Genomic DNA, 288,358 nt, shown 5'->3' with positions numbered 1-288,358 from the left:
CTCCTTCTTCAAGGACCGCAATTTCCCCCCCGACATGGTCGACGATGCCCTCCACCGCATCTCTTCCACTTCCCGATCCTCCGCCCTTGAACCCCGCCCCTCCAACCGCCACCAGGACAGAACCCCACTGGTCCTCACCTACCACCCCACTAACCTCCATGTACAGCGCATCATCCGCCGCCATTTCCGCCACCTCCAAACGGACCCCACCACCAAGGATATATTTCCCTCCCCTCCCCTATCAGCATTCCGTAAAGACCACTCCCTCCGTGACTCCCTCGTCAGATCCACACCCCCCACCAACCCAACCTCTACTCCCGGCACCTTCCCCTGCAACCGCAGGAGGTGCAAGACTTGCGCCCACACCTCCCCCCTCACCTCCCTCCAAGGCCCCAAAGGAAACTTCCATATCCACCACAGATTCACCTGTACCTCCACACATATCATCTATTGCATCCTTTGCACCCGATGTGGCCTCCTCTATATTGGGGAGACAGGCCGCCTACTTGCGGAGCGTTTCAGAGAACACCTCTGGGACACCTGGACCAACCAACCCAACCACCCTGTAGCTCAACATTTCAATTCCCCCTCCCACTCCACCAAGGATATGCAGGTCTTTGGACTCCTCCATCGTCAGACCACAGCGAAACGACAATTGGAGAAAGAACGCCTCATCTTCCGGCTAGGAACCCTCCAACCACAAGGGATGAACTCGGATTTCACCAGTTTCCTCATTTCCCCTCCCCCCAGCCTGTCTCAGTCAAATCCATCAAATTCAGCACCGCCTTCCTAACCTGCAATCTTCTTCCCGACCTCTCCGCCCCCACCCCAGTCTGACCTATCACCCTCACCTTGACCTCTTTCCACCTATCACATTTCCGACGCCCCTCCCCCAAGTCCCTCCTCCCTATCTTTTCTCTTCGCCTGCTGGACCAACTTTCCTCATTCCTGAAGAAGGGCTAATGCCCGAAACGTCGATTCTCCTGTTCCCTAGATGCTGCCTGACCTGCTGCGCTTTTCCAGCAACACATTTCCATCTCTGATCTCCAGCATCTGCAGACCTCACTTTCTCCTCACCACTTGAGATGCTACAAGCCTGGAAAACCTCTCATCCTGTGATGCTCACGCCCCAACATTCAGGACATCTCAGGAGCATCACATACAGGGACCTAGGGGTTTGGGTGTTGGAGACAAGGGGGTCTTTTTTCTAGCTGACCACCACTAAGGCCAGGCTACCAGACCAAGCCACCTGAGACACAAATTGCAGCCCGAGTCAGTGCTGTGCGACAGGTCATCAGGGACTTCTAGGCAGTGCAGGAAATATAGAGGCATAGAGTCACACAGCATGGAAACAGATCGCTTAAAGCATGTTGACAATGTTGACAATTTTCTCCACTTCTCAAGGAATAAGTGCCGTCATCTTTTCTCTGCCACCTCATACTCACAGGTCCACCATTTACTCTAATTCTGCTACTGCATATGCCTCTCACCAAGACACGGGGGCTACAACCTTCAGTATGATGTGTATGGTGTCCACTAAATGGCACTCATCCACCTCATCCTCCTAAACTACCAGTCTTTCCTTTGGTCTGTAGCGGCTGGCAATCATCAAACTTCTCACTCCTCCTGAGGAAAAAATGCTGGATTTAATGGAGATGAGCATGATTGCTCATGTGGGGATAAAGAGACCTCAATAGGCAATCGATCCATTAAGTTACAATGTGCTGAGTTGTGCTGCTTTTCAATTACTCTCCAAGGTCCAGTCATTATTCAAGATGGAAATGTGTTGCTGGAAAAGCGCAGCAGGTCAGGCAGCATCTAGGGAACAGGAGAATCGACGTTTCGGGCATTAGCCCTTCTTCAGGAATGCCCGAAACGCCGATTCTCCTGTTCCCTAGATGCTGCCTGACCTGCTGCGCTTTTCCAGCAACACATTTCCATCTCTGATCTCCAGCATCTGCAGACCTCACTTTCTCCTCCAGTCATTATTCACACAGGGGTTTTATTCCTTTCAGCATCGAGGACAAAGTAGGACTGCAGATGCTGGAGAGTCAGAGTTGAAAAGTGTGGTGCTGGAAAAGCACAGCAGGTCAGGAAAGGTTTATGCCTGAAACGTCAACTCTCCTGCTCCTTGGATGCTGCCTGACCTGCTGTTCTTTTCCAGTGCCACACTTTTTGACTTTTATTCCTTTCAGACAATTGATTTCCTCTCTTCTCATGCAGGCACCAGCAGCACCCTGTGAATCTCTGAAAGGAGGCCAACAATGACAGCCTGAGTTCCGCCTTCACCTCTGAGGAGGAAGTCATTACAGGATGCCTCAGGAGATGCAATGATAAGACTATCACCTGCACCATGCACCAGCTCAGTCACTTTTGCTTCAGTACTTTCTCTAGTTTAGATGTGGGTAGACAATCTAGTGAGCATAGCAAGTTACATTTTCACAGCTGGTTGAGGAAGAAATGCCCTAGGTTTCTGACACACAGGATTGCTGGAGACGATGCACTTGCTGGTTGTTTAGGAGGATGCAGTGGATGAGTGCCATTTAGCGGACACCATACACACCATACTGAAAGTTGTAGCCCCCTGTGTCTTGGTGAGAGGCATATGCAGTGGCAGAATTAGACTGAATGGTGGACCTGTGAGTATGAGGTGGCAGAGAAAAGATGACGGCACTTATTCCTTGAGAAGTGGAGAAAATTGTCAACGTGGATGAGTTGCTTTAAGCGAACTGTTTCCATGCTGTGTGACTCTATGCCTCTATATTTCCTGCACTGCCTAGAAGTCCCTGATGACCTGTCGCACAGCACTGACTCGGGCTGCAATTTGTGTCTCAGGTGGCTTGGTCTGGTGGCCGGACCTTAGTGGTGGTCAGCTAGAAAAAAGACCCCCTTGTCTCCAACTCCAGGCAGAAATAAAGTCGTTCATGACTTTTTAAAAATTCACAAACGTGTGCAGGAAGGTAAGAATTGCCAGAGGCATTTGTTAACAGAATTGAAAGATTGAGAAGTTTGCCAATGTTATCAGTGCTCTGCTGGTTCTGGTGCACATTCGCCTCATTGTCTGCATGGACAGATTCGTGACCACCAAAGAGACCCAGGTCTAGCACGCTCGGTATCTGTTGGTAATGTGTACCGACCACCTGTGCGTTGTGTCACCATACTCTTACCAGACCAGAGGGGCTGCTCTCTTATTACAGAGAGAAGCAACTGGTGGTGATTTAACCTGAGGGCAACCAGACCTCAGGCGAGGGAAGAGATTGAGAAGGAGAGCCTTTCATGGTAATCTCAAACCGGTGACGGGACCCACTCTGTTCGCATCACACTGCTCTATAAACCAACGATCCAACCAACTGAGCTAAACCGACTCCCTGTACAGACTGCACTCCCTTGCTCTATTCATAGGAATTGAATATCAATGGCAAGGAGAGAGGGGGGAACGAGCTCCTTTGACCTTAATCAAACAAGCTCTAATAGCGAGGACTAATACAAAGGAACCTCAGGAGCATCTTCTCAGGCATTCTGGAGAGGCCCAGCTAGTCCACAACCACAAGACTCTATGATCACAAAGACTGTAGTAGTTCAAATTGAGGAAGATGAATCTGCATCTGGGCAGGAGATTCTCAGCAGGTCCTGGCCCAGGCCCTCCAAGCCTACGGGTACCAGAAGAGGACAATCCAAGTCTTCTAAGCCAACTGGGCCAACCATCAAGAAAGATCCTTCTACCTCAACTTCAGAAGTCAGGACCACACTTAGACAAAATGGGAGACATAGGAAAAAGGAAATTTACTGAGGGCTTAGAAGTGGTACATGTGAAGCATCATGGAAAGTAAAGTTTTTTTTAAATTCACTCATGGGACATGGTTATCACTGGATGCACCTGCTTTTGTTACCCATTCGTAGTTGCCTAGGAGTGAGCTGCCTTCTTGAACTGCCGCAGCCCATCTAATACATGTAGACCATTGGGAGGACAAACTTTGGGGAGTCAAGAAGTGAGTTACTCAATGCAGCATTCCTAGCCTCTGACCTGGTTTTGTAAGCATTATATTAATATGGCAATTCAATTCAGCTTCTCTCAATGGCAACTCCCTGGGATATTGACAGTTGGGGATTTAGTGTTGGTAATACCATTGAGTGTCAAGAGTGTTGGTTAGATTGTCTGTAGTTGAAGATGGTCATTGTCTGAATCTATGTGGCACTGATGTTACTTGATACTTGTCAGCCCAAGCTTGGATATTGTCCAGATCTTGTGTTGAGACATGGACTGCTTCAGTATCTGAGATGTCGCACATGGTGCTGAACATTGTGCAATTATTGGCAAACATCCCTACTTTTGATCTTATGATGGAGGGAAGGTCATTGATGAAGCAGCTGAAAATAGTTGGGCCTAGGACACAACCCTGAGGAACTCCTGCAGAGATGTCCTGAAGCTGAGATGACTTGTCTCCAACAATCACAGCCGTGTTCCTATGTTTTGGTATAACTCTAACCAGCAGAAAGTTTGCCCCCTGATACCCATTGATTCCTGTTTTGCTAGTGCTCCTTGACACTACACTTGGTCAAATGTAGCTTGATATCAAGGGCTGTCACTCTCACCTCACTTCTGGAATTCAGTCCATGCTTTTGTCCATGTTGAATTAATGCTGTAATGAGGTCAGGAGCTGAGGGGTCCTGGTGGTACCCAAAGTGGGCATCACTGACCAGGTTATTGCTCTGCATGTGATGCTTGATAACACTGCTGATGACATCTTGCACCTGATGATCAAGAGTAGACTGATTGGCTGGATGAATTGGTCCTGCTTTTTGTATACAGGACATATCTGGTAATTTTCCATATTGTTGTATAGTTGCCAGTGTTGTAACTGTAGTGGGAAAGCTATGGGTGTGGCAATTCTGGAGCATAAGCCTTCGGTCCTATTTCCGAATGCTGTCAGGTCCTTTTTGCCTTTGCAGTATCCAGTGCTTCTAAACATTTATTGATATTATGTGGAACAAATAAAATTGACTAATGCTAGGGTCCATGGGAGGAGGCAGAGATGGATCATCTACTCAGCAATTCTGGCTGAACCTTGTTGCAAATGCTTCAGGCTTATCTTTTGCACTTATGAAGTGGGTTTTCCCCATGTGAATGCGATATTTTTGCAATTTCCTTCTCCAGTGAGTTGTTTAATTGTTTACCGCCATTTATGATTGGATGTTGCAGGACTGCGGAGCTTAGATCTGGTCCATTACTACTTATTTGTATCTATCACTTGCTGCTTATGCTGTTTGGCATGCAAGTAGTCCTGTTTGGTAGCTTCACCAGGTTATCACATCATTTTCATGTATGCCTGGCTGCTCCTGACATGTTCTCCTGCACTCACCTTTGAACCTATTCACAGGCACTATTAAAATACAGGCACACAATCCTTTATCTGAAATGCTCAGAACCAACTGGTTTTCGGAATTCAGAATTTTTCGAATTTTGGAATAAGTGACAGTTTGGTGGTGAAATTTTTAAAATTCTTTCCGGAGGAGCAGACTCAATGAGTAAAATGGGCCTTGAGACAGAATTGAGGCCTGCCAGTACTGGGCCACATTACCCTCCCCACCCCATGTCGTGTCTGTGTGACAACTATCGAGTCGGTGTCAACTTGGGTTAACTGTTTGCATGCCAAACAACCTTGTTAATGAGAAAAAAAATTCACAAAAAACCTTTGGACTTTGGAACTTTTCGGATTTTGGATAAAGTGTTATCTACCTGTACATGTTCTAGTACAATTTTCACTTCCAGACTTAGTGACAGTCATGTAAGAGATGAGTACTCTCATCAGATATTCCAAGGATGAATGAAGTTGCAATGACTACGCAGTGTTCATCTCTCACAAGCAACCAAATTCTTGGCTACAGATAGCCTTAGACATCAGAGATCCTTGACCCATCACATTGTTGACTGCAAGTAAAGTTGCAAGTTTAATATGAACAACATTGAAGTTAAACAATGATACACAGCGAATGTGTGAGGGCTTGGCCTGCATTCCACACTTCAACTCACTTTGAGTGACAGCCTTTGTCAGTGATGAGTTCACATGTCAGGGAAAGGTCCATTCTCAATATGAGCTGGTCAAGGGACTGTCCTGCCATTCAAAGATGCAAGATGTATAATAGTTAGCTCACATGTGCACTCCACTTCATAGCTCACGTGTCTGCTGGGAAAAGCTATACACAATACTACCTCTCTTCATCATTGTTCTACAGGATGCTCAAGCATTCCAGGGTAGCTCTGCATCATTGATAGGTTACCAATAATCTAAGTGTCAAAAGGATTCTCAGTTTCTCCTTAACCTGTTGGTTGTTATGAGAGACTTCATTGCACAATACTCTGTGACATGATGTCCTGACAGCAGCCTTAAAATTTAACTAACCGAAACACCATGTGATGTTAGTGCATCATTGCACTGGTTTAATTTTTTTCTCCCCCAGCAAGTAGGATATGTTATGTGCAGGTACTTGAAAGTGGGGTTTGTGAAGAAATCAAATGTCCAATTACAACCATACAGAAAATGAGACATTCCATTCTTCAACAAAAAAGATAAGGATTGCAAAAATAACAAGGTACACACATTATAACTGAATGTTAAACAATTATACAAAGTCCAACCCAGTTCATTCCTTCTGAATGCAGGTGTAAATTAAATCATCTCTGACCTCGCAGGATTGTCAATGCACTGCTCTTCTTTTTGCTGTGAACTAAAATGTTTTTTACAAGCATTACCTGGTGGCAACTCAATATAATGAAATAGGTCTGCACTATTAGGCCTGATCTCTGCTTCAAATTGCATCCCTGTCACTGACACTGGGTTCTTCTTAAATGTTTGATTCCCAACATTAACTGATGTTTCCTTTATCAAGACAGATTATTTTATTTCAATTTGTACTACATAGACTTAACTGGCAGGTGACATAACTTTGTTCAATGTTGCCCCAAAGAAATGAATGATTTAATAATTTTGTCACGTCCTTCTCCTTCACCGTTGTCAAGCCTGTCGTACCCTAGTACTCTCTTTTTCTTACCTCAAAAACCGATGCAATCACTCTTAATTCAATTTGGATGTTATATTATAATTCGTTTTTGCTTTTTGTGATATCCTTTGGTTGTTTTCTTTAATCATTTCAACCTCATCTTTAACACCATTGATCTTTATTAACTTTCATTTTTTCTCAGTGTCTAGGGTTATTTAAATGGAGTGTTTAGGGTAGATAAGTGCATGTGGAAGCTATCAGATCCACTGGTGGTCAGGGTCTTGTTGTCAGGTCCTGGTGGGGTGGGGAGAGGATGTGGTGGGAATGTTGCCAGGAGCAACACCTAACAGAGAGGGAAGGAGAGTCAGGGGTTAGGTCTGGTGGTGGGTCAGGGGGGTTTCAGTTTGGTAGTGGGGAGGGGGTGTTGGGTCTTACAGCAATGCAAGGGAAGATGGGTTTGAGTCCAAGGGATGTCAGCCAGTGATTTTGGTTCGAAAGCTGGAAATGAGGGAAAGGGAGGTTGGGTCTGACAGCAAGGCAGATTATTAAAAACCTACCCTAATTCTTGAATAATTATTCAACTGACTTCAACGTACTGCACATCCTCAATTACATCGTACACGTTTAACACCGTCCAAACTCTGATTTGATACCCATCTCTCTCCTGATATCTGTTAGCAGTCCGGACATCTCCTGGGAGACAACACCCCTGCCCTGTCTCCTAAGCTGCACTGAGCTTTGCTTATCGTCATTTCTGTGCTCAATTACCTATATTGGACTCGAGTTACCTCCCATTTGCTGTGCAAAATTCTGATCTCGTATTCAAATCCTTTTATGGCCTAACCCCTTCATATCTTTGTAAACTCCTCAGTCCTACAACTCTTCAAAAGCATTGCATTTATCTAATGCTACCCACATTTGTACATCCCATTCTTTTTCCTCACATTTGATGAATGTGCCATCTAAGTCTTTAGTTCTGTAATTCTGTCCTGAAAACTTTTCACAAACAAACTCTTTCTCTTCAGATAAGGACCTCTTTTAACCTTGCCTCAGATACCATGCTTTTATTTCAGTCTGTTTCTCCTTCATTTTTGTTTCTTTGGTGTAATGGCAAATTTGCCTAATTAACCTCTGTGAAACTCTTTGGAGTGATTTTCAACATCAAAAATTGATAAATGAAGGTTTTTTTTAAAAAATACCTCAGTGTGTTTGCAAATTGTTGATGAATACTTGTGAATGAGTGTAAAGTTATGTGTCTGTTATGAAAAAGTTCCATTTGTGTGATGCAGGTTTCCACTTTTAATAATATTATAAATAAAAATCTTACCTATTCAGTGCATGCCAAGTCATTGAGCTTCTTTATTCATGTCCCAATGTCCAAGAGGCTGAAATTATCACATTAGCACATTTAACTTCCCAAATAATTCTTCTCTGACAATTCTCTCCCTTCTTTTTCCACTAAAGCCTCCACAGCATTTTCTGAAAAACTCTTTGCTCCCCAGTTGATCTTTTTTTCTCTGTGTAGTACATAAGGCAGACTCCATAACGAGCACTGTGTCTTTTATGAGATAAAAGCCACCTAGGAGATAATATTGGTCCATCCAAAACCCTTCTTCCCCATGCCCAATGAAAAAGTGTCCAATCACAGTATGATTATTGATAACAGTTCATTGATTAAACTAAAATAAGGCACAAGGCTGAAATTCCCAACTATTACAAGCACTTGCAAAGTGTACCCTACAGTATTGCTAAATTTAAATGGTATTCGCTGACAGTCTTAAATCAACTGTGAGATCTAGGTCACTCACCTGTTCTGTGACCTTCGGCAGGACCTCTCATTTGTATATAAACACCTGGTATTTTGCCAACCCAAATGCAGAAACTCCACTTCTCTGCATGGAAGAATGCCTGCCAAACATGGGCCAATTTTCACAATCTGGAACCTAGCTTTATCTGGCTGAAGTTCCCAACTTCTGTGCATAGTTTCATGACTTCTGCCAATTCTGTGGATGGTTCCTTTAATTTCTACCTCCAAAGCATTAACAAAGTTGAAAATTTCTTTCCTTCTCCAACATTTATATAAGTATATTCCAGAAGTGCTCTTTGGTTAAACTCTTGCGGACCTTTCTCTGTGCCTCTCCCTGTGACATTGTTGACATCAGTTAAACTCATGGTTCAAGCCTGGGATTTGGATGACAGGGATTTGAAGAGGTACAATCAACTTTGGGCAACTATTTTTGGGAGAGGAAGGGTCATGGAAAAATTAGAGCTGGACCTTCCTTTAAAAAGTTGCAAGCATTATTACCCTGAGCCCTACCAGACTTTATGTAATTTTTAATGCAATGGAGAAAAACTGGAACAAGGCAAATAACACAGTGAAAACAGTTAACATTATACTACATATTAACACACTGATTTTCTTTCCTAGTTCAGGAAATTGATGTTCATGCTATTTTTCAATTCCAATCTTGCGCCTTGGATGAAGTAGTCACAAGACCCAATTTTAACGGGGGCGTACAGTTAATTGTTTGAAGGTGAATTGACTCAGTTAGCAGCTGTGAGAGCTAGAGCAGAGGTGTAACTGGAAGAGACTATGTCTAATTTAAACCCACCAGGGAAGTTATTACTGTGATAGCAATTTTAGAGGTTTATTTGCTGTATTACTTATGGAAACAGAAAGGCAGAGGGCTGGAAACTGAATACAGTTGCCTCTTTCTTAGCTGATGCCAACATTGAAAGGAGATAGGCCTTATTTACAGATGGTGACCTGATAAGTCCTCCTTTCCCAACCATGCAGGCCTGGATTAAGATCGTAGATAGCTTGAACAGACAATGTGGTTTTGAAGAACTAGGTTCAGAACAGGAAGCTGTTCAAAGACATTATTCATTCTGACAGGATGAGTGCAATGTAAGATCCTGAGTACACACTTTCGGGTATTTAAACTGCAGCAGGCACTCTAGCTGAGGAATCTGAGGGTGCATGTTACTCCTCACAATGGGAGGAAGGTATTTACTGATCTTACAGCAAGGCTCAAATCTATAGGGATGCTGAGGAACTGACAACACTGTTTTGGTTTCTTATGAATATGAGTCATTGGTATTGGTGTTAGATGCCATCTATGCCTTTTCTGTTTTTTTTATCTTTGCAGGTGAAACAGGCATATAATGTTTGGAAAAGGACTCAGACTGGAGGAGGAGTTCCTATTTTTCATGTCAGCACTATGGAATACGAATCTATGGAGATCAGCAACATCAGGGACCAAAACCAAATGTGAACAGGTGGGATTGGTATCTCTGATAGAAAGGGTGAACATAAACTGAAATGCACAGAGTTAAGTGATGCAGTATGTTCCATTTTGCCCTCATATCAAGGACTCAGTTGCATCGGGAAGCCTCAGACTTCTGCTGGAAGAGATCAGTTCTCGTGCTCTCTCCTTGTGTGTCCCACAGGATTTGACATCAAGGCACAAAGATTGATACCTGAACCATCAACTGGCCAAGTGCTATCAAAGGAGAACTAGGAGCAAGCACCATCTCACCCAACAAATGCTCCAGCCACCATGAATACAGACATCTTGATGGGTCCTCACAAGTGCTTGGATGGGGTGCCGCATATCACAAACCTGCAGGAGGAGGTGAGAGATGCATGGGCAATTGTGGGCAGTCTCCCTTTAAGGGTGAAGGATAAATACAGTCACATTCAGTTGAAGGGTCTGCAAAGTCATAGGAAGTGAAATGGTACTTAGGCCAACAGCAACAAATATGCTTGCACATCTTGGAGCTCCCAGAGGCAATAAAGAATTCACTACATTAACTTGCATTAAAATCTTATTATTGCTTTATCCCACCTCTTAATATGCAGTTTTATACTGTCTCACCCAACAGATAGAAATTGGATATAGAAAATTCATGACATAAAAGTCAGAGCAGATACTTGGCAATCGCAACTCACTACTTGTTTTTCCAAACTTCCGATTTGGACACCCAGCACCAACATCTCTGGGCATGCTGCACTGACAGCAACTGCATGTTGTCCACCTCCATCAACCTAAGCATCTGCCATATGCCAGCCTCATCACATCATCATGACACATTTCCAATCCACTTACAGTACTTTGGAGCACAGCGGTGCCTTTCATTGCAATACTGCTGCAAGGACATGTTGTATGCAGGATCCCATGGATTGATGGATTATTTGATCTCACCGAGGCTCCATCTCAGGGTTCCTCGCAAGCTCTCTTAGTGCTCACTCATTTTGTGCCTACTTCAATGCTCACAACATCCCTGCCTTGTCTGACATTGGCATTGCTGCTTTTCTCCCTCAGCCAGAGATTTAAGGCTTTGAGCACTCCTGTTTTGCCTTGCCCTTCAGTGCAGACACAAACCAGGCAGATTGTCAGCGGTCATTGGACAACAGCTGGACATATTGCTGCGCAACACTGTGCTCCAACAATCTTACACTTGCACCGTGTAGCTCAAAGGTAGAAGACAGAGGGTGGTGGTGGAAGGTTGGTATTCAGACTGGAGGCCTGTTACCAGTGGAGTGCCACAAGGATTTGTGCTTGGTCCTCTACCTTTTTTCATTTACATAAATGATTTGGATGCGAGCATAAGAGGTACAGTTAGTAAGTTTGCAGATTATATCAAAATTGGAGGTATAGTGGACAGCGAAGAGGGTTACCTCAGATTACAACAAGATCTTGATCAGATGGGCCAATGGGCTGAGAAGTGGCAGATGGAGTTTAATTTAGATAAATCTGAGGTGCTGCATTTTGGGAAAGCAAATCTTAGCAGGTCTTATACACTTAATGGTAAGGTCCTAGGGAGTGCTGCTGAACAAAGAGACCTTGGAGTGCAGGTTCATAGCTCCTTGAAAGTGGAGTTGCAGCTGGATAGGATAATGAAGAAGGCGTTTGGTATGCTTTCCTTTATTGGTCAGAGTATTGAGTACAGGAGGTCATTTTGCGGCTGTACAGGACATTGGTTAGGCCACTGTTGGAATATTGCGTGCAATTCTGGTCTCCTTCCTATCGGAAAGATGTTGTGAAACTTGAAAGGGTTCAGAAAAGATTTACAAGGATGTTGCCAGGGTTGGGGGGTTTGAGCTCGAGGGAGAGGCTGAACAGGCTGGGGCTGTTTTCCCTGGAGCGTCGGAGGGGTGACCTTGTAGAGGTTAACAAAATTATGAAGGGCATGGATAGAGTAAATAGGCAAAGTCTTTTCCCTGGGGTTGGGGACTCCAGAACTAGAGGGCATAGGTTCAGGGTGAGAGGAGAAAGATAAAGAAGAGACTTACGGGGCAACTTTTCACACAGAGGGTGGTACGTGTATGGAATGAGCTGCCAGAGGAAGTGGTGAAGGCTGGTACAATTGCAACATTTAAGAGACAATTGGATGGTATATGAATAGGAAGGGTTTGGAGGGATATGGGCCAGGTGCTGGCAGGTGGGACTAGATTGGGTTGGGATATTTGGTCGGCATGAACGGGTTGGACTGCAGGGTCTGTTTCCATGCTATACATCTCTAGGACTCTATGACTCTAAGTGCCAGTCATGTCCATGTCATGTGCTTCAAGCAAACAGCTATGTCTCAACATTTAAGGGACATACTCCTCAGTCAAGGGATATACTCTTCAGTCAGGGGTCCTGGCACAGTAAATCAAGTGCAGCCTCCAACATCAGTTGTGGTATTTGGGCACAATCACTCAATGACTTGGGGCAGTCAGGGCCATATCACTGCAGTCCAGGAAGTGGGTTATAGTCAGTCCTGTGGGTCCAGTGCTATCCATACAGTCATCACTTAAGGTCTAATCACTTATCATTCGGAGTTATCCGGCTGAGTCACTTAAGGGGCTATGCCATAGTCAGTCTTGGGGGTCTGTTCACATTAAGGGAATGTTATTAAGAGGTAAGATAAGGAATTAATTGTGACAATCAGAGGAAGCATGCTGTGATTCACATGGGACTAAACTGGGGAGAAGGACAACTCACTAAATAAGGGAGGGCAGATGACAGAGCATGGAAGGGGTATTGCAGGGTGGGAGGGTAATTATCAACAGTCAGCAACATCTAAGCTCCATGAAGTTCTTCAAGGTTGAGCAAAGTAAGGCCCTTTGAAGGGCAAGGGCATCGTATACACAACCATACAATAAAGCTGAAACACATCTGTGATCACTGCAGGCTGTTTGAGAACCTAAGGCATTGACTTACCGTGTGAAGTCCAATTCCTAGCCCCATGTACTCTTGATCACATCATGTAGCAGTTGTAATATAAAGTAATGTCCTGTGGCCTGGAATGATTCATTCTGGTTGGTAAAGAAACAAGCAAATTCTAAGCTCAGTGCATTGAGTATAGGAGTTGGGAGGTCATGTTACTGCTGTATAAGACATTGTTTAGGCCACTACTGGAACACTGCATTCAGTTCTGGTCTCCTTGCTATTAGGAAGGATGTTGTGAAACTTGAAAGGGTTCAGAAAAGATTTAGAAGGATGTTGCCAGGGTTAGAAGGTTTGAGCGATTGGGAGAAGCTGAATGAGCTGGAGCTATTTTCCTTGGAATCTCGGAGGTTGAGAGGTGGCCTTATAGAGGTTTAATAAATCATGAAAGGCATAGATAGGGTGAATAGCCAAGGTCTTTTCTGCAGGGCAACAGAGTCCAAGACAAAGGGCATAGGTTTAAGTTGAGAGGGAGAAGATTTAAAAGGGACCTAAGAGGCAACATTCTTATGTAGAGGGTGGTGTGTGTATGGAATGAGCTGCTAGAGGAAGTGGTGGAAGCTGGTACAATTACAACATTTAAAGGGCATCTGGATGGATGTATGAATAGGAAGAGCTTACAGAGATATGGGCCAAATGCTGGCAAATGAGAGTAGATTAATTTAGGATATTTGGTTGGCATGGATGAGATGGACTGAAGGGTTTGTTTCCCTGCTGTACAGTACTATAACTCTATGATTCGAAGTTTCTGTAGCTTGCACATGGACTGCTCACGTCACTCCTTGGACCATAAATCCTCATCTAGCATGAAGGATGGCTAGGCTCTGCATCTTCAATCATGTATTTCCTGCTAGACAGACATTTGCTCACATAGTTTATGATGAAAAATGAACATATATTAACAATGTGATAATGAATACCCTCAGAAGATCTTCTCTCTTTGCCTTCCACAGTGTCTCAGTGTAGCCCTGGGTTCTGCAGTTAATGTGGAGGAAGCATGTCAAAGCATAAAGCCAATTAGCCTTTAGGTTTTCATCAGGTTACCTTCCCTGGCGAGCATTTGTGTCTGGCGAGTCCAAACATGCTGACTGTGTCCTGCCTGGAGGCAAGCATAGTGTCCTCAGCTTAAGGGCTGTGGATGGGAGGCACAGTAGTTGTGAAAAGTCCAGCCACATCTGAAGTTTCCCATATGGAGACTTCTGGGGAATCTGTATGGGGATCTTCCTTTGGCCGACACACAATCCCATTGTGAGAAAGGGGCACCTGGATGGAGGTCAATGTCCCTCGGCACCCCGTTACCTTGCTGATGGTGCTGAACGGCAATGATTAGAGTGATGGAATGCAGGTCTGTGCCCGTTTACAGCAGACTGTGGAAGTACTGGATCTGGCTCTCTATGGCAGCTACCAACCCTGTCTATGGAGGTCACCCAGCACCCACATGCCAGAGGCAGCAGGGTCCCATCAGCATTGCTGCAGTCTTGCAACCTTTGTGTAAAGTTATCCAGTGTCCCCCTCATACTGGCTTGCTGCTCCTGTGTTGGCTTATGCATATCAATTAAGTCACAAGTTGCCAACACCTGCCTGGGGCTGAGGAGGTACCTGGTCTCTGGCAGTCCTCTGAATGCCAGTAACCTGGGTATTTCTTCTTTGGCCAGCTGTGAAGTCGTGGCAGTGATGAACTCATCATGTGCTCCCAACTCTAATCTAGCTAAAATACCCACTAAGATGGCAGTATGCATGTTTCCCTCCTCAGAGTTGGAGGAGGAGATGTCTTATGGGGCTACCTTCTTGGCCATGGAGACTGTGCAAATACCCCTCGTGCCTGCAGGAGACAAAAGAGAGGATGTGTATTGTGAACAAAAGGAAGATGTTCAGTTATGTTAACAACGCATTCACATTTGGAGTAATGGGAGAGTAGCTCAGAAATAGACAACGTTGCTTGCTTAGTTGCTGGCTCATGGATGTTTTAACATCTCCACAGGACCAGTCTGATCCTCACTGACAAGGCCAAGATCTCCTCTTCATAAGAGCCAAGGAACCAAATGTTGCACACTCACCATCCATCGTATCTCTCTGCTCTGTTATGGGCCATTTTGTCCTGGAATGAGACAAAATGAAGTACTGAATGGAATAAAAAATAGCTGACATATATGTTCTTGTGCATGTAGGGAAAGATGTTGGGGTATCCTAGGCAATCAATACCAGATAGTGGTGGAATAGAGTTCTGCCACCAATCCTCCTTCCTATCCTATGTCTAAGGTCTTGCTGTTTAACAGTAGTAGAGAACTAATAGATGTCTCTACATGGAATATTTCTTGCCCCTATTAGAATTGTGGCACCCTATACTGGTGGAGGATGAAGGAGTCATGCTATTTGAATGCACACAAGGAGGATGGCCTTGATGTGGTCAGAGATCAGTTGAGCATTGAGGGAGTAGGGGTCATTCCTGTGAATGAATCTGACTTGGCAGACTCAGTACCATTGATAATCTAAAAATGGTGCCCTTTCTAGTTGTGTGGAGTTAAATGTACTGCCCAGCCCGAGCAAATAGAGCATCGACATTGGCATGCAACCATTTGGGAAATACCATGAATATTTTCAGTTAAAGTCCTCATTGTTACTGGATTGAAATCTGCGAGTCATGTCCATACTGTCAGTTGCTGCTTTCCTAATACTCAGGTGACTTCCCAATTGTGGATGTATGTCTTCCCACTCCTCTCAGGTCCCACAATGCTGGGAGGGTGATAACACCCTCCTTTGTGTGCAACAATGAGCCCAGAATCTGCTTAAACTGATGACATGTGTGCGCTTACAGCTGTGTCTGCCTCTGGGTGATCTCTCTTCTATTTGCCCACGTGATTCCCTCGGGTGATGATAACCAGTCTGGCACTCTGCTACCTCCATGCAGCTGGTGTGCCTCTGTCCCAGTGTGTAGCTTCAGAGACCCCATTGATTTCTCAACATGAGCCTCAACAAACTCTTAATGAGTTCTTTAATGACATTAATTGCACTTATTAAGAGATCAGGACAGTAATGATAAAGTCTGCCATTGGACTTCAAATTCCAGCCATAATTGGTCTAAACCTATGAAACTATGAGCTAAAATAAGATATAAATATAATCTTTCATTTGTGAAAAAATTCTGATATAATCAGCAATGTGCTTCCAATAAGGAAATTTACATGTGACCTAGCAACATTTGCCAACCCTTACTTAGATTATCTGGTCTAAATTCAAAGTAAGTGCTTCAAATTTTACTTTAAGATAAAAGTCACATTCTGTGAATTAAATGTATGTCAGAGATTTGTAATTATTTCTATTTTCAATCTAATTCAATTCAGATAATCTAGTAACATCCTAATTAGTCACTGAATTGCAGCAGCTAACTAAGGTATTACTACAAGCAAATGCTGAAATAAGTTCATGAAAAAGAAAGAAGGAATTTTGTATCAAAGCAATTCCTCATTGTGGAAGTTAATAATATGATTAGCAGCATGAACATCTGCAGAAAATGCTGGTTTACAGTTGAACTTGATTGGTTTGGCTACAATTGGAGAATTATCAACTGTGAAGGAATGAAACATAAAATTGCATTCATTTATTGCTTTTTATGACCCTATATGTTCCAAAGTGCTTTTACAGATTTCAAATTTGAAGTGCAGTTTCTGTTATGATATTTGCACAATATGCTCCCACTTACAGCAACAAGATAAATGACTGTTTTGCTACTCTGGGTTCAGGAATAAGTGTTGGCTATGACACTGGAAGAGCTATGCCTCAAATAGTGTCATTCATCTGAATGGATGACAGGGAGTCAGTTAAATGACTCATCCAAGGTAACAATATGAGCGGTTTTTACTTGAATGATGCTTTACTGCAGGCAACTAGCCCAGGGCTCTCGTGTCACAGTGTTAATGTCTCTAAATTTGATCAGGTCACCTGGGTTCAAGACCCACCTGTTCTACCCAATTCATCTTGGCGGGTAATAATATTTCTGAGCAGTTTGGATGGAAAATATCTAGGAATATATCCCATGGTACTTCACAGGAGGGACATCAGATTAAGGAAAAAAAACAGTTGGCCAATGAAGGAAATGTCAGATTAGGTGGAGAAATGGTGGATTCAAGGAGTATCTTGAAGAAGAGACAAGTGTTTCCGTGCTTGCTGTACATGCTTGAGGGGCTGAATTGCCACCTCCTTTTCCCATTTTCTTACTGGCTCACATTAAGCACTCGGACACTGAGTTAACATCAGGAAAACAAACTCTGCAGGAGTCGCAACGAAGTTAAAGTATTCTTTTTGCAGAGCAATCGGAAAAAGTTTGGATATCAAAAATAGCTGAAATATTTGATGATCTCACAACGCCCATTGATGCTTGTTAAAGCGAGTGAGATTACATGTGCAAAGTACCTGCTAGCTCCATGATTGTGTTTTGGGGCATGTGGCAGCAGGGTTGGTATCAAACAAGCTAATCAATAGTAGCAGCAAAACACAGCACTGAGAAATGACCAGCATACTCTTTAAGCTGCTTCCCTTATCCATTGACTTTGTTTCTCAGACTCTTTGGCAATGCTGCACCTCAGGCAGCCTCTGATCCAAAGATTTAACATTATGCACATACTCCATTTCAGTTCAAGGAGTTACTTGGACCTCTGACAAATTAGCCCACACTTTTCTGTCCAATTTTTTAAGATCGTGATCTTAATTTATTGCAGACAGTTAAAATTTTCTCAAAACAGGATTGGCATCAAGAGTCTCCATGCGCAGCTTGATTGGGTAACCAGCAGGGCAATGGCAGGAGGAGGCCATTCAGCCTCTCCAAACTCTGTGTGTGTCAGTGAGTGATCTACAGCGTTCCTCCAGGGATTTTATGTGTGAGGTTTTGCCAGGGGCAGAGGGTTATCTAGGGATTTAAAGGGGACTCTTTAAGGTGTTATTGGGATAACACTTTAAGACGAGGTGGATCTGAGATTTGGAAGTAAGGGTCTTTTCCTTAAGGTGTGGAGTTCAAAATTAGGGGACCTATTTTTAAGATAAGAGGAGAAAGATATAAAAAGGGCATGAGAACATTGTTTTTACACAGAAAGGGGTTAGTATGTGGAACAAACTGCCAGAGGAAATGGTGGATGCAGATACAATTACAAAGTTTAAAAGATCCTTGGATAAGTACATGAATAAGAAAGGTTTGGAGGGATATTGAGGAGGGAGGAAATAAACAGGCAGGTGCTTGACCTTCTGTATATCAAGGGAAGGTACCATGGGGCTTTTTGAGGGGGGGTGATGGGAGTGAAGGACAAGGGGACCAGGATGTCCAGGAGGGAACTGTGTTTGTGGAAGGCTGACAAGGGACAGGAGAGGAAGGGAATATTTGTCTGGTGGTGGAATCCTGCTGGAGGTGGTGGAAGCTAATGATCCTCTGAATGTATGTGCTGGTGGGATGGTAGGTAAGGACAAGGGAACCCTATTGCTGTTGCGAGACGGAAAAGATGGGGTGAGGACTGAAGTGTGGGAGATGAGTTGAACCTGGCTGAGGGCCCTGTCAACAATGGTGCCAGTTGAGGAAAAAGGTGGACATTTTGGAGGCTCCCATGATGAAGTTGGCCTCATTGGAACATATGCGGTGGAGATGGAAGAGCTAGGGGAATAGAATAGAGTCTTCACAGGAAGCAAGGTGTGAGCATGTATCGTCAAAGTAGGGAGTCGGTTAGTTTGTGGTGGATATTGGTGGCCAGTCTATCTCCAGAAATGGAAACAGAGTGTCGAGGAAAGGAAGGGAGAAGTCAGAAAAGATCAAATGAAGGTGAGAACGGTGTAGAAATTAGAAGTGAAATTGATAAACTTTTCTAGTTCCATTTGAGAGAAGGAAGCAACACCAATGATATAATTGATATACTGGAGAAAGAGTTGTGGCAGTGGGCCAGAATAGAACTGGAACAAAGAATGTTCCTCATACCCCACGTAACTGGAGTCATGCGGGTACCCAGAGCCTCCCCTCGGACCTGAAGAAAGTGAGAGGAGTGAAACAAAAAGTTGTTCAGGGTGGGTGATTTTGACTAAATGGAGGAGCGTGGTGGTGGATGGCAACAGTTCAGGTATTTTTTTCAAGGAAGAAGTGAAGAGCCCTGAGACCATCATGGATATACAAAGGAATTGCACGTACGGTAAAGAGGTGGCTGGAGCCCGCAAACTGGAAATTCTGAAATGGATATAAAGAATTAGAGGAATCACAGGTATAAGTGGGAAGGGAGAAAAAAAAATGAGTTGAGGTAGGAAGAGATGAGTTCTGTGGGACAGAAGCAGGCAGAAAAAATAGGTCAGCCTAGGCCTGTTTGCAGACTTTAGGAAGGTGGTAGAAGTGGGCTGGAAGGGATTGGGAGACTATGAGCTTGGAGGCAGTGGTGGGGGTGATAACCAGGTGAAATAAGGTTAATGACCACTGTGGACGCATTGGCCTGATGTTCCATGGTGAGGAAATGGTCCAGAGGAGGTAGGAGGAGGTATCTGAGAGCTGGTACTTGACCTTTGCAATGTGAAGGTCAGTCTGCCAAACAGCAACAACACCACCCTTATCAGCAGGCTTAATTACAAAGTTAGCATTGTCTGAGAGCACGGAGTGCAGTCAGTTCATGGAGAGATAGATTGGAATGGGTAAAGCGGGCAGAAAAATTGAGGCGATAAATGTGGACAGTTCTTGATGAATAGTTCAAATACATGTAAAATGCCAGATGGACAGGGAGGTCAGGTCAAGAGGGCAATGCCAATATGCAGAGCATTTCAGGGAACATCTCTGGGAAACACGCACCAAACAACCCAACTGCCCTATGGCTGGCCACTTCAATTCCTCCTCCCACTCCCCCAAGAACACGCAAGTCTAGGGGCTCCTCCGACACCAAATCAAAGTCACCTGTCAACTGGAGGAAGAATACCTCATCTTTCTCCTTGGGACCTTTCAACCACATGACATCAACATCGACTTCATTAGTTTCTAAATCTTCCCTCCCCCCACCTCACTCCAGATCCAACCCTCCAACTCGACATTATCCATATTTTTTCTTAACTAACCGCTCCAGCCCCCCCACCAACCCATCGTAATTACCCCACAGCGGCATCCACCTATCACCTTCCTAGCTATGTTCCATCCCACTCCCAGCTCCTTCCTCCTCCACGTTCCTGGTGAAGGGCTTATGCCCGAAATGTTGACTCTCTTGTGCCTCGGATGTTGCCTGACTTGCTGAAGTTTGACTATTTAGTTTGGAAACTTGGTCAGCATGGATGAGTGGGAACGAAGGGCCTGTTTTTGCTGTATTACTGTATGACTCTATGAATGTAAGTTATCTATCCTAGTTTCTTATGTTATGAGGGATAATGTAAGCATTGCTGCATCAAGTAAAGATACCCTGTTAGAGGCATAGTTAGCAACATTGGCCATTTATAAAATTTTGCTACTATATCTCTATGGCAGACAATTGAATACCAGATTGAAAATCAACTAGATGACAATCTTGACATAATTTAATTTTGATATTTCAGCAGCAGCAATTGCTGTGAGTACTGATCTGTAGAAAGGCATTGAACAGCCAGAAAACAGAAACTTGCGTGCTTGCAGATCCAACTTGAAAAGAAATAGCAGTCATAAGTGCCATATAGCATAGCTACAAAGCTCATCTGAGAGAAAATATTGCTTAAAAAAACATTCTAAAAAGGTTTTTCAACACCAACAAGTCTTACCTGTGCCCAGAGGTTGACTGATTCTGCCATTTCCTTTCCTCAAGTTGATGTGAAAGTAGGGTATTAGCATTACTTCTTATTTCATGTGAACAGCATCTATATGTTACAATCCATAATTGCAAGCCAGCAGTTCTTAACCCAACATTCTTAAGGGGAAGAAAGCAAGGACATGTGTAGCAGCACTGAAAAGTATAGGGAAGCAGAAGCTAATAAGGAAAAGGAAGAAGCAAAACCATTAAAATAAATAGATAAACAAATTCTGCTTGGCACTCTGTGTAATAAAAAAAGGCCAAACGCTTTCAACATGAATTAGAAGGCACACACATAATTATGGACTGGGCACAAAATGATACCTTTATTGAATGATAATTTTTCAACAAGAAATGTAATTTATTTTACAGTCAAGTAATTGAAGATGCATAGAAAAGAAGTCTCAAAATCTGGCTTGCCATTGGCAAGGAGTGGCTTTGCAGAACTAATACATCTGGCCTTTCCGTTGATGATCAGAAAGGTCGAGAAAAGATTGGAAGGTACTCTAAGTCCAGCATAAGTTAAGAATCATCTCCAGCAAGGTCATACAGATAGCAATCTCAACAGTCTATTGACCAGCCTGTGAGAAAATTCTGCAACAACGGACATGAGTGTTACATTTTTGAAGAAGAATTCTCAGAGGCTCATCAAATTAACGATCACCTTTATACTGATTAAAGCATTTAGGTGGGACCCTCTTGGCAAGAAAAAGGATTTTTACTTTATTCATTCATGGAATGAGGATGCACTGCCTGTGCCAATATTTATTGTTCATTTCTCATTGCCCTTGAGAGGGTAGTGGTCAATCACTTCATATAATTGACTCATTACATGAGGATGGATGCAAATGTGAAGCTATATGGCAGATCAATGACAGTTGCATGCTTTAAGTGCAGCAAACACTATTGCTAAGATCAGCAAAAGTGCACTAAACCAACAGGATTTGTAACACGTGTGATTTGTCATACTTACGCAAAAGCTATCCAAATTTTCATGGTTTCTGTAAAGCATATGACACTAAGGAACACTTTCATAATGTTCAGGAAATCTTGTTCCAAAGGCCAAGGGAGATGACAGAACAAAACATAGCTGACCAACACCACAATGCTGGTATCAATGAGAGGGTGAAGAGCATGCACAAACACAAACACCCTTTATTTACATGTGCACAGTATAAGACACTGACTTAGCGAGCACAGAGCCAGCTCTGAGACTGAACAGAACCTCTGACACTCCTGTTATATATCTGTCAGCCAGGGCTCCCTGATTGGACAAGATTAAGAGCCCCAATCATTCTCTTTGAGATCCATTTGCCTGACATTTCTCTAATCACTGAAGTGGGACTAAAAGCTTGTGTATGTCTCAGTATAGTCAAGATTCATGAGATTTTAACACACCCACTGTGGTGGAACAGACCACATATGACCTAATCCAATCAGTTGAAATTGAAGGTAATCTCAAGGTTGATCTGTAACATATTTGCTCGTGCAAGTGCAACAGTTGCAATTGGCAATTGCTGAAGATGTACAACCACAAAATTGAAAAAATATCATTATCCAGGCATGGGCTGACAATATTAAAGAAATACGTGAGAAGATTTGTTCATTTGGCCATACAAAGACAAACATAGTATATCACAAGTTATTTTCAAGGATAAAAATTCCTCAGACCTCGTGCATTGCACCAGAATATTATGTCGTTGATACACCATGGCATATAGGTATTGAACTCACAAGATAGTTAACATGCAAACCTGTGTACTGGCCAGAGATGAAGCAGGATATTCAATGACTCATGAATGCATGTGAGGCATGTCAAACATACCAATCACAGCAGTAGAAGAAACCTCCACACCCAAACAATGTTCCATCCATTCTTTTGGAAAATTCATTCCAGTAATGAATTACTTTTCCAAATATCCTGTTGTATGATGACTTAGCAACACAGCAAAGGGGCAGCATGGTGGCACATGGTTCACACTGCTGCCTCACAGTGACAGGAACCTGATCTTGATTCCAGACTTGGGCAATGGTGTGAAGTTTGTATGTTCTCGCCATTTCTGTCGGGTGCTCCGGTTTTCTACCACAGTCCAAAGACATGCAGGTTAGGTGGATTAGCCGTGTTAAATTATTCTATCGTATCCAGGGATGTTCAGATTAGGTAGCTTAACTTTGGTAAATGTGGGTCTGTGGGTACAGGGTTGTGAGGGTGTTGGGAGGGGTTGGTGGAAGTGTTGGTCTTTGCAGGATGCTCTTTGGAGAATCACTACAGACTTGCTAGGCCAATGGCCTCTTTCTGCACTGTAGGGAACCAATTCTATTTTATGTATATGTGCTTTGCTGACACAAAGATTACAGTTTTCTGTTTATCAGTATACAGCACCAGAACAGATCATGCCAGACAATGGACTGCAGATTAAAAGCTGATATTTTCAAGTCATGTGCTGTTTTATATCACAACTGTACTAAAGAAGGATGCTACAGAGGTCTTGGATAGTAAGGCATTATGGGTGGAGCTGAGAAATAAGAAGGGTGCAGTTACATGGTTGGGGCTGTATTACAGGCCTTCCAACAGTGAGCGTGAGGTAGAAGAACAAATAGGTAAACAGATTATGGAAAGATGTAGAGGCAATAGGGTAGTGGTGATGGGAGATTTTAATTTTCCCAACATTGACTGGGATACACTTAGTGTCAGAGGTCGGGATGGGGTAGAATTTGTAAGAAGCGTCCAGGAGAGTTTTCTAGAGCATATGTCAATAGTCCAATGAGGGAAGGAGCCATATTGGACCTGCTACTGGGGAACGAACCAGGACAGGTGGTAGAAGTTGCAGTGGGGATTTCTTTGGGAACAGTGACCACAATTCTGTAAGTTTTAGAATACTCGTTGATAAAGATGAAAGTGGTCCTAAGGGAAGAGTACTAAACTGGGCCAAGGCCAATTATATCAAAATTAGGCAGGAGCTCGGAAATGGGAATTGGACACAGCTATTGAAGGGAAGTCCACATTTGATATGTGGGAGGCTTTCAAAGATAGGTTAAAGATAGTGCAGGATAGGCATGTCCCGTTGAAGGCAAAGGATAGGAAGGGCAAGATTCCTGAATGGTGGATGACAGGAGAAATTGTACGAACAGCCAAGAGGAAAAGGGAAGCGTACACAAGGTCTAGGCAGCTAAGAACAGAATGTGCCCTGGAGGAATCTCGGAAGAGAAGGACAAGTCTTAAACAAGGAATCAAGCGGGCTAAAAGGGGTCATGAAATAGCTTTCGTGAGCAGAATTAAGGAGAATCCCAATGCATTTTGTTCTTATATAAGAAGCAGGGTAACTAGAGAAAGGATTGGTCCACTAAAGGATAATGAAGGAAGGCTGCATGATGAACCTGAGAGAATGGGTGAGATTCTGAATCATTAATTTACATCAGTGTTCACTGAGGAGAGGAACATGATGAATCTTGAGATTAGAGATAGACGTTTGATTAGTCTGGAACACGTTGACATAAGTAGGGAAGATGTATTGGGTAGGCTCGAGGTTATTAAGGTGGACAAATTCCCAGGACCGGATGGGATCTATCCCAGGTTGCTGAGGGAGGCGAGAGAGGAAATAGCTGGGGCCCTGACAGATATCTTTATGGTATCCTTAACTACAGGTGAGATGCCGGATGACTGGAAGGTTGCTCATGTTGTCCCCCTGTACAAGAAGGGTTGTAGGGATATTCCGGGTAACTACAGATCAGTGAGTCTGACATTGGTTGTGGCAAAGTTGCTGGAGAGGATACTGAGGGATAGGATCTATTTATATTTAGAAAAGAATGGGCTTATCAGTGATAGGCAACATGGTTTAGTGAGGAGGAGATCATGCCTTACCAACTTAATAGAGTTCTTTGAGGAAGTGACCAAGTTGATAGGTAAAGGAAGAGCTGTTGATGTCATATATATGGACTTTAGTAAGGCATTTGATAAGGTTCCCCATGGTAGATTAATGGAGAAAGTGAAGTCACATGGTGTGCAGGGTGTTTGAGCTAGATGGATAAGGAACTGGTTGAGCAACAGGAGACAGAGAGTAGTAGTAGAAAGGTGTTTCTTGAAATGGAGAAAAGTGACCAGTGGTGTTCCACAGGGATCAGTGTTGGGGCCACTGTTGTTTGTGATATACATAAACGATCTGGAAGAGGGCACTATTGGTATGATCAGCAAGTGTGCAGATGACACAAAGATTGGTGGAGTAGCAGAAAGCATAAGGGACTGTCAAGGAATACAGGAGGATATAGATAGACTGGAGAGTTGGGTGGAAAAGTGGCAGATGGATTTCAATCCAGACAAATGTGAGTTAATACATTTAGGCAAGACTAATTCTAGAGTGAATTATACAATGAACGGAAGAGCCTTGGGAAAAGTTGATGGGCAGAGAGATCTGGGAGTGCAGGCCCATTGTACCCTGAAGGTTGCTGCACAGGTGGATAGAGTGATCAAGAAGGCATATAGTATGCTTGCTTTCATTGGACGGGGTATTGAGTATAAGAGCTGGCAAGTCATGTTAAAATTTTACAAGACATTGGTTCGGCTGCATTTAGAATATTGTGTACAGTTCTGGTCGCCACATTACCAAAAGGATGTGCACACTTTGGAGAGGGTGTGGAGAAGGTTTACAACGATATTGTCTGGTATGGAAGGTGCTAGCTATGAAGAGAGGTTGAGTAGGTTAGGTTTATTTTCATTAGAGAAAAAGAGATTGAGGGGGGACCTGACTGAGGTTTACAAAATCATGAAGGGTATAGACGATTTGGATAGAGACAAGCTTTTTCACAGAGTGAAGCATTCAGTAATGAGACGTCACGCTTTCAAGGTGAGAGGTAGAAAGTTTAAGGGGGATACACGTGGCAAGTACTTCACACAGAGGATGGTGGGCATCTGGAACTCATTGCCAGCACAGGTGGTAGAGGCAGGCATGGTAGATTTAAGATGCATCTGGACAGATGCATGAGTAGGTGGGGAGCAGAGGGATACAGATGCTTAGGAATTGGGTGACAGGTTTAGACAGTAGATTTGGATCGGCTCAGGCTTGGAGGGCTGAAGGGCCTGTTCCTGGGATGTAAATTTTCTTTGTTCTTTGTTCTTTTGGGACTGATATGCATCATATCATATTCAGCCTATTACCTACACTCAACTAGTTCAGCAGTATGTATGGTTTGGAGAAAGTGAGAACTGCAGATGCTGGAGATTAGAGTCAAAAAGTGTGGTGCTGGAAAAGCACAACCAGTCAGGCAGCATCTGAGGAACAGGAGAGTCGACATTTCAAGCATCAGCTCTTCATCAGTATGTACAGTATGTACTGTCAAACCTATGATTATCGAGTGTTGAGCAACAAAACAAGACTTATGTATCGGACTAATGCATTTTGTGCAATGTCAAGAGAGAAGGGACTTCCCCAGGACAACTTTGTTTCGAAGGCGAATGCAACTCACCTTGCCCAGCAACCAATTGTCTAACTGTTCACAAAGCAGTTCTTCAACGGCAGCGGAAAATAAAAAAGATGTATGATGAAGGAGCAGCTAGATAATTACAAAACTGAGTATTGGACACATAGTGCAAGTTGGAAATCCAAGTACAAATAATTGGATGCTAGGAAATAATGTGCAACTAGTTTTGATCAAGTGAAGTCATTACTGGTCACAGTGCTACATCGCAAAGGAGCAAATGTGAGCTTGGATTAATCTTGTAAACTCTGTTTCTGTCTGCTTCTGTAGTAGTCACATTGAAAACTGTGCATATCTGTTTGGGAATTTTTCTTAGTTTTGGAAAAAATGGGATTTGTGTTACATCTCACAGTCAGTATGTCAGCAAATCTTTGAGACACGTTTGTGATATTATCAATGTATCATAGCATGTGATCTGAGATTGCAGAGGTCTCAGATGGGATCTTGCTAAGTGTCACTTGAAAAATGACATGCAGATGCAACCATGTTACTTTATGCAACCAAGTAGCTTAATGTAGTCCAGACAGGGTGTATCTGTGAATGTAATAGTTTTATAGTTTAGTGAGCTTCATAAATGTCTCTTAAAGTTAACCACACCCTACTTTTTAGTTATGTTATGAGGGATAACATAAATTATTATATCAGGTAGAGATGCAGCGAGAGGCAAAACTCACAAGAGGCTATGGCACTGGCTGGCTCTAAGTCAGGAGAAGCACTCGGAAATTATTGATATGTTGGTATCTTCAATGGTACTGTCCCACCTCTTCAAATTCTGGGTGCCATTGAAAGCCCAAGTCCAGATTGATGATGAATAGCTGTAGAGAGCCTTATGAAGCCTTTGCCATTGGTACTACTCAATCTGTTATTGGCCTTTTAATAGGTGGACTAATGTTCTCCGCCTTACATTACTGTAGAGAAATGCAGATACAACAGAGATCCAGTCTCGTTCTTAGCTACTTATTTGAGGAGGTTTCACTGATCTCCTGCCAAGGTCATAGTAGAAAATCTGTGGAATACAGCCCAAAATTTGAAAACAACGCACATAAAATTAGGTAAATACATATAAGTTAAACAGAATTCTTATGCATTCAGCTAGATAAATTGTATACGTATCTTTCTGAAACCTCCTCCAGCCTGACAACCATCCTAGAACGCCATGTTACTGCCACACTTTTTTTATACATTTCCCATTGCTGGTCTGTCATTGACAATTGACCTTTTGACTTTATAGACTCAATGCTGTGGAATATCTTTCCTACATCTGTTCACGTTTTCATCTTTCACTCCTCCTTTAATACTCTTCTAAAAACCTCTTTATCAAGCTTTTAGTTATGTGCCTTTCTTAGGCTGAGATTTGACTGATTATTTTCTTGCCTTTGGACATTTTAATACTTTTGAGGTGTAACATAAAGCGGGTGTTGTTACTGTGAATGCTTGAATGAAATGCTTCTCTTGTGCATGTGTAATTTGATGGATGCTCACAGCCATTTTTAAAAGTTCAGATGGATGAGCCACTCTAAATTGCCTTTTCTTTGAGTATCCAAATTCCAGAACAGGATTAACACAGCCTGATAGCATCACTGTTTATTGAGGATATAGTGCCATACAGAGGACAAAACAGGAATTGAATGGACTTTTCTTTCAAAAGTCCATTCCTGTGATTTTATGTCAATTTGGTGTAAGCAATAGTATTAAATATGCAGGATAAGGAGAAATAAAAATAACAAGAATAAAATCATTTACTGGCAGGAGTAAAATATAAAGTATGTTACTGCCTTGTCAGCATAATGAGGTATGTAAGGTTTGAAAATTCTGGTTTCCTAGCTGCTTGCGTATGAATATAATGTACACCCTGTTCTTGTACAAGTGTATATACAAACTCAATTCCCACAGTCAGAACTTAAGTATACAAGTTGTTCTTGTAAATAAGAACTGCCAGTGGCGGATCTCACCTGTCATCACCATTACCAAGGACTACGTTTTGGCAAAGTCAAAAACTAGGCTTTGGCAGCAGGTCAATCCGAAAAGAACAGCTTGGAACCTCAGGTTTAAATCCAAATAAGAGCATACTAGTTGTAAGTGTACCTTTTCCAAAGTACTTATTATTCAAGCAGACCATGGCAGGCTGAACAGATCCAATGATTTTTCATAAAGTGTTGGTGATTTTGCTCATCAATACTGAAAAGTCTGAAAAATACTCTGTTATAAAATTTTAGCACTCATCGCCCAATTGCAATATTCAAATGGTATCTTAATTACATAAGCAGGGAGCCAGTGCTGGACAGCCTGGGCACTTCTCCTCTGATGTTCAAATGAGCACAGTTTATGTATGTACGCAAGTGGGCAAAGGCTAAGCACAGTGGCTCTGGTCAGCCAATAATTGTGTTCCTGTATAATAATTGCACTGCAAAGACACGGTATTGTTCTTTTGGAGATAGTAAAGAACATTTACATATTCAGCTAAAAGGTTTATGAGGTGAACCGCAGACAGTGGCCTTCCCCATTTCTTAACTATATTATCCTATGCAGTGTTTGTGTGTTCCCATTTCTTATATGAGTCAGCTTGCATCATTGTTTGTAATTAGCTGCTAATCCTGACTGGCACTCTAAAATTAATCCAATATTGGACCTTAAGCACTTTACAAACAAAGGAGACAACCCTGATTTTCTTAACATGAAGTGTGTTCCCAGATCCCACTGGAATAAAACTCCACTTTCCTAGAGCTCTGAATGCTGCTGATGTCCATTTCAGCTGTACAAAAAGGATTAAAGCCATACCACCAATCAGAAATTAATCTTTTCTCACCCTAGGTTCAGTGATAAGGTTTACACCAAAGTCCTGATAACTGCTGTAGGGATATGACTTGATTTAGTTGAAAGAAATATTTCAATTTCGGAATAGGAAAGTCTGAGTCTGGTTCACTGGAACTCAGAGTGGATTGGCCAATCAGTGACAGGTCCCTGAGTCCTACCCCAACTTTAGCTCGGTCAGGAAAGTTAAAGTGGTGTAATGGTAATGTCTCTGAACGAATCAGTAAATTCTGCCAGGCTAATGTTCTTGGAACGTGGGTTTGTTTCGCGCCAGGATACATGGTATATTTTGAATTTAATGTATAGCTGGTCTAATTTCTTCTGCTGAACGTTGAAAAAAGCCATTTGGTTCACTGTTGCTCTTTAGGGGGGAAAAAATGCCATCCTTATATGGGTCTGGCCTGCATGTGATTCCAGACTGACAGCAATGTGGTTGATTCTTAACTAGTCTCTGGGCTATTAAGCTACTGGCCTAGCTAATGATGCCAACATCCTATGAATGTCCCCAAGATTGTTGTACATAGACACTACTGTGCATGATTAAAGGGATTAAATTATGATTGGGAAGTGCTTACCCACCATTTCTTTATCCCGCATTAGGAATTTGAAGGAAAATACTACTTGAGCATTAATAGTTTATATATTCTGTCATGAGAGGTGTGTGTGGCTGGCAAGGCTGGCATTTGTAGCTGAAACCTTACTGACCTTGAGAAGGTGATAGTGAACTGCCTTCTTGATTTGTGGCATTCTATCTACAGTAAGTACACCTACAGGATTATCAGAAAATGAGTTCCAGGATTTTGATACAGCACCAGTGAAGGAACATTGATGTAGCTCCAAATCAGGATAGTGTGTGACTTGGAGGAGAACTTTTAGGTAATGATGCTCCCATGCTTTTGCTGCTTTTATCCTTCTAGATTTGTAAAGCTTACTTTTTTTGAGCTTTGGTGAGTTAGCACAGTGCATATTTGTATTGCATACACTGCTACCACAGTGCGTCAGAAGTAGATGGTAATAATATTCAAGTTAGTGGATAGAAAGCCAATCAAGTATATTGGTGTACCCTGAATGATGTTGAGACCATGGTGCTGGAAAAGCACAGCCAATCAGGCAGCACCCAAGGAGCAGGAGAATCGATGTTTCGGGCATAAGCCCTTCATCAGGAATGAGGCTTGTGGGCCATGGAGCTAAGAGATAAACGGGAGGGGAGTGGGGCTGGGGGAAGATAGCTGGGAATGCAATAGGTAGATGAAGATGGGGTGAAGGTGATACGTCGGAGAGGAGGGTGGGAAGGAAGATGGAAAGGTGGGACAGGTCAAGAGGGTGATGACAAGTTAGAAGGTTGGATCTGGGATAAAGTGAGGGGAGGGGAATTGAGGAAACTGGTGAAATCCACATTGTTCCCATGTGGTTGGAGGGTCCCACGGCAAAAGATGAGGTGTTCTCCCTCCAGGTCGCGGGTGGTAAGGGTTTGGCAATGGATGAGGCCCAGGACCTACATGTCCTTGGCCGAATGGTTGGGGGAGGTAAAGTGTTCGGCCACCGGGTTGCTTGGTGCGTGTGTCCCAGAGATGTGCCTATCCTGGCAGGCAGAGTGTATTGTACCACACTTCTTGACTTGTGACATGATGGAAAGGCTTTAGTAAGTGTGAGGAGAGCAAGGGCATTGGGGGGAGGAGCTGAATGGGAGTGGTGGTCAAGAGGTGTGTTGCTCACCTCAGAATTTCCAGTCTCTGACCTGCTTTTGCATCCACAGTATTAAATGGGTAGTCCAGTTCAATTTCTTGACAACATAACCCAAGGATGTTGATTGGGATTCTGATGGAAATACCACACTCAATTTCAAAAGGAAATCATTAGATACTCTCTTGAGAAGAGAGTTTGACATTGTCTAGCACAAATGTTAATGGCACACTAGTCCAAGTCTGAATCCTGATTCTGGATCAGTGGTGCTGGAAGAGCACAGCAATTCAGGCAGCATCCGAGGAGCTTCGATATCGACGTTTCGGGCAAAAGCCCTTCATCAGGGATAAAGGCAGAGAGCCTGAAGCATGGAGAGATAAGCTAGAGGAGGGTGGGAGTGGGGATAGAGTAGCATAGAGTACAATAGGTCAGTGGGGGAGGAGATGAAGGTGATAGGTCAGGGAGGAGAGGGTGGAGTGGATAGGTGGAAAAGGAGCTGGAAAGGTCGGACAAGTCCGGACAAGTCAAGGGGACAGTTTTGCTGGAGGTTAGAAACTAGGATGAGGTGGGGGAAGGGGAAATGAGGAAGCTGTTGAAATCCACATTGATGCCCTGGGGTTGAAGTGTTCCGAGGCAGAAGATGAGGCGTTCTTCTTCCATGCATCTGGTGGTGAGGGAGCGGCGGTGGAGGAGGCCCGGGACCTCCATGTCCTCGGCAGAGTGGGAGGGAGAGTTGAAATGTTGGGCCACGGTGGGGTTGATTGGTGTAGGTGTCCCGGAGATGTTCCCTAAAGCGCTCTGCTAGGAGGCGCCCAGTCTCCCCAATGTAGAGGAGACCGCATCGGGAGCAACGGATACAATAAATGATATTAGTGGATGTGCAGGTAAAGTTTTGATGGATGTGGAAGGCTCCTTTAGGGCCTTGGATGGAGGTGAGGGAGGAGGTGTGGGCACAGGTTTTACAGTTCCTGCGGTGGCAGGGGAAAGTGCCAGGATGGGAGGGTGGGTCGTAGGGGGGCGTGGACCTGACCATGTAGTCACGGAGGGAACGGTCTTGGTGAGCTGAGTGTGTGGGATTGTCAGTGTGAGCTGAGTGTGAGGGTGTGTCAGTACGAACTGAGTGTGTGTGAGTGTCAGTGTGAGTTAAGTGTGAGGGTGTGTCAGTACGAACTGAGTGTGTGTGAATGTCAGTGTGAGCTGAGTGTGTGGGAGTGTCAGTGTGAGCTGAGTATGTGGGAGGGTCAGTCTGAGCTGAATGTGTGGGAATGTCAGTGTGTGCTGAGTGTGTGGAAGTGTCAGTGTGTGCTCAGCACACACTGACACTTCCACACACTCAGCACACACTGACATTCCCACACATTCAGCTCAGACTGACCCTCCCACATACTCAGCACACACTGACACTTCCACACACTCAGCACACACTGACATTCCCACACATTCAGCTCAGACTGACCCTCCCACATACTCAGCACACACTGACACTTCCACACACTCAGCACACACTGACACTCCCACACACTCAGTTCACACTGACATTCACACACACTCAGTTCGTACTGACACACCCTCACACTCAGCTCACACTGACACTCACACACACTCAGTTCGTACTGACACACCCTCACACTCAGCTCACACTGACAATCCCACACACTCAGCTCACCAAGACCGTTCCCTCCGTGACTATATGGTCAGGTCCACGCCCCCCTACGACCCACCCTCCCATCCTGGCACTTTCCCCTGCCACCGCAGGAACTGTAAAACCTGTGCCCACACCTCCTCCCTCACCTCCATCCAAGGCCCTAAAGGAGCCTTCCACATCCATCAAAACTTTACCTGCACATCCACTAATATCATTTATTGTATCCGTTGCTCCCGATGCGGTCTCCTCTACATTGGGGAGACTGGGCGCCTCCTAGCAGAGCGCTTTAGGGAACATCTCCGGGACACCTGCACCAATCAACCCCACCGTGGCCCAACATTTCAACTCCCCCTCCCACTCTGCCGAGGACATGGAGGTCCCGGGCCTCCTCCACCGCCGCTCCCTCACCACCAGATGCATGGAAGAAGATCGCCTCATCTTCTGCCTCGGAACACTTCAACCCCAGGGCATCAATGTGGATTTCAACAGCTTCCTCATTTCCCCTTCCCCCACCTCATCCTAGTTTCTAACCTCCAGCAAAACTGTCCCCTTGACTTGTCCGGACTTGTCCGACCTGCCCAGCTCCTTTTCCACCTATCCACTCCACCCTCTCCTCCCTGACCTATCACCTTCATCTCCTCCCCCACTGACCTATTGTACTCTATGCTACTCTATCCCCACTCCCACCCTCCTCTAGCTTATCTCTCCATGCTTCAGGCTCTCTGCCTTTATTCCTGATGAAGGGCTTTTGCCCGAAACGTCGATATCGAAGCTCCTCGGATGCTGCCTGAATTGCTGTGCTCTTCCAGCACCACTGATCCAGAATCTGGTTTCCAGCATCTGCAGTCATTGTTTTTACCAAGTCTGAATCCTCTCCAGGTCTTGCCACATGTGGACATGGTGTGCTTCAGAATTTGAGGAGTCTCAAATAGTGCTGAAAATTGTGCAAATATCATATACAATATTTTCTGAACTTAAAATGGAGGACATGTCATTGATGAAGCAGCTGAAGATGGTTGGATACACACCTGAGAAACTCCTGAATTGATGTCCTAAAGCTTAAAGGACTGACCTCCAACAACCATAAGCATCTTCCTTTGTGTTGGGTATGACTCCAACCAGTGGAGAGATTCTGCACTGTACAAATCTAATAAGCAAATCAATTTTAATCTAGTGGTTCTCTCACTCACTTTTACTACAAGCTTTTCGTTGTTTTTTGGAGTTCAACCTTGGATTTTTATTGCACGATTCAATTTGAAAATGAATCTGGGTGTACAAATACACAAAACACTCTAGAATGACATTAATTCATGCAGCAGTGTTATGCAGATTTATTGTGGTTGCCCCAGGACAGACAGCATCGCAAGCTGTTACACATACATTGCTGCTCTCTGATATCATTGAGGAGGAATACATGCAGGATACTGACAGCAGCCTAAAGCACTCGCTATACTTGGAAAGTGAGATCAGTTTGCTTAGTGCTAAGCAAACCAAATTTCTCTTCCAAGTAGTTGCAAGATCCATTAGAAAATTAAACTAAACACTTGGATTTATTTCTAGAGGATTGAAATTGAAAAGTTATGTTAACTAGTTTCAAATATTGCTTTGACCAAACTTGAAGTACTGTTTTCAGTTCAAGTCATTACATTATTGAAAGGATTTAGAGAAATTGGAGGAAGTGCAAAATAAAATTAGAAGAATGATACAAGAGCCCCTTGATAATACCATTGGGAAAAGTTGAAGAAGTTTTACAAGCTTTGTCTTGTAAAAACTCAAAGCTTGATTTGTAACTTGATAAGATATCTTTCTAATTAGGAAAGTTTTTATGGGAAACATTAGAATTAAAGCCCATCAAAAGAAGATTTTCAGCAAGAAATGAAAAATCCAAAATTGCCTAGATTCTAGAACATTTCCAATGCACTGGAAGTTCACAAATATAACACTACAGTTCAAGAAATAAGGAAGAGCACAGGGAACAATAGGCCAGTTATCCTGACATCAGTTTCAGGAAAATTCTAAAATTTATCATGAATATAGTTTTGACAATATGCTTAAAAAATCATAATATGATCAGACAGAGCTCGTTAGGTTTTGTGAAAGGAAAATTGTGTTTGACAAATTTATTACAGTTTTTTGAAAATGTTGTGTAGATAAAGGGAGCTGACAAAAATATTGTATTCTCGGCATTCAAAAGGCCCTTGACAAGGTGCCATACAAAAGGTTAAAATACAAGATGAAGGCTCAAAGCGTTTGTATAATAATTTGCATGGATAATTTGTCATAATCAAAAGATTAGAAGTATATGAGACGTTTTAAACTGGCAGAGTGGGGCGAGTGAAATACCATGAGAATCATTGCTGAGGTCTCAGGTCTCGGGTATTAATAATTTATATTAATGAAATAGATAAGGAGACAAAGAGTAATGGATTTAAGTTTGCTGACAATACAAATCTAGATTGGAGTGTAAAGTGTAGAGAGGATGAAAAAAAGCAGAAAAGAGATGTAGATGGATTAAATGAATGAGCAAAGCAAAATGCTTTTTAAAAGGTAGGAGACTTCCAAATGTTGATGCTCAGAACAACATGGATATACAAGAAATACAGGAAGTTATCATCTGAGTCTTGTCATCAATTATAAGCAAACTGCATTTTGGTCTTTGTTGCAAGGGAATCAGAGTACAAGAATAAAAAGTCGTACTACAGTTGTGCAGCTGTGTTAATTCTTTACTATGTGTAATTTTGGTCTCCATACCTAAGGAGGGGCATCCTTGCATTAGAGGTGGTAACAGTAAAGGTTTGCTAGGTTGGATCCTGAGTTGAAAGAGTTGCCTTGTGATCGCAGATTTAGTAAGTTAGTAACTCTTCTCAAGAGTGTAGAAAGATGGAAGATAATCTCATTAAAAAACAGAATTCTGAAGGGTTTATTCAAGTATACACTGAAAGTGTGTTTTATTTCTGATCGGAGAATCTAGGAAATCCAATATATTCTCAGGATTAAGGGTAGATGATTTTGAAATGAGTTGAGGAGAAATTTCTTTGCTTGGAGGGTTGTATACTTTTGGAATTGTCTGGTCCTGAGGGTTGTGGATTTTCCAAGATTAACTATATTTAAGGCTGACTTTTAAGGTTGCTTTACCTTTTTCTTATGTTCTTAAATATAGAAATAAAAGAAAACATCTTTATCCAAAACGTTGTGAAGATATGGAACTCACTTCCACAGAAAGTAGTGAAAGTGTAAGTGCCTTTATGGGCAAGAAAAACAGTAAATTGGACTGGATTGGTTGAAAGGTCTGTTCATGCTTATGCAGCACATTCTGTGTAATATTCTATGAGAAACTGCTTGTACTTCAGAGAAATTCATAGAACAAAACTGCCTTCTAGTAGAGAATGTTGCAATTGAAGTCATTATTTCTATCGTGTGAGCATTATATGCCACTTACTACTGAAAGGAATTGATACTACTCCAGATGTTCATGTAATACTTTATGTTTGTTAGTTGCAGTAGACCTAATGGTGTCGTTACCACCTTGTTCCTGCATCAACATTTTATTTTAAAATACTTTATGCTGAATTGACAGAATGCAAACAGAAAACAAAAATAGTAAGTTCACAAATGATCGTAAACTATAATGCCTTAGTCACACGAACATATAAACATATGAATCGGGAGCTGGCACAGCCTCATTACTCCCTCAAGCCTCTTACTCTTTTAACCTCTAATGATACAAGCTTACCTTGTCCAAGCTTTCCTCATAAGACAACTTGCCCATTCCAGTCTCATTCTATTAAACCTTCTCTGAACTATCTTCCAACATTTACATCTTTCCCTAAAGAAAGTGACCAATACTGTGTACATTACCATTGCAGTCTCACCAGCATCCTGAGTACAGTAATTGAAGCATAACCTCCCAACTTTTGTATTCAGTTCCTCTTGTTAATAAATGATAATCTTTCCCAGTTATTTGCTGTACCCACATACTAACTTTTTGTGATTTTTGCACAAGGAGACCCGGGTCCCTTTGTATCTTGGAGCTCTGCAACCTCTTACCATTTAAATAAAATGCTTAGTTTTTATTCTTCTTTGTAGATAGAATGCTCATCATTTCATTCATAGTGAGGTTACACCATTAATCTTGTTTTAAATTAACGTACATAAAAGTAAGATTTAAATATAGGTATTGTCCTTTAGGTTATGTGTATGCCACAGGACTGTGACCAGAGTCTACCAACTAAAAACTGAAGGTATCAGGCACCAGTGTTTCCTTTATTTTATTGCTTTAGCTACCTGATGTGTAGGGAGCAGTTGTAATGATAACCATGTCAGAAACATAGTAACACCACTTCATTAACTTATTTCTAAAGCATAATCTCCAACCAATTTACATTAGTATCCTCTTAGAGCTGCCTACTCCTACATGTGAATAAAGGATTGGTTAGCTCAGTTAGCTGGATGACTGGTTTGTGATCCAGAATGACATCAACAGTGTGGGTTCATTCCTATAGGGGCTAAAATTTGTATGAAGGACTCTCCTTCTCCACCTCTCCCTTTAGCCGAGACATGGTAACCCTCCTGGTAAACTACCACTAGTCATTTCTTTCTCATTGTCATGGGAGAGCAGCCCGATATTCCATAACGTCAGTGGTGTTTTTTTCCTTTTATAGCTTAGGATTATTGTCCTTTGGTGCCTCCCTCTGCATGCAATCTAACCGATCTATGCTGGACTATTCCTTCTTGAAAAATATCTCACCTATGTCTAATCTTGATTTTGTTCAAAGTTATCTATGAGCACTTTGCCATATAGATCACATTCTAATGAATATTGTTCAAAACACTGGCTAGTCTACCTACCACTATCACCCCAGGGATGCTATGAACAATTGTAGCAACCTAACTCCTGCAACAACTTAGATTAGAATGCAGAACAGACCTGGAGTTAAAATTGGAATATTCTATTATTAAACAAGAGCTAAAGAGTAACATAATTTATCTGGCTTTTCAAAGTCTTTGATAAGTTTCCCTATAATAAATTAATAAATAAAGTGAGAGAATATGGAAACAGGGACAAGTGGCAGAAAGCAGAGAGTAGTTATTCAGAGTGACATGGGGACTAGGAGTGGTGTCCCAAAAGATTCAATGTTGGGATGACTGCTGTTCACAAGTGACATTAATGGCTTGGATTTTGCAGCCAACAAACAACTTCCAAATTTACAAATAACAAATTAGATTGTTGGTTATTACTGACAAGTTACAGGAAGACATTAATAAACTTGCAGATTAGGCAGATAATTGGCAAATAAAGTTCAGCACAGATATATGTGAGATAGTGAGTTTTGTTCAGGAGAATAGGTAGGTCTTTTACTGCATGGAAGGTACAAGTCATCAAAACAAGGGATCTCTGAGAACAAATTCATCAATTGCTGCAGGTTAGGCCATTATATAAAAACATAAGCCAAGCAATGTGTTTTATTTCTGGAGGGATAGAATGAAAAAACAGTGAATTTATACTTAACTCATATCAAACCTTTGATAGACCACACATTGTGCAGTTCTGATCATCATATTGTAAACCTCATAGAGAGGCTCGGAAGAGATTAAAGAGAAGATTTTCAGCAATGATATCAGAAATGCGATTGTATAGATAAAAGATTAGCAGGCTGTGTCTGTTTTTTCTTGAAAAACAAAGGGTGAGTATTTATCGAATGGAATCTTTCAACTTATGAATTATTTTGATAAAGGATATATATATTATATATATAATGTTTCTGCTTATGCAGAAGAACATAACTAGAGCTATGTAAGTTAATCATCAAGAAATTTAATAAAGAATTCAGAAGAAACTTCTTCACTAAAAGAATGGTGAGAATTTGGAATTCACTGCTAGAGGGAGTGTTTGAAATGTATAGGATAGGTATATTTCGACAAACAAATGAGGGAGAAAGGTCCAGATGGCGAGGATGGTAGATTTAGGTTATAAATAATGAGATGAGGCTGAAGTGAAACATAAACTCCAGCAAAGACTGCTTGGGCAGTCTGACCTGTTTCTGTGCCACATATCCTATGTAATTCTATGAAAAACAACAGACCTTGTCATGTTAAAATTATTTCAAAAGACTTAAAGGACCTTTAGAAGCTGCCAGTTTGGGCCTTCACTCTACACTGGCTTAGCTGACCACAATAACCAATGTCACTATTCCTGAACTTGGGAGAGGGATCCTAGGATTTCCCTAGCATGTGCCTTAGAAATTAAGTGGCCCTCCAGATATGGAATTGACAGTCAATCAGTTGGTTGATCGACCTGAACAAACGTGTCAGACTTTGGTGAAGGTTCCTACTCTGCTGCAGAAAAAGGAGTGGGCAGTTCACTGAGTATCTGGTCTCATGTTTGAATCCTATACAAATTGGTGGTAAAGTCATCAAAAGCAACCTAAATAAACGAATAATACAATTAGATAGTTAATTAAGACTCAGTAAGGATGGCAGGAAAGATGGTATGTCAAAATTTTAAGGGTAAATGCTCTTGCATACTATCATGAATCAGGGAAAATGTGTATTAAGTGTTTGTGGCTTGAGGAGCTTTTGCTTAGAGTTTTTAAACTGTATTTTTTTTTCAAAATTCATTCACAGAACATGAGCATCACTGGCTGAGTCATCATTTATTGCCCATCCTAATTATCCAGAGGGCAGCTCAGAGTCAACCTTATTGCTATTGGTCTGCAGTCACATACAGGCCTGACTGGGTAAGGACATTAGTGAAGCAAATGGGTGTTTCTGACAATCAGCAAATGTTTCATGACTGTTATTAGACATTTAATTCCAGTTTTTTATTGAATTCAAATTCCACCAACACACAGCACACAGATGCAGAGAACATTGGGTCTTTGGCTTAATAGTCTAGCAATAATACCACTAGGCTATTGTTTCCCTATGTAGTTGCAGTCGCTTAGTATACCTTGTCACTGCTGTTTGATTACCACATCTTTTCACATTTTATCCCTTGTCCTCACTGTTTAGTTTGAAACCTTCTCTATTTTTCTGATTATCTGGTTTTCAAGAATACTGCTTGGAATCGGGACTTCTAATTTAGTCAACTGTTCAGGGCTAGAGAGGAACTTTCAGTGAAAGGGGGAGGATCAAGTTATCATGGCTCACAAAGGCAAGAGTGACATAGGTAGAACTAAGAAAGAGGTTCTGCATAAGAAGTAAGAGGAGCTAGGCACTAACAAAAATGCAATCTCTCAAAGCTTACAATTTCTGGATTATTACTGGAACAACGTGTAAATTGGCATGTGGTACATAAAACCAGAGAGAGTAATATATGGCTGAAAGATTGGTATGGGAGAAGTGGGTTCCAGTTCATGGGCTAATGGCACCAGTACAAGGAAAGTGAGGGCTGTAACATTGGGGTAGCCTACACTTGAGCTGTGCTAGGGCCAGTGTTCTTGAACAGCAGATAATTGAAGAGATGGAGAGGGTTTTGAACTAAACTATGAGGCTCAGGCATAAAATATGCAAAAGTGTGGTCATCAAACAGTTGAGACAAGGTAGGAGAGGAACATTGCAGTATCGGAAATGAAGATCAGAAAACAGCAGGTAGGGAAAGAAAGAAAAAAAACCTAACAATACACCAATAATCAAGATTACAGATTAGAAAGATAAAACCAAGACCAAAGGTAAAACCAAAGGTTCCGTACCTGAAGGCTGGTAGTATTCATAACAAAGTAAATGAATTAATAGCATACATTGGCATAAATAAATATGATCTGACAGCATTAAATGGCTGCAGGGTAATGAGGATTGAGAATATTAAAGGTTTCATGACATTCAAGAAGAATGGACGCTATGTAAAAGTGGAAGAGTGACAGTGCTGATCAAGGATGGCATTTGTGTGATAGATATGGTCTTGATTCTGAAAATTAAGATGTAATGTCAGTTTGGGTGGAAATGAGGAAAACAGGGGAAAGATGCCACAATTGACAGGATTCCATTTGACTCTCTAAAAGTAACCACATTTTTTGAACTGCATGCATTCAGGAAAGTGAGAAGTATTCCAGCATATCCCTGACTTTTGCCTTGTAAATGGTGGACAGTCTCTGGAGAGTCAGGAGATGGGTTACCTGCTGGAGGATTCCTAACCTCTGACTTAATGAAATTATAATCAATAGGATATTGGTACTAAACAAACTGATGGAGTGCAGACTGATCAGTCTCCTAGTCCAGATAACCTTCATCCTGAATTCTTAAGAGAGTTGGCTAATGGGCATTGAAATGTATAAGTTCCTGAAAGATCTTGACAAGGTGGACACGAGAAAGTTGTTTGCTCATGGGTGACTTCAGAACCAGATATAATGTATGGAAAATAAACAGCATGAAAGCATGGGAAGGGTTAAAGCATGAAGACCACTGGCATTCTGTGGTCTGTGGAAGGCAAGATGGGATAAGAATAGTGGAATGTTCTTACACCAATTAGCAGAGTAAGGTTAAGGCTGAAAGGTCACTATGGCGAGATGAGGTAATAGTTAGTAGTGCTAGTATCCCTGTTAAATGTCATTATGACAAGATTGGGACCATAAATATTTGGGACATGACATTAAATGTCTAATTAATAGTTAGTAGAGTCAGCTTGAGACTGGAGACTATTGTAATAGATGGAATAGCTAAAAATCTATCATGACGGGTTAGTCTGGAATGGAAGATCCCTGTAGCAGGGTGATAATAAATATCTAATCATGGCATTCAGAAAATATTAAGTAGGGTCTGGAATGAAAGACCATCATTGCAAGAGTTAGCACTAAATATCTAACTTTGACATTAGAATAACATTAAGTAGAATGTACAACTAAAGAGATAATGGGAACTAACAACACTGGCTTATTGTGTAGCTAGAGTGAGGTACTTTGATTAATATAGTTGGAAATGCTGACAAGTGAACAGAAACATGATAAAAAAAATGTAAAAATCACAGACCCTGAGGTTCGTGGGCATTTGGGAATCTGCTTTCTTAGTGTCACGGTTTTTTGTTTGCAAATAAAATACCTATATCTTGAAGAACTCTCTGCGTCTCCTGGTGATTCTCTACATTTTCTCCACAACAAATGTTTAAAAATTTGGAGTTAGCCTTGAAAGTTATTAGGTAGAGGTAGGTAGATTTGTGTTAGGCAAGGGATTCAAAGGTTGTCAGGGTTAGGTGTGAATGTGGAATTCAAAACACACACAGATCAACCATGATCTTTTTAAAAGACAGAGTACGTTTGGGGAAGTCGGCTCTTATTTCATGTGTTTCTATATTTGTATGCTACCAATGACAGGCCACTTTGTGAGCAGGCTGCCAAGTATACCAATACTATGGTCTTTGGGGGCACTCCATGCCAGCCCCTTTACCGTCACCAGGGTCTACCTTTCTTCCTGGCCTTCAGCACGGCTTTTTGTCCCAAGTTTACTGCTGTACCAGCAGTGGCCACCTCTCCTGGTGGCGCACTGGAACTGAAGTGTCTGTTCAGATAAATTCTGTTTGGGTTGCAGGAAATGGTGAGGTTGCCCTGATTTTCTGGCTGGACTGGTCCACTAATATCAGCCCATGAATTCTGAGTGATGACAGGATTAGATTTGACTGTTTTCTTTCACTGTCAAATAGCAGTTTGACATTTGCAGACTGCATTTATACCAGCTTGTGTTGTCCCTTGAATTGTTTGCAGCTGTGAACCACAGTGCAGGAATTACTGCCATCAGGGAAAATTATAAAAAAAAACAGAACTGACAGGTGATGGGAAGAGCTAGGAAGGCGTCAAGTGCTGATAGATTGCATGCAACCAGCAACTTTAACTGCAAATTGGCATTTGAGATGATCTGTGAACAGTTCTTTTTTTCTGAATGTAGCTGTTGCTTGGCAAAGTACTTTTAAATCAATTTCCCGCGTGGGTGTGTGAGCACATGAGAGAGAGAGAGAGAGAAAGAGAGAGAGATGGGTGTGTATGTGTGTGTGGGGGGGTGTATGTATGTGAGAGAGAGAGAGAGAGAGAAAAGTGGGTGTGTGTGTGTGGGGGGGGAGGGGCGCAGTGTGAGTGAGAGAGATGCTCAACTATAATATGTTTGCAATGGACGAGTTCAATACATAAAGAATCTGGCTGATTTATTTCTGTTACTGAGCTATAGGTGGCTTGGTATTTATGTATTGGCAATATCACCTCACTTTTTAAATTCAAACTTTGTTGTGACCAGTGGAAGAGTGGGAAGAAGTCAGGAATCAGTTCATGTCTTCTCATTACATTGTAACAGCATTTCTCATCTTTGTTTTTAAATTGTTCCGTGGCCAGGCCTCTCCTGATCTCCTCCAGCCCTCCATTTTTCTGAGTTATTCTGGCTTCTCTACTTCTTGCCTCTTGAATATCATTGATTTTAATCGTTGGTTGACGAAGCTCTAGGATACTCTTTCTAAACATCTTTGACTCTCTACTTTCATTTCATTTGATCATTTATCTGGTGCCATTTTTTATATCTAATGCCTCCATGAAGCACCTTGAAACATTTTCTTATGTTAAAGCTGTAATATATCATCACAAATTGTTGTAGTTGGAAATGTGTCACGTACACATGATAGGAAGTCTAATACCTTATGACCATTAACTACTTCGCCTGGCAGATTAATGTTGGGATGGTTGATATCTCCCATTATTACTTTTTGGCTTCTTTCTACAATGTAATTATCTCCAGTTTATCGTTCTTCTCTATTTTTAATAGAATTGCCCTTCATTTTGTTTTTACCACATCTTATTTCAGTGACCATTCTCTATTTATTCCATGGACACCTATGTCCTCCCTCAACTATTAGCGAGTTTTGAGAAGATTTGTAGCTCAGTTTGAAGTTCTGGATATAGGTTTGCTCACTGAGCTGGAAAGTTCATTTCCAGACATTTTGTCACCCTATTAGGTAACATCTTCAGTGGGCCTCCAGGCCTGGAAATGAACCTTCCAGCTCAACGAGCAAACCTACATCCCTCAACTATGTCTATGTTCTCCTTTGCCGTTTCATTGATATTTAGGCTTGTTTCATTCCTTGTAGAATCTGCCCTTGTTTCTGTCTTACTAGTTTAAGACTATTGACACATCCCTATTGGCAGATGAAAGCAGTTCAGGCAGACAGCACTGACAATCTAGCCCAGCCTCTTCATGGAGAGATATGTAACTGAATAACCTCTTGTTAGTAGGAGTTAATTTGCCTCCAAATTCATGTGGCCTGCATATAATTGCTGAAATGTAATAAATGTAATAAATCTTATCTTGTTTCCTAAGGTAAGTACATTTCTGCTAAGATATTTATGATTCATTCTTCACCACAAAGAATTGGTGGCAGCTATCTACCCTAACCACAAATAGTTAGTGCCTGAGACTTCTCATTGTTCTAACACCTTTCAGTCTAGACACCTTACTCTGGACTGCATGCCACCTCATAAAACAAAAACTACTGAGGTAGAGAAGCCTGAAAAGGGAGGATCAAGAAAGAAAATGGGTTGCAACAACTCCAACAATCATTTATGTATACTGTGCCTTTAACATTATGAAACATCAAATGGAGCATTATAAAAGAAAGGATGTACAGCAGGGAAGTGGTTCTATTCAAATTAATCAAGCTGATTGCTCTGGTGCTCACTGAGGCATGTAGCATGTGTACTGTTTTAATACTTGTCAACCAATAAGGTATTGAAATTAGTGAATACCACCATCACCATTTCTCTACAAATTCACCTGACGTAAAATGTAGCAGTTTAATGATTTTTTTTGTTTGTAATCAAGCCTTGCATCATCAATTGTTTGTTCCCTACAATCTTCAGAGGGATTTTGAAGTAGAAATGATATTGATATTCAGTTCAAATCATAAGTGTTATATCATGGTTGAGACTATAAAAACAGTAAATATACGGCAATGTGACCGGCTCAACTTTCATTGATATAAAATGATCTCACTGTTTATGCGACTAAGTTACACCATCCAATCCAGGAAATTATTACAGCAAAGCAAACGTTGTCACACATCCGTAGCACTTATCCCAGCTGCTGCCATTCTTTTCTCTGCTTTGCTTAACATCTTTCCTCTTTCATAGTTGCCATCCATTCGCTCCTGGGAAACAGTGAGGTTTGCAGATGCTGGAGATCAAAGTTGAGAGTGTGTTGCTGAAAAAGCACAGTAGGTCAGGCAGCATCCAAGGAGCAGGAGAATTGACGTTTCAGGCCAGAGCCCTTCATCAGGAATGAAGCTGGGAACCTTGGGGGTGGAGAGATAAAAGGGAGGCGGGGTGGGGCTGGGGAGAAGGTAGCTGAGAGTGCAATAGGTGGATGGAGGTGAGGATAAAGGTCGGAGAGGAGGGTGGAGCGGATTGGTGGGAAGGAAGATTGACAGGTGGACCAGGTCATGAGGGCGGTGCTAAGATGGAAGGTTGGAACTGGGGTAAGGTTGGGGGAGGGGAAATTAGGAAACTGGTGAAGTCCACATTGATGCCTTGGGGTTGAAGAGTTCCGAGCCCCGGAAACAAACATCTTGGTGCCAATTTCCCCATGTCTTGTAAAGTCCACTTTAAAGTCCAACTAGCTGCCCAATTTGCCAAATTGGTACAGGGTCTTTTCGGGGCTTGGACACTGGCATGTGGTAGCAGTAGTTATTTACCAGGCAGGCTTAGAGGCCAATGCTGCCTGTCTGGTTGTGGGTGCAGCCACAGACCACTTTGAAGAGATATTTTCCCTGCTATTTGAACTTCTAAAATATGGTGTGAAGGCATTTTCCTTGAAATGCCGATGTCAGTTATTTACCATCCATTGCATGCTCCTATCAAATAGAAAGACCTCAGACAGCCTTCCAGCTTCCAGAACCCCTAATTGGAGAGGAGATCTACCTGTACCTCCTTGAAAATTTCAATGAGTGGCTGTGTTAACCATCTTCTTCCAGAAGTAGGTCTTTGGCTCTAGAGACATATCCACACAACACCTCCACTGAGCTTCATTGTGAAAACCCAGCTCTCCTATTTTCCTCCCCCCTTATGCGCTACTGTTCCCTGAATTAACCAAGAGCAGGACAGCACAGAAACAGGCTCGTTGGCCTGTTTCTGCCTCCATCATCACCTTTGGCAGCCATTCCAGGCACTTACCACTCCCTGTGTGAAAAAATATTCCTTTCACATCTCCTTTAAACTTACCCCCTCTATCTTAAACCTATGGCCCTGATAATTGATATTTCTACTCTGGGAAAATGCTTTGATTATCCATTCCATCCATGCCCGGCATAGTTTTGTAAACTTCTATCTCCCCATCTTCTGACATTCAAGTGAAAACAAACCAAGTTTGTCCAACCTGTCTTCATTGATCATAATTCGATTACAAATGAATATAATGGTGCTTACTGTAGAAGATCAAAAGCCCCATTCTGGTGAGAAGACCCATCTACCATCTGGAGAGAGCACAATCATTTCCAGTTGTAGCAGGACAGAGATGAACGGCCCAAACCGTTCTGAATTTTATCTGCAATTGCAGATGACACACTGTGGACTGCCCAAAAGAATGTGCTTGACATAGTTATAGAGTCATAGAGATATAAAGCACAGAAACAGACCCTGTCGGTGCCACGCATCCATGTTGAAGAGATATCCTAAATTAATCTAGTCCCATTTGGCCCATATCCTCTAAACCCTTCCTATTCATGTACCCATGTTGCGATGCATACACCTAGAATCCCAGTGTTGGTCAATGTATTGAGATGAAAGCATGACAAAGGAAATCTTCGAAAATAAGAAAAAATCCGATCGATTTTTAGTGCACCAGTGTGCACTAACATTGAAAAATGTGAAAATAAAAAGACTGAAATCTCTTTGATAAATCTTCGCTTCAATTCAGCAGTGCCAGACGAGCTAAACACAATTTGTTTTTAGGTGTGAGTGTGTGTTTGTGTTTTGGTGTCGAGCTTTGTTCCCCCCAACTTTCAACCAGTAGGTGGCGGCCAATTACACGTTTTTTTTCCTAAACTCCTGAACACTTACCCAGAAACTGGGTGAAAGGAAGAGAACAAATACTTTATCGGTTCCAGCAGTGGGGAGCAGGCTGATAGCTGGGTGAACACTAGGGTCAGGCGAGTTGGCGCTAGTTTGCCAGCCTGTCGGTGCTGTTGCACACACTGCATGCGAGAGTTTCGACTTCCCTCCCCTGTTCCCTTGCTCTCACTCTAATTGCCGAGGGAGAGGCGAGGTAAGAGCGGCAGTGATATTATCGTCAAAGGCAGCAGATCTCTCCACCTCCCCCCCCCAAGCGCATGACTGTGAAGCACCATCAGTCAAAGGGAAAAGGAAGAAGACACAAAGAGTTGGATGCAAGCGACGCCGTCAGTGCTTCTCACACACACTCCAGAAACACCCAAGGTAAGGATTCGGAACAGCTTCCAGGAAATGTAGTCCCTCTGCTCTGTTGGCTTTTTATTTGTGAAAATAGATTGAACCTGAAACAAAAACAAAATCTGATAAAGCAGGCTTTCCCTTCGTTGTTGATCATAAAAGCCACCCTCAAAGTGGCTTCGATTGGGAATAACAAGCGTTTAGTGTTATGCCACCCAAGTTACGATGGATTTGAGGATTACATTTACCACAGTATGTTGCTAACAAAGGATATTAACTGGCGTCCGACCTCCTTGGCAGATTGTTTGGGAAAACAAAATATCTCATTCAGTTGTCTCTATAAATATTTTCCCTTTTTAATTGTTAAACAAAAGTCCCCACGTTGATGGTTCGCTGAATGCTGTTCCCACCCATGTGCTATGGTTTGTATATTTTACTCCAAATTGTGTTTTGCAAAATTAGACTGTAGCGGACAATGTTGTGTACAGTTGCTTAAGATCCAGGATTGGCATTGTTTGTTGGGTTTTTTCAGTGATTTGACATTTACTTAAAACTTAGGAGTCTAATTCCCTGAATGAACTGCCAGATCATTTTCAGGGATTGGGCACCACAGAGACTATCAGATGGTTTATTACAATGTATCTGGCCTAGATTTCCTAGTGATTTATGATATTGATGTGAATGGTGAGCTCAGTTTCTGGACCAGACAACAAAAGGTGTTGAAAGTGTGTCTTATGCTGTAATAATGTATCCCAGACTCATCTCACCATTATTTACGCATCGCCATGTCCTAAACAAGGAAACAGAGAAAATTCTTGGAAAACATGTGTGAATGAATAAATAGTGAAAATACAGATTATTTTTGCCATGGAGTTTGTGAAATAAACATTAGAACGATTGTGAAGTGGGGGAATTAGAGTATGTGAATTCAATGAAAGTAGGCAAAGGACCTGCTCTTGGGTCGGCTTGCCTGAGTGCGCCTGAGTGGAGTCAGTTTCAGGAATGGAAGTCTGCCAAAACACCTCTGCCATGTTGGCAGCTGATATAAGTTTATGATGCAACAAATGCTTTAGTTGTTTCTGTGCAAACTTTTACATTGCAATTTTCAGCAGTTGAAGGCATGATCAACATTATGCCTTTTATTGGATTATTAAGAAAGTATATTTGCATGTATTTTATGAAAGAAAGTAGCATTTTTCACAACCTCAGCATGCCCCGAAATCTTAAAAGCAAATGAAAAATTTCTGAAGGACTGTTATATATTAAGAAATATTGCAACCAAATTGAACACAGTGAGGTCCCGCAAACACATGATGATATTTCCAATTCAAATATATTTTATTGAGTTTATGGATTTTTTTGTAAACCAAAATGGCTACAATTTTACATCTTGACTTTAAGCTGGTTTTGCTGGATTTATCCTGAGATACGGTTATGTCATGTGGATTCTGCAACAGCATATTTTTGCTTCCTTGAGTGGCATGGGCAATGGGCAGAAATATGGAAAAATACAGCAATATTTAAAAAATCAGAAACCTGATATCAAAAAATATTTCCCACCTTCTCCTTAAGATTAGGAAGATGTTTAGCAGGCTTGCCTTTATTACTCAGACTGAGTATAGGAGTTGGGACGTCATGTTGAGGTTGTACAGGATATTGGTGAGGTCTCTTCTGGAGTACTGTGTGTAGTTCTGATCACCCTTTTGTGCAAAGGATATTATTAAGCTGGAGAAGGTTCAGGAAAGATTTACCTGGATGTTGTGTAGAATGGAGGGTTTGAGTTATAAAAATAGGCTGGGACTTTTTTGATTGGTGCATGGAAGGTTGAGGGGTGACATTATAGAAGTTTTAAAAAATCATGAGGGGCATAGATTAGGTGAATAACAAGGGTCTTTTTCCTGTGGTGTGGGAGTTCAAAGGTCGGGGGCTGATTTTAAGGTGAGAGGAGAAAGTTTTGAAAAGCACCTGAGGTGCAAATGTTTTACACAAAGAATGGTTAGTGTGCAGAATGAGCTGCCAGAGGAAGTGATGGATGCAGATACGGTTACAATATGTAAAAGACATTTGAGTAAGTACATGAATAGGAAAGGTTTGGAGGGATATGGGCCAAATGCAGGGAAGTGGGAACATGGTCAGCGTGGACGAATTGGAGTGAAGGGTCTGTTTCCATGCTGTATAAATCTATGACTCTATGACTTTATGATGCTATGACCTTTTACTTTGCATTTCCATGTCATTAATATCCAACTTGCCTTATTTCTACATAGCTTTCAATTCCCCTCTCCTTTCCTGAGAAACTAGATAGGACACCAATTCCTGACATTCCTGTCAGAATGGTTACCTGCTGTCAGCAGCTTACTGCCTGCTTCTTTGGGCCTCCAGATAGCTATGGCTTCCTGACAATGTCCCGACACTGAATGAACATCCTCCTCCCCTGTTCTTCATATATCATCATGCCTTCTTTTGAACCAACTCTCACAACATTTCAGCCCTTCAGGACTTCACTTTGGAGCTCAGGAATACTTATGATTTACTGCTTTACCGGTATGCATATGCATCACGTACACCTATACAAAATGCATCTTATGACTGTTAGCTTCATTTTTTACTATTGTCTTTCTTTGTACTCAGTTGGATGAGGCTTACGTTGCTTTTTAGCACATTGGGAAGGTGCCAGCTGGTCATGGCAGGGAATACAGCAAATTCAATGGGGTGGACATGTTGCTATACTGGATCAGTCATGCTCTCATTGAATGGTGGAGCAGACCTGATGGGCTGAATGGCCTACTTCTGCTCATACCTCTTATCGTCTACAGCACCGTGCTACATCAATGTCACATGTACAACGTGTTCCAACAGCTTATGAGGCAGATGCATTGCACAAGCTTCAATCAAACAGCCATGTTTCAAAGTCAAAGGGGACCAGTCCTCAGTGGGGTCAAGGGGATCAATATTCTGTCAAAGATGACTGCAACAGTTAGTCAAGGGGCTCACCAAATATCAGTCCAGGGCTTGGAAATGGTTTGTTCTGCTAATCAGATGTAACAGTCCAGGTAGGTCAGTCAGGTTGTTATGGAGACAAAAGTGTGGTGGCGGATGAACCATTCCTGTAATGAGTGAAAATGAGAGACTGAGAATGATAATGTGGATAGAAGAGCAGTCAGTGGTGCTGCAAGAACAGGAGAGGTGGTGAGATGTCCCCAGTGAGTGGATAGGATATAGAAGGGCAGGAAGGATTCAGAAGGATGACTTGCATGTGAATCATTGAGTAGACATGCAATAATTACAGTTGTAGTCTATGAGCCTTAATGAGATGACGAGCAGTGGCAGAATAGGAGTAAGTGGTGGCCTGGTCAGTGTAAGGTAGCAGAGAGAATATGGTGGTACTTACCCTCCTAGTGTCCAGACAATCATTAGCCATCTCCTTGCACTACGTGCATTGCATTTTCACCTGGAACACTGCATTAACCTGAGCCACCATCTTTGTCTAGCCTGGGTGTGTTTGGTTACATGGTCTCATTTGCCAGTCAGCTGGAAAAAGCACTGGCCTCTTCTATAACATCCTGTCCATCAGCACCTCCAGGTTTCTGCCCAAGTACTGATGAACTAACTTATGATTCTGGGCCATTTCCTTCAGGACAGTGGTGCAGGACAAAGTCTGAAAGGCAATTTCTGACCTGTAGCATCTGATGTGGCTTGCATTGAGCATTAAATATGGCACTAATAGCATGAACATTGCAAAATCCAAGCAGCAGAAAGCACTTCTGTCTCTCCTCCTGCATCATACTACAAGATGAATGCCACAAGGCTGTTTGCAAATTAATGAGATGAAGAGCTGAAGATTGGTTGAGAAAAAAATGCCATAAACTGTGGCATGCCAGGCCTCATAAATCTCAGTCAAGAAAACACTGTCAAAAATAGATAAAATTCAGTAGAACTGCCCTTGAACAGATGCAGAAAATGATCAAGAAAACTAATAGTATACTGGCTTTTATGTCTAGAGGGCTGGAGTACAAGGATACAGAAGTTATGTTGCAGTTACACAAAATCCTGGTCAGACCACACTTGGTGTAGTGTGAACAGATCTGGGCACTACACCTTAGGAAAGAGACAGTGTCCTTGAAGGGAGAAGAATGTAATTTTGTCAGAATGCTACCAGTACTGCAGGGGTTAAGTTATGCGGAGAGATTATACAAATTAGGCCTGTTCCCTCTAGAATTTAGAAGGTTAAGCAGTGTTCTGATTGAAGTCTTCAAGATATTAACAGAAAACAACCAGGGTGGGAAAAGATAAACTATTGTCACTGGGGATTCTAGAACTCGGAGACATGGTCTGAAAATTAGGGCAGACTATTCAGGAGAGATGGTAGGAAGCATCTACACGCAAAGGGTGGTAGACATTTAGAACTCTGCTGCAAATGGCAGTGGATGCAGGATCAATTGTAAATATTAAATCTTTGATAGATAAAATTTTGTCAAGTAATTGTGTAAAAGGACATGAGTCAAAGGCAAGTATATGGAGTTAGGCCACAGGGCTTATTAAATTAATGATAAAACATTTAATAATTCTAATCAATTTTATTAAATAGTGGAACAGGTTGGAGGGGCTGAATAGTCTACTTCTTTTCTGATGTTCCTTTGTTATGTAAATCTGGATGATGTCTGTTCATTGTAATTATGGAAAGTAATAGCTAGACACTGCACTGGTATGACTGCCCCTATGTTGTGTGAATTTGTATTTCAATTGATCAGGTGCAAGAACCTTGGTTAATTATGTTTCTTAATAGGAATTAATGCCAGGTATATTGGCTTCATTATTAAAGCTGATTTCTGGCTGGAGCTAGATGCAGGAACACAATAATTGTTACATATTGATGAAGCTGAAACAGCAAAATCACAATTCTTGTTGAGAACCCAAAGTGCAAGGCCAAGTCTATTGTGCAAAACAGCATAAAAGTTTTGAAATCTCTAAAGCTATGTGAGAAAGCAATTTGTATGATAGCTTTTGGGATTTGGAAACCACGGGCTTTTACTAAATCATTGTTTTATCTCATGCTTTTATTACAAATATCAACCACATTCACAAAGTATATGTTGGAGCCCTATCTCAAGAAACGTGAGTCAAATTTGTTCTGTTTGAAGCCAAAACATATAGAAATGTATATAAAATTGTGCAATTTAATTAAATGATCTCATTGTGTTTGCCCAAATAGCAGAGCTGTCTTGTTGGTTACTGATAAATGGATGAAGTATCTGCTTTATTTTTTTCTTTTTGAGGGAAAGTGATAACCTTTTCTTGTGGCTTGTTTGGTCAAGGCAGCACATACCTGAACCTCAAATTGCTAAAGATCCTACTATCAATTTATTTTTCTATTATGTTAACTGATCTTAGCCTGAGTAGCAGTAGAGATGGTAAAATTTCTGTAAGTACTCCCAAGATAGAGAGAGGAAAATTAACAAAAGTTATCACTTATGATTGCAGCCAATCCTCACTGGAAAGAATATGCAAGCATAATTAGGCTTGGCTGCAATTTTGAAAAGGGGTTTTTAATCTATATCTGTGTACAATTAAGATCATCACTACCTTTAGAAAATTAAAATAAAAATAGAAATTGCACATTAGCTCTAAATGGAGATTAATGTTTTGAGTAAAAACGTTTTGTTAGATGTACCAAACAGTTTGAAGTCAACTGTAATGAAAATGAGGTGAAAAGAAAAATATTTATATAGCTCCTTTCTTGATGTTGCAAAACATTTTACATCCAGAGGAATATCCCTGAAGTATTTTTATTGTGGTGATGTAGGAAACATAGTGCCAATTTGCATGCAGCAAGATCCCATAAACAGCAATGTAATAATGACGAAAACATCCGTTGACTGAGGGATACACATGGGTCAGAAACCAGGAAGCACTCCCTCGTACTTCTTTTGAAGTAGAGCCATTGCATTTTTTACATCCAATTAATAGGGCCTTTTTGACCTTGTCTGTGAAAGATAGTACAAGTGACCATGTAGCAGTACCTTAGGGTTGCACTGGAAAATCAACTTTGTGATTAAGTCCAAAAGTAAGGTTTGAACCCACAGCCTTCGGACTCAGAGGCAATCGCTTAACCATCTAAGCTGCAGCTGAAACTGGCATGTGAAATGGATGACACCAATTTTCTACCAAAGTTAAAAGTGAAAATGCATCCAATGGTGCCTAGGAAAGGTGTGAGAGTGTGGATTTCCAAAGGAACATTCAGCAAAAACACGTGAAGGGCAATCAATCATTTACTTTTGAGTTTGACTGCGATTCACTGAGATCTGATTGATCTCTGACCTAACTCCATATGCCCACCTCTTTCCTATATCCCTTAATGCATTTAGCTAATAAGTATTAATTTCAAATTTAAAATTAACTATTGATCTCGCATCAAATGCCATTTTGTGTAATTGAGTTTCAAACTTCAAGCACACGTTGCATGAAGAAATGTTTCCTAATTTCAAACCTGAACAACCTGACTATGTCCTCTAGTTCTAGACTGTCCAATGAGATTAAATTGTTTTTTCCAAACTGTCCTATCTCTTCCCCTTAATATCTTAAAATATTTCATTATATCACACTTTAAACTTCTAAATTTCCAGGAATACAACTGTGGTTAGTTTATTGTGTTCTTATAGCTTAATACTTGTATTATTATTATTCAAGTAAATCTATGCCACACTCCCTCCAAGACTAACTCATCCTTCCTAAGATATGTTGGCCAGCACTACCCTCTGCAATCCAGGTACAGTCTAGACAATACTTTATCTAATTGAAGCATTCTCATCTCTTCTATCCAATTTTGCTTGATATAAAGGTGACTGTTCCATTACCTTTTTTGATCATTTTGGGAACTTTTGGACCAGTAAATGCATGCTTGTAGAAAACTTTAAAAATTACTTCCTTTGCTACGGAGAGTTATTCCAGCTATGCCGATGTTTCTGGGATAGACTGACTGCATCAGTGCACTTCTCCTCCTCTCTTATAGTATAGAAAGCCAAATACCAGTACACTTCTCAATTGTTCCTGTAATAAAAATCATGGCATTAAGCAAAAAAAAAGACTATTATTCGAAACACCTCGTTATCTGTTTTGTTTAGACATATTTGAGTTTTTTAAAGCATCTGATAAGAAACACAATATGACAGGCAGGTAGCACAGAGTATACATGTATCATAATATCAATTATTTGGATTATGAGTTCGACTGACTGATCTAATTCTAACAACTGAGATTATTCAAGATCTTCATTTCTTGTCCAAAGTTGAAAATAAATATTGTGCAACATGAGAAAAGAGCTGAAGAGACTGAAAAATAAATGCATTTATACAGTACCTTTCATATCTTTAGGACCTCCCAACTTGATTTACAGCGAAATGATTACCTTTGAAACTAATCTCTACTTTGTTGACACATCTTTCAATTTGCACACAAGATCATACAAACAGCAGTGTGGTAACTGACGTGTTGAACTGTTTTTTGGAATTGTTCTTGAAGAGTTAGACATGGTCTCTGTGAGCATTGTCCCAGGATCTATCTTCCTCATGAACAGTTTAACAATTAATCAATTGACCTTAGAGAAACAAGCACTTTAACTATTGGAATATTGATTTCGTAGGAACTCAGGAGCCATCACAATCAGATTATTGTACATGGATCTTATTTAACCTTATTCTCGACTACAAGAATGCTATTTTTTCTTATTTTTTATGGCCAGTATCTCTTACAGAAATCCAAAATCCTGTACTGGTAATCATACAGTAATTGCAGTATCAGAAGCCAACAATTTCATTACCATTACTGCTCCACTTTATTATTTCAGCTGGCCAGGGTGTGAGTGAAATGTGATTTGAATTTTTCTTTCTTTATATTGGAACATTTTAGTAAAATGTTCATTTACATAAACCTCTTTTAATTTCAGGAGGATAGGGCCTATCCAGGGAGTTAATAATATTTAATTGGAACTTAGTTAGGCTTATATCAGTTTCAGAAACTGAGCAGTATGGAGTGTACATGTTCAGGTCTTTTTGAAGTAAATGCAGTAATTGAATGACCTATAGTGCACTGTTTGAAAGTGTGGTAGTCATGATTTTCTCCGGTGAGTGCCACTGGTCGAGGTCTTGGAGGTCAATGGTTTCAGGCAAATTCTGATTGTTTGAAGTTGTAAATCCGAGCAGCAGCTGCACTGTCTCTATTGCACACTTCTCTTCTGGGGATTGACTAATGTTTCAGCTGTGCATGGCACTTCCCATAAGATCAGCAATTTCTCCCAAGAATATAGTACAGTTCGGATGGAGTAACAAGACTCTGCTGTAAGAGTGAGGGGAGAAATGGAGTGTCATTGTGAAATGAGGAGAGTTGTAAAAAAGCAATGACAACATGAAGACTGCAATGTGGAGACGGAGAATGACAGATGGAATTGAGGGAGCAGAGGTTGAAAGGGGGAACTGCAGAAGATGTGGCAAGTGTCACAAGGAACTGTGAGAGAGGAGAAGAGTCCCTCTTTTAAATTGGGAAGAGGATGAGAAAATTGGCACTATTAAGATAAACAAAGAAAATGCACATTGTTTAGGTTTAGAGCTGGTAACTTAACTTTCAACTCATTGTGTCAGAAATTCAGTGGAACCTTGCCCAGTTTGACTTGGCATTCATTCTCCCCCAACTCTTCTTCCTCCTCCTCCCTAATCAATGACAGATCCTACTGACAGCAACATGACCATCACTATTAAATGAGTAGTATGCCACTTAGTTTGTAAGGTGGACACTCTTTGGCAACATGTGGCATTGTTTGTGTACTGACCTCTTAGCAGTGGAGTTCTGCTGGATACAAGCCTTAGTCCATTTCGCATCTGTTTAGCAAGAACCACGATCACCATGGTAGGTCAAAGCCTGCCACTTGTCGGATGGCTTTTTTATCAGCAAGCAATGTGTTAGTGACTTTGTACATTTTTCATTCCTCAATGCAAAGGATATCTGCTTATATATCTGACAGAGAAAGGTTGCGGCATATGGGGTGCCCAGGTGGAAGAAAGGCAGTAGATGTGATGTTTCAAAGGACATGTTGCTGAGCAAAAAGTTCCAATTATGATGTGCATTGCTGCATTCAATTGACTGTCCAATGGGTGTGTGTTTGCCAACCAGTTGCACAGTATTCTGATGTGGAGTAACTAAGGCAAATGCTGAGCTGTGCACAACATTGATTCAGTAAGATTAGTTAGTAGATTGTTTCGTGTTTGACTCTTTCTGCTGCTTTATTTTTTCCCAGAATGACAAAGTCCAATCTCAAGTCACTTCCCAGTATGCTGGATTGAGATCAACCTTTAGTCTCTGGCCATCCATATACATATAGTCCTTTTTTTTGGAAGGCTTCGAGGAGATGGAACTCAGTCAATATGGTTTTGGGAGGATTTGTTTAAAGGTCCAGTCCAGCGTGCAAAAGGTGAATCTGGAGCAGCACAACGGTTGTCATTGGCATAGATTAACTTGTGGGATGTGATTGTCAGCAGATCATTTGCATGCATGGTGAACAGATTTGGGGTTGTTCTATGATACTAGCGGTTATATCCTCAAAGTAGGCTTGGGTGAATTGGAGCAGTGGCTTAGCAGTTGCAGTGTGTACTACGTACAAGATACACTGCAACAATTCATCAAAGATCTTGCGACAGCACCTTCAATATGATCAAAACGTCTATAAGGAGAGTGGCAGCAGATACATGGGAACGATACTACCACGTGCAAGGTCCCTACCGAGCCATTCACCATCCTACCTAGGCAGTATATTGCCATTTCTTTAGAGTCATTGGGTCTAAATTCTGCAATTCCCTCCCTAAGGGCATTGTGAATCGACCTACAGAAGTAGGTCGAGTAGGCAGCTCACCACCACCTTCCTAAGGGCACATAAGGATGGGCAATAAATGTTGGCTAGCAATACCCATGTCCTGTGGGTTAATTTAAAGAAATTGAACATTTATATCTGATATTACTGTAGCTTATTTTCAGCAATGCCTTTGCAATTTTTTTGCTATGTTTTACAGTGCTGTGTCTACAATTAAGTTTGTGTTCTATGCGGGATATGTGCAGCATTTTATTGTTGTTGCCAACATTTTCTCCTGAAGCCGCTAGACTTGTGCATGGCTGCAAATACTGTGCATGAGCATCCAATTTGCTGGGGTTTAGGTCTTCCTCACAATAGAAAATAGTTAAATAGAAATTCAATAGAAAATAGTTAAAATATTGTAGACTGAAATTGAACCTTATAACAATATATTTTAGCTCTCTGTTTTCCTGCTGCAATAGAATGGCTTTTTTTAAATACATATTTTATATACATAAATATTTATATATATTTTAATTCATTTATTCGTAGGATGTGCTCGTTGCTGGTAAGGCCAAGTTTATTGCCTATCCCTAATTGTCCTTGAGAAGCTGGTAGAGAGCTGTCTTTTTGAACTGCTACAGTTATTGGAATGTAGATAGATCCCGATTGCCATTAGGGAGGGAGTTCAAGGTTTTGATCCAGCAACAGTGAAGGAATGGCGATATTGTTCCAAATCATGATTGTGTGTGCCTTGGAAGTGAACTGAGAGTCATAGAATCACAGAGATGTACAGCATGGAAACAGACCCTTTGGTCCAACCCGTCCATGCCGACCAGATATCCCAACCCAATCTAGTCCCACCAGCCAGCATCCAGCCCATATCCCTCCAAACCCTTCCTATTCATATATCCATCCAAATGCCTCTTAAATGTTGCAAGTGTACCAGCCGCCTCCACTTCCTCTGGCAGCTCATTCCATACATGTACCACCCTCTGCATGAAAAAGTTGCCCCGTAGGTCTTTTTTATATCTTTCCCCTCTCACCCATGCCCTCTAGTTCTGGACTCCCTAACCCCAGGGAAAAGACTTTGCCTATTTACCCTACCTATGCCCCTCATAATTTTGTAAACTTCTAAAAGGTCACCCCTCAGCCTCTGACGCTCCAGGGAAAACAGCCCCAGCCTGTTCAGCCTCTCCCTTTAGCTCAAATCCTCCAACCCTGGCAACATCCTTGTAAATCTTTTCTGAACCCTTTCAAGTTTCACATCTTTCCGATAGGAAGGAGACCAGAATTGCACGCAATATTCCAACAGTGGCCTAACCAATGTCCTGTACAGCTGCAACATAACCTCCCAACTCCTGTACTCAATACTCTGACCAATAAAGGAAAGCATACCAAACACCACCTTCACTATCCTATCTACCTGCTATTCCACCTTCAAGGAGAAATGAATCTGCACTCCAAGGTCTCTTTGTTCAGCAACGCTCCCTAGGACCTTATCGTTAAGTGTATAAGTCCTTCTAAGATTTGCTTTCCCAAAAGTAGCACCTCGCATTTATCTGAATTAAACTGCAAATGCCACTTCTCAGCCCAGTGGCCCATCTGGTAAAGATCCTGATATTTGTGCAAGTGGTGCGTTCCTAAATATCTGTTGCCTTTGTTCTTCTGGATAGTAAAGTTTGTGTTTGGAAAGTGCTGTTGGAGGAACCTTGGTGAGTCGTTAGAGGACATCCTGTATAGATGATACACTACTGGTGCAGTACATCAATGGTGAAGTGTGTAAATGTTGAAGGTGTTGGTGGGATGCCAATCTGTCCTCGATAGTGGTCAGCATCTTAAGTGTTATTGAAGTTGCATGTATCCAGGTAGGAGAAAGTGAGGACTGCAGATGCTGGAGATCAGAGCTGAAAATGTGTTGCTGGAAAAGCGCAGCAGGTCAGGCAGCATCCAAGGTACAGGAGAATCGACGTTTCGGGCATAAGCCCTTCTTCAGGAATGAGGAAAGTGTGTCCAGCAGGCCAAGATAAAAGGTAGGGAGGAGGGACTTGGGGGAGGGACATTGGAAATGCGATAGGTGGAGGGAGGTCAAGGTGAGGGTGATAGGCCGGAGAGGTCAGGAAGAAGCTTGCAGGTTAGGAAGGCGGTGCTGAGTTCGAGGGATTTGACTGAGACAAGGTGGGGGGAGGGGAAATGAGGAAACTGGAGAAATCTGAGTTCATCCCTTGTGGTTGGAGGGTTCCCAGGCAGAAGATGAGGCGCTCTTCCTCCAACCGTCGTGTTGCCATGGTCTGGTGATGGAGGAGTCCAAGGACCTGCATGTCCTTGGTGGAGTGGGAGGGGGAGTTAAAGTGTTGGGCTACGGGGTGGTTGGGTTGGTTGATCCGGGTGTCCCAGAGGTGAACATTTCAGAGAACACCTCTGGGACACCCGGACCAACCAACCCAACCACCCCGTAGCCCAACACTTTAACTCCCCCTCCCACTCCAGCAAGGACATGCAGGTCCTTGGACTCCTTCATCGCCAGATCATGGCAACACGACGGTTGGAGGAAGAGGGCCTCATCTTCTGCCTGGGAACCCTCCAACCACAAGGGATGAACTCAGATTTCTCCAGTTTCCTCATTTCCCCTCCCCCCACCTTGTCTCAGTCAAATCCCTCGAACTCAGCACCGCCTTCCTAACCTGCAATCTTCTTCCTGACCTCTCCGCCCCCACTCCACTCTGGCCTATCACCCTCACCTTGACCTCCCTCCACCTTTCGCATTTCCAACGCCCCTCCCCCAAGTCCCTCCTCCCTACCTTTTATCTTAGCCTGCTGGACACACTTTCCTCATTCCTGAAGAAGGGCTTATGTCTGAAACGTCGATTCTCCTGTTCCTTGGGTGCTGCCTGGCCTGCTGCGCTTTTCCAGCAACACATTTTCAGCTCTGTATCCAGGTAGGTGGAGAGTATTCCATTCCACTACTGATTTGTGGCTAGTAGATGATGGACACGCACTGAGAAGTCAGGTGATGAATTATTCGCTGCAGAATTCCAAGCTTCTTATCTGTTCTGTTCTTGAAGCCACAGTGATTATATGGTTGGTCAACAGTGGGTGATTCAGTATCAGTAATGCCATTGAATATGACAGGCAGTGGTTAAATTCTCTCTGACTGGAGACAGCCATTGTTTGGCTTTTGTGTGGTGCAAATGTTACTTGCCACTTATCAACACAAGCCTGAATGTTGCCCAGATCTTTATGTATTTGGACTCGGACGTCTTCTGTCACTAAGGAATCATAAGTACTGCTGAATTTATACAATTATTCATGAAGTAAATCCACCTTTGTGATGGAGGGAAGATCATTGATAAAGCAGTTGAAGATGGTTGGGTCTCTCAGGTTTTCAGAGAAGACATGGGTTTTTTTATGTGTGTGATAGGTTTTATTCAGGGCTTTAAAATGCCTGCACCATGAATCCAGCCATTTTCATAATGTATTTTTTTCTGAGACCACAAGCATTCTTAATCAAGCACAATATCTGTCAATACTAAACAATGACTGAACAACTGAACTCCAGAACTTTCTCATCAGGCTTTGTCTCAAACTTATCTTCCAGAATTATTAATTATTAATTTCTTGCTGCTAAAGCATTACTGCTGCTTGTCAGTCTCAATGCACCAGTGCCCAATTTCTGAGTGAGTATAGATAGTGAATGTTAGTTGACTGATCAACATAGGATAACAGATGAACCTAGCCTGTCTTCACCCAGTATCATCAATGTAGAAAGAGAATTGGCTAATGGGCCGGAAACAGTGGGGATTTTGGGTTCTTTTTTGGGTTTTGATTGGTAAGGTTCTATAAGAATCAATGCTGGGACCGCAACTGTTTATAGTATAGATGACTTAATGGAAGGAAGTGAATGTACAGAAACCAAATTTGCAGATGACACAAAAATAGGTGGAAACCCAGGTTCTGAGGGATACCATTTACAGAGATATTGATGAGTTAAGAAAGTGGGGAAAAAAGTTAATGAATAAAGAATAGTGTGGAAAATGTGAAGTTATTCCTTTTGAAAGAGAGAACAAAAGAGCAGAGTATTATTTAAATGGGGAAAGCTGCAGCACAAAGGGACTTGGGGATTACTTGTTCATGAAACAGAAAGCTAATACACAGGTACAACAGGGAATCAGAAAGGCTAGTGGAATGTTGGCCCTTATCTCAAGGGGTTTTGAATATAACAGTAAGGCAGTCTTATTGTAATTGTACAAGGTGCTGATGAGACCATATTGGGAGTGCTGTGAGCAGTTTTGGTCCCCTTGTTTCATCAGTTCTGAGAAGGTTCACGAGGATGATCCCAGTATGGAGGGACTATGCTATGAGAAAAGATTAAACATGTTACGACTCTACTCATTGACATTTAGAAGAATGAGAGATGATCTCATTGAAATATGTATAATTCTTAAGGGGCTTGTCAGAGTAAATGCTGAAAGAATGTTTCCCATCATGGGAGAGTCTAGGACCAGAGGGTATGGTCTCAGAATTAAGAAGCCCCAGTTTGAGACTGATGAGGAGGAATTTCTTATCTTCGAGGGTTGAGATTTTTTGAAACTCCTTGACATAGAGCTGTGGGGACACAGTCTGAAATAGCTGTTTTTTGAACAGTAAGGAAATCAAGGGTTATGGTGAAAGGGCAGGAAAGTGGACATGAGAAGTGTTGGATTAGCCATGATCCGAGTGAATGACAGAGCAGGCTCAAGGGGCCAAATGGCCCACTCCTGATACTGTTTCTTGTGACTTAATGGTTTTATTGTTTAGAAATCAGGAGTAAGAACTCTAGTCAATTAAACCTTTATAAATTGAAGCATTCCCGTTTATCATGGAATCTTTACTGTCAGAAAAAAGTGAGGACTGCAGATGCTGGAGAGTCAGAGTCAAAAAGTGCTGGAAAATCACAGCAGATCATGCAGCATCCAAGGAGCGGGATAATTGACGTTTTGGGCATAAGCCCCTCATCCTGATGAAGGGCTTCTGCCCAAAACGTCGATTCTCCTGCTCCTTGGATGGTGCCTGACCGACTGTGCTTTCCCTGTACCACAACTTTAGTCTCTACTATCACTTTGATTGAGATCAGCTGACTTAATAGAGACAGGTGACTAACTTGGAATCTTCCTGGTCTCCATTATCTCAACTACTTTAACCAACAGACGCATCAGTGGATCCATGAGTATATGACCTCGAAGTGTAATTTTTAAGATTGAAAACAAATGTCTATTTAGGTATCTTCGCTCTTTTCATATTGGCTTCATGAACTATACCTTATGTGTCCAAGGCCCCACTTTCAAGAATTCCCTTTTTCTACCTTTCTGATTCTTATTCTGCCCTTAAAGCACTCATTAAAACCTTCCTCTTTCACTAGGCTTTGACCACTTGCTCTAATGTTTCATAATAGGGAGTGGTATCGGAGGTGTACTTTCTCTATAGTTGCTGCAGGTATAATTGCACCGTGTATAGTGCCTTCAGGATAAGAGGGATCATTAGTAATCATTGCCATTCAATGGTATTACTGCCTTTTAGCGTCTGGGTTTTGGACTGCTCTCTGCTATTGATTCTGTTTTGTACAGCCATTTTACCAACTAATCCCACACAGAGTATGTTATTTGCTCTTCAGCCTTCATTGAAAAGGGATAAAGGAGGGTAAAGTTGATGAAAGAAAGTAAAATCATGTAATTTGAAAAGTCTGAATAAATTCTTCAATGCCTAAACTTGATAACCTATCAAGATAAAAATAAATGTTTTGTCATTAAATGCCTCCTTCACCTTTAATAATTACAATGTCAGATCATGTTTGCTAAGAAAAAGAATCTTCCTCATCACGGCATGGTGGCACAGTGGTCAGCACTGCTGCCTCACAGCACCAGAGACCCGGGTTCAATTCCTGCCTTGGGTGACTCTCTGTGTGGAGTTTGCACATTCTCCCCGTGTCTGCGTGGGTTTCATCCAGGTGCTCCGGTTTCCTCCCACAGTCCAAAAATGTGCAGGTTAGGTGAATTGGCCATGCTAAATTGCCCGTAGTGTTAAGTGAAGAGGTAAATGTAGGGGAATGGGTCTGGGTGGGTTGTGCTTCGGTGGGTCGGTGTGGACTTGTTGGGCCGAAGGGCCTGTTTCCACACTGTAAGTAATCTAATCTTACTGAAAACCAATAATGGCCTCCTCAGCATTTAACATTAGAACCATTGTAAACAAAGTGCCAAACCAATTGTGCATGCAAAGTAATAATGAATTCATCATTTTCAATTCAATAAAGTTCTCATTGATAACTTTAACTTTTTTCTTCATGGTATTCTTAGCAGAACAGAAAAATATTTTGATGATATGCCAAATGTTGTTTGAGGCTTTATTTTTAATACATTCCGAGAAATGCAGTTCTACATTTGTGGTTTCCTGTCTAATCTGTTTGAATTTTCTGTCCTGAAGTGTGGATTGCCTGTCTGCTGGCAGTGGAAAATCTCTAGAGTGAAAGTTTGCATGTATAAAGATATTTTGGTGAAAAAGGTGTCTAAATCTGATAACAGTCGATGAGAAATATCAATAATTTGAATTTACTTTGAAAATGCTATGTTTTAATTGAATCTTCTTATAGTAATTGTTGAGGTGTTTAGGATCTCAGAACTGAACATAATTTTCAAAACTTTGCTAAACATGTACATCTCCACTCATTTCATAAGAATGCAATGGAAAATGCTTATTTCAGTAGAGTTGCTTGATCTTATGAGTAATAATATCGAGATTTTATCTTGGAGTAAATGTAAGCTATAAATCAGAATTGTCTTTTTCAGAAGGAAAGAAAATGACCATAGCAACAGAAGCTTCATTCTTCATGCTTTGAGTTCTTTTTGGTGTAACAATCTGGCTGCTGTATGTTGGAATTGACATCTTTATTCATACGTGTGGGCTTGACTGTTATTGCATTGACTTTCACAGGGGAGAGCAAGTTGGAGGTCCAATCATAATGGGAGTCTGAAAATGTGTGTGGCAATGTTTCACCGAAACCGTTTTCTGTTTCTGCTGGCCATAGTTGCCCTCCTGGCTGTCCTGAGCCTAAGCCTACAGTTCTGTAAGTACAGCTTCCACTGGTTTACTTCTGATTAACAAGCACCATCTTGCACAGCTAATGCAAGACATTGAAATAAAAAGCACACTCAAGAAGAAGCCTCTCTCTGCTGCTGGTACGCCATGCGTCTGAAGTCTTTAAACATTACCACTGAGTAATGAATTACTTCAGAGGTTGAAAATCTTTTTAGCAAATTTGCATTTTCAAAGTATTTCTAATCATGATAATATTTGACAATTCTTTTTTAAAACCAATTCTTTCATGTTGCGATTTTAAACTCCCTATGTAAAAAGATACCAGTGAAGTGCATTATAATTGGTACAATTAAATGTTTGCCTAGATTTTCTCCATCAATGGTTGAGCTGCATTTCTTGGAAGCAAATTTTGTCTATTGCAATGCAAACATGTGCTGAAACTGTATAGAATTGGACAAACCAAGGATGAACAATTAATCCACTTGTAATCCCCTTTTTGCATGAAATGTAATTCTATGTTGTTATGCTATGAAATGAATTTTGAAATGATATTAAAGTTCCAATCAGGCTTTATGGACTAACTTTTTAATATTCATATGGTGCATGGGAGTTATTGGCAAGTCCAGCATTTATTGCCCATGACTAATCTCCTTTTAACTAGTCGATGGTTAGCTACAGTTCATGTTGTGAAGGAAGCCATCTCTTTAAATTGTTTCTGAGCATGTTTGGCTCGATTGCAGAGTATGGCAAGGAGACAAGTCATGCATGCTCTACTTCCAGTATTCTTTTCTTTGCCAGGTGCCCAAAGAAGTGAAAGGCATGGCCAGAAGCAGCTGTGCAGGTGTATGTTGTGAGAAGAGTGACCAGGTGACATGGTTTTTGACATGTCAACCTGACTTCTGGTCCTGCGGAGGGACTGGGCAGTGGTGATGGGAGGGAGGGGCTGTGTGTAAAGTTAGTTCACAAGAAAGGAGCTGGGTGAATAACGACAGTTGATAGCTCTCTGCAGCTGGGGAGCTGTAGCTCAGAGAAGACAGAGAACATTGGATGCTCAATGCATCTGGACAATTGAGGCTTCGAGAAGTCTCAACACAGTGTCAGCTCCATGAGGCTGATGAAATGAGGCTGTCACTGTCCACCCTATCTAACTCTTTGATTACCTTATATGTCTCCATTAAGCTACCTCTCAACCTTCTTCTCTCAAACAAAAACAGCCTCAAGTCCCTCAGCGTTTCCCCAAGGAGGCAGTGATTAGATGTTGCAATGCAGCCAAGTAAACCCAAAGTCTGGGGCAGAAAGATCCAGCAGCTGGAAGGTGAACAATCATTGGGGCATTCAGAGTTTGAGTCCTGTTGCATGATAGTTTCTTGCAGGCAGAAGCAAAGCACCGCCCAGGCTGATTTGGCATTCCCTTTGAATTGGAAATCAGAGGCTAAGTCTTTGAAAGAGAATCTGGAATCCCTGGTGATTAAGGCAGAATTAGAAGTGATCCCTGATATCTGAATGGGCTGTTGAGAAACATGAGTTATATGTCTTAGTGGTGTCTCTGATTTGGTGTAAGTTAGTGATTTGTATTAGACCACAATTTGCATGTTAATTCTATTATTCTGGATATAGGTTAAAATATAAGCTAGATAGTATTGATTGTTTGCTTTTTTGACACTTGTATTGTAAATGTAGAACATTACAGCGGAGTACAGGCCCTTCATCCCTTGATGTTACACTGACCTGTGTAACCAATCTGATGCCCATCTGTCCTAAACTATTCCATTTTCATCCATATGTTTATCCAATGATGATTTAAATACCCACAAAGTTGGCGAGTCTACTACTGTTTCAGGTACTGTGTTCCACGCCCATACTACTGAGTAAAGAAACCACCTCTGACATCTGTCCTATATCTATCACCCCTCAATTTAAAGCTATGTCCCCTCATGCTAGCCATCATCATCTGAGGAAAAAGGCTCTCATTGTCCACCCTATCTAACCCTCAGATTACCTTATATGTCTCAATTAAGTTACCTCTCAACCTTTTTCCCTCAAACAAAAACAGCCTCAAGTCCCTCAGCATTTCCTCACAAGACCTTCCCTCCATACTAGACAACGTGCTAGTAAATCTCCTCTGAACTCTTTCCAATGCTTCCACGCCCTTCTTACAAGGCAGTGATCAGAACTGTATGCAGTACTCCAAGTGTGGCCACACCAGATGTTTGTACAGCTGCAGCATGACCTTGTGGCTCTGAAACTCAATCTCTCGACCAATAAAAGCTAACACACCGGTATGCCTTAACAACCCTATCCACTTGGGTGGCAACGTTCTCCCATTTGCTTAAAACCATGGAATTTGTTGCTTTTGTTTTCTCTTGATAAGTAACTGGAACTTCAGACTTTGTGTACTTTTCAACAAAAGCTATTCAATACTAACTCACTGTTAACAATGTGGTGCTGTTAAGAAGGGAAGTTCAGATTTGGATCCCATGATATGGAAGGAATGGCTCCACTTCCAAGTCAATATGGTGTGAGACTTGGAGAAGAGCTTGCAGGTGTTTGGGTTTCCATGCATTTTTTGTTTCCTTGCACTTCTAAGTGGTAGAGATGGAATTGGAGGAGTTTTCATGAGTTTCTGCAAAGCATCTTATCAGTGGTAAATATTGATACCACTGTATGCCACTATTGGAATGAATTTGTGGTGGTGGTGGATGAATTGTCAAACAGCAGGCTGCTTTGTCCTGCATGGTGTTGGGCTTCTTAAATGTTGATTGAGTTGCCCTCATCCAGGTAAATGGAGAGGATTCCACAGTCATGAGTTGTGTTTTGTAGATGGTGGATAGACCTTCGAGAGCCAGGAGACGAGTTACATGCCATTTAAACCAAGCTTCTGACCTATCGTTGTAACCACAATACTTATTTGTTGTCTCAATTACTTGTCTTGTCAATGGCGAATTCATCTGAAAAATCATTAAAAATGGTGTATTCTCTGATGGTTCTACCATGGTGAGATTATCACTTGTTGGAGATGGTCATTTCCTGACACTTACACAGTCCAAAGGTTACTTGATACTCTTAACCAAAATCAGGATGTTATCTAGGTCTTGTTGTAAGTTGGCATGGACCTCTTATTTCAGAAGTGATGAATGAAACAGAACTCTGTACAATCATCAGTGAAAATCCCTGCTTTTGGTTTATGAAGCTACTGAAGATGGTGAGGTTTAACATACTGTTGTGAGGAACTTCTGAAGAACTCCTGGAACTAAGATGATTGACATCCAACCACCACAAACATCTTCCCTTCTGCTCAGTATGACTGCAACCAATGGAGAATTTTCCCTTTGCTTTCAGTTGACTTCAATTTTACTCAGGCTTCTTGATGATACTCTTGACCAATTGTTGCCTTGATACCAAAGACAGCCACTATCGCATTACTTCTGGAATTCAGTTCTTTTGTCAAGTTTTGAACTGAGCATATAATGGTGGGGCATTTTTTGATAGTTAGAAAGAAATATTTTACAAAGAAATGCTTCCACAATTATAGTTGGCAGATATTGAAACCTCATTATGTATTTATATACCGAGCTCTGGTGATGTAGTTGTCATGTTCCCCTTCAGAATCCTTTTCCTTGTAGGCAGTCAGGACTGAGGCTGATTTTCTTTCACTTGGGATTTGTGGGTCCTAAGGTAACTGAGCAGTCTGATCATATCTGCAATTTTACCCTAGATGGCGATGTTTGAACAGGTGGGTCTGTAGGAAAACGAGCTGTTCTCATATTCCTTCTGTTGTTTGGGCTTGGCCTGTTGGAGATGATTGGCATCTTTGTGAAGCTTCTTTTTACAAGTTGGGTGTCCTGGGAAGATGATTCTCATGAGTTGGTGGACATATTGTATCTTTTTGTGGAGGCTTTGAGGATGTGTAGGAAATGTTTTCTCTGCCCTTCTGATACCCATTTCCTCAGAATAAAGAGCTTGTTGTGGAAGTCTCAGGTCAGGCACATAGATCATGCGGGTACAACACAGCTGCTTGGCTGTAGAAAGGGCTTTGATGCTGACAGTGTTTGTTTGAGAGAGAATGCAGAAAACCATCATTAAGGCTGAAGTGGAATCTCTTTTCACATTTCTGTTTCAGGGACATTTGTGAAAAAATGGAGAAGGTGAATTAGTGTTAGCTGAGAAATAGGAAGAATGTCAGTCTGCAAAATGACAGAAGCATTCCGAGACCAAAAAACTGGCAAGTAAAATATAAATGCTTCGTAATTTCAGATATGGCAATTTCAGGTTTCCTGACTTTTATCGCAATAATATGTGGATTTCTTCTCTCTGCCCACATCACATGTGTTGTTTCCCAATCAAGGACTGAGATCTCATTACATTATCCAATTGGAGCTAAAACATAACCAATCACTGATCCAAATATTACTAACGTGATAAACACATACAGTTACCCTAACAACAGCCAACAAACATTCAACAGATGATTAATACTCGTTTTTATTGCAAAATGCTTAACAATTACAACAATCAAACTGAAACATGTTTTAATCAAAATGGGACAGCAATATCATCATCAAAAGGTCAAACACCAGAAATGTCACTAAGCAATGAGAAAACTGCTTGGGAATCATGGTGACTTATATAAATCAAACCTTATGATAATTTTCTAGTCGGATCTAAATTATACCTAAGTATTCTTTTCATAATTTACATTATACATTTAAAATGTTCTTTAAATCTTCAAATCTTTCAAATCTTGTTGATTATTATGGGGATCAGAGGTTACAGGGAGAAGGCAGGAGAATGGGATTGAGAAACATATCAGCCATTATCAAATAGCAGAGCAGATTCGACAGGCCAAATGGCCTAATTCAGTTTCTATATTTTATGGTTCTTTGATATACCACAATACACTTGAACTTTGATTTTCCGATAAATACGTGAGTTGATCAAGACCACTTAGCCAGTCAGTCAGCAGTTCCAGCTCTCCAGAGAGACAGGGAGGTAAATTGTCATCAATTACAAGGTGCAGGAACTTTTTATATTGTTTCAGAATCTAAGACTGTTCTTTGTTAGAGATGCACAAAATAATTCCTGATACATATCTCCATTCCCAGATATGAGACATTGCTCTGGTTTTATTCACCAGTCACTTGTTCCCAAAACATTATAATGTTGTTTTGCAAAATTTACTTGATTTTCAAATTTAAATGGAAAATTAAGTTAAGACACCAAGTAAAAAGCTAAACAACGGCAGTATATTATTTTCAGTGATGTTTTCAGAACTATATGATCTGCACATATTGATGCTAACCTGAATAAATTGACATCCAAGTATTTAGTGACCAACCTGCTCAATTATCAAATTATTGATCCTCGTCACTTTATGGAAAGTCAGGGCTAGACAATCAACCTGAGTTCCTCTGCAGCTGACTAAGATGCAATGCAACTTCAGGTTTTCAGCATGAGCTCAATTATTAGAAGCTGTGATGCCAGTACAGCCTTTAATAGAAAAAGTGTCTCAGTTTGCTGTTATTGGGATTGCAAAATTGAAGCTCTTTTAATCCAGAGTCATGACAATAGCAGGCAAAGTTTACATTTCAGTACTCCGATGTTCACTGGCAATATTGGGCTGCAGTGGACCATCTGATGTTGCATCATGATTGGTCCAAAACTTTAAAGGAAAGGAAGGGCTCCAAGCTAGGCTCACAATGGTGTGCCGAGTTGGTGCTCCTCCATGTGGTTTGACATTGAACATAGTTGTTCTAATAAGCTTCCCAATGCACTGAATATTTTGTTGTGCATATTCATCATTGGTCTTGTACAGGCTGACCTATTGAAGTCTGCGTTTGTCTCCCTTGCAACAGAAGTTCATGCATGATCATGTCCCCTGATAGCAAGCGTGTACCTAAGCTATTCTTTCTTACTACCCTGGTTGTAGCCCACCTGTTCCTATCAAATGCATTTTCTGCCTCTTTGTCATGTATAAATTACGTATTGTGTCTGTAATTATTGGAGCCAGTGGCTGAATGTGACATTCAGTGATGCTTCTTCATCTTCACTGCCTTATTGTTCCTTCACTGTCTGTGAGTATTTATAAAAAGAAAGGCACAAGGGTGACACTGTAATATGGGGAAAGGAACAGAATGCCAGAGGTGCATACTCAAATGATTGCAGTTTGCAAATCAGAGAGATGTGTATAATGAGCAATAAGTGGGCTGTGAGACTGATTTAGTTATAAAAGTATTGTCATCTTTAATGGTTTCAACCTGTCACTGACCAATTGTTGTTGCAATAATAATCAGCGCTACCTCCTCCATGGAGTTAGGAAAGGAGCGGATGTATTTTCACCCTTTGGTTAGTTCTTGCTTCATCTGGTAGTTCACCATCTTGTCCTGCAAGAGAATGGGAAGTGCGCCATTCGGTGTATTGCAATCTGCTGGCTGATGTGATGTTATTGGGTGAGTGAATATGGTATGGGTATCATGATCCACATGAGAAAGTTGAGTCCCATTACTCCCAGGGTCATCACCAGCATTTAATCAAATTACTCGAGGTCTCAAATTTTCTTGCCTGACGAATATAAAGCACTGATCAAATCTCTGTGCATAGCAAGAAACTACTACTTATTACAAATAAATCAGTTCTAACCATAGGCATACAAAATAGAAATGATCAATTTATAATTCTATAACTTACTCTATTTTTTCTTAACCAACTGCACGCATACAGACATAGACAAAAAAAAAGATTTTATACCTGGAGAAAAAAAATGTTAAGGGTCACAGTTCAATAACACCAGCTCATAGGATTCAGTGAAGTGTTGTTTCGCTTATTCTGATCTCCAATCATCTTATTTCAATTCCCTTCGGTTTTTTTTATTGTGCACACACAAGGCAGTTGGTTAACTAATTATTCAGCCTCTCAATCACTGATTCGTGCAGTTGCTTATAGGCAACAAAAACAGAGGTTGCTTGAAAATAATGAACTAACCAAAGGGTGAAAATACATCCGCTCCTTTCCTAACTCCATGGAGGAGGTAGCGCTGATTATTATTGCAACAACAATTGGTCAGTGACAGGTTGAAACCATTAAAGATGACAATACTTTTATAACTAAATCAGTCTCACAGCCCACTTATTGCTCATTATACAGTCTCACAGCCCACTTATTGCTCAGCAGGTCTGGCAGCAGGTGTGAAGAGAGATCAGAGTAAATGTTTCTGGCCCAGAGACCCTTCCTCAGAACTGATGGTAGTTCGGAAAATGTTGGCTTATATGCAGGAGATTGGGTAGGCAAATAGGTCAGTGAGAATAGCTAGCTATCTTCTAATTCCCTGTTACTTCTCAATAAAGAGAGAAAAAGAGATGTTTTCTTTTTAGAGTCTGGAACCTTTTTGCTGCTGTATTGTTCACACACAACCTGTCTATCTACTCCATGAATCAGTCAGAGTGTTGTTGACATGCTGATAACTCCTGATCCACACAACTGGTCTGGATATTTCAATCTCTGGGTAAAGATACCCATCCTGGGTTTGAATCCTGCCACAGCAGACTGGGGAATTAGACTTCAGTATAAAACCTGGAAGTAAGAGTCTAATAATAGCCATAAATCCATTGTCGATGGGGAGAAACCCAACTGACTCACTAATGTCGTTCAGGGAAGGAAATTGCTGCCTTTTCCTGGCCTGACTTACATGTGACTCCAGACCCATAGCAATGACGCTAAATCCTCATTTAGGGGATGGGCAATAGACGCTGGCCTAGCCAGTGATGCCCACATCCCATGAATGAACTTTTAACTTAACTGCTTGCACAAAGCAAATCTAAATACAACTCACAATGAGGTTCAATAAGTTATTTATAAAACTTTCACAATTTCCTTGATTCTTTTTCCATTTTGGTTCCCATTTATAAATATATAAAGATAAAATCATGTCTTTTTTTACATGGGGGTGTGGTGAAATGGGCAGTATCTGAGACAGTTAATAGGATGTGACATTTGAAGATGCACTTACTGACCGTGACCGCTCAAGGTCCTTGTACCTTTTTCAAATGCTGTCACAAGCCACTCAGTTCAAGAGAAGCTAGGGACGGGCAATAAATATGAGCCTCATACATAGTGCTGGTGTGGCTTCACATTTTGGCAAAAAAGAGTTATTTAGCAAGTTTTGAGAAGGTTTGTAGCTCAGGTTGAAGTTCTGGGTGTAGGTTTGCTCGCTGAGCTGGAAGGTTCATTTTCAGACGTTTCGTCACTCTACTAGGTAACATCTTCAGTGGGCCAGCCAGTGACATTCGTACCTCACAGATGAATAAGAAAAAAGTCACCTGCTCCTGGAATTCTTGAGTTGACAGGCTGTGCGATGCAAAACAAATGGCCATTTTTGAGATTCAGTTGTCAGATGCTGAGTTACATTTTTTTTTACTGTGGTGATTTATTACAAACCTCTATAGACTCTACTTTTACCTTGAGAGTCCCGACTCTTTGGAACTCTTCTCCCCAGAGAATGGTGAGATGGAGTTAAATCAATCCACAAGTAACAAGGGCATCAAACATTATTGGGAATAGGGATGAACATAGAGTTGATACCCAGTTAGATCAGCCACAAACTAATTGAATAGGCGAACTGACTTGGGTTTGGAGGAAGGAGTGGGAAGGTATTGTTGGGGAGAGGGACCACCTCCTGCTCCTCAATGGTAGCCCACAAACCCACCAACACACTAAAACAGCAGCTAATGCACTTGAAAGACCCTTTACAGGCAACAAGCAAAAACTAATGTCATTTACAGAATACCATGCAAGAACTGTAACAAACACGACAAACAGGCAGAAAACTAGCCATCAGGATACATGAACATCAACTAACCACAAAGAGACATGACCCACTCTCACTAGTATCCTTAGATACAGATGAAGAAGGTCACTACTTCGACTGGAACAACACATCCATCCTAGCACAAGCCAAAAAGACAAGCACGAGAATTCTTAGAAGCATGGCATTCCAATCAGAATGCCATCAACAAACACATCGAGTGAGACCCCATCTACCACTCTTTGAGAAAAAGAACAGGAAATGACATCACCACAGGAAATGGCATCACCAACCCAAAGAAGCCCAAACATATAAATAGAAAGCAGGAATTATCAACAGTGCTTCGCCCGGAGGCCCACTGAACATGTTACCTATTAGAGTGACGAAACGTCTGGAAATGAACCTCCCAGCTCAGCGAGCAAACCTCCACCGAGAACCTCAACCTGAGCTACAAACCTTCTCAAAACTTGCTAAATAACTCTTTTTTTTGCCAAAATGTGAAGCCACACCAGCACTATCTATGAGGCTCATATAAACATTCAGTTTATTTTGAAGACGTCCATGAAAAACCTTTCAACTTCATACAAGGATCTTCGCACAGTGTGCACTTCAGGCATATCAATGTCAGTTTGATTCAATGCACCACTTCTGTGCTGGGAAGTCAGGAATTGAGCCTTTTGAACTGAACATACACACTTTCAACTGCCACTTTGACCCTATATTTAATGAGTTCTTCATTGTTGGAAGTGTCAACATTCAGGTGAAATTTAAAATTGAGGTCTTCTCTGTCTGTTCAGCTGGGTATGAAACACTGCTTATAATGGAGGGGTTAGTTGTCCCAGTCCTGACCACTGGTGCCAATTGAGTAATCAATGAGGCGAACACTTATAGCGATTTTGTAATCAGGAATACAGATTTTTTTTTTGCAGTGATTGAAGTGAGTTTTGAATGTTATGTTGTGTTGCTTATGCCACAGTCAAGGATGTCATGGAAAACATGGAAACAGGTGTAATGAGTGATTCTAACATGGAGGATCACTACTTTGCACTACTTTGGAAAAAAATGGTCTCAAATATAGTAATGATCAGACTAGTTTTCTGTGGCACACACTGAAAAGATTAAAGATGGAATGATTAGATGGCCGCCGGCTGGTGCAGAAAGACAGAGTTGATATTGTTGGGACAGTGTAGTGAATTCTGGAAAGAGGGAGAACTATCTTCATAAGAGTAGTCTTCACCTGAACCAAAACAGAACAGAAGTCACTTGCTGAAGGATAGCAGAACAGTGGTGAAACATTTAAGTTAATGTGGAATGGTGTGTGTAGAATCATAGTTTGAGGATATCAAAAAGAGTAAGGTTTAGTAAAACTACGAGAATAGAAATAGAGTTGAAATAAATAATGAGAAAATGTTATTCGATAAAGAAAAGGAGCAATGACGCAGCAAGATTTAAAAATAACATTATATAGGCAGTGGATATCAAAAAGCTTAAATTATAGGAAAGTAAAGTCATCATTTCAACAGAAGAGTCAGGATTTGTCATTGTGTAAATGAATGGAACATTTGAAAATCAAATTGTAGAGGTAGGGCCAAAAATTAATGTTGAGAGGCATGATAGCTTTTGGACCAGACTGTGAAATTAATATTCTCGCTGTAAGGTGTCCAAGAGAGTGAGAAAGAGAGGTATGAGGGCATGGTAGTTATGTTAATAAAGAATTTCCACACATTCCTAAAATGTAATAAGGGCCTGGGTTTTTTCTTACACAGGTTTTACATAGAGTCAAGAAATACATAATGGTACAATTTACAATTTACTGGGCTCCTAAGCAGTGGCGATTGTAAAATGCTGGAGATCAGCAAACAGTTCACAAGAACAACTGGGCAATAATATTGGATAGTGCGAATTATTAAAATAGAATAGAATGCATGCAAATGACATGAAAATGCTTTGTAAAATTCAACCACACCTGCTTTCTTGAATGGTATACTTTAAGTCAGTGCCATCTTGAGAAATTGAATGTGGCAAATACTGAACATTATTCAGTCAGAAAATAACAACCATAATGTTAGGCCAAATATCAAATTTTACAAAAATGAAGAGTCAAAACTACATGCACTGGATTAGAAAGGGAAAGGGGTTTAGGTCAGTAAATCAAGGAGAGTTTTGGCCCAAAATTAACTGTTTAGAAAAGCTGACAAATAGGAAGTTAGATCAACAGTGGTAAAACTTCCAATTCACAAATATTGGGAAATGCCTGGATTCATGAAGTTCTGCTGGCATGCAATCATTAAAAACAGATCATACTTAATAAAAACAGATGAAAAACAGTATACATAAAGTGAATGTAGTAGATAAATGTATATTTTTAGAGAATGATTGATATGGACTTTCACAAGACGCTGCTTAGAAGAATTTAGACCCAGGGAGAAATATGGAAAGTAATGCACCTTAAAGTATGCTAATAGTGGCTTTCCTTTGGGAGTCGAATCAAAAAATGGGATGCATTCAACAGAATGAAACTGAAGTTCAGAATAGACAGAGAAATGTAAGAGTTTTGCTACAAATCAAAATTAAATTCTAGAGATAATAAATAAGGGCAGATGCTAAGAGGAAAGAGGTAATCAACACATACAACACGCTTTTTAAACCGTTTGAAGAGTCGTGTGGTTTTACAAATCACTTACTTTTTATTACAATGATTTCAATAATAGGCAGATAATCCATTGTTTTTTGACTGTGGCAATTTGAAGGTTTATCCCATAAAGTATAAACATTGTAATTTAATCAGAATTATGCCAGAGATTCGATGTTTTGCTGTTGAGACAGGCTTATTAAACTTGAAATATAGCACTGGAGAAGAGGATTTTTTTGGAACTAGACCAACTGAATGCATTTGAGAACCAAAATGCCAACCTCACAGTGAAGGGGCATTCGGAGGTGGTCATCAGTCTTATGTGCTGTATTCAAACTGATATATAAATAAAGAAAAATTATAATTTGCTATGAATGTAACAATAACCCATGGTGATACCAGGCTATGAAAGGTCTAAAAGATGTTTGTGAACTTGAATACTGAAGTCTTAGGAAAGATTTAATATGAGCTCTAATATTATGAATTTGGGAGTTAATGATGATATTAATTTTAAGATTGTTGCTTAGAATGAGAAGGTTATCACATCTTCTGAAGAAAAGTCAAGTAAATATTTGAAGCAGAACAAGATAGACGTGTATCAGGACAATGTTCGCTGTGAGATTAGTTTTGGAGTGTCTATTTTCTGGGTCTGCAGATTGGAAGAAGCAAAAATGGCTCTTGGTAGAGTGACATGCTCTTGTCAGATGTAGGAGTTTAGGGATAGTTTGTGTTACTGAGAATTATATCTACAATAAATGCTATTGGTTGCGAATCCTATCAGATCGAGTGGATTGGTTGGAGCGACAATTAGAGGCAATGAGAAATTTACAAGAGCTGAGGGGGTGTGATGGATGGCAGTTATAGGAAGGGAGAAAAGCCACAGATACAGTCACATAGATGGGTTAACTCCAGGAAAGGTAAGAGAAGTAGGCAGCTAGTGCAGGAGACTTCTGGGTATCCCAATTTCAAACAAGTATGCTGTTTTGGAAAATGTAGGGGGTGATGGATTCTCAGGAGAATGTCACACGAACAACCAAGTTTCTGGTATCGAGACTGACTCTGATGTAATGAGTGGTACGTCAGGTTCCAAGAAATAGATTGTGTTAGGAGACTCTCTAGTCAGAGGCACAGACTGACGTTTCTGTGGCCAGCAGTGAAAAATCAGAATGGTGTGTTGCCTTCCTGGTGTCAGGATCGAGGATGTATCAGAAAGGGTGCAGGATTTTGTCAAGGGGGAGAGGGCGTAGCAGGAGGTCATTGTACACATTGGAACTACTGACATAGGAAGGGAAAAGGATGGGATTCTGAAGGGAGAATATAGAGAGTTAGGCAGGAATTTAAAAAGGAGGTCCTCGAGTAGTAATATCTGGATTACTCCCGGTGCTATGAGGGGAGGAAAAGGAGGATAAAGCAGATGAATACATGGCTGAGGAGCTGGTGTATGGGAGAAGGGTTCACATTTTTGGATCATTGCAATCTCTTCTGGGGTAGAAGTGAACTGTACAAGAATGACAGATTGCACCTGAATTGGAAGGGGACTAATATACTGGCAGGGAGATTTGCTAGAGCTGCTCGGGAGGATTTAAACTAGTAAGGTGTGGGTGGGGGTGTGGTTGGACCCACGGAGAGAGTGAGGAAGGAGATCAATCTGAGACTGGTACAGTTGAGAACAGAAGTGGGTCAAACAGTCAGGGCAGGCAGGAACAAGGTAGGACTAATAAATTAAACTGCATTTATTTCAATGCAAGGGGTCTAACAGGGAAGGCAGATGAACTCAGGGCATGGTTATGAACATGGGACTGGATATCATAGCACTTACAGAAACGTGGCTCAAGGATGGACAGGATTTGCAGCTTAATGTTCCAGGATACAGATGCTACAGGAAGGACAGAAAGGGAGGCAAGAGAGGAGGGGGAGTGGCATTTTGATAACGGATAGCATTACAGCTGTGCTGAGGGAGGATATTCCCGGAAATACATCCAGGGAAGTTATTTGGGTGAAACTGAGAAATGGATGATCACCTTATTGGAATTGAGGTATAGACCCCTAAGAGTCAGCGGGAAATTGAGAAACAAATTTGTAAGATTTCAGTTATCTGTAAGAATAATAAGGTGGTTATGGTCGGAGATTTTAACTTTCCAAACATAGATTGGGACTTCCATAGTGTTAAGGGTTTAGATGGAGAGGAATTTGTTAAGTGTGTACAAGAAAAATTTCTGATTCAGTATGTGGATGTACGTACTGGAGAAGGTGCAAAACTTGACCTACTCTTGGGAATAAGGCAGGGCAGGTTTCTAAGGGGTCAGTGGGGGAGCACTTTGGGGCCAGCGACCATAATTCTATTAGTTTTAAAATAGTGGTGGAAAAGCAGAGACCAGATTTAACATTTGAAGTTCTAAATTGGAGGAAGGCCAACTTTGACAGTATCAGGCAAGAACTCTCAAAAACTGATTGTGGGCAAATGTTCGCAGGCAAAGGGACAGCTGGAAAATGAGATAACGAGAGTCCAGAGACAGTGCGTTCCAGTCAGGGTGAAAGGAAAGGCTAGTAGATGTAGGGAGTGCTGGATGACTAACGAAATTGAGGGTTTGGTTAAGGAAAAGAAGGAAGCATATGTCAGGTATAGACACGATAGATCAAGTGAATGCTTCATGTATAAAGGCACTAGGAGTATACTTAAGACGGAAATTAGGAGGGCACAAAGGGGACATGAGATAGGTTTGGCAAACAGAGTTAAGGAAAATCCAAAGGGCTTTTACAAATACATTAAGGACAAAACGGTAACTAGGGAGAGAGTAGGGTCCCTCAAAGATCGGCAAGGTGGCCTTTGTGTGGAGCTGCAGGAGATGGGGCAGATGCTAAATGAGTATTTTGTATCAGTCTTTACTGTGAAAAAGGACATGGAAGATGTAAAATGTGGGGAAATAGATGATGACCTCTTGAAATATGTCCATATTACAGAAAAGGAATTGTTGGATGTTGAAATGCAAAGAAGTGGATAAATCCCCAAGAGCTGATCAGGTATACCCGAGAACTCTGTGGAAAGCTAGGGAAGTGATTGCTGGGCCTCTTGCTGAGATATTTGTCTCATTGATAGTCACAGGTGAGGTGTGGGAAGACTGGAGGTTGGCTAACATGTTGCCACTATTTAAGAAAGGTGGTAAGGACATGCCAGGGATCTATAGACCAGTGTGCCTGACGTTGATGGTGGGCAAGTTGTTGAAGGGAATCCTGAGGGACAGGATGTACATGTATTTGGAAAGGAAAGGACTGATTAGGGATAGTCAGCGTGGTTTTCAGTGTGGGAAATCATGTCTCTCAAACTTGATTGACTTTTTTGAAGATAAGGGCAGAGTGGTAGATGTGATCTATATGGACTTCAGTAAGGCGTTCAACAAGATTCCCCATGGGAGACTGTTTAATAAGGTTAGATCTCATGGAATACAGGGAGAACACGCCATTTGGGTACAGAATTGGTTTAAAGGTAGAAGACAGAGGGTGGTGGTGGAGAGTTATTTTTCAGACTGGAGGCCTATGACCAGTGGAATGCCATAAGGATCAGTGCTGAGTCTCCTACTTTTCATCATTTATATAAATGATTTGGATTTGAGCATAAGAGCTATAGTTAGTAAGTTTGCAGATGACTCCAAAATTGGAGGTGTAGTGGACCGTGAAGAAGGTTACCTCGGATTACAACAGGATCTTGAGCAGATGGCCCAATGGGCTGAGAAGTGGCAGATGGAGTTTAATTTAAATCAATGCGAAGTGCTGCATTTTGGGAAAGCAAATCTTAGAAGGACTTATCCACTTAATAGTAAGGTCCGAGGGAGTGTTGCTGAACAAAGAGACCTTGGAGTGCAGGTTCATAGCTCCTTGAAAGTGAAGTCACAGGTAGATAGGATAATGAAGATGATATTAAGTATGCCTTCCTTTATTGGTCAGAGTATTGAGTACAGGAGTCATGGTGCAGCTGTACAGGACATTGGTTAGGCCATCTTTGGAATATTGCAAACAGTTCTGGTCTCCTTCCTATTGGAAAGATGTTGTGAAACTTGAAATGGTTCAGAAAAGATTTACAGGAATGTTGCCAGGATTGAAGGATTTGAGCTAGAGGGAGAGGTTAAATAGGCTAGGGCTGCTTTCCCTGGAGTGTGGGAGACTGAGGGGTGACCTTTTAGAGGTTTATAAAATCATGTGGGGTTTGGATAGGGTAAATAGACAAGGTCCTCTCCGTGGGGTGGGGAAATCCAGAACTAGACGGCATAGGTTTAGGGTGAGAGGGGAAAGATATAAAAGAGACATAAGGGGCATCTTTTTCATGCAGAATGTGGTGGGTGTGTGGAAGGGCTGCCAGAGAAAGTGGTGGAGGCTAGTACAATTGCAACATTTAAAAGGCATCTGGATGGGTATATGAATAGGAAGGGTTTGGAGGGATATGGTCAGGTGCTAGCAGTGGGACTAGGTTAGGGTAGGATATCTGGTCGGTATGGATAAATTGGACCGAAGGTTCTGTTTCTGTGCTGTACATCTCTATGACTCTTCAACTAAAGAGTTGGCGCAGATATTACCTTCTTCTATGCGTTATGATTCATTACCATTTGCAATAATGAATTGGCTGTCAAGTGGTTTGTGATAGCCTAGGACAGGATCTTAGGCCTTTTAACATTTCATTTGAAACTTCATGTTTTCCAAGTTGGATCACATTACCATGAAAATAGCCTATGGAATAACAAAGCAAAAAAGTAAGAACCATGATTTATTGTGAGGATAACAGGCAAATAATTATGTTGCACTTAACAGTTTCAAATGATTATTTGAACAAGAAGCATCATTTTGCTCTAAGTAAACCTGTTTAACAACTATAGCTATTCAATTGTTCTAGAAAACGCCTTTGGTTTTAATAACATATTTTGTAATTGCAACCATTATTGCTTCAAAGATAACTGAGATAATATATTATTCTGAATGTGCTATTAGAGCTATTTTTATCATGAAAGTTGATCTTAAAAACATTTAAGTTTTGTTTAAAAAAGGAGCACTCAAAACTTTAGCAAAAAAGGCCAAATTAAGTCTGTTTTATTTTTGATTTTTTTATATTGATACAAAATTTAGTGTATGTATTTAATTTATTATCTATGCAAATTCTGCAAACGATTAAAGATGTTTGGAAATTTGTCGTGTTGTTGGTTTAGAAATGTTGAATTTTCATTTGCAGTTCAAAATAGCTTTTATTTTGAACAATTTTGTTTAAAAAGTTTCTTCAGGTAAGAAAAAGCTATTAATCCTTGCTCTGGGAATGTAAAAAGTCCCATATAAATGCAATTTCATTTTTTTTATCAGCAGACTGTGTGGGTGTCCTCAGAATTGATCTACTTGACTCCGCTTCTTAAAGGGAGCTCTTATTAAAAGCCCTTCTTTTGCACTTTTTTAAAATTATATTTTATTATATCTGCATGTGGGTATTTCCAGCTAGTATGGCTCAGCTTTTGTTTGCTTGTGGCACTTTGCAGTTGAGTTACTGCCATTCTACCATGTAAGTGCTGAGGTTATTCCCAGAAAAATTGCCATGTTTGTCCTTTCTACATAAAGCAGGACAAATCCAACCCAGGCAATTACCACCCAATCAGTCTAATCTCAATCATCAACAAAGTGATTGAGGTGGTCATTGCCAGTGCTATCAAGCAGACTTGCTAAATGAGTACCTGAGCAATGACACTGTCTCGGTTCTGCCAGGCCTATTCAGCTTTTGACCTCATTACAGCCTTGGGTCAAACATGGATAAAAGAACTGAATGTGAGAGGGAAAGTGACAGCAACTGCCCTGACATCAATGCAGCAATTGATTGATTGTGGCACCAAGGAACCATAGCAAAGCTAAAGTTAATGGGATCGAGAAAAGACTTCATAGGCTGGAATCATGCCTAGAGCAAAGAGAGCTGGTTGTAGTATTGCAGCTCAATCATCTCAGTCACAAACTTAAATACAGGATCTCCCCAAGGTAATATCCCAAGTCCAACCATCATCTTGACCTACACTCCAGCATAAGGTCAGAACTATGGTTGCTCCCTGATGATTGCATCATGTCTAGCACCTTCTAGACATTTACAACTTCTCAGATGATGAAGCAGTGTTCAAATGTAGCAAGTTCTGGACAGCGTTCAGACTTGAGCTGACAAATAGCAAATAATGCTCATACCACGCAAATGCTTGACAATGAAACACCTCCAACAGGAGAAAATCTAACATTCAGTTGCGTAGTCATCGCTGAATCCTGCATAATTATCATCATGGCGTTTCATTGAGAAGAAAGTGAATGGACTAGCTATGTAAATAGTATGCTACAAGAGTATGTCAGGCTAGGAGTAAGAATGCCTTTCTGAAATGAGGCTAAAACCTACAGGGCATCTGTAAATTTTAAGGATCCCTTTTTAAGATTGTGAAATTCAAATCATAAACCCTTTTCAAAGAGAGAAAATGCCAGGAAACACTCAGTTGGGTAAAGCAACTGTGTCTGTATTGTTGACTTACCTGATCTCATTTTATCTTTGACCTCCTGGATTTTTTTTGGCAATTTCTATTTTTGTTTTTGTTTTAACCATTGTGCAATATTGTTCAGGATTTTACCCAGAGATGTGTTCTGTAAGATTTGTTGGTGTGTGGTTATGTTTTTGAGGTGGTAAAGAATGAGTTTCCCAAATATCCAACATTTTTTTAACTCCAGGATTCCTTTATATTTCTTTCTGTCAGTTTCCTGCCCATGGGCAGCTTGATTGATCGACTAAAATAAACAAGAGAACTGTGGTGCTTGAAATCTGAAACAAAAACAGAGCATGCTGGAGAAAAACAGCAGGTTTGGCAGCACCTGCTAACTGAAAACGTGCCAGACCTACTGTTTCTCTCGCACTGTCTGACGATTGATCAGCTGGTGGCCTTTCAGGAAGTAAAGCCTGTTTGACAAAGAGGCAGCTTGTGAGAGCTGGTAGGTGTAGTGGGACAACTAGGGAAGCGGGGGTGAGGAGACAGTTCACAAATGCAGTATTGGGGAAATGGTAAGGGAAAGTGTGTTGTGGTCAGGGTCGAGGTCCAAATATAGAGAAGGGTGGTTTTGGAGGATTTTACTGGGCAGCTTGTTAGACAGGGAGCAATTGCTGCTGCTAGTGCTGCAGAAGTGCTTATGCTATGGATTCAGCCCATTTTGCTTCTTTGCACTTGCCAGGTTTGCAGAGCTGCGAAGGGTTATGACTAGAATTATTGCTAAAGTGAAGGCAAATGCTGCATAATAATATTTAAATCACCAGCCCATCTCCCAATGGTTAAAATCAGATACATGCAGATTCAAGGCACTTTTGGTTTTCATTTCAGATCTTCTGCAAGCTAATCTTTGACATGACCCAAATGTACCTGTTTTTGAGAATTAAATTTGTGTTATTTGAAGTTGACCCCAATTGCTATATATTTGTGCTTCCTTTGACTTACAGAATGTACCCATGGGGACAATAGTAAGCCAGTCATCTGAGAGAAAATGCTGCTTCAATGTAACACTGCTGCATGTTTGCTTGTTTTATAGAACAGCCTCATAAGATAGGAAAGGCAGATATCGATGAGGAAATACTTCAACTAATCTTTGTTCTGAGTGAGCTATGTTATAATGCCCATATTAAAATATTTATTCACTTGTTCAGTTCAAGGCTTTTGCCTACATGGCCTTACACGTCGCAGCAAGAAGATTTTGATGACAACAATCCTGATTGCTTTCTGTTGCTACAGAATTCCCTCAATAAGACAGCTTTTTAAGATCTTCCTAGCTGGCATTTATCAATGCATAATTTTGAATGCCAAAGGGTGAATTTTAATTCTTGGTTGAATATTAGCCAGATTACTACAAGTCATTCTGCTATAATGCGTGTTTCGTCAATGCAAATTCGCTGTAACACGATTGACGAATTGGGGACGCTGTTTCTAAAGCGTGAACTTTTAAAACATGTGTTGGTTGTAATGCAATTGCATTCCCACCACTTTAAGCACTGTTTCTAGATTAGATTAGATTAGATTAGATTAGATTAGATTAGATTACTTACAGTGTGGAAACAGGCTCTTCGGCCCAACAAGTCCACACTGACCCGCCGAAGCGCAACCCACCCATACCCCTACATTTACCCCTTTAACCTAACACTACGGGCAATTTAGCATGGCCAATTCACCTGACCCGCACATCTTTGTGACTGTGGGAGGAAACCGGAGCACCCGGAGGAAACCCACGCAGACACGGGGAGAATGTGCAAACTCCACACAGTCAGTCGCCTGAGTCGGGAATTGAACCCGGGTCTCTGGTGCTGTGAGGCAGCAGTGCTAACCACTGTGCCACTGTGCCGCCCAAAAGTGTGATTTTTCTATAATGCAGGATTGCACAAGAACACAACTATCACGTTCTAGAAAAACTAACTGTATCAGATAAAGCGGTGAGATGTCCAGTTCATTGTAACAAGTGGGCCTCAGTAACAGTGCACTGACCAACTACCCCTAAAAGCACAAAAATCAGAGACAACTTGAGTAGAAGAAGCTCAAAACTGCACAGGTTCTAGTTTGTATAATGGGGCCATTTGCTAATCCAAAACTGCAACTATGGGCAACTTGTCGTTATTGGACTTGTGCTAATTCTGCTACTTCTGGCCTCAAGAGGAAGGTTTTGAAAATATCAGTCATGGCCCAACATGGAGTGCTCACCTGAATTTATTGAGGGAGCATCTATGACCAGCATTACTTTGTTGTCCATTAAAAAGAATGTCTTCTGACCATATATGCTGAGGTTTTTGCCCAAGTCCAAGAAACAAATGGTGTTAAAATGACTGAGGGTGTAACAGGCCCCCAGTTGGAATTTAATGTGTGCTCTGTATAGTCAACAGAACACTTCCTTCTAGGGTTGATTAGCTAGTTTATTGTAGTGAAGCAGGTATCTGAAACAAATCTTGATTGCAGATGTCTCTTTTTACAACTGCTGTACAACTTGGTAGATGCAGTAAAAAATTGTACTAACTGAACCAACCTGTACGTGATGCAAACATTAAGAACAACTTAAAATGTGAACCAAAGTACATCTATATTTTTAGTGGTATTTGTTCATTAGCGTGGTATGCAAAGTGAGCCTACAGTACAATAGATTGCCCCTTCTAGTTAATAGAAATTTTTTGTAACTCCTGTTGATGTTGCAATCGGAAGCGTTGACCTTCCTGAAAAGAATAACGTGTGAATGATGAGGCTTGAAACGCAATGCTTCTTTTGTTAATAGCATTTACTAGACTAGGTGAATTTCAGTCTGCATTATGAAAGCTGAAGTGAATTAATATTTTTCTCCAGGGACAGCTGAACTAATTAAAAAGTCAACAGTAAGAAATGGTAGTCTCATTATTTTCACTAATGTGTTGATAGCAATACTGAACATATCTGCCTTTGAAATTTAATATTTACTTTGTATATTTAATTTTGTTTCATTAATAAATTGCATGTTGTCAAGATTATTAAATTTCAGTATCCTCTGTGATTTTTAAAAAACATTATTAATCTTGTAAACCTAAATCTTCATTCAGTGCATATGCAGTGATTGCACATTAGAGCATTTTTGCCTGTGATATGTTTTATTGCCTTTCTTGGTACCTCAATCTTGGATTTGGAAGTTAACATGTGAATATATCAAAATCTTCTCAGAACTTTGCCAAATTTGGTAAGAAACTTGAAGGAATGTGGCATTCCAGCCATAATTACAGATAATGGATTAAGCGCTTTTCTGTATTTGATTTTCCAGGTACGTTTCTGAATTACTAACACTATCAATAATTATATCAACAATGGTTTTCAGGAATCCTGTGTGGGCATTGCATGGTGGTGTGATGGAGGCAAATCCTATTGTCACTTTCAAATGGGACTTCAATTATTATCTGAGTATGGAAAGTTTACAAGGCTGAAGGGATAAGTCCAGATCATGGTACTCCTCCCATTGCTGATGCATGGAATTGATACAGATACAACATGTTGAATGACCTCCTGTGCTGCAGAATTTCTATGATTCTCGTCATTGCATAGGCAAAAAGAATGCCTATGAGGAGAGACTGAGTAGACTGGAATTGTCGTCATTGAAATTCAGAAGAATGAGGGGAATTATGAAGAGAATAGTTAAGATAGAAGTAGAGAGGATGTTTTTACTGGCAGGTGAAAGTGAGACAAGAGGGAATAGGCTCAAGATTAGAGGGATCAGATTTAGGTCTGAATTTAGAAGGAACTTCTTCACCCGGGGGTTGTTAATTTATGGATTTTCGTGCCCAGTGAAGTGGTTGACTCTACTTCAGTAAATGTTTTTAAGTCTAAGGTAGATATTTTGTGAACAGTAAAGGAATTAAGGGATATGGTGAGAGAACGGGTCAGTGGATTTGAGTCCACAAAAGGATCAGCCATGATCTCATTGAATGGTGGAGCAGGCTCAAAGGGGTGGACAGCCTACTCCTGCTCCTAGTTCTTCAGTTCTCTCCAGATTGTGATCCAGCAACATCTGCTAGAGTGGCTATTAAGTGTATACAGAACTCTGCACTTGTATTGGGTCCAAGGACCACCTCTAGGTTAATTTTTGTTGTACAGATTCAATTTTAAATATGTTGCTATTTATAAAGATAAGGAAATAACATAATTTTATAGTGTTTCTCAAAACTCTATATTGTCTCCATATATCACAAAGCCATATGCTTTCTGAAATGTAGTTACTAAAAGAGCAGGGTGAACATGATTATCAATTTGCATACAGCAAAATCTGACAAACAATATTGAGGTAGATGAGCTGATTATCTGTTTTATAAATGATGATTTAACAAATAGATTTTGGTTAGAATAACAGAAGATCTGCCCTACTTTTGCAAATTGTGCCACAGAATTGTGTACTCTGCTTGAGCATGCAGAGTGGGCTTTGGCTTAACACCTCATCTGAAGAATGAAATCTCCAATTGTGCAGTACTCTCTCGGTACTACTTAGAAAGGTGAATTTTGGATTAACAGTAAAGTTATACAGTCTTCACCTGAGGTCTTTTGAACTTGCCATTGCAGTGTTTGCTTTCCTCACAGTTTTAAACTTGATGCGTTAAACCAATCTTTCGTTTGCAGCACCTTAAGAAAACTGGTTGTTTTAAGCCTTAATTCTAATTTTATTTCGTGGAGGGACCCATTAATAAATTATAATAAAAAATCTTCTATTTTCACATAAGTTCTGCATTGGATAGGCTATGTACCTTTGAGACAGTTACATGACATCACAACATGTGACGTTTCACTACAACAGTAGCAATCACTTTTAAACATGCTGTCTCTGGAATGGGGTTCGTGTGTGTGTGTGTGTGTGTGTGTGTGTGTGTGTGTGTGTGTGTGTGTGTGTGTGTGTGTGTGTGTGTGTGTGTGTGTGTGTGTGTGTGTGTGTGTGTGTGTGTGTGTGTGTGTGTGTGTGTGTGTGTGTGTGTGTACACTGTAACATCTCTGAGCCATGAAACTCAGACTGTGAGTCAGTCTGTAATGCAAGAGTGCTGTAAATATTTAATTTTGTAAAAACAAACACTCAACATCTGACTCACAAGAGCACAACGTTTTGTAATATACATCCTAAACTGCAAATGGCATCATGGTAGCTGCACATGGGTACTAGAATTCAGTGACCACAACAGTACATTTAAAGCTGGTAACAACAAGACTGCAGTAAAAGCTAATGGTCGCAGCTAGATAGTAACAGTAAATTAGCTCTGAAGGCTGAAAATGTGGTTGTACCATGTTTGTGCAAAGTTTATTTTCCTAACTGTCATCATTCCAAATCACTTAACTAAGTTCAGAGCTGAAGTAAAAGTTACAACCAAGCCTAAATTCCTCCACTGAAGGGTAAAGGCAAAAACCTACACTTTTTAATGGGACAGCAAGTTACAATACAATTTGAAACAGAAGCTAACAAAAACACAGAGAAAAGACACTGCAATACAGATTCTTGCAATAGCATTTCAAAGAGAAAAAAATAGTCAGCAAACACATAACCATCCTTTGACATTCTGTCAGAAGTTTAATTTCTTTTTATTCACTCATGGGATGTAGACATCTCTGGTTGGACCAGCATTTATTGTCTGTCCTTACTTGCCTTTGTAAAGGTGGTGCCGAACTGCCGCTTGAACTGCTGCAGTTCCTATGTTGTAGGTAGACCCACAATGCCCTGAGGGAGGGAGGTCCAGGATTTTGACCTGTAGATAGTGAAGGAACAGTGATATATTTCCAAGTCAAGATGGTGAGTGGCTTGGAGGGAAACTTGCAGGTGGTTGTGTTCCAATATATCTGAGGTGTTTGTCCTGCTGGATGGAAGTGCATTGAGACAATTGTATAGATGCATCCTTGGTATTAGAAAGGGCTCCCCTTCTTTAAAGGGACAAATAGGAATACTATATTATGGCATAGATACCTGATCAAACATACTTGTACATTTAACACAGTTAGGAGAAAGTGAGGATAGCAGATGCTGGAGATCAGAGTTGAGATTGTGGTGCTGGAAAAGCACAGCAGGTCAGACAGCAATTGAGCAGGAGAATCATGGGCATAAGCTTAATGAAGGGCTTTTGCCTGAAATGTCGATTCTCCTGCTCCTTGGATGCTGCCTGACCAGCTGTGCTTTTCCAGCATCCCACACTCGACATTTAAGACAGTTACATGGCATCACAACATATGACTTTTGTTATAAAGTATCCTCTCCTTCAGTCGCACTCTCCATGTAATATTGTTGGTCAGTTTAATGTGTGTCATGAACTATACCATCAGTAACATCAGTATACATAAAAATCAGAGTTTGGAAATCTGTGTTATTGTAGGCTTTAAATAGTTAACATTGTAAATAAACTTAAAGACCTATGTGTCACAAGCCATGTATGTTACATGGGCCAACATATCTAAAACTGAAAGCAGTGTCAAGTATCAGATCATGTGTTAATGCAATTGTGTAGGAGTTTTCCTATTGAAAATAATACTGTACTTGCAGTTATATTATCATTTCTTCTTGAATTTGTTCATTTCTAAACTAGACTCTGTGTTGCTATGCTGCCTCATGAATACTGTTCCAGAGATTCGAAAACAGTCATGACAACAATTAACCAACTGCAGGTGTAATTGTTTAAAAATGACAATTGTTTATGCTGCCTCTTGAATTCAGTTGAGGGAAAACATCTATTAAGTGGCTTACGTGTCTGAATTTGGATGTTTTTTCTCATTTGCCACACTGTGATACTATGAATAACATTGTGCAGTGCTTGCTAATAAAGGTCAAGTGGATCATTTTCAGACTCCAATCTGTCAGAGTTTAATTTTAACATTGTTACCTTCTCTTGGCACTTTTGCCAAGTTATTAAAAATGCTTGGTTTTCAGTGTCCATTTGCAGCCCTGTGGTGATTACAATTGCTACTTAAATAACCATAGCAGCAACAAGCAGCAGAATGCCAACCACTGTCTGCAAATCCAAGGATTTTGTTTTAATCTCCTGTTCTATGTTTTGATTTTAGGTTGAATTATTTCAAATATGGCAAATCCATATTAATTATCTAAGTGTAGTTTTTTTTTCTGGCTGCTGAATATGGAGCAGTTTTCTTCTCAAATGCTCTCGTTTTGGAAATGCTCTGGTCAATGGCTTTCGGAGGAAAGTAAACATAGTGACCTTACTACTTAGTAATTTTCAGAGATCAGGAAGTTATCAGACATTAACAGTTTCACTGAGGATGGTTCAGCCTCATGATTCTGAAACAATTGGTTGCAGATTCCTGTCCCTGTTCCCTTAGCAGAGAATGATGCATGTGTCTTTATACATTGACTATAAGATTTATGAGTAGAAGTTAGCCTTTTGGCCATCAAGACTCCTCTGCCATTCAATAAGATCAGGGTTGATCTGATGATTCGTAACTCCATTCTTCTGCCTTTTCCCCACGACTCTTGATTCCTTAAATGATTAAAAATCTGACTATTTCAGTGTTGGTTATGCTTGACGATCCAGCTTCTATATGGCCCTTTCTGTTAAAGAATTCCACAGATTCACTATCGTCTGAGAGAAGAAATTTCTCCTCACCTCAATTCAGATGGGTGACCCCTTAGTGTGAGATCATGCTGTCTGGTCCTAGACTGTCTGAGCAAGGGAAACAGCCTTTCCACATCTTTCCCTGTCAAGTCCCCTAAGAATCTTGATGCTGGAAAAGCACAGCCAGTCAGGCAGCATCCGCAGAACAGGAGAATCGACATTTTAGGTATAAGCCTTTCATCAGGATTCCTGATGAAGGGATTATGCCCAAAATGTCGATTCTTCTGCTCCTTGGATGCTGCCTGACTGTGCACCACACACTTGACTCTGATCTCCAGCATCTGCAATCTTCACTTTCCCCTAAGAATCTTGTATGTTTTAACAAGGTTGCCACTATTTCTTCCAAATTCCAATGAGTTCAGACCCAACCTGCTGAACCACATAAGAAAATCACTGCAGGCTTGGGATCAACCTTGCGAATTTCTCTGCATGGCCACCAATCCCAGCATATAATTTCTTGGATGGGAGCATCAAAATTGTCCACAGTAATGTAGGTCCAACTGGTTCCTTGTATAGTTTTAGCAAAACCTCCCGACTTTTAAACTGAATTGCTCTTGAAATAAAGGCTAATAGTCTTTTTGCCTTCCTGTTATCCGATTGTACTTTTATGTTTTGTGGACGAGGATGTTCAACTCCCTTTCTGCTGTGGCTTACTGTACTGTTCCTCTATTTAAATAATATTCAGCTCCTCTCTTCTTCCTGCTAACGTGCAACACCACACATTGTCTAAAACTAAAATAGATCATGAAGAATAAGTTATAATGCTTGGAGAAGGGGCAGCACAGTGACTTAGTAGTTTGTACTGCTGCCTCACAGCATGGATCAATGTTCACTTCCAGTCTTGGATTATTGTCTGTGCAGAGTTTGCACGTTCTCCCCGAGGCTGTGTGGGTTTCTACCGAGTGCTCCAGTTTCCTCCCTCAGTCTAAAAATGTGCAGGTTTGGTGGATTGGCTACGCTATATTGTCTAGACTAGGTGGATTAGCCATTGTAAATGTGAGGTAATAGGGATAGGGTAGGGGCTGGATCTGGTTAGAATGCTGTTTAGAGGGTCAGTGTCTCTATCTGCACTTTGGGGATTCTCTAATTCTAAGTACCTGTATAGCCTCTGGAAGAATATCTTTATATCTGTTAAACTGATTAAACCTTTCCTTTTTTCAGTGTCATTGAAGTAAAGAGTGTAAGTCTTCAGAATTAAATAATTTTTTTCTGTCTACTATTTGAAGCCAAAGATTAAAAATTCTTTGTCCTGCTCATTTCAAGAGCATTAAAATGTGCCACCTGTTTAATACACAGAAACTGTTTAAAAACTGTATTTTCAGATGTATCTTCATGAATTTCTAATACTGACTAGATTTCACTGTTTGCCTTGGCAAGTATTGTAGAACATGCTTGTTGAAGGAAAAAGGTTCGACATTAGTTGATATTATAGTCAGCTGTATCCGAGTTTCAGCTTTAGAAACAATAATACCTGTATATTTGAATTCAGCACTTTAAATTATCTTTTGCTTCTGCTAGTTATGTTTTAAAAAAAAGATGAAAATGAGGACTGCAGATGCTGGAGATTAGAGTCAAGAGTGTGTTGCTGGAAAAGCACAGCAGGTCAGGCAGCATCCGAGGAGCAGGAAAATCGACGTTTCGGGCAAAAGCCCTTCATCAGGAATGAGGATGTTAAAAAAACAGTTGAGGAAGGTTAGGCTATACAGACATTTTGGCCTCCTTTGCAATTTGTTGAAGTAGTAGTTGATCTTTAACTTCCTATGTCCATCCCTTGATCACAGAGTACAACCAATAATGAGTGGAGTGCCATACTGATTTGTGCTAGACCCGATTATTCGCAAATTAAATTGCTTAGATGAGAGTATGCCAAATTGACTGACAATACACCTTGGGAAAGCAAGTTGTGAGGCACACAGAAAGGACTAAATTTTCACTGGGTGGAGGAGGGAGTGGTCTGGGCAGGCCCGTAATTTTAAAGTGCCTAGCATAATGGTGTTCTAACATGATACTGATGAACAGTGATTTTTGGAAACAGCTTTGGGAGTTGGGCCTGATGACCCATTTGAAGATTTGGATAGCTAATGACTTGCAAATAAATTGATTATCAGTATGTTAAGGGCCAGTTTGAAGTTTTTGACTGGAGACTAAGGATGAAGGGTCTGTGCATCAACAAGGATGAGGCATGTCTGCAAATAGGGAACCAGTTATCGCCACAAGAGTGAATAAAGAAGTATAAAAGGAGAAGGCTTAGAGAGGTGCTCATACATTAACACACAGCTACCATCATATCAAAAGAGCTTTCTGAGCACTGTGGTGCTTAGGCACTTGGTGGGGTTAGTGAACTTTCAAAGATCTCAGATATAGAGAATTGTGGGGATGGTTGAGTTAAGAAGTCTTGCTGATTGAGGTGGCAGCAGGACACGCCAAGATCTTAACTTTTTTTTTCAGAATATCATCAGGCATCTTGAGTGAAGCCAGCATTTTGTTAGCTGTCCCTAAGGTCTTAACTTAGTGGCTTACCAGGTCATGTGAAAGGACAGCTACATTTACATAATACAATATTAGAACGGCAGAATAGCTGGGATTTTTCTTTAAATAAAAACAAAGAAATAATCAGGCTTACAAGCTGTAAGTTAACTATATTACAATAAATAAAGTTATTTTTTTGTTACTGATAAAAGTTTGTGTGAGTTGCTTTTGTCCTGAATAGCAGAATATCAGGGGATTTGGTGGTCTTGGTAATCTAATTGTTATTTTATGCAAGGACTGCAAGAATTGCAGATGCTGTAAATCATAAACAAAAACAGAACTTGCTGGAAAAGTTCAGCAGGTCTGGCAGCATCTTTGGGAAGAAATCAGAGTTAATGTTTCGGGTCAAGTGACTCTTCATCAGAACTGATTGAGAAAGGGTCACAACCTAAAATGCTGATGCTGATTTCTCTCCACAGATGCTGTCAGGCCTGCTGAGCTTTTCCAGTGACTTCTGTTATTGTGTCATTTTATATGCCTGGAATAGTTTATGAAAAAGTGGGGCATGATTACTGACTCCAAAACCCCATAATGTATTTCTTTCACCATGACGCAGAGGTTTGAATTCCTCAGATCTTATCTCTGTCCCCCACAATGGTCTTGGACAGTTTCAAATTTACATTTAATTTCGTAAAATGAAATGATTTACACCAAACGTTTGAGAAAGCTCATATTTCCCTTTAAAGTCTCAGCGACCAAGTGGAGCACAAAGATCCACCACTCTGTCTCTATTGATCTAACCTCAGCCTATACGATATATAACTGCAGTTGAGAATGCTAAGAAGGGCTATATTAGATGGATTTAAAATTATGAAAGGAACTTGATAGGAAAGGGCAAGGCAGTGGAGGATCATCAATTTTGAATTTCCTACCAAGATAAGGAAAAGAGAGGTTCATGGGGATGTCGTTTTCCAGAGGGATGTTCGAGAATGAAATATTTTGCAACAGTTACCAACACTTGCCATGTTTTGCTTTTGTGAATAATGTGTGTTCACTGACTCACCTGTGACTGTTCTATTTACCTGAAAGGTGGTGTAAATTTTCAAGAGCTTCATAAACAAACGTGTGGTCATTAGAAAGGTACTGAAGTGTTTGACAACTCACTAACATTTATCCTAAACAAATATTAATTAAAGATTAAATATTGTGCAATGTTCTTCATGTCTTGATAACATTTCACTGGAAACAAACACAATCGCCAACTCGGGGCTGTTTTGACTGTTGTAAGATATTCAATTTATCTTTGTACATTAGTGCCTTCATTACTGACTGCATGGTAGAAAATTCTTTTAACAAGGCACGTACCATCCAGAACTAAATTACCATTCTTTCATCAGTTAAAATCCTGGAACTTCCTGGGAGAGTTGGCACAATGTGGAATTCCACTGTTCAATCAAGTGGCTAATCATCACCTTCAGAAGTAATGAGGGGTGGCTAATAACAACTGGTTTTACCAGTGCTGTCAATATTCCATTAATGAGTAATCAACAAGTTTTATATTTGAAAGAAATCACTACCATCGTGCGAATCAACCACTTGAGTAGAAAATGGCAGCTGATAATGAGAGATTTATATTGAATGGAATGAGATGTACAAGCAAAGATTGTTTCATTCATTCACAGGTTAAGGGTGCCACTGGCTAGGTCAGCATTTATTGCCCATCCCTTATTACCTAGAGAGCACTTAAGAGTCAACCACATTGCTGAGAGTCTGGAGTTAAATGTAGGCTAGACCAGGTAAAGATGGCAATTTCCCTCCCTAAAGGACATGAGTGAATAGCATGGGCTTTTCCAACAATTGACAATGGTCATCCTTAGACTCTTAATTCCAGTGTTTTTAAATATTGAATTCATATAGTCCCCAGAACATTACTCTGGTCTCTGGATTAACAATGCAGCGATAATACAACTAGCCTGTCATCTCCCAGCATATAATGCTAATTGCCATTTTCAACTCCATTTTTAAAAATGAGCACATTTCCATATGATATGAATAGCTGTGGTTGGTGGTATGATCCCATCTTATAGTAATAACTGACAAGTCACATCTCAGAGTGCAACCTGGCTTGGTAGATCATAAATTTAAAATTGGCAGTTTGCCTACCATGGTGGGCAGACACTGAATGGATTCATGAAAGAAACCCAAAGTTATTTTAACCATAGAACGAGTTCATAATGTTATGAAAGTTCTACTTAGTAAGCATTTTCTCCATTATTCTCCCAGGTAGTTCACCAAGTTATTTAGTTTAATTTCCAAGAAAGCCTGTAACTTATGCTGGCACAATCTGTTTAAAAATGACTGACTGACTGTTTTTTAAAATAAGAGTCACCTTCACGGAGCTAAAACCAAAAAAAAAACACTTACCTGTTTTAAAATGCAAATTTTGAAATGATGATATTATAAACCTTTATCACAGTGAAGAGAAACAACGGGATACCTGGCTATATATGTGTTACTGTGATATCCTGCATCCTGAAACAGTGTATATTTATTGGTTTATCTTTCGAGCCACGAAGCTTTTAAACTTTGAGGACTCAAAGGTTTATGTCATCTTTCATTCACTGGTTTTCAACTTACAGAGAAAGTTTGCCATTTTTAGAGTGTTACACAATTTTGAGTTATCTTGAAAAAGTCGAACTTCCCCTACTAATTATTGAATTGTTAATAGTTATCAAATAGATTTTGTTTCTTATCCTCTGAAGTTATTGACTCCTTAACACAATAATTTTCTGCAGGTTTCTTTGTACTTTTGCAGAGAGATAGCAGTTAACATTTCAGATCCAGTGACCCTTCCTCATAGCTATGAGAATGTGATTAGGGTATAAGCAGGCAGGGAAAGAGTTAAGTTCTGAGTTTTGTGAAACAAGAGATTCAGCTGAGCATAACACAGACCAGATAAAAACTTAGTTAACAAGGGGATACTGGAGGCAAGGGTAATGGGTTAACAAGGTGGAAAAGCAGTCATTATATAGAGTCATTTAACAATATTGGAAGCATTCAGCTTGTAAGGTCAGCTTGAATCCAATTAACACGGTAAAGAGCATTCATTGTATAACAGTAAAGGGCTTGGTGTCTCTCTCTCTGGGATGACAACTGGACCTGAAACATGAAGTCTGTTTTTTTCTTCACAGATGCTGCCAATCTTTGGGGTACATCTACTCAGTTGCCTGAGTCTCAAAATCACTGGAGATGAAACTTTGAAAAGTCTTTAAGTGTTTATTCAAACAACTCTTTTAATACATAGCAAACATTTTATGAACCAGCACCTGTGGGACCAGGAGTGTGCCAGTAGATCAAATATTGTGGATAATCAGGAGATCCACATAATCAATGTAAAAACACACACTTAAATAATAGAAACATAATGCAGAGCGCATATACACTTTGGTGTTAAACTTTATTTACAGCATAATGCAACTTTGCCTTAAATAAAACTTAATGGCAGAGAGCCTTCTAGCCTGCACCCATAACTGATTGCAGCATTTGAGAGGTTGGGTTGAAATTGAATCAACTGTCAATGTTTTATGTGCCAAATATAATTAAGTCACCATATAGCATTTGTTACAAACGCAAGTATTTGTATTTTACGCCGACTATATTTACATAATTTTAAAATACACTGATATAATCAGATATAATAATACAGTAAACTTTACAGTATTTGAGGTACAAAATGTTTGCCAGCTTATCGAGAATGCTGGTCCATAAGGTGCCGGTTAAAACAAAGTTTGCTGAATCAACTTAAATCAACGTCTTTGTTTTGTTGGTAAGAAGGTAGTGGGAACTATTCCATTTTAAAAAGAGTGGTTAACATCATACAACTGTGAAGCTCAATGAATGACTATTGTGCACTCAGATATCAATAAAACAGGGCACTGTTCTGATTGATTGACAGTTCATTAGATTTTTATACAAGGACAAATTTTATTGCCAAACAGCTACACTATACTATCTAATTTTGTTTTCCCTTTCTGTATATAAGATATTATCAAATGAGATATTCTAGAATTTATATCACCTGATTTGGATTCTGTGCTGCTAATTTAAGAAATCTTCAAACTGGGAGGTTAAGGAGATAAATAATTGTTCCCTCAGTTCGCATAAATCCTTGAGGTGAACTTTTTAATGTTGAGGTTTCTAACCACAACACGTTCTAGTGCAAAAACCTGTTAAGTTGCCGTAAAAAATAATATGGATGAGTATATTGAATAACTGTGATGATTATAAAATCCAGGCCAATTTTCTTAGCTCAAAACGTGGCTTAGCCAAATTGGCTCTGACCTACCTTGATGTCCAAATTTTAGTGAGGTTCACTGGAGAATAATTAGGAGCAGCATTCTTGACGAGTGTTCCTGCCACCTAATTGCAATGCCTTGCAGCAATCCTTCCTGAGCACAATTAGCTGAACAGTAAGTAACTTAATCATTAGAGAAGGTTCATTAGTTTTGTTAACCATTAGACCCTGCTCATCAGCATTTAAAAAGAAAAAAAATGATTCTCAATTGTAGTAGCCTATAGTAAATTCTCTAGATGAATAAAATACAAATACTTGCATTTGTAACAAATGCTATATGGTGACTTAATTATATTTGGCAGGGACCAGTAATGTAGTGTATTGATGCCAAGAGATTTAAGAAGGCTTTAGATCAGTAATCATCACAGTCAGCCTCATAATACCAATTAGTGCATATTCCACCTCAGGGCATCTTTAGAGAGAACCTGCTGCTGCTCTGTTTGCTGCGTCTCCAGAGTGTTTTTGAGGAGCACAACTTTTTGAATGCCAAGTGGTTTTAACAAACTTGTAGGGACATCCTTCAATGATATTTGGCTGAGAAGGATGAGGATGCTGTCTCCTTGCTTTAATTGGATGATATATAGTTCTGCCAAACTGTCATGCCAGTTAACTGAGAGTTGTAAAGCTTTGTGCTTGCAAATTGCAGCTTTAGATGTGAACTTTTATAATGTGAGGGATAATGGTCCAGGTATTTACAGTTTTATCATCAACAGGAACTGCAGAAGTCCTGTCAGATTTAATGGTAGACCCTGGTTAGAATATCATTTCTCTTGTGGCAGCTCACCAGATTGAGAGGCTGGTCGTTGGGTGAGAAATTTATTGGCAGCTAGAATGGCTTGGAATAATCACCAGCTATCAAGAGGTTTGGGGAATAGGTGGGAACTATGGCAGAGATAAAGGAGTGAGAGAAGAAAGACGAGATCGTCGGGATCGTGTGGAAACGTTATAGTTGGAAGCCAGGATTGAACAACAACAAATCACAGCTAGCTTGCTTTTGGGGTGAGAGGAAATATCCTCTTCAATGGAAATGTTGCCAAAATCAGAAGTATGGAGTCTCTAATAAATATTACATTTAATGGGTGAGAGAGAGATTTCACATTTTTTAGATTTACCCCTTCTACTGTCCACTGGTGGTGGTGGTGGTTGGAGGTGGGGAGGGGTTGAGGTAGGGTGGGTGGGGGGGGGGGGTGGGGGTGTGTGTAGGTGAGTGCAGTGGTTTTAATTTAGCTCCAATAGTACAGTTAAGGACAGAGTACAGTAATACAATATCCTTCATTTATCACTTAGCCAAGTATCACAATATAACAGCTGCATTAAAAAATAATAAAATGTTTATTTCCAACTGTTGTAAAGTATGAGGGAGAAGGGAAGAGATGATTATGATTGGGGATTTAAATGAGAAAAAAAATGGGTAGATGTGCACATGGAACATAAACACTGGTATAAAAAGGGTTGATCTGACTGATCTGTTTTAGTGCCGTGTAACTATGAAATTCTGTGTGCAATATTATGCAGTCAGGATATAGATTAGATTAGATTAGATTACTTGATTAGATTACTTACAGTGTGGAAACAGGCCCTTCGGCCCAACAAGTCCACACCGACCCGCCGAAGCGTAACCCACCCATACCCCTACATTTACCCCTTTACCTAACACTACGGGCAATTTAGCATGGCCAATTCACCTGACTTGCACATCTTTGGACTGTGGGAGGAAACCGGAGCCCCCGGAGGAAACCCACGCAGACACGGGGAGAACGTGCAAACTCCACACAGTCAGTCGCCTGAGTCGGGAATTGAACCCGGGTCTCTGGCGCTGCGAGGCAGCAGTGCTAACCACTGTGCCACCGTGCCGCCATTTAATTTAAGAAAAACACATGCTTATAATGGGGTCATTAGATTAGATTAGATTACAGTGTGGAAACAGGCCCTTCGGCCCAACAAGTCCACACCGACCCGCCGAAGCGCAATCCACCCATACCCCTACATTTACCCCTTACCTAACACTACGGACAATTTAGCATGGCCAATTCACCTGGCCTGCACATCTTTGGACTGTTGGAGGAAACCGGAGCACCCGGAGGAAACCCACGCAGACACTGGGAGAACGTGAAAACTCCACACAGTCAGTCGCCTGAGGCGGGAACTGAACCCGGGTCTTTGGCGCTGTGAGGCAGCAGTGCTAACCACTGTGCCACCGTGCCATCATACAGTCTGGAAATAGACCCATGCCGACCAGGTTTCCCAAACTAAACTAACGCATGCACTAGCCAGTTTTGAAACAGTTTCTACCCTCTTGTAGTTAGAATATTGAATGGACTCTCAAACACTTCACATTCACCTGCACCTGTGTTTTTGTTTCTGCCGCTGTTATCTATTATTTACTTATCTATGCTACTGAACTATGTGATCTGTCTGTACTGCTCGCGAGACAAAGCTTTTCACTGTGCCTTGGTACACATGACAATTCAATTCAATTCAATTCTCTGTTTGGCCCATGTCCCTCCAAACTTTCCTATTCAAACCTGTCCAAACATCTTTTAAACGTTGTAATTAGAGGTTTTACAATTTATAAAGGAAAACTATTCATTCATTATATTACAACCCATCAATTGACTAATGTCCCTTTAGGGAAGGAAGTCTTTTGCCCTTATCCAGTCTGGCCTACATGTGATGAGGGACTGGGTTAGAAATCACAGGATGTGCTGCGATCCTTGGCTCAGGCGCCTGGCCCTTGATCCCTGACAAAAGGGCAGTGGGTCCCCTGAAGTTCTGGTCTCTAGCTATTGCGCCCTGATGAACTACACCTTACACTGCCATGTCATAGGCCTCGTACGTAATTCCAGACTCTCAACAATGTAGTTGATTCTTAATTTCCTTCCAAAATGGCCCAGCAAACCACTCAGATGGAGGACAATCAGGGGTGGCCAACAAATGCTGAACTTGCTAGTGACATTAGAAATAAATATCGCCAAATTTTGATTACAGTCAAAGTTCAACCATGGCTGGTGGACACACAGTGAATACATTCTGAGTGGTGCTGGTTTAGAGAACTATTATGGCCTAACCAATATCCTGTACAGCTGCAACATGACCTCACAACTCCTATACTCAATGCTCTGACCAATAAAGGATAGCATACCAAACGCCGCCTTCACTATCCTATCTACATGTGACTTCACTTTTAAGGAGCTATGAACCTGCACTCCAAGGTCTCTTTGTTCAGCAACACTCCCCAGGACCTTACCATTAAGTGTATGAGTCCTAACCTGGTTTGCCTTTCCAAAATGCTCTTTGCATTTGTCGAAATTAACGCGGACCAAGGAGACTAATGTGCGCAAATCAAAAGGTGTTCACAAAACCCCACGTTGAAATGAAGATGAAGGTCGGCGGGAGTCGACCAAGGTAGGATCCCCTCGTGGGTGCTGGCCCGTCTCACCCGCACCTTTGGGGAGGTGCAGCGTAAACACATGTGTTTAGACCTGAAAGATGGTGAACTATGCCAGTGCAGGGCAGCCAGAGGAAACTCTAGTGGAGGTTTGTAGTGGTCCAAATGTGCAAATCGGTCGCCCCTTGGTATAGGGGCGAAAGACTAATTGAACCATCTAGTAGCTGTTTCCCTCCAAAATTTCCCTCAAGATAGCTGGTGCTCGTTCACCACATTGTTTTACCGGGCAAAGCGAATGGTTAGAGGTTTTGGGGCTGAACCGATCTTAACCTATTCTCAAACTTTTGGAAACTGCTGAAATCTTTTATGATTTTCCTAGTCTACAATTGTAACACGGAGTGAGCCCAATCCAGGAGTAAGCAGTGCTTTTTGCTGAAGTAATTTTACTATAAATACATTCCATTGGCAAAGTAACGTTGAATACGAGCAGTAGTAATGGGTGCAGTGTAACTCTCAAAGTAAATTTAAGCTCAGCTGAACCCAACACAAATCTAGCGGCCAATAGCGGTTTAAGAAATGAATGTCTTCTAATGTAATACGGCTTAGGTATTTTCAACATCTTTCCTTAAACCCTGAAGGATATTTTTAAGCTTTGCATTCATTTAAATATCAAGTTATCTTCTTTAAAGCTGAATTATTTTCATGAATGGAGATGAGGGAAATAGCAGCAGGGCGAGCACAGTTAATGGAGCTTTTTAAATAAACATTCAGTCAGAAGGCATAACGGCAATGCTTTTCTGATAGATCAACTTTGTTTGCAATGGTGCTGTGAATGTGCTTGCCCATTTTGCAATGAAAGGAAGCATTGACCACTGAAAAATGACACCTTATGGCAAGTTTGTACATTGTGGTCAATTCTTGGCCATCCTTATTCACTGTAAACTAATCAGCTGGTCTGACTTCCGCCAAAGTTCTGTTTGCATTATGTCATAATATGCTGAATGAAAAAGTTTCAAACCCACTACTCAAAATGGCTTTCTCATAGTCCAGACAGTCCAGACTTTCACTTCAACAGTCAAACAAACTGTAATTCATTAAAATAACTGTTGGAAAATTTGACTCATTAGCTGGTGATAAGTTACTTATGTTTTTTCAATTTTGGAGGTTAGAGAATAAAATTGTTCACAATTAGCACATACCACTGACCCTTCATTACTGTTTGTTTTTTATTTTCAACTGTCCTGTGACACTTGTAGTCAAAGTGACTGACAAATCTCCATGATATTCCAATTTTTAAACAGAAATTATTACCTGCAATTAAAGATCGAATAATGTTTCTTCCATAATGTTAAAATAGAATTCAGTCAAGCTTGAAATTTCTGCACTCCAATATCTGCAAATATTTTCCCAGGGGATGTAGTGTCAGCTGTTCTTTAAATAGAACCAGTGAAGGAGTTCACTGGAATAGCATTGGTACAGAATAGTGATGCCAGAGGCCACATATTGGGCAGCAAATTCAAACCTTGTGTTGCATAGGAGGATGGTGGGGAAGCAGGGTGACCTTGTGAGCTTCTACCTTGAGATCTTCCCTCGAAGGAATGGGATGATTAACATTCCAGAATCTTCAGTTTTTTGTTTTCTCCTTCATCTTTAAAGTTTATGCAGTTTTCTTCTTTTTCAAAGGGATTGGCTCCTGCACTATGGTATAGATCCCAGTGATCATCCTTTATTAACTTATGCAAATGACCATTATTAATGAATAAATCTCAGCTACGGTTGGAATAACATAGGAAGGTGGTGGCCTTGGTACCAGTCCAGTTTAATGTGCTTCCCTTACTGGAAAAAATACCTGCCACGTAATGTCCAACTCCATGTCAATTTTACTTTTATCCAAATTGTAACATCCCTCATATTACACTGGCTGATTCAGATGAGGAAAAAGTCAGGAGATCCAACCCGTGTGGGTCAGAGATGGCGGTTTTACTCAAGTTATTTGGGAACACAAGTGATAGAGTCAAAGAGTCATACAGCATGGAAACAGACTCTTTGGTCCAACTCATCGATGCTAACCAGATTTTCTAAACTGAACTAGTCCTATTTGCCTATGTTTGGCCCATAAACCTCTAAACCTTTCCTATTAATGGAGCTGTTCAAATACCTTTTTAAAATTTTGTAATTGTACTAACCTCTACCACATCCTCTGGTAGCTCATTCCATACATAATGTGGAGGTGCTGGTGTTGGACTGGGGTGGACAAAGTTAAAAATCACACAACACCAGGTTATAGTCCAAAAGGTTTATTTGGAAGTGCAAACTTTTGAAGCACTGCTCCATCATCAGGTAGCTGTGGAGCAGAATCATATGGCACAGAATTTATAGCAAAAGGTCATAGTGTCATACAACCGATCCAATATATTGAAAAAATCTAGATTGTTGTTAAGTCTTTCATCTTTTAGAATGTGTTGCAGGTTTTGGTTCATTAAGATGTAAATCCCAGAACTTCTTTCAAGTCACATTCCTGAGATAGCTTAAGGTTTTATTAAAAAAAAAAGTGACATCTCAATTCAGACAGTGCAGTAAAGGTGTGAGGTTACGCTCTGTCTGTGTTCCAGTCTTGAGTCTGACTGGTTCTATTTCCAGAGTAGGAGTTCCATAAATGCACCACCCTCTGTGAAAATGTCGGTCCTCACGTCCTTTTACACCTTTCCCGTCTCACCTTAAATCTATGCCATCTAGTTTTGGACTCCCCCTACCCTTGGAAAATTACTGTGGCTCTTCATTCTATCTATGCCCCTCATGATTCTATAAACCTCTATAAGATCACCCCTCAACCTTTGAAGCCCTAGAGAAAGAAGTCTCAGCTATCTAGCCTCTCCTCATAATTCAGTTCCCCCCCTCCCCACCCCCCCCGCCCCAATCCTAGCAACATCCTTGTACATTTTTTCGTACCCTTTCTACTTTAACAACATTCTTCAAATAGCAGGATGATCACAATTTAAAGCAGTTTTATAAAAGTGGCTTCACCAATGTCTGCACAGCCGCAACATGACATCCCAACTCCTATACTCAATGCTCTGCTCAATGAAGGTAAGCATGCCAAAAGCCTCCTTCACCAACCTGTCCACTTGTTGCACCACTTTCAATGCACTATGAGCCTGCATTCCTCGGTCTCTCTGCTTAATAACATTTTCCAAGGCATTGTGACGTAAATTAAGAGATTAGATAAATAGACATTACTGGATCACTAAAGGAAGTGCATCTTCACACACAGGTTGCATTGGAATTAGGACTATAAAAGGATATTAAGTGTTGGAAAGGAGAGTTGGGAGACAAAGTTGGCAGCTTAGTTTTAGTTTAATTTTTTAGCATTGCAAAGTATGGAAGCTCTTCAGAAAAGCAAATGAATGGCAGAGGTAAACTGGAAGCAGTCCTGGATGTCAGAGTTCCAGACCAGTCTTCCTGTGTACATGTTATCTTCTTTAATCTCCTTGTCCTCTTCCTGTAGACCTTCAGTGCAGGGATCTGCATATTGCTGTACTTAATGCTCACAGATACTTTGATCTGAAAAGATTGTGTAGCACATAACAAATGTTAACCAGTTTTTCCTGAGTTGTTGGGAAATTTGCCAGCGGATGAGCATGTTGTAGCTCTCCAGCTGGTTGGTGTCTTCCATCTGGCGAGCCACCTCCTTGTGTAATTGAGTGTAAGACTTTCCAAGTTAAGAACATGCCTCAAAATCTTTACAACATTCACATCACTACATAAATATAAGTTTTTTAAATGATTGATTTCCATTACTGTTCCAAGCCATGTGTGCCTCGGGTATTTGTGTTATGTGCTCAAAAAAAAGTGTTTACTTTAAACATTCTTAAAAAAAAACCTAACCTTTCCATTCTTCAACAGATTTGAAATGAGACAGTAATAGTTAAGATCAAGAACACTGAGATCCTTGAATATTGAAGCTTGAACAATGATGTTAGCTGAATGATGTAGAAAGTACTATGGAAAACTGAAAAAGAGAATAAGAAAAGCAAAGAAAGAGAATATTAGAATAGATCAGTGGCTAACTTAAAAGGGAATACAAATGCCTTTTATGCATGCATAACATAAAAGTGTAGTCAAGACAAGGAAGAGTGAATAAATGTACAACTCTGATTTTTTTTTTAAGATGATTATATTTTAGGACTGAAATTTTCAATCTAGGAGCTTGTGTGACTTATTCTCCAGTGTGCCTAACAGTAAGCCTGGGTGGCTTGATTGTTAAAGACCAAAGGGAGGCTTGAATTGTTTTAGTGAGAAGTTGCAAGGTATGTACACATGGAAACAGTGGTGAGGTCTTTGAGGTGCAATGGGTCAAGCTTGAGTCTCCCAAAGTACCAGAAAGGTACTTGGTCTAAACAACTCCACTGTAATATTGTTTATTTACTTCTAAGTTGAAAGGGGGTTGAGTTCAAGAATAGCTGATTAGCTTTTCTACCTAGTACAAGGCTAACATGTTTCATGTGCCATGGGGGGTCGTGAATTGGCCAGCTATTTTGTAAATTAAGTGATGCACATTTGTGCTGAACACAAGGAAAATGAAAATCAAGAAGTGGCATGTAACCGATTCTTCAACCAGCAGTATAAATCACCCCAACAAATCTACAAATGGAGCTATTCGGCATGATTTTCTGGCAATTACACTCTTGAATTTCTCTATTTCTGATCTTTACTGTTTGTCAATAATACTAGCACTAATTTTGCAATTCTCTCATATCTGAGGGCACTGTGCGCTCAATCCATTGCCTGTGAGGTCCCTCTTTGAAACAGGTGCTGCAACAATTGACCAAATGTGGTGTCACTCAGTCATCCAATTAGCATCCTGATTGTATCATGTCTTGCTTAAATTGTTGCTACATTAAGAAGGAATATCAGCTTCATCATTGACCAGACAAGTGTGATTGGCTGCAGCGAGCACAATGACATGTCCTAACTGCAGGCTTTGTCCCACCTGTGCAGAAACTATATTGGAAAACTGTCATCATGGCAGAATACTAGATCAGAGTTGCTGTGATGAATCAATGGAGTAAATGACCTTCTTTGTCAAGATAACTCCATATTGACTCTATGATTCCTGCTGTTAAGGTAATTTTGAAGACAAGGTTAAACAATTCTGACTTAGTTTTATTTAAAAAGTACAGGTTTCTATCTCCAAGAAACTCAAGCAGAGAATGGTAGAAGCATATACAAAACTTAGCAATGTCTATGAATCCAGGTTTTAATTTTTACAGACCTACTGTGTGTTTTCAGCATTTTCTTTTTAATTTGAATTCCAGCATTTGTAAACTATTTGAAACATGATTGAGTTGTATGTATAATTGTTAGATACCATGCAGGGTCTCTAAGAAGGGCTCATGCCCGAAACATCGATTCTCCTGCTCCTTGGATGCTGCTTGACCTGCTGCGCTTTTCCAGCAATACATTTTCAGCTCCGATCTCCAGCATCTGCAGTCCTCACTTTCTCCTCTAAGCAATTATGTCAGCTGTGTTTTATTTTATTCATTGGAGAACGACTGCAGTTCATGTCAAAAGTCTTTTTAAAATATATAACTGCATTATATTTACTCTGCAGTTGCAGTCAGGCAAACATTATTAGATACATGTTCTTCTCTGTATTCTGAGCATAAATTGGTGCTGCATCTCGTGAAATTGTGTGGCCTAGTCTGTGATTTTACACTGATTAACTTTGGTGGCCAGAAAATCAAGAGCATTCTTCCATCAACTGTAATGGAGAGGAAATGAGATGCTGAGATTGTATCATTTCACAAAGCACGTGGATAAAATGGATAATTTGTACTTGTTTTCCAGAAACCAGTTAGGAGCACTGAGCTATGTATTGTGAAATTGCTGTGCAGGAATCCTGTCAATAAAAAGGTGCAGATTTTGGAGTTCAAACCACACAGCACATGGGAAAACCAAAACCTGTGTGGGTTTCTCCCGAGTGCTGCCAGATGTATGCACAGTCATGATCTCTAGTGTATCGGCAGGTAAGGATTTGCCCCGTTGACTCCATATTTGCACTTTTTCCTTTCAGCTGTCCTTAAGTATAGAATATTGTAAAGTATAGCAACACCGACATTTTAATCGTGGAACATTCTGGAACTGAATGTACTGTGCTCAAAATTTTAATTTTTAAAAAAACATGAACTTACTGTTCTATTTTACCATTGTCTATAATCCCTTGAGTAAACCTTTTTAGAGATAATTGGTTTAGTTAAGATGATGGATGGTGAAGCAATGGATAAACAACTACTCAGGTTTGATTTCTGGGAGAAGTGTATATAATCCCTTCATTCTTATTGCTCACTTTAACACACGTCTTTTAATATTAGAGCTCAATCACATTGTGCCCTTTCTCATCAGAAGCAATCAACTGGAGGAGCAGTACATAAAGATGAAGATACCCTTGGGAGAATTTCTGTTCAAGACGAATTTGGCTCAAATCAGACAAACACAAAGCCATTGCGCTCATGAATGTAGGCAATGACAGAGAAGTCTAATGCAATATCTGCAATCATTACTTACGAGTGCCAAACTGACATTGCCAATGTGAAGTTTATGCAGTTATGAAATAACTCCATAGAGGCTGGTATCCTGTCACAAAGTCACCATTTGTTTACAAGTGGAGAGTCCTTGACACTAATCCAGCTTCCTCAGAGAGGGCTCCGAATGAACAGGATGTCTGACTCTCCTGTTCTTATCTGTCAGCCAGGGCTCCCTGATTAGGGCTGTTACAGTGGTCCAGTCAGAGAACTCCTATTCTATGAGGCCACCTAGCTGACCTCGTTACAATCACTACAAGTTATAGATTTTGGTTTGGTACTTGCATGACTTTATAAAGAAACAAAATAGATGTGAATGAATATGAGTACATTGTATTTTGACTGATGCTATTGGTCATGGAATCTACTCTCCTCACTTATTCTTATCAATATGTGGTCTCGATTGCTTTCTTTTTTTAGAATTAGAATTTTTTTAGATTACCCAGGCCCATTCCCCTACCCTACATTTACCCCTGACTAGTGCACTTAGTCTACACATCCCTGAACACAATGTGCAATTTAGCATGGCCAGTCCACCTTACCTGCACATCTTTCTTCTATCTGTGCAAAGTAATTTCACTAAATCTTCCTATTTTGGATACATGGAAACCTGATTATGGAAGAAACAAAAATGCAACTTATTGATAACTACTTTTCTTTCAGTCAGCTTTGTGGAATGGACGTGTAAGCTTTTTAATATGACCTTCCATCCATCTTGAAACTTCTTATTTTCAAAGGATATTGTAGATTCTTGGCCATGATTTACTTTGGAAATCACTGTCTAAGAACCAACCGACTAAAGTAGAATTATTGGTTGGTACTGTTCTGGTCATAAATACCAATTTGTGGTGACTTTGTTGCCGCAGTTCTTGCTGCAGGATTAAAACTGGAGTGCCAATAGGAGGAAGTAGTTCTCGATACTGCAGTGAGGACTGGCCAAATAGCACTGTTGTTTTTGTCTGAAGGTGTAATTCAGCACCAATTTGGACATGCTGCCTGTCTGCACCAAATAGGAACACTTGGCAAGTCTGAGACATGGAATTGAAAGGCTCAGTGTCACGCCAGGCTGTGTATTTACTGAATGAACCACTGGAGGAATCCTTGGTCAGTCTTTATTTAATTGAATGTAGTTTTCTGAACAAAAGAGACATTTCACAAATCTTAGCATTCAACTGTTTAAAGATTGAAAATTGAAAAACAGGCAATGAATGGATGATATTATTTGGTAATTAAAGCTAGTCCTTGAAATTGTTAAGCAAGCAGCTTCATAAAATTATTATAAAATCACCTGATCTCTAGTACCCTTGCACATTGGGCAACTTAAGTAACCAAAAGCAGGAATTGCATTATGGAAAGAGGGTGTGCCAAACCAGTACTTTGGAATTGTTTTCTTGGTCAGTGGCAGATGGGAAAAGGAAAGGTTCTGCTTTCCTTTTATAAAAGGAACTCTCTGTTTGATCTTGTCCAGTAGGGCCAAATAATTTTGCAGATGTGGGAATATACCACAAATTTAATGACTAGATAAGCTCTCTCTGTTTCAAGATTGTGCATTGGATTCAGAACCATCCGGCATGCACCAGTTTGGCACAAATCAAAATGCTGGCTTGTTCAGAGAGTCAATGGTGTGCAGAATTTTTAAAAAACGCTTTAGTTGCCTTCATCTTGCAAAGTGATAAACTCAGTCAACATTAGACTTTTTGAAAGATTAAGTATTGCTACAAATATGGTTATGTCTTTTCATCACTGCAAGATATTTTCAGCATTATAGGTGCATATTATTTTGGATCAAAAATAGCATGCAGGCTGAAGGCTATACTTCTGCCATTGACTCTGTCAGACACAATTTTAATAGGAGCATCTGTGTGGGTGCAGGGAACATGCATTTGATATATGCAGGGGAGGCAGATTGTGAAATGAGTCATTGTGCAACATTGATTTGATGTTAGTAATGCTACTTTCAACATCGTTCAAGCACGTATCCTCTTTTACTCTCTCACAATTAATTGTGTATTCAGCAACAGGAGGGAGCTCACCAATCAATACAATTAAAAGGGATCATCAACTATTTTCGGAATAGTTGTTGATTTGTACTTGCTGCAACTGTTAAGTAGATAGAAATGTTTGGGAGTTTGTGTTATCATTTAAAGTTGCTGAAGACTCAGTTTGTAGTAAAGCTCTTCATTTTAAGTTTTTGCTATGATCCCTTGCTCACAGTCATACTCCTAGAGGTTGCTGTTGCCTTTGGTCTATAGTGTGGCAAGAGGAATGGACAGGAGTGACAGAAAACATGCAAACAACTGGGCAGGGGAGAAGGAGGGGGGTAAAAGGTCACTCAGCAGCAGACAGTATCTTCTGACTGTCTTTGGGAGGCAATTCTCCCCTATCAGCACTGGTGAGGAAAAGTGCTGAAGACATCTCGTTACAAGAAGGAGGTGTTCTCTAAATTAGATGGTTGCAGCTTGAATTGCAGTCTGTGAGTAGAAAAAGCACAACATTATCCATGGTTGTGAAAATGTTTGAACCTCTATTCATCAGCTGCCTTCCAGGCTGGAGCAGGCAACACTTGCACCCTCTTGTAATTTGCCATCTACTGTTGCCTAAGGAAAAGCAATGAGGTTCTATATGCAAAGACAAGTAAACACAGTCTGTTTTCTCTGTCCAGCAAATAGTAGGTGGAATGAGAATGTGGCTTCCCCTTGCTGCAAGGCCATGGACATTCTGAGATTTACCACAACTGGAGGGGATTCCACTCCCCCTGTCCAGCTGTTATGTGTTTCTACTCAGTACATTATGCAGTTCAAGGGTGACTATTAAATGATGACAAACACCCATGATGCTTATGCTATGACTCTAGTGCACAATTAATGTCCACATGGATAGCATGCACATAATGAAAATCATGCTGTGCCTGAAGTACCTTTCAGCTGACCATTGGAATGCTGAAACAATACTTCCATTGCCTGCACTTCGCTGGAGGAGTTTTGAGGTACTGACCAGAACATGTGCCAAGATTCATCCTGATTTGTTGCAAACTGCACCAACTCACCATCAGGAGAGCACAACACTTGCTCCAATATGCTGAACAGCTGCAGAAGAGGAGTATGCATTCCCTTACAGTCTGAACTATTTGTGACTAGCTGGTCCTCCTGCAATACCAGTTAATACAACCCTAATTCTTGTTCAGTAGCAGTACCGCATCTTAATTTCTCTCTGGCTCTGACCATCACAGCATCTTCTTGGCCACAATATTGAAATAAACACTATCATTAAACAACTATTTCAAACCAACTTGAGAACCTAAGCCATCCCCTATTCCATTTTTAAAAAAGAAGCTAATCACAGCAGTGTGTTCCTTTTGTATCTATCTTCCATTTGCACTTGTCCATGTGTTCCTGTACAGTACTGCTGCATGGCTGGTGGTCGTTTGCCTATTTGGAGTAGGGAAGACTGCAGGCTAGATTGCGGAAGGAATGCTCACCCTAAAAAAGCCAGCTTCAAAGTGTACAATTTCAGCATGGGTGGCAGTACTCCCACAGACCAGCAACCACAAGGACAATGGAATGGTAGTGATCGGAGAAAGAATGCTATCATCCAGAGAGAGGAAATGAGTTTTGTGCTTCAAGGGCTGTTATCACTCCCCTGGGGTGGCGTCTTAACCATTCCTGTAACGTAATGGAAGACAAATTGCAGAACTGCTATGAGATGTGGCAAACCCCTTTGCACGTTGTTATAAACAGGAAGCTGAAGCTGAAGTTGCATTGGTTTATTGACACCCCCACCTCCATCTAGCTATCACCTTCCAAGTACCTTTCCCCCCCCCATCCCCCCCCATCTCCATCCCTTCCCATTTATCTCGCAGTCCCATTGAAACCCCCCGTCCTTTCTTGATGAACGACCTATGCCTGAAATGACGACTTTCCTATTCCTCAGATGCTGCCTAACCGGCTGTGCTTTTCCAGCTCCACACTTTTTGACTCTGATCTCCAGCATCTGTAGTCCTCACTTTCTCCTGAGTTCATTGTCTGTCTGCTGGAGTGAAAGTTCACAATGGGTGCCTCCTACTTCTGTTGCAATGAAAGTTGTGCCTCAGCTGTCAGACATTGCAATTGTTTGTGTGCTGCCTTCATCAAAAGTTATCAGGTTAATTTCTTGTGGAGATGCCTGAACCTTGTGCCAGGACTTATTGAACTTGCAGCCAAAGAAAACTAAACAAACTAAAAATGAAAGTGAATACAAGTTGGTCATTCATTTCTATAAAACTGACAAAGTGCTGTTTCTGATCAATAAGAACAAAGTTTAATTCATTTTTTTTATGGTCATGGTATTTAGGTAGTTCAGGTTTTAAAATAAATAAAATATGTACTTTCCTGAATGTTCTGCATCTCAGAATGACAAACATCCTCATATATGAGTTGGACCAAAGAGTCTGTTTCCATGCTGTACATCCGTGCTGACTCGTTGACTCTATATGAACATTCCTACATAACCTAAAAGTGCCTACTAAAGGTGTCACCTCAAGAATGCAGACCTGTTCAGATTTTCCCAAACCATAGACTTTATTTATTCACTCACTAACAATCTTTGAGAATATCAGAGGATAATAAAGATATGGCTTGTCTTTGGCAGGTTGAATTTTGGATGACATGTTATTTCAAATGGAAGAATGCATTGTGAGAACACAGTCTACTTTTAATATTAAATGTGAAAAGGTTAAGGCTGAACTTACCTGTTCACATTCATTTTGTGTAATTTCTGAAATGCAGTGTTCATAAATTGCTTTTGGCATGAGGTTTATTTGGCTGTAGGATGTTTGCAAATCTTTAAATTTAGATTGTAAAAGAATAGGTAATGGGTGCACAACATTCCTGAAGATCTACAATGCCTAATAATTATGAACAACTTTATTTATTATTAATATAAGTGCAGAATTTACGTTTACATAGGACCTTTCACACCTCAGGATATTGTGTTCCCATACCAATTAATTAGTTGTGAAGTTTGGTCACTCTTATGCAGGCACGGTCCAAAATACTTACAGTGCACACCAAGGTCCTAAAAACCTTGTGGTAAATGGCATGAGAAACTGTTCTTGAAATGTTGACATAAGTGGGAGAAGTCCCCTTCTCTCCCATGAAGACAGGAAATTCATTAACGTTAAATTCAAATACAGTCCGGATGATCCAAGATATCTGCAGCTTTTTGCATTGCTCTTCCTTTCTGTCCCTTCCTTTTGCGTTTCCATCAAAATGATTTAAAAATCACGACAGTGTTACTGACTACGGCAGTGCCCTGAGCTTCCGACTTCACCAACGTTGAGACTGCACGGTTGTTTCTGCAGGTTTGCTAATCATTCCATGTCTGAAAGGACTCTGCACTTGTGTAAAACTTGTACAAAGTTGGAACTGGACTCTACCATGCTCTTTGACATTCTGTCAGCAGCTTTGCGAGTGCACCAAGCAGCTTTTTATGCCTATCCACATCCTTCTGTCACCTGCCCCATCGAAGATCTCACGTGACCTGTCTGCAACAGAAATGCCTGTGTTGTCCTTTACTGTGTCTTTCTCTTCTGCTCCACGTGCTCTTTGTCTCACCACATGCTATTCCAGCCTCCTAAATGCATGCAGTACTTGTTCCTCGTGGATACTATATTCCCTTCTTCCTCTTCTGACTGGGAAGATTGCAGCTTTTGGGAGTCAAAAATTATGACGAGCTGAGCATTGCATTATGAGGAGGAAAAGTGAAAATTGCATGCTCACATCGTCTGCAATTTGTGAGTCAAAATAAACTGGAATGACGAAAGTAGGATTAAGTGTGTAGGTTCCCTCATTGATTCACCCAGCCATATTCTCAGTGACACTTCACCCTGTGATAACCAATACAGTTATCTCCATGGGGATTAACACAGGTGCTCTTGCAATTGTCTACAGTGAACATCTTACATCTACCTTTTCTCCAAGTGAACAATATAGGCTGCCCTTTACCTTTAATAACTAAGCTACCAAAAGTTGGTGCAGTGTAGAATTCAGAACACCTCTCTCAACCCATTTTATCTAAAGTGACACTCACACGATATAAGAATTTTAAAAATTGAAAGGCAGGGACTGATCAGGGATAGTCAACATGGCTTTGTGCATGGGAAATCATGTCTCACAAACCTGATTGAATTTTTTGAAGAAGTAGCAAAGAGGATTGATTGAGGGCTGACGTGATCTGTATGGGTTTCAGTAAGGTGTTTGACAGGGTTCCCCATGGGAGACTAGTTAGCAAGGTTAGATCTCACGGAATACAGGGAGAACTAGCCATTTGGCAAGTTCATCTGGCTCAGAGGTAGACAACAGAGGGTGGTGGTGGAGAGTTGTTTTTCAGACTGGAGGCCTGTGACCAGTGGAGTACCACAAGGAGTGGTGCTACTTTTCGTCATTTATATAAGTGATTTGGATGTGAGCTTAAGAGGTACAGTTAGTAAGTTTGCAGATGACTCCAAAATTGGAGGTATAGTGGACAGGGAAGAAGTTTACCTCTGATTACAATGAGATCTTGGTCAGATGAGCCAGTGGGCTGAGGAGTGGCTGATGGAGTTTAATTTAGATAAATGCAAGGTGCTGCATTTTGTGAAAGCAAATATTAGGACTTATACACTTAATGGTATGGTCCTCTGGAGTATTGCTGAGCAAAGAGACCTTAGAGTACAGGTTCATAGCTCCTTGCAAGTAGAGTCGCAGGTAGGTAGGATAGTGAAGAAGGAGTTTGGTGTGCTTTCTTTTATTTGTAAGAATATCAAGTACAGGAGTTGGGAGGTCATGTTGCAGCTGTACAGGACGTTGGTTAGGCCACTTTTGGAGTGCTGCATGCAATTTTGGTCTCCTTCCTATTGGAAGGATGTTGTGAAACTTGAAAGGGTTCAGAAAAGATGTACTAGGATTTTGCCAAGGTTGGAGGATTTGAGCTATAGGGAGAGGTAGAATAGGCTGGGGCTGTTTTCCCTGGAGCATTGGAGGCTGAGGGGTGACTTGATTGAGGTTTATAAAATCATAAGGGGCATGGATAGGATAAATAGGCAAAATCTCTTTCCTGGAGTGGGGGAGTCCAGAACTAGAGGGCATGTGTTTAGGGTGAGAGGAGAAAGATATAAAAGAGACCGAAGGGGCAACTTTTTTATCCAGAGGGTGGTACGTGTGTGGAATAAGGTGCCAGAGGAAGTGGTGGAGGCAAGTACAATTGCCACATTTGAAAGACATCTGGATGGGTAAATGAATAGAAAGGGTTTGGAGGGATATGGGCCGGGTGCTGGAAGGTGGGACTAGGTTAGGTTGGGATATCTAGTCTGCATGGATGAGTTGGACTGAAGGGTCTGTTTCTGTGCTGTACATCTTTATGACTGTATAACTCTTCTCTGAAGTCTTCCAAACTGAGAAAACCTACTCCAGTTAAAGCTGAAGTATATTATAAACATTTATCATAACTTGCTTGCTTTAGTATTCTACATACACCAATTTTATAAAGTCTAGAATCGTGTTTGTCTTTTTAACCACTTTCTCAATCAGTCCTGCCGGTTTGAGATTTATAGACATATATCACTAGCTTCCACTGATCATACATTGATTTAACAATTATCCCCTTTGTTTTCTGCTGCTTCATTTTCCTACCAAAATGTATTACTTCACATTTGTCTGCATTGAAATTTTGTTTGCCATTCAACCATCTTGGTGTGTCCTTGTGACATCTATCATTGACCTTCTCATTTTATGTTACATACTTGGACTGACAATATTCTGATTGAGTAGTGATAATACAGGCTGTCATAGAGATCCTGGAGTTCAGTGGATAGCATTCCTGTCACTGAAATTCTCCAGGACTTGTTGGCTCTGGAAGGATTGCGCATGACATTGTACAACGTGTTGATAATTAGCTTCCAATCATTCCAACACTTCTCCACTATTCCCAAAGAGAGGAAATTTGTGTAAAATACCAAAGAAACAAATTATAATTTGTAAATTCTATGAGTTAAAAGCATAGAAAGAATTAAATTATGCAACTCATTTTGCACAGGAAACAATTACGGAATAGGTTAGTTTCCACCACAGCTATTGGACACTGACGCATGTGGTACAATACTACAGCTGTACAAAAGTTCACAGCGAGTAATGCAACTTTTCAAACTTTAAGGAGCTTTCTTGTATTGTAGATCTAAACAACATGTTACAGTTTTCATCTTCTGAAATTGCAATTGCTCGGTTGGATGGGGAGATAGGAAACTTGAAACTGTTCTTAAAATCAGCTTTTAAGCCCTGAGAAAATCAGCTTACAACACCTGAAAATGTCCAGGGTATTTTGATCTTCTGATGTTGCCTGCCTGTGTGTGCTGCTCCCGGATGGGCCTCGCATTCGGGATATTGGCTTTCCTCATTTTCACCTGGCCTCTTACACTGGATTCTTTATCTTTTTCATAGATGTGCATGGCAAGAGCAGCATCTATTGCCCATCTCTGATTGTCCATGAGAAGTTGGTGAACTGCCTTTTTGAACTGCTGACATCTAAATGATAGGGTTACACTTACAATGCTTTTCCGATGGATTTGCAGGATTTTGATCCAGTGATATTGAAAGAATGATGATATAATTCCGAAATAAGATGGTTTGTGTCTTGGAGGAGAACTTGCAAATGGTGGTATTGCCGTAGTCCTGCTGATGTTGTCTTCCTAGGTGGCAGACATTCTATATCTAGATGGTGCTGTCAAGGGAGCCTTGGTGAGTTTCTGCCTTGCATCTTTTAGATGGTACACACTGCTGCTACTGTACATATGTGGTGGAGGAAGTCACAGCTTAAGGTAGTGGACATCATTTGGGCTTAAATGTTCTTGACCTCCACTTAATGAGGCAATTGAGGAGTAATTCATCTCATGCCTAACTTCTGACTCATGTTTTGCCGAAGGTGGACAGGCTTTGAGGAGTTAGGTGGTGAGCTACCTACCACAGAATTTCCAGTCTCTGACCCGCTTTTGTAGCCACAATATTTGTGTGGCTGGTATGCATTTTCCAGCTAGGTCTAAATGCTAAATTTGTCACCACACCTCATTTCCTATCTTGGTCCTCTGATGCCAACTGGGCCAAATTTCAAATATTCTTCTCACATATTCGCCAAACCACGCTCTACCACAAAAAAGTATCACCTTGTGTTGGGAGGCCTCTCGTCACAGCATGATAGGGAGTGACAAGGTTTTAAGAGGAAAATGGCTAAGAAAAATGTGGCTGTAAAATTGTGACTCAAGGTTAATGTAGACAGGAAGCATATCCCATGTGCAAAATTTGGATACAAAAGGTTAAAAATTCTATTTACTTATCTTTTTCACAAGGTGACTTTCTCAGAAGCTGAATCAATTTACTTTGCAACTGATTGATGAACATCTGCCCGTTTAGGGGTATCTTCTTTCACTACAGTCATTTGACTTACAGGTAGCCTAGGTAGTCAATTATTAACTCAGCTCTCTGGCCTCATTTATGAACTTAAGCTCTCTTATGAAATGCCACAAAATATTTAGCAGTTAGTTTCTTCTAGTCCATCTGCAGATCTGCTTGCTTTATTTTGGTGAGGAAAAACTGGAAAGAATGTGAGCAAAGAGTTTCTGCTCCCGGTTTTGTAATTTTCTCATTCAAAGCTCAAGCAACAAGGAGACATTGCCTTTTTTTTTGCTAATGCATGTTCACTGAAAAATGTAATAGGTATTGATGGGTGGTGGAACATTATCTTTGCTGTAATTGAGGCAATGGAATCATTTCTGATTGTCAGTGAACGTGGTTACATGTTAAGTCTGAGACGTAAAAAAAGCACTCAAAGGGATTTATTCGAAATGGAGTATTTACAGGTTTAGAAGAGGAAAGCAAAATCAAAAAGAGTCTGTAATATTATATGAAGATTGGCGAAAGAAATTTGTTTAATGCACCTCTGGCAAGTTTTAAGAAAAGCTCATTTTAATGTCATGTCAGATGATCTCTAGTAAGACTGCATCATGGTAGAAATTGTTCTCTACATTTATTTCAGTTATATACTGGATTTGCATTGTGTTCTTCATAAGAAAGGTAAAAGCCTTAGAAATTTAAAATAATTCAGCAGTGGCCTAAAAATAGCATATCCCAATTTCTTGTCATCATGTCGACTGCAAAATCTCTCCTGTGCATTATCCACAACCTCTCACATAAAATGACCAGATTCTTGCCCATACAATGTCTAGGAATACAGTAAATGCAAGTGGCCATTAGCAGGCTATTGAGAATCATCCCTGCAGTAAACATTACTTGAGGCTCGGATAATCTCTGAATCCAATTTAAAATGTATACACATTCCAATGGTTGAAAGGAAATAAATTAAATAGATTTCAAACTTTGGTGGCCTGCTTTGCTTAACAAAAGGGCAGGTGTGTGCACAAAATAAGAAATTTCTCGAGGAATTTTGCATAGAAATATCATTCTAGTAACTTGAGATTAATGTCAAATGCATTCCCACCAACTCAAGTAATGAATTCTGTGAAACTAAGTGTGTCTGATAGATATATTTGTAATGACAATAAATTGTTTATTTTTGCTGGGAATATCATTTGCTTTAATTTATGTGCTGCTGATGCTTATGCCTTGGATGGTGCAAGAAAGTTGGATACAGTGATCACATAATGTGACAATCGGACACATTGTATTTATTGAGTGTCACAAATACAATCATCAATCATTTTTTTCAAAAAGTATTCCCTCCTTTTTTCAATGTGCAACTTTAGCAATATTGAGACATCCCTTTTGTCTTTTGGGCAAGGAGCAAAAGTAAAGTATCTTCCTTGTCTTTCTGAAGAAAATTAATTGTACTGAATATTTGTCTGTGTCTTATTTGTTTGGGGGTGAGACAGTAGCTCTGGCCCCTATGTTCCTGTGGCCAACAGTTGGTTAGTACAGTGGTAATGGCTGTTGCTCATTGGGACCCTGCTAAATCCTCACTGTAGTAGACATTGAATGAGTTACCTGGGAAAGTGAAGATTCCATTGAGCACTTCCTTTACACTTGGAACCCTTCTAAAATTTCCATTTTAAATCAGAGGGTTCCAATGAAATTAAATAAATAGTTTCTTGGGAAAGGCTAGACTATTAAATAAATAGTCTAACTTTTAAGTAACCATTTATATAACTGCTTACTTACCTCACATGCTCTCAGCTGGAACACTACCAGTCTATTTAGACTCCTAGATCCTGCTCTTAAACTCTCCATTCCCAATGTTCACACTCCACTCTGGATCAGCTTTGCCTCCCCCTTCCTTATTTCAGACCTGATCTCCCTCTGCTGCTGGATCCTTACTCCATCCTGGAACTTATCACCCATCCTCCCTGCTTTCTACTCGTCCCAATTTCTCCCATGGACTCAGACATACCCTGAATGCTACATCACTTATTTGACCCCCTTTGCAACATTGCATCCTATCCACCTGGTACCCGATACCTGATACCCCATCCTCTAGCTGCTTGGCATGTGACTCTCCCAACACCCGAGTCCCTTGCCACTTGGAATCCTATTCCACCTGACTCCCTACTTTCCTGGCATCCTGCTCTCCAAGAACCTTAACCTGACAGTTACTTTATCTACTTACCGTGTGACAGCAGCTGTCAAAATGGTTCAGAGAGACTCTGGAGATTTAAATATTAGAAAATGGCAGGTCACTGATGTGAAGAGGGGATGTGGTTAGTCTCCCTCCGGCAGCTGTGCAACAAAGAGAGGACTGTCAGAAGGGAAGAACACCACTGCATTTCACAATGACGCTTGATCAGAATAACTCTTCTCAGAAATGCAAAGCTCCCTCCTTGGGAAAACGGACAGAGTAGCAATCTGTGCGAGATTGTCACATTTTGGAAAATCATTTCCTATATTTCCAAGGTATCCACTTTCTGTATTGAAGAGAGAGAATGAACGAGGCTTCATGACTGCCGTGTATGAACACTGATCCCTCGTCACTTCTCTCTAATTTTTCAATCTCAGGGGTATTTCGGCGCTTTGAACCAACGTGATTTTAAAATATCATTAGCCTTCACATGGCATGTTTGTGTTTGTGCACAGCAGCCACAACACACAGCGCAAACAGCATACGACCAGCTGGAGATAGACCTGGAGAAAACAGAGTGGAAGATCCACGCTGGAGAGCTCAGAAGACACCACAGGGCAGGAATGTTGCAGGAGCAGGTGCGTGTGTCCTCTCTCAGGCTGAACTGCAGCCTTTTCCACCGGAATAATAAACAGAATGCAGGGCAATGAGTAATAGTTCATCCGGATCAAAGAAATTGATAAATTCTACAAAAGCAGAAGCAATCTGTATAAATGGAGTCGGGATTGAAATGGAGAGACTATCAGCAAGACTTTGACTTGATTATTTTATTTCGAGTCTCAAAATAGATTAAAGACATTTTAAGTTGCTTTTGAAATAAAATCTCTTTTTTTCCTCATTGTGAGGAAACATGTACAGAATATCTCCATTCGAATTCCCATCAGTTTAGACCTCTGACTAGTTCAGATAATGAACTTCATCTCAAAGCGGCCTTGGTCTACCCTACAGAGTAGTTGCAGAAAGCATAGTTATTTTAACCGACATGTTTACACATTCAGGGCAAGTAGGTCTTGAACGCAGATCCTTCTGACCCAGAGGGAGGGACACAGTTACTGTTCCACAGGCTCCCTTAAGTAATCACCTCCAGATTCTGTAGATATTTTTAATCTGATTAGAATCATAGAGTCCTATGGCATGGAGACAGGCCCTTGGCCCACACTGGTCCAAACTGAACAAAATGTCCATCCACGCGACCCCATTTCCCTGCATTGTTTCCATATCCTTCTAAACTGTGGGGCGGCTCAGTGGTTAGCACTGCTACCTCACAGTGCCAGGGACCCGCGTTCGATTGCCGCTTCGGACAACTGTCTGTGGGGAGTTTGCACATTCTTCCCATGTCTGCATGGGTTTCCTCCCACAATCCAAAGATGTGCAGGTCAGATGAATTAGCCATGCTAAATTGCCCATAGTGTTGGCTGCAGTAGTCAGGAGTAATTGTAGGGTAGGGGAATGAGTCTGGGTGGGTTACTCTTCGGAGTGTCGTTGTGGACTTGTTGGGTCTAAGGGCCTGTTTCCATACTGCAAGGAATCTAATCCGATCTAAACCTTTTCCTGTCCATGTATTTGTCCAAATGCCTTTTAATGTTGTTAATGTGCCTGCCTCAACCACTTTAGCTGGCAGCTCATTCCATATGCATACCACCCTCTGTGAAAGAAAAATTGCCTGTCAGGTTCCCTTTTATTCTATGCTCTCTCGTCTTTGATTTCCCCAACCCTGGGAAAAAGGCTGAGTGCCTTTACCCTATGCTTGCTTCTCATGATCTTCGTAAAGTCCCCCCTCAGTATCATACTCTCTAAAGGAAAAGGTCATAGCCTGTCCAACCTCTTCCTATTACTCAGACCCCTGAGTCCTGCACAATTTTCAACAGGATCTCCTAATGCACATGGAGAAATTTGGGGTTAATTTTTCCCTTTACATGTGGCCATATTGCAAAGCAGAGAGCAGATCATTCACCTATTGTAGAACCCAAATGGTTTGCATTCAGTTAAACTAAATACTGCTGCTAATTGATTGAGTTAATCATAAGACTTTTATAAAAGGACTTGATCCAAGTGTTGATCACCGTATTTGGAAATTCCTAACAACAAGCTCTCATTAGGTGGATACAAGATTCCACGCCCTTTGTCTGAATATTAACATTTAAACTGGTCTTAGTGAACACTGTGTCCTTTATTGTATATCTTTATGAAATCACAACTTAATCATGTTTTGAACCTGAAAAAGCCCAAGGTTCTCCAGTCTTTCCTCATGACGGAAGCCTTTGGAATTGGAGGTATATCAGGTGACACTTTCCTATCATCTCTTTGAGCTTCAATCTCTTTTGTGTCTTGAGGATGAAAACCAAGTAGAGTTGTGATTAGCTCAGAGTCATTAGCTGCTGCATTTAGGTTAATTGGAAGGAAATCAAGTGGGTTCTACAATAGGGGGATGATCTGGTCTGCCCCACATGTGCTGTAAATGTACAGTGCGTAATGTCTGGTTGCCTTCACTACAGGTATTACAAAAATAAATAAGTAATAAAGTCAAATTCAAAATAAAAGATGAGATGAAGAGAGTCTTTGATTTCTAAAACAGCTGTGTTAACAATATTAGAATATGTCGTGGCAAACTCTGTGGGTAAGTTTAATGATTGTAAGGCAAGTACTTGAGACCGTTTGTTACAACTGTTACTTAATCATTTGCTCGGGCAGAGCTAAACAGAGGAAAGTGAAGGAAGCCAGCAACTTTCATCCCTGCAATGAATGTTTACTGAAAGCAAGGAGCTATTGCCACCTGGTGGCCAGAAATAGATAACAGTTTCTAAATTCAGGAGGAAGAATTTGTTTGACCAGGAAGTATTAGGATGTGTGTGTATTTCACAATCTTTTGACTATTTTGCCTTTGAATGGAGGTTGTTGTAGTTTATTTAAGAATAATATGTTTAAATTAAGTTTTGTGACAAGTGTTCATAGGACTGTCATACCACTAGCAAGTCACTTCACTCACCGAAGCCCCCCACTCCATTCTCCCCTGCAGTCACTCACTCTCTGGGCCACAATCGATGAACCAAACTCCCCTGCAGTCACACCAACCTCTTCCCCTCTGTCGTTCATAACGCTCCTAACAGACATGCATCCTACCCCTGAATGACTCATGCCACTCACCTAATTTCATACCATCCCTCCTGCCTGTCGTTCATCATCCCTTTGACAGCAACCCAAACACTGCCCCCCTTCCCACCCTCCTCCCCCATGACCCCACAGCCATCCACCTCCTGCCCAAGCCAGTGTCCTCCTGCCCTCCACCCAGTCATGGTTTCTGCGTCTCCGGGTTTTCAATGTTCTCCAGTGTTTTTAACAAAGGCTTGGGGTCATAGAGGACTCTTCAGCAGGCTGCCTCTGAAGGACAAGCCTGTGGTAAAAATATACTGCACTTTGTCCAAGGTTTATCTGTTCTTCATAAAGAATGATGCCCAGTCCTGATTCAACAAAGAACAAAAAAAATTTATAGCCCAGGAACAGGCCCTTCGGCCCTCCAAGCCTGAGCTGATCCAAATCTACTGTCTAAACTTGTCGCCAATTCCTAAGCATCTGTGTCCCTCTGCTCCCACCTACTCATGCATCTGTCTAGATGCATCTTAAATGAATCTACCGTGCCTGCCTCTACCACCTCTGCTGGTAATGCGTTCCAGACACCCAACACCCTCTGTGTGAAGCACTTGCCGTGTGTATCCCCCGTAAACTTTCCACCTCTCATCTTGAAAGCGTGACCTCTTGTTATTGAATCCTTCACCCTGGGAAAAAGCTTGTCTCTATCCACCCTGTCAATACCCTTCATGATTTTGTAAACCTCAATCAGGTCCCCCCCAATTTCCTTTTCTCTAATGAAAACAAACCTAACCTACTCAACCTCTCTTCATAGCTAGCACCTTCCATACCAGACAACATCCTTGTAAACCTTCTCTGCACCCTCTCCAAAGCGTCCACATCCTTTTGGTAATGTGGCAACTAGAGCTGTACACAGTATTCTAAATGCAGCCGAACCAATGTCTTGTACAATTTTAACATGACTTGCCAGCTCTAACACTCAATACCCCGTCCAATGAAGGCAAGCATATTATAAGCCTTCTTGACCACTCTATCCACCTGTGCAGCAACCTTCAGGGTACTATGGACCTGCACTCCCAGATCTCTCTACCCATCAACGTTTCCCAAGGCTCTTCTGTTCATTGTATAATTCACTCTAGAATTAATCTTGCCTAAATGCACCACATCACATTTATCTGGATTGAAATCCATCTGCCACTTTTCCGCCCAACTCTCCAGTCTATCTATATCCTCCTGTATTCTTTGACAGTCCCTTATGCTTTCTGCTACTCCACCAATCTTCGTGTCATCTGCAAACTGGCTGATCATACCAACAGTGCCCTCTTCCAGATCATTTATGTATATTACAAACAACAGAGGCCTCAACACTGACCCCTGTGGAACACCACTGGTCACCTTTCTCCATTTCGAGAAACTCCCTTCAACTACTACTCTGTCTCCTGTTGCTCAACCAGTTCTTTATCCACTTAGCTAGAACACCCTACACACCATGTGACTTTACTTTCTCCATTAGTCTACCATGGGGAACCTTATCAAATGCCTTACTAATGTCCATGTGAATGACATCAACAGCTTTTCCTTCATCTAGCAACTTGGTCACTTCTTCGAAGAACTCTACTAAGTTGGTAAGGCACGATCTCCCCCACACTAAACCATGTTGCCTATCACTGATAAGCCCATTCTTTTCTAAATATAAATAGATCCTATCCCTCAATACTCTCTCCATCAACTTTCCCACCACTGACGTCAGGCTCACTGGTTTGTAGTTACCAGGAATATCCCTACTATTCTTCTTGTACAAAGAGACAACGTCCTCACCTGTAGTTAAGGATTCCACAAAGATATCTGCCAGGGCCCCAGCTATTTCCTCTCTCGCCTCCCTCAGCAACCTGGGATAGATCCCATCTGGTCCTGGGGATTTGTCCACCTTAATAACCTCTAGCCTACCCAACACATCTTCCCTACTTATGTCAACGTGATCCAGACTAATCAAACTTGACTCTAATGTCAAGAATCATCATGTTCCTCTCCTCAGTGAACACTGATGCAAAGTAATCATTCAGAATCTCACCCATTCTCTCAGGTTCGACACATTCCTGACTGCCAGGTATGATCCAACCAGGCCTTCATAAAGCTGCAGCAAGACTTCTGTCTAAACTTCTCTCCGCAAGTATACTAGTCTAGACATAAAGGTCAGCTTTGCAATAATCTATTTAATTATTTATTGGTTTATGAATTTCAGTAATCTATATAACAGCCAAGCCATCTGGTCACATGATGCTTGTATAAAGTTTCCAATTGTTATTGCATTTCCCTTACCTCTCATTTTCCATCCTCCAAAAACATAAACTCACCCGAATCTCTGCTTACACCTGAACACACAAGATCCTCCCACCAATTGCTCCCATGTCAGTGACCTACATTGGCTCCAGGGTAGCCAAGGCTATAATTTTAACATTTCAAATCCCTTCATGCTCTCATTCCTTTCTATCTCTGTAATCTCCTTGGGTCCTACAACTAGTCAAGAAATCTGTGCTTCTCTAAGTCTGCCCTCTGACTCCTTTCTGATTTCAATTGTCACACTGTGGTGTCAGTATGTTGAACTGTCTTGGCATAGGCTCTTGAATTCTCGCCTTAGACCTCTCTGCCTTCCTACCTCTCTTTTCACCTTTAAGGCATTCCTTAAAATCCCTGCCTTTTGCCTGAAAAATGTTTTGAGATTTCAGAGTGCTTGTAAAATTTCTCTTACCCAAATGATGCTGAGGTAACGTTTCAAACAGTTTTTTTGTAAAAACAAATTTCACAACTATTTGCATAACAAACATGTTGCACTGAGAGATGAGAGGTCAACATCACTGCTGGGAAAATCTGCATTGCAAAGGTGTGGAACCCTGTGTCTTTCAAGCTTTGCCATTCTATGAAAAGCATAAGCCTACTTAAAATTTAATGATATGAATTGTTATACATGGTTAGTAATTGGATTGCAGCATACATGGGTAGAGATAATACCTCACTGTATGTATATAAGTATGTACAAAGTTAAAAATCACACCACACCAGGTTATCATCTAACAGATTCATTTGGAAGCAATAGCTTTTAGAGTGCTGCTCCTTCACAACCACCTGATAAACGAGCGACGTTCCGAAAGCTAGTGCTTTCAAATAAACCTGTTGGACTATAACCTGGTGTTGTGTGATTTTTTTTTTAAACATTGTACACCCCAGTCCAACACCGGCACCTCAAAATTATTAGCCTGTATGTACTGTATCTATCTTTGTATAATGGTGCAGTATTAAACATCCAATTTCCTACTGTCCTGCAGTGTGCAGTTTCAGATCAGCCCTCAGAAAAGCTTTGCAAACATTTCAACAAGCACTTTATGAAATAAGTATTGCTTTCTACCCAGACAAAAAGAACAAACTTTGCCCTGCAGCGCCGTGTGGATCTGTAAACCTGTATTCTAATTGGAAGCTTGTGGGACTGAATCTGTTTTTTAAAACGCTACAGGGTGCATGTTATAGTTTGCTGAGTCCTGGGCACACCAGATGTAGTGGATGTAGAGAGCTCCAGAAATCTCAGTCCTATGAAAAGTGTTGATCATGAATAGCTGGAATGGAAAAATAGCGTGGTATATTTTTAGATTAGATTAGATTACTTATAGTGTGGAAACAGACCCTTCGGCCCAACAAGTCCACACCGATCCTCCCCTACCCAGACCCATTCCCCTACACCTAATACTATTGTCAATTTAGCTTGGCCAATTCACCTGGCCTGCACATCTTTGGACTGTGGGAGGAAACCGGAGCACCCGGAGGAAACCCACGCAGACACGGGGAGAATGTGCAAACTCCACACAGTCAGTCACCTGAGGCAGGAATTGAACGCGGGTCTCTAGCGCTAAGAGGCAGCAATGCTAACCACTGTGCCACCGTATATGATTGAATAGTAGAGACTCGAGGGCTTTGACTTATCTCATCCAGCTTGGACAGAAGTGCTTTTTCATTTTTGGAGAAGCGGTTCAGAATCCAATTTTACCTTTAGAATAATGGAAGGACGTTTTCCGCTCAATATAATGAATGATGATAATTTACTGATGGTGCAATATTCTCGTTGAGCCAAATGAAGAGATAGACACAGCCACCATTTATTCTGAGAATGATTTTAATAAGAATGTTTAATATTCTGGAAGGAAAAGGGAATAATTTGCCACTTACATTTATAAGACTACAAGATAAAGGAGCAGAAGTACATTATTCAGCATATTGAGTATGCCGCTTCAATCTCTTTGAAACTATGTCTCAGTAATGGCTTTATTATCATCCCTATTAACCTCTAGTTGCGCTGTTAATTTATTCTATTGTTCCGAATACTATGAATATTCAAGTGAAGAGCCATTAATTTTACTTTTTTTTAAACCTTTTGTTATCCCTTTGTCCCTATTGGTTATTTTTTCTTTGCTTGTATACTGTCCTTTCCTGTCCCAGTCTTGGTTTCATTGTCAAATGTCAGTAGTTGCCCTGCAATGTTCAGTTTACAAAATAAAGAATGTAATAATGACCAAATAATTTATTTTTGTGATATTAATTTAACAACACAGGGATGCCTCTTCTTTGAAATATTGCCATTGGATCATTTTTATCCATCTAACAGATAGGGCCTCACTTTAACATCTCATCTGATAGACAGCATCTCCAACAATGTAGTGTCAACAATGAAATCCTTCAGTACAGTGTAGAGTGTCAATATTGGTTTTTATACACTCATGGCCTAAAGTAGAACCTGAACCCAGGAGCTCGGATGCATGATTGCTACCAACTGAACTGGTCTGTTGGTTTAAGAAATGCAGCATTTGACTTTGCAAAAATACAGGAAGCCTGTGAAAATCTGACTACAGCTAACCTGTTTGCTTCGGACACCCTTCAATGTCATTTTGCATGAGATTTGACAAAGGAAGGCACCTGTGTTTGAAGCAGCTCATTCTGTGATGACTGAAGTGCAAGCTGCTTGTGGGGTTAATGCAAAAAGACACAATTCAGCTCCCCACTTCTCCATTATACTTTGAAGTAAATGACATTTTCCAACAAATGCTGAGGTAAATGATTTGCTTATATACTTGCTTGATCCTAATAAACATTCCATTGCTGCACCTTGATAGAAAGCAAATGGAGAATAGTTAGTCCAATTTATTGCACTGTTGGATAAAACAGAGGGCACGGTTATAGAATAACGTGGTTGTCCCTTGAGTCTAGCAGTTCCAAGTTCTGTACACACAATCTTGGCTCATTTCCAAAATTGTTGTCCCATTCAATAACTGGTGTGGACAAAGGGGTGCTACTTAGGAGTTCAGTGAGTTCTTGCCATTATACCATATTCCGCTTGCCAGTCAACTTGCACACAAGAACAGGGAAATGGTACTGGTGGGGACCATCTGTTAAGCACTTCCCATCACATAATAGCACTTGTGTTTTTCAGCATTGAAGCTGGGGAAGACTTGGCAAAGCCACAGTTAGAGGCATCGTGCCGTTGTTCAGTAAGCATCCTGTTGTGCAATGATACCGTAGATGGCTTTCTCAATCTCAACAACAGGGGATTTACTAGCTAAGCAGTGGCATAATGTAGAAGATATTTTGTAACGGTGTCTTTGTTGAATGGCACTGTCTCAGCCCAGTGGGTTTGGTGAAAGGTTTGCAGTGCAGAGTAATGCCAACAGTGGGTTCCGTTCCCACTGACTGAAGGTACCAAGAAGGAATCCCCTTCTCAACCTCTCCCCTTAACTGAGGTGTGGTGACCCTCAGGTTAAACCACTATCAGTCATTTCTCTGTAATGAGAGAGCAACCCTCACACAAAACACAAAACCATGTTATAGTTCAACAGGTTTATTTGGACGATAACCTGGTGTTGTGTGATTTTTATCTTTGTCCACTACAGTCCAACACCGGCACCTTCACACCACGCATGGTATTATTGTGGTGACTTTACCTTTTTCACTGGGTTTGCAATGAAGCTCTATTTCCTTTCCTTTTCTTTCCTTTCCTTTCCTTTTTCTGCAGATTTATTTCAAGAAAAGTTTTGTCGGTCATGCACAGCATCAACACAAATTTGACAAAAAAGTAGAACACAATGGAACAAATGACAATTTTTACAAACAAGTAAACAGTCTTTACAGACTTCTAAAGTGAAGCTTCAGACTAGATTCCACTGAATTATTGATATGTGTCCTTTAACTTGTACTGTGCCTGATGCCATTGAAAGCCCCTGTCTTCAGGATTTGTTCCAGTTAATGAGCAGTGATGGCAGTGCATCTTATCACTATTCTCGGGTGTTGATGGGCTGATCAAGCTGGGTCTCCGAGGCCTTCTCGTGTGGCAGCAAAGAATTCTTATATCGCAGTTTCCTTCCAATGTTGCTGTACCTCTTCTCATTCCAGACTGGTCTCTGATCAGACTGTGACAGTCTCGAGGAATAACAAGTATTTATTTTGCTTAGTTGGTGCTTTAGCTCCAGCTGGTTAAGGAGCATTGCATATCTCTACACCCAGAAGTTCAAAAACAGCCAAGGAAAGAGACAACTTCAAAATAGCAGTCACAACAAAAACAGTCACAGCCTCACTGGCACAGTGGAACAAGCCCTCCTCCTCCTTTCACCTTTTTATTTCCAAAAGAAAAGTTTGCACTCGAAACTAAAGTGCTTGATACTCATTATCTGTGGAAGCCTTATGATATGCTATGATGGTTCCCCTTGGTGAGCATATAAACAAATGCCAAGAACTAATGAATAAGTCTCTAATTTTAAAAAGATTGTATAGATGACTGATTAACATTACATTGGATGTATCATAAGAACATGCATTTCTAGTTGGGGAATTGATGTACTTTCTCATCTATCCAAGCATACTTGTATTCATTCCTTCTCCATCAATTCTTCAGATCTCCATGTTTGTCCCTTGCTTTTCAGTTTTCTTTTTCTTGGCACTGAATGCAATATACTTAAATATAAAGCTGATACATTGAAAACTTTGTCCCACACATTCAGTTGCAAGTTCTTAATATTACCAAAATTGATTTTTTTCTAAATAAATTGAGAAATCATCAGTTTTTCTTTTTTTTCCAAATATTTCAAGTTTCAAGAAATGTTTCAAGAGGGCCAACATCATCCCTGTGCCTAAGAAGCCTCAAGCAGCATGTCTCCATGACTACCGCCCAGTGGACCTAACTTCAGTGGTCATGAAGTACTTTGAAAGGCTGGTCATGGCATTAATCAACTCCAGCCTCCCCACTACTCCTGATCCACTCCAACTTGCCTATTGGACCAACAGATCCACATCAGATACCATATCACTTGCCCTTCACTCCTCCCGAGAACATCTTGACACCAAGAACAGCTACGTAAGAATCCTACTCATTGATTACAGTTCAGGCTGATTATTAAACTTAGTGATCTTGAACTAAGTCCCACTCTCTGCAACTGGATCCTCAGTTTCCTGACCCACAGGTCACAATCAGTGAAGATTAGGGACAATATTTCATCCTCATTAACACTCAACACTGGAGCCCCCTAGAGGTGCATACTCAGCCCCCTACTGTACTCATTGTATACCCTTGATTGCATTGCCAAATACCATACTAATGCCACTTACAAGTTCGCTGATAACGCCACCATAGACGACTGAATCTCAGATGGCGATGAAACAGACTACAGACAGGAGGTGGAAGACCTGGAAAAATGGCACACTGAGAATAACCTAGCTCTCAATACCGGCAAACCCAAGGAACTTACTATTGACTTTCAGCGGGATGTTACTCATGCCCACTTACAAATTAACAGCACAGAGGTGGAACAAGTGGAGAATGTCAAGCTCCTGGGAATGCTCATCAACAACAAGCTTTCTTGGACTCTTCATGTGGACACACTGGTTACAAAGGCCCAACAATGTCTCTTCTTCCTCAGGCAGCTGAGGAAATTTGGCATGGTAGTGAATACCCTTGCCAACTTTTATGGGTGTGCCATCAAGACCTTCTGTCTGGATGTATCAATACCTGGTATGGCAACTGTACCATTCAAGATCAGAGGCGGTTACAGGCAATCACAAAGCCAACCTCCCATCTATCGAATCTATCTAGCAGGCCCGCTGTCAAGGAAAGGCCGCCAGCATTCTCAAAGATCCATCCCACTCTGGCAATGTTTTTCTACAACCTCTGCCATCAGGGAAAGGGTACAGAAGCCTGAACACACACACCAGCTGGTTTCGAAACAGTTTCTATCCTAGAATACTAAATAGACTCTCAAACTCTTAACATTTGCCTGTACCTGTGTTTTTGTACTGGCTGCTGTTCACCTGTTATTTACTTATCTGTGCTACTTAACTCTGTGATCTGCCTGTATTGCTCGCAAGACGATGCTTTTCACTGTGCCTTGTGACACGTGACAATAAATTCAATTCAATTCAATCAAATAATTCCCCTTTTCCTCCTCCCTTGTTCCTGCTCAAAGTTCCACAGGTGCTAGCCACTTTCTACAACCTCAGCTAAGCAACTAAATAGTAAGGTTGTCATTGTCCTACCGAACCATATGGCAGCTCTCTTACTAGACTGACATGACTGGTGATGATTTGATCTGAGGGTCACTACACCTGAGGTGAAGGGAGAGGTTGAGAAGGAGAGAGCTCCTCATGGTAACCTCAACCAGTGCGGGAGTTGAACCCATGCTTTTGGTGTCATTCTGGATCACAAGCCAGCCATCCAACCAGCTAAGATTATTCATCATGTGAATCAGACAGCGTGTAGCTGGAGGATATTCAATTGCAGAGAGCATTGTTACCCATTCTCAACATGTATCAACTTACATCTTGCCTGTTACCGAAATATAGCAATCCAATTTTCTAGCTATCAATACAAATCAGCGATTGAACCTGCAAACTTTCTGCTTAAATAGTTTTTTAGGTCGTGTCACTGGACAATAGAAACACCACAGTTTAGTCATGTCTCTGTGTTCTTGGGTAATGTCAGACAGTATGTAGGTCTATGCATGTTGAAGCATTGTACCTTTTTTTATTCCAATCTATAATCTGCCCTTCAGTATGAACATGAAACCTCTCTCCTGAATATGCTGCTTGATGCTGTTATCTAGTTTCATAAATAACAGTTACCATATGGTGCCTTACATGAAAGGAAGTTCTGTATGTGTAAACCCAGTCTCAGTGAGCATTAGAATCTATTTGACAGAAGGCATCGTTAAGTCAGTGCAATCTAGTATACCCTTTCCAGTAGAGGCCATCTTATTTTCTTATTCCTTCACCTCACCAAGAGAAACTTTAAGTTCCAGTAGTACAACTATAACCCTCCCTGAGATTAGCCATTTCAAAATCAACTTCTCAGTCTGCGTGACTCCATGTATTTCTCAATTAGGCTGTGATGAAGCAGAAATGCTTTTTATTATATATTTATATTTGCTAACTTCCATCTCTATGACAGCAGCACAGCGAAGATGTACAAACAGTTCTGCCCTATGGCATAGTTGTAGTTCAAAGGTCCAAACCAATATTCATTGATTTGTAACAATATACACGTCTGATAAAAGTCTGATGGTGATGTGATGCTTCGACAATAAAATTTATCGTTACCTTAGAAAAGCTGCAGTAAAAGCTCATAATAGCTTAATGGCTTTAATTCATGAGTAGCTGAGCTGTACAGATTATAAGAGCCTAAATCCAGTTCCCAGTCTGCTACTTTATCTGATCTAATTAAGTTGGTGATGTTAGTATTACAGCTGGGCTCAGTGTCTACGAATAGTGGGAGAAATTAGTTAGGGTTTTGTTGCTATCCAATGGGTGAGGCAAGGACTTACCTTCAGTTATGATCCTTCCTCTTATTTAAATTGAACATAAATTACATAAATAATGGGCAAATCAGTGAGGCACTGAAAGGCAAATTGATGATTGGGAAATTTCTAAATCCAGTAAAAAGAGAAAAATATGGGATTGAAAAGATCCCTTGTGACAGCGCTCCTGCCAGCTGCAGCTCAGATTTTGGAAAAGACACTGTGGTGTGGGGAAACATTGTCACACCCTTCCTAAACCTCCACTCTGCCTAAAGAAGCAGCTTTCTGTGGTTGGACTTGAAGCAATTCCATGAAAGAGGTCATTAGAGTTTTAGTATTTTGCCTCATGCAATCAAAAATATATTCGATCTGTTCAGAACATAAGCAAAAATGGTGGTGTTACCAAGTACCTTGAATACAGAGCCCAAGTTGAATGGAAAAATCGAGAAAGTGCAAATATGAAAATCAAACCTTTCACCTGTTCTTGACAAAAACATTTCCACATTTCTTAAAAGAAGGGTATGGAGGAACATAAACCATGCATTATTTATGTTTATTGATAGATGGTGAAATATCATTTAGTATAGGACAGCATTTCTCATAAACAAACAACCTTGTTTAATACTAAATATCTTATCAAAGTCTTAATTATTGTGAACCTTCTGAGGGCTGGGAGGGTGTCATGTGCTTTATTTTGAAACACTTTTGAAATATTGTGTACAGTTCTGGTCTCCCTCCTATGAGTAGGATGTTGTGAATCTTGAAAGGGTTCAGAAAAGATTTACAAGGATGTTTGAGCTATACGGAGAGGCTGAATAGGCTGGGGCTATTTTCCCTGGAGCATCAGAGGCTGAGGGGTGACCTTACACAGGTTTATAAAATCATGAGGAGCATGGGTCGGGTAAATAAACAAGGTTTTTTCCCTGGGGTGGGGGGAGTTGAACTAGAGGGCATAGGTTTAAGGTGAGAGGGGAAAGATACAAAAGAGACCCATGGGGTAATTTTTTCACATAAAGGGTGGTGCATGAATGGATTGAGCTGCCAGAGAAAGTGGTGGAGACTGGTACAATTACAACATTTAAAAGGCATCTGAATAGGTATACGAGTAGGAGTTTAGAGGGATATGGGCCAAGTGCTGACAAATGGGACTAGATTAATTTAGGATCTCTAGTTGGCATGGACGAGTTAGAAGGAAGGGTCTGTTTCTTTACTGTATATCTCTATGCTCATTACTGTGCATTTAAGTTTTACAAAACCTGCTCCATGAATATAATTAATTCCCTGGAATTCAAAGATGCTAATAAGATTCAGAATCCTCTTCAGCTAACCAGCAGCACACAGCCCCACTCCTATTCTGCAGGACAGGAGGTTATGAACAATGTTTCCTCTAGTAACCCATCCACATGCACTAGTAAGACTGGTTTCCCAATGTAAGTAACAACTTCACTGGGAGCAAGTCAGAAATGTTTAAACTCAACTGAGCATGGAAAATACAACTGAATCAATAATATAGTACAAATGCAGCTGAATTGACCTCGACCAAATCAGGCGGACGCAAAGTTTCTGTTTGGACTGTGTTAATTGTACAATCCATGTACAAGTTTTCAGGGTTATGTACTTGGTAATTATAAGATCTACTCCTTATATTCAACGTGAAATACTATCCTGTATTGATGTGGAGGATACGATGTTGGACTGGGATGGGGCAGGTTAGAAATCATGCAACACCAGGTTATAGTCAAACAGGTTTATTCTGAAGTACTGGCTTTTGGAGTGATGTTCCTTCATCATGTGGTTATGGAGTATAAAATCATAAGACACAGAATTTATAGCAAAAGATTACAGTATGATACAGTGATATATTGAACAAACCTGGATTGCTAAGTCTTTCATCTTTTAGAATGCAGGTTTCGATTCTAAGTGATCTCACAATCTCTCCAACAAGAACTTTATTCAGTTGTCTTGTGAGAGAATTATGCCTCCATTAATGGGAATTCCCAGTGCAGGTCTGCAGTGTCCTAGCAGCCAATCTTATTAAAGAATTCTCAGAAGCCAGGAAAGCAGAAATGCTAAAATCAAAACCGAAATCAAAATCGAAACCTGTGTTCTAAAAGATGAAAGACTTAACAATCTGGGTTTGTTCAATGTATCACTGTATGACACTGTAATCCTTTGCTATAAATTCTGTGTCTTACGATCTTCTATTCCATAAACACCTGATGAAGGAGCACTGCTCCGAAAGCTAGTGCTTTCAAATAAACCTGATGTTGTATGATTTCTAACTCTGTCCTATACTATTTGTGTCAATATATCCATTCAGAAATTAGTTAGCACCAGGAAACTAAATCGTTTTTATGAATATTTTAAAACGAACGAGAGGATCTTGTGGTGCAGTGCTAGTGTCTACCCTCTGGGTTAGAAGATATGGGTTCAATTCCCAACTGTCCTGGAGTTTTGTCAGAACAGGTTGATTAAAAATAATTGTACTATAATGAAAAGGTTGTTCATTTAGATGGCCTTATTTCATATCTAAGGAAGAAAACTAAGATCATTCAAGAATAGTGGCTGAATGTTCCCAATTTGATTTGCTATTGATAAATGTCAGCCAAGACCCCATTTGTTGGGGAAGGATGATCAAAAGAGTAAAAGAGCTGTCCCCATTACAAGGTGGCAGACACGAGCCTAGATTTTGTGGTCAGTGCCAAAGCAAAGGTGTTTGTACTGACTCCAGGGATGCCTCACTAAGTGATCTCACAATCTCTCCAATAAGAACTTTATTCATTTGTCTCGTGAGAGAATTATAGCCTGCATTAATGGGAATTCCCAGCACAGGTCTGCAGTGTCCTAGCAGCCAATCTTGTTAAAGAATTCTCGGAAGCCAGGAAAGCAGAAATGCTGAAATCGCAACATATTTATAAAACAATTAATATGGAGCAAAATAAAAATGGGAGCAGACACAAGGAGTAATGCTAAAATATGTTCTGAGTCATGGGCAACAATGGCTAGGCCAGCATTTATTACCAGTCCATAGTTGCCATTGAGAAGGTGGTGGTGAGCTGCCTTCTTCAACTGCTGCACTCCACGTGCTGTGTATGGACCCGCAACTCTGTCAGGGGACATCTTACAAGACTTTGAACCAGGAACCACTAAAGGGGCAGCAATATATTCTAAGTCAGGTTACTGAATAATTCTGAGGGAAAGTTGCAGGTGGTGGTGTTCCATTATCTGCTGCCCTTATTCTGCTGGATGGAAGTGGTTATGGGTTTAGAAGGTGCTGTCTAAGGATTTTTGGTGAATTTCTGCAGTGCGTCTTGTAGATAGTACACACTGCTACCAATGAGTGCTGGTGGTGGAGAGAGTGAATGTCGTGTCAATCAAGTGGGCTGCTTAGTCCTGGATGATGTCAAGCTCTTTGAGTGTTTTTGGAGCTGCACCCATCCAGGCAAGCCAGAAGTATTCCATCACAATCCTCATTTGTGCATTGTAGATAGTGGACAGACTTTGGGGAGTCAGGAGGTGCATTACTAGTTGAAGTTCCTAGTCTCTGACCTATTCTTGTAGCCACTGAGTTAAATGGTTAGTTCCATTCAGTTTCTGGTTAATGGTATATCTCAAGACATTCATTGTGATGGATTCAGTGATGGTAATGCCATTGAATGCTGATGGAACATGGTTAGATTCTGTCTTTTGGAGATAGTCATTTCTTGGCATTTTTGTGGTATGAATGTGGCTTTCCACTTTACAGCCAAAACTTTGATTATTGTCCAGATCTTCTGTATTTGGACACGGACATTTTCAGTATCTGAGGAGTCGCAAATAGTGCTGAACATTGTGCAATCATCTGTGTACATTCCATTTCTGATCTTATGATGGAATGATCAAGTAGCTGAAGATGGCTCATTATCCTGAGGAACTTCTGTAGAGTATCTGGAACTTAGATAACTGATCTCCTCAACAATCATCTTATGTGCCAAGTATGATTTTGACCAATGGAGAGCTGGAAAATATGGCGGCTAATGTGAGAAAATGTTTTTAAAAATTTATTTAAAAATATCTAGTAATTAACCATAACAGAAGAACATAGCAACACTTAACAAAAATAAAATTACATTTTCAAGGCCGGGTTGTTACGTAGCTATGGTAGTGGACAAATTGCTCCCAATCGAGTCCAGATTGAACAAACTTAACTTTTTATGGGCTTTCTAACAGCAATATGCCAATAGAAGGCTGTCTGATGAGCAGTGGTGGTCGACTGATGAATGACACACTACAAATTTAGGGTTTCTGTACTAATCATTGCATAAATTCAAAGTTGCTAACACTTTCAGAAGACTATGGATGACAAATATTGACAACTTGTCAAAAGAGATCCCATACAAAATCCAGGTGATTATTGATCTGCAATTCATCATACCCATGGAGTTCTTATGGTCCAGTGGTAGTGTCTTTATCTCTGATTCTGAAGACTGGGGTTTATGTCTCACTTGCTCCAGATGTTTGTCATAGCACATCTTACAAGGTTGATTTAAAAGTATATACTCACTTACCCAGGCTCAAGCTCTGATCTCATCATCCAGAACTTCATACTGAAGACTCATTGAGGTTAAATCTAAAAGAAACACTGTTCTACTAAAGGGTTTTGTATCTCCTTTTGGGTCAATGTTATCTTTGTGTTTATTTTGCCTTGCCTAACAACTCCATATTTGCCTGTAAATAAAGCTATTACTTTTAGCCTGCTTGCGTTTGACCTGGCAGCAGATTTTCTTTTGACTTTAAAGATGTTTATAGGGCTGTGTTTGTTATCCTTTATAATATTTGGCAGTTATTACCTCAATTAGGGAATGCTTGTTAATAATATAACACACTATTCTATTCACACACACACTTACAGGTCATGGGAGAATTATTCAGTTATGACTCTCAGTCCTTGCTTTCATTGTAAATTGACCACTGAATCCAATAACCAATTGTAAAGAAAATACAATTAGTTTGAGCTCTGCATGTAGCGGATCACCTATCAGTGAAGCAAATCGTCTGCAGGCTTTGTTATCGACTGGTTTTAAATTAATGGTGAGCCACCATAAGGGAGGTACAATAAACTTAGTTTCTTAATACAGAGCTTGGTGTCCCTGGGCCCCACAGGATTTTCCATTTATTAACTTTAATTGACAGAAAATCCAAAGAGTCACACTGCTCTGCATGCCTACATTCTCAATCTACTCCTCTGATGCACAAAGCTCTTAGTTGCAAATGCAAGTTCATATAATGTGCTCTTATATGCAAATAGAAACTAGAAAAAACGAAACAGGTTCCTGTTAAAATGTGAACTATACTAATATAACAAGTATAGCTATGTGTGTGTTTACAACTATCAACCACTTTGTGCTGTTAATCATTTGGCAGTGTATTTAATGACACGTTCTCGATTTCCAGAAAATCTATTGTGCAGCAAACAACAGGGGCAAGAGTATCTAATACCCACAGTGCACTCATATATAGTGAATCTACTATCTGTGTTCTATTTTTACTGTTTCTTTAATATTTTTTCATTCAGAGTTACGGTTGTACCAACAGTGTGGTTGGTATCATTGTACATTATGATGACATTGGGGCACTATGACGAAAATGATCCCACACTGAGTGCTGGTGACCAGTTCTTGATTAGGAAATGGTACTTGGCACCGCTACTGATAAGTCTTCCCATCAATTTGATTATTGAGAGTAAGCTGACAGTACAATGAGTTAGTAGGATATATCTTGCTTTTTGTGGACAGGACATATCTGGGCAGAATTCCATTTTTTTTCCATATGGATGCAACCTCTGTAGCTCTAATGGAGCTGCTTGGCCAGGTCTGGAATATAGGTCTTCTGTACTACAGCTGGAATATTGTCAAAGGACTATAGCCCCTTGCTGTGCCCACTCCATTATGTTTTGAATTGCTGTGGAATATCATTAATCAGTTGAAGACTGACATTTTATGATGACTGTTTCCTCAGTCGGTGGTTGAGAAGTGTCATGCACTTGGCACTACAGGCTATACATAATTGTAAACACTGAATTGTCTTGTTTTCTGTATTCAAGTGCTGGGCTTTGCCATTAATAAGAACGGAGATCAATGGAATTAATTGTCCACCATTGCAGAGCTTTGGTTTGATCCATTGACTTGCTAGAATTGATTGGGCAATAGGTAAGGGAAAGATCAAGCTAAACTGTACAAGCATTGGTCAAGTCAGGGGCATGCATAACTCTATCAACCTCGCCTAATGGTGGAATGCATTGTCCTATTTGGCACTTATTGAAATGAAGCTAATAATGAATCAACAATTCCCAGTACTTCCATCTTCATTGTTACATACAGCACTAACTACAGAATTAGAAAAATAAAAAGCTATATTATTCGTTTGGTAACATCACTCCAACAAATTTTGTTTATAGTTTGGATTCCAAAATTGAGCTTATTGAAATTCAACAGTGAACAGTAACAGTGATGATGTAACTTGTCTTAATAGAATGGAATTGAAATGCCAATTGGAATGAGATATTTGAATGCATTTAATTACATCACATTTCAGGACAAAAAATATTAATGGATCTTTTAGTGACCATTTAGTCATAGGTGGCAATGATCTCTTTAAACTCACAGCTGGGGGAGCAAGTTATAATCTGCAGAGTTGAGGGAAATTAGTAAAATACATTCATTGTGCTGAAGACACCTTTTAGTGGATCAAACATCCTCGGCAGTTACTTAGAAATTATAACAATATCTGTAGAAAGCTTAAACTGAAAAACTCTTTTGTCCCCCTGTCCCCACTGGAGAACTTACTGTTCAAGTAGTCATGTTAGTTGTGCAGATAGCCATATATTTGCATGTTTAGTCTGATGTGCCTGATCCTATCAAACCCTTAGTTAATAAAAACAGAAAATGCTAGAAATGGTCTCCAGGTTTGGCACCACTTGTGGAGAGAGAAAGGGGGTTAATATTTCAGGTCAGTGACCTTTATCAGAATTCTTACTGTTGAACACCTGATTTTGTTCACGAAACAGCACATTTCAAAATTGCATTTTTCTTATTTCTTCAATTTATAAAAGTTGTGAATTTTCTCTGATGAAATAGCATGGGCCCACAATAATCGGATATGGTAGTGTGACCCTGTTTCCAGTGCAGGATTATATCTATTCACATATATATCAAGGGCACCAAAAAAGCTTTTGTTTGACTGGAGGTTGTTTGAACTAGCATAAGAAGTGGCCAAATTTATAACTGGGTCACATTATGATGTAGTTTGCAAAACCCAATGTGATTGGGCAATAAGTGTCACTGAACAGGTAAAGCAACAGTAAAATTACTCACTACTACTTGCTGTATTTGCTATGAACTGGTAATGGCTGGAGAACAACATGTTCTATTAAGCATTAGCCACAGCTATTAAGCATTAGGAACAATTTCTTTCTGTATCTAATTAATATTTGTATGATGAAATATTGCTGGAATGTTAACTATCCCATATTATGCACAGAATATTGTTTGAAAATACATTTTTGCTGAATATATTTTTATTTGTTTTAATTGGCAAACATTAGTCTGAATTTTCCCACGTTTAGAGTGACAACATCTGGACTTAAATCTTTGTTGCACGTTGGGAAGTTGCAAGAGCATCTGGTGCATGTACATGTGCTGTGATTGCTCAGGAAGTTTAACCTTCTGATGGGTTGATTTGTGGGACTCAGTGTGAAAATCTCTTATGTTGACTTAAGCCTCAGAGGCAGGGGCAGATGTGTGGGGCTTTATGGGGATACTTTCCTTGGAAATCTTACACTGTTAATTTCCTAACACTGATTTGATCCAACTCTCTTCAACTCTAATCAACATGTTTAGGGATATTATTATGCACCACTGGAACAGATGGGACTTGAATCTGATCTCCTGGCCCAGAGGCAGGGACACTGTCACAGAGCTTACTGAATACAACACCTAATACCATAAGAGGTGCTGCTGCCAGAATGAGAAGTCCTGGGTGAAAATGTGCAGTGAGTTCTCCAGTGGGGACAGGGGGACAAGAGTTTTGTTCAGTTTAAGCTTTCTACAGATATCGCTATAATTTCTAAGTAATTGCAGAGGATGTTTGATCCACTAAAAGTTGTCTTCAGCACAATGAATGTATTTTACTAATTTCCCTCAACTCTGCAGATCATAACGTTGCATTAATGTATCAAGTTCCTGGAGTAAAACTACCTTTGAAATCCATCCATGTTAACTATGGATGTTTAAACATCCCAATCTTTGCACAGTTGGGTCAGTTGTGAAAATCTGTAGAGCAGCTTGATGAAAAGTATGAATAGTGTTCCATGAAGTAAAGCAATTAATTACTGAACAATTCTATTTGAATCAAAAGAGTTTGACTCTCTCAGAATAATGGGTAAAATCTTATGGGGCCTAAAGGACATAGGCTATGGGGCACAATGTGGCAGAATTGTGCACCAAGTACAGCAAGACCTCACCTGATTTCAGAAACAACTTATTGCATTTGTTAACTGAGTTCCAGGTGTCAAGGCAAGATTTTCACTCAACAGTGTCAACTTGCAAATTGAGAGGATTGTTGCTAATTAACTTCCTTTATAAAGTGCAGATCTTGCCTCATTCATATGCAGCTTTCCATTCTACCGCCTGTCATGAGCAAACTGGACATCAAAAATCCTTACTAAGAAAGGCAGAGCAGGTACCCATTGATTTCAGCTCACTGCTTACTCAAGAACCTCACTGTTGAACACCAGGCACCAACATCTTAGTGCATTCCGCATGGACAGAGGCCATACACACCCCACATCCATCAACCTTAGTATCTGCCATTTGCCAGCCTCTAAGGATCCTCATAGCACATCTTTGATCCACTTAAAGGAGTTTTCTGAACCTTGATGCTGCACTGGCAACTGTCATGTAATGCTGCAGCAAGGATGTTGTATGCTCAGGGACTTGTATTCAGTTCATCGATTGGACCAGGATGCATCTCCAAGCTGTTTGCTTTCTTTCTTTGTGCTCATTAACTTTGAGCCTACCTTGAGCATTTCTGCCTTGCCTTTTTGTGCCTTGCCTTCAGCCAGAAATATTAGCTGAAAGCGCTGCTGTCTTGCCATGGCATTTAGGGCAGACACAAAGCCAGGAAATTGTCCTTGTTTGTCAGCAAGCTTCAATCAAGTCAATGGACATAGCCTTTGCTTAAGAGATCCAGGAACAATAAGTGAGGGCTGCCTCTGAGACCAGCCTAGAGGATTGGACATGGTTGGTCAAGATCTGGATTTTATCATCAGGGATGAGGAGTCGAATGTAGGCAGCCCACCACCAGTCTTAACTCTTTCTGTCCTATTATGGGCCATTTTCTCCTGAATTAAGAAAGAGGGAGGATTAAGGGAGATGAAAGTGGGTGGTAAAGCTATTACTTTTGCTGCAAATGGGAAAGTCTCCCAAGTGAGTGAGTAGGCATGCAGAGTGCCTAACGGGTTAGTGCTGTTAGGGGTTGGAGTGGGGCAAGATGTTGCTGACAATAATGAGTCTTGGTGAGCGGTGATTACAATAACAGAGATAGCGAGTGTGAAGTATCAGAGAGAGGTCGTAGCCCATATGCTGGTAGAATGGAGAAGTAACCTTCTTCCTACAATTCTGTCCATTCTTTCGGACAGCTGAGACTGCATTGATCCAGATGGAACCAGTCTAGCACAGTCTGATATCATGGCCTTTACTGCTGTTCCTGGGGGGAAGAGAGTCTACCATCTCTTCACCACTCCATTCTTCAGGACATCTCTGGTCAATGGTCCAGATTTATGGTGTCAATATTCCCTTCTCTGCCATGTCCAAGGAAAATGTCAGGAAATGCGCAGGGCAGCTCTGGACTAACAGTACTTGTTCACATGTGCAAACAGACTTTTAAAAATGACATCACTGCCAGGGATGCCAGTCATTTTCAGGCAGTGGCAATGTTTTCCAGAAATGGTGAGTTGTAGAATGGGGATGGAAGCTGCTGGGGCGGAGTAGATAGTTAATGAGTTCAGTTTGGTAATGTGCCAGACCACCCCACCATGAAACTTGACAAAACTTGTGGGCGGCACGGTGGCACAGTGGTTAGCACTGCTGCCTCACAGCGCCAGAGACCCGGGTTCAATTCCCGCCTCAGGCGACCGACTGTGTGGAGTTTGCACATTCTCCCCGTGTCTGCGTGGGTTTCCTCCGGGTGCTCCGGTTTCCTCCCACACTCCAAAAATGTGCAGGTTAGGTGAATTGGCCACGCTAAATTGCCTGTAGTGTTAGGTGCAGGGGTAAATGTAGGGGAATGGGTCTGGGTGGGTTGCGCTTCGGCGGGTCGGTGTGGACTTGTTGGGCCGAAGGGCCTGTTTCCACACTGTAAGTAATCTAATCTAATCTAAAACTGACAGTTTTTAAAAATATGTTGCTGGAAAAGCGCAGCAGGTCAGGCAGCATCAAAGGAGGAGAATCGACGTTTCGGGCATAAGCCCTTCTTCAGTTTTCCTGAAGAAGGGCTTATGCCCGAAACGCGATTCTCCTTCTCCTTTGATGCTGCCTGACCTGCTGCGCTTTTCCAGCAACACATTTTTAAGCTCTGATCTCCAGCATCTGCAGTCCTCACTTTCTCCAAAACTGACAGTTTGCCAAAAATGTAAGAATCAGCCCATAATCTCCGTCATCTCTTCAGCATATAGACACACCAAATCACTGGACTGTTACTTGTAAAAATTAATTGGCAATAAATGCATTAAGATCAGATCTTAATTGAAATGACGTAGCACTTACTTTTGAAAAGAATACTATTCAAAACTTCCATTTTAATACATTTTCTGCAGAGAGTTAGAAAAAGACTTGGCTGTTATGTTTCTTGACTTAACATCATGACTATTTGTGTGTTTTACAATTTGTCCTAATTATGTTTTTAAAAAGTTAGGTACGTTAAACCCACAGCCAACTCTTGAGTAGCTATTCAAATGACCAAATACTTAAGTCACAAGCCTCTCAACTGAGACCCAACACCACCCCACCACAACCCAGTCAGAACCAGCAGAGTGGCAATATACTGCGTGAACATTCAACTCTTTGGAAACGTTAGCTTGACTGTAAAATCACAGCTTTGGATATTAAACTAAGCTTATGAAATCCCCTTCACTTACTACTTTTTGAAAAGCAAGTGCCTCTTTTAAAATAAAGAAAAGAGCATCTTGGAATGGACACAGACTGAAGTTACTCTCCTACCTTGCAGGGAGAATATAATCATCCGCACAAATAATCATTTCCTAATACTGTCAGGTGTAATTTTAAGTTCAAGAAACTAATACAGTTGTAATATGAATATTGGAGCAGGAATCAACAAGTGCACAGTGTACTTTAGATGCAGAGTCATAGAGAAGTACAGCAAGGAAACAGATTCTTTGGTCCAACTCATCCATGCTGACTAGTTATCCTAAATTAATCTAGTCCCATTTGCTAACATTTGGTCCATATCCTTCTGAACCCTTCCTATTCAATTATCCATCCAGATGCTTTTTAATTGTACCAGCCTCCACCACTTCCTCCGACAGCTCATGCCATATGCCCACCATCCTCTGTGTGAAGAAGATGCCCCTTAGATCCCTTTTGAATCTTGCCTCTCTCACCTTAAACCTATATCCTCTCGTTTTGGACTCCCCCAACCCAGGACAAACACCCTGTCCATTCACCCTATTCATGCCCCTCATGATTTTATAAACCTCTACAGGGGCACCTCAGCCTCTGATGCTCCGGGGAAACAGCCTATTCACCCTCTCCATTTGGGTCAAACCCTGGCAACACCTTTGTAAATCTTTTCTGAACTCTCTCAAGTTTTACAGTACTCTTCCTATAGCGGGGAGACCAGAATTGCATGCAGTATTCCAAAAGTGGCCTCTCCAATACCCTGTATAATCAAATTCCTAATTCCTAGCTCTCAATTTAAATGAAACACAGATTTTAAATCCTAGTGGGAACCATGCGAGTGGAAGCCAAAGCAGTTGAGAAACTTTGACCTTTCCTAACCTCCACTGTCACCCATCTAGTGAAGACCTGTCCAAATAGTCTTCGGTTTAACGTTGCAGTTGACTCCCAATGATGTCTTCTGGCAGATATCTTGCAGCCCACAAATTAAAAAAAAATTGAACTGCTCCCAGAAACGTAATGGAGCTGGAAAGAGTGATTGCCTGTAGCAATTTTCACCATTTTTCTGCAGTTTTGAAGCTCAGCCTTTTCTGGTCATCTGTCTTCTTCAAAAACCCATTTTCAATGTGCATTTAAAGATTATTTACTCCTGATTTTCAAATATCAATGGAACAGTTTCTCAGTAATTGCTCCAGTTTATCAATTGACCTAACTATTTCTTCACACGCTAAAAGGTATTGATTTGCTGATCTTTAGTTATTTTTACCAGCATGTGCAACCTTTACAAAGCATTGTGAACGTTTTCTGTAAGCATTGGTTGATCCCCTGTGTAAAGAGTTTATAGTAATTTCAATCTTCAGTGGTAGAAGCTAGAATGGCCTGGAAATTCAAAAGTGGAGGAAGGAGGAGGAATGAGAATCTCAGAAACCCATATTGTGGTTTGTTAATCTTAAAGAGATGGGAAGAGACTAAGCAGTGGAAACTAGAGAAATGGAGAAAAAGGATGTACAATGAGAGAGCTGTGGAATGGGGACATGCCTAGACTTGAGAAAAGTAAGGTAGGGAATTTTAAGCCCGCTCCATAGCTTTATTTTCAATCGGGGGCCTAGAAAATAAGGTAAGTAGACAGCCCACTACCTACCTGCTCCTTCCCCACTCCCAAATTGACTCCCCATTAGTGCAGTGAAAGATCAGACATCAGCAAGCCTACCCAGGCCCTTATCTGGCTAATTATTAACCAGGTAAGGGCCTGTTTAGATCTCCATGACAATGATACATCCTACTGGGGAAGGCAGAATGAAGGTGCCAGTTACCTTTCCAGCTCAGGCTAAAAATGGCAACGAATTGGAGTACTCCCTTTAGGAGGTGTTCTATGTCCTTCGGAGGAAGCCCTGTCTTGATATCATTACCCATAACACCCCTCCCCCACTGCCTCCCATCCCCTATCCCCCAAACCGCGACAGGTTTTGATGTCAGCATGGAGACAATGTTCTATTATCCTTATCTTTCCAAAGCTAAGATTCATAAACTTTGAACAGTGGCATTACTCACAAAAATGCACTGTTTTTGCTTCAGTGAGGAGAATTTCATGTGAGAATAGATGCTTCCCCGTTCCTTCATACCTGTAGCATACCTTTGGAATTATGGATGCCAGCTACCCCAGTTAGCTCCATGGGCAAACATTGTATGATACACCTGGCTATGTAGACCAAGAAATTTAAATGTGAGGAAAAGATTAATTCTATGTTTAGCTGAAGCACCAAATTATCCTCGCATGTCTCAGTTAGAAGGAGGAGAATATACTTCTGTTCCAATCTCTGATCCATATCCTGCATTTGTTGGTAAATATCAAGAGGGAACAGGGATTTATCTAGCTGTGATGTCTCTCCTATTTTAATAGTCTCTCTCTGCTTACAATGTTTTTCACACTCAAGTATTTAACGTTGGGCAGTGCCTGAGTAATTGTGTCCCATGATGAGATTTGCCTTAGGATAGGGAAACGATATAATAGTGATAAATTGAAGGCAAATTGTTTATCCTCTTCCTAATTAAATCGAAAATCACCCCTTTGTGACAATATATGGTTACTGTGTATGTATTACCACTTCTGCTATTAAACCCGAAAAGTCCTTCCTTTCACAAATGTCTTGAGATTGTAGTGTTTATGCCTGTTGTATCGAAAAGTGACTAAGGTTTCTTTAATTTTTCCTTCCAGTGCACTTGATTCCTATGACACGACCAAAAGAGGATGGAATGGTTGCTAAAAGCCGAAAACGAATATTAGTAAATCTGTACACTGCTCCTCCAAAGTTGGACCCAATATATGAGGCCTATCAATACTGCAACATGCCAAACAAAACTGATCGTGGCCTGGAAGGTATGGTATTGATAAGAGTCTGTAACCTGGTAATGATAGACTGAAAATGGATGTTCAATTTCTTATACAAATCAAATTAAATTGTATTAAGTATCTGTGTTTATCTGTATTAAGTATCTGAACAATACAATAGAGGCTAGTTAATACTGGCCATTGTCTGTTGGATATTCTGTAAAAGAAGGCAGCTAATTTATAATCATGGTCCTAATGACTGGGTACTTGCTAATTGTCTCATTCTAATATGGATCCATCTGAAACCTCACTGGACCAGTTAGCAACTTGATGCCCAATTAGAATTACATTTACAATTCAGGTTGTGCAAGTAACCACTCCTGAATGTGTAATAATTACAGCCTTCAGTTTAAAAACAAACTCACCGAAACATGTTTTATGGGAAAACAAAAGTTAAAATAAGAGGTGATACTTCTTTTAAGCTCTTTCCAGTGGGCTCAGTTTTGGGTCCCTTTCTGCTTATGGTATATCTTAATGATTTAGATAAAATTTGGGAGATAGAGAGATTTGCAGGTGATACTGCGTTGAACAGGTAGTTGATAGTGAAGAAAATAGCTGTCTACTGTAGGATGATATCAGTGGTTTGATTGAGTGCATGGAAAACGCAAATAAGAGAAGTGTGAGGTTTTATGTATAGGGAGAGTCAATAAAGCAAGGAAATACATGATATATGGACAGGTATTGAGGGAGGTGGAGGAAGTGCCTTGGTGTCATCCATGAAGATAGCATGACAGATAATAAGGTGTCAAGAAAGCACATGGAGCAGAGGTGCATTCCTGGAAATAGGTAAAATATTGGTTAGGCCAAACTGGGCTTTGTATATAATGCTGGTCACCGCATTACAAGAAGAACATAATTGCTCTGGAGAGAGTACTGAGGAGATTTGCAAAAAAATTGTTGTCAGGGCTTGACTATGAGGAAAGATTAATAGGCTAGGATAGTTTCCCTTATAACAGAGGTGGCTGAGGGATGGCTTAATTGAGATGTACAATATAATGAGGGGCTTGAACAGAGTGCGTAGGGAAGAGGTCAGTTACCAGACCATCAGTAGAAGGACTAAGAGAAAACATATTTTCACTCACAGGGGCGGTGGGTGTCTGGAATTCACTGCCCGGTTTGACAATCAGGACAGAAACTATCAACTCATTTAAAAGCAACCTACATCTGTATCTGAGGTGCTGTAACCTGGAAGGATATGGACCATGTGCAGGAAGGTGGGTTTAGAATGAGTGGCGAGTATGCACACAATGGGATGCTTGGTGTCTTTCTGTGTGTCTCTGGTTCTGAAGGCATGGTAAGGGTGGATGATGAAGTGATGATGAGGATGATGGGAGGGAGGGTTACCAGTGATTGAGGTGTTGTATGGTTCCAAGCTCATTGTTAGAGTGATCATTCTCCTGGCTGTACAAAGAAGAGGAGCTTTCTGCAATGAGCCTCCAGGGTGGAAGTGTCTAGACTAGTGTAGGCCGGGGCCTGCCTCATACCAGTTATAACATTGATCACACTCACCCCAGTCTTTCTGCCAGCTCAGGTGCAGAGGTTGGCCCAGGGCCAGGTACAGCAGTGGGCAGCTCAGGAGCAGGGCATGGCAGCAGAGGTCCAAACAGCTCAGGATACTGCAACAGTGCACCTGCACAATGTTGAACGTTGGTGTGCCATCAAGTGTACCCATGGTGGTACAACTACCTGAAGTGCAATGTCATAGGGGGTTTAGGGTGTCACTGGCTTCAGTCACTCTCTTATGTCAGCTTGGTCAGGAAGTCCAAACAGAAATCTCTGAAAAAATGTCACAGCCTTGGCTGTATCTGTGGAGATTAACATTTTGGGTCCAGTCACGCCCCTTCAGAATTGTTGTTTCTTTTTCTTTCTTTCAGAATATGCTGTGTTTTTTTGGATTGGGACTCAGTCCAGTGCTGATAGCTTTAAAAGTCACTGCAACATTGAATTTTTACACATACAGGCCCATCCAGGGCTCTCCTGGGGACATCTTGCAGGCAGTCTCTCACAAATGCATTGGGATGTTCAGCAATGCCCTTTTCAGAAGAGCTAGTGCATCTATTAGATTCATCAGTCTCTTCGAGTCAGGCAGTCAGAACTGTGGCATTTGCTGTCATTATTGGATATTTGCAGGCACACATGTGCCTCTGAGAGCACTCTGGAGCAGCCAGCAGCATAAACAAACAGAAAAAGCTTTTGTTCCCTCAATGGTCTCCAACCACTGGAAATAAATCCTTCTGTCCTGTGTATGCACAGTATCCAAGAAATCCTCATGCTTTTTACATCCTCCCTCACTCTTATATACTGTGAGTGTTTGTTTTTCCTCAGTAATGACAGGCTTGCTGGTGGCAGGAGATGTTCTACGAAGATCTGGCTTATGACACCTGTACAGATCCCACCATGTGCAGCAGGGCATAATTATACAACTCAAAAAGGGGAACACATTACTGGACTGCTCGAGGTGTGGTTGCTCTAGTTGGAGCAATGGGAAGAGCATTTCAGCACATGCCAGAGAGAGCAATCAATATCATTGTGGTCTGCTGCACACTGTACAACCTTGCACAATGTACAGGTGAGGAATTTGGAGCGAGGGAAAATCATCTTTGATGGGGTGGAAGGGGGAAGAAGCAAATGGGGATTCAACAGGCGATGCTCAGGCGATAGAGCAGTGTAGCAGACAGAACTGTGACACCCTTCTTGAGACCTCATTCTGGCCAGACTAGTTAGTGTTAGTTAAAGGTTAGTGCACTGTCATTGGAATAATACCATTCTACTTTGATGTGACCTCTGGAAAAATACAATTGCTCCAATCTTTGGGTCATGTATTTACCTCTATAAACTTAATTTGTACATGGCTCAAGTGTTAATCCTGAAGCTATCAGCTTTGTGGTTCTGCTCTTCAATGTAGCCCCGAGTTGCTCATAACCTTTCCTGTTCCTGCTGCGTGATGCACCACAGTTCTGGAAGCAGCATAGTTAATTGTCTGGCTGCTGTGGGACTAAGCATAGCCAGCTGTCCAGCGGCTGAATTGAAGTTTTGCATATTTTGTCTCCATTGCTGACTACCATGGCAACCATAAAGATTCTGCCTGTCATTGTAGGTTGAAATGACCTTTCATCAGAACTCTGATTTGACACTGATGACTATCACCCCAACCTAAAGCATTGATTCTAACTCATTTCTACAGGCACTGAGTGTTTCTAGCAGTTATTTTTATTTCAAATTCCAGTATTCGCAGCACTTTACACAGGTATGGTTGGGTAATTTTTTTGCTTGCATGGTGATCTTAGAGTGGATAGTCTGTATATAAGTTGTATTATATACAGATAACTTGGATATAACTTGTCTGACTTCCATTCTATTGATTTTGTCCTTTAAATGAGTTAGCAGGAGGGCCTCTTTTTTAACATGTTATTGAAGAGAGAATCGCTTCAGCACTTTTGTACCGCACTAACATAAATTTGAAGACAGTTGTAACTTTCACCACCTGCACAGAACCTTCTTCGCGTATAGGTTAGCAGCATCAGCAAATATGAGCCTGATTGTTCACACACATGGTTTCTAAAGGTATGGATAGCAAGCAAATTTGCTAACTGGCTAATACAATACAAAAAAAAACTGAAATCTGTATTGCAAAATAATGCAAAAATACAAGCTCCTTGTGCCAAACTCTGATGTTTTCCAGATTTTGATTTCCTAGCTAGTAGGCAAGGATTACAAATGCCAATTAATCACCTGGCCAAGATAACTTTACTTAAATCAAAGCAAGAGTCAAATTTTAACCATTTCATCTTTCTTAAGAAAGATTTCTGGTTGAATGCATTCGCACAAACATTGCTGAAAACAAGCTGGCTTTTTTTATGATCGATTAATAATTTATTGTTGCCTTCTGTAACGAGTGAGTCAGGTTTAGAAGTACAACGTGTTTCAATTTGATTGTATCTTTGCTTTTTCTGCTTCTCTGAAGCAGTTTTATTCAGAATGTTGAGGGGTGGTTTAATCAAAGTCTAAAGAATGTAAAGGAATTTGAACTGGTGGGTAAAGAGAAATTGGTTCCTCTGGTAGAGAAAAATGTAGAGCACTGTCATATAGGATTGTTAAAAAAATATGTTTTTCTTATAAAGAGTAGCAAAAGTACAGACACCCCTCTCCCAAAAATGCTGTGGTTGCTGTCAGTTAAATTTTCAAGACAGACATTGTATCGTTATTAGGTAAAGATATGGAGACAAGTTGGGTGAATAGCGTTTTTGTGTGAAATGTTAAAAGAGAGCATGAGAATTGGCATGCAGATTGGCCTCTCCCATTCCGTGCATTATTTGAATCATGATAATGTTGTTGAGTGGCAGCCTGTCACAGCAGCGGCAAAGTCAATGCAAGACAGCTATAATTTAAAGGCACGCTGCACTTCTTAAGCATGAGGAGCATTCTGATTCTCGCAGGTTGTTGCAAATACCTGGGAAAGAGTGTCTGAGCTACAGGAAGAGCAAATGTGGCAAGACAGGACAATGAGGATACTGTAAAGGCGTTCTCATGAAGCAGTGAAGGCCTTAGTGAATGAGTTGCATTGGAGGAGAGAGACTTTCTCCCCTCAATGGGTAAGCGGCCCTCTAGATGAATGTTTTGAAGGCACAGATGGCTGGTGCTGTCAGTGCAAGTGGTGTATTCCCAAGGACTTGATGCAATATAGGAAGCTTTCATGAATCATGAACTTAATGTAACTTCACCCCACTCCTGCTTACTATGAGAAACTCTAGCAGACTGATGCCTCACCTTCATATACTTCACATTGCTGCAAGCTTCACATCCACAGCTCACAACTCACAACACTGTCATCTGACAAAGGCATCATTTAAACACATTCCATCACAAGCATTTACACACTTCCTTCTCTCTTTAAGAACAAAGTGATTCTCAAATGGATCAGCAACACCGAGCTAATGGGGTGGGTTGGGGTGGGGTGTGGGGACAGGCAGAGCTGCATGTCCATACCACATTCGTCCACACTAGAGTGGCCATGATTGAGGCCATTACCAGTAGCAGGGTTTAGACACTCAAAGATGACAGTATCCTCATACCTAATCATCATCCTCACGTTCCATTTCCCCTCATCTCATAGTCTCCTCCAATCTACAATCTGTGGATGGTTTAAGGATGCCCTTCTTGTTTCCTCCATTCCTTAAGCATTACTGAACCTTTATCTCTTTCTCCATTCAAATACACAAAACCTGTGAATGGCCAAGCGAGCAGGGTAACAGCGAAAAGGGGAAAGGCAGGAGAATCTGACAAAAAAAAATGTCACTCATATTTGCAGTCGTTGGTGCATAGTTTAGAGATTAACTTGGTTAAAAGAAGGAGCTACAAGTGACAAGCCACTAGACATGATTAAGCTTCAACCAGACAGCAGGAAATCTCACTGATGAGCAGCACCTCACACTAGTTCTCCTGTAGATGACTCAGGTGATGACTTTGATGAGGTGGCCTACACATAAAGCTGGTATACGTACAATTAAATGTTCAGTGCAGTGTTACCATTGCCAGAAAGTCTGTGATTATGGACTCGGGGAAATTTTCTCCTGCTTAGTTATATATTCTGGTCAAAAGCGCCCAAGCATAGTCAACATGGACTTTACAATGGCATCCTTCCACTCAACCTGCTGGTTCCTTTTTGCAAAAATAAGCTATGTCCATCCGAGTGAATACCACAAATAATTTATTGAATGCATTTCTTGCATTATGAGTATCTTGATAATGTACAGATAGTAGAGCAAGAGTTTTTTTTGACAAAGCTAGTTCATTTAATAACAACAGACTTTTTCCATTGGTACTACTTGTCTATTTCAATGTAAAGTAAAACATTAATTTAAACTCCTGTTCTTGGTGCAAAACCAATTGGGACAGCCAATTCTTCTGAGAATGGTGATCAGAAACTATTTCATTAGAATGTTAATTTAAGCTTTAAATGAACTGTTGCTGCATTTTTTTAAGCACAATCTGTTCTCCAATTTAGATGTGTACATATTTGTCATTGTAATCTTAAGCAATTATGAACCAAGATTTTAATTTTATTGATAACAGGTGAAAGATTATAAATTGCAGTTTGGATGTAGTTTTGGAACACTTTTTGGAAGTTTTAACTTGGTTAATATAAAATTAGTTTAATGTAAAATAACCAGATTTGTCATGTACATGAAGACATGTCCACTGGAAGCAGCCTGGTCCATAAACTAAATTTCTAAGGCATCATGTTTACCTCAGTGTTAAAATTCCTGCAGGTACTGGCTGTGTGTGTTCTTTTAGAGTCAGTCCAATACAACTATTTTCCAACATTTGTAACATAGGAGTGGCATGTCTTTGGCTAAGTACAAATGACTATTTTGTCACTTGCAAATAAAAAACTGACTAATAACCCTCTGATTATTTGTTTCCAATCATTTTTGTAAAATCCTTTTGTTACTTTCTGGGTTTTCTACTTAAAGTAGAAATCTTTTTTCAGTCATCACGATGTTTATGTCAACAGTCCATCTGTAGTTTTCTTAAGTGCCCATTCTTCCTGTGTTAACCTGAAGGAAACATCAGAATTTTGCTCAACCAAGATCACAATGTCAGGTTTGCCCAGAACCAACTTGCGCAGACTGTCCAACATAAGTCACTGTTGTCAGGAATAGAAACACATGCTATTTCCAACCCTCACCTTTTCAGTCCTGTGGCACTCCTAGCATTATGCACAGTTGCCCCACCTCAGATTAGCAAACTCAACATAGATCAAACCTGGCCTGATATGCTCTCTCAGACATTAACATAGTGCTAAGCCACTGAAGGGTTTGTTTCCATGTTGTACATCTCTAAGTCACACATTCCATTCCCAAAGCTGATAGTCACCCAGCCCAGACTGCTGTCTCCAATGGTGAGATGGTGCAATCCAAAACTGGGACTTTTTGGATCAGAATCCTTTACTTACCAAAAAAAAAGTACATTCTTGTACTGAAAGTCAGCAATTTTCTACCACCCATGCTGCAGCCACTGGGTAGCACTGTATAAATGCATTAAGATAGAAAAAGGTAAATGGGAAATGCTACTAAAGGAATGCATATGGAAATAAAGTGTTAATTATATGGCATGGTTTGGTTTATAAATTTGATTGGAATGTTTACTTCATTTTCACATTGAGTTAATTGGATGCTGTGATGGTCGGTGACAAAGTTTAGATTAAAGACTGCTGATGAATGGGAAATTGGGTTTATGTTGCTGGTTTCAGAATCAGATGAGCTGATTGCAATATCTCCCACCAGAAGAGGATAGTGTTAGTTACATTCTCCTATTCTCCTCCTGTTCCTTCGTTTTGGCAGGTTTTCATATATCTGCAGGCAAGCGTTGAGCAGAATGCAGCAGCCTACCACAAATCTTAGCATAGATTTTGGTAAGTAGTGTGAAGTTCCTCAAGGACAGCAACATTTTGGCATGTAAATGATCTGTTCTTTCACAAATACAATTACCACCAGCAGCAGAGCGTTTGTTGCATGCAAACTTCCTGCCTGTGCATGGGCTAATACCTACTTAGTGAGGTAAAATCATCTGACACGTTGTTACTTGTGTGGTTAAAGTAAGAGAATTGATTCCTGAGTACTTGGTCACCTACAGCTCTTGAGGAGAAACGTCCTCCCCATCCTTGCCATGGTATTTGGCGAAGCTTCTAAATAAGTGTGTCTGCATGCCATTCTTACCATTTTGGATGCAAAGTGACACCTGTAGCAGGTAAAAATATCAGCACAACAGGTTGGAATTTCAGTGCCACTAGATTCCTGCTGCACTTTCCCTGGCTAATTCTATAAGATTTATTGAAAGAACGCTTTTAGAGTAGGCTAATCTGGACATTGAGTTTGTGATTAAAGAGGGAGAGGTGTGACATTTTATGTATTTGTGTGTTTTATTTGGTTTAGAAGGTCAGTACACATCCAGTATGATACGAACCATCACTCAGATTGGGCAATGCCATCTTTAGTTGGAATAATGTGGGTGCAGTGATTAACTGAAGCATATGTTTGTCTGAAAAGGTGAGAAATCACCCCATTTGTTGACTGCCATTCCAACATGCACCACTGTGGATGTCTTGTGGTGCAGTGAGTGGTGTCCCTACCCCTGAGCCTGAATCTCTAGGTTCAAGTCCCACTCTAGATCTTGATGGCCAAGGAAGGTGCATCCCTAAACTGACCAAGCAAGTCCAATAACCTCCGCCTGGTTGACTGTCATCTACAGGAGGACCATAGACGTGATGGGAGTCATTTAAACTGAATGTCAGTCTGCTAACCCCAGAAAACATCAAGGAACTCAAAAGGATTTGAAAAGGTTAGGGAACCACGAAATCCCTCTTTCAGAATGCAGGACTCTGGTGGGAAGCAATTAAGATGAACAACAAGAGGTTCTTCTTTCTCAAAGATGTTCAGAAGGTGGGAGAGAACCGGGGGTAATTGTGATGACTCCAGAAAAGCATACAGAATCAGCTGTGGTTGATTTGGGTCAATATCAAGACGGATCTCCGACTGGTAAAGAGCCAGCAGTCCTTGCTATTTGTCTTAAAGGTCTCTAAGACCATATTCCAATTATGGGAAGTAAGATTAAGTGAGCAGGATAGCTTTAGATTGCAGGAGGAGGACACAGACAGGCTGGTCAGATGGATTGGTTATAGGAAAATAGAGCTCAATTTGGAGAAGTATGAGGTGATGCACTTGGACAAGACAAACAAGGCAAAGGAATGCATAATGAATGATAGGACTTTGGGAAGCACCAATCAGAAGGACCTTGACTTGCAGGTCTACTACTCCCTTAAGGTAATGGGAGAGGTAAAGTAGTTAAGAAGGTATATGGGTACATTCCTTTATTAGATGAGGCATAGAGTTCAACAGCAGGAAGTGATGTTGGAATTCTATACAAAGTTGGTTAGTGTGTGCAGTTGTGGAGTCCACATCATAGGAGAGATGTGATAACACTGGAGAGGGTGCAGCGGAGATTTTCCAAGGAGCATCAGAGGCTGAGGGGTGACCTTATAGAGGTTTGAAAAATTATGAGGGGCATGGATAGGATAAATAGACAAAACCTTTTCCCTTGGAGTTGGGGAGTCCAGAGCTGCAGGGCATAGGTTAGGGTGAGAGGGAAATAATATAAAAGAGACCTAAGGAGCAACCTTTTGATGCAGAGGGTGGTATGTGTATGGAATGAGCTGCCAGAGGAAGTGGTGGAGGCTGGTACAATTGCAACATTTAAAAGGCATTTGGATGGGTATATGAAAAGGAAGGATTTGGAGGGATATGGGTCGGGTGCCGGCAGGTGGGATAACTAGTCAGCATGGATGGATTGGACCGAAGGGTCAGTTTCCATGCTGTACATCTCTATGATTCTAAGTCATGTGGCTGGAGAGTTTTAGTTATAAAGAGAGAGATTAGGTAGGACTTAAAACAAAAGCAATTGAGAGGGGATATGATTGAGGTGTATAAAATTGAGGGGCATAGACAGGGTAAACAGGAAGAAAGTTTTCTCCTTGATGGAAGTATCAATGACCGGGGGCATAGACTTTCAGGTAGAGGGTTTAGAGGAGATGTGAGGAAAAGCTTTACTACCCAGAGGATAGTGGGAATCTGGAACTCACAGCCTTTATGGTGGTGGGGGTGGGGGGCGGATAGAGACAGAATTCCTCATAATATTTACAAAATATGATTAAGGTACTTCACTTGCCTTCACTGCTCAGGCCATTGATTATAAGAGTTGGGACGTTATGTTGTGGATGCACAGGATGCTGGTTAAGCCACTTTAGGAGTACTGTGTACAGTTCTGGTCACTCTGCAATGGGTAGGATATTATTAAATTGGAGAGGGTGCAGAAAAGATTTACAAGGGCGTTACCGGGACTGGAGAGTTGGAGTGAAAAGGAGATGCTGTATAGGCTGAGACTTTTTTTCACTGGAGCCTAGGAAGTTGAGGGGTGACCTTATAGAAATTTATAAAATTATGGTGGGCATAGATAAGGACAATAGCCAAGGTTTTTTCCCCAGAGTAGGTGATTTCACAATTAGAGGCATAATTTTAAGATGAGACGAGAGCGATTTAAAAGGGACCTGAGTTTTATATATGGAATGAACTGCCATAGGAAGTGGCAGATTCATGTCCAGTTACAATATTTAAAAGATAGTTGGGAAGAAATATGAATAGGAAAAATTTAGAGGGATATTGGCCAAACGCAGGCAAATGGGTGTAGTTTAGTCTGGGAAACCTGGTCAGCAGGAATAAATTGGACCACAAAATCTGTTTCCATGCTGTATGACTCTATGTGCATTTATGATACAAGGCATACAAGCTATGTGCAAGTGCTAGAAAATGGGTTAAGATCGGTTTCGTTGTTGTTTTTGACTGGCGCATACTCAATGAGCCGAAGGACCATTCTCAGTGCTGTAGACATATATGGTTCAATAACACTTTGACTTGCTGCAACAGGAGTATAATTGCTTCCATGCAGGCAAAGGGGGTGGATGTTTGCCTCATCAGCCTAGAGCAAGAGAAGGCCTTTGTCAGATCATTATGCACCTTAGGTTTGGGGAGGGGATAGGCAATTGGGTCCAACTTCATTTCATTTGATAAGTAAAAGTTTGGAGGCCCCCTGATCAATCTAGAGTTCAGCAGTGCTGCTGTCTTTCTCCTGTGCTTTTATGAAGTCCATTAAGAAGGATGTGGGCATTAAAGGATTAACTACCCCAGAGGTAAAGGTACTTGGGTCAAAGCCAATCTGTATTTGAATGGCATAACTGTCGTTTCTTGGATCCACGGTCAGTGTGCAAGCTGATTAGTATCTGTTTTTGGTCTTAGTGGCCAAGATAAGAAAAGGCCATGTTCTGGACGTAGGTTTGCTCACTGAGTTGGAAGGTTCACTTCCAGATGTTTTGTCACCCTACCAGGTAACATCAGTGGGCCTCAGGGCGAAGCACTGCTAATGATTGCTGCTTTCTATTTATACATTTGGGCTTCTTTGGGTTAGTGATGTCATTTCCTGTGGTGATGTCATTTTCTGGTCTTTTTCATAGGGGGTGGTAGATAGGGTGTAACTCGATGTGTTTGTTGATAGAGTTCCAGTTGGAATACCATGCTTCTAGGAATTCTCATGTGTCTCTGTTTGGCTTGTCCTTCGATGGATGTGTTGTCCCAGTCGAAGTGGTGTCCTTCCTCATCCGTTTGTAAGGATACTAGTGAGAGAGGGTTATGTCGTTTTTGTGGCTAGTTGATGTTCATGTATCCTGGTGGCTAGTTTTCTGCCTGTTTATCTAATGTAGTGTTTGTTACAGTTCTTGCACGATATTTTGTAAATGACATTAGTTTTGCTTGTCTGTATAGGGTCTTTCAAGTTCATTAGTTGCTGTTTTAGTGTGTTGAAGGGTTTGTGTGCTGTCATGATGCCAAGGAGTCTGAGTAGTCTGGCAGTCATTTCCGAGATGTCTTTGATGTAGGGGAGAGTGGCTAGGGTTCTGGACACGTTTTGTCTGCTTGTTTGGGTTTGTTGCTGAGAAATCGATGGTATGTATTCATTGGGTACCCATTCTTTTTGAATACATAGTATAGGTAAATTTCCTCTGCCTCTGCTTAGTTCCTCTGTGCTGCAGTGTGTGTTGGCTTATTGAAATAATGTTCTGATGCAGCTTCGTTTCTGGATGTTGGGATGATTGCTTATTCATCTAAACGAAACAAATTAGAGGAAACTTTCAAGACCATCAACAATACCCTTACTGGCATAAAATTCACAAAAGAGGAGGAAAACAACAACAAACTGCCATTCCTAGATGTTGCAGTAGAGCAAACAGCCAGTGGGGAACTTCAAACCAATGTCTATAGGAAAACAACATATACAGACCAAATATTGAACTACAGAAGCAATCATCCCAACACCCACAAACGAACCTGCATCAGAACATTATTTCAATGAGCCAATACACACTGCAGCACAGAGGAACTATGCAGAGCAGAGGAAAGTCACCTATGTCGTCTATTCAAAAAGAATGGGTACCCAACGAACACAGTCCACCAATTTCTAAGCAATAAACCCAAACAAGCAGACAAAACATGTCCAGAAACCTTAGCCACTCTCCCCTACATCAAAGACATCTTGGAAATGACTGCCAGACTACTCGGACCCCTTGATATCATGGTAGCCCACAAACCCACTAACACACTAAAACAGCTGTTAATGAACTTGAAAGACCCTATACAGACAAGCAAAACTAATGTCATTTACATACTACCATGCAACAAACACTGCATTGGACAAACAGGCAGGAAACTAGCCACCAGGATACATGAACATCAACGAGTCACAAAACGACATGACCCTCTTTCACTAGTATCCTTACATATAGATAAGGAAGGACACCATTTTGATGGGACAACGCATCCATCTTAGGACAAGCCAAACAGAGACATGCACGAGAATTCCGAGAAGCATGGCATTCCAACCGGAATTCTATCAACAAATACATCGAGTTGGACCCCATCTACCACCCCCTGAGAAAAAGAACAGGAAATGACATCCTAACCCAAAGAAGCCCAAACATATAAATAGAAAGCAGGAATCATTAGCAGTGCTTCACCCGGAGGCCCACTGAAGATGTTACCTTGTAGGGTGACGAAGCGTCTGGAAATGAACCTTCTAGCTCAGCGAGCAAGCCGACATCCAGAATCTAAACCTGAACTATAAATCTTCTCAAAACTTGCTAAGAGACCATGTTCTTTGGGAACTGGGTACACTGATACTTTATCCCCTTGACTGAGAGTCAGATTACCTAAGGATACGGTTCAGTACAGAGGTGGATTGTATACTGAACAATATAGTCAGGCTGACTATTGACCAGTTGGAATTAATCTTGAAAGGCATGAGGTGATGCATTTTGGGAGGACTAACAAGTCAAGGGGGTCATTAAGAATTGCAGAAGATCAGAAGGCCTTATGGTGTTCACCTCCATAGATTCTTGATTGCAGCAGGAGAGGTGAATAATGTAATTAAGAAGGCACATGAAATCCTTAACATTATGAATGAAGGTATTGAATAGAAGGGGTTAATGGAGAGCTGTATAAGAGGTGGTTCAGCCACAGATGGAGTAGTGTGTGCAGTTCTTGCCATGATATTAAGATGATTCATGAATGCAAATCTCACCATCACATTATAGAAATGAGTTCCGGAAATTTGAATTGCGTGAAAATCTTAATGGTCTTTTTAATATTCTCCTCTTGCACCCTATGTGTATTTTGTGATTCCAGTTTTACAATATGTGGTTAACTCTTAATATCTTAAGTGGCCTCGAAATTCAATTAATGTAAAAGAAAGCAAGTGTTAAAATATTGTAGGCTACCATTGAAACAACTCCATGGAGGCTGGTATCCCATCACCAAGTTACCTTTACTTTAGACATGGAAAGTCCTTGACACTGATCCAGCTCCTTCAGAGCCAGCTCTCTTGAGTGTACAGAACCTCTGACACTCCTGTTTATATCTGTCAGCCAGGCTCCTTGACTGGACCAGATTAACAGCCCCAATCAGGGAACTCCTATTCTATGAGGTTCACCTACCTGACCTCATTACAATCACAACAATCATTGTGAGAGCAACAATGGGGACTTTGGACACTCAAGGAAAAAGGATCACCAAAATCTCAGGAAACAATAGTGATTATCAACACATGTGGATTTGCCTGGATTGCTCATAGCCTAGGGTGTGAAAATGGAAAGGGACAGCATCTGGTGCATTTGCCTTTTGACACCGAACATCATGGATGCAGTTAGGTGCCAATGTTCAAAATAGAAAGAAAAGTGATGCATTTGACAAGAGTGCACGTTTAAACTTTGTAAAATGCTTTCTTCGTTCTTCAACTGCCTCAAGGCAGTTGAACACACTTTGCTTTGCTCTGCTTTCTTTTTGTTTCAACTGCTGTCTGTTGCCACAAAGTCCTACCAGGAATTGTGAGCAATATTTAAATTAGCTGAACCAGAAAAATCCACTGGGGTCAAGAGGAAAGGGCAGGAACCATGTTCACACACTGACAAGGTTATAATGGTAGTCTCTATGGAACAGGATTTTAGCATACTCATTAATTCTGAGAGGAGAGGATAATTTACCCATTTCAGCTCCATTTGGATAGAAATACAAACGCTCTGTTATGAAATTTTGCAAAAAGAAATACTGCATACACTGTACAGGAGCAGCATAATCACTTGATGCACCCACGATCATGCGCTCTCCACCACAGTGATTATTATGGGACTGACCAATGCATCAATGGTACATTATATTTACAGTCACTAGGATTTCAATAAAGTGGAATAGATGAAATTTTCATGCTACATTCATTTGAATTGTAAAGCATGCCCTGATTCTGTGATAAACTGATGCTAGGAGCAAAATTTAAAGCTACTGAGTAGAACTATTGCAAGTTATTCTTTCAAGCTCCTAATGACACCATTTTCCACTACAATCAAGTGGTGGTGGGGTCCTTTAATGTAAACACATTGTGGCAGCAATGCAAGACAATTAATTAAGAGAATTCATATATTCTTAATCTATTTTTTTAAAAACAATATTGCCTATTTTCCTTGTGAAATAATTATTGACTATAACATACAGGCAAGGATAATTGCCTTCCATGAATATGAAGGTTGCTGATGATATTGGTTCATGATCTACAGATTTTTATGACACATAGTTTTTGCCACCATATGGTCTGTTCTTCTTGCCACTCTGTTTGTCCTCTTCATTTTGTTATTATGTCAGTTACTTGGTTGGCTGGGTGTCTGGTTTGTGATGCAGAGCGATGCCAACAGCATGAGTTCAATTCCTGTGCTGGTTGAGGATACCACAAAGGACTCTCCTCCTCTTCCATAAGGCACAGTGACCCTCAGGTTAAACCACCACCTAGTCATCTCTAATGAGAGAGCAGCCACATGGTCTGGTAAGACTATGGTGACTTTATCTTTTATTAGGTTTCAAAATACTGGAATCCTTCATACAGACCCTGCCTCCATTTGATCCAGGTTGTTAGTCTCCCAGGAGTTGGGGTCAAAGTTGCATGTCTTCATTTTGGCTTTCAGCACATTGTTGAAGTGCTTCTTCTGTTCTCCTCTTGAATGTCTGCCCTAACTGAACTGGAAGAAAACCTACTTTGGTAGCCTGATACCTGACACCTGAACAATATGACCAACATAATGAACCTGACAATGGATGATCATAGCATCAGTGCTTATAGTGCTCCTTCTTAATGTTGGTGTATCCATCCTCCCACTTAGTACATACAATCATCTGGAGGCAGCGTTGATGGTATGACTGCAGTACGTTGAGATGCCTCCTATATTTTTGAGGTACTTGATTGAAAATATCTTCAAAATGCTCCCTCTAAAGGGTTTTGACAGATTTCTGTTTGATCTCACCTGTCCTTAGGATGCAAAGGATGTAGTCCTTGAATACTTGGGCCATATTATTATCTCTGTACCAGTGAAGAATCCACAAACATCATTGATGGCAGCAAAGTGTTGAATAGCCATTGCCTTATTTACCCACCACCTGTTTCTCAAGTCATGTGTGCTCCTTCACACCTCTGCCTTGCTTGTTACGAGACCGGTTTCTTTTTCTGAGTTTGGGACATTTTACCAGGGTCAGAAGTATCTATACTGTTATAAATTATTTAATTGATATTCTGATTATTTTCATCATCCAGTCCTGATGTTTCCTGACAGAAAATCCAAATGTTGCTCTGCTCTAAAGCATTGTTGGAGTCAGTGTATTTTGATTGGATCCTTCAATGTTATTTTTTCATGTACATCTCTTAAGACCATAACAAATAGGAACTGGAGTAGGCTGTTCAGCCCTTCAAGCCTGCTCCACCTTCATATAGGATTATGGCTGATCCAGCATTCCTTTATTCCACTTTTGACCATTTTCCCAGGAACACAACTGATCAAGATTCAATCCATCTCAAGGATTGACTCTACAAGGTCTCTGATCCCACAACTGTCTGTGGCAAGGAGTTCCAAAGTTTCACAATGTTCTGGGAGAAGAAATTCCTTCTCATCTCAGTCTTAAATTTATGTCCCTTTATTCTGAGACCATACTCTATGTTCCTGACTCTCCCATAAGGGGAAACCTCCTTTCAGCACTTACTCTTGAGAGACCTATACATTTCAAAGTTCTTTAGTTGCACCCCATTATTGGGAGGCCAGTTTAATGAGCATGATTGATTGAATGAGTTAGTGATCAGGCCAGCAGTCCTTGGTCTCTTCTCTTTGTTCTGGTGATCCAGACATCTTTATGATTCTGGACATGGACAATGATGGTAATCGATTAGTTGCCAGTCTTTGGCCTATACATGCTACCATGAGGTTTTGTACTTATTCTTCAGCCAAAACAATATACTTGTGCTAATGAGTCTATCTGCCGATTTGGTAAGGAGAAGAAAGCTGCTGGAGTTGAATTTTCAAATTTCTTCCCACCAAATGGTTTCATTTCAGAGATTGAAATCTGATCCAACTCTTGCATTGAAGGCTTTGAGAAGAATAAGCGTGATCTCCTTTAAAATACACAGAGCTTGGCCAAGTTTGGCATAGAAAGCTTCATTGGTTTCATGGTCAGTACTTAGAGTTGGGGTATAAGCATTGATCACTGTGGCCTTATTGGCTCCTTGCCAGTTTGAAACAAAGAATCACAAATGGAAACAATAGAAGCTGGTAGGGAAGTTTGTTTCCAATGGCAAATTTAACTCGATGAACTTTGTCTTCTGATTTTACCTTCTAGAGCAAAGCAAGACTCTTTTGGTGTTCCTTGAGCTGTCCCTCTCCAATTAGTCAGTCAGGTCTCTCTCTGCACCAATTTTAATTTCATTTGGAGTTCTTGAGCAACAAGCACAGTGCATTATTCCAGTGGTTCAATTTGATATGTATCTTTTGGAGTTGCAATGTTCTCAGTCCCAGACTTTACTACTTGTGTTTTTATGTATTTCCTGTACAGATAATGATACCTGTAGATGTGGCAATCCAGTCAGGAGAAGTGAGGCAAACTTTTAGGGCACCTTTTTAAGTCCCTTCCTCAATAACGGTGAGCTGATATATTCTAAATAGTGATGCTCAGTTGCAGTTACAGCAGCTGAAAGGCACCAGCTTCCTCCAAGTCCAAGCAGGAGGCTGGAAGGGCACAGCAAGCCAGGCAGCATCAGGAGGTGGAGAAGTCAATGTTTTGGGCGTAGTCCTTCTTCAGGACTGGAAGAAGGTTTACACTTGAAATGTTGATTTCTCCACCTCCTGATGCTGACTGGCTTGCTGTGCTCTTCCAGCTTCCTGCGTGTCTACCGTGGAATCCAGCATCTGCAGTTTTTGTGTCTCCATCTAAGTACAAGATAATCATTAAGTATTAAGAAAACCAAGGCATCTGAATGTTTCATTCTGCTCCAGTCTTAATCTGCTGGTATAGCCATTGAGAAATTCCAGGTTATATATCTTCTTTAATCAATGCTATCGTTAGGGCTTTAGCAAACATTAATATGTCTGAGCACTTTTTCTAAAGTTTGTAACAGGCCTTCATAGTAACTGAAGCAGTCAGGACATATGGAGGCTCATTGTACTTCACCTTTTCTTGGCACTCTGTGATGTTGATATTCAAAATCATGTTATGGGTTCAATTTGAATGTGATTATCAGCTGTCCTTAGGTTTCAGTTGGTAAATTCATAGCCCATTGTGAAATTGAGCCAGACAGAATAGCATGGCCACAGTCTGTGGAACCCGGTCAGAGTTCACATGTTGAGGATATGGTATTCTGATATCTGTTACCTGGAGTTATTAATAAGATTGTAAGTTAAAGTATAGGAGCAGAGGAAGTGATGGAGGCTAGTACAATTGCAACATTTAAAAGGCATCTGGATGGATATATGAATAGGAAAGGTTTGGAGGGATATGTGCCGGATGCTGGCAAGTGGGACCAGACTAGGTTGGAATATCCGGCATGGATGAGTTGGACCGAAGGGTCTGTTTCCATGCTGTACATCTCCATGACTCTAATTAGGCCATTTGGCCCATTAAATCTGCTTTGCCATTCGATCATGGCTGATATGTTTCTCAACCTCTTTCTCTTGCCTTCTTCCTTTAAGCTTTGATACCTTTACCAATCAAGAACCTATGTATCGCTGTCTTCAGTATATCCAATAACTTGGCGTCCAATGAGTTCCACAGGTTTGCCATCCTGTGGCTGAAAAAAAATCATCATTATTTCAATTCTAAAGTGTCATCCTTTCACTCTGAGGAAGTGCCGTTGGGTCCTGGTCTCTCCTACTAGTGGAAACATCTGCTCCAAGTCCACTCTATCCAGGTCTCTCCGTATTCTGTAAATTTCAGTGAGATTCCCCTTCATCCTTCTAAACTCTGTGAAGACCTAGAGTCCTCAACCACTCCTCATATGACAGACCCTTCATCCCCAGATCATTCTTGTAAACACGTATGATTGTCTGTAGATTTATCGATTTTCAGAAGTGAGTAGCCGTGAGCATTGAGTTATTTAAACAACTTAGAATGCTCATTCCTATTTTGACCTTCAGAAGAGTTTCTGACTTGTTGCAGATCTTTCCAGGCACTTGCCACATGTTGTACTTGATGTTTTGGCTAAATTTAACAATATGTCTTAAATAATAAAAGTGACTGTAAACTCTGAAGAGATTTAGCAATTTATTTAACCAATATTTTTGAAGTATACTTCAATACCAGTAAAGTACAAGAAGTACATATATCTTTAATAGCTGTATCTTTTTCACTTTTCGAGAAAGTGAAATACAGATTGAGAGCACCTAAATTAAGTATTGAGTCTACTCTGTTTTATTTTTGTGTTGGATTTATTTCTAAACATTAATTGAGTGGCTCTTTGTAGCTAAGTCTTCCAATTCATGTTGATTCCCAATATCCTGGCAAAAAGGCAAACCTAAAAAGTGTTAATGCAAATTTGCATCAGAAATGCATATTCATTGAACAGGAAAATAAACAGTCAAATATATATAAGTACAGGCAATTTTATGGCATAGGCATATTTTCTGGGAAGTGGCCCTCAAACAGAAAACAGTGATTTCCACTTTTTGATTGTCCTTATTTCCTCTTTTTTTCTCATAGGCTATAAAGCTGTGATTGCTGTTCATGAAAGGGAACACTATGGTTCTCTTATTTAAACAAAGGAACTGACGACAGCTTGCAAAGTTCTAAAACAATGTGGCTCTTATACAGCTTCTAATGTTGTACAACACCCATCACATTAGTGCCATCAATGCTGCAGTCTTGCTAACTGCAGATCAAATAGAAAACATCTGTCTTTTTAGCAACCTTTGGTTTTTACCCCGCTGCACAAGCCTGATGTTTTATGATTTACAAGCATTAGTTCAAACAATGTAAAAGAAGCTTTTCACACAGCGGAGCTCTGTTTATTAGCTTATTTGCAGTGAAATGCATAGTCTGAATCTTGACCAAGATGGAATGTGTGGCTGGATTGAGTTTTTTCTGGATTTTAAAATTTTAACATCTGGCCCAACCCCACACATCTGCGTTTGGGCATTAAAATTCGCTCTGTTGACTATGTGAGCATCAGTAACAGTGCTAATCTTTATTGTCCATCCCTCATTGCTCTCAGAAAGGTGATCTTTCAGTTGCTGCACTGTATATGGTAAAGGTCATGGAGCAGTGCTTTAGGCAGGGAGTTTCAGGATTTGACCCATCAGCAATGAAGGGATTACAAAATTTATCCAAATTAGAATGTTTAGAACATATATGCAAATGAGAATGGTACGTGACTTAAAGGCAACTTGTATCTGCCTAGGCATAGACATTATGGGTGTGGGAGATAGCTCAGTTTAAGTTATCATGATCCCAAGTAGTGATAAGATAGGACAAGTCAGATTCCAGAGTGAAACGTGGTTTTATGTATTCTGTATTTAATCTTTGCAGTGGGTTAATGTACTGGTTAGTCACTAAAACATATTCTCACGAGCCTGTCCATGTATTTAACAAAAAATATCCAAATTATAAAAAGTTGTATGTATATTAGTGCATAACTTTTGTCATAAACTCGGAGTGAACTTGTATGCCTATTCTGTATAAGTCAGGATTACAATTTACCATTTAACTGTGCACAAAATCAGTCATTGTTTTCTGTATAACCTGCATTGTTTAAACATGTATTCTTTCAGGCAGTAGTGAGAGTTACAACAGCAGAAATGGCTGGAGAAACTCAGCACATCTGGCAGTATCTGTGGAAAGAAAGCAGAGTTAGTGTTTTGAATACAGTGACCTTTCTTCAGAGTAGAGGTTCTGGTGCCAGACCTGCTGAGTTTCTCAAACCATTTCTGCTTTTGTTTCAGATTTCCAGCACCACCGTTCTTTATATTATTATGGATGTTGTGAAATTGAAAGGGTTCAGAAAAAATTTACAAGGATGTTGCCAGGGTTACAGGGCTCAGAAAAGATTTACAAGGGGGGTTGGAGGATTTGAGCTATAGGGAGACGCTGAACAGGCTGGGCTGTTTTCCCTAGAGTGTCAGAGGCTGAGGGGTGACCTTATAGAGGTTTACTAAATTATGAGGGGCATGGATAGGGTAAATAGACAAAGTCTTTTCCCTGGGGTGGGGGAGTCCAGAATTAGAGGGCATAGGTTTAGGGTGAGAGGGGAAAGATATAAAAGAGACCTACAGGGCAACTTTTTCATGCAGAGGGTGGTACGTGTATGGAATGAACTGCCAGAGGAAGTGGTGGAGGTTGGTTCAATTGCAACATTTAAAAGGCCTTTGGATGGGTATATGAATAGAAAGAGGTTAGAGGGATATGGGCCAGGTGCTGGCAGGTGGGACTAGATTGGGTTGGCATGGACGGGTTGGACCAAAGGGTCTGTTTCCGTGCTGATACATCTCTGTGACTCTGACTCTACAAGGTTTGAGCTATAGGGAGAGGCTGAATACGCTGGGGCTGTTTTCCCTGGACCATATAGATGTTTATAAAATCATGAGGAGTGTGGATAGGGTAAATAGATAAGATCTTTTTTGTTGGGTGGTGGAGTCCAGAACTAGAGGGCATATGTTTAGGGTGAGAGAGGAAAGACATAAAAGAGACTTAAGGGGCAACTTTTCCATGCAGAGGGTGGTGTGTGTGTGTGGAATGAGCTGTCAGAGGAAGTGCTGGAGCCTGGTACTTACAACATTTAAAAGGCATTTGGATGGGTATATGACGCGAAAGAGGTTAGAGGGATATGGACCAAATGCTGGCAAATGGAACTAGATTAACTATCTGGTTGGCATGAACGAATTGGGCCGAAGAAGGGTCTACGTCCGTGCTGTATGTCTTTATGACTCTATGACTCTAGTGAGAGTTACTTGCCTTTAGTTCCAGATTCTATTTCTTCATGAAAGCTATCTATAAATATCTGAAGTATAAACCAAAAAAATGATACTTTACAAACCACTAAAAATGAGACTTTACAAAAGGAAAACTTTACCAGTGAAGTATCTGGACTGGTTCCGAGCTCTAAGTCTGACCACTGGAGCTGGTCAGCTGTGTGACTGTCTGTGCATGATTGTGAATTTATTGGGCTGGGTTTTCTGTGGAATGATAATCTCGCGCAGACTACCACTGCATTCCTTTTTTACATCTACATTTTTAAGAGGAGATTCCATTCATGGCTCCTTCGAAACATGGAGCCATGCTTCCATTTTAAAATTGTTTGATTGCACAGAAAGGTCAGAGGTAGGCAAACTATGGCTTGCTTCCCCCCGCAACCTTTTCACAGCAATCAGCTGGCAGTTTCTGAAATGTAATTTTGATAGCTGCTGTCAAGTACACAGTACATAAGGTACTTATAGTGTTAGAGTGCTGGAAGAGAAGGGAGCTAAATAGAAGGGGAGGATTGGTTCAGAGGGGCTAAGGTGTGCCATTTGTGTCAGCTGCTAGGTAGGCACGGTGCTAACAGGTGGGGAAGCCTGATGTGTAGGGGAGTTAGGTGCCAGGATAGCAGGTGTAAAATGTGCCACTGTGTATGATGCCAAGTTTGTGGAGTGCCCCTTGGAAAGTGGGTAGGATGCAAGATGGCAAGGCTGTCAGGGAAGTCATGCACTGCTTAGAATAAGTGGCGGTGGGTGGGAGGAACTCTGTCCCTCCTGAGGAGGTCAGAGAGGGAGGGGTTCAGGCCCAGTGGCAAGAGTGTGGAATGATAATCTCGCGCAGTGACAGCAGTTCAGCAGTGACGAAAGGAAGAAGGTGGTCCAGTGGCGGGGAAAGGGGTTTGGGTGCCAAGTGAGGAAAGGGTGTTGGTGCCCAATGGAAGGGGAAGGGTCATCGAGTACAGAATACGGTATGGGGGTCTCAAGTATGAAGCAGTGATAGGAGGTGTCAGGCCTTGGTCGGGTGAGAGCCAGAAGACTGCCGGATGTGTAGTTGGGTGTGTGAGCTAAGTATGGTCTGGATTAGAGTGGTGCTGGAAAAGCACAGCAGGTCAGGCAGCATCCAAGGAGCAGGAAAATTGATGTTTGGGGTAAAAGCCCTTCATCAAGAATAGAGGTATGGAGCCTGCAGGGTGAAGAGATAAATGAGAGGGGGTGGTGGTGGGGATGGGGAGAAATTAGCATAGAGTACAATGGGTGAATGGGGGTGGGGATGAAGATGATAGGTCAGAGAGGGTGGAATGGATAGGTGGAAAGGGAGATTGGCAGGTAGGACATGTCATGGGGATGGTGCTGAGCTGGAAGGTTGGAACTGGGTTAAGGTGGGGGGAGGGGAAATGAGGAAACTGGTGAAGTCCACATTGATGCCCTGGGGTTGAAGTGTTCCGAGGCAGAAGATGAGGCGTGCTTTCAGGCATCGGGTGGTGAGGGAGTGGCGGTGGAGGATGCCCAGGACTTGCATGCCCTCGGCAGAGTGGGAGGGGGAGTTGAAATGTTGGACTACAGGGCGGTGGGGTTGATTGGTGCGGGTATCCCGGAGATGCTCTGCGAGGAGGCGTCCAGTCTCCCCAATGTAGAGAAGATCGCATCAGGAGCAACAGATACAATAAATGACATTGGTGGAATTGCAGGTGAAACTTTGATGGATGTGGAAGGCTCCTTTGGGGCCTTAGATGAAGGTGAGGGAGGAGGTGTGGGCGCAGGTTTTGCAATTCTTGTGGTGGCAGGGGAAGGTGCCAGGATGGGAAGGTGGGTTGTTGGGCGTGGACCTGACCAGGTGATCACGGAGGGAACGGACTTTGCGGAAAGGGGAGGGACCGAAATATATCCCTGGTGGTGGGGTCTGTTTGGAGGTGGCGGAAATGTCGGCAGATGATGTGGTTTATGTGAAGATTGGTAGGGTGGAAGGTGAGCACCGGGGGATTCTGTCCTTTTACGAGCTAAGTATAATATCAGTTAAATAGTTACTCAAGAGTTAGATTATGTATTTAACTTTTCCTGAGTTACTATTTAATTAATGTGACTGGAATTCTCCAAATTTTCTGCAAGTGTAGAGACCATTGGAGTCTTCCAGGTGTAGAGAAATTGCCCAGCATGATTTTCAGTTTCTTGGGCAATTCTTTCAGTACTGCTGCAAGTGGATTCCAATGTGTAAGGCCCATTTCTACTGGAATAATGAGTATTGGGCAGTCAGGAAATCAGGGCCATGATATGTGATCTGCTAAGTATGTTAAACTTAAGTTTTATTTAGTTGTGTAATCATAATTATCATCAGAAATGATGTACAGCACAAATGAATTGGAAGTGGGTTTGTGTATTGTTATGAACTGGGTTATATATGCATGAAGAAGAGTGTGATGCATTATCGCTTAAAGAGCGAACTGGGCCTTCAGTATGCCACCAGAACAGATGCAAAACAATAGAGGGAGCGCAAAATTAGGACACAAAGATCTGCACCAAATTCCTACTCCACTGCAGCTGATACAACGCTAGACTAGTGACTTGAAGTATTTGCATCCGTTTAGCTTCACTAAGGTAAAAGTGACCAGCAAATATAATTCAGTAGGATGTTGGCCTGGTTTACCAACTTTTTTCTTGTGACATATTGGAATAGGTTATATCAATAACCAGAAGAAAATATGTCCTTTTGTTTAATAATGTTGTAATGCTTAAGGTGCTCTTTTACAGGTGTGTTCCCATCCAATAGAGAGTTTGGTTCTTATGTTTATTTAAATAATTCTTTGAAATAATATCAGACTCACAAAAATAGCAACACCAATTATGCAGCTGCAACATTCGGTAGCGCCCACCACTTTATAACTGCAGAAACGGGAAAAAGCACTCAAAGTTGAATTCCCTATTCTGTGGAAGAGAAATAATTCTACCGTTTTGTCGCAGCACTGACCATATTATTCTAAAACCTGATGTTAATTAACATTAGTTCGTCTTCATTACATGCCATGTGCTTTTAGTTAAGAGGTCTTGCATTGCTGAATGCCGATATAAAACAGATACTGAGAAGTCTATAAACTGTTCATTCATGATCCCCAGCACTACAGTTAGATTTTCATATTTGTGTGACAATTCCATACATCATAGTTTTGGCTTCAGAGATATGAGGTTTGTCTATAGTTGTGGCACATATTTTTCTGATTTTTAAAAAAAAATTCAATTCAGCAGTCGTTTGATGCCCAGTTATGAGAGTAAGGGTCTGTTGGCAACACTTTCTCCCTAGAGCTACAAACATAAAAGTCAAATCAGCTTTCAGTTTGCCCTTCCAATATTTACTCTGCACTGGGAAGAAGAGAAGTCTAAAGCTTGTGGCTGGTAGTCTGTTGCATCAGACAGTCATTGCTTTTACTCTCTCGTTAAGCCTTTCTGTATTCCAGCCAGCACAGGCTAAAATGCTGCAACAAAGTTCCACTGCATTCTCTTCCATTCTGAAATGTGTCCCCAATTGCAACAGTCATATGTTCTTTCAACTGTTCTGAAACAAAAATGTACTGTGTGTGCACATGCTCCACATGTATTTATACATCAATGCATACTTCACTTCACTAGTGTGCTTCCAGTTAAACCTGTTGGACTATAACCAGGTGTTGTTTAGATTAGATTAGATTAGATTAGATTAGATTACTTTACAGTGTGGAAACAGGCCCTTCGGCCCAACAGGTCCACACCGACCCGCCGAAGCGTAACCCACCCATACCCCTACATTTACCCCTTACCTAACACTATGGGCAATTTAGCATGGCCAATTCACCTGACCTGCACATCTTTGGACTGTGGGAGGAAACCGGAGCACCCGGAGGAAACCCACGCAGACACGGGGAGAACGTGCAAACTCCACACAGTCAGTCGCCTGAGGCGGGAATTGAACCCGGGTCTCTGGCGTTGCGAGGCAGCAGTGCTAACCACTGTGCCACCGTGTGTGATTTTTTTTAACTTTGTACACCCCAGTCCAACACCGGCATCTCCAAATCATCACTTCATATTTGTGTGAGATGAGTATTGCCCATATCATAGTCTTCTGCATTTTTAACATGTATCATAGTCAGAGGACCACACTACTGTTTCTCAGTGGAATTTCCATGACTTGTCAAGATATTTACAATAAATCTGTTCAGAGATTTTATTCAGCACCTCTGGAATAGGTGGGACTTGGTAAGTTTATTTTTGCTGCAGGATCTTGAGATGATTCTGCCAGTACTTCCACTTGTACTGGTTGATTCTTGTGCAGTCTTCGAAAGAGATAAAATTGGATGAGTCATTTTCCTGTAAGTTGGAATATCTTAGATAATATCTCTATCTATATCTATATTGCTCTCCTTCTGCTCTTACCCAGCTGTTGGATTGTTCTCACAAATGAACTGGAGTTTTAAGTTGTGTCAAACCATCATCTAGCAATAAGGAGCAAAGTGTTTGCGAGTAAGATGCTTGCAAATTGATTTATGAGGTCAACTGCCTATGTGAAAAGGCCTTCATTTTTGGGAACTCCAATTCAGGCAGCTTGGAGTTATCTCTAAGCATAAGTGTTCCAGAACCTTCTCATGTACTTACACAGATATGGGACGAGCAGTGCTGTGTGTTGTTTGACATTTCAGATAAGAAGCTGAACAAATTCTCTGAAGATGAAATAAGGACTTCCTTCTGCCTAATGAGTGTAATTTAGTACAACTTGAGCAAAAACAAACCATTGTGCTCATTACTAATGTGGCTATTTATTTCACAAACCTCCAAGGTTCTGTGGGCACCGCATGGGGACAATGGCTGCACCTCTCCCATCCTTATAACCTGGGAAACTCTTTTTAAAAAAAAAAAATTCCTCAAGGGTCCCAGTCACTTTCACAACAGCACTTCCCTAAAAGGTGGTATATATTCTGAAGACAGGGAGTGAAGAAAGAGTAAGTGGATAGTTGGAGAAGGGGCCCAGAGCGAGAGAGAGATGGTTAGACAGACAAAGAAAGGGATGATAGTAAGCCAGGGAAGGATAAAAGCTGGTAATGAAGACTAAGTAGGTGAAAATGGGTTGGGTGTGCTAAAAACACTCCATGTCATGACAGGGCCTGTATGGAGCTGGGTAAAAGACATAGAAGGAGGCATTCACGTTCCAAAATGATTGAACTCTGTACTGAATCCAGGATCCCCCAGCAGAAAATGAGATACTGTTCTTCTGGTTTGCACTGAGCCTTACTGGAACACTGCAGTAAGGCTGAGACAGAAATGTTGGCCAGGGAACAGGGTGGTGTGTTGAACAGGTGAGCAACTGGAAGCTTGGGGTCATTTTTACAGGCAGAACATGGGTGTTCCACAAAGCACTCATCCAGACTGCGTTTTGTCTCCCCAGTGTAGAGGAGTCCATAATGTGAGCAGCGAATGTGGTAGACTAGATTGAGTGACGTGCAGGTAAATCGCTGCCGTTCCTGGATGGTGTGTCTGGACCATTGAATAATCAGGAAGAAGGAAGTAAGTGGACAGGTGTTGCATCTTCTGAGATTACATGAGAAGATCCTGCGGGCAAGTTGGGAGGTGTTGGAGTGGATGAGGAGTGCACCAAGGTGTTCTAAAGGAAACGGTCTCTGTGAAGCCTGGAGGGAGGGAGAAGGGGCACTGGTGTCTTGGTTAATACAAGATTATATGAGTCTTCTTGATATGCTCGTATTGTGGTAGAATTTGTTTTGAATCTATTTGCATTGATTTCTGTTTTAAAACCTTGAAATATTTACCAATTAAATATTACTTATTTGTTCTTCATTACGAAGAAATACTATTGACTTAAAATTTAACATAATAACAGATTGCTTGTTCCTATGTCCTTAGGCCACGCACCATCGGACTATAAATTGCTGTCAGTACATGTTATGATTCGCCATGGTGACAGGTATCCTCTCTATGCCATTCCGAAAACAAAACCACCACCTATTGACTGTATACTGATTCCCACTAGGTAAGTTCATTGAAAAAATTTAATTAACATTAGATTGATGTGACTTTTTGGAAGGATGGACAGGAAGGAAAGGGTGGTGGGGTATTCTTAGCCTGGGAAGGACTAAGTATGATAACGATTAATTATTTTTGGATTAGTAGATGTAGAACCAACATGGATGGAGATAAGAAATTAAATGGGGGTGAAGGCACTTGGAGGAGTTATATACAAGCCTCTATTAGTGTCCATGCAGTGGAACAGATAATATATCAGGAGATAATGAGGGCATGTAACAAAGTCAGTTCTTTTAATCATGAGAGACTTTAATCTTCATTGAGGCAAGGATAAGCAGATTGGCAAAAATTAATTCATGGAGTGTAGTCAGGACAGTTTCCTAGCATAATATGTTATAGAACCAACTTGGGTTCAGGCTGTTTTTGATCTGCAATGAGGTAGGTTTAATGAATGATCTTAGAGTAAAAGATCCTGTAGGAACCAGTAATCATGATATGGTAGAATTTAACATTCAGTTTGAGAAGGAATAATGTGGGTGGGAAACAACTAGACTAAGCTTAAACAAGGGTAATTAAAAAGGGATGATGGCAGAGCTGGCTGGAATGAATTAGGAGAGGAATTTAGCAGAAAAGACAGTTCTGGAACAACAGTAAACATTGTAAGAAAATAGTTCATACTCACAACAAAGGTATATCTCACTGAGAAAGCAGGATCCCAGGAAGGTAATATGCTAACCAAGGTTAATACCAAGCTGGACAGTAAGACCAAGTTTAAATATATGAAAAGGAAGAGAAAGGACGAAGTTAACATAGATCCCTTCAAGAACGAGGATGGGGAAATAACGATGGGCAACCCAGGAAATGGGAGAGGAGTTGAATAAATACTTTGCATCAGTAGCATTCCAAAATTACTAAATAAACAAGGGGCAAAGGGGGGAGAGGAAATCAATACAAAGACTATCACTATAGAAAGTGCTCAGGTGGCTGAAGTTCAATAAGAACCCTGGACCTGGTGGATTATACCCAATGATATTAAGGGAAGTAATTGCAGAGATTGTGGATGCACTGGTTGAAATCTTGCAAAAATTCTTACCTTCTGGAAAAGTCAACAGGAATGGAAAACTGCCAAATGTAGCATCTTAAATCAAAAAAGGAAGGAGTCAAAAAATGCATATAGAGAAGTTAACTTTGTCTATTGCTGGGAAAATATTAAGAGCATTATAAATAATATAATAGCAGAACATTAAGAAATACATAAATGATCAAGCAGAGTGAGCATGAAGGGGAAATTGTGCGTGACAATATTATTCAAATTTTTTGAGGAGATAGCAAGAGGATAGATAAAGGAGGGGTAGATGTAATATATTTGGATTTTCATAAAGTGTTAGGTTACGTTATTTAATAAGATCCCATGTTGTTTCATATTAGTATGGATAGAGAATTGGCTAACTCGTAAAAGACACAGAATTGACATAAGGGAGGCATTTTCAGGATGACATCCGATCACTAGTGGAGTGTTATAGGGATCAATGCTGGAGCTACAATTATTTAGAATATATATTAATGGCTTGGATGAGGAAAGTGAATGTGCTATTGCCAAGTTTGTGAACGACACAAAAATTGTTGAGAAGGCAAGTGGTGTGAATGATGGAGTCTCTAGAGGGATATAGACAGGTTAAATGTGTGGGCAAATACTTAGCAGATGGAATGTAATGTGGGAAAATGCAAAATTATGCATTAACTAGGAGGAATCAAGCAGGTGAATGCTATATAAATGGAGTAAGCCGGCAGAAAACTGCAGCACCGGGTTAGTTGTGAGTCCCCATGCATTAATCACAAAAAGCTGGCTGATATGTTCAGCGGGTAATGGGAAGGCAAGTGGAATGTTGGCCTTTATTTCAAATAGGGTTTAAAAATAGGAAGGTTTTGCTCAGCTAAGGCATTAGTCAGACTATGGCTGGAATATTGTGAACAGTATTGATTCCTTAACTAGAAAAGACATATTGGCATTGAATTCTGGATCAGTGGTGCTGGAAGAGCACAGCAATTCAGGCAGCATCCAACGAGCAGCGAAATCGACGTTTCAGGCAAAAGCCCTTCATCAGGAATAAAGGCAGAGAGCCTGAAGTGTGGAGAGATAAGCTAGAGGAGGGTGGGGGTGAGGAGAGAGTAGCACCCTCCTCTAGCTTATCTCTCCACGCTTCAGGCTCTCTGCCTTTATTCCTGATGAAGGGCTTTTGCCCAAAACGTCGATTTCGCTGCTTGTTGGATGCTGCTTGAATTGCTGTGCTCTTCCAGCACCACTGATCCAGAATCTGGTTTCCAGCATCTGCAGTTATTGTTTTTACCATATTGGCATTGAACGCATTCCAGAGAAACTTCACCAGGTTGATTCCAGGTATGGATGGATTTTCATATGTAGAGAGGTTGAATAGATTAGGCCTTTCCTCCTTGGACTTTAGAAGAATAAGAAGCGATCTTACTGCAACAGATAAGACTTTTAGGCCACTTGATAGGGGAGATATGAAGGGTTGTTTTCCCTTGTGGAAGAGTCTAGGACCAGAGGGCACTATCTTGAAGTGAAGAGTCACTCATTTGAGAGAGAGAGAGAGATGAGGCTTTTTTAAAAATCTCAGATGATGGTGAATCTGTGGAATTCTTTACCACAGAGAGCTATTGAGCTTGGGCGATTAAGTATATCAAGGTTCAGAGAGAGTTTTAATCAGTAAGGGAATCACATGTTATGGGAAAAGGCAGGAAAGTGGAGTTGAGAATTATCGTTAGCCATGATCTCATTAAATGGTGCATGAGACCTGATGGGCTGAAAGGCCTAGTGGCCTAGTGCTGCCTCTGTTTTATTGTCTTATGGCATTTGTGAAATGAAACAAAATGTAATCGGATTAAAACAGGTTAAAGTCTCAAAATACAACACAGATCAATATTTTGAGGTTTTCAAAAATACAATTAAACTGTAGCCAATATGAACATTGCAATAGAGCTTTATTTTGTATAGTAAATAGAAATATTTACAATGTAGCCAAAACTCTTGGTAAATTTTGTGATGGAATAACAAACACTTGATTTATTATTTGGTTGCAACAGAATTATCTCTTTTGGACAATTCAGCCTGTGAAGTCACGCATTGACCATTTTTCTGTGGGTTGTGAATTCCTGACACTGTGGCACTGAGGGAGTGGCATATTATAGCACAGAATCAGTACAAACTATTTTGGAAAGGAAAGTGGGAACAGCCAGACCTCAAGATTCATGACTGAGAATGTCTGTGGGTCCTCCTGTCTTTCAATCAGTTGTACCGAAAAGACCAAGAGAGAAGAGAACTCAGACACAATCACCAGCATCTAATGGAGCAGCAGAGAATGCAGACAACAGATAAAACAGTGTGAGGAGTGGAGGGAAAAAAGTCTGAATGACATCACAAGAGAGTTGTGAACTGAATGGTTGTTAAGCATTAGAGACTGTGTAGCAACTGCAGTAATTTTGAACAATGTACGTTCCTGAACGAATGCTGTGAAATAAATAATTTATAGGCACAGGAGAAGAAGCTGCTTTGTAAGTAAGGATGAAGAATTTCTGAATTCTACTAATGTCCAGTTTTAATTCATAGTCAAGAGAGTAAGGTTAAAATAGATAAGGTAACTAACGGAATGGAAAAGTATATGTTAAGATACGGAAAGCTAGTTCAGCCAAGCAGAATACCTGACTTATGGCATGTGGGGGGATGTGGACCCTTCTCATGACCAAAACTAGCCTGTGTACAAAAAATGTCACAGCTTGCACAAGCTTGAGTTCATGGTTTCAGACCTCGAGTAGTGGCTATATGCATCTAAGAGGCAGAGACCGATATGGATAATACTTTTTGAGAGGTGACCACACTGCAATTTAGGGGCAAGCAAGCAGATAGAGAATGGTTGAAAAACAGGCAGTCCAACAGATACAGATAGGTAATGCAAGAACCTCCACAGGTCCTGCTTATTCTGTTCTGGATTTTAGTGAGGACAGTGGATTCTTGGAGGAATACAAGAACAAAGCCTGTGATGCCATCGGTGGTCTATCTGTACTGGAAGGGAGGAAAGAAAGTGCAAAGGCAACATTGATAGGGTACTACACTTTAGAGCAACAGGTACTTTTGTGGCTATCAACATGACTCCACGATGGTGTGTTGTCTCCCTGTTGGATGTCACAGAGCAGTTATAGGAAATTCCTTCAGGAAGACAACAGTCAGAAGTCGTGGTCCACCGTATAAGTGGGAAGGGGGATGTGGTCCTGCAACTGGCAATTGGGGAGCTAGGTAGAAAATGTACAAACAGGATTTGTAAAGTAGCAGTCCCAAATGACTCCCACTGCCATGTGCCAATGAGCACAGAAATCAGAAGATCAAATAGATGAACATGTTGCTAGATAGGAAGGAGGGTGTTTGATTCCGGGCATACTGCATCTGGTTCTGAGGGAAATAGCACCTGCACATATCTGATGGGTTGCATTGAGAAAGAGCAGGACAGGGTTCCTTGTCAGATGTTTTGCTGGTGAGGAGTAGGAGAGGGTTTAAACTAACTCATCAGAGATGTGGGAACTGGCAGAGAATATTAAAAAAGAATGCCAGAGTGCAGTAAATGCTTGGAGAGGTAAACAAGGCTAGAATAGTCATTAACATGTGGATTCAGAGTGAGGGAGAAAGGAATGAATTCTAAGTCTGGTTTACCATTGCATGTATGTAAGTGCAGTGAGTATAGTTAATAAAACTTGGGGGTTAAAGGAACAGGTTGCCTGGGAATGATGATGTGGCAATAACTGTGACTTGGCTCCAGGAAGTGTAGTTCTTGGTTTTAAATATTATTGTAACAGGGTGTTTAGGAAAGACAGGAAAAGAAAGCGTTGCTGTTTGGGTTAAAGAGAGCATCCAGTACTGGGGAAAAGATTCAAGGACAGAATTGATTTGGCTCGAGCTAAGGAATAAGAAGGGTGCAATTACATTGCTTGGTGTAATCTAAAGACCACAAATTAGTGGGAAAAGTTTAGAGAAATTAAATTACAGAGAGGCACAGACATCAGAGAGTAGTTATAATAGAAGGCTTTAATAACCCATAAATAGACTGGAATAGTCATAATGCAAGGGTCAGATGTTCCAGGATTGCTTTCAGGAAAATTTCCTGCAACAGTACGGGGCCAAGTTCAAGAAAAGAGACACCTGGTTGTTGAGAATGGGATGGGCCAGATAGATCAAGGGGCAGTGAGGGAACATTTTGGGGACAATGATAATTGTATTGTGAGGGACAACGATAGAATGTGATGTTGATGACTCCAGAGTATGAATAATTGACTGGAGAGAGTGGGCTTTTCTAAGTCAAGAATGGAGCTAGACCAAGTAGACTGAAATTGGAGGTTGGTTGATAAAACAGAAATTGAATAATGACATCCTTGAAAGAGGTGGTGGTTTTGGCACAGTTAAGGTTTGTTCCCTCGACACTGAAAGGTAGGACAGACGAATCTCGAGCTCCTTAGATGTTTATGGAGATAGAAATGAAGGTGTGTTAGATAACAAATGCAGGTGTAAACCAAGCTGACCACAAAAGGGAGGTGAAAAACAAATAGGAGAGACAAAGAGGGATAATGAGAAAATGATGGGCAACTAACATAAAGGGAAATCCCAAAAAATTCAACAGTAAAAGTGTGGTAAATATATATGTAATGCCAATTAAGGACTGAAAGGGGATCCAAGAGGCATGGCTGGGATGTTACATGAATACTTTGCATCTTTCTTGACTGACAGAGCAGATTCTGCCCAAGTCAAGATGACAGGAAAAGACACTCAATCTCAAGAAGGTTTTTTAAAATTGATGGGGAGATTTTGGACGAACTATCGATGCTTAAATTTGATAAGGCCTGAGGACTGGATGAGATGCATATTGAAGGAAGTGGAAATCAGAGTGGCATTGACAATAATTTTCCAAACTTCCCCAGCTTTGGGAGTTAGTGCCAGAGGATGCAGAATTGCAAATGTTACCCCCTTGTTCAAAAGGTTTGTAAAGGTAGGCCCAGCAGTTATATATTTGGCAGTTTACTTTCAGTTGTGGGGAAGTTCCAGAAACATTTACTTGGGATAAAATAGCCAGATAGTAACGATAATGAGAAACTTTATTTTTGTGTGCAGATTGGAGAAGTTGGGTCTTCCAGATGAGAAGGCTGAGGGAAAATTTGATAGATGTTTTCAAAATCATGAAGGGTCTTGACAGAGGAGATAGGAAGAAACTGTTCCTCATTTTGAAAGATTAAAAAATCAGAAGACAAAGTTTTAAATTACTTTGAAAAAGAAGCAAATATGAGGTGAGATAAATCTTTCTCGGGGTTTGGAATGTGCTGCCTGGAAGTGTGGTGGAATCAAGTTCAACTGAGTCATTGAAAACAGCATTGACTGATTATTTAAATAGAAACAACATGCAGGGCTATGGGACTGGCAGATGCTTGGCATTATCTCAAATTATTCAGAGAGCTTTTGCAGACATGATGGACCAATTGGCCTTCTGCATTGTAAAAATTCTGAGATTCATATTGGAGTGGCATAGTAATGTCACTGCGATACTACAAAGCGAAATCCAGAAATTACAATGCAGCTGATTAGCAGCTATGAAAGCCATAATTGTATTGAATATTCCTGCTGCTATTTTGATATTACTAACTGGAAGTGCTTTATGAAGAAAGGAAGAAGTGTGTATCTGTCTCTTTAATCACTGATCTGTTACCAAACTAAAACTGGGCTACAAACTGATGGGCCTTAGTACAGTTTTCTGCATATAATAGGCTGGAAATCAATGAAATTTAGTAAATAATTTGTGGGAAGATTTGAGAAACATGCAGAAGCAAGAGACATATTAGGTCATTTTAAACTATCTTAAGTTAAACTGATAAATATGGATAAAAATTCTGCAAAACTTGTCTCTTGGATAAAAATATTGTTAGGTCAACAGTGAAAGAAACATTGATTTAATTCTAGCAAATGAATTGAGACAAGTAATTGATGTTGGTGAAGAGAACTGTTGGAAACTAAAAACTACAATCTATCTGACTGAAACATGAATAACAATCCCACAGGTAACAGTAATAAAGGAAATCATGATGAATACATTGGAAAGAAATTCAATGGGCTAACAGGGAATATGAAGTTAGAATATTATAGTAAAGGAAAACAACTTTGATAAACATAACAAAAGCAGTAGACTATCACAGAATTATTAAATCATAGAAACAGGCCATTTGGCCGGTTGTATATGTTGCAAGATCTTCACTGGAGGACATGATTTGGAGATGCTGGTGTTGGACTTGGGTGTACAAAGTTGAAAATCACACAGCACCAGGAAATAGTCCAAGAGGTTTATTTGGAAGCATTAGTTTTTGGAGCGCTGCTCCTTCATCAGGTGATTGTGGAGAACAAGATTGTAAGACACAGAATTTGCTATAAATTCTGTGTATTACAATCTTATTCTCACAATCACCTGATGAAGGAGCAGCGCTCCAAAAACTAATGCTTCCAAATAAACCTCTTGGACTATTTCCTGGTGCTGTGTGATTTTTAACTTCACTGGAGGAATTTACCTCATGCTATTCCTTCCTTTCACCTTCCGTCCTTACATATTCTTCCTTTAAAAATAACAATCCAATTCTGTCTTGCATGGATCAGTTTAATTTTTGTTAATTGAAACTTCAGGTTGTGCCTTCCAGTTCCGAGCACTCCTTATGTGAAAGTGCTTTTATTTTCTCTCATGTCACCATTGCTTTTTGGCAATTATCTTAAACCTGTGCTCTCTTGCTCTCAATCCTCCCAACAATGGGCACAGTTTCTCTCCATCCAAACTGTCTAATTCCCTCATGATTTTGAAAGAATTGTGTGCAATCTCCTGTCAGCACCTTCTCCAAAGAAAACAGTCTCAACATCTCCGACCTGTCCGACATAAGTGAAGTTCCTCATTGCTGGTACCATTCTCGTGAATCTGTCCTGCATTCACTCCAAAGATTTCCAATATTTCTTGAAATGTGGTGCAAAGAACAGAATGCACTCCTGCAATGGAGACTGACCAAGCATTCATTGAATCATATAATCCATACAGTGTGTTTGGCCCATCAAGTCCATACCAATCCTCTGAAGTGCATCCTACCAAATTTACCCCCTACCTTGCATTTCCCATGACTAACCCACCTTCCTGGACACTAGGCAATTTAGCATGGCCAATCCACCTAAACTGCACAACACTTGACTGATGGAGGAAACAGGAGCATCTGGAGGAAAACCCATGGAGACAATAAGAGAACATGCAAACTCCACAAGGACAGTTGCCTGAGGGTAGAATCGGACCTAGGTCCCTGACACTTGAAGCAGCAGTGCTAACCGCTGAGACACCTTGCGCTATATAAATTTACCATAACATCCTGAATCTTATGTTTGTTTGGCCAATTACAAGTTGTGTTGAGATTTTTGGAGGGTTCATCACTGAGAGGCCTTCTGAGTTCACTCGCCCTTTCTTACCAAACCTGCCTTAGTAACAACGGCATTTCTCACATCCGATTACCTTGTGCTGTCTCCAAAACAACTTACCAAGTCACAATATGACTCTGAATGCACTGGCATCCCTTGCACCTTGACAAGCACAGTTAGTCTGGAGCTGCCCTGCAAGGTCCCTGACATTTGGGCATAGCAGATAGAGGCAAGTCAGTGCCCTACTTTGAAGGCAGGAGCTTAAAAATGTGTTGCTGGAAAAGTGCAGCAGGTCAGGCAGCATCAAAGGAACAGGAGAATCGACGTTTCGGGCATAAGCCCTTCTTCACGAATGAGGAGGTTGTGCCAAGCAGGCTAAGATAAAAGGTAGGGAGGAGGGACTTGGGGGAGAGGCGTTGGGAATACGATAGGTGGAAGGAGGTTAAGGTGAGGGTGATAGGCCGGAGAGGTCGGGAAGAAGATTGCAGGTCAAGAAGGCGGGTTGGGAGTCTGAGGATTGGGACTGAGAATAGGTGGGTGGAGGGGAAATGAGAAAGCTGGAGAAATCTGCATTTATCCCTTGTGGTTGGAGGGTTCCTAGGCGGAAGATGAGGCGCTTTTCCTCCAGGGGTCGTGTTGCCATGGTCTGGCGATGGAGGAGGCCAAGGACCTGCATGTCCTTGGCGGAGTGGGAGGGGGGGTTAAAGTGTTCAGCCACTGGGCGGTTGGGTTGGTTGGTGCGAGTGTCCTAGAGGTGTTCTCTGAAACGTTCTGCAAGTAGGCGGCCTGTCTCCCCAATGTATAAGAGGCCACATCGGGTGCAGCGGATGCAGTAAATGATGTGTGTGGAGATGCAGGTGAATTTCTGACGGATATGAAAGGATCCCTTAGGGCCTTGGAGGGAAGTGAGGGGAGAGGTGTGGGCGCAAGTTTTGCATTTCTTGCGGTTGCAGGGGAAGGTGCCGGGAGTGGAAGTTGGGTTGGTGGGGGGTGTGGATCTGACGAGGGAGTCGCGGAGGGAATGGTCTTTCCAGAACGCTGATGGGGTGGGGAGGGAAATATATCCTGGGTGGTGGGGTCTGTTTGGAGATGGCGGAAATGACGAAGAATGATATGATGTATCTGGAGGTTGGTGGGGTGGAAGGTGAGGACCAGTGGGGTTCTATTCTGGTGGCGATTGGAGGGGTGGAGTTCAAGGGTGGAGGAGCGGGAAGTGGAGGAGATGCAGTGGAGAACATCATCAACCACGTCTGAGGGGAAATTGCGGTCTTTGAAGAAGGAGTCCATCTGGGTTGTTCGGTATTGGAATTGGTCCACCTGGGAGCAAATGCGACGAAGGCGAAGGAATTGGGAATATGGGATGGCGTTTTTACAGGGGGCAGGATGGGAGGAGGTGTAATCTAGGTAGCTGTGGGAGTCGGTCGGTTTATAGTAAATGTCTGTGTTGAGTCGGTCATCCGAGATAGAAATGGAGAGGTCTAGGAAGTGGAGGGAGGAGACTGAGACGGTCCAGGTAAATTTGAGGTCGGGGTGGAAGGTGTTAGTAAAGTGGGTGAACTGTTCAACCTCCTCGTGGGAGCACAAGGTAGCCGCCAAGACAGTCATCGATGTAGCGGAGGAAAAGGTGGGGGGCGGTGCCAGTGTAGCTGCGGAAGATGGACTGTTCCACATATCCAACGAAGAGGCAGGCATAGCTGGGGCCCATGCGAGTGCCCATGGCTACTCCTTTGGTTTGGAGGAAGTGGGAGGATTGGAAAGAGAAGTTGTTCAGAGTGAGGGCCAGTTCAGTCAGTCGAAGGAGGGTGTCAGTGGAAGGGTACTGGTTGGTTTGGCGGGAAAGGAAGAATCGGAGGGCTTTGAGACCTTCTTAATGAGGGATGGAGGTGTATAGGGACTGGATGTCCATGGTGAAGATAAGGTGTTGGGGGCCAGGGAAGCGAAAATCATGGAGGGCGTGGGTGGTGTTCTGAACGTAGGTGGGGAGTTCTTGGACTAAGGTGGACAGGACCGTGTCAAGGTATGCATAAATGAGTTCGGTGGAGCAGGAGCAGGCTGAGACAATGGGTCGGCCGGGGCAGTCAGGTTTGTGGATTTTGGGCAGGAGGTAGAAACAGGCGGTGCAGGGTTGTGGGACTATGAGGTTGGAGGCGGTGGATGGGAGATCCCCTGAGGTGATGAGGTTATGGATGGTCTGAGAGATGGTTTGGTGGTGGGAGGTGGGGTCATGGTCAAGGGGGCAGTCGGAGGAGGTGTCCGCAAGCTGGCGTTTAGCCTCACCACGTAAAGATCCGTGCGCCAAACTACCACCGCGCCTCCCTTGTCTGCCGGTTTGATGGTGAGGTTGGGGTGGGTGGAGGGCTGCATGTTGCGAGGGTGAGAGGGGTGGACAGGTTGAGGCAGTCACTGTCGCAGTGGCAGTTGACTATGAAGAGATCGAGGGCGGGTAAGAGGCCAGCATGGGGTGTCCAGGTGGATGGGGTGTGTTGGAGGCGGGAGAAGGGGTCGTCGGAGGGTGGGCGGGAGTTTTGGTTGAAGAGGTAGGCGCGGAGGCAAAGGCGGCGGAAGAAATGCTCGATGTCTCGCTGCGTGTTGAATTTGTTAATCCGGGAGCGTAGGGGGATGAAGGTGAGGCCTCTGCTGAGGGCTAATCTTTCATCCTCAGAGAGGGGGAGGTCTGGAGGGGTGGTGAAAATACGGCAGGGCTGGGAGCTCGGACCATGGTGTGGGACTGGAGCTGGGAGTGGGGGAGGGGTTAGGCGTGGGGGTTGGATTAGGCATGGGGGTGGAGATCGGTATGGGGGCAGGGATCGGTGTGGGAGCAGGATCCTGGATCTCCTGCTGAATGGGGTGTGACACAGGGAAGGAGCAGCAGTGGAGGCCATAACACCAGACCATGCCAGCTTGGTCTGAGATTGCCTGCTTTGTCACTATAGTCTCAGCCATTTGGAACAATGTGCAGCACTGTAGAGGAAGGTCAATGACTTTCTCCTTTCTGCCACTGTAAGTGACACCATCTTCTCTCCGATATCTCACTGTCACTCTACTCTGCTATTGTACCCACCTCCTATCTAGGTTCAAGCTCGACCACTCTCACTGTTGCCTGTAACATTTTGTCAACTCACTGCCACCATCCCAACAGCACTAACCTGTATGCCCTCTCTGCTGCCTAAATATTTGCTTTGGATACCTCCCAATTTGCACCAACAGTAGTAGTTGTGCCACCTGCTTTCATCACCTGTAATATTCCCCCCTCTCTTGTTCCATGAAGAAAACAGCCAACAATAGGGCAGGAAGAATCCAGACAGAGATTTCGCAGCCTGTCCTTCAGTTTCTCACTCATTGTGAGAAGGGGTCCTGACTCTGAATGATCTGAGTAGGACCTGGACTGATACTGGAGGCTTCCCTTGATTTAACCTGCTGGCAGCCCCTGTCTAAATGCTATTCCCCTTATAATGAGTAAGGCCCGATGACTACTGTCACATGTTTGCGCTAAACTATACAGCAACATAACATACAGCAACATGAGCCTGGTATCTCTGGCTGTGGGGGCGAAATGCAAGACAAATGATGTTGTGTACATCCAGTTAAGCTCAATGTTAGCAAGCGCTGTGACAGTGAGTGAAGAACATGGACAAATTGCCTGGTTCAATCTATGAGCTGGGTACATGCCCCTGAGTACTAAGTGTCTTTGTTGGAATAATGATCGTTGTCGGTGTAACCTGATCGTGCAGCATTTAAGTGCAGTAACATCCTAAAGTGGATCAGAGATGTGCCGTGAAGGATCTTAAAGACTGGCATGTGTTGGATGCCAAAGTCGATGGGCGCGAATTTCTTGTGCTGGTGCCCATGGGGCCTGCCCTGAGATGTTGCTTTGTTTCCAACATGAAGGTGATTTTGGGGTAAGCAGTGAGCTGAATCCTCCAAGTGGCCACGTGAGATTCCTTGTTAAGTTTTCCCAATGTATAGCTTGTATGGTAAATAGGTGGCTGAAAATTAATGAGAAAACGTGTAGTGTTAACAAAGCATTGTGATGCAATAAGCTTTATTAACTGCCCTCTCAACTTGTCTTGCCACCTTGACTAATTTAAATGGCAATGTTTTCACATAATTCATGTCTAGCTGTTTACAAATGATTTAACAATATAACTGCCTCCTCCTTTAAAAAAAAAACATTTTATCAACATAACCATTCAATCATTAATGGTTATTTTCTAAACTGAGAAAGATTATATACATTTTATAAATGAACTGAAGATCTTAATCATTTTTTATGACTTTCTAAAAATGTTATTCATTCGTATGGCTAAGTGGTAGAATGCTATCACTCCATCTTTTGGATTTGATGTCCATGACTCTCAATGTGTGTCTATTACTCTTGGTGCTGTAGGGGTTGAATTTAATGCAGAATCACTGGGCTGCTGAATGGTGGGAGCACTACTTATCAAAAAAGGCTAAAAGGGTATGAGAGGAGGTGGAGAAAATAACTAAAGAAACAAATAGTAAATCAATAGCATTTGAGATGTAATGCATTAAAGATCAAAAGCTTAGACGCTGGGAATTGAGAATTCAGAGGTGAGTGACTTGAGAAGAGATTACACAACCTGAGTATTAGGGGAATTTAGTCCTTGTGTCAAACACCCTAACCGACTCTTGTTGGCACTTTGACAAATTGTCATTGTGGGATTTGAACAGACATTCATGTGATTACTTTTCCAGGAACATATTGTTCAAGATGAGAGGAGAAAGACATAAAAGAGACCTAAGGGGCAATGTTTTTACACAGTGTGGTGTGTGTGTGGAATGAGCTGCCAGAGGAAGTGGTAGGGGCTAGTACAATTGCAACATTTAAAAGGCATCTGGATGGGTATATGAATAGGAAGGGTTCGGAGAGATATGGGCCGGGTGCTTGCAGGTGGGACTAGATTGGCGTGGGATATCTGGTTGATATGGACGAGTTGTACCGAAGGATCTGTTTCCATGCTGTACATCTCTGACTCTATCAACTGTATCACTCCACTACCCCACTCAAATATAAAGAAAACGTACAATGGGACATGGAAGCAATATGGCAGATGATATAAGATAGATAAATAAATATCCTAGAGCATAATAAATACTTGGCAGGTTGTGTTAAAACCACCTACCAGGCGATGTGAAATGTGCTTTGAAATTCATATCCTGCAGATGCAGTATTTTAAAAATAATCTGTCAGTTGCTAATGATACCTCCTTGCTTTAGATATGTGAGCAGGCTTTTGCCAGCTTTCTAAGTGGTGGTTATATAACTGTTTGCAAGTATTATGCAGTTTTAACTGGATGCCAAGTTACCAAGTCTGAGTACTGAGGTCTGCAAAATAAAAAGATTGTGCATCACCATGTTGTGCATTAATGTGTGGGCGTGCTATTCCTTAACCATGATGTTATATAAGACTTTAGCCTCATGTTCAGGATGTTGTGATGCAACTGCATGTGCTTGCTTTGATATGGTGGTGTTTACCAAGAATTTGTTAGTACCAGCCTTGTTTACAATTTTATCATCCATAGACATTGATTATGATGATTTGGATGAAATATTTCTATCTGTGATGCATGCCATTTTGTTTTATACACTGCTGGAACTGCATGGAAGACAGAATGTTGGAATCATTTTCTTCCACTATAACTTCACTTAAATACCCTGTAGAATAATCTAAATGTTGAAGCTTCTCAAGAGCAGTCAGCCACTATGTGTGTTTCAAATCTATGCATTGCACAATCATATCCTGCTTACAATGGCACAAAAGTGCAAAAGTTTGTTTCATTGCCCTTTTAGCCGCCATGCATGATTACAACTCTTTAGGTCAGTGTGACCTCTCAGTAAACGTCATTGATTCCACCACTGTTTAGACTGCAGTTCTGAAGGAATGCTGCTATAAAATAAGTTTCCATACTGTTCATTTCTCTTTTTTGCCTTGATTCTTGCATTCTACATCCTCTATCAAGACTTCCTTGCTTGCTGCCTCATGCTTACTTTATGCTTCATACTGGATATTCCAGCTCACATTGTCTTTATTCCAATCTTTTTCTCTATTCATTCTGGTATGCCTCTCTCCTTTTCTGTTCACCACATATAAAATAAACAAAAAAAAATCACTCCTTCAGTCTTCAGAGACTGATAATTCTTATTTTTTCTAAACTTGTTCAATAGATTTGACCTATAAAGCTGACTTTGTATGCCGGTTGTAGTGATGGGCTATGTTACAAAAAAGTATGAATGCACAGTCGATCTTGTAATTATGTGTTTTGTTAGTTCAAAAAGATATTCCACCCACCACACAATTGGCATTTATGAGTTTCACTTTCAGTGCCATGCTCCGTATGTAGGCCATATGTCTTAAGGTTTGGTTGATTCAGTCAAATAGCATGCTCATTATAGGCAGAGTGCATAGTGTGCTCAGCCAGCCTATACTTTTAGAACCGAAAATAAAGCAACTAACGTTAGATGTGATTCTGCTGATTTCACAGCACTTGTCAAACAATCCTTCTTATGCTAACTGCCACCAATTCGAGATAATCAGTTGTGCTCAAATGTGGATCATTTACATTTGCAAGAAACGAGATATATTCCTACAAAGTTCTCTGCAAACAGGTGTGAATTATCCAAGAGCTTACTGTTCCTTACTGCTTTCTTGACAAGAACATCTTGGTCGATTAGAATTGACTTGCCAAATAATCAGTCCCTTTTCCTCCTGTGGTATATGTTATTGCGATCATTGGAAGTTTGGCATTCTTACATTTATCTTGATGTGTGCAAGACAAATAACTTTGTCAACATCTCTGAATATTGCTGAAAACAAATTGAATTAAAATTTAGAAATGGCACTCCTAACATAAAATCCATTTTCAGGAATTTGTCCATCTTTAGTCAACCATATTAAATGCAAGTAATTTAAATTTTACTGAATTTTTCCAATAACACAAGTTGCATTTGAGCTCCTTTAATTTAATGTAATATCCTACAGTGCTTTATAGGAAGACATCACTCAACAAAAAAGCGTGATGCATAGCAAGATGACATATATAGGATTTTTCCTTGGGGGTTTGATCTATTGGACTTATACTTGGGTTTTTTTAACCAGAAAGTGTGATTAACAGTGGGTGGACTGGGAAATTGCAATAATGTATTAACCTTGTTTGCTAACATGTTTCCACTTCCGGCCACTTTGCCCAGGAGCACACTGAATGTGGTATCAAGAACACTGGCAACAGCAGAAAGGTAATTGAAGTTCTTGCAACTGGACTGCTATCATGAACTGGGATGGTTTTCTGTTCCCACTGCCTTGTAAGTTCAGACTGGGTGACATCCCAGCTGCCTGAGTGAAGAAGCCTTCCCTCTTATTGTCCACCTCCTGCACTAATGCATTTGAGAACTTTGGAGCATGCTTATGGCCTTTTAAACTATTGTCCCTATTCTTTCCGCTCAGAAGTTCTTCTTTGACTGTTTCAGGCACCTACTACAGCCGGAGTGCACTCTGTCTTTACCTAGTGCATGTTAGCTTTAAACGTTGTGAATCTCTCTCCAACTGGAACTCTCTGCTGAGGTACATGGCCACAAGCAACTTCATGCTGGGCTGCATACCACTATCATTTAAATTAGCAGGCAGTGTACCAAGATCACACGCTGACGACATTTGTTGCAATCTAGTGAGGATTGTCCACATGTCCAAATTTGTGCCTGTTTTCCAGCCTCATCCAAATTTTCCCTTGATATGACTAAAAATCCAGGAATAGTGAAAATTGCCTGGTTCCTTCCTGGTATGCTTAACTGTACCTACAAGATACTGAAAGTGCCTCAGAATAGTTCATTTTAATTGACATAGAGAATTATCTGAGAATTGGATCAAATTCTCTGCCATTGCCATGCAAGCAATGGGTTGTATTTCTAATTGGTCTGGCCACAAGTCAGGCAAACAATAGATCAAACATCCCTTTGGGAGAATCAGATATTTTGGTTTATTTGTGCCTGGAGTGCCTCATGTTGATGGTTTCTGACAGATGTGTGTTTTGCATTTCTTCATGAACCATTTGTTTGTCTTGTGTTCGTGAGGTCAGAGAGGATTCCCCGTGAGGCTGTATATCTCCATTTATCTAAATATGAATTTGTCTTTTTTTATTCACTCATGGGATGAGGGCGTTGCTGGCCACGCCAGCATTTATTGCCCATCCCTAAATACCCAGAGGGCAGTAAAGAGTCAATCACATTGTTGTGGGTCAGGAGTCGCATGTAGACCAGACGAGGTAAGGATGGTAGTTTACTTCCCTAAAAGGCATTTATGAACCAGATGGGGTTTTTTCCCAACAATCAACAATGGATTCATGGTCATCGTTAGACTTTTAATTTCAGATTTCTATTACTTTTACATTCTACCATTTATATTCCTGTACATTGACTATCATGTTTATCATATGACAGGTTGGTTTAAAAATTTGGACATTTCTCTTTAGTATGCCCAGTTCTCAGGAGCAGAACAGGACAAAGATATTGTTGGAGCCCTGTTTGGTCTTTGGTACCCTGCAATTCTAGGCCTTCCAAAAACTGGTGGTGGGACTCTGCAGTCTTACGTGCTCGCCGGACCACTCCAAAAATAAGGAGGCAATAAACCATTCAAATATTTCACTTCTGCAGAAAGAAAAGCCTTGTAACTTCATGCCTTGTGGTTCATTTTGCAAGTGACACACCTTTTTCTACCTTTGATCCTGACCTAGTCCTTGCTAAAGGATAGGTTTGGCTGAAGTGTACCCTGGCCATATAGGTCATCCTATCCAGGACATTGGAGTGGAACAGCACTACGTAGGTATTAGTGCACCTCCTCCATATCCTGCATGTGTTGGGAGACCAGTAGGGACCCGAAGTGAAAAGTAAAGGTGAATGTACTGACTGTCTCTATGTCTGGTGGCTCTGTATTTGAGAGGGTGTGCTTGTTTTCTCTCTCCTTCATTTGAAGACTGTCTGCTAATGGATGAGTTCTGTTGAAGCTGGTAGTTCTTCCCCCTTGGCCACTGTGTTCATCATTCTTCATGCGTAGCCCTAGACAGGATGTCAGTGAACTACTTAATTATCAAGGACTGCGTCCACGTCAGAATCCAATCCTGTCCTCACTCAATAACCACCTACATACACTAGATAATGATAATGCAGAGGAACACTTGATGACTTTCCTGTTCCTTAGCTTTTGAGATATTAAGACCAAACACTGGGACAGTTTCTAAAAAGCTAACATGCTGAAGAGAAAAGATTAAAATAGATCCTCATGATCTGCAAGTTAATTATGTGTTGTATTCCAGGCTGGGATGAGAGGCAAGGAAGGAGATTGTAGGGGTCATGTCATAAATTTTCAGTTCCTCTCTAGACACAGGAAATATTCCAAGCAAGTAGAAAACAAGTTACGTGATACCATTATTCAAAATAATGTGATACCATTATTAAGGATAAGCCAGGCAGTAATAGACCAATGAGTCTAATACGAGTGGTAGGGAAATATTTGGAAATAATTCAGAGAGACACTATTAATCTTCACTTGGAAAATTAATCAAGGATCTTCAGCATGGTTTCATCGGGTTTATAATGTCTGACTGATTTTTATGACTAGGGTTGTTATGACACAGCGGTGAACCTCTCTGTCAATTAAACCAAACACCCAGAAAAGCTCGCCTCGCCTCATAATCTGTCAAAATATGAGTGACAGAGCATTCCCAAATTCCACTAGTTAAAGAAAATAGCATCAATTTATATTTAACTCTAAAAGTAAACATTAAACAACAATAATTCACAATTCCAGGCCCCCCCTTTCTCTTAACTGCTTACTATCTGCCTCCAATTCGAGAACAATATGCTGATCCAATAAAACTTTTACTAAAATTATATTAACTTAATTTCAAAACCACACAGTCACTGTCATCTTCTGTGTCTTTCTTTTTCCAGGATCTCCCTCGGTCATCTTCTTTCTTTTTACTGCAAGTATGCTTCATATGAAAAGGTACCTTTGATAAAGAGTGTTTCCTAATTTCTTGGAGAGCAAGTTGTTAGTTTCTCCAGACGTTTCTGTCTCAATGGCAGTTCTCTCTCTCTGACCAATCTTCAAAATGTCCACATTTTATATCTGCAACTTCAAATCATCTCATTGGTTTGATGTTGGCAAAACAATAAATTGAAACTTGATTGAGTTTTAGTATCCTGGGGCATAATTTAAATTGGTTAAATTCGAATTGTCAAAATAGCAACCAAAACTCAAATATCCATTTCAGCCAAATGTTACATATTTTCAGTTTTCAAGTACAGTCTGGGACTGCCACCCAGTTGTGTACATAGATGCTTGTAAGCTCTTAGTTCAGAACAGCATTCTCTCTCTCTTAAAGGAACAGTACATGCCTTCAACTTCATAACAGGGTTGAAGATTGCACATGGACTTTGGTAAGGTATTTGACACAGTCTGTCACAGAAGACTGGTTAATAATGCAAGAGACCATGGGGCCCAAGGTAATTATATCCAAAACTGGCTTAGTGACAGGTGGCAGAGGATGATAATCTCAGGTTGTTATTATGATTGGAAGCCTCTGCCAAGTGGCATACCAGAAGGTTTGGTGCTCGGTCACTTTCTGTTTCTACTGTACATTAATGGCCTAGACATGAATATAGGAGATTTGATCAGAAGGTTCATGGATTATGTGAAAATGTGTGGTGTGGTAAATAGTGAATAGGAAAGCCATAGGCTGCAGTATGATTTAGATGAGCTAGTCAGTTGACTGGAATTAAGTCTAGCAAATTGTGAAATGATGCATTTTGGGAAGGCTAACAAGGTAAGGGAGTAGACAATGAATAGTAGGATCTTAAAAATTACGGAAGATTAGAGGGACCTTGTTGTGCATATCCATAGATCCTCGAAGGCAACAGAACAGGTTGATAAAGTGGTTAAGATGATGTGTACATATTTTATGAGTCAAAGGCATTTAGTAATCAAGGTGTTGAATACAAGAGCAAGAAGGACATGATGGAGCTGGATATGGTGTGAGTTCGGCCGTTCTGGCTGCCACACTTTCGGAAAGGTGTGATTTCTCTCGAGAAGGTGCAGTGGAGATTCATTAGGATGTTACCTGTGCTGCTGTGTTTCAGGTATGAAAAGTGACTAGATAGTTATTATCTGAAGGCAGAGGTGGGTTGTCCTGATTGAGGCATACAGAATTATGAGAGGCATAGATAGAAAGAAACTTCCCACTTTGTGGAGGGATCAGTAACCAGGGGACATCCATTTAAGGTGAAGAGCAGGAGGTTTACAGGGAGTTTAAGACCAAATTATTTCACACTGATGGTGGTAGATACCTCGGACTCACTGCCTGAAAGGGTTGTCAAGGCAGGAACCACCACAACATTTAAGAAGTATTTAGATAATGAGTTGAACTGCCATGGCTTATGCGGCTACAGGCCAAGTACTGGAAAGCAGAACTAGATTTCATTGGTGCCTGATGGAATGGCTTGGATACATTGGGCTTCTTTCCATGCTGGAGAACTCTGGTATCCACCTGTCCATCGCAAGTCTACATTTAGCATTTACCCTGTTTAAAATGTGAAGTTTTAATGCTTTAGAAAAAGAATTTGGAATAGAAACATGTGTTGCATTAACATTGAGATTGACTGAAGGGTGGCAAAGAGAAAGAATAGGAACCTGAGGCAAGGGAAGAGACTTTATAATGGTTTTGAGATGCAAGCAAAAACTCACTAATAAGTCTAATAGATTTTACTATTTTTATATGTTGTGGCAAGTATCATGACAGGAGAGAATAAGTAAGGCAATTCAAATGTACAGTAAATTGTGATCATAAGAGAGATTAAGTGAAACAGACCTCACTTGGAACTGCCATTAATTTGTTACTTATTCCTCATTCACAGTTCTATGGTTTTCTTTTCGAGCTGTCTTTATTGGTATTGGACTCTTACATACACTGGTTCATACTGGAGAGAAGAAGCTGGTACTGAACTCAATTCTATTTCCTTCACGCTTCTGGTTGGAGGAGTATTCCAAAAGTCAGAGTATTCCTTTGTTCATTTTATTTTGTTGTTGATTCAATCTTCTCTGTCCTTCCTTTTTTTGAGCTAACTGCTTCTCACATGTATGATGTGTACTGGGAAGTGCATCCCACCTCTGTTTTTACTGATTTACTTTAATATCAGTCACTATTACATTTGAGCTATTTATATCAATCCAAATAGATTGCACCATGATTCTGCTATTGCTTTAGTGGGAACTGCGGAGCTGGTGATTTACTTCATCAGGATTACACTGGGTGATGCAGGCACAGCACCTGGCACTGTCATCATTAGATCCATGTCCAACCTCTTTCCAACTCTCCATTGCTCGTGTATAGTTCATTGGGAGAGATCGCACTCCCATATCATATCACATATTTGAGTCTTGACTTTAGAATATAATGTCCTCACTCGCCATTTCAATTAGGCTAAAAATCAGCTCCGGAGTTGAACTTTTATTTAGAGGCACCTTTGCTTCTCGTAGTCTGCCGAGTAGTAGCAGTATATTGCCCCCTGGTGGTTGAGAGAAGTTGTACTGCTGACTGTTGAATGTGAATGACAGATTGCCCAGTGTAACTTCAGACAAAACCCTGGAACAATAACATCAATGGCTGTTTATGCTGTTTCTTCAAGATTTCCACTGAAGTTTCCGATTACGAGAAGTTCAGAGGACCCTCATGGAAATTTTCCCATTGCATGCACTATTTACATTCATGAATTGTAATCACTGTGACTGTGGGTTCTTCCAAGCTGCTGCTGCTATAACTTTAACTAAATGTGTGGAGAAATGACGTAGGCAGTGCATATTAGTGGTCGAACCAAAGACAGAACATTGATGATGATGATTAAAGGTCTGTCTCTTCTTACTTACTGTATTTGCAGCTCTCTCTCTCTCTCTCTGTCTGTTTCTTAGTCTCTCTCAGGCACTGTACACATTATCCTGTACTATTTTTTCACAAAATGTGGGGATTTACAAATTGAAAAATGGTAGAACCATTGTCTCACAACATAGAAAGAAGCTATTCAGCCCATCACAGCTGGGCCAATGCTTGAAAAAGCTGTTCAATTCTCTCCCATATAACTTATCTTTTCCTCATAACGCTGTAAATTAGTCCTCCTTAGGGCACATCTAATTGTCTTTTTAGAAGTCCTATGGAATTTGATTTCATTATCCTTTCGGTGGAGTGTCCCAGACTTTTAACAGTATTTTAATTCTGCGATACTGGCCCATTTGCCATAGGAAACATTTTCACTCTACGCTTTCTAATGTAAACCTACTCTTAATTAGATCTCCCTTAACCTTTTCAGATTTAAGGAGGACAATAATTGCTTTGCTAATTTTTTTCCTAAGAAATTGTACTCCAGAATCTGTACCTTTGTACCTAAGATGGCTGTGTAAGTGGCGACGGTAAACTTTTCACCAAAGGATGTGCAGATAGGTGAATTGGCCATGCTAAATTGTCCATTGTTGCTAGGTGCATTAGTCAGAGGTGGGGTGGGTTACTCTTTGGAGGGTTGGTGTGGACTTGTTGGGCCTGTTTCCACACTGTAGGGAATCTAATCTAATCATGTGAGTACATGTGACAATAAAGCTAATTCAATTCAATTTAATCTATCCACATAACTGAGCAACCTTGACCGATATGATCAATATGTACAAAACTTGTCAGGGAAAACTTAGTGATCATCTCTTCAAGTGTAATTACACTTATAACAGCACGATCCAACCTATTTACTGCAAAGCAACTTCGCTGACACCAGAAAAACTTTTTTATAAATGTGATGTTGGAGATTTGTAAAAAGGCATATTTTTTTCTTTCTGTCCCTTTAATCTCTCTCAATCCCATCTTGTTTATTATTTTCTGCTCCTGATTTGATTTTGAATTATACTTGCTGAAACTTTATGGCTCATTCTCTCCACTCCCTTTAACAATTGAGTAATTTCATTGACCAAGGTGAGTCACAACTTCTTGCCCTGTCACAGGGCATAGGTCCAATAAAGATACAAAAAAAAAGGTTTTTGCTATATGTTTTAGAATAGCCACCTGTAGAAAATTCCGTGAAAAGTCTGTAAAGGAATCTTATGGACTACTGAGAGCAATACCTGGTCAATAATTGAAAGAGAAAAATAACTGAATATTTGCAACTTTTCCCAAGTTTGTAAGTTAGCAATTTACCTTGTTACTAAGCAAGTCATGCAAGCTGTATATAGGTTAAAGATATAGAAAGATATTTATTAGAAATCAAATGCAAAAATATAAAGTCTCCAAGATAAATGTTATTTTTGGACATTTATTTTAGGAATGTGTGGAATGATCATTGACCCTCACTTTATTTTCTTCTCTGTAAACTTACTGGGAGTTGACTTAAGCTAATTGAGCAGGGGGAAATATTTAAATTTACAATGCAGCTTTATTTTGCACTCTCTGTCTATAACTACTTGTATCTATAACATAATGAAATGTACACAGGAACATTGCAAAACACCGAGTCACATAAGACGATGTAAGAGTGGATGACTGAAAGCATTGCCAAAATGTGAGACTTTAAGGAGTCTCTTAAAGGGTAACAATGAGTTGGAGATTTATAGGGATGGAATTCCATACCTCTGGACCAAGGAGCTGAAGGCACAACAGTTAATTGTGGAGTAATTAAAATTGAAAAAACACAATCAAGGCCAGAATTAGGTAGGCATAGATGCCTCAGAGGGCGGTACAGCTGGAGGCTATTTCTGAAATGGGGAAGGAAGAGGCCATAGAAGTATTTTGAAAAGGAAAAGAATATTAATATCAAAGGTGTTGTCAGTTTGAGAGCCGATGGGTCAGTGAGCAAAAAGCTGACAGGGGAATGGGATTTTCAAGTTACAACACAGCAGACCTCTGAATGACCTCAGACCCAGAGAATACAGAATGTAGGAGATCTCCCAGGAGTGTTTGAACCATTGGGTCCAGTGTTAAAGAAGGCATCAATGACGATTTTAGCAAGATCAGACAATGTTACTAAGGTGAAAGTAGGTGGTCTTAATGATGCAGAAACAAAAGTCCATATTAGGGTCAAATGTGACTGCCAAGGTTACAAACAGACTGTCTTAGTGTAAGACTGTTGCCATTCCATGAATGGTATTTTAAAATAAAAATTCCTGATGTTATTACAGTTTGGGATCTTTTAGCTACTTTCCATAGAAAAGATGTAGAAGACCTTAAATTATTAATATTCATGCAAATTAAAGGAGAAGGAAGCCTGACATTTGGGTATTTGAGGCGCTATTGAGTTAACATTTGCATTGTTTCCTCATTGACTGACAATAATGATCATTCAGAAGTTTTATTGGTGGTTGATAATAGTTTCACACCAAATCTGTCAAACTGTTTTACATTTTGTTCAGGGTGTGAACATTCACAAATGAAGGTAGGCACTGACACAAGCTGTATGGCTTTTGGAAGCAGGACACTACATAAGAAGTGAAAACATAACAGTCTGCAAGAATCATTGAACGTTAGAGAAGGGATTTTGAAAGCATAGTTCTATTACCAATGCAAATTTCATCATATCAATGCAATTATAGCAATAGATTTAATGACTGATTATTATCCATTTAATTTGCAAAGGTATTTAATATACTTAATATCACTTACATGTAGCTACATTGAAATAATTCCAGTGTTTCCATGGAAATATATCTGCATAAGGATGTGAAAACTCAAAGTCATAGATAGAAAGCCAAGTTAATCAAAATCTGGCACCAGTTATTGCGAAGAACAATCTCCACATGCATAACTTATCTTTCTGAAAAAGAAGTAACTTAATTTGGAAATCATCAAATTGTTTAAAACAAGATATTAAGAAAGTCTTACTAAGCATTCTATTTGATAATGTTTTCTATATTCATAAATAAAACTGCATTGCTTGGATTTTGCTTCAAAATGTAAATAAAGCCAGTAATTTATTTTATCATTTTTGGGATGCTGTCGATTTCCTCTTAGTTTTAGTGTTGTCAGTCACAGTGAAATTGTCTGTGCGCATTGATTTTGACAGCTCTGCGTCTGCCTGTCAGAAGGGACATTAAAATAACATCCCCTTCTGCTTTAGAACAGCTGCTCGTATATTTTATGTATATATTTCTTTAGTATGCTTGAAGTCAGGCTAAGAAAATAAGAAACTTGCATTGAATTGAGAATATGCTTTATCTCCCATTGGTGGACATAAGAAATGACAATGAATTCATTTATTTTCATCAATATTTTTGCATTGTAACACTCACTCATTTCAGCAAATCAGTCTTTGGCACAGTAACAAAATGAATCATCTTATGAAACAAATAGATTCTTTCATGAATAAACTGCTCTGTAAAAGCTATTTTCCCCATCTCCCCGAAGAAACCTGACAGCACCAATACCCGATGTCAGGGCAGTTACCTGGTGGTAACTGAGTGAGTAGGAAACTTGGAAGGCAGGGAGCGATAGTAGTTTGAGTGGTCAAGGTGGATGGACATGATGTGTACAATACTGAGAAATGTCGTTGATAAGCTTGGTGAGATGGTTGTGCACTGACAGAGTTAGAGTGAGTGTTTTTTTATTCATGGAATATAGGCATCTCTAGCTTTGCCAACATTTATTGCATATCCCTAATTGCCCTTAAGTAGGTAAAGGTGAGCTACTTTCTTGAACTGCTGTAGTCCATATGCTATAGGTAAACCCACAATGCCATTAAGGAGGGAACTCTAGGATTTTTTCCCATCAATATTGAAGAAATAGAGATATACTCCAGCTCAGGATGGTCACTGGCTTGGAGGGAAATTTGTTGGTTGTGTTCCATGTGTCTGTGGCCTTGTCTTTCCAGGTGGCAATGGTCATAGGTTTGGAAAGTATTGTCTAAGGTGATTTTTTTTATAGTGCAGCTTGTAGATGGGACATGTTGTTGCTACTGAGCATCGACAGTGAAGGGAATGAATGTTTGGGGATGTGGTGCCAATCAAGTGGGCTGCTTAGTGATGGATGGTGTCAAGCTTCCTGAGTGGTGTTGGAGCTGCACCCATCCAGGCAAGTGGGGAGTATTCAATCACCTCCTGACTTGGGTCTTGTAGATTGTGGATACGCTCTGGAGAGTCAGAAGATGAGTTATTCAATGAAGGATTCTTACCTTCTGACCTGTTTGCATAGCCACTCAAGTTTCTGGTCAATGATAATCTGTAGGATGTTGATAATTGTGAATTCAATGATGGTAATGCCATTGAATGACCCAAGAGATGATGGTTAGATTCTTTTTAGTTGGAGATGGTCATTGCTTGACATTTGTGTGATGCAAATTTTACTTGCCACTTCTCAGTCAACCCTGGCTATTGTCCAAGTCTTGCTGCATTTGGACATGGTTTACTTCTGAGAAGTCTTAGGTGATGAACATTCTGCGATCATCGTCCTTACTTCTGACCTTATAATGAATGGGAGGTCATTGATGGAAGAGCTGAAGGAAGTTGGGCCTTGGATGGCACTCTGAGGACCTCCAGTAGAGATGTCCTGGAGCTCAGCTAACTGGCCTTAAATAACCATAACCATCTTCCTCTGTCCAAAGAATGACTCTAGCCAATGGAGAGTTTTCTTCCTGATTCCCAAAGACATCCACTTTGATAGGGCTCCTTGATGCCATGATCATGCAAATGCTGCCTTGATGTCAAGAGCAGTCAATCTCATCTCTGTAGTCCTGTCAGTATGAGGTAGCGGAAATAAGATGGAGGCACTCGCCCTGTCTGAGCACAGAGGGCCATTAACCTTCTCTCCACATTCTGCGTGTTTCCCTTCATGTGGAACATTATATTGCTGTCTCAGTCCAGGCTCATTTAAATTTGCTAATCAGAAGGAAAAAAAATTCTCCTCCTCTTGTGATACCCATCCACTAGCATCTCCAGGTCCCTATCTGCAAAATGGTGTGATAGCTTCCTTTTCTGCAATATAACAGTCTGATATGACAGTATGTGGGGCAGCTTCTCATTTGCAGCATCTAAAGTGTGCAACAATAGTTTGAATAAGATGCCATCAGATGACATCAGAGAATTTGATTTCCATCACTGCTGTCAATCAGATGAAGGGCAGACGATTGCATGAGAAAGCTTTATGTGGATTGGCTGCCCTGAATCTAACTCAAGGGCACTTTGCCAGTAAAATGAGAAAATTTAATGCACAGTAACTGATAGGGGTCCTTTGTAAATGTAAGTGGGTTCAGCAGACTGCAACTGAATGTTTGACATCCATTTATCGTGCAATCCTGGTATGTGTGAAGAACAGATGGAACCAATACTACTTCTATTTGAGAAAGCCAGTAGCAAGGGATCCTCTTGTGGCACAGTGATCCTGTCCCTGCCCCTGAACCAGGAGGTCCGCATTCAAGTCCCAACTACTCGAGAACTGTATAATAACACCTCCTGACCAGGGTGACTAGAAAAGTAGGTTTAATTAAAAAAAAACAGAAAGCCAGTTGCTGGAGGATAATACAGGAGCCAACTTAGATTCAGTCTTAAGTTTACTTACAGATTGAAACATTACAAGAATGCAACTCCAAACTTGAGGGGTCTGTGGCCACTGGTAGTGTCCCTACCTTGCAGGAAGGCTAATGTTCAATTCCCACCTGCTCTCTAGTTGTATCATACATGTCAGAACAGATGGAGTTAAAATATCCACAACCTCAAAGTTAATCATGCCACTGTTCATTAAATGTTGTTTACATGCTCAAGTGAAACCCCAGTTAATGCCCTCTACCTGCATAAAATTAAACACAATTGATACACAATCAGCAATACTCATTATCGAAAGGCAATCAAATGAGCTGTGTGGAATAAGCTATTTTGTTAAATTTCATTGCACTCTACACCCAGCCATTTGGGAGTCTGCTGAAGCAGTGATAGCATCCCTTCCTCTGGGCCAGGAGACCTGGGTTCAAGGCCCACCTCGGGGTGTGTCATAACAACTCTGAACAGACAGATTTGAAAGCATCTCCACACCCAACAATTTGCCATTGGTTGACCCTGCATAGTTAACATGCTTTTATTTTGGATAACTGTAATTTTTCTAACAATTTTAAACCATTTTTCTCCTGAACTGCAAATCCTGGCACTACTGGTGCATAACTGAAATATCACACATATCAGAAATCTGAACCATAAATTTGAAAATACTCAGTCTGACTGCAATTTTGAGAAGAGAAACAGAGTTAATAGTTGAGGTCAATGGCCTTTTGCAAAGTCTTGTTGGAAAGTAACTCTATTTTTCTCTCCCCAGATATTGCCAGATCTGATGAATGTTTCATGTTGTACTGTTTTAATTTCCAGCATGCGCTCTGTTTTGCTCTTGTAGGAAGTTAATTAGAGATTTGTTCGAAGTGTACAAAATGGTGAAGAGTTCTGATAGAGGATCGAAGGGGAAACTGCTTCTGGTGGCAGAATGATCAGTGAGTCAGTGGGTGCAGTTTTAAGATAATGGCAAAACAATTTGGCATAATGAGGAAAAGCAGATTAAGCAATGAGTTGTGGAGATGTGATATACATTAACTGAAAGGGTGATGGAAGCAGAGAAAATTAATTTGTTTTATAACAAGGAATTCTCAGCTTTGCAGACAGATAAGAGTTAGCTAAAGCAGAATAAAAACAGTGACTGTAATGAGGGAAGCAGTACAGGCTTTTGTCGTAGTATGCACCTGCGAATTGCAGTATTGCTGCTTATTAAATGCTTTAATTTGCATCCAGGAGTATTAAACTACATTTTTCTTTCTCTGTTGAAAGGAAACCCTCTCACCGGCTGCTGGAAACCTTCATCAAGAACAGGAACATCATCACTGCCTGTAAACTGGATGGTCCCTTGAATAATATTGCTCTCCTCCCCAGCCACACAGTGTGTGAAATGGGAGAACTGACCCAAATAGGTGAAGTACCACGCAACTTAGGTTTTAGTTTAATTTTTGTGGTGGTGCAAGTGTAAATCTTGTGTGGAGTGTGCGAGTGCTGCTGCAATGTGTGAAGGGCAGAAGTGCAATTACATGACGAAGGATAAAGTTAAAAATTCACATAACACCAGGTTATAGTCCAATAGGTTTATTTGGAAATATAAGCTTTCAAAGCACTGCTCCTTCATCAGGTAGCTACTGGGGCAAGATCATATGACGCAGCATTTATAGTAAAAGATCAAAGTGTCATACAACTGATGCAACGTATTGAACAGACCTAGATTGCTGTTAAGTTTTTAATCACTTAGAATGGGTTGCAGGTTTTGGTTCTTTAATATTCAAATCCCAGAACTTCTTTCAAGTCACATTCCTGAGATAACTTAAGGTTTTATGAGAAAAAAATGTCATTTCAGCTCAGACAATGCATTAAAGGTGTGAGGTTAGAATCTGTCTGTATCCCAATCTTGAGTCAGACTGGTTCTATTTTCAAAATAGGAATTCATAAAATGTCACATGACTGCCTATAGATTGTGTGCTTTTTGAAAAAAATACAATGTATCTGCAAATGCAGATTCACCCCAGAGATTTGTATGTGTGTGTGTGTGTTTGATAGAGTATGTGTGTGAGTGTGATAAAGTATATGCCTGAGAGGGTGTGTGTGTGAGTATGAGTTGGGGTGTGCATCTGAGAGAGAGAGAGTGAGACTGTGTGTATGCGAGAGGGTCTGTGTCAGTGTGATTGTGTGTAAGAGTGTGTGTGTATGTGGGCTTGTGTGTGAGTGTGTATAGTGTAGTGGGGTCACCTGTAGTGTGATGTGAATCCAAGGTTCTGGTTGAGGCCATCCTCATTGTACTGAACTTGGCTATCAGCCTCTGCGTTGTTGTGTATCTTAAGATCCACCTTGGAGAACGGTCAGCGGAAGATCTGAGGCCGAATGTCCTTGACCACTGAAGTATTCCCCGACTGGGAGAGAACACCACTGTCTGGTGATTGTTGTGTGGTGTCCATTCGTCCATTGTCGTTGTGTCCGCTTGGTCTCGTCAATATACCATGCCTCGGGGCATCCTTGTCTGCATTATACGAGATAGACAATGATGGCCGAGTCACATGAGTACCTGCCGTGTGCGTGGTGGGTGGTGTCCCCACGTGCAATGATAGTATTTGTGTCGACACTCTGCCTCCCCTTGCAATGGTTGCCATGACAGGGCGGCATGGTGTTGTGGTCAGATACGTTCTATATTTTTTTCAAAAAGCACACAATCTGTAGGCATTCAGTCCATATGGCATTTTATCAATTCCTATTTTGTAAATAGAACTATTCTGACTCAGAGTTGGGATATAGATAGATTCTAACCTCACACCTTTAATGCATTGTCTGAGCTGAGATGTCACTTTTTTTTTCTTTATACAACCTTAAGTTGACTTGAAAGAAGTTCTGGGATTTACATATCAATGAATCAAAACTTCAACCATTCTAAGTGATTAAATACTTTACAGCAATTTAGATTTGTTCAATACTTCACATCAGTTGTACAATACTTTGATGTTTTACTATAAATTCTGTGTACAATGATCCTGCCTCACTAGCTACCTGATGAAGGAGCAGCGCTCCAAAAACCTGCACTTCCAAATAAACCTGTTGGACAATAACCTGATGTTGTGTGATTTTGAATTCTGTCCACCCCGGTCCAAAACTGTCACCTCCACATCGTGAACATAAAGAATGTGTTTGTAGAGAATGTGTGATGTAGAAGTGAGGTTTCTCTTATTCATGAGATGTTGGCATTACTAGACAGGCAAACATTTCTGCTGGACATTTATATGCAAAGGACATTTATGAACTAGATAGGTTTTATGACAATTCACAATGGTTATGTGGTCACCAATAGACCAGATTTTTATTCCATACTTCGTATTGAATTCAGAATTCACCATCTGCCATGGTGGGATTTAAACTTATGATTCCTGAAGAAGGGCTCCTGCCCGAAACGTCGATTCTCCTGCTCTTTGGATGCTGCCTGACCTGCTGCGCTTTTCCAGCAACACATTTTCAGCTCTGATCTCCAGCATCTGCAGTCCTCACTTTCTCCTTTAAACTTATGTCCCCAGATCATTGGCTTGAGGTTCTGGATTGCTAGTTCAATGACATTACAACAAATGCCACCACCTTCTTCATCTGCTATCAGTGGTATATTAAGATTATTTTATCATTACCACTTTCGAATTACCAATAATTGTATCCAGGGTTAATATACATATAAGGAATGCTGGATGACTAAAGAAATCGATTGTTTGGTTAAGAAAAAGAAGGAAGCATATGTTAGGTATAGACAGGATAGATCGAGTGAATAGTATAAAGGCAGTAGGAGTATACTTAAGAGAGAAATCAGGAGGGCAAAATGGGGACATGAGATAGCTTTGGCAAAGAGTTAAGGAGAAACCAAGGGGTTTTTACAAATACATTAAGGACGAAAGGATAACTAGGGAGAGAATAGGGCCCCTCAAAGATCAGCAAGGCGGCTGCAGGAGATGGGGCAGATCCTAAATGAGTATTTTGCATCAATATTTACTGTAGAAAAGGACATGGAAGATATAGAGTGTAGGGACATAGATGGTGACATCTTGAAAAATGTCCATATTACAGAGGAGGAAGTGCTGGATGTCTTGAAACACAAAAACGTAGACAAATCCCCAGGACGTGATCAGGTGTACCCTAGAATTCTGTGGGAAGCTAAGGAAGTGATGGCTGGGCCTCTTACAGAGATATTTGTATCATCAAAAGTCACAGGTGAGTTGCTGGAAGACTGGAGGTTGGCTAACGTGGTGCCACTGCTTAAGAAAGGTGGTAAGGATAAGCCAGGGAACTATAGACCGGTGAGCCTGACATCGGTGGTGGACAAGTTATTGGAGGAAATCCTGAGGGACAGGATGTACATGTATTTGGAAAGGCAAGGACTGATTAGTGATAGTCAACATGGCTTTATGCGTGGGAAATCATATCTCACAAACTTGATTGAGTTTTTTGAAGAAGTAACAAAGAGGATTGATGAGGGTAGAGTGGTAGATGTGACCTATATGGACTTCAGTGAGGTGTTTGGCAAGGTTGCCCATGGGAGACTGATTAGCAAGGTTAGATCTCACGGAATACAGGGATAACTAGTCATTTGGATACAGAACTGGCTGAAGGTCGAAGACAGAGGGTGGTGGTAGTGGAAGGTTGTTTTTCAGACTGGAGGCCTGTGACCAGTGGAGTACCACAAGGATCGGTGCTGGGTCCACTACTTTTCATATAAATGATTTGGATGTGAGTATAAAAGGTATAGTTAGTAAGTTTGCAGATGACACCAAAATTGGAGGTGGACAGCAAAGAGGGTTACCTCAGATTACAACAGGATCTTGATCAGATGAGCCACTGGGCTGAGAAGTGGCAGATGGAGTTTAATTCAGCTAAATGCGAGGTGCTGCATTTTGGGAAAGCAAATCTTGGCAGGACTTGTACACTTAATGGTAAGGTCCTAGGGAGAGTTGCTGAACAAAGAAACCTTGGAGTGCAGGTTCATAGCACCTTGAAAGTGGAGTCGCAGGTAGATAGGATAGTGAAGAAGGCGTTTGGTATGCTTTCCTTTATTGGTCAGAGTATTGAGTACAGGAGTTGGGAGGTCATGTTGCGGCTGTACAGGACATTGATTAGGCCAGTGTTGGAATATTGCATGCAATTCTGGTCTCCTTCCTATCGGAAAGATGTTGTGAAACTTGAAAGGATTCAAAAAAGATTTACAAGGATGTTGCCAGGATTGGAGGATTTGAGCTATAGGGAGAGGCTGAACAGGCAAGAGCTGTTTTCCCTGGAGTGTCAGAGGCTGAGGGGTGACCTTTATAGAGGTTTACAAAATTGTGAGGGGCATGGATAGGATAAATAGACAAAGTCTTTTCCCTAGGGTCGGGGAGTCCAGAACTAGAGGGCATAGGTTTAGGGTGAAAGGGGAAAGTTATAAAAGAGACCTATGGGGCAACCTTTTCAAGCAGAGGATGGTACGTGTATGGAATGAGCTGCCAGAGGATGTGGTGGAGGTTAGTACAATTGCAACATTTAAAAGGCATCTGGATGGGTATATGAATAGGAAGGGTGAGGAGGGATATGTGCTAGGTGCTGGCAGGTGGAACTAGGTTGGGATATCTGGTCAGCATGGATGAGTTGGACTGAAGGGTCTGTTTCTGTGCTGTACATCTCTATGACTCTATATCACTGCAGTATGTATGCATTACTGAATTGACCTTGAAGGAAAGTGGGCTTTGAGTAAATGATATGTAAAGAGAATAGCTATGTGTAATTGTTTACTTCTGTCTTATTTTAGTTATAATTTCAACCTTTTTTTATTACACAGAATAATTGTGTACATTTATCAATTTCAGCTAATGTTACGTATTTCAGTTCTTTGATGAAAAATGATCCAATATTTGAATTCATAAAGACAATAGAGTTTAAAGTGGGCATATCTTCAGTGAAGCAAGTAATTGCTTAAATAAGAGTTCAAGAAAAACCATTCAAACTATGCTGTGAGATCATTTAATTTTATTTGTGGTTTGAGTTAAGTTTGAAATCAAAGTGCATGGCTGTTTTTACCCATTTGCCAACTTGACTGTGTCGTTGTGCAGCCTCCTTGTGTCCTCCTCAATATACCTTTCCACCTAACTTTGTCATTAGCCATCATGAATACAGAGGAACCTTGATTGTCCGGCATTTGATTATCTGGATATCTGATTATCCAGCAAGATTGCAAGGCCCTGATGCTTGGCTGAACTATGTTATCTGGAATTCAATTAACTGAGCGAAATTCTCCCTGCCCGTGTCCTTTGGATAATCGAGGTTCCTCTGTACATTACACTTGGTTCACTTATTTAAGTTATTGATAAAGAAAGCAAAAGCTGTAACCCCAGCTAAGATCCTTGCGGTATGACAATAGTCACAAATTGACAACCCAAACTGACCTATTTATTCTTATGCTCTGTTTTCTCTACAATAATTATTCCTTGGTTTATGCTGATATAATACAACCAACATTTCAGTGTCACTAGGGCAAATTCTGCATCTTCTTCCCTAATATCATTGTGGATATACCTACATCAATTGATAACTCAACACCATCTTCTCAATCTTCACTAGTCACAGGCAATAATGAATGAGTAAAAAAATCCCATGAGTTTTCTGTGCAGTAAGCTGCTGTGCATCTTATTATATGCTTTTTGAGAATCCAGATACATTGGATGCACTGATTTCCCCTTTTCCACTCTTTGTAGTTACATCCTCTAAAACACATATCAGATTTTTCATACACAATTTCCATTTTATAAAACTAGGACACTGTGCAATTGATTTTCTAAATGCCCTGCTATACTGTTCCCACAATAGATTCAAGCATCTTCCTATTACTGATGTTAGGCTCATTGGCCTGCAAGTTGCTTTAGTTTCTCCCCTTTCCTTCTTGAATTTCTACCATCCAAATCTGTGGGGCATGCGTATAAACAACCTTTGTGTATTCATGGGCAAGTGTTTGACCATTGCTTTAATGGGGAAATGCTGATTGCAAGAACACTCCATAGAAATTTACCTATCGTGCAAAAGAATACACAGTTGGCACTCTGCTGCATTCTTAAGTAACTAAGAAACATTCAATCTATAAAATTTCAATCCAATAAACATTCATTCTATGGATTAACCAAGAGTTTTCTGATGGTCTTTTTCTGTTAATTGAGCAGTTGTGTGATACTGCCTTTGTTACTCAGACTTCATGTACTTGTGGGCCAACTCCAGATGTTGATTTGACTCTTAGCTCTGGGTCTTTATGCTTTTGAAGGTTTGTTTGTGATAGTAACCAGTTCAATTGCCCACATATTTATTGAATGTGCAAGAAATATTTAAACTTGAGTCTCATGAATTGAGTTTATTTGCTGATGTGCAGTTATTGCACAGCAAGAGACAAAAATGCATGAGGCAACAAATGATTTTTTTGATGCAGAATACTGAGTGTATTGCTTTCAGGCATCCAACTTGTTTGAGAGGAGAACAAATGGGAACAGTTATTGTTTATTTGCAATGAAATCTCTGCATTGCTAGAATATCTTATTGTGCTCAAAAATTGGATTAGCATGATTATTAGCAGGAATTTTCACCGAATCATTCCTGTGGGGAATGAAAGTTGGTCAATTTCTCTAATGGGCTGCTGATTTGCCAAACCAGGTTTCAAGTTGAAATCTACTCGCTGTGTGTACATATGTCTGCATGAACCTAGGGACGTTTGGACACCAGGTTTTGTTTACATAATCAGAAGTTGTGCCTTACTCGATCCCTGTGGGGAATGGGCCTCAATCAAACACTCAAAAGCATTAACTTAATTATTTGGGATAGGATTCAGTCATCTCTGCAGGTTCATAAGGAAACTCTCTCATTTCTCTTTCAATAAACAAGTGGCTTTGATGACATCATGATTCTGGATCCTCTTAGAGGAATGTGCAAACCTTGCATTGAGATAGCCGTCAAGCATGCTGATGTCGTTTGGAAAATACCGAGGCCTTGGCACGTGTGATTAGGGGGTTTTGAGTGGCACCATCAATGAGGGGCTTCAGTTACGCAGACAGACTGGAGAAAGTTTTGACCATATTTTATAGAAGTTTTCAAAATTACGAAAAGGACAACATGAGAAAACATTTTCCCACAAGAAAGTGCTTTGAAAGAGTTGTGAAAGAAGATTGAATTGTAACATTGTTTTCATAAGTATTTTAAAGGGAACTGAAAACACAATGGTGAAAGAAGAGTGGAAGGAACTAATTGGCTATTCACTTTGAAGAACTGATATTCACACAATAGTTTAATTGGTGCTGTATCATTCCACTGCTGCAATATCTACAATACTGCTAGTTTTGAGAACATTTAGAGTATGTTTTTGTTACTTTGATGTATCATAGTGTGGCCCACCATTTATCACTGTTTATGAATGATTTCCATGCAAAATGTTGCAAAATAGGCGAAAGTAGACTCCTCCATTCAGTTGTCATATCTCACTTTGTATCACTGCCGACAGCAAGCAAAAACAAGGCAAGGTGCAAAATAAAACCATTCTCCATTAGGTTGGCTCTTCTCAATCTCTATTTTTGCTTCCAGGTGTTGTCCAGCATCTGCTGAATGGAGAACATTTGCACAACACGTACATTAAGAAACATAAACTGCTGCCTGATAACTGGTCTACGAAGCATGTGTATGTGGAATCAACAGGAAAGAGCCGGACACTGCAGAGTGGACTAGCTCTGCTGTACAGCCTACTACCAAAACTGGACTGGGGCAAAATACACATCCGATACCAGTGGAGTACCATTTTCTGCTCTAACAGCTGCGACTGCCCGATGCGTAATCACTACCTAGAGGAGGAACAACGACGCCAGTATAATATGCGGGTTAAAAACAGCCTGTTGGAACAGACATACATAGACATGGCAAAAATTGTGGGGATTCCCACCCGACGGTTAAGAGCAGCTAATCCCATTGACTCCCTGCTTTGCCATTTCTGTCATAACATCTCATTTCCATGTACAGAATATGGTTGCATTAATTTGAACCACTTCAAAGTCATCAAGGCACATCAGCTGGAAGGTGAGCAAGACAGGCAGAGGAAGAAGTTGTACTACAAATATGCACTACTTGCAACCCACCCAATTTTAAACCAGACTGTCACTCGCATGCAACAGATTGCTCAAGGGAAAAAGGATGAAATATTTGCCCTCTACTCTGCTCATGATGTCACAGTGGCACCCCTGCTCAGCGCTTTGGGCATTCCTGATGCCAGTTTTCCTCGATTTGGTGCTCGAATAATCTTTGAAATGTGGCAGAATGGTCAGGTCAAAAGACAACATTTTATTCGTATTCTTTATAATGGCATTGACGTCACATTCCAAACTTCGTTCTGCTCTGGGCACAAAGCACATTCCAAACAACTCCTCTGTCCTTTTGAGAATTTCCTAAGTTTTGTAAGGAAGGACATGTTTGCCATTTTTAACAGCACAAATTATTATGATGCATGCCACAGGAGAGTATTTTAAATACGTCAGTGCTGGAGTTTCTGTACTGCTGAATGTTGCGTGTTTTAACTATCACTGATTTTGAATTACTGGTGGTATATTTTGATGACATTGTACCTTTCCCAGTGGCAGAGTTGTTTTATTTCCAGTGGTAATAAATTATAATGTGGATTGTACAAATGTCATGCTCCAGTTGTGTGTTGTGACACTGTATTCCAGGGACTTTGTCTACATAATATCATGTTTTGAATTTACAAAAACCCATTGAAGCCAGACATGGTATCTAAAGCTTTCTAAAATAATCCAGGGATAAAATAACATAGGCATGATTACGCATACTTCTTTAGGAAAACGTGTGGTGTCAGGGATCTTTCAGCAATCTATCTATATTTAAGAAGGGATATAAGAATATACCTGAGGAACTATAAACCAGTCAATGTAACAGTGACTGATTAACAAAAGAAAATTGAACCGCTACCAAAAAAAGCAAATAGGACAATATTTACAAACTAAAAATATAGTAATACATAATCAACATGGATTGTTAAAGGCAAAATCTTGCTTGCCTCATCATTAATTCCTTTGAAGAGAGACCGTTAAGAATTATAGCTCTTAAATTTGATGGTTGCTTCTTTTCATTTTGGTCCAAAGTAAAACAGGTAACTAGTTTCAAAGACTTTAGGTATCTGCTGAAAGTTTAATGATCTAAACCAATTGGGAGAGAATCAGACTTCATGCCAGCTGAATTTCAAATGAAGTCAAGTTTGAGATATTCCTTCCTACCACAGTAGATTCAGCTCTTAGACATATCATGAAAGGTTATATAGAATAAATTTTGAGACTTCCTAACTGACTTGCTCATAACAATAAGATCTAAAACTATCTAAAATGTTACAATGTTGCACGTCCATCATTTGTACATGTGGAAATGCTTTCCTCTGAAATACAGGGGAAAGATGGAATTGCAAGCTTCATGTGCCTTTATCAAACACATTTCTTCAACTTTGAGCCAAATTAGAATCTCAGGGGGCATTTTCAAGTTGGCAATCTGTAACCATTGGAATGCCAGAAGGATCAGTGGGAAGTGTCTGCGCTGTTTAAAATTCACTGCCCTGATCTTGTCCTTCAATAGTGAATGACAACTGCATAGCCCCAAGGATACATGTTGGGACTCCTGGGAAGTTCCAACACACCAACTCCATGGGGACTGTCTGGAAAGTTTAAACTCCCGATGGGAATTCCCCAGCTCCCGAGGACACTGCTTGAATATTGTTGGCTCTAAATTAGGTTTGGAGTGTTGGCAGAGATGAGACTTATTTCCTGGATATTGTGCAGTAAATATTAGACAGATTAAAACATGTCTAATTCCTGGGAAGCCATTCAGCTAGTCCTACTGACCCCTTTGATTCCCCTCTGAACCCTAACTGTTTTCCCAATGCCTCTGCCGCTGCCCTCTGAAATCCTCCTGAGCTTCCATTATCCCCCAATCCTGTGACATGCTCTGGGTTGAGAATTTGCCTCCTTGTCCCTCTTGACACTACACAGAGACAGTAACAAATTTGTCTGGACCTTACTAACTTAGTGGTGTAGCTACCTACCTGTCACTTGACTACCCTACCTAATGACAGATCTACCCTTTCAACTATTCATTTATGCACTCACCCTAAAGAACTGAAATCTTCTGGAATATTTTAACTTACCAGGATACAGCGGTTTGTGCTGTAAAAAGGGAGTATGACTTCTGTACGCATTCTCTCTGCTGTTTCCTCTGATAAATCCTGTGCTCACTGGGTTTTGGATAGATACCACAACAGTACCAAACAAATCAGAGAAAGGTCAGTAAGGGAATATTTTTCTCCAGTCTGCCTTGGAACAAGTATTCCGCTAACTGGATGACATAGAACATAGAAGAATACAGCGCAGTACAGGCCCTTCGGCCCTCGATGTTGCGCCGATCCAAGCCCAACTAACCTACACTAGCCCACTATTCTCCATATGCCTATCCAATGCCCGCTTAACTGCCCATAATGAGGGAGAGTCCACCACTGCTACTGGCAGGGCATTCCATGAACTCACGACTCGCTGAGTAAAGAATCTACCCCTAACATCTGTCCTATACCTACCCCCCTTAATTTAAAGCTATGCCCCCTTGTAATAGCTGACTCCATATGTGGAAAAAGATTCTCACTGTCGACCCTGTCTAAACCCTTAATCATCTTGTACACCTTTATCAAGTCACCCCTAAACCTTCTTTTCTCCAATGAAAACAACCCCAAGTGCCTCAGCCTTTCCTCATACGATCTTCTTACCATACCAACATCCTGGTAAACCTCCTCTGCACCCGTTCCAGTGCCTCCACATCCTTCCTATAGTATGGCGACCAAAACTGCACACAATACTCCAGATGTGGCCGCACCAGAGTCTTATACAACTGTAACATGACCTCAGGACTCCGGAACTCAATTCCTCTATCAATAAAAGCCAGTACGCCATATGCCTTCCTCACCGCACTATTTACCTGGGTGGCAACTTTCAGAGATCTGTGTACATGGACACCAAGATCCCTCTGCTCATCCACACTACCAAGTATCCGACCATTAGCCCAGTACCCCATTTTTTTGTTATTCTTCCCAAAGTGAATCACCTCACACTTAGCTACATTGAATTCCATTTGCCACCTTTCTGCCCAGCTCTGCAGCTTCTCTATATCCTGCTGTAACCTGCCACATCCTTCCTCACTGTCAACAACTCCTCCGACTTTCGTATCATCCGCAAACTTGCTCACCCAACCTTCTAACCCCTCTTCCAGGTCATTTATAAAAATGACAAACAGCAATGGTCCCAAAACAGTTCCTTGCGGAACACTGCTCGTGACGGCACTCCAGGATGAACCTTTGCCATCAACTGCTACCCTCTGTCTTCTTCCAGCCAGCCAACTCCTAATCCAAACCTCCAACTCACCCTCAATGCCATACCTCCGTATTTTTTGCAGTAGTCTACCATGGGGATCCTTATCAAACGCCTTACTAAAATCCATATACACCACATCTACCGCTTTCCCCTCGTCCACCTCCTTAGTCACCTTCTCAAAGAATTCAATAAGGTTTGTGAGGCACGACCTGCCCTTCACAAAACCATGCTGACTATCCTTGATCACATTATTCCTATCCAGATGTTCATAAATCGCTTACAATTCTCTCTAAGATTTAACCCACAACAGAAGTGAGACTCACCGGCCTATAGTTACTAGGGTTATCCCTACTCCCTTTCTTGAACAAGGGAACCACATTTGCTAGCCTCCAATCTTCTGGCACTACTCCTGTAGACAATGAGGACATAAACATCAAGGCCAATGGCTCTGCAATCTCCTCCCTTGCTTCCCAGAGAATCCTAGGATAAATGCCATCAGGCCCAGGGGACTTATCTATTTTCACCCTTTCCAGAATTTCCAACACCTCTTCTCTACATACCTCAAAGCCATCCATTCTTTGATCATCATTAGTGACTAAGATGAAGAGACAAATTAACATATCTAAATTTGCAATGATACAAAGTTAGGTGCAAATGCCAGCTGTGAGGAGAATGCAGAGTCTCAATAAGATATAAGCACATCAAGTCATTCAGCAACAAGTTGGCAGATAAACTATAATGTGGAGAAGTCCGCGATTATTCACTTTGGTAGCAAGAATAGAAAAAAATAAATATTTAATAAAAGGTATGAAGTTTCTAAATAATGTTCAGAGAGATTGTGATTTACAGGGAGCATAAAGCTAGCATGTAAGTACAGCAAACAATTACAAAGACAAATCGTGTCCAAGAATAAACAAACTTTGCTACTATTGCACAGGGTTTTGGTGAAATCATAATTGGGAGTACTGTATGCAGTTTTGATCTCCATATTTAAGGAAGGATAAACTTGTTTTGCAAACAGTATAGTGGATATTACCTAGATTGGTCCTTGAGATGAGAGAAGACTGTTCTTAGAAATTCACTTTTTTTTTCTGTGTCTGCTATCCTTTGAGCTATAAGCTTTCCTTTCAATAGCATCCATCAAAACAATATTTTGCTGCTGTTTAAGGATCCTACAATTGTAGATATATTAGATCATATGTGAACTTCACTGAAATCTTGCCTTGAGCCTTTACCTCTGGAAAATCCCTGATTTCTGATAGTCATTTTGCTTCTAGTCTGTAGCTACTTTCACCAGTTTTAGCAGATGATTTTGCTCAGCTGAACCACATCAGCAGAACTTACAGATAAATGCCCCATGCAAAGCTAGTTCTCTGCAAGCTATTGTCATGGTAACTTGTCATATCTGTGATGTTCCAACTAGAAATTATATTCATTAACTATGGCTTCAAAACCAAACATTTGACTGAAAGACCCAGATTAAAATATCCCTCATTGATCCTTCTCTCCAGGATCCCTGATTCCATCAAGGAACTGAAAATGTGTTGCTGGAAAAGGGACTTGGGGGAAATGTTTCCTCATTTCCCCTCCCCCCACCTTGTGTCAGTCAAATCCCTCGAACTCAGCACCGCCTTCCTAACCTGCAATCTTCTTCCTGACCTCTCCGCCCCCACCCCACTCCGGCCTATCACCCTCACCTTGACCTCCCTCCACCTATCGCATTTCCAAAGCCCCTCCTCCCTACCTTTTATCTTAGCCTGGTGGACACACTTTCCTCATTCCTGAAGAAGGGCTTATGCCCGAAACGTCGATTCTCCTGTTCCTTGGATGCTGCCTGACCTGCTGCGCTTTTCCAGCAACACATTTTCAGCTCTGATCTCCAGCATCTGCAGCCCTCACTTTCTCCTCCACCAAGGAACTCCATTGTTTATAAACTGTTGGCTTCCTTTCACTGGGAATTACATAAGTAATTTATATATTTTATTGAAACAATTATAGATCACCTAGCTCTACACAGACTCAGATGGATTATTATTTGTTTGGTTTCTCCTTTTTAATTCTGATCTCATAAACTAAACTGAACTACCACTATTTGAGATTTAATGGAAATTTCTAAAGTACAGCATTCTAATTTTGCAGTCCTTAAAATTTTCACTTTCTCAAAGCTAAAAATCGCCTCTCTAACTTGATCATACAGTTCATGGTTAATATGAATGATACTTCATATTTTTGCACATTCATTTCATTTATTAATTGCTGAAAAAAGACACACTTTTTGAAATTTTTCATTTTGCACTCATCAGGGCAATTTGCAAGAAATACCAAAGAGGGGAATGCTACTTTGGTTGGTAAGTGAACTTTGATTAGTTGACACATTGTGCTGGTGAATGGATCAAACAATTATGTCTGACCGTTAACTGGTAAGCTTTGTATACATTTTAAATGAGGCAGATTAACTCTTATTCATTAATGCATTGCACTGAGCAATGAACCAGAGAATTCCTGTCACTGATTTTGTTGCATTGAAACAATGTATGTACATGTTCTTTCTGCCTGCAAAGAGGGCCATATGTATTTAATAAATGTAGATTCCAGCACAGACAAATGTGCCATACTGTGAGCCTGACTGACAGGTATAAATTGGTTGTGAGTATAATTAATTGCACGCTCAAGATTATAGAACCAATGTTGCCCAATTGTGGATTCACGTTTAATATTAGATGATGCTGTGAGTCTTACAAGGGCAAACTGGTTGTGCATGGTTGGTTCCTTATTTGTTATGAACAACCAAAAGGATGCACAGCCAATATTGAGAGTCATTGCCTGCCCAGGCTAGGGCCAGGTTCCTTGGACGGGAAAGGAATTTGTTGTAGGAGGGGAAAGATCCAGTCGTCAAGGTCTACATAGGTACCAAAGACATTTGACAAACCAAGACAAATATTCTTGCCAAGAGATTTTGAGCAGTTAAGAGTTAAATTAAAAAGCAAATCCACAAAGGTAATAATCTCTGGTTTACTAACTGAGCCATGAGCAAATTGGCATCAGATCAAATAAGATCAGAGAATACATCAAAGTTTTGTATTGGAAAAATAGGTATCAATTGATAGAGCACTGTCTCCTATATTCTAGAAAATGGAGAATGTGCTGTTGGGATAGGCAGTAATAAGCTGTCTTGTGACCAGAGTTTTTATGAACTGTATAGTTCAGACTGTAAGGGATCTTAAACTTAATAGGGATGGGAGATGGAGGGGAGTGTTCATGTGAGGGGAGATTTGGAAAGTTAGAGAAAGGGCAAAACAGCACCAAAAGGGACAGAGCATACAAACATAGGAAATAACTTCAGAATAGAAAAGTATACATCCAGTATTCGTGACAAGATGGATGAGTTGATAGAATTAGTAGAAATAAAAGAAGATGATGCAGAAACTTGGCTGTGAGATGGCCAAGATTGAGAACTGAATAGTCAAAGGCATTTGATATTTTGGTAGGTAGAAAGACTGGAAAGGAAGTGGGATAGCTCTGTCAATGACAATTGTCAGAAATGATCTTCACTCTACAAATCAAATGTAGAGGCAGGGCAACAGCAGAGCTACTTAAGAATTGTGGATGCGACCCAGTTCTAGAATCTTTGCTCCATTCCTAGCAGCAACAATGTGCAGGTAATTCTGTATGCACCATTTAAATAACCATAATGATGTATTAACAGCAGCAAATATGGACATGCTGAAAAAAATCCATTTAGAAATACTTTTTGACAAAAACGGGTTATTCCTACAATTTTATAAAGGTGTACATTTGACAACTATAGAATATAATAAGAGGTTTCAAATGCTTCATACATCTTAGATTTGTCTGAAAAATCACAAGATATTGACAAAAAAGATCTCCGAAAAGTTGCTTATTATATACACTTAAATATGTCAATTGTTGCAAGGGTGCTTGATTTTCAAATTCCATCACCTGATTTAATACCAGGTTTTTTTCATGCACTGAAATAATTTCAAAAAGGACAAATAAAACAAAGGACTTCAGATGCTGGAAATGCGAAACAAAAAAGAAATTGCTGGAGAAACTCAGCAGGTTTGGCTGGTCTAATTGAAAAAGAGAGAAACAGAGTTCGCCATTCGGGTGCAGTGACCCATTGTCAGAACTGAAGGATAGTCCGATAAACACATAGGTTAACTAAGATTCATAAAATCAACGTGAAATAAACAAAATTGTCTGATCTGGCATTTTTATTAAGATACATTGAAATTCGTCCATTTATTCAGATGTGAAGAAGCTATGAAATGATATCACCAACCCAAGGCAACCTAAACACACAAATAAAAGCGGGTCACTAACATTAGTTCTTCACCGGAGGCTTACTGAAGATGTTACCTAGTATGGTTATGAAACATCTAAAAATGAACCTTCCAGCTCAGCGAGCAAACTTATATCCAGGACCTCAACCTCAGCTACAAATCTTCTTGAAACTCGCTAGCTATTGTCTCCTACTTCTGTTTTACACCTGTTTAGTAAGTTTTACATATTGTAAATGAGAAATCACCTGCAAAGATCCAGCTTGAACTTAGACATAGAAATACACAAACCAGCTTCTATTTCAACTAACTACTTTTAGCAGAGTAGAGGACATGAAAACTCTCTCACTCTCACACTGCCTCTCAAAGTATGTGATGACAATAGAAACTGGAGAGACACATGCTGACATTGAAGATTTACGTAAGTAGAAGTAAGGAGAAAGTGAGGTCTGCAGATGCTGGAGATCAAAGTTGAAACTTTATTGCTGGAACAGCACAGCAGGTCAGGCAGCATCCAGGGAACAGGAGATTCGACGTTTCGGGCACAGGCCCTTCTTCAGGAATGAGCAGAGAGTGTTCAGCAGGAGAAGATAAAAGGTAGGGAGGAGGGACTTGGAGGAGGGGCGTTGGAAATGTGATAGGTGGAAAGAGGTCAAGGTGAGGGTGATAGGTCGGAGTAGGATGGAGGCGGAGAGGTCAAGAAGAAGACTGCAGGTCAGGAAGGCGGTGCCGGGCTGGAGGGATTCGGCTGAGACAAGGTGGGGGGGAGGGGGGATGAAGAAACTGGTGAAGTCCAAGTTCATCCCCTGTGGTTGGAGGGTTCCCAGTCGGAAGATAAGACGCTCCTCCTCCGACCGTCGCGTTGTTGTGGTTTGGCGGTGGATGAGTCCAATGACCTGCATTTCCTCGGTGGAGTGGGAGGGGGAGTTGAAATGCTGTGCTACAGGTTGGTTGGGTTGGTTCGTCCGGGTGGCCCAGAGGTGCTCTCTGAATCGCTCCGCAAGTAGGCGGCCTGTCTCCCCAATATAGAGGAGGCCACACCGGCTGCAGCGGATGCAGTAGATGATGTGGGTGGAGGTGCAGGTGAATCTGTGGCGGATATGGAAGTTTCCTTTGGGGCCTTGGAGAGAAGTGAGGGGGGAGGTGTGGGCGCAAGTATTGCACCTCCTGCGGTTGCAAGGGAGGGTGCCGGGAGTGGAGGTTGGGTCGGTGGGGGGTGTGGATCTGACAAGGGAGTCGCGGAGGGAGTGGTCTCTACGGAAAGCTGATAGGGGAGGGGAGGGAAATATATCCTTGGTGCTGGGGTCTGTTTGGAGGTGGCGGAAGTGACGGCGGATGATGCGCTGTACATGGAGATTGGTGGGGTGGTAGGTGAGGACTAGTGGGGTTCTGTCCTGGTGGCGGTTGGAGGGGCGGGGCTCAAGGGCGGAGGAGCGGGAAGTGGAGGAGATGCGGTGGAGGGCACCGTCGACCACGTCGGGGGGGAAATTGCGGTCCTGTAAGTAGAAGTAAGGCCATTTGGCCCATCGAGTCCACTCTGCCATTCAATCATGGCTGATGGACATTTCAACTCCACGTATCCACACTCTCCCCGTACCCCTTAATTTGTTGCGAGATCAAGAATTTGTCAATCTTTGCCTTGAAGACATTTAATGTCCCAGCCTCCACTGCGCTCCGTGGCAAAGAATTTCACAAGCCCAGCACTCTTGAGCTGAAGAAATGTCTCCTCATTTTCATTCTAAATTGACCTCCTCTAATTCTAAGGCTGCGCCCAAGGGTCCTAGTCTCTCTGTCTAACTGAAACAACTTCCAAGCATCCACCTTTTCTAAGCCATGCATTATCTTGTAAGTTTCTATTAGATTTCCCCTCAACCTTCTAAACTTTAATGAATACAATCCCAGGATCCTCCACCATTCGTCGTATATTAGACCTACCATTCCAGGGGTCATCTATGTGAATCTCCGCTGGACACGCTCCAGTGCCAGTATGTCTTTCCTGTGGTGTGGGGCCCAAAATTGGACACAGTATTCTAAATGGGGCCTAACTAAAGTCTCAGTAGCATATCACTGCTTTTATATTCCAACCCTCTTGAGATAAATGACAACACCGCATTTACTTTCTCAACCACTGACTCCACCTGCAAGTCACCCTTTAGAGAATCCTGAACTAGCACTCCCAGTTCCATTTGTACATTGGCTTTATGAATTTTCTCACCGTTTAGAAAACAGTCAATGTCTGTATTTTTTTTTTCCAAAGTGCAAGACATCGCATTTGCTCACATTGAATTTTATCAGCCATTTCCTGGACCATGCTCCTAAACTGTCTAAATCTTTCTGCAGCCTCCCCACTTTCACAGAGCTATCTGTTTGTCTGCCTAACTTTGTATCATTGGTGAACTTCGCCAGAATGCTCCCAGTTCCTTCATCCAGATCATTAATATATAAAGTGAACAGCTGCGGCCCCAACACAGAACCCTGCGGGACACCACTTGTCACTGTCTGCCATTCTGAAAAAGAACCTTTTATCCCAACTCTCTGCCTTCTGTCAGACAGCCAATCCTTCAATCCATGCCAGTAGCTCACCTTGAATACCATGGGCCCTCCCATGAAGCACCTTTTCAAAGGCCTTTTGGAAGTCTAGATATATAACATCATTGGGTTTCCCTGGTCTACTTGTTACCTTTTCAAAGAAATCTAGCAGGTTTGTTAGACACGCACTCCCCTTAATAAATCCATGCTGACTTGTTTTAATCTGACCTTGCCCAACAGGATCTGAAGTACTCATTCAGGATACAAAACAAAAATTAAAAAACCATGGGGTCAGGTTAACACCTTTACACCTCAAGGACATCTTAAGGATTTTAAACTGCACATTGCTTCCATCTTCCTCTTGTGCTGATTACTATCTTTTTTTTAACATTGTACTAGTTTGTACATATGCTTGAATGTTACATCTTAATTATTTATCTTGGGATAAGCAGATAATAAAGACACCTGTTTCTTTCACTTCTAAAACCTTGTAATTAGCTCCTGATGGATACTTTAGACATTGGGTAACTACATATTTTGTTAGAACCTCGGGTTACAAATCACAAATGTTGTTGAGGCCAACAGAGGAGTTTGAAAAGAGGAGAGCTATTTCACCCCTCCTCATCTATTCATGACACAATCCAGTAAAGTTAGCACATCACTTCACTTGTTAAAACATATTCCCTGCTGAGCTAATGCTTTGATTAGTCTGAACTCTGAGCCAAGCGTGTATATGAAGATAGATTGAAACCCAGATGGCAAGACAACATCAAGGCAAAGTTGCCAATATTGGTTTGTACAATATTATTTCAGCATCAAATACTCCTAAATTAGCTATAGAATAGAATTCAGTGTACCTTTATTGTAATAATAAAATGACTTGCTTCTGTACAGCTAGTTGAAGAAGGATGAATTGGCTACCCCCTTTTTAAACCACATTGATTGATCTCTATAAATATACTTCATTCATTTGGGCACACTTAAAATGTAGACTAGCTAAAATTAAGGAGTCAATGTTATTGCGTGAGGAACAATTTTTATACTTACTACCCCATGTGAAATAGCAAAATGCAATATCAAGTGCACACACCAATACAGGTACAGAATAAAAATTTAAAATGGAGAGGGTCTAGTATAATGGGATAAAAATCATGCAGTTTAACAAGTTCTCAATGTCCTGCAGTCATTATGGTTTATCCTGAGAAAATGGCTGTTTGTTTGATGATCTGTATCCTTGGCCATAACTAAGTCTATAGAAATCTGTAGTCCTCAGTGAATAGGTGTTCCTCTGAATGACTTTATCACCAACACTATCTTTCAAGATGATGAGAAAATGGGGAGGAGAGAGAGCCAAGCAGACTTTTTCAAATTAATTTTCTTCCTCTGCTGTTGTGCCAAGCTACTACTGAAATACAGTTCATTTGTATATTTCTGGGTTGTGCCCCATCATCTTTCCCAGCTGGATATTTGCAGACAACCTTTTCAAGTGCAATGAATTTAACTTCTTATATCAGAGAAAACTAAATAGGAGATATGGTTTTCTTCACACCCAACTTAATTGATAAGTTTCTATTGTGTTTAGAAACATGGTAATTTCAATTCTAATGATTTTGTTTGTTCCACATGCGTTTCCTGAACCTGTGCAATTTGTGATCAGGTGATCATTGCAGCCATTTTAAGTCCATGGCTTTTTCATTTTTTGAAGGAAAGTGAAATTAACTTCACAATCAAATCATCCAATTTGCAGAATAGGAGGATGTAGGCCACATAAACTAGTCCTGCTCCTATTTCTTATCATAATTACATAAGCTATTTTTATACGTCATCTTGTTGTTTTACCTCAATGTGCCATTGTATGTGTCTCTGCTATTCACTACTATCTGGTTATATTTAATTTTGCATACTTTTCCTTTTAGTGTTATGTTTCATATCTCTTTAGTGATCCATGACAGATATCTTTCTTGTCATGGAGAATGTTTGCTCATTTGTACTACATACTGCTTCCATACCACATCAGTTCATTTTTAAACAGTTTTTGCTATTTCTGGATTTTCCCATTAAAAAAAACAAAACTGTTGCTTACTATAGAGTGTTTCTGTCATTTTCTGTTGAACTCAGCTTTACTTAAATTTAGAATCTTAGCATGTTTCTCCTTTTCCAAAACAATATTGAACGTTCTGTAGTTGCATTCACTACTACAGATTCTTCAGATTCCTGAAGAAGGGCTTATGCCCGAAATGTCGATTCTCCTGTTCCTTGGATGCTGCCGGACCTGCTGCGCTTTTCCAGCAACACATTTTCAGCTCTGATCTCCAGCATCTGCAGTCCTCACTTTCTCCTCCTACATAAGTGTAAATGCAATCTTAGGGTGTTAACTAAACCAGGTTAATTGGTCAATGCTAAATCTAATATGGTTTGTCTTCTTGTTGCTTCTTGACATCTAAGGGAACATGCTCAAGAAACTCATTAGCTTTCTGATATATGCTAGACTATCAAAAGATTAAATTTCCATTAAAATCACTTTGCCTTTATTATTGCCAGCTATGCTCTCAAAAGCTTAGTTGACATGAGAAAATAAGTCCTGCCTATTGGAGTATAAAGGACAACTCCGGGGGGGAACTAACCAAATCTTCAATAGTGTTTGGAGAGTTGTTAGAATTTTTCTGCCTGTTACCAATGCAGTGTGAGAATGTTTTAGCCATAATATAAATGTACTTAATACAAAAGTTGAACCTGATGTCTCACGAGACATTTATGTATCTTAGATGTAACGTAACTAGCTATTATGTGGGCTTGGCTTCCAGCAGAGTATTTATATGTGGTGACACAATTCTTATCGTAGCTCCATTAACATAAGAACAATGCAGGGATAAGATTCAACAGACGTTTATTATAGCTTTTGATATACAAATATATTATAGTCACAGGCACTTCATTGTCTGGACTAATATTGTTATTTGGTTACAAACAATTAACAAACTTCCAACAACATGGCCCAGTTAAGATTGTGTCTAAAGTTTGACGACCTCAGGTCACTATGATGCATTGATAATATCATGAGCATGTCTCTTAGAGGTAATAAACACAGAAAGTACTGAAAAAATGCAAGATCTGGCAGCATCTAAATGTATATTAAATAATGACTCCGATATCATACAAAAATATGGAATAAACCTACTTGGTATTCATCAATACTGAACCTTTTTCCACCTTAGAAATCATGTGGGCATCCTTCCCCTTATGTTATCAATAGCCTGGCCTAGTACCAGCAAGAAGGATCGGTGGCAGATAATGTACCGAAGACAACACAGCTGATTCTGACATAAACAAACATGTATGTGATGCTAGTCCAGTCTTTGCATTGAGTAACATGCTGTCCACTCGTCCAAAGCAGATTTATTGAAGTGACTGTTGAACTGTTCTCATGGATAAAATTTCCATCTTCACATTTCTACCGTGCTGTGTGGTACAACCACTGTGCTAAATGTGATAGGATTAGATCAGACATTGAAGCCTAACACTGAGTATCTATAAAGTGCTGTGGGCTATCAGCAGCAGCGAGATTGTATTTAATCATGTTGCTCTCAAAATACTCCAGTACTGTTACATCTCTGACAAGATGGGAAGTTGCTGAGATAGATCATGTCCATGTGAAAAAGGGCATATCTAACTTAGCCAATTACCATCCCATCAGTCTATGTCACTTAACAGTAAAGTGATAGCAGGTATCATTGACAGTGCTATCAGAAAACATGTATGCAGTAAAAACCTGCTGATGAGCACTCTTCTTGTGGTCTGTGAGTGCCATTCAACTTCAGATATTTTTAAAAGCTTGATACTAACACTGACAAAGGAATTTATTGATCTTGATGTCAAGGCAGTTTTTGAACAATTGTGTCATCAATGAATTCTAGTGGGACTTGGGGAGAAAACCTTCCATAGGTTGGAGTTATGTCTAGCAAAAAGGAAGGGGATGATAATTGTTGGAGGTTTATTGTCCTAAGTCTAGGACAGTTCTGCAGGACTTCCGAAGGCTAATTTCTCAGCAACTGCAGCTGTTTCATCAATGACCTCCACCCCACCTCCCCCCACCCCCATAATGTCTGCAATGTGGATATTTTTAATCAAAACTTATAGACACAAAATGACATATCGAGAGCAAGTAAGACTTGAACCCAAGAATAGGGATATCATCAGGGCATCATAACATCTCTGAAATGCTTTCAATCAACCTGTTCAGATGTGCGATGATACACCTCCAGTGCAGGTGGGACATGAACCTGGAGCTGCTGGCCTAGAGATATAGACAAGACTACTGCATCACCCATTTCCTGATAATTGCACAGTGACCACTGTTAGTAATTAATTCTGTTAACTGGATGCCAGATGTCGAGCAGTTAAAGGTAACAAGGCAAGCAGTTGGTGTGAACTAAATTAGTCAATTGTTTCTAAATGTACATAAGGAGAGTCAGACAGGCAGAAGCTAGGTTTTATGGTTTGCTAGTGTAAAACATTACTGAGAAAGTGTAGATGTGGACTCTGTTCACAATCATGGAACTTCCAGTTGTCTGGAACACCTAAAACCCAAGAAGAGACCTGTTGTTGCATTTTCATGTTGATTATGATATCAGCTGCAGCTCTTTCTTGCTTGATGATGTATGCCATTAAACTGACTTGCTGTTCCAAGAAAACTAAGGCCTAGAAGGGAGGAAAAGGCCTCACCACTAAGTAAACACTCCCCTGCTTATCAGCCTGTTGTTTCTAACTGCATCTCTTCCAACATGTAGCTTTTAATCCAACGATTATTGGTACTGCTTTTTTTTTTGCTTTTGATTGGTGGCTGCAGAAATGAGTCAGAAATGTTGCCTGCAGCTGTAGCTATTTCTACCTGCAAGGTTTTGCAACTCTGCCGGTGTTGTTTTTGCAATTTTTTTTCACAGTTGCCGAATTGACTGTGTCTGCTGCAGAAAGTGATGGGCCTTTGAGGAGAGCGCAAGGCAAAGCCTGACTTCTGTCTGGACCTCCCTAATTGCTGCCTATTGATTACATGCAACTGGAGTTGATTCTTCCTACTGTATTCAAAAATTATGCTAGGGTTCTTGTGGTGTAGTGGTATTGTCCCTACCTCTGAGTGAAGAGACCTGGGCTCAAGTCCCACCTGTTCCAGAGGTGAGTCATGACAACTCTGAACAGGTTGCTTCGAAAATATCACGAACGATGCTGTTTTACAAAGCTGATCCTCTGCTTCCAAAAGATGGAGGTTAGGGAGAGCAGAAAAGTGAACAAACTGAGAAGATTCTTAAGCCTTAATAGGACACTAACATCAAGTTGGCGAGAGTGAATCCTTGTAGTTATGGGCTTCCAACTGTTCAAATCGCTGAGTGTTGTTTCTCTCTTTCTCTCACTTCTCTCTCTCCTGTTCAACTTTGTTTACTTTAAAGGAGGTGGGTTCAACTGTTTCAGGAAAAGGTGAAATAACGTCTGGATTGGTGACAGGAGCTGCAGCTTTGTCAGTCATTGCTGCTCCTGCATCCCTGCCACCCTTCTGGATGCTGATGAAGAAGAATTGGTGAAATTTTGCACTTAACTCAATGTCAGCATTGAGGAATGTGTGAAGGTCCTGGCTTAATATCACTGACCTGTTGATCATCAGCACTGCATTTGAGCTGTGCAGGAAGTCTGTATTCCTGGGGGGGGGGGGGCGGGGGGGGGGGGGGGTGTGTGGAGAGAGAGATACTCTGTACTAGCAGTTAATACTACACCTTCATCAAAGCGCTGGATAAAATGAAACCTCCTGAGACCCTGAATCATGGTCCCAGGTCAGCAGAGATCTCATGTATGGAGCCCAGGACAATGATAGCCCTAGATTGAAAATTTGAGCCTAAACAGCTCCTGTAAACTCTCATAAATAGCTGCTTGGTTGACAATGGATCCTTCATCTTCTCTCCCAGTCCATCCACTGAGGATCCTTATGGTCCTATGGGACGAAATACAACAGTTAGATGCTTCTGTCACCATGGAGGAGTTTGTTCATGACCTCTACCAGCTTTCCAGATGTAAATCCTTGGAGATGGGCCAAGATAATAGTGGAATTTCCCCAGGGCCTCCTGGGAAGGGACTACATGCATGTCATGGAGAAATCTGTAACAGTCAGAAAGCTGCCCTTTCTCATCTCATAGTGCCATCATCACTCTGCCACCCAAGAAGGGGATCTCTAAGAAAAAACTGGCCCCTAGTTTCCCCTCTTCAGGACAATCTTTTCCAGAGGACTGATATCTGGCTATTGAGGGAGTGCAGCGTAGGTTCACGAGGTCAATTCCTGGAATGGCGGGATTACCTTACACAGAAAGACTGAAGCGACTGGGCTTGTATACCCTTGAGTTTAGAAGACTGAGAGGGGATCTGATTGAGACATATAAGATTATGAAAGGATTGGACACTCTGGCAGCAGGAAACATGTTTCCGCTGATGGTTGAGTGCTGAACCAGAGGACACAGTTTAAAAATACGGGGTAGACCATTTAGGACAGAGATGAGGAGAAACTTCTTCACACAGAGAGTGGTGGCTGTGTGGAATGCTCTGCCCCAGAGGGCAGTGGAGGCCCAGTCTCTGGATTCATTTAAGAAAGAGTTGGATAGAGCTCTCAAAGATAGTGGAATCAAGGGTTCTGGAGATAAGGCAGGAAGAGGACACTGATTAGGAATGATCAGCCATGATCATATTGAATGACGGTGCAGGCTCGAAGGGCAGAATGGCCTACTCCTGCACCTATTGTCTATTGTCTATTGTCTATTTATCTTGCCATGGCTCTGTGCCTGATCGCATGATCCGCCAAATCAGTACAATGCAGTCTGGGGTTGGAAAATCCATGATAGTGTCTATCTGGTCTGAGACATGATCTATCTATCCCCAAGGACTGGTCTATTGAGCACCACTTTGTGCCTTGATCATGAAAAGGCTTTCAACAGGGTGACACAGAAATATCTACTCAGCACGGTGCATACATTTGGGTTTGGGATGCAATTTGTCACTCAGATCCATTTTTTGTTTCTTTACGCCACCACAGTGTGTCTGATTTAGGATTAATGGGTCCTTGTTGAAACTTCTTTGCTTCATGGGAGATATGTGTCAGAGCTATCCCTTTCCTGGCCAGTTATGTTCACGTTGTGAGGAGCCTTTACTGTGCTTCTCATGGAGAAAGTTATTGGAATTGGATCTGTGTAGATCAGGGGTGGGGTACGATTCTTTCGGCCTTTGCTGATAAGTTCCTCTTGTGTTCACGGACTTGGTTGCCCTATGGAGGATGAGAGTGTCAGCTGGTATACTCCACTGTACCCTCTGCCATGATCCAAGGTAAAATGGTCTGGACACATGGTAAGTCAGTGGCAGGTGGATTCCCTAACAGAGGAGATAACGGTACTTTCCTGCAATACCACCAACCTCCTCCGATGGAAGTCTACTTCATCCCAGATGAGAAAGCCTGGCCAGAGAACTGGTGAACGTTGGTGATCAAAGTCATCACTTGCCTAGTGCGCTGGGCAGGCCTGCTGTGCTGTGTCCTACAGGGACAGGGCAAACCAATTGGGCATGCTGTTGGACTGGATGCCTCTTTAAACTCTGCACCACCTCCCTGCCCTTTCCCCTCAGTTTTGTCACAAAAAATCCAGGAGATAGTTGTAAGCTTTTTTTTTGGGACAACAGAATGCAGTGGGTGATTGCTGAGGTCTTCAATCTCTTGATTAGAGACAGTGGTCTGGCATTGGTGAGCTTCCACAACCAGATGGTGACTTTGCACCTCCAAACTTTGTAGTGATTACTTTTTACATTGACTCTCCTCAATGGTATGCCCTGGCAATGCATTTCTTTTGCCAGGTGCAAGCCCTGAATTGTGCCATGTTGTTCCTATTTATTTATCGACTTGGGGGAAGGGAAGGGAAGGGAAGGGCACTGGCCAAGTCAGGCAATATCTACAACATGATCGACTTGCATCACCAGCTCTCCCCCCTCAACGGGATCAGGAATGAGTGGGTAAAATTTTAAGGTGATTTTCAGGAGGTTTACAGGGGATTTGAGGGTGATGGGAGTCGGGAATGCCCTGCCAGGGAGAGTAGTAAAGGTGGAAAACCTCAACATTTTAAAGTACATCAATGAGCGCCTAAAATGTCATAACACTCAAGTCTATGAGCTGAGTGTTGGGAAGTGGGATTACTGCTGACCGGTCAGTGCAGACTTGATGGGCCAAAGGGCTGTTATGACTGCTACTGTATAAGCAGTAGCAGCTGTCTTCTGAGAGCTACTGTTCAGTAACCTGAGCAATCATGTGGCTGGCAGAGGAGAGGGTTGTGATTGTCAGATTAGCGAGGATCAGGGGCCTACTACATGAGAGAAGAATGGCTTGTGTGATACCACAGGCACTAGCACATCTGACAGCAGTGGATGTCTGTGTTGTGGCTGATGCCATCTGCAGCCATGGAACTATGGTGTTCAGCCCTGAAGGCACCAGCGATTTTCAGCAATCACTGGTGTGTGGCGGAATTCCCACCTGAGCAAACCTCAGCTTGAATGGAATTAAACACTGACCCTCAACATCAGAACTCCCTTAGGAGCCCTCATGGGCTGTTTAAGTTCTCAATTTGTTTTGTCCAGAAGTATTCAAATGTGATGTATCTAAAGGCGAGTTGGCCAGTAGGTGGTTAGGTTTTATAGAGTCTCTGGATTAATAGTCTAGCAGTAATACAATGAGGCTTTCAACTCATGGATCACTCTGGTTCAAGGCATGTTGGCACTGCTTTTGAGGGCATTTAAGGATGGGCAACAAATGCTGAGAATGACAGCAACATTGTCATCCTATGGATGATACAAATGATGGTTTGCAACAATCTTAGGACTGGTTGAAAACACTGGAAATTCCAGTTTCATGTGCATCTAAGTATGTACCAAAAAAAAGTAACTTTTTTTTCATCTAAGATGTGACATTGATTACTGAGTAAATTTTTACTGGTTTAAATTTGCAATAGCATCAAAGAGCATAATCCCAGATGTATTGGTACAAATCCAATTAAGCCTTTTATGGAATTTTCATCCTGGAATGTTGGAAGATCTAGTGACTTAAAATGCTTCAAGGGAATTGGATTAAGTTGAACAAAGGAAATTGTTTCAGTTGTCCTGAAACAAGTCTCATACTTTATTTATTTCAGCAAGCTATTTGTTCCAATAATTTGGCCTCAATTGGTATAGAAAGAAAAGGAGGATTAGAAGAAAATAATGATCAAAGGGACCACAAAGTAAATCTGGATATCTTTTAACTGGTCCAATTTTAAACTTTTGAATTTCTAACAAGTAAATTTGTTGTATGGTGCAGTAGTCAATCATGTAAATGAGCAAGAACCACAGTTTGATTCCTCCTTTTGTTCTGAATCAGTTGGTCTTAATTAGAAGAGGATTTGGAATGCTAGAAATAACCTGAAGTTCCCTGAAGTGAATTGGGAACTTTGGGAAACCATGTTCAGCCTCTGTTTGAATGATTGAAGAGAGAAAGGATGAATTGGATTCACTGCATTGTTTCAAAAGCAGCAAGACGTTATTTATGGTTTTCAAAAAAAAAACCAAATTGATTCCTAACCGTCCTCTGAAAAAACTTGGCACCAAAGTTAGTCAAGCCATTATGAAAACATCAGATACAAATAAACAAGACAGACTGCCTGGTTTCAACCAAGGCATGAGAAAGCATCAATGTTAACTCACTAGTCAACATTGAAAGGTTCTCCTCACTAACATCTGAATCCACTACCAAAATTGAAAGACTTGTCTGGCAATCTAATTAAACAGTACAAAAGCATTTGCAGAATCTTACTTTGTCTCACTAACCTCCAGATTTCCGAAAAGCCATCCCTGAATGTGTTTTCTCCCATGACTTGTATACATTCGTCAGAGATGTTGTTTCTACTGCATGCTATGGGGCTAAGTAATTGCACAACCAATGGATCAGAACCAAGCTCTAATCCTGCCAGAGCATCATTTATGATGTTGACAATTTTCTTTATTTAGAAACAAAAAAGTGAGGAGGCTGCAACGATTTGCCTGTCTTCAAATGTGCTGAAGCTCAGCACATAGTAAGAAATGTTGCAAGTTTGTCTTTTGCACAGTCTTCAGCCAGGCATAGCAAGGGCCTCTTCCTAAGATCCCCAGCTCCATGGATGCCAGTTTTCAGCCAATTTTGATTCACTGCACATGATATCGAGCAACAGGAAACATAATTTGCTCAATTACATCCAGCTTTATAATTTCAGTCTTCGAGATCTTGATGTTGTTTCTTTTCTTTTTAAAAAGGATGTTATTCTACAAGTGATAGTTTCAGACATTTCAAACTAGATTGTGGGACAAGTCTCTCAATTTTGACTCTAGATCTGGGTGTAAGCCAGGAGGACCTTCGTGTCGACTGGTCTTTTATATTTATCCTATCTGGTGCCCAAGGTGATGCTCAGAGTCCTATCTTATTTGTATTGGGAGTTTTGTAGTAGCTTGACACATTCATCTTGCCATTTAGTTACCAATAATAAGTTCACTGATTCCAGTCTGCAGGGTTGCTTGACTCCACACCAGGCCGCTCTCTTGTTTAAGCCCAGATGACAAGAGCTGAATTCTAGCAGTAAGACCACAATCAAACTCGAGTGTGACTGCTAGACAGAGCTTGGCAGATAAGTTTTTTTTTTAATTCACAATTTTACAAACTCCCAAAGCCAAGTACACAGCCCATGTATTGACAGCAAAAGGGACTCCCCTTGCTGTGCACACATACAGGTACGAAGGTTGTGGAATTGAAATGTGGGTGTTATGGGTAGAGGGAAAGACTAGGAAAGCAATTCTATGATCCCTGCTGCGAAGGTCCCTTTGGCTTGTCAGGACATGCTGTTTGGTTCTCTTTTCTTCCAGATGTTCTTCACTTGTTTGCAATAACAAGCACAAGTTCATACTTCTAAGTTCTTTAAATTATCAATTAAAAGTCACAGCTTGCAGCAACTGGAAAGGAGGAATAGACTGGCTACCTTCAGGCTTGAAGGTTTTTATTGTGGAGTGAAAGCAGCTCCCCATTCCCCAGAGGTCCAAAGATATCAAAGCGCTCATAAACCAAAGTTGTTCAACTATCCTGCAGCCATTCTTAGAGTAGTTGGCAGGCGGAAGTTTCTTGTCATCACTAATTGGTGACTAGTCCACAGGCCAATCAATACTTACTGCCAGATAATCTCCATTTGTACACACCTTTTGACTCCAACTCATCTGCAAACTACATATCCACTGCAGCTCAAGCAAGCAGATGTGGAAATAATACTTGCAATGAGTATCAGGTTCCTTGTTTTTTTATAAAAGTGCAACAAATTTCAAGCAATTTTCACAATTTTAAAACTTCTATTAGCAGTTCAAATCATTTTGGAAAAAAAGTGAAAATATGATCTTTACAAAAGTGACAGTTCAGTCGAACCGTAGGCTGCTTCAAAGTTGGTTTATTTTCCTCTCAAGCTGCCACAATCTGTTCCAAATCATCTGCCATGAGTGTTACTGGAGTTAAGAGATACCATCTTAATATCACATACAAGCAAGGGAAGCAGATGTCCATCATTCATGCACTGTCAAGAACAGTATTTTCAATGCATTAAGTGGAGAATACTCCAACAGTATGAAATCCTCGAGAACTAAACTGAAGTAGCAGCACTGGAATTCATCAACCCAGCAGAGAAATTGAATATAATGGACACACTGTTTCTTCAAGCCAGCAGTTGAAAAAGGAAGGGTAAATGCACCACAGATCAACTATCAGTCTCAGAGGTCCCCAAATCCCCCACAATAGAAATGGAACAACAACACGTTCTGAAGGAACAACAAATTAGATAAAAATGACACTCTCTCAAGAGGGATCATCATTCAAATCTCTCTAATTTCAAATGATGCTGATCTTGTCAATACTGATCTTGTCTGGCACACGTCCTGTGCAGTGCAAACCTGTATGCCTTACTCTGTCCAAGATTTTTTTTACCCTATGATCTGCCTGTACTGCTCACAAACAAAGCTTTTCACTGTACTTTGGTAAACGTGACAATAAATCAAATCAAATGAACAGTGAACAAAAAATGTCCATTCTGAGATTAGCACAATTTAAAGACTGTGCCAGAATAGCCTCTACCAATGGTAGTGTCACTACCTCTGAACCAAGAGGTCATAAAAATCTCACATGCTCTAGAGCTGTGTAATGACATTTTTGAACAAGTTTATTAGAAAATATCTAAAAATTATGATCTAGATTTTCTGCTGGCTAAACAGTCATTGTTCCAGCATAGATGGAAGTTGCAAAGATGACACTGAAGAATTCCTATCTTAGCAGACTCCGAAGGAATGGGCTGGGAAGTAAAGAAATTGCCTAGTGAACTATTCAATGCCTGGATTCCTCCATAAGAATCTATTTAACTCAAGATTCCAATTAAATTAATAGTTACTCAGGCAAAGTTAAATACACAATCTAATTCCGAGTAGCTATTTGATTAATCATATACATCATGCACTACCAACTATACCTGCCCCAGATCACTTGCCGCCCCTTTGATCCTCACCTGATATCCCTTCCCACAGTTCACTGCTCTGGACCCAATCAGCCAAACTCCTCCTAAGACACATTCCTTTTTCCGCAGCACTACAACTCTGAATTGACTCCCTCAATTTACCCCGCACCACTGAAACTTTGCATCATTTACCTAGTCCCTTTGCCATATTACCCTCTACCCACTTGGTTCTTTGTCCCACTTCGCATCCCACTCATCTGGCATTCTATGCTTCAGGCTCCTTAATGTGACACTTTATGCATTTACTGTTTGACAGCAGCTGTCAATGTGTCTGAGTGAGATTCTGGATGTTTACATTTCAGAGTACAGCAGCTGGCCTCTGTGTAAAGAGGGCATGGTTTCCCTTCCCCTGACAGTACTGCACTACAAGAGAACTGTCAGAATGGAAGTACAGTTCTTCTTTCTGAAGGAGCCCTGGTCAGAATCTCCTTCCAGCAATGCAAGTGTTTTTACTTTGCCACTGCACAGTATTTTGACAATCAGCATAAGATTACTAATCCTCAGAAAATTTGGCCTAAAACACATTCAGAAATTGAGTTATGAAATATTATTTGTTAAGAACATTTGTGTGCATGATAAGTAACTTAATTATGTAAATTATTCATACCAATGTATTTTATGGGTATGTGAAGGAAGACACTGGAAACAGAACTATAATATTACAGCATGATTATAGTCAGTAGACCTCTGCTATGATGCAGTGATGGAGGAGATCCATCTTTCAGCCAGTTCAATAATGGACATTGCACAGACAATATTGGATTGAAACCCTAGGACATGCAGCTCTGGCAGACTGAAACATGTACTGCTCCAGAATCACCGAGGTTAGTGAGATCCCCCCTGCCCCCCTCACAGTCTTATTGCCTTCATGACATTTATGTTGCACAGAAAGAGAGGGCAAGGGTTAATGTGTGGCTATTGAAAAAGAGTGCTGGTGTTGTAGGGCTTGTGGTGAGTGAATGAAGTAGCAAGTAGAAGTGTTGAATGAGATGCTTGTATAGAATGAGGACAGTCCTCAGTTTGCAGGAGTTTGCAAAGACTAGTCAATGAAAGATGAATGTTGATTGGGGCTGGCATTAAGAGAGCAATGAATGGGCTCACTACGTATTTAAAATGACTTGGTGTAGTGCTGTTTTGCACCGGATGGTGAAGGAAATGAATGAAAAAATCAAGTCGTGTAGTGGGGGATGTGCATGAAGGACTATTTTAATGGATTAGTGAGAGAGGGATAAACAAAAAGTAGTTCTCACTCTCGCTACTGTCTTGAAATGCTTCTGGGGGGGGGGGAAGGGATGATGAGCTGGGGCACTTGCCTGAGAATAAATTCACTGGCTACTCACTTTTAGAGCCTGGGAAATTAAAGAAGCCAGGAAGGGAACACAATCTAAGAATTTCATATTGGCCTACAAAGGCATCTGACTGACTCAAAGTTTCTTCTTGTTCTGGTTTCATAATTGCACAATTGCTTCCATGGGTAATGCATTGAGATTGGATGAACCTTCAATTTTCATAAATTCTGGATCTCCTAATTTTAATCAAGCTTTCTCTGAAGCAAAATCTTACTGTTCAGAACTGTCATCATAGCTTACTTGGATCTGTAAAATGTAATATTCTGCCATTAATGAAGACTAATAGTTTTTTGCTTTTCATTTTTCTGTCAAAGCTGAACTGATTTCTTGTTAGGATAATGGAAACCAGCAATACGTCAAACTCTGAACATTCAGAACTGAGACATCAACTTATCACCTTTTGTTAATTTAATGTTTTATTAGATCTTCAAATTTGAATTCCTTTCCTTGTTTGGTAAACTCAAAGTCTTTGCTAATCAACAGTTTTTTTTAATGCAAACATTATGACCCATATACACAGTTTCATTTGATTTTAAACCAAATCTGACATTTTTTTTATCGCCACTGAAAAAATTAAAACAAATGAGTGGCATGGTGGCTAGCACTGCTGACTCGCAGCGCCATGGACCCAGGCTCGATTCTACCTTCAGGCGACTATCTATGTGGAGTTTGTACATTCTCCCTGTGCCTGCGTGGGTTTCCTCTGGGTGCTCTGGTTTCCTCCCATAATCCAAAGATGTGCAGGTTAGGTGAATTAGCCATGCTAAATTGCCCATAGTGTTCAAGATGTAGGTTGGGTGCATTAGTCAGGGGTAAATGTAGAATAACAGGGTAGGGGAATGGGTGGGTTACTCTTCGGAGGGTTGGTGTGGACTTGTTGGGCCAAATAACCTGTTTTCATACTGTAGGGATTCTATGGTGAAATAAATTCCTTTCAGTATGAATTTGATTTCTGTTTGGATCATTATAAACCAGTTTATTGTGGACTATTTATTTGTGCATTAACCTTCTCCCATAAACTATGGAGTTTATCTAAGGTAGAACGGCACAGCCTATTTTACATAAAAACATTTTTTAAAAAAAGTTTGTTTTCCAAAATTCCATCCAGACTGATATGCATTTCAAAGAGTATTAATTGAAGGTGCATTGTCCGCTTCACTAATGGCTTTTAAACTATTCAAGCCATCACTATTCAGTCCAATTCTAACCTTACTGACAAGTACGTAAGTGCTTTCCCCAACATGGATCATTGAATAATGATTATAGAGTCATACAGTCATAGAGATGTGCAGCACAGAAACAGACACTTCGGTCCAACTCATCCATGCCTACCAAATATCCCAACCCAATCTAGTCCGGCCTGCCAGCACCCGTCACATATCCCTCCAAATCCTTCCTATTCATTTACCCATCCTATCTACCAGTGACTCCACTTTCAAGGAGCTATGAACTTCACTCCAAAGTCTCTTTGTTCAGCAAAACTCTCTAGGACCTTACCATTAAGTCTATAAGTCCTGCTAAGATTTGCTTTCCCAAAATACAGCACCTCGCATTTATCTGAATTAAACTCAATCTGCCACTCCTCAGTTCATTGGCTCATCTGATCAAGATCACGTTGTAATCCAAGGTAGCCTTCTTTGCTGTCCACTACACCCCCAATTTTGGTGTCATCTGCAAACTTGTTAACTAGAGCTCTTATGCTCACATCCAAATCATTTATATAAATGACACAAAGTAGTGGAGCCAGCACTGATCCTTGTGGCACTCCACTGGTCACAGGCCTCAAATCTGAAAAACAACCCTTCACCACCACCCTCTGTCTTCTACCTTTGAGCCGGTAATTCTCCTTATATTTCATGAGATTCTAACCTCGCTAATCAGCTTCCCTTGGGGAGCTTTGTCGAACGCCTTACTGAAGTCCATATAGATCACGTCTACCGCTCTGCCTACATCAATCCTCTTTGTTACTTCTTCAAAATACTCAATCAAGTTTGTGAGACATGATTTCCCACACACAAAGCCATGTTGACGATCCCTAATCAGTCCTTGCCTTTCCAAATACATGTACATCCTGTCCCTCAGGATTCCCTCCAACAACTTGCCCACCACTGATATCAGGCTTGCTGGTCTGTAGTTCCCTGGCTTGTCCTTACCACCCTTCTTAAACAGTGACATCACATTAGTCAACCTCCAGTCTTCCGGCACCTCACCTGTGACTGTCGATGATATAAATATCTCAGCAAGAGGCCCAGCAATCACTTCCCTAGCTTCCCTAGAGTTCTAGGGTACACCTGATCAGGTCCTGGGGATTTATCCACTTTTATGCTTTTCAAGACATCCAGCACTTTCTCCTCTGTAGTATGGACATTTTTCAAGATGTCACCATCTATTTCCCTACATTCTATATCTTCCATGTCCTTTTCCACAGTAAATACTGATGCAAAATACTCATTTAGTATCACTGCCAACTCCTGCAACTCCACACAAAGGCCACCACGCTGATCTTTAGGGGCCCTATTCTCTCCCTACTTATCCTTTTGTCCTTAATGTGTTTGTAAAAACCCTTTGGATATTCCTTAACTATTTGCCGAAGCTATCTCATGTCCCCTTTTTGCCCTCCTGATTTCTCTCTTAAGTATACTCCTAATGCCTTTATACTTGTCTGAGGATTCATTCGATCTATCTTGTCTATACCTGACATATGCTTCCTTCTTTTTCTTAACCAAACCCTTAATTTCTTTAGGCATCCAGCATTCCCTGTACCTACCAGCCTTTCCTTTCACCCTAACAGGAAAATACTGCCTCTGGACTCTCATTATCGCATTTCTGAAGGCTTCCCATTTTCCAGCCATCCCTTTACCTGCGAACATCTGCCCCCAATCAGCTTTTCAAAGTCTAGAAAGTTAATTGCCATCTATTCATTCCTCCTTCCTTAACCAAAGACGTTGATGTCATCAGCTCTGTTTTGGCATGTTTGTATTAAGTAGACACCAATTATATTGTTTAAAAAGAGAATGTGGATAGAACTGTTGTAGAGCTATCATTTTAAAATTTCAATTTATAGTGTAGAAATTTACAAAGATAGACTCCTAGAATTTATCAAAACAATTCATAAGATTTATTGGCACTCACTGACTAACATTCCTCCTATATTTTGTGAAATATCTGAAATAAAATAACAATACATTTTATAGCTTTCTAATGTAGGATATGCTTGTTGGGCCAGCTTTTTATCTTTGAGGCAAGTTCCAATAACAACAAAAACAGACTCTCTAGTTATTCGATTCTCTCTTCCACACATTGTCTGTGCCTCATTCGATTCTCCTGTCCCTTGGATGCTGCCTGACCTGCTGCGCTTTTCCAGCAACACATTTTCAGCAGTAGTCATGTCTCTGGACTAGTAATCAAGAGAAATGTGCAAATGCTCTATGGACATAGATTCAAATCCCATTACAGCAGCTGCTGAAACTTCCTTTCACTTTCCGATGTGTATTAATTAAAGTTAAGATTCCGTATTGACCACAACATTATTAATGATTTGCCGTGAGGTTCCTTTGGTTCCTTACCATTTAGAAGATAGTGTCATCCTTGGCTGGTCTGGTCTGCAGATGATGACAGAGCTATAGCAATGAGATTTTTTTATAATGGCATTTTCAATTGACCCAGCAAGTCAATCACTTCAAGGACATAAAAGCCTGGACATTACACGTTGACTTTGGCAGTGACATGTATATCTCATCAAATAAATAACATAAAGTCACTGCCAGACATACTCAGTATTTCTAGCTTTTTATGTTTTATTGTCTTAAAATATTGAATTGAAGGGAAAGCTCGTTCTGTCCATGAGTGAGAAAGGATTAGAATAATATGTTGATTAGATAGATGCAGTAGAGTGGGAGGAGGTTCATGTAGCACAGAATCTGCCATAAACCTGTGCTTTTGTAAAATAATACATAACCGACTAAACCTGTTGGTAAATCATATGCTAATTTTTCCAGTTCTGGGTGCTCCGGATACTCCGTTACATGTCACAACAGTCTTGTTCTAGCGGCAAACTTGCGCTCCCTAAATGTGAGCTGAAGTCTTATCTCATGCAAGAAGTAATCCAATCATTTATTGTTCACTCTGCGGTTCATTAGTTTACAATTGAGACATGCACATTAAACAATTTTTGTTTTATTACAGTATAAACTGACAGTCAGATAAATCACTGGCAGACAATGCAGCAAAATTCAAATAATAGACACTTGTGTTTGTTGCAAAGTAATAAAATATATTGCAGGTTGCCCACGTGTGGCAATGGTGTTGTCTGTGCAATAACTGGTAGCTCCCTGATGAAGCAGGGAGAAACCATAATATAGGCTCCCCAATTATAACAGCTTTGAAGTGGAAACTGTGTGTTAAAAGATCAAAATGTTGTAATTTCACAAACTAATACCACTCTCTATTACATTTAAGTTGTAGCAGCTTGAAAGGTTTTCTGTATATGAAACGGCTCTGATGCAACGAAAGACTGCTTTAATCAATAGCATCTATAGTAATTACAGTATTGTACAAATGCTACTGATTGCATGGCTATGCTCTTCTGATGTTGTTTATCAAGTCTCTTAGGAACCAACATATTTAAAAGAAAATGAGAAGTAACTTAATTACGAGTGATTATCGGTAAATCTATTCCAAACAGCTAAGAGCACTGAATTTTAAAATTTGATTACTTTGATCATGTTGCAATTCTATTTTTTTATTCATTGTTTGAACCCCATTTTGCTGCCAGCTTCAATTTTTGATGCGAAAATTAAAATTTTTTCCTTCCACTGACTCTGTTACAATTAATGGATCTCTAGTGTCGCTGCTCAAAGGACGCTGAAATAAATACTCTCCCATATGGTTTTCTTTATATTTTTGTATTTGCTCTCTTTTAGCCTCAACCTTCTCTTTTCCATGTCTCTTACGTATCTGCTTTGCTTTGATCCATTTCATGCTCTATCTTTCTTTGTTTGCTTGCTTTTTGCCTTTTTTCCCCTCCTTTCTCTTCAAAGGGAGCCTGTTGCTGGCTTGCAATAGTGGAGGGAGCTGCCACAGATCATAGCGGCATTTTTTCAGTGCCTTGTTTGGAAAGGGAGATGTGTTGAAGTGGTGAGAATGTACCAATCAGCACATTGAAACAACCCTAGATGTAGATCCACTTTGCTGTGGCAATCTAGGAGAATTTTCTGATACATCTGGCAGATGACATTGTGTCCTCACGTTTTGTTCCTTAATGTCGAAAGACTTAACACTCTCACACTGGATTGATAAGTAGCTTAGGTTCCATTTGCTTGAAAACCCTCAACAGGTTTTAACTTAGCAGATAAACTGAACTTACATACACATTCTAACAATGCAATATAATGTCTTCATGGTTGATGGTCATGTGGTATCAACCTGATCCTTGGTTTCTCTGCATAATTGGCTCTTAAATCAACACGGTTGTTAAAATAATGCCACTGCTTTTTTCCCCCAAGAAATAACAAGATGCACTAAAAATGAAAATATGTTTACACTACATCGTTGCAAATCTATTTGCACAAAAACAAGAATTGAAAAATAAGTCTAAATGGTGTTTCCCACTCTGATCCCATTTTGAGGCTTGAAAATTATCACAACCCCTCAGTAAGAATATAGTGAGAGAAGGTGGCAATGGAGAGATTAGACGGAGAGCTCAGCTAGTAAACTCGCTCACAGATGTGAGAATTCAATGGAGTTTACGGGAAGGGCTAGTTGGAAGGGATTTGAATGTTCGGTGGCTCACTGACCAATAAGGCAGGGGCTGCAACCACACTTGGAGTGAGTAGGGTAAATGACTTTTCCTGTAGGAGGGTGCTACAACTACCAATGTTAGCATTTTCAAAGGGAATCAACAAAGCATGTGGTTCGAGGTACAGTATATGACAAATCTGTGGTATCCCTATTCTCTGGCCATTTAAATTCATTGCTCTTGTGTGTGTTGGACATATCTGCCTGAAATATTCCTGGAGAAAGTGAGGACTGCAGATGCTGGAGATCAGAGCTGAAAATGTGTTGCTGGAAAAGCGCAGCAGGTCAGGCAGCATCCAAGGAACAGGAGATTCGACGTTTTGGGCATAAGCCCTTCTTCAGGAATGAGGAATGAAATATTCCTGAACAAACCATTGACAGCTAAACCTACGGTCACAGAGGCTTCAAAAAATTAGGGATGTTATCTAAGGAGGGCCAAATTCATCAGTTCAAATTGATACCAGGTAGATCCAAAGTTCCTCTTTCTTTTAGTTGATGCAGCAGGCTCTCAACACAGGCCTCCATATGTTAGTATCAATATGGACCATGACTTCCCTTTCAGAAATGCATGTGCCCTGAAATATAGAGTCCCTATTGCTACTGCTGACCTAGGCTTTGACGCTCCCTGCTGCACAACAGAGCCAGTCATCATGCCAATGGTTAGGCTGCTGCTGTTGCTTCCAATGGCCCGCGTGAGATATTGAGCGGATATGTAAGCAGATCATGGAAAGATATACAAGCAACATGGTTGTTGTAGTGGGTGATTGTAACTTCCCCAGTATTGACTGGGACCCCTTAGTGCTACAGTGTGGACAGACCCGAATATGTTAGGTACATTCTTGAAACAATATGTAGATAGCCCAACTAGGGAAGAGGTATTACTAGACATGAGGGAATGAGCCTGGTCAGGTTATTGAAGTTTCAGAGGGGGACTACTTTAGGAACAGTTATTGTAATTCTGTAAGTTTAAAGGTAGTTATGGATCAGGATAAGACTAGTCCTCTGGGATAAGTGATACATTGGGTCCAGGGTAATTACAACAGTATTAGGCAAAAACTTCAGAAATTAGATTGAGGATGGATGTTTGAGAATAAATCCACAACTGATGTGGGAGCCTTTTAAAGGCCAACTGATCAGCGTTCAGAACCAATATGTCCCTGTGAGGATGAAAGGCCAGGATGGCAAAATTTGGGAGCCTTGAATGAAAAGAGACATTGAAAATTTTGTCAAAAAGGAAAAGGAAGCACATATATATGGTTTAGGAAACTGAAATCAAACAAAGCTCTTGAGGTATATAAAGGGAGCAGAAAAGAACTTGAGGAATTAAGAGGGCTAAAAGGTGCCATGAAATATTCTCGGCAAATAGGATTGAGGCAAATCCCAGGCCTTTTTATACATATACTGTATTAGGAGCAACAGGGTAGATGGGGAAAGGGTAAGTCTTCTCCAGAACAAATGAGGAAATTTATGTGTGGACTAGAGGAAGTGGGTGAGGTGCTTAATGAGCACTGCACCTAGTATTCACCAAAGAGAAGGACATGGATGATGGTCACATTAGAGAAGGAAATGTTGATATTAAGGAGCAGATGATGTCAGATGTCTGGAAAAACATTAAGGTAGATAAGACCCCAGGCCTGATGGAATCTGTCCAAGGATACTGAAGGAAGCAAAGGAGGAGATTGTTTAGTCCTTGATAGAGATCTTTGTATCCCTTTTAGTCACAGGCAAGGAGGTCCCAGAAGAACTGCCCTTTAAGAAGGGCAACAAGGATTACTCAGGAAATTACAGGCTGGTTAGCCCTACATCATTGGTAGCAAAACTATTGGAGAAGATTCTTTAGAGACAGGATTTACTCAACATTTGGAAAAGAATGAACTTGTTAATAGTTGGCAGCATTGTTTTACAGAATGGGGAAGGTCTTGTCTCATATCTGATTAAGGTTTTTGAAGAACTGGCAAAGGTAATTGACGATAGGGCAGTAGATGCTGTCTATGTGAACTTGACTAAAGAATTTACCAAATTCCCTCATTGTAGGCTGGCCCAAAAAATTAGATCATGAGATGCACAGTAAGTTGGATACAAAATTGGCTTGGTCATAGAAGACAGAAGATAGTGGTGGAGAGGTGTTTTCTGACTGGAGGTCTGTGATCAGTGGTGTTCCACAAGGATCATTGCTGGGATCACTTTGCAAAATATAAATGATGTGGATGTATGTGGTCTGATTAGTGAGTTTGCAAATGTCATTAAAATTGCTGGAGTTGTGGATAGTGAGGAAGGTTGTCAAAGAGCTCAGAAGGATATTGACAAACTGGAGACTTGGGCAGGCAAATAGGGTTTAACCCAGACATGTGAGGTGGTGCATTATGTGAGGCTACATGTAAAAAGAGAGTACACAGTAAACATTAGAAATATTAATATACAGGAGGATCCACAGAACTTTAAGTTGGCCAAAAAGATGCAAGATTAAGCCCACCATGTCTGTCGTGGGTGTGCTTGAAATTGTTAACTTTCTGACCATTTGGAAATTTTGGAAAAATAATCACTGACTGGAAGAAAACCATCACCGTGTATGGTGAATAAATCTGTTGCAATTTTGGATTTTGTGTGTGTGTGGATGTTCTTTGTGATACTGGGGTTGTTGACTCTGGCACAACTCACAGTCTCACTGTCACCTTGACATCATTCTTGATCACTTTCCAATCTACAATCTCCTATATCAAGCATCTCGTTCATTCTGTGCTCAAATGTCCCTGATTTGGCTCTGATAACATATTGTGGTGAAAAGCTTTATGTGTAAGCACCTTTTTAACCCCTTTTGCAAAAGTTGTCTCCTGATACTTGGTTCATCACAATACAGACAAAAATATCTAACGGTGCCCAGCACCTCTTTGTTTCGTGATAACTTTCCACTATGTCTTCAGTAATCTTCCTGAGGTTGGTTGCATTTGCCTTGACCACAACTCATCAAGTGAGCTCTAAGCATATCTCAAAGCCTGCACTGAGTTAAACTGAAAGAACTGCAGGTGCTGCAAAATAAGAAAAAAATCAGAAATTGCTGGAAAAGCTCAGCAGGTCTGGAAGCACCTGTGCAGAGAAATCAGAGTTAACGTTTCGGTTTCAGTGACCCTTCCTCAGACCCTTCTTCACGTGACCAAAGATGTTAATTCTGATTTGTCTGCACAGATGCTGCCAGATCTGCTGAGCTTTTCCAGCAATTTCAATTTTTGTTTCTTGTTTACAGCATTCGCAGTTCTTTTGGTTTTTATGTAGTTAAGGAATAAACTTGTTTTTTATACAGAAGATAGGGAGGGGATAAGGAGTAAATGATATGTGGAGATAGAGTCCAAAGAGAGAAAAGAATACTGTAGTTGGACAGATAAAGGAGTCAGCCTAGGAGAATGAATAGCTACTAATTGGACTATTAACAAGGCCCTGTGAGTGGGGGGTTTGGGGTAAGGACATGGGAGAAGGTATTTCAAGCCCTAAAATTGTTGAACTCAATATTGAGCCCAGAAGGCTCTATAGTTCCCAAGCGGAGAATGAGGTGCTATCCTTGCAGCGAGCCTGAGGCAGATGTTGGCCAGGGATCAAGGTGGTGTGTTGAAGAGGCAAGCAACTGGAAACTCAGGGTCTTTTTCTACAGACAAAACATAGGTATCTTGCAAAGTTGTCACCCAGTTTAAACTTCATTTCCCCTGTGTAGAGGAGACTGCATTTTGAGCAGCGAATGCAGAACTCTTGATTGAGTGAAGTGCAGGTTCATCTAGAAGGCGGGTTGGGCCATTGTACACTACGGAGAGAAGAAGTAAGCGGGCAGGAATCACATCTTCTGCAGGGGAAGGTAGCATTGGACTGTGGGTGGGTGTTGGAAGTGAATGAGAAGTGGACCAGGCTGTCCCAGAAGGACTGGTCCTTATGAAAGGCTGACAAGGGAGAGGAGGGAAATGTATGAAGAATAGCTTGCCGAGGCTCCTTCCAAACCCTCCCTTTCCCTTTAGTTCCTGTGGAGGGAACCCAACACTGAATGTGACCCATCACCTTGAGCAACCAACTGGGCAGCCATGGAAAAGGTGACCCTAGACCCCTGATTGAAGACAATGCATCTCCCTGATCACGTTCATCTTAACCCTGGACTGGCCACTGTGGAACCACAGGACTGACCGCAACCCAACCTCGTGGACTCGGAGGCAATGAATCCCTGACTGAGAACCCTCTGAGAGTATGCCTGACTGGCCAATCTCCTGTACTGGTATGGGAGATTGCTCTTGTGCTGGGACCACTGATAACAGTCCCACTCTGAAGTTCAGTGGGAACTACTCCTCTCCTATGTTGGGACATGGCTGACAACACGTGCAGTGTATTTGCTGTGTAAGCTGCTCAGACATGGAGCAGGTATGAAGTTGGCGTGGCATAGTACCCTACAGCAAACTATATGCCCTGTTTTGCTGCAGACTGCTAACCAGCAAGGGACGATGCCTGATTGTTACTGCACTAATTTAAGCTATGACCTTTGGATATTGACCTTACTGCTAATGGGAATGTTTAGATTTATTTAATATTGTCACTTGTACTGAGTTGGGAGAAAGTGAGGACTGCAGATGCTGGAGATCAGAGCTGAAAAATGTGTTGCTGGAAAAGCACAGCAGGTCAGGCAGTATCCAAGGAAAAGGAGAATCGACGTTTCGGGCATAATCCTTTCTTCAGGAAATCTAGTTACAGTCAAAAGTGGATAATGTCACCATGTTCTGGCTCCATCTTGGATTATGGATTAAAATTACTGAATAAATCATATAAATGATATAATTCTGAATAAGTAAATATTAAACTGATACTGCTGAAACCGCTTCAAAGTTTCATCTTTCCCTCTCCATAGACTTCACCCTCTCTGCTCCTCAAGTCGCCACCCTCCAACATCATCCCCAGGGTTCTGGCAATGTGCTCCTTTACTGCTGCCATTAGCACCATCGTTTTCTGCATCTGCCACTTTTGGAGATGGTCATTTTGCATGGTTCCCGCACTCCTCCGACACTGGACATCGACTGATGGGTCCTAGCTCCAAGTTGACCATCGGGTTTTGGTTTGTGTTTCGATGCCAATACCCAAGATGGAGCAGAGGTGGAGATACTTGGGGCCCTAGCCTCCTGCAGGAAGACATCAGGAGGAGGCCCCAGGGCAAATCAAACAAAAAAAAATGTTACTGAGTTAGAAAGACAAAGGGTGGCATTGTGGCTCAGTGGTTAGCACTGCAGCCTCACAGAGCCAGGGACCAGGGTTCAATTCCAGCCTCAGGGGACTGTGTGTGGAGTTGCACATTTTCCCCGTGTCTGTGGGGTTTTCTCTGGGTGCTCCAGTTTCCTCCCGCAATCCAAAAATGTGTAGGTTAGGTAAATTGGCCATGCTCAATTGCCCATAGTGTTAGGTGCATTAGGTAAATGTAGGATAGGGGAATGGGTCTGAGTGGGTTACGCTTTGGAGGGTCGGTGTGGGCTTGTTGGGCCGAAGGGCCTGTTTCCATACTGTAGGGATTCTAATCTAATTCTAGTCTTTGTGGATGTAGTAGAACCCATCGCATGAGCCATGAGTGGCCAAGCCCCGTGCTCAGGAACCGAATGCTGCCGACCCTGAAGTTTCTTCATATCCACCCTTTCTATGCTTCTCAATTTTGTCCAACTCCATCATATTGCCCCTTGGTCTTCCCTGCTCTACAGAAAACAACCCAATCCTATCTAGTCTCTCTTCATACCAAGTATCCCAAATACCATCTTAAACATCTTATCCACCTGTCCAAAACAAAAAAAAACACATTGCTGGAGAAACTCAGCAGGTCCAGCAGCATCTGTGGAGCAAAAGCTGTGAACATTTTAAGTCCATTGACTCTTTATCCACTTGTTCTATTGTCTTCAAGGATTTACGATACCTCAGATCATCTGTGATTTCTACCATCCATGGTTTATAGTTCCCTGGTTTATCCTAATCATCCTGTTTGAATAATTATATCACATTAACTATCCTTTGGTACCTCACCTGTGGCCAGAGAGGATTTGAAAATTAACATCAAGGAACATGCAATAGCTTCCCTTGCCTCCCATAGCAGGTTTGGGATACTTCTCATCTTGACTAGGAGATTTATCCAATGTTCAGTATTTTGCAGGCTCAACAATTCTTCTCTTTCAACTCTAAATTGTTGCAGAAAATACAAGACCAAAGCCCTGAGATGTTTGTCAAATTATCTTTACTTTTCCTTCAGATGGAAGGCCAACTTTTGTTGCCTATCCATAATTGTCCATGAACTTCATGGTATTGATTCCAGAGGACAGTTAAGAGTCAACCATATAGCTGTGGGTCTAGTGTTGTATGTAGACTAGACCAGGTAAGCGTAGCAAATTTCATTCCCTCAAGACCATTAGTGAACCAGATGTGTTTTCTTTTTCAACAAGCCATGACATTATTATGGTTCCCATTACAGAGTCCAGCTTTCAATTCCAGATTTATTAACTAAATTCCAATTCCATCAGCTGCCATGCCACTTAGGTCTTTGGATTATTGAGCTGTGATATTATCATAATGTCACTGTCACTCAGCATAGTGTCAGCACAAATACACTTGACAATAATTTGACTTCAAATAATCCAAAAACAATAACAGAAAGTTGATTTTTGCAGTAGGTTTTCAAATTAACTTTTGAATTACAGTATTTGCGAATGAGCTGGGCATTGAGATTTTCAGATTGATTGGTGTGATTTGTACTTTAGCCAATTGCTAAAATTAATCTTTGCAATTAATTTTTGCTGGCACAGTTTAAGGGGAAAATTTAAAAATGATTAACAGATGGACACAGTTGGTTCTCTGTGCCTGCTAAATACTAATGCCAGAACAACTGGTCTTGGAACAGAAAGGCAATACAGTTTTCACCAGAGATCACCTGATAATATTGGAACTGGAAGAGAAAATATTAACTGTTTCCAGCTGCAGTTTTAAAGAAAGATTTAAGGAAAACCACAACAAAATTTTGACTTGAAATTCCTGACCAAGTCTTCAAATCCTTCCAAGGCTTTTCCATATACCTGAACATTTTTGAATCCTTTCCCTTCCTCTGATAGTGACTTGCATCTAAGTATTCTCATTGAGCCCCTGCCTTGTTGAGTAGCAGTGGAGGAGGAAGGTGCAGACCACAGAATAAAATTCATAGAGAAACAAAAAAAAAGCACAAACAAGGATTATAATTTTGTCACTGTGGTTCCAATAAAAAAACTGTCGTGGAATATAAGTGCAGTATAAGATATCTCTGGCATAGGGAGTTTGACAGTGGAGGTGTAGAAACTGAAGATTATTGTTGTGTTTTGAATTGTACAGGCCTTATCATAAGATCATAGACATGTTGATAAGGATACTGAGAACACTGGGCTTGCAATGCTTGTCAAACCAGCCAGATAAGAGAATAATTAGAAAGAAAAACTTCAAGAGTATAAGCTTTAGAGCTATTAGAATAGGGAGGTGGAGGGGAAAATGGCAATTTCAGCAAATGGTGGTTGCTCTGAAGTGTTACAGAATCACGCTTTGCTGACATCGTGCGTTAAATTTTACTTATTTTGGCCAAATCAATTTTGCAGAGGGCTTCCCAAAGATGGATCTGTCTAGTTTTCTTGTCTAGTTTTAATCAAACTTGCAGCATTAACTACCTATCCTGCCTCGATGGAACCTCTCTTGCCCATTCTAGCTCCAACTTACCACCCAATATTTCTAGAACAATTTGCCACTGCCAGGATGTCCCAGAGTGAACTAGCAGCAGTGACAATTTTAAAATGCTATTGCGTACCCAGACAAGCACTGTTTCTGCAAAGTAGCACAACAAGGTTCCTGATATTTACCCCTGACATTGCAGAGAAGAGAACACTGGTGCCTTTCTCATGAACAGGATCCTGGTGGACTGGACTGTGCAAAGGTGAGACAATGCGAGTCTGGTCTGAGGATGCCATTCAGGTCAGTTCAGCCTCCTCCAAATGGAGGAATGCCCAGCAGTGTTGGAAGAAGGTCAATGACCTTCTCTATTCTGCCTTAAGTGACACCACATCCTCTGAGACCTTGCACTCACTCTACCTCTGCTACTGGACCCACCCCCCACCAAGGTTCATACCTACCACTCTCCCATCTGTCACCCTCTCAATCCCTGACATTAAAACTCTGCCTGCCTTCGGCACTGCCTACACATGCTTGCTTGGGTCAACTCTCCACCTGCACCAAAAGCGATAGTTTTGCCATCCACATTCACCTCCTTAATACCTGATGCTCCCTCATTTCAGGAGGAAGATATCATACAGAAAAAATCAAAACTGATGGTGGGCTGTTCAACATTTGACTCCTCTCTCTTTCTGAAGAGAGGATCCTGACTATGTCCATGCTGAACAGCTAACTGATCATGTCCATGCCCCTAGAATGACTTTCTTGGGAACCTTGGATGAGGCCTATCTCCCTTGACCAAAGGTTGCTGGCAACCACAACAAACCTCCTGGCTTTGCATCCACATTGGACAGTGCAGCAATATGGCAGTGCTGTGAGCCTCATATCTCTTGTTAAATGCAAGATTGGGATGCTGTGAGCATTCGGGTAGACTCAAAGTGAATTAGAACAAACAAATAGCCTAGCAATGCATCCCAGTCTAATCCATGAGCTGGGTGCTTGTCCTTGCATGGCAGTGTACTTGCTGCAGTATTACAATGGTAGTTGCCAATGCCTCAAGGTGGACCATTTGAAGGCAGATGTGTACTGTAATTGGTTTGGAAATGCACCATGACGGTTCTTGGGTTGGCACATGTAGGATGTTAACGCTTTTGAATATGGGATGCATATGGCTGGTGCTCATAGAGTGTGCCATAAGATGTTGTGCCTGAGGTCCAAAATGGAGGTCCATTGCACATCAAGGAAGATACAATAGGATACTTTACATTAATGAGGCAACGTGTAGTTAATAAGCCATAATACCCCTTTCTTAAATTAGGTAACTCTTCACTACCTAGCAAGAATCTCGCTTCTGAACAGGACATGATCCTGACATCAAGATGCACCTTGTTAGACTTCTCCAGTTTTGCTCCAAATATTGTCATAGCTGATATTAGTCAGGCCTCTGTAAGATTCCACCCTGTAGTTATCTCTGGCCTACGCTAGCTTCATTAATGGAATCAAAAACATGCAAGTGTTGCCTCTCTTAAAGCTGGATCTGGCTACATTGGTAATGCATGTGAATTATTACTTTGGCTTTTTGATTTCCTCTTCTTTTAGCTTGGCACATATGCTAGTTTACTCTTAATAAGTTAAAATAACAATACTACCAATTTGGTTTGGCTAAAGTTAAAGGATGGGTATCATTCAGAGATGTATATTCCCAGGAAAAGTGATGCATTGCAGTGGAATAATCAGTTGTTATTCTGCCTGAGATGAGTGAGGCAGGCTCCAGCCATTGATATGGAGTAGCTCAGTTGCATGCACATTCCTGCACACACACAGCAACTCCTACAATCCAATTGATTTGACAAAATAAAAAGAAATGCTGACTGACTATTAGCTTGGTATTGGAATCCACAGACTGAACAAAAGCACTTTGGACATATGTCTTCTGATAGACCCCCTCCCAGGTGTTTCAGAAAGATTATTATGCAAGTTGGGATATAAATTGGACATAAACTGTCAGATTCATTTAACTGAAGAGTAACTTAAATCAGCAGTATTAAATTATACTCATAATTAGTGCAGACATTACCATGATCCTTGGAATATCAAACATCAAAGATGTTTTGATGCTAATATAAAACTGATGTTTGAAATATAGTCCTTTTTTTGTATACATGATGCTCATGGATTTCAATATGCCTTATGACACTGACTTGGGTTGAAGTGATCCTTAAATATATAATTGTTTCCTTTAAAGGAAATCAAAAGTACAATACAGTGTATCTCAAAATTATATTCATCTAAGATCAAATTGAATATGCAGCACAGGAACAGTCCAGTCAACCTAATTAGTCCATAACAGTGCTTAACTGTCTACCTTCCTCTTAAGGTAGACAGTTATGAGCAGGTGATGAGTAGTTGAGTGGCTTTCCCCTTTTCCCATTCTTTTCAATAAACTGTTTTTCTTTGTAAAAGATACTTTTCAATGCAGTGGGTGTTTTAACTGTTTACATTTTGTAATTGTAAAAGGAGCTATCAGACAGATTTCCATGAGCTGAAGGGGATAGGCTTTTATTATACTAATCTCCACTTATTGTTTTGGCTTTCACACTCTCACACTGGAGTGAGAGTGTACACAAATAGTTAGTGGAGCAAAATGGATCAGGTCATTTTGTATCTTAAATTAAAATAGTTTACAATTCTTCATGGTTGCTGAATTGGCTGGTTTTGACCTGAATTTGGTGTCTGCTTTTGGTGTCAAGGTAATTTAAGGTTGTAAACAAACCATTTATCCATTCTTCTGGCGAACAGTGCTGAGAAAGGTTTACAAGGACATTGCCAGGGTTGGAGGGTTTGAGTTATAGGGAGAGGCTAAATAGGCTGGGACTGTTTTCCCTGGAGCGTTGGAGACTAAAGAGTCACTTTACAGAGGTTTATAAAATCATCAGGGGCATGGATAAGGTAAATAGACAAGGTCTTTTTCCCAGACTGGAGGAGTCCAGAACTAGACGTTTAGGGTGAGAGGGGAAAGTTTTAAAAGGGACCTAAGGGGCAACTTTTTCATGCAGAGGGTGGTGTGCATATGGAATGAGCTGCCAGAGGAAGTGGTGAAGGCTGGTACAATTACAACATTTAGAAGGCATCTGGATGGGTATATGAATAGGAAGGGTTCAGAGGGATATGGACCAAGTGCTGGCAAATGGGCCAGATTAGGTTCGGATATCTGGCTGGCATGGATGCGTTGGACCAAAGGGTCTGTCTCCATGCTGTACGTCTCTATGACTCTATGTGTTTTCTTTTTGTTTTTAATGTCTGACTGGGGTATCTTGCTTTTCAAGTTCAGAAGGCAGAGTTCAAAAAATTGCAAATTGGATAAATGAAGAGAGAATGAAATGAGTCCACACTGGTTCTCATTCTTCCAGTATCTTCATTGTTCTACAAAGAAAGCAGATGATTAAAACAAAGAATTGTCATTTTGCATGATCTTCTTTCTCCAGAAGTTGTGGTCCAAGTAAGACATGATTTCTGGGAATTTCTCTTTCCACTGTTGTTCAGGTGGTTATGACTCATGATTTGTCTCCATTCTGTTGAGGATGCAGAATTGTCTGGATGCTTGATTATGTCTCCATATTCTGCATTCCAAAAACATGTAGTGATGCAAAGATGTCATCATTTTTGACTTTGAGCTCAAATCTCTTGGATATGACTTCACTCCTTTTTTTAAAGAAAATATAGCATTTTCCAGCCAGTAGATTCAAATATGTTTTGTTTTCTATAGAACATAGTTTTGTAACAAAAATGAGACTACTTCCATTAACCACAACCTGTGGCAGTGAGGTTCAAATTATGAATCACTCTCTGAGTGAAGAAGATAATCTGAATTCCCTATGGATGTCTTGCTAACCATCTTATTGTTGGTTGCTAGTTTTACAAGAGGAAATGCATTTTGATTCTGTATCTCAAAGCTACGTAATGGCTGGCCATTCATGAAAATCAAGCAATGTTTGCCAACAAAAATGCTGCTGTCATTTTCAATGTTGTTCAAGAAAATAGGTCCTTTTAGCTCACTGTTTTTTAGAGTGAGGTATTAAATTGAGCAAATTGTATGAAGTGACTCCCAAGTTCTTGTGAAAAAGTCTACTTCTTAAGGCACTAATTGATGTCCTAGGTCCCCACAATGGCAAACAAGGGTAGTGTGCACGGTTCCAATTGGACATGCACTGCCTGACATATTGTATAAGTGGTGTCATTTTACTCTGAGATAAAACAAATTTTTAACCTTTTTGAAGAGTGTATTGGAGATAGGAAAAACTTCAAGGCATAGTATTCCATACCATGTTTGGTGAATAAGCTTTTGATGCATGCAATGTATTTAGAAGGGATGTAGTGCATAACAGAAAGAAAACAAAGTTATAGAAATATTTCCACCTTTTAGTTCAGAAACAAAGAACATAATGGTAAAAAAATCAATGCAAGACAACTACATAATGTTGAACCTTGCAGATATTTGTAATTTTGAGCAAATCCAAATTACATATGGATTTGGAATTAACCATGTGAAAGATACTGCGGAGAAATCCAACTCCTCACTTTCACCATTCCATGCATATGGTAAGAGCAGCTGGAGTAATACAGCCTCACATGAAGTGGCTTTGTAATGACAAAACTGTCCATGCAGACAGTTAACAGAAAATGCTAAACAGATGACAGATATTTGATCAACTGTCTATTTTGTGGAAAGGAACATTCATCAGAATAAGAATTTTCATTTATCATTGAGACAGAAATGTAGTAACTGTAATTTTAACATGGTTTTCTTTGAAATGCATGAGAATACAGTGAAAGAAGCAGCTACACTTTACAGTGGATTGATGAGGATGATTGAAAATGCACTATTATGTAAATGTGGTATATGTGAAAGTAATATTTAAATATTTGTAATAGTGAGGATCGATCACCATTCAGATGCTGAAATTGTACTATAATCGTGGAGCTTTTTGCAGTCTATTCTTTCTCAAGAATGCAGTTTCTGTGAAGATTTCAGAAATTCTGCTTTTCAGAAAACTAAAGTTTTAAATAAATGAAGCGCATTAGATAAAATGATGCTTATAACCTTGATCTATAGGTTTTGAATGTACCCCATTGCTGAGTATAGAAACATCGCATGAGATGGTATTTGTATGGTAGATTATTTTATGAAATAACTTGTATCTTTAACACAGGAGATTAGCAATTATGATTTGAGCTAATGTTTGGACAGCCTAGCCCAGAGAAGATTCAAAGGTAGTACTCAAATGCACGGAGGATTCATCAGATATTTATATGTTGCAAATGTGGGGTGTCTGGGAAGATGTTAAGCACCTCGAGACTTGCTACTGGAAACAAGCAGAAGCAGGGCGAACATAGTGTAAGCCGCACACTGCCACATCAACACCCCACCCACCTCTTCCTGTGACCAACTTCTGCTCCAAATGAAACAGAGCCCGTGAAAGCCTCATTGGTCGGTACAGTCATCTATGGACTCGCCCTGAGAGTGGAAGAGAGTCATCCTCATCTGCGAGGGACCACCGATAAATGAATGAAATATGTGACAAATCATATAGGCACTACTTCACTCGAATTCCAAAATGACCTGTTTAAGACAACTAGTTTGTTTTCTTTTTATTCATTCCAAAAGGGGCAGGGCACCTGTTATCCCTGGTCTCACCACTCTCCCATCTTTTCAGGTGCACTTGTGTCTCCTTTTCAAAAGCTGTGTTTCATTCCCAGCCTTGACTAATACCCCATTCCATTCTCTGAGAGTTTGCCTCTTGTGGCACAGGTCACCCTCACTTTCCACCTCCAAATGAAGCCTTGGTCAATGCTGCAAAATTCTGTCTATGTTAGAATCCTGAGTGAGCCTGCTTGTTTGAAATTACTTTACTTTCTAACATGATTACTTTAGATTTCATGAATCAGAAATGAAAAATTAATCTTAAATAATTTAAATTATTGTTGCTTACTTAACTAACTAAAACCAGTTCTAATCCCAGCTTGAAACTGATGTGGCCTTGACTATGCTCGTACCCAAAATTTCTCCTGAAAAAACTGCAAACAATTGTGTGATAATATAACAGTTAAATAATTGATTTTAATTCAAATCTAATTTTAAAAATATCTACAAGAAATAGCACATATAGCTATGAACTGAATAGCGAAACTGGTAGTGTACCATCTGTGCAAAATTCTTGCGCAGCTTTTGAAGTAATTCACTGATACATTGGCTGTGACAGTGGCTCTTGCTCTTGTGAATTAGCCAACAGACTGGGCAGCTGATAGTTGAAGATGAACAAACTGAGAAACCATCCAGATCCTCCACTGGCAACATCAGAAATTTCCTCCATCTGCCAACCACATGTTCTGCCAAGTTTAAGACAGACAAAAGGAAAATCAGCTCCTTTGGATTTTTTTTTGTGTGTTTTATGGTTGTAGAATTTGATTTTCTTTTAAATCACTACTTCTTCACCTCTCTCAAATCTTTCATTCTTGTTTCCATGCGAATTTCCTCCACAACATGACTGAGGCCTAAATGTTTTTCTTAGTGTGGTGCCCAGAATTAGGAACAAAAATCTCTCCAGATCAACAATATGATACAACAGTTGATCAGTGCTTGCTTGCTTTTGTTTCCTTTCCTGCATTGATTGAAGGTAAGGATTGGAAATGTTTTTTATAGACTTGTCAACATGTCCTTTCACTACAGACTTGTGTGCACACACCCAGATTTTTCTGTTCCTGTGCACTCTTTCTAAAATTATTTAGCCATTGTCTTGCTTCATTCTTCCCATGAAAATGGATCACTTCTTTATTAAATTTTACCATTGGAATGCCCTCAGTGTTATTTTCCTCTTCATTGTGTTTAAACATTTCCAAGTCTTGTGACATGTGCAAACTTTGCAATTACCTGCTGTACACCAAATTTGGGGTGTTCATATACATCAGAAAATATTTGTTTCAGAATCACTATATATGTTCAGTGCTTTATCTCATTTCATATCAGTACAGCACTGCACAATTAATGTCATGGACATTAATTTTGCTAAGTGTTTGTACGTGGTAATTTTGTCAAGTTTCCCTTCAAATCCAAGTACATATCAACCACTCTTGCTTTATCAATCCTTTCTTAGTGCACCGAAGAACTCAATCCAGTTGATTAAACATGACTCAGTTGTGATAGATATGTGAGGTTACATATTATTGTTATTTGATGTTCTCCCTACAATTTCATGAATTAAAGTCAGGCTTTGTTGCATCATTGTTGAATGTACAGTCAGGTGGCATATGCCTCAAGGTCACCTAAAGTGTATAATAATTGAGAAATCCATGCTTTTAGTAGATATATTCATGGGTGAAGGATGCATATTTATGAGGCATGGTAACCTGTCTAATTTCAGATACATTTGAATCTAAGATCTCCTGGAGTACTGCTTTATTAAAAAAAATGAAGTCAACTGCATGGAAATGAATTGAGAGAAGAATTGCTTACTGTGCAAATTCTGGGATGGAAGAAGACAATGTTACCATATGATCTGAAAAGATAAGGAAGAGGTGAGTGTGTTTTGGAATAAGAGAAAGATGTGCAGTATATATTGGATTTATACTGAAGTATGAGACTGAACAAAAGGAATTATTGAATGTTGTGGGGAATGAGAGTATTTGCCTGTGTTGAAAAATGTATGATAGAATATGACAATGTTGAAGGAAGCCACATGTATTTAAAGCACCCATGCTAACCTCGTGCCAATTTATGCTTCCCACTCCTCACTATCCTTTTTACCTTTACATTCTCCATGCCACTCACCCCCATTCTCTATCATGGGTAAGTGTCAGGAACCATGCTGAGGTGAAATGAAAAAGATAGATATATCTATTACAACTTTGCCTGGAATGAACCACCCTCCCATTTAAGAACTTTACGTCCATTAAGTACTTAATCCATTATCAAAATAGACTTGTAATCATAGTTAATAAAGTTTTTGAGCTCGTAATCAACAGTGAATTTAGAGCCCCTTATTGCAATAACAATAGAAAAGCAGTCAACTATTAATAATGTTAGACCTTTGGGCTGATGTCAGTAAATGGCTAGGGTAACAGATTTGTTCAACTTTTACTAACTCAGGTGGATACTTTTTCAGCAATTTTTTTTTGCAGGAATGGCAATTATAAAATACTACATACCTGATAAAACAATTAGAATTGTAATACTCAAGGTCAGAGTTACATTAAATATGTTCAGAATGATGTGGACACTATAGCTTTGGGGAGGGGATAAAATTATGACAGAGTTGAAAACAAGAATGAGAATTTTAAAATTGAAATGTTGTTTAACCAATAACTTGTGCAGGCGAGTGAGCACAGGGGCTAAAGATTAACAGAACTTGATACAATTTACATGTTCACCCAGTGATAATGAATATTCACTAATGTCAGTTTATGGATGCCTAACAAAGTAAGATTTATTTTTATGGAATATATACTTGACACTGTCTGAAATATAGAAACAGTTAAGATTTATGCTGCACTTAGACTTGACTGGCCCAGACCTTTTTAATGTACGTGAGATTTGCAACCATTATTAACAGTAAATATGCCATTGTTTAGAAATTTAAATGAGTTAGGTTTTTTTGATAAAAGATACATTTCTTTCTCTTTTCTGTCAGTGGTGTGTGATGATGGTCAGATTGCTACATGTTGATTAATACCTGACAATATTCACACTGAAGGTTTTACTGTTGAGTGATCATTGGAAATTGATGTTAATGTAGAATTTACTCTTTAACTCAATGCTGCTCCAAGGCTTTCTTGAATGCTTCCCTCAAAAACTGAACTTTCACAGCCTTCTATGAGAGAGAATTTCAAAGAAACACTGACCACTATGTGAAGAATTTTTAGTTTTCAATAGCCTACCCCTTTATTCTGAGACTCTGTCTCCTGATTCAACACTAACCAACCACGATAATTTTTTTCGCCATCTACAGTCACCATGTCACACCTGGAAAGAGATTGAAACTTGCAATAAGATTATTTCTCATTCTTCAAAATCCTTGAGAATGCAGAGCAATTTTCCTCTGTCTCTTTTCCATAAGACAATTCTGCCAATCCAGGTCCTGGGCCTCCTCCATCGCAAACCTAACCACCTGACGCCTGAAGGAAGAACGCCTCATCTTCCATCTTGGGACCGTCCAACCACATGGGATCAATGTGGATTTCACCAGTTTCCCCATTTCCCCTCCCCCCACCCTATCCCAGTCCCAACCTTCCAACTTGGCATCATCCTCTTAAATGGTCCTACCTGTCCATCTTCCTTCCCACCTATTCGCTCCACCCTCCTCTCCGACCTATCACCACTGCGCCCACCTCCATCCACCTACTGCATTTCCATCTACCTTCCCCCGTCCCATTTTATCTCTCAGCCCCCTTGGCCCACAAGCCTCATTCCTGATGAAGAGCATATGCCGGAAACATTGATTCTCCTGCTCCTCAGATGCTGCCTGACCGGCTGTGCTTTTCCAGTGCCACACTCTACAACTTTTGTCTGGTCAACCCATGTTGCACTCACTCCATGACAAGTACTTCTTCCCTAGAAGGAACTAAAACTGTATACAGTTCTCCAGGTGCAGGCTTACCAAGACTCTCTACAATTTCAGCAAAACATCTTTATTTCTGTACTCTAATCATTTTTTGGGTCAAGAAGGCCCATGTACCATTATCCTTGCTAACTGCTTGCAGTACTTGCATGCTACCTTTATTTATTCATGAACAAGGTTGCTCTGATCCCAACTTCTCATCATTTAAGGAATGTTCTGTCTTTCTGTACTTATCTACTAAAGTGGAGAACATCACACTTACTGCAGATGGAATATAATCTAAATTGTCTTGCCCAAACCCTTACCTTGTCTAAGTCGCTTTGAAGCCTTTTTATAACTTTGATTCCCACTAGATTATGCCTTCAGCAATTTAGAAATATTTCATTTAGTCCCCACATCTGACATGCATAGAAGACTGGCTAACTAGCAGAAGGCAGAGAATGGGAATAAAGGGATCTTTTTCAGCTGCTGTCTGGTGGAGATCTGCAGGGATCAGTGATAGAGCCCTGAAGAAGGGCTCATGCCCAAAACGTCAATTCTCCTGCTCCTTGGATGCTGCCTGACCTGCTGCGCTTTTCCAGCAACACATTTTCAGCTCCGATCTCCAGCATTTGCAGTTCCTCACTTTCTCCCGATGCTGTTTAGATATCAAGGCTCACTGACCTTATAGAGTCTATATATGGTTTTTCTCAGTTGAGAGCAGTCTTCTGTTTCTGGGGAGGGATGGCGAGCAGTCTTTATGCTTTGAAATAGTGAGCAAGAATGATATGTTGTGTGAGTGTGATGGTCACCTATGAAATTCTCCTGCATATGTTAATCTGAGTTACGTGTGACAGCGTGTTGCCAAGTGGGGAAAAAGTGGAAAAGTTCATGAACATCTGAAATGTTGAGAGTTTGTTAAATATGTTTTGATCAAACACTAAAGATGTGAAGGTTTTAAGTTGTTGCAATTTGTTGGAAAGCTGAAGATGTGGCGCTATAACTATTGTCTGCATGACTGTATGTTTTTATATCTGCTAATCTAAGGGTTATACTTGGATGCAGAATAAAGCAAAATTGGACCACTTTTTAGATGACAGACTTTGGTTAAACAGAAGGTGCAGTGTTCACTTCAAAAGGAAGTATTTGATGTGAAGTTGTGAAGGACTGATGTGAGTAGTGGACCGGCATGGAAGTTGACCAGAATGAAGAGATGGAACAAAACACAGGTTAACATTGAAGATCTTCTGGAGGAAGGGGTTTGGATCAGAAGGGATCACTAACAATGCAGAATGAGCTAGCCAGTACAGTTGAAGAGTTCCTGGAGGCACACATTGGCAGAAGGTGAGAGCAGAGGGGCTGATGAGGCAGCCGTGTAATTGAAGAATTCTTTTCAGGGCTGGAGTCTTCTGGAACAAGTCAGATAAGGGCAGAGGAAGATGGACTGAACCTGATCGTTCAGTAATTTGATAAAATTGAGATTGCAATGTTTGTTTTGAGTTGGTTCTGGTAATTTTGTCTGCAAGGGATTACTTGGATGGGCAACATTGTCTAGTTTTATCTTTCAGGCATTTCATTCAAAAAGCAATTCCAGCTTCCTGCAGCAAGATGACATGGCTGTCTTAGCGAATGCGGATGTATAGTTCCAAACTGGAAAGTTGTTGCTTTGCTCTTCGTACTTCCAATGTCTTGCCAATAGTTTGAAGTTCAATATTAGTTGCAAATCTGTATTCGGGAGATGTGGCTCCAACTAACAATCACCTCACAACAACTAAGTGCCTGTTTGGACATCATTAATTGTCATGAGCCTTCAGCTGCTTGTTGAGTGGGTAATGACTGGTTAGAATTCCTTGGAAGGTTCCTTGGGTTAAGTGGTTTTACTAGCCTGTTTGGGAGTTTTATAGTGAAAATTGCAATTGGGCTGCTCCTTTAGGCCTAATGCCTATTAGCTTTGGTAATTTAAAATTGGTGTGTACCTGTACATTTGGGGATATTGTGATCCAAGATTAAATCTTCTGGGCTTTATGTCTGCAATATAGGAACCATTTCCATTCAAGGATGAAAGTTTAATCTTATGTTTTGATGGGCTTTGTGCCTAAAATGTGGGGCTGGTGCTGATGATGGGTTTTATGCCTGGGAGAACTTGGGGCTCAGCTGGAGATGGGCTTTATGCCTGGAGTGTTGGGGTTCAGCAGATGGATGAGCTTTATGCCTGATGAGCTGGGGACAGCCAAAGGGTCACTGACAGGCTTTATGCCTGGAGAGCTGGTGGGCACCTGGTGGACTGATGATAGGCTTTATGCCTACAGAGCTGGCCATGGGCAGACATGGGTGTTATACATGGAGGGCTGGGGGCTGATGATGGGCTTTCAGCCCAGTGAGCTGTCAGGCTTTATGTCTGGATTGTGGCCCAGCTAGACAAATTGGTGGTTTAAGGGGGTGAGAATGGTTTCTAGTTTTTTATTTTGCAGGCTGAACAGATCTTACAATATTATCCTGGACCATGCGAGTCATGAAATTGCTCTTCGAGATGCAATCCTGCTTTGGCATCTGCCTTTTTGATCATGAGAACTTACAGGAGATCTGATTTAGGCAGCGATTTAGTCCCTGAGCACTTCTGCTTTCTATCAAGACCACTGAACGGCTTCACAGTTGAGTGTGAGCAATGTTTCTCTTAAATGTCACTATCTGTAAATGCTCATTACATGTAAAATGTGAAACTTGTAAATTGTGTAGTTCATCAATTAGGTATTCTGTTAATGTAATTTAGCAAAGGAAAATATTTATGGACAGAATTTCAATGTATGCTGGGTAGTGCTTAATGGGTGGGGCTACAACAAGCTTTTCTAGATTTGTCTTACAGATGCTGTAGACTACTAACCAGAGCAAGGCTGCAAGAAACCTTATCTTCAGGACCACGGAGATGGCTGTTGATCTAGAATGTCCAATTACAGCCATTTGGAAGTTATTGCACACATGAACAAGTGAGACTTGAACCTGGGTCTTCCATCATACCACAAAAGCCCGCAGTATTTATAGGGCTGTGTTTTATTGTTTTCCATCTTCTCTCCTTCCCCATGGGGATTGGCTAAATTGTTTGCTATTTACCAGTTTGTAGGAACTTTTTCAGAATCTGTAGAAATTCTAAAGTAACCACCAATGCATCCATTATAGTTAAAGCAATCTCCTTCACCATTCTGGGATGTAACTTATCTAATCTAGAGGATTTATCAGCCTTCACCCTGGCAACATTTTCTAATATTGTGTCTATATTTATACTATTTTCAGTTTTTTTATTTTCACAAGCCACTGTGAGATTCTCTATATTGTTCTTATAACTACTACTGTGAGCCAGATGTATACTATGTAAACCATATGTTAACTTCAGTGTTTTTACAAAGCTGAAAACAGATGTGGCTGTTGCAACATGGGACAAAATCCTTGTGAAAATTAGTTGCATAATCATACAAAAATATAGCCATCAAGGAAGTAAACTTTATCAAAAGTATATCGAACTATTAGGAACAAAAACAGAAATTGGAAAACTCAGTTGGTCTGGCAGCACCTGTGACAAAGAATCAGTTAACGTTTCGAGTCTGGTGACCTTTGAGGAAGAGTCACCAGACCTGAAATGTTAACTCTGATTTCTCATCACAGATGCTGCCAGACCTGCTGGGTTTTCCAGCAATTTCTGTTTCTGTTTCTGATTTACAGCATCTGCAGTTCTTTCGGTTTTTATATTGAAAAATTAACTAGGTTAACTTGTGTACTTGCATCAAATTTGCAATGTGTTGTTTGGTCTAAGTCCCTGTTGATATTGTTGCTACACAAATCATAGACCGAATGTCACTTACCCACATTGTTTCTATATCTTGTTGCTTTATATCAACGTCTGGTTTGTTAGGATGAAGTTGAAGTGTCAGTAAACAGAATACAGCTAGCTCTAAGGTTAAAGCTAGGGCCTAGATCAGAAATAAATTTGGTTTTTAATGAGACAATGGTTAAGGACAGTTCAGATTGTATCGTGTGTTGAAGTTGTTTCAAATATGCCTTGGTAGCATTTGGCAGTTCAGGAAATAAATCAGCATCTGCAGCAAGGAACAGAATTAACATTTTGAGTCCTGAATTAATAGTATCTGCCCTCCAAATGATTGTTCTTCAATACAGTTAAAATCAATGTAAATAAAATGTTTATTGTAGGGGCAGGAGGGGAATAATATTTAGATCAAATCACTTTTTCAGCTTATCTTATCGACACTAATTTGAGTGATCTGTATAAAGAGAGAAAAATAAAACCTGACTGGTAATTAATGAACAACTTCTGCACTGTTTCAGCTTTCAGTGGATCTGCTACTGTAGGATATTAATGCTTTTATGTGGGATGTGATCATTGCTGGTTTGGCAGGCATTGATTGCCCATACCTAACTGCCCTTGAAGTTGTTCGGTTAACCAAGTTCCATAAATGCTGAAGTTTGGGATGTGAGGGTGGAGAAAGTAATATAGTTTCAAATCAGATGGTTTGTGGCTTGAAGGTGAACTGTAAGTTGTGGTGTTCCTGATTATCTGCTGCCCTATGTCTCTCCAGATGGTGGAGCTGATGGGTTTGATGCGCTGTTGAAAGAGCTTTGGTGAGTTGCTGCAGTGCATCTTGTAGAATGTGCACACTGTTGCTATTGTGTGTTGGTAGTGCACACAAGATGGTGAGTAGGGTGTCAGTCAGGTGGGCTCTTGTCCCGGATGATGTCAAGCTTCTTGGTTGATTTTGGAGTTACACTTATCGAAACAAGTGGCAGATATTCCATCAACATCATGACTTGTCTGATAGATGGTGGGCATGCTTTGAAGAAGCAAATATATGACTTCCATCCCATAAAAATCCTAGGGTCTGACCTACAAATGCTGGGTGCCATCGACTTTGCCTATTTGCTATGTACAAACACTCTCATTTACAATTTCAGATTGTATTTGTCTATTGAGACCAATACCTGGTTTTGTTTGTCAGGAATGAGATAAGCATTAGAAACACACGACTGGTGCATTAGTACATTTTTGAAGTATAACATGGAAAAATGTAGATAGAAAGGAGGTTCTGCATACTTGATCCACAATTTACTGATCAGAAGCCATGAGGTCTGTACTCCAGCACTGTTGCCCTTCCGACATTGCTTATTCCTGAACACTAGAAACTAACACAGTGTTTTGAATCACCATACCCATCTCATATGTTTAGAACTATTCTATCTTTTAGTGTTTCAAAATGTTCACATATTTTGCTATAGCTCAGTTAATTTGACTACAGCAGTATTTATCAACATCTGGCAAAATATTCATTGAAAATTCCCTTCTGTGCTTAACTTATTATTGATTCATAATTGCTGTTATCCATCATTGTTTTTCTTGTCATTGGCTGTCCTTGCAAGCAGTGAGGTAGCTGTTATGATAAATGATATTCAAAAATCAATGTTTTAAAATGAAGTGATAGCATAATTTGCTCTAAGATTTTAATCTGAAATAAACTAGAGAATTTCAAAATAAGAGCTTTTGCAACAACTGAAAGCTTTTTTGTCTTTTTTTGGAAGGAATGTTTGTGAAAATGTGGGTGTAGTTTAAAATTTATGAATTATGTTACTCTGCTTTAGACAATGATTTCAAATACATTGGCCATCTTACTACATTAAAGTATTCTGTATTTGCAAGTTGTATTTTTGATATGATGTTAACCTTAATCATTTTTGATCTTTTTGTTCCATTTACACTTTACACTGCTTCATGGGGTTGCAAATTTCTTTGGAGCTTTCATGGTGATGATTTCACCTTGAAAACAACACTTCCATAATAGTTTGAAATACCAAAACAGATGATTTCTTATAGTCATTGAAAAGATAATAGATGCTTGTTATTCTTAGAGATGAATAAATTTCCATGGAGACTGCAATTTTATAATTAATCATCTTGAGTGAATATATTAATGGTATTAGAATGCAGATTACTAATCACTGCTGGTAAGTGCTGTATGCCTTCTGGTGCATCTTTTTTTAATGTAATCAACTGTTGATACAAAAGAGTTCAAATGGAATGTACAAATTTAAACTTACTTACAGGCATATCATCTGAATTTCCACAATAGTATATATTTATTTTACGTATTTTTATCGACCTATTCAGATGCGTTATAACACATTGCTGAATCAGATGAAACTTGAACCCAGGCCTTCTGCCTTAATGTTTTTTATTCTAATATTTGCATGTATATTTATGACATCTCCCTATAATTCTTTTGACATCAGAGGAAATACAGCATTGAAAGTAAGCATGCATTCATCATAGAGTCTCCTGTTGATTCGACAGAAGAATCTCAGTTTTGTAGTTGCACTCAGGAAGCTAAGGATAGTATAAAATTGAAACAAAAAAAAGTATACGTTCCACATAGAATTGTGGTAAGTGGAAGTTTTTTTAAGAAGGGAATATTTTGAAAACTTAAATGATTCTGTGGGAATGCTATCTTGACATACAAAAACAAAATAGCTTAATCACTTTTATCTCACTTTTTACAATACTTATAGAAACTCTTACTTAGTACTGATCCTTTAGAGGGAGAGGCTAACAATTAACAATGGATGAATTTTAGAGATTATGCATTTGTCATCGATGTGGATGAAACAAATAGCATCCCAAAAATAATTATGAATCAAGAATCAAAGAGCAGGGTGGAATTTAAAACTATTATAATCCCTGAGGGAAAAAAAGACGAGGGAGGAAGAGAAGGAGCTAAAAGATAACCAGCCTCCAGGTCCTGATAGTTTAATATTTGGGTATTTAAAATAAGTAGCTGCTGAGATAATAGATGCAATGATTTTAATTTTCTAAAACTCCAAAGTTTCTGGAAAAGTTCTGTCAGATTTGAAGAGAGATTATAACTTTTGTATCCAAAAAAGGAGGGAAACGTGGCATCAGAAATTACAGATCCCATAGTTTAAGATCTCGCATAGGAAATGCTGGAATTTATTACTGAGCATATTAAAATAGACAACTTTAAGATTGACTATCAGATGGAGTTATCATGGTTGTGAAATATAAATGGTTGATAAATTTGGCAGTGTTCCTGAAACAATTAACAAGAGTGTGGTGTATTCATGCTTTTAAAAGGCATCTCATGAGTTGTCAAAGCAAAGAACCATGCAGCGAAGAAACAGACCCTTTGACCCACCATTATTACACAAAATAACCAGTGTAGGTATAACTTATTAGCATAGATAGAGGATTAGTTAACTAACAGGGAATAGAGAATTGATGTAAATAGGTCATTTATGGATTGGCAAAATGTCCTGAGTGGATGCCAAAGGGATCAGCCTGGGGCCTCAACTATTTACAAAGTACGTCAATGACTTGGATGAAAGGATCAAAAGTATTGCAGCTGAAGTTGTTGTTTTAACAAAGGTAGACAGGATGATGAAAAGGATCTAAAGTGTCAGTAAAGCATTATAAACAGTTAGGTGACTGGGCAAAGGTTTTGACTCAAAAGCAAATCCTGCTTTTTTTTATCATTGTTCATTCATCTCTTTAATTAATAACAGGAAAAGTGACTCTTTCCAGCTGTTTGAAAGTTTTCGACCATGTGACATCCCCGCATTCAACAATAACAAGACATGATGTTATTCTGGGTGTTGGAGAAAGTAGGCTTGCTTCAGACAGACAGGGTTCCAGCATGGTATGATATTAAGGAAAAGTAGCCTCTGCGGATTCATTTTTGTAGCTGCACTCAGATAGACGGTCAGTAAAATAGTGATGTAAAGTGGCAGTACATTTATGAATATGATCTTCCATTTCCAGTGAAGTATCAACTGTACCACTTAAGTATTGTTGGAAGCTTTTCTTTTTAACTTTCCTCCCACTATGTGCATAATGAATGGCAGTTCCTGGTTTTGAGCATTAAATATGGTGCTAGTAGTGTGAATTCCAGAAGATACCAGCAACTATTTTGCTCTGGGTGAGCACATCATTTTGCCTAGAGAAGAGATGCATACATAATAAGATGGGCATCAGAACTGAGAGAGAACCTTTCTCAACTGGTGGAACTCATGGAGAGAAAAAGTGAGGACTGCAGATGCTGGAGAGTCAGAGTCAAAAAGTGTGGTGCTAGAAAAGCACAGCATCCGAGGAGCAGGAGAGTCAACATTTCGGGCATAAGCCCTTCAACAGGAATGTAATGCCCTTCATCAGGAATGCTGCCTGACCTGCTGTGCTTTGCCTGCGCCACACATTATGATTCATGGAGAGAAGCCCACCATGAAACTCCCCCAAAACTGATACTTATGACTTGTACATTCTCATGACATTCATGGGAATAGGTAGGAAAACAAGTTGGGGCCACGAATGGATCAGCCCCAATCTTATCAAATGGCAGAGCAGATTCAAGGGGTCACATGGCTCACTCACGGTCTCTGTTCCTATTTTTGTATCAATCTGACTATCTCATTTAAACCAGACACACACAAATCCATCAGTGTCTGAGGATGAATGTTTTATCTTCAGGGTTGGGGTTAAGGCAGAGTTTCACTTCCATCTATTTTCTCACCTCTGCTGTAAAATTCAGACTGCAGCTTGCCAGTGCAGACAGTGTTAAGTATATTATATTGATAAATGCTAGAAACATTACAAGTTTAACATTACTGAATGATTGTGATTTCTGTGTAAAGATAATGTATTAGACAGTGCTCCACACAACCTTTCTATCACTTGAATGTTAGTAATATGTAGACATTATAGTTTCTTGACATGATTGCAGATAAGTTTTCATCGAGTTAACAGGATAGTGACATGAGGCAATTGATCTTTTTAGCAAGACCATTTCTTGGATTATGGGTATTCTTGACAAGGTCTGCATTTACAGTTCATCTTTAGTTTTCCTTCATAAGGAGGTGGCCCAGTACCACCTTAAACCTGTACAGTTAATCTGGTGAAGCTGCTAGGTTGGAAATTTTACAATTTTCCATAAGTGGTTGAAGAAGTGATATGTCCAAGTCAGAATGGTCCGTGACAAAAAAAATACTTGAAGGTAATCCTGTTGCTCTGCAGATGCAGCCCTTGTCCTTCTTAGTAGTGCAAGTTGCAGGTTTGAAGGTGTTGCTGTAACACATCCTATAAATAATATGCACAGCGTTCACAATAAACAGGTTGTGGAGAAAAAGAGGCTTTTGTTAGGTGACAATACCCCTTATCCCTTCCAAAGGTGGAGCTGGTTCAGTCAAGAGGAGGTGATGGTCTATTTGGTACTGTCATTACACAACTAATCCAGAGACCCAGATAATGTCCTGGGAACCCAGGTTTGCATCCCACTCTGGTGAGTGGTGGAATTTGAATCTGATTTAAAAAAAATAAAATTGCGAATTAGGAGTCTAATGATGACCATTGTCAGGGAGTAACCCATCTGTTTCACAAATGCCCTTTCGGGAAGGAAACTGCTGTCCTTACCTGGTTTGGTCTACACGTAACTTCAGACCCCAATGTGGTTGACCTTTCGAGCAATAATTGGTGGCCTGCCCAGCAATATCCATATCATATGAGTGAATTTTTAAAAGAAAACTTGAGTGATGATCATTTGATTTATTGGATTTTGAATCAGTACCATTCGGTAGCACAGTTTGTCTGATGCTTTACATGTACCTTACAGATCGTAATAAGGAACATGACTCCATCTGGACTGGACTATACCTTCAGTCTTAAGGTTTACTATGAGCATCTTTGCTCCTTGAAGATTATTTGGATTATTTCTCTGTGATTGAGTACAACCTATAGTCGTTAGAAAGAACAGACCATGGTTGCATAACTCTTTTTGCTTTGAGTCGCTACAAATGAAGATTGAACCTGCCATTGTCAGTGATACCAAATGGAGATATTTGTCTACAATGGTTCTTGAAGACCTCAGGCTGTTCTAGAATAAACAGCATGCTGAAGAGGATTAGGACCAGAACACATTTTTTTTAATATTAGAATGTTTTAAGGCAAGATGAGCATCTGTCTGTCAATCTCTCTCTCACTCCTGCTTTTGTTCTCCCTCTTGCTCTCTTCTAAATTGGTAATGCAAAATAACAACTCAATCTTAATGATTCTGAGCTTCTCTCCACTCTCGTAATAAGTAGATTTTTATCAACTTCTTTTATTGGTTACCTTCCCAAGGAGGAGAATACTAATCCCTGGGCACGCTGAGTCAAAATGTTGTCATTAATTACAAGCAAACAAACAATACAATGAATTATTTGAGACGGTAGTTTTCTAATTATTTCTGACATTATGTAGTAATACCCTTCCAATGGATATCGTCAACAACTCATTGGTTCATATTACAAGAATATGTTGAAATTATTATTCTACAAATGCTAGAATTTGTTTACCATTTTTCTTATTCAAAAAATTAAAATGATCTTCTCATGTTCCCTCCTATATATTCACAATTTTTATATTGGAACAAATGAATGTGATGCTGATTGAAACTCAGGGTGGAATCTGGCAGTATACCGGGGGGGCCAGTCAGCTTCCTGTCAGCTGAAGAGCTCATTAACCTCACTACCTCCTTTTGGGTAGGACTGATTGATTGGCAAATGGTCCATCAGGCAGTTGAGAAGCCATGGGTGGGCATTTCCCCTGGAATCAAGACCCTTCAGGTAGAAGGGCAGCACGGTGGCACAGTGGTTAGCACTGCTGCCTCACAGCGCCAGAGACCCGGGTTCAATTCCCGCCTCAGGCGACTGACTGTGTGGAGTTTGCACGTTCTCCCCGTGTCTGCGTGGGTTTCCTCCGGGTGCTCCGGTTTCCTCCCACAGTCCAAAGATGTGCAGGTAAGGTGAATTGGCCATGCTAAATTGCCCGTAGTGTTAGGTAAGGGGTAAATGTAGGGGTATGGGTGGGTTGCGCTTCGGCGGGTCGAAGTCATCCAGACCCTCAGATATTCAAGAAATCTGAAGTGCGAAGAGACTTGGAAATTCTGGTCCAGGTTTCTCTTAAGGTAAACTTGCAGGTTGAATTAGTAGTTAGGAAGACAAATACAATGTTGTCATTTGTCTTGAAAGGACTAGAATATAAAAGCAAGGTTGTACTTCTGAGGCTTTGCAGAGCTCTGTTCCGACCACATTTAGAGTATTGTGAGCAATTGTGGGCCCCATACCTCAGGAAGGATGTCTTGGCTCTGGAGCGGGTCCAGAGGAGGTTCAAGAGAATGATCCCAGGAATGAAAGGCTTAACATATGAGGAATGTTTGAGAGCTCTGGGTCTAAAATCAATGGAGATTAGAAGGATGAGGGGGGATCTGATGAAAACCTACAGAATACTAAACAGCTTGGACAGAATGGACGTTGGGAAGATGTTTCTATTGGCAGGAGAGGCGAGGAGTCAAGGGCACTGCCTTAGAGTAAAGGGAAGACCCTTTAGAATGGAGATGAGGAGAAACTTCTTCATCCAGAGAGTGGGGAATCTGTGGAATTCATTGCCATAGAACGCTATGGAGGCCAGGTCATTGAGTATATTTAAGACAGAAAGAGATAAGTTCTTGATTGGCAAGGGGATCAAAGATTAGGGGAGGAAAGCAGGAAAATGGGATTGAGAAACTTAACAGCCATGACTGAATGGCGGAGCAGACTTGATAGGCTGAATGGCCTAATTTAGAACATAGAACATAGAACATAGAAAAGTACAGCACAGAACAGGTCCTTAGGCCCACGATGTTGTGCTGAGGTTTAATCCTAATGTAAAATATAATAATTTAACCTATGCACCCCTCAACTCACTGCTATCCATGTGCATGTCCAGTAGTCGCTTAAATATCCCTAATGACTCTGCTTCCACCACCACAATGGCAATGCATTCCATGCATTCACAACTCTCTGTATAAAGAACCTACCTCTGACGTCTCCTTTATACTTTTCTCCTAATATCTTAAAACCATGACCCCTTGTACCAGTCAATCCTGCCCTGGGAAAAAGTCTCTGGCTATTGACTCTATCTAGTCCACTCATTATTTTGTACACCTCGATCAGGTCTCCTCTCTTCCTCCTTCTCTCCAGAGAGAAAAGTCCGAGTTTATTCAACCTTTCTTCATAAGGAAGCCCTCCAGTCCAGGCAGCATCCTGGTAAACCTTCTTTGCAGCCTCTCCAAAGCCTCTGTATCTTTCCAGAACTGGACACAATATTCCAAGTGTGGTCTCACCAGGGACTTGTAGAGCTGTAGCAAAGCTTCTCGGCTCCTAAACTCAATCTCCCTGTTAATGAAAGCCAAAACACCATATGCTTTCTTAACAGCCCTATCCACTTGGGTGGTAACTTTGAGGGATCTATGTACTTGCACACCCAGATCCCTCTGTTCCTCCACAATGCGAAGAATCCTGTCTTTAATCCTATATTCAGCATTCGAGTTCGAACTTCCAAAATGCATCACTTCGCATTTATCCAGGTTGAACTCCATCTGCCATTTCTCAGCCCAGCTCTACATCCTGTCTATGTTGCGCTGCAGCCTGCAATAGCCCTCAATACTATCAACGACACCTCCAACCTTTGTGTCATCTGCAAATTTACCCCTCAACCTTCTCATCCAAGTCATTTATAAAAACTACAAAGAGCAGAGGCCCAAGAACAGAGCCCTGCGGGACCCCACTCAACACTGACCTCCAGGCAGAATACTTTCCATCTACAACCACTCTCTGCCTTCTGTCAGCCAATCAATGCTGAATCCAGATAGCCAAATCTCCCTGTATCCCATACTTCCTGACTTTATGAATGAGCCTACCATGGGGAACCTTAGCAAGTGCCTTGCTGAAGTCCATATACACCATATCCACTGCTCAACCTTTGTTGACCTGTCTTGTCACCTCCTCAAAGACCTCAATAAGATTTATGAGGCATGACCTGCCTCTCATAAAGCCATGCTGACTGCCTTTAATCACACTATGCTTTGCCAAATAGTCATAAATCGTATCCTTCAGAATTCTTTCCAAAATTTTGCTGACCACAATTATAATTGTCAGGGATTTCTCTATTGCCCTTCTTGAAAAGAGGAACATTTGCCTCCTTCCAATCCTCCGGTACGACTCCCGTAGAGAGTGAGGAGGCAAAGATCCTTGCCAGTGGCTCAGCAATCTCCTTTCTTGCTTCCCGGAGCAGCCTAGGGTAAATCTGGTCTGGCCTTGGGGACTTATCAATCTTAATGTTTTCTAAAATTTCCAGCACATCAACTTCATCAATCTTCATCTGGTCAAGACTGTATCCCAGCTCCTCAAAGTTTTCATTCACAACAAGGTCCCTTTCCTTCGTGAAAACCGAAGCAAAAAACTCATTTAGGGCTTCCCCCATCTGCTCAGACTCCACGCACAAGTTCCCTACGCTATCCCTGATCAGCCCTACCTTCTCCCTGATCATTCTCTTAATCCTCACGTATGAGTAAAATGCTTTTGGGTTCTCCCTAATCCTTCTTGCCAAGCCTTTTTTGTGCCCCCTCTCCTCAGTCCATTTCTGAGCTCCTTTCTAGCTAGCCTGTAATCCTCTAAAGCTGAGCTAGATCCTTGCTTCCTCCACCTTATGTAAGCTGTCTTCTTCCTTTTGACAAGAAGCTCCTCTGTTCTCATCATCCAAGGCTCCTTAATCTTATCCCTACTTACCTGTCTCCGAGGAACAATTTCTGCTTTTATCTCTTATGGTTTTATGGTCTAATTTGCTCACGGAAAGCCAGCATTTATGAAAGCAGAACACCAGTGGCTGGATGGACAGGCTCTGCCATCCCAGGATTGCCAAGCCACTCACGAACAGCGGTAGGCCATTCAGCCCCTCGAGCCTGTTCCACCATTTAGTGAGATCCAGAGATGGCCTAAATCTATCTACCTGCCTTTGGCCCATAACCCTTAATACCTTTTGCTTAACAAAGTGTATTTCCAGGTATCTCAATTTAAAATGTACAATCAATGAAAGGTTTCAAACCTTTATCCATTTGTGTGTAGAAGTGCCTTCAAACATCTGTCCTGACTGGTCTGGTCCTAATTTTTTAGACCATGTTCCTTACTTCTAGAATGGACATAGTTTATCTTTATCCCTCCTGTCTTTTTCCTGATATTATCTCCAAGACATTGATCAGCTCAATATGAATGTTCTAAATTCAAGAGAAAACAGACCTAAATTGTATAATCTCTTGTCCTAATTTAAACCTAATGTATCATTCTTGTGAACCCACATTACACTCCCTCCAAGGCCAATATATCCTTCCGAAGGTGTGGTGCCCCACATCTGCTCAGTCCTCCAAGTTGGATCGAACCAGGATTTTGTGTAGCTGCAGGATAACATTTGTATCCTTAAACTCAGGTCACATGTAAGTAATGTTTTAAGTTAGAGAATGGGGGATGTGCAGTTTTTTTGTGGTGGAGAGGAGAGAAGAACAGGAGTTGTCTCGAATCTATTACTGAGTGCCTTTGATCAGCATTCCCTTCCCCCTTGCCCAACCCTGCCAACAAGGTGTCCCAGAGGGAATGGTCCTTGTGGGAGGCTGATGAGGGGTGGGAAGGTGAGTGTGTCTCTGGAGAAACCAGAAGTGGTGGCTTATGATCCTTTTTGAATATGGATGCTGGTGGGACGGTAGATGAGGATGAGGGGTACACCGTTGTGGGAGGGAAGAGAGGGGTAATGGGTGAAGTGTGGGAGATGGGTCAGGCCTATCAGAAGGCCCTGTCCACCATGGTCCTGGGGAATCCTTGGTTGAGGAAGAAGGTGGACACTTGTAGATGCTTGGAGACACTTGGAGGCTCACTTGTAGATGCCACCATCATCTGAATAGATCTGACAGAGACAGAGAAACTGGGAGAATGGAATAGAGTCTTTCTAGGAAGCAGGGTGTGAGGATGTGTAGTCAAGATAACTGTTGCAGTTGTTGAAAATGGATATTGGTGGTCAGCCTATTCTCTGGTAATGGAAACAGACATCAAGGAAACGAGGAGTCACACCACTAGCCCCTGTTGCCCATTCTCACCACTGCCCTGTACTGCCTATTCTCACCACTACCCCTGCTGCCCATTCTCACCACTGCCCTGTGCTGCCTGTTCTCACCGCTGCACCGTACTGCCTGTTCTCACCGCTGCCCCATACTGCTCGTTCTCACCACTGCCCCCTGTTGCCCGTTCTCACCACTGTCCTGTACTGACCATTCTCACCACTGCCCCCTGCTGCCCATTCTCACCACTGCCCCATACTGCCCATTCTCACCACTGCCCCGTACTGCCCGTTCTCACCGCTGCCCCGTACTGCCCGTTCTCACCACTGCCCCCTGCTGCCCATTCTCACCACTGCCCCATACTGCCCATTCTCACCACTGCCCCCTGCTGCCCATTCTCACCACTGCCCCGTACTGCCCGTTCTCACTACTTTCTCAGGCTGCCTGTTCTCACCGCCACCTCACATGCCAGGGGCATTCACTCTCGGCTACCTCAGACTTGCTTGCCCGCTGTGGCTTGATCCCATTGCGTTGGGCTCCTCTGTGCTGCACGAATTCACTCTCCATAGAATGTGAGTAGATTTAAAGTTTTAAAATAAAAAGTGCAAGATCCAAAAAAGTAAAAGTAGACAGAGGAGATAAGCTCTGGGCGGGCGCCCACACACTGCTCTCCCCATCTGTGATCAGTCCATCATCACTTTACAAGGGTATGTGTACTGTACACTCCAAGCAGGCTGCAAGACCATCTGTTTCCTCACCCACAGGGCAACCACACGCACTTTGCCTTGACATTTTTTTAACTATGAGTCTCTGCCCAGGAATGGTGTTATTTTGAAGGTCACACATGGGTGCTCAGCCATGGTTCCAATCCCTAAACCAAATGGATCCATTAGAATGTATTGATTTAACACATTAGTGGGGGAAAAAAAGCAGTGCAGTATAAGATGCACCTAATGCTTTCTGTAGATGTCAGCCTGGCTAAACCTGACAGCAGCACACACCAAGTTAGATGCGCCATCAGTGATTTTTGGCAGCTTTCTTTAGCCCAAATGTTGACCATGATCATAATATCTTGTCGACATTAAACATATGCCCTTTAGCATTACATCTGCACCTGAATGCTTCAGCAAACAATGTCCAATGTTTTGGAAAGCCTGGAAGGTGTTCTATTTCACATGGGTGCCATTCTCATCCACAGGCCACCGCAACTCAACATACTAGGGCATGCAACGTTTTGAAAAAGTTACTGAATGTTGGATTGATACTCAGAGATAGGCATGAATTCTGCAAGCCAGTAATCAAATTATTCTCTGTGTTGTTTAGGCAATAAGAATAATGACAACGTGGGTCTATCACTATTTTTCCATGATCAAATATATCATCAATCCCAGAAGTTCATGGGACTGGTAAGCCAGGCAGGGAAATTCTTGCCACTCTTAGTGGAAATAATAAACCTCTCAGATGACCCTTGAAGCAAGTCCACACGTGGCATTGAAAAGAATATGTGGCACTTGCCTGACCAAACAAAAAGTGTGGCACTGGAAAAGCACAGCAGGTCAGGCAGCAACCACGGAGCAGGAGAGTTGACGATTCAGGCATAAGCCCTTTGTCAGGAATATGGAGGAGGTGGGGGAACCAAGGGGGATGAGAGATAAATGAGAGGGGTGTGGGGCTGGGGCCAATGTAGCTTGGAAGCCTGGGGCCAATGTAGCTTGGAAGCCTGGGTGGGTTCATTTCCCTGAAGAGCTTGCATATTATGATCCAGTTCTTCCAACTATCATAACAGCAGATGCATCATCCATAGGTTTCAGAGCAACCTTATTTCAAGTTCAGTGTGATAGGAGTTGATGATCCTGGTCTTCAAATGATAGTGGTTTGTGGGTTTGGAATGTGTTGTGTAACAAGTTGTAGCAAATTTCTGCAGTGCATCCACGTGCATGCTGCTGCTACTGAGCAAGTGGAAGGAGTGATTATTTGAGGGTGTGGTGGCAATCAAGTGAGCTGCTTCAGCCGGGATGGCTTCAAGCTTCTTCAGTGCTGATCTGCAATCAGCTGCCTTCTCATTCTCCGTTACCAAGTGATCTACTACACATTTTCCCATATTAATGTTTGCCACATTTTTACCCACTTTCTCAGCCTATCTTTATTTGTTGGCAACTTCCATATATCATCTTTACAATATACTATTATGACACAAAGAGAGATAGTGAAATCAGATCAGCCTCCCTATCATTGTATTTGTAACACAAAAATAAAATATTCACTGATCCTCAAAGTTGACCCCAGTTTCTAAACAGATTTTTTGAGAAACCAGTGCCAAACTTTGTGAATTGCCAATACCAAATTTATAACATAAGCAAAAAACGGATTAATTAATACAATAGCTCTCGTAGAACAAAGTTCACAACAAATTAATGTAATTAATGTATACGATTAACGCTCCAACTTCTTTGATTCTAGCCCTTGCATTCTCAAAGACAAATGTAGTTAAGCAATAAATCAAAGGAAATGTAACTGACCAGTACACTTGAACAGTTTCCATGATCTGTGATCTCACAGGCACATGGAATTGCATCCTGCCTGGTTTCTGAAGACACCTGTGCATGCAATTAGCTTCCATTAGGCTCTGAGGAATATTTATTTAATTCTTATAACTGAGATTTTGTTCTCTGAACTTTCAATAAATTATTGATGGGAGGCCAACTTTGGAGCAATTCACCTCCTTCCTGTAACTATGGCAACCACAATTCTTTTGACAAAAGCTGGTGCAAACCTCGGTTTCTCTTTCTGCTTTTTCCAACATTTTCTTTGTTTGACTGAATGGCACGCAACTTCCTGTGAGGGTCTCAATTAATATTCAAACATCTGCTAACTGTTCGAGCATAATCCATCTTTGGATCCAAAACATCTTTATAGCATGTTGAATAAAAATCCAACCTGTGATTAACTTCCAGGCCTGGCCTCCTAAGCAAATATCAGTTTGTTTATTTTCTACTTCTTAAAAATAAAAGCTGCTCACAGTCAAAAACACCTTCAGCTCCAGTTCACAGTTTCACAGCTCGAAAGTAAAAATGATTAGAAATAGAAATAAAAATGAAATATGGTCTCAATAATACTTTCCTACTTATCTTGGTATCATCTGTGAATTTAGCTGCCATTCATTTGCTCCCTTCACTTAAGTTATCATTGTGAAGTGTTGATGGCCAGCACAGACCCCTACAGGACTACACTTGTTACATGCTGCCAATGAAACAAAGACTATTTATGCATATAGTTTTCTATCAGCTAGCCAGCCAATCTTCTAACCATGCTAATATCTTACCCTTACATTCCTGATGAAGGACTTATGCCCGAGATGTCGACTCTCCTGCTCCTCAGACACTTTTCCAGCACCACACCTTTTGACTCTGATCTCCAGCATCTGCAGTCCTCACTTTTTCCTAACATCTTACCCCCTACATCTTTCATCTGCCGCAACAACCTTTAGTAGGGCACATTATCAATGTAATGAGAAATTAATCAAAAAGCCTCATTATTTTTTTGTTTACACTGACTCTCTGAAAGGATATCTGTTCATTTTCTGTGACATATTTTCCACACAAGAAATTTGTGAGAATTTTCACCGTCATAGTGAACTTCATGATATTATTCTCTGACCTCTTCATCTCTCTACTTTTAAGAACATACGAACAAGAGTACACCACTTGGCCTTTGAGCTTGCTCCACCATTCAATAAGATCATGGCTGATCTGATTTTAACCTCAACTCTACATTCCTGTACATCTCTGATTTAATCTTTTATCTTCTTGGTAATTAAGAATCTATCTACCTCAGCCTTAAAAAAATCTATAGATTCTGCATCCACTGCCTTTCAAGAAACAAAATTCCAAAGACATTCAAACCTCAGAAAAAAATGCTTCCTCATCTCTGTTTTAAATGGGTGCCATCTTAATTTTTTAAACAATGATTTTGGATTCTCCCGCAGGACAAAACATCTTTTTAACATCCAAAAGGTCAAGTTCACTCAGGATCTTTTATGTTTTGATTCAGTCACTCTTCAGCCTCTTCCACCCTCCATAGGATACAGGCCTAGGTTGTCTAGACTTTTCTCATAAGGCAACCTGTTTATTCCAGGTATTAGTCTAGTAAACTCTTCTGAACAGTTGCCAATACATTGACATCCTTAAGTGTGGTAATCAGTGCAATACACAGTACTCCGGATGTGGTCTCACCAAAATCCTGTATAAATGAAGCATCACCTCCCTACTCTTGCATTCAATTCCCCTCATTATAAACCTAAAGATTCTACAGGCTTTCCTGTTTACTTATTGTATCTACTCCTCACCTTCTGTGATTTGTGCGCTAGGACACCAGATCTCTCTGTATCTCTGACCTCTGCGACCTTTCACCATTTATGTTATGCCTCATTTATTCTTTCTGCCAAATGGACAAGTTCACACTTCTTTTCTACATTGTACTCCAGTTGCCAGATCTTTATCCAGTCACTTGTTTGACCTATATCACTCTGTAGACTCCTTATGACCTCTTCACAACTTACTTTCCTAACTACCCTTTATGTCACCTGCAAATTTAGCTAAAATACTTTTGATCCCTTCATCCAAATCATTGATATAAATTGCCAGGAGTTGAAGCCACAGCACTGACCCCTGTGGCAAATCACACACAAAATCTTACCAGCCTGAAAAAGACCCACTTATTCCTATGGTCTGCATCCTGTTAGAAAGGTCACACCTAAAATGTTGATTTCTCTGCCTCCTGATGCTGCCCGGCTTGCTGTGTTCTTCCAGCCTCCTGCTTTTCCATCCTGTCCGATCTTCTATCTGTGTCAATATGTTGGTCCTTACAACACGCGTTTTAATTTCCTGCAAAAATCTTTTGATGTTGCAACTTAACAAATGACATCTGAATCTAAGTAGAAAACATCCATTGGTTCCCTTTTAACCACAGCACCAGTTATTACTTCAAAGAACTGCAATAAATTAGTTAAACATGATTTCCTTTTGAACAAACCCATGTTGCCTCTGCCTGATTACATCGATCTTATCCAAGTACTCTCTTATAACATCTTTAATAATAGCTTCTAACATTTTCCTGATGACAGATGTTCACCTAACTGGTTTCCTGCTTTATGCCTCCCTCCCTTTTTGTATAAAAAAGTTACATCAGTTATATTTCCCACCTAAAGAAACCTTTCCCAATTGAATGAGTTCTGTGAGATTAAAACCAACGCATCAATAATTTCACTGGTTACTTCTTAAGACCCTGATGAAATCCATCGTGATCCAATAATTCACTCAGATACAGAACAATGTGGTGGGGTGACATGAACCCAGCATCACTGTTGAGGTTGTCTTCATGGGTAGGGAACTGGGCTATCAGTTTCTGCTTGTTGATTCTGCGTTGTTGTGTATCTCGAAGGCTGCCTTGGTGGGTGCTTACCCAATTGTATTTGTAAAATCTTCCTTACAGTCCTGTTTTGGTACCATAATTTTGATAACTTGTTATAATCTCTCTAGCTTAATAAGTTTGTACAGTTTTAGATTGCTTGTTACTTTGGTTAGACCCTTGGCATGCGACCCTTATACTATCATGTTATTCCAGTCATTTGGTTTTTCCCCCACACCATGTTATTTTAAATTTTTTGTAATTATCTCTCTGCCTCATTTAATCAGATTATAGGTCATCCCGTTGCTTATTATTCAGCTGTTGACACTTTACTTACACCATCTGACACTTTTGATCACCTGCAGAGATTTATTATTCGACACTCCATTCACACCATTTGTATGATCTTTCGACATCTCTGCTCTTGATCTTTCTGTCTATAAATTCTGTCTCTGTGTGCTTCTCTCTCACTTCACCTGATGAAGGGGCTACACTCTGAAAATTTGTGATTTCAAATAAACCTGTTGGACTAGAGCCTGGTGTCATGCGACTTCTAACCTAAAATAACAGTAACAGGAATAGGCCATTCAGCCCCTTAATTTTGCCTGGCCATTCTTTAAGATCATGGTGATTTGCACCTGACCTCAACTCCTCTTCATGCCAGCTCCTCACAGTTATTAAATCCTCAGTAATTCAAAAATCTATCCACCCCTATAAATACTTTGCTATAGCCTTTACAATTCTCTGGGGTTGAAAATTCCAGACATTCATTATTCTGAGAGATGGAATTTAAGGTGCACATATTTAAGGTGGGAGGAGAGAGATTTAAGAAAAACAAAAGGCAATTTTTTTACGCAGAGGATGGTTCACGTGTGGAATGAACTTCCTTAGAAAATTGTGGATGTGGGTCCAATTATAACATCTAAAAGACATTTGGATAGATACATGAATAGGAAAAATTTGGAGGGATCTGGGCCAGGAAGCAGGCAGGCGGGACTAGTTTAGTTTGGGATTATGTTCGGCATGGACTGGTTGGACCGAAGGGTCTGTTTCTGTGCTGTTTGACCCTGTGACTCAGGAAAGCACAACAAACACCTTCTTCACTACCTTATCTACTTGTGACTCTAATTTCAAATAGCTATGAATCTGCCCTTCAGGGTCTCTTTGTTCGGCAGCACTCCCTAGGACCTTGACATTGGGTGTGTTGGTCCTGCTCTGATTTGCTTTTCCAAAATGCAGCTCTGGGTTGGATTCCGTCTGCTATTCCTCAGCCCATTGGCCCATCTGATCAGGATACAGTTGTGGTTGCGACTGTCTTCTTCGCTGTCCACAACACCTCCAATTTCGGTATCATCTGCTGGCTTGCTGGTTATGCCTCCTGTGTTCACGTCCAAATCATTTATATGGTTGATGAGAGGTACTGGACACAGCACCGGTCCTTGTGGCACTCCACTGGCCACAGGCCTCCAGTCTGGGGGATGTCCCTCCGCTGCCGCCCTCTGTCTTCTACGTTTGAGCCGGCTCTGTGTTCAGGTGGCTGCTTCTCCTCTGTGATCTATGGGATTCTGGCCTTGTTAGTCGGTCTCCCATGGGGAGCCTTGTTGAATGCCTTGCTGGAGTCCATGTGGATCTTGTCCACTGGTCTACCCTCATCGGTCCTCTTTGTTGCTTCTTTGGGGGGGCTCGGTCACGTTCATGTGGCATGGTATCCCACGCGCAAAGCCATGTTGACTGTCCCTAATTGTTCCTTGCTTTTCCAAATATGTGTTCATCAGAGTGTTGAGTATAGGAGTAGGGAAGTCATGTTGCGGCTGTACAGGATGTAGGTTCGGCCACTGTTGGAATATTGCGTGCAATTCTGGTCTCCTTCATATCGGAAGGATGTTGTGAAACTTGAAAAGGTTCAGAAAGTATCTACAAAGATGTTACCAGGGTTGAAGGGTTTGAGCTATATGGAGAGGCTGAACAGGCTGAGGCTTTTTTCTCTGGAGTGTCAGAGGCTGAAGGGTGATCTTATAAAGGTTTATAAAATTACGGGGGGCATGGATAGGGTAAATAGACAAAATCTCTTCCCTGGGGTAGGGGAGTCCAGAACAAGAGGGCATAGGTTTGGGGTGAAAAGGGAATGGTATGAAAGAGACCTAAGGGGCAACTTTTTCATTCAGAGGGTGGATGCATGTATGGAATGAGCTGCCAGAAGAAGTGGTGGAGGTTGGTACAATTGCAACATTTAAAAGGGATCTGGATGGGTATATGAATAGGAAGGGTTTAGAGGACTATGAGCCAAGTGCTGGCAAATGGGACTAGATTAGGTTGGGATATCTGGTTGGCGTGAATGAGTTGGACCAAAGGGTCTGTTTCTGTGCTATACATCTCTATGACTCTATGGGTCTTAAGGTTACAATTTGTAATATGAAGTTCATTGTTAAATGTATAATGTGTTGACACTTTGGAGAAAAAGTTACAATATCTGTTAATATTTTCCTTATTTACTGACAGTAATGCTTAATTATTAACACATACAATAACAATTCAATGGCTGCTGAAATATAAACAAATGTGTAAGTACTGAGTGCTCCTTAGTTTATTGGATCATAAAGCTTTGATGTATCCGTTCTGCAGGTGTATTTTTAAACTAGCAAAACAGAGCAGACATCTTGACTAAAACCTACTTTGTTACACAAGTAAAATTTTGTAATGTCGTTAACAAGTTGTCTTAAACTTTAAACATGGAACTATATCTAGCACGTGTTATTTTAAAGACATCTGGAATAAGCAGTAATTTAATACACTGCTGGTCCTATCTAATTTAATAAATTCCACTGATGTTGGGATAACTCTGTTTTGCTTTCTCTTTAAAAAAAAACTAAAGATAAACACCGTATAGAATTAATTAATCATCCCTTTTCCTGTGGTATCATTTGTGCGTATAAAAGGAATTTGATGTAAGATTGCACAAGAAACATTGCTAACACTATTTGTTTTATTCTTAATTCTCCATTTTCTGTGTTTCTTGTTTGTCGATCTTGGTTCCCATATTACCACTTTTTTTTGATATTTTTATGGTATCTCTGGTCATTTGCTTTCTCAAATATCTTCCTTCCTGTGTCTTCCTACTTGTTTTGTTTTATTTTATCATTTGGTCATATCCTAATGAGTTGGGTAATATATAACAGATTGCATATACATTACACCAAATGCAGTTAAGAACATTAATCAAAAGTATCCAACAGTATGGTTCTGAGTATGTTAAAAGGGTTGCAGTGGGAAATGGGAATATGAATAGGAAAGCTTTCAAATAGGAAAGTTGCCAAGTGCTGGCAAATGTGACTAGATTAGGTTTGGATATCTGGTCGGCATGGACAAGTTGGACTGTAAGGTCTGTTTCCGTGCTGTACATTTCTATGACTCTATGACTCTACTTATTATGTGACTGTTCCTTCACAAGGTTGAAATCCTCATGGATTTGGGGGTACTCTTAGAAGCTCAGTGGGGTTAATTCTAAATTCCACCATTCTTCTGTCCCCCACCCTCTTCCCACCACCATCCCATGGCCAACAGGAAACCTGGTGGGGTTATTTGGAATGAGGCTGGAGATTTACTTCTGGTATGTTGTCAGGTGACTATGTCTGGTATCTTGTGGCATTTACCACACCTACCAGTTTGTGGTATTTGTTAAGGGCTATTTGAGATAGAATTCTGCCACTCACACTCTTTTATCTTTGTTTTGAGTGATATAAACTGCATGATTTATCTATATATTTTTTAATGTTATTTGTTGTGAGATTGGGTTTCTGCTTTTTATTAGTAACTGGTAGGTTTTCTGTATCATGGAAGTGAATAATTGACTTCTAAGCACTTCAATAGACTTGGTTATTTCTTTTAACAGCATAGTTTTGAGGCCTGGCTTAAAAGTGAAATGGGTTTGTGTGGTACTAATGAACTTATGCTAATTTAGATTTGTTTGCAGTCTGGCATGACAAATAAAGGCAACTCAAGGTTTGTTAGATATTTATAGAATTTTAAAAAAAAACTTTAAGAGAAACACTCATTGCTGAGATATGATTTAGAGATGCAAGCATTGGACTGGGTGTACAAAGTTAAAAATCACACAACACCAGGTTATAGTCCAACAGGTTTAGTTGGAAACACTAGCAGTGCTCCAAAAGCTAGTGCTTCCAATTAAACCTGTTGGACCACAACCTGGTGTTGTGTGACTTTTTAACATTGCTGAGATAGAGTTCCACTATTGACTTTGAATGGAGAAGTCCAATAAAGTCTTTGGAGTGGAATGGCTGTATAAAGTAGTGCTCCTGAGAGGGGAAAGATTATACAGTGAAAGAGGTTACCTTTACAGTGGAGACTTGATGTTAGTCCCAGACCAGAAATGTTGGGATAAAACCCTGAAGAGTACTTACAAGTGAGTACATTGAAGCTCAGTATAAGATAGATGCAAGAAGAATCTATTTGCAGTTCCAGTCTAAAAGGTAAAGTCATAACTGATTTGATCATACCAAGGTGTTAGATACAGTGGGTCTAGTAAGACTATTGTATGTGTTTTGGGTACTAAACAAAGTTTTTTGTTTGTTTTCAATTTATAAAGGAGTGTTTTGAGATTAATAGGATTATATTGTTTCTGTGTATTTAAAACATATTTGAACTTGAATTAACAGTGGATAGTTAAATTTGTTTTATTTTGTATTTACTTCTCTTGTAAATATTCTTCTCTTTCAATGTTAAACACAATGCCACAGATTATGCTTTGTTTCACTGAGAGACCACTGCCTTAAAACCCAAACCAATAGAAATACAATCCATTAAGCCAGTTTCCTCCCTGGAATCTGACTGGTTTGGTAATAAATCAGCTCAGATCATAATATTTTTTCTGAGTTTATCTCGGTGTTCGTGACAGTGTATAACCACCTTGGAGTATCTATAGAAGAGGCACTGTTCATGGATAACAATTAGTGAAACCGCAGTCAGTCATGATCACTAGCATTTTGGGCAGCTGGTATGGATATATCCCATCCCCAAAAGCGAAATTAAGACTTTGTCCCCATGCACAGACTATACGTGACATCAGTAGAATGGACAGAACCATTGGAATGTGAACATTAGCCCCTTTAGAACCACTGACTTATACACCACAACCTCAAGCTCTAAAGGGCTGGCATGGTAGCTTAGTGGTTAGCACTGTTGCGTCACATTGCCAGGGATATGGGTTTGATTCCAGGCTCGGGTGACTGTCGAGTTTGCAAATGGGGTTTCCTTTGAGTGCTCCGGTTTTCCTCCCACAGGCTTTTTGAAGGGTTAGCGCAGATTCAATTTAGGCTAAAAGACCTCTATCTGCACTGTGTGGGGATTTTGTGTTCTAAGCTTTCTCCCACAAACTTAACTCACTATCCCATCATATATATAACTATATTACAGTTACCGCGAACTCATCTCTCTCAGTCTGTAACTTCTCACATGCAAGCAATCTGGAAATTTTGCAATTTTCCCAGAATATTCTTTCTTTGGAATTGGATGAATAGAGACACAGTGGCTCAGTGGTTAGCACTTTTGCCTCAGTGCCACAGACCCCAGTTCGATTCTAGTGTTGGGTGACTGTCTGTTTATGCAGAGTTTGTGTGGGTTTCCTCCGGATGCTTCGGTTTTCTCTCGCAGTCTAAAGGTATGCAGGTTAGATGGACTGGCTATGCTAATTTGTTCATAGTGTCCAGGGTTGTGCAGGCTAGGTGGATTAGAGATAGCTGATGCAGGATTATAAAGACGGGGTGAGTTTGGGTGAGATGCTCTTTGGAGGGTTATTGTGAACTCAGGCTGAATGGCCTGCTGCCACACCATGGAGGTTCTATAAAAGCTAGCTCTCCACTTGAGGAGTGCTGGCCCTGGTTCTGATCTGTGGGATATTTCACCACGTATCATCTTTCATCTCTTGGATATCCTTCACGGAGGACATTGTTCTTCGTAAATGTTGTTTTTGTTACTTTCCTGATCTGGAAGATCTTAAATCTTCTAGTTGCCTCCCTGGAAGAAGACTGCTCTATTGAAATAAGTACTTTCTTCCTTATTATCCTAGATTTCTGTTTAAGGCAAACACTTTCAAAATGAAAGGAGTGGTCTCATTGTAGCAATATCCTGGATGTTTCGACCAGACTGTTTCTTCTCCTTGACCATGCCCTGGATTTTTGGGTGTTAGTCTGATTCCCATAGAGTTATGTGCAGCTTATCTCCTTTGATCAGGCTGGAGATTTTCAGTCATCCATTGTGGTTGCTTGATGAAATAAAATTTTTTAGTGTCCCACTCATGTTGCTGAAAGATTGCTATTCACTGAGTACTATCTTTGTCACTGGCATTGATTATCCTGCTTTATAAATTTCTTCAGACTGTTGTGCTGTCTGAAGAAGGGTCACTGGACTTGAAATGTTAGCACTGCTTTCTCTACACAGAAGCTGCTCGACTTGTTGAGTTTCTCCAGTAATTCCTGTTTTTGTTTCTGATTTACAGCATCCACAGTTTTTTGTTTTATCTTGTTCTTACCCAGTCCCATTTTATCTCAGGTATTTATTGATGGCTCTATTTGGGAGGATCAAGAAATTCATCTTTCTGCTTTCTGCAATTATGCTGAAATAACCTGGAACAGTCAGTATCACAATATAAAATGACTAAGAGCCTTGCATTAACTACCACCAAATTAACAACATTACGATCTCCTGATGATTGAACTCGTATGAAAATGACACTTCCATTGCAATTTGAAGTGGCCAGTAATTTGAAAGAAGGATCTCATAGGTGTAAGGTATAATTGACACCTGAAATTACATGAGTCGCTGGTGTGAGAGGCTGGACACTTCACTGTTGCAGTAAGGGGTCTGGGTTCCATGCCATATTGAACTAAGGAGTGCTTGATGTTGTCAGTCAGAAACAATACTATATATTGTAAACTGACAGCCTCAGTGACACTAGGAAAAAAAGTAATTCTTCAGACAACATGACAATTTTATCCCTGTGGCAACAACTGCATCATTCAAGAATAAGTCACTAAACAGCAAACACATCCTATGTTATTCCAGGCATTCTTGTTGGTCAGAGGGCTGATGTTGCCAGAAATTATTGTCATGTACCACACTACTGCTGTTGTAATATGAACTGTCAATGTGTCAGGAGAAAGCAAAAAGAGCTGCAAAAAGGTGACTCGTTTGATTTGGCCCCTTTTGTCAGAGAGAAGCTTCAAAGTCAAAAACTGGCGCAGGGTGACTGTGATGCAGAAAAGTGATTTGTTTTGGGAATAAAGACGTGTCACTGAATTACTGCTACCTATGCTAAACCAGGATTTCACAGCAACTTCCTGTTAGAATGCTGACAGGGTCATGTTGTAATCCCAAGTACAAGAACAGAGCTCAGAGAGTGTGATAGAGATTCCTGAGACGCAGGCAAATTGTAGTCTAATGAACTTATGAAATAACAATGAATCTTATATTTTCTTTCCTAATTTTGTGGAGATATGAATGAGTGGCATCGAATTGATTGTAATTTCTCTTCCTAATCAGCTGTTTTGATGATGAAGAGCATTTGGAGTTGAAATGCAATTTGTACCGATAAAGAAGAGGCATTTCCACAAACATACAATCTCTATCAGAATGCACAAAACCTGGAGACAACCACCTTACAAACACATCAACAAAGACATCATAAGGTCGGACTGCAACCTTGTGAACACACAACATGATGTAGAAGTGAAGCTGAGATTGAGTGAGCATTGAAAAGCTGTGATAAAGTACAGTTACTGACAGAGAGTAAGGAATGTTAAGAGTAATGAAAATGACTACAAGGAACCGAAGAAATTTTTAAAAACAAACAAAGAAGCAGGCCCAGTGGAAACTCTGGGAAATAGATATGGCTATAACCTTTCCTTTCCCAGCTCTGGTTGAAATAAAAGATTATATGAAGCAAAACCCACATTTGTTTTCCATGCACAATGGCAAAATTGTGAACTAGCAAAAGAGCCAGAGAAAGTGGTGGAGGCTAATACAATTATAACATTTAAAAAGCATCTGGATGGGAATATGAATAGGAAGGTTTCAGAGGGATATGGGCCAAGTGCTGGGAAATGGGACTAGATTGATTTAGGATATCTGGTCAGCATGGATGAGTTGGACTAAAGGGTCTGTTTCCGTACTGTACATCTCTGTGACTCTATGACTCTATCTGCTTTACAGGCCAGAGCAGAAAAGAGAGACTAGATTCTTTCAAGTGCTTGGGAAAAGACTGTTTTATTGTGTATTCCCCCTGAAATCTCTCTGAAGAAAAGAAGAAATTTGAAGCCTTGAAGGCACACTTTGAACCTCATGTGAAGAAAATTTATAAATGGCCTAAAGTGAAAAAGAGTTGATTAACTAATATGTGACTTTTTTTAACACAGCATATGAAATCCATTGACATTGTGCCACTAAAAGATTATCTAATTAAGGTAGGGATTGTATAAGGCAGAAGAGATCCTGCAGTGAGAAGACATCTTCTGAGAGATGAGAAACTTCCTGTCAGGAACTAATTCACACGCGGGAGCATTGAAGTTTTACATCAGCATCTCAAGCATATTCATGGCAGAGCAGACCAGGCCTTGCTTTATGCTGTGAGGTATTTCAGACCCAAAGATCAGAGTAGTCATGGATAAAGTGTAGGATGCAAATCCTTTGCAGAATATTATTCTAAGGAGAAAGCATTTTGAGCATGGGGAAAGAAGCTGAATCATTGTGTATTCAAATGGATTGATTGATTTATTAATTTTGACGTGTACCGAGGTATAGTGAAAATATTTGTTTAAGCAAGTGGGACTACGATGTTGTGGCCATCACAGAAACGTGGATAGAAGAGGGACAGGAAAGGTTGTTGGAGGTTCCTGGTTACAGATGTTTCAGTAAGATTAGGGAGGGTGGTAAAAAAGGAGGAGGGGTGGCATTGCTAATTAGAAATGGTATAATGGCTGCAGAAAGGCAGTTCGAGGGGGATCTGCCTTTGGAGGTAGTATGGGCTGAAGTCAGAAATAGGAAAGGAGCAGTCATCTTGTTGGGTGTTTACTATAGGCCCCCCCCCAATAGCAGCAGAGATGTGGAGAAACAGATTGGGAAACAGATTTTGGAAAGGTGCAGAAGCCACAGGGTAGTAGTCATGTATTGAGTCGGAAGAGATAAGTGAGGTCTTGAATGAGTACTTTTCTTCAGTATTTACAAACGAGAGGGACCGTATTGTTGAAGAGGAGTGTGAGAAATGGACTGGTAAGCTAGATGAGATACTTGTTAGGAAGGAAGATGTGTTGGACATTTTGAATAACTTGAGGATAACAAGTCCCCCTGGCCTGAAGGGATATATCCTAGGATTATGTGGGAAGCAAGAGAGGAAATTTCAGAGCCGTTGGCAATGATCTTTTCGTCTTCACTGTCAACGGGGGTGGTACCAGGGGACTGGAGAGTGGCGAATGTTGTGCCCCTGTTCAAAAAAGGGAATAGGGATAACCCCGGGAATTACAGGCCAGTTAGTCTTACTTCGGTGGTAGGCAAAGTAATAGAAAGGGTACTGAGGGATAGGCTTTATGAGTATCTGGAAAGACACTGCTTGATTAGGGACAGCCAGCACGGATTTGTGAAGGGTAGGTCTTGCCTTACAAGTCTTATTGAATTCTTTGAGGAGGTGACCAAGCATGTGGATGAGGGTAGAGCAGTGGATGTAGTATACATGGATTTTAGTAAGGCATTTGATAAGGTTCCCCATGGTAGGCTTATGCGGAAAGTCAGGAGGCATGGGATAGAGGGAAATTTGGCCAGTTGGATAGAAAACTGGCTAACCGGTCGAAGTCAGAGAGTGGTGGTAGATGGTAAATATTCAGCCTGGAGCCCAGTTACAAGTGGAGTTCCGCAGGGATCAGTTCTGGGTCCTCTGCTGTTTGTAATGTTTATTAATGACTTGAAAAAGGGAGTAGAAGGGTGGGTCAGTAAATTTGCAGATGATACGAAGATTGGTGGAGTTGTGGATAGTGAGGAGGGCTGTTGTCGGCTGCAAAGGGACTTAGATATGATGCAGAGGTGGGCTGAGGAGTGGCAGATGGAGTTCAACCCTGTCAAGCGTGAGGTTGTCCATTTTGGAAGGACAAATAAGAATGCGGAATACAGGGTTAACGGTAGGGTTCTTAGTAAGGTGGAGGAGCAGAGGGATCTTGGGATCTATGTTCATAGATCTTTGAAAGTTGCCACTCAGGTGGATAGAGCTTGTAAGAAGGCCTATGGTGTATTAGCGTTCATTAGCAGAGGGATTGAATTCAAGAGTCGTGAAATGATGTTACAGCTGTACAGGACTTTGGTTAGACCACATTTGGAGTACTGTGTGCAGTTCTGGTCACCTCACTTTAGGAAAGATGTGGAAGCTTTGGAAAGGGTGCAGAGAAGATTTACCAGGATGTTGCCTGGAATGGAGAATAGGTCGTACGAGGATAGGTTGAGAGTGGAACGGCGAAGGATGAGGGGTGACTTGATAGATGTTTATAAGATGATCAGAGGAATAGATAGAGTAGACAGTCAGAAACTTTTTCCCCGGGTACAACAGAGTGTTACAAGGGGACATAAATTTAAGGTGAAGGGTGGAAGGTATAGGGGAGATGTCAGGGGTAGGTTCTTTACCCAGGGAGTGGTGGGGGCATGGAATGCGCTGCCTGTAGGAGTGGCAGAGTCAGAATCATTGGCGAACTTTAAGTGGCAATTGGATAGGTACATGGATGGGTGCTTAAGCTAGGACAAATGTTCGGCACAACATCGTGGGCCGAAGGGCCTGTTCTGTGCTGTATTGTTCTATGTCCTATTTTCTAAGTTGGACAGACAAAAGATTTAGACAGAGGCATACAGGTAAAATTGCACAGGGTGTACAAGAGAGATCAACGTTAGCAAGATCAGCATTATTTGAGATTAGAGAGTCCATTCAATAGTTTAATAAAGGCCGGGAAGAAGCTGTTCCTGAACCTGCTGGTGAATGTGTTCAGGCTTCTGCATCTTTTACGTGATGGAACAGGTTGTAGGAGATCATTACTGGAATACAAAAGGTCTTTGATGATGTTAATAGTCTTTCCGCAGCAGTGAGCCATGTAAATGGCTTCCATTGATGGAAGGTTGGCTTCCCTGATGGTCTGGGTTGAGCACACCACCTTCTGTAGTTTCTTACGATCCTGTTGCCATACCAGGCCGTTATGCATCCAGACAGTGTGCTTTCAATGGTGCATCTGTAGAAGTTCGTGAGAGTCCTAATGGACATGCCAAATTTCCCAAGCTGCCTAGGGAAGAAAAGGTGTTGTTGTGCCTTCTTGACCATTCCATCTACAACAGAAGTCCAGGACAGGTTGTTGGTTATAGTCACTCTGAAGAACGTGACCCTCTCCACCCTCCCGACCTCAGTTCCATTGATGTAGATGGGGGTGCGTTCTCCTCCTTTCTTATTAAAGTCTGTGATCAGCTCTTTAGTTTTGCCATATGGCTAGAAAGAAGTGCAATAAGCAAATATAAATTGTCACCCGAGAGATATCAGCTGAATATTCTGACAAATCATTCTACACCACCGCACAAGGTTGGTTCAGTTGTGTCAATAGATGATGCATGGTTTGTAGCTGTTAGAATGATTGGCTGCAGCAAGATAACATCAAATCAATCTAAAGTGTCATAGTAGTTAATGTGTCAAGCCACAGCTAGACCTTCACAAACCATGCAAAGTGCCTCAACTTGATCCAAAGTGAAGACCTCAGAGACAAAGCTGAGGTTATATGCTTGCATCACGTTCATGCTGAGTAGACAGATTATTCTACAAACGTACTGTAATGACAAAAGTGAAGACTTGGACTTCCAGATCACAGTTAGCAAGCAAGAACTGCTCACCACAGCCTGAGCAAGTTAAAGCTTAGAATGGAAATCTCACTGTGCAATAGGGATTTGCAGCATGTCACAGAATGCTAAACCACAGGCCAGAGGATAGATCCTAGAGACGTACAGCAATGTGTTAACAGTTTTAGCATGTCTTCCTGGAGAATATCATCTCAAAGTAGATGACCATATAAGATCAATTCAACGTCTGCGATGGAAAGTTACAGCTGCCCTCAGGGCCAGTCAGAAAGACAAGATAGAGCTGGAGGGGAAAGAAAGGAATAATTATGAAAGTGACAACTCCTAATTAATGGACCAGCAGCATGGTAGTGGTGAAACACTGTGAAAACAGACAGCATTGACCAGAATTCTAAATAAAGCTTTGAAAGGATTTGCTAGCCTACATCAATCATCAAAGGAATTTTGCGCAACTTGCAAAGGTAAAATCTATTCTACTATTTACTGACCAGAGAAGCTGCAAGAAAGCAGCAGCTTTCTTACTACATTCTGGATATAATTTTGGCAATATAGTGGCACGTGCAATTTGACATTTCCATGGCTCTAGAAGAGTATTAATGCAGACAACGTGAGAGTTTGTG

General features: G+C 40.8%; 1 protein-coding gene across 2 annotated transcripts; it reads left to right on the top strand.

The window, feature by feature from the left end:
* Positions 1-46,666: 46,666 nt before the first annotated feature.
* Positions 46,667-208,912, top strand: pxylp1 (2-phosphoxylose phosphatase 1). Of its 2 annotated transcripts, XM_043702040.2 has the most exons (7): positions 46,667-46,975; positions 63,747-63,879; positions 118,278-118,400; positions 144,615-144,776; positions 172,069-172,195; positions 200,502-200,641; positions 207,822-208,912. In XM_043702040.2, the coding sequence occupies exons 1-7, from the start codon at positions 46,925-46,927 to the stop codon at positions 208,751-208,753; spliced, it is 1,668 nt and encodes a 555-aa protein (XP_043557975.2). In that variant the 5' UTR covers positions 46,667-46,924; the 3' UTR covers positions 208,754-208,912. The 2 variants fall into 2 exon arrangements, with proteins under 2 accessions (XP_043557975.2, XP_043557976.2); XM_043702041.2 differs by lacking the exon at positions 118,278-118,400.
* The last annotated feature ends 79,446 nt before the right edge of the window (positions 208,913-288,358 follow it).

This window comes from Chiloscyllium plagiosum, unplaced genomic scaffold, assembly GCF_037043375.1.
Source record: "Chiloscyllium plagiosum isolate Xiang-an unplaced genomic scaffold, Cpla_swu_hap1 HiC_scaffold_13, whole genome shotgun sequence".
In the NCBI taxonomy this organism is placed as follows: domain Eukaryota; kingdom Metazoa; phylum Chordata; class Chondrichthyes; order Orectolobiformes; family Hemiscylliidae; genus Chiloscyllium; species Chiloscyllium plagiosum.
The sequence above is the reverse complement of the archived record's forward strand: the minus strand, read 5'-3'. Positions and strand labels throughout refer to the sequence as shown.

Excerpts from the sequence above, each read along its gene's own strand:
- pxylp1 (XM_043702040.2), top strand. The coding sequence starts at position 46,925 with ATGCAAGCGACGCCGTCAGTGCTTCTCACACACACTCCAGAAACACCC. Across the intron at positions 118,401-144,614 it reads CAGGAATGTTGCAGGAGCAG|TGCACTTGATTCCTATGACA; the intron begins GTGCGTGTGTCC and ends TTTTCCTTCCAG. Across the intron at positions 172,196-200,501 it reads TGTATACTGATTCCCACTAG|GAAACCCTCTCACCGGCTGC; the intron begins GTAAGTTCATTG and ends CTCTGTTGAAAG.